General features: G+C 42.1%; 3 protein-coding genes across 10 annotated transcripts; 1 reads left to right on the top strand and 2 right to left on the bottom strand.

The window, feature by feature from the left end:
* Positions 1 to 56,051: 56,051 nt before the first annotated feature.
* Positions 56,052 to 93,376, top strand: TARBP1 (TAR (HIV-1) RNA binding protein 1). Of its 2 annotated transcripts, none has more exons than XM_065057781.1 (30): positions 56,052 to 56,913; positions 56,999 to 57,096; positions 57,976 to 58,045; positions 58,960 to 59,108; positions 60,219 to 60,271; positions 62,103 to 62,200; positions 63,398 to 63,533; positions 64,491 to 64,587; positions 65,458 to 65,547; positions 67,089 to 67,227; positions 68,913 to 69,009; positions 69,288 to 69,463; positions 72,576 to 72,673; positions 73,469 to 73,630; positions 74,950 to 75,143; positions 75,855 to 76,110; positions 76,201 to 76,389; positions 79,635 to 79,834; positions 79,969 to 80,040; positions 81,108 to 81,228; positions 82,620 to 82,730; positions 83,222 to 83,371; positions 85,097 to 85,183; positions 86,057 to 86,253; positions 87,536 to 87,617; positions 88,937 to 89,108; positions 89,358 to 89,549; positions 90,343 to 90,467; positions 91,613 to 91,749; positions 93,007 to 93,376. In XM_065057781.1, the coding sequence occupies exons 1-30, from the start codon at positions 56,067 to 56,069 to the stop codon at positions 93,170 to 93,172; spliced, it is 4,761 nt and encodes a 1,586-aa protein (XP_064913853.1). In that variant the 5' UTR covers positions 56,052 to 56,066; the 3' UTR covers positions 93,173 to 93,376. The 2 variants fall into 2 exon arrangements, with proteins under 2 accessions (XP_064913853.1, XP_064913854.1); XM_065057782.1 differs by having other exon boundaries at positions 56,366 to 56,521.
* A 668-nt stretch (positions 93,377 to 94,044) lies between these two features.
* LOC102093398 (cytochrome c oxidase assembly factor 6 homolog) lies at positions 94,045 to 98,119 on the bottom strand. 2 transcript variants are annotated; one of them, XM_013369094.3, is made up of 3 exons: positions 96,498 to 98,119; positions 96,176 to 96,334; positions 94,045 to 94,449 (listed from the first exon to the last, which is right to left on the bottom strand). In XM_013369094.3, exons 2-3 carry the CDS (start codon positions 96,317 to 96,319, stop codon positions 94,354 to 94,356), a joined length of 240 nt encoding a protein of 79 aa, XP_013224548.2. In that variant the 5' UTR covers positions 96,320 to 96,334; positions 96,498 to 98,119; the 3' UTR covers positions 94,045 to 94,353. The 2 variants fall into 2 exon arrangements, with proteins under 2 accessions (XP_013224548.2, XP_064913861.1); XM_065057789.1 differs by having other exon boundaries at positions 96,502 to 96,593.
* Positions 98,120 to 106,037: 7,918 nt separating this feature from the next.
* SLC35F3 (solute carrier family 35 member F3) lies at positions 106,038 to 285,444 on the bottom strand. 6 transcript variants are annotated; one of them, XM_065057783.1, is made up of 9 exons: positions 285,098 to 285,439; positions 284,569 to 284,798; positions 149,971 to 150,295; positions 135,267 to 135,332; positions 117,462 to 117,681; positions 111,570 to 111,695; positions 110,423 to 110,615; positions 108,857 to 108,946; positions 106,038 to 107,706 (listed from the first exon to the last, which is right to left on the bottom strand). In XM_065057783.1, the coding sequence occupies exons 1-9, from the start codon at positions 285,148 to 285,150 to the stop codon at positions 107,462 to 107,464; spliced, it is 1,548 nt and encodes a 515-aa protein (XP_064913855.1). In that variant the 5' UTR covers positions 285,151 to 285,439; the 3' UTR covers positions 106,038 to 107,461. The 6 variants fall into 6 exon arrangements, with proteins under 6 accessions (XP_064913855.1, XP_064913857.1, XP_064913856.1 ...); XM_065057785.1 differs by lacking the exons at positions 284,569 to 284,798; positions 285,098 to 285,439 and adding exons at positions 163,541 to 163,612; positions 166,938 to 167,210; XM_065057787.1 differs by having other exon boundaries at positions 107,427 to 107,669; positions 285,098 to 285,444.
* Positions 285,445 to 286,080: the final 636 nt, after the last annotated feature.

Raw genomic sequence — 286,080 nt, 5'->3', positions numbered from 1 at the left:
TCCCTCAGGAATAAGGCTGGCCACCAAGACGGGGCTGGATCGAGTCGCGCCGGGCTGAATGGAGGAGCCTTTGGCTGGTCTTCTTCATCTCATTTCCCCACCAGGTAGAGGTGGGGAAGTGCCTAATGGCTGCAGAGGGCTGAGGCAGATCATTTCAGTGGGTGCCAGACAGGGAAGAATGGCAAAGGGGGTGGCGTCGCTTCCATCAGTACATCAGTAGAAGGCACTTTGTCAGCCCTGGAAAAGGCCTCATCAGAGAGAGAGACGAGGACTGAGTAGGGAGCGTGAGTAGCACCACTGCACCCAGGGAAGAACAGGCTTATGCCCATGCTCCCTTTCCCATTCACTTGGTCCAAGTTAACAGGGGACAAGAAGACAGAGGTGATGCCAACAGAGAGAAGAGCACATGGATCGGAACCCCTCATGCAGCCCATTTTGTAGAAAACAGTTACAGTGCCTCTGCATTGTTTTGGCCACAGAATATGTGCAGTTGTATGCAGCATATTTGGCACACAGCTGTCTGCCTTTTATTTGGCTATGGTCACCCAACAGTGTGTAGGTTTCTTATAGGTATGTGTTGAATAGAGCTACCCTAGGTCACCGCCAACAGAGGGAGGTTTGATGGACACAATCCTCTGCAGCAGGCTGTGAGATGCTGGAGACAGCTCGTCTCCTTCTGTCCCCCTCCTAACACTCAGCCAGAGCCAGGTTTGCTCCCCATCCCTGGAGCGCAGCTGCCATTTCTGCTGAGCGTAGCTGGCCTCTATCACCCCTGCATGATGAGCAGCACCTTGCCAGGCCTGATACTGGTCTTCGTTCCCTCATGGAAACCCCAGCTGTGGATTTATGATAGTGCAGCAGAGATGAGAATCTGGCCTCTACAAACTGGCAAGAGCTCTGCTCAGGAGCACAAGAGGAAGCAGGGGGCCTCCTGACAGAAAAGCATGGTTGGGTTTCTCAGTCTGGCAGACAGCACTGAAATTGTGTTGTTCTTGTTCTGGAGAGTTCTTCAGTCATGCTAGAGAGTGGCACAGGGGAAGAAGCTGCAATATGATGCCTCTCAAAATGAGTGCAGCCCGGGAAAGTAAAGCTTATAGTAACAGCTGGGGCCATTAACTCTCAAATCTCCCCCTTTTAATTACATCTGAGTCTCTGAGCTTTGTGTTACACCAGTCTCCCGTGGCAGTTTCCCAAAGGGATGAGACTCTGCTGAGATTTAAAAAAAAAAAAGAAAAGGGAATTATTTGTTTGTAAATCAGAGGTTCAGATGTGCAGCTTTTTGTGTGGAGGCATGTCACCACCCACTGTGACAGGCACGGGAGACCTGCTGTAAACCCAGCGCTGCCACAGACACGCAGTACTGGAGCTGCCTGCCCTCTCGCTGTCTTCACATGGCTTCAGCTCACCCAGGGCAAAACCAGCTCTTCCTTGGACTCCATGTGGCCATGGCTTGATGCAGGTTGAGGCTGTTTCGGGTGGTGGGCGCTATCAAGTTGTCCAGTAGCTGCTTGCCGTGAGGAGGCTGCCCTGTGGCAGGGCAGCCTCCCCCACGGAGTCCTCTCCCTCCCACTGGGGCAGGGGCTGCAGACCCATGGGCAGGGGTCTGGCCTGTTGCAGTGCCCCAGCTCAGGGGCAGCTGGGGGGCAAACAGAAATGCAATCAGCTCTGGTCCTTCACTCTTTTGTGTTGTTATCAAAAGAAAGGATGCTCTTCATCTAGCAGGCGAGGTCCCTGCTGGTGTGTGAGGTCGCTTCTCCCGCACTTCCCCACCTCAAAAGGGTTTGGTCGCAGCCTTGCAGTGCACATAGTGCGTCCTGTGCACGGCCCATGAGCTGGCCAAAGCCACCCCAGGCTGAGCAAACCCCCAAAAGTAGGTACCTGCCCGCCATCGTAGTTGTGCTCATGCTGCTGCTTATGCAGCCAGCAGGGCAGAAGCAACTGGGTCTGGTGGAAAAGTGTATGTGTGCATGAGTGGTGGCATAAGAGAAGCAGTGGGCAGGTGAGACCAAGGGAGGGAAAGACTGCCTGTCTAAGTAGCGGTGTGATGAAGGGCTGGCTTCAGCTCACTGCAAAAACTCCCTGTGCTTCTTCTCCCACCACTGTCCCCTCATTACCACCTGGTGCAGAGATCTGGACTCAAGGTGTCTTTCATCTTCCAGAGCTCAGAGGGGCTCCCCAGCAGAGCTAGCTTGCCTGTTGTTCCCCTTCACTATCCTTCTGGGTGAACTTTCATCTCATATGTTTTGCCTTTTAAAACAGATGGAAAAAACTGGGCCTAAAGGTTAATAACCCACCTGTGTCCATAGAGAGGCTGGTCAGCGAGGGGGGTGGAACTGGTCTCTCCCCCCAGCTCCAGGGAGCCCTGGCTCCCCTGCGGGCACAGCATTGCAGGCAGGAGTAAGCAAATGAGAAGAAATTGCCCTGACTTAGCAAGAGGTCATGCAGAAAGATCCATGCTGGCAGACGAGACAGTGTGCTAAAGATAACTGTTTGACAAACTATATTTACTCTCCCTTTCTGGGAGGACTTACAGGGGATTTGGAGCATTGTGCTAATATAAGCCATCCAGTGCCTGTGGCAGAGGAAGCGCCTACTCGGGGCTTCTTTGCGCTTGTGTCTTTACAAGCCATGAGAGGGGACACTGCTGAAAATAGCCCTGTCTCCTAATTGTATTCTTGGGAATGCTAATCAGCAGGCTTGCTCTTCCCACCAGCAGCAACCGTGCAGCAATACTGTTTGATCAAATGCAGCTGCTTTCCCTCACCACCACCATTTTTCTCACCAGCAGCACTGAGTGTCCCTGCCCACATCTCTCCCTAACCTGCAGGGGAGGTGATCCATTTTGGGGACTCTCAGAGTCAAGGGAAAGCCCATTGTTTGTGTTTTCTGGGTATTCTGGGAAACCTCTGTGCTGGAGCTGGCTTTCTGCCTCCGAGAGCTCCCCACCTAAACAAAGGCAATGAGGGTTAATGCTCGACAAAGGGGCGGCGGGCAAAAGAGAATTCTCCTAAACAGTCGTGATTTTTCAGCTGATGTTTGTAAGCTTTCCGCCATACAGGAAAAGAGGCACTTGAGATTTTGAGTATGCAGTAACCATGACAAATACAGAAGTACAAAAACAGCTCTAGGCAGCTAGAAAGAACAATACCGAACAAACAAATTAGCCATCTGTACCATCTCTAGCTCCTAAAAGTAAACATAAACACAGATCCACACTGAAAAGGGCTGTACTTGTAATAAATCAATTAGCACTGCCAGCGCTTGGAGGCAGCAGGGGGAGAGGTGCAGGACCAGAGGAACAGACCTCTCCCTGCCTCATGTCAGGTTGGCTCTCTGGGCTCCCAAAAAGCTCTCCTGTGGGCTGGGGAGTGAGGATCGGCTCACCAGAGCACTCCCCCTGCGTGTGATAGGGGGAGTGACACCATGGAAAATCTTGACCCCAGTGGGGGTGTCCAGCATTCACATTTCAGAGACTTCCTTTCCCAAGCCCCAACCAGTGAGGGTCTTGTGATCCTTCCTCTCTCCTCTCTTTTGGGCGCAGCAGCGTGTTGGGAAGGTTATAAATGCAGGCAACTGTTTGCTCTAATCCATCTTCGTCCGTGGGGATCAGTAGCACGTCAGGCTCCTCTTTCCTCACTCCCAATTTATCTCTGATTGACTTGCCCATCCCATGGCCACCATTCATAAACCTCAGCTTGCTGCTTTTCTTACAGACATCTCCTTATATGCCAAACACCCACAGAGAGCCACCTTAAATAATCATCCTTTTGAGATGCAGAGGCACCAGAGTGGTGGTAGTGGGTAGCAGGGCAGACCTTTAGGAGTTTTGTTGCCCACTGTTCTGCGTGGTGGGTGTCCTGCTCCAGAGGAGAGCAAGGGGGAATGGCCAGATTTGGTAATAAATAACCACTGTGTTGTGGGAGCCTGGACCACTCCACAGAGTGTGAAGACCAGGACATTTGTGCTGCAAAGGACCTTTGCTGTGTACCTAAGGAAGGGAGACAGACAGTGCTGCGAACCAGCACTGTGCTCCCCACAGCCACCTCAGCGGTCAGTACCTGGTGCTGCGTCCCACCAACTGGGAAAGGATGGTGATGGGACCTGTCTCCGTGGATGCATCTCAGGGAGTTGCTGGCCAGCTTCTACTTTTGAGTCCCCTGCACTGTCCCCAGCCTCCTGCTATGGGTGCAAGGACTGTGTGTGAACTGCTCCACACACCATAGGGGATACCAAGACTAGAGGCTAAGCAGGGCACACTTGCAAAGTTTCATTTCCATCTCATTGCTGGTCAAGTCTGCGGGCAGGAAGGAGTTTGCTGTTACTGTAAAGCTCTGTACTAGCTGTGCCTCACTGCATCCCTACAGGGAGGGCACAAGTGGGTGAAACTTGAGTTGTGGGCAAGGATTAGGAGAGCAGTGCAGTCTGGAGGAGAAAACAAACACAGCCGTGAAAGGCTGGCATGCTAAGCCTAAAATCTGTCACTGTCAGAGAAAGAGCAACAGCAGCATCTGTCTAACAGCACATACCGATGGGGTAGGAACTCTTTGTTGGTGCGTGACCTTCAAGTCATTTCCAGGAATAGATTTTGGCTCCAATTTCAACTCTAAGTAAAGCACCTTCTCCTGTCATGATATGGAAGCTGAGGTATTTCGGTTTCCAGAAACAAACAGAGCTGGCAGGAGGCAGCCGACGGCCTTGGCTGCCGCAGAGCCCTGCACGGCAGCGGCTCCGGAAATGGCCAACTCTGGAAATGACACGGAGGCAAAGGGGCTCCATGGGCTTCATCTCCCTGACCCTTGCCATCATGCAGTGGCTCCTGTGCACTGCCTAGCCCTAGCTGATAAGGTGTCTGCATCTTTTCTCCGCAACTGTAAGAAGTTATTATATTTCTTAGTTCATTTTTAACGTTATAATTCAGTTTGACACCTGCCTTTTTTACAAGGGTGGCTTAGAAACATCAAGTGCTCTGCCCTTAATGGAAAGAAGCAGCCCAGTGAGCAGAGGGTGGCACACGGAACCAGGGGGCACAAACCACTTTCCAGGTGCTGCTGCCCTGCCCTGCCAGCTCTCCGTGGAGGAGCTGGGAGCTGCTCCCATCCTGCTTTTCAAAATGGAGGCATTGGAAGGAAACAAAGCACAGACTGTTGTGACAATAGAGAGGCCTCCACCTTTGGCAGGGGTTTCAACAGCTCTTAGCAGTGGGGTCCTGTGTCCCCTGCCTCTGCAAAATGAGGTCTGGATTCTCTTCTTCAGACTGAGCAGCACAGGATGGGCTGCAATGAAAGGGTCACAGCCATGCATATCCTGTGCTTCTTCAGTGGTCTTCACGGGCAGAGGCAGCGTGTGTGTGCATGTATTTGAGAGAAGCAAGGGGTGAACACAGCACGTGTGGGCCCGTGCACACCCTGCCTGTCTTCTCACAGCCCAGAAGTTCCTGAAGCACCCTCAGGAAGAAAATATTTTGCTAAATATCACCTGAAACAAGAGGGGGGTTTCGGTTCAGTGGAAAGCCGTGTCTGATACACCTCTGGAGCCTGGGGAACCGAAGTCAGAATCAGGATAAACTCTTGAGACCAAGCGCTCACAGTGCAGGGATGAAGCAGCGGCTTTTACCTCCGGTACTTAAATCTCTATACCTTCAGGAATATTTTCTCTACTTGTTTGAAATGTCACTTCAGCAGCCACGGAGGAGAATACAAGCCTTTTGTTGCTGGCTTTGTCTGCCTGCTCTGCCTAGCAAGCTCTGAATGGCAGGGGACATTAGCTGCCACAGCAGTAGGACAGCTGTCTGGCAGCATTTCAGAAACAGAGGAACAGGCTTGAACTGGAGAAATATTTACAAGGACCGTTTAACTTGCTGAAGCCCAGCATCATTAGTTGGCTTCACGCAGCTGAGGACCATACTGCTGCTTTACGGACCAGCCATTGCAGCCGTTCGCCTTGGCTAGTCAGGCATAGCAAGGCAAGGTGGATAGGAAACCATCAGGACAGAGAGGTTTGTGCCACTTTAAATGAGTACAGTGTGTGGCAGAAGTCCACCATGACTCATAAAAGCCCAGCAAAGCTAGAAGTAGGCATGCTTCTTCCCAGTCACTAAAAGGAAACTGGGCAAGGAAAGCCCGGCTGCGCCCTGTTGTCCAGAGGGATTTCCAGCAGTGGAAATTGTTGTGGGAATGGGTGTTGTCATCTGCAGCCCTGTGTCTTCTGCTGTTGTTAGGATGTTCAGCAAGTCCTGGGAGCTGATTTTCTTTCTACAGGTGGCATGCTAGCCTACCAGTGAAATCCACCATAACTAGAAATTGGGAAAAAGATGCTCTTGCCCTCAGCCTGAAGCCAGTAGGAGATATGGTGTCATTTAGAGTCTGATAGGACATTGTCAAAGCTGACAGAGCACCAAGCCAGTGTAGCAAAAAAGAAAGTAAGGCCTTTGCAGGCACCTGTTTTTGGACTAACATCCTACACATGCACAGTAATGACTGTGGCAGTTTTTATCCATCCAAAAACATTTCATGGGATAGCTTGATTCACAGTGGTTTGGCAGAGAACAGAAGGAGTACTCAGGAGGGTTGGGTTTTTTTGTATTGCACTTCTCTGCAATACTGAAAAAAAAAAATAGCAAAAAACCAAACCAAACAAAAAAAACCCAAAACAAATCTGATGCTGCTCCCAGTGCCGCAGGTGAGCTTGCTCCTCCTGGCCACCGTCAGAGCCCAACACCCACAGCAACAGCCACCCACTGCAGTGGCCACAGGAAGATTTTCTGTATGGAGTAATTGTCAAACACACAGGGTTTGGTTTATTACTGCATCCAACAGGCATGAAGGATGGCTTACAGATCTGTGAGACAATTCCTGGTAGCTACCCCTTTCCCCAGTTCCTGCCCAGCCATGGTCCAGATCTGCAGGTCTGGGTGGACAGGAGCTGTGTTGTCAGGATTTTCAAAGCTTTTAGCTTGTATGTTCATGCCCTTTAAGAGATCTACTCTTTCAGGCACACAAGCAGGGTAGGTCTGTCCCTCCCTCAGATCTGCCTTCTTCAGGATAAAAGAGGTGGGAGCAGGAGGGTGGAGAGGGCTCGTGTGGCACAGCAAGGAAAACTCTCTGGTTTATGGATTGTTACAAAGCTCCCGAAAATTAAACTATTTTTCATATGTAATGAACTGTGCATGTCCTGTACAGCAATAAAAATATCAAAAGTAGTGCAAAGAACTAATGTGGGCCATAAATACCGACTCATATTCATAATGTTTTCGTAGGGCCATTATAACTAAAATATAAATGGAGTTTTTATTTTAAAAATTTAATGTTAATCAAATGGTTATGAAAGTACATAACAACAACTGTGACAGACTCATGGCCTAAATAATAAAAATGAAATGGGTGATGAATTCCTGTGGAAATTTAATTTGCAAAAGAAAGAGCATTGCATTAATAAGGCATAATTACATCATCAAATATTTACCATTATTTGCTGGAATACATTTTATTTTTATTTTACATAATGAAACAGTGGGGAAACAAAGCAGCAGGCCAGGCCTCATATGAACTCTTTTTGTGCTCCCAGGTCATGCAGGCAATACACTTGAGTTATAAGTTTTGCTGGTTTGCTTCATTGTTTTCCTCCAAAGGCTCCTATGCTACATTTAAAATATTACTCTCCAATTCCTACAGCTGATCTATTTCGTTACTCAGTACGCATCAGTACCATTATTTCAATCCACATCTCTAGAGAGAATAAATGAAGTGACCCAAGGTCTCCTACAGATGCAGGTCAGTGGATGAATAACCATTTAACACGGGCCGTCTGCTGGGTGCTATCATGCAGCAGCCACCTTCACTTCTCCAAGGAGCCCTGGTGTTTCCCACCACGGAAGCGGTGTGAAGACAAAACCACATCAAAGCTGTCAAGCTGATGTCAGCCTTGATTCAACATCCAGACCCAGGCTGCTGGCAGGGGTGCATTTAGCAGAAGCTGGCACCAGCTGACGGTCGTACCTCCACCCTCCGTGTTTTATTCCTAGCCATGTGCTGAGGTTTATTTTCTTCCTACAGGTCTGCTGGCCAAAGGGACCTTTCCTGCTGAGGTGTAGGGTCCTGATGGGATTCCCATGCAAACAAGTGCTTGGAGGCATGTCCCAAGCATCTGGGCAAGGTTATTTGGGAAAGGCCAGCCTGGGGGGCTATCGTTACCTTGAATCAAAGCCCACCCTTCCAGGATGGAGGTTTTTCTGCTCTTTTTCACAAGGCATGGTTGCTGCCACCCAGTTTTGTGTTGCACTTGCTCAGCTCAGCCAACGCTGAGAGACTCAGTAAATTCTTGGGATTTTTTTAGGTTAATTTGGAAAACTTCCCTGATTATACATCTGCCAGTGTAATTTACACCTCTGAGGACTGGGCTGATTAGAGAATCAGTGAGAATGATTAAATTTATTCATTGAAAGCAGGGCTACAAGTGTGCTGCAACCTGCGACTGAACTGATATTGCCTTTAATTGTTCAGCTGGGTCCCTGGCAAGCCTGAGTTGAAGCTGCACAAACTTGCTCAGTACACATTTCTGGTAGCCCGAGCTTCAGTTGTCCTGCCAAGCCAAACCAAGCCCAGCTCGTCTTCCGGCTACAGGTCTGAGGTTCTGTACCCCCATGCACACACACAGAGGAGCAGCTTTTTAGCTTTGGATGGAGGTGTGCGTAGGTCAGACACAAGGCTTTAATGCCTGATGCTGGCAGCAGCAAGCTGCTGAGTGTGGGATGATTTACTTTACCCCCGTCACTGTTGTCCTTCCTGCATTTCACAGGTGAGGGGCTCATGGCCTCACTACCAGGAGAGGTCAGAGGGAGGGAAGAGAGAGCAACATGCACCCAGATGACACTGAATCATGCTGCTATTACTTGTATAATTAATGAAGAGGGTAACAGGAGAGAAAGTACACTTCAAAATCTGTGGGTACCTCGAGGTGTGAAAGCACACTTTGCGAGCACTTTGGAGTAGTCTTGACAAATGGGAGAAATGGTCTGAGATCAACAAAATGAAATTCAATATGTGGGAGTGCACAGCACACACTTAGAAAGAGGACTCAAGTGTAGGGAAGGGCCAGGCTGGCAGCAGGAGAGCAGGGAAGGTCTAGGTGGGCAGCAAGGCAGCAGCTTGTTTTCTGGGATGGGGAAGGGGCCAACCAGGAGATGCCAGTGGTCATGCCAAATGTGGAACTGAGAAAACCACCATTCCTTCCTCCTCAGGCCTGAGCTGGGCAGAGGATGGTGTCCTGCTGCTCCAGGGGTGATGTAGGCGAGCATGGAGGAGAGCAGGGCATGGTGGTAGCCTTGAAGATGTGGCTTACAGGGAAAGGTTGCAAGAACTGGTTTGTCCAGGCTGGAAGAGTGGAGGATGAGGGCAGATGTGGCAACATGTCGAATATGTAAGAATTGCCATTAGACCAACTAGTCTTCAGGTGGGCAGAGAAGAAGGTGAGCTGTTTCTCAGTGAGAGTGAGCTGGCTTAGAGCTAAAGGCAAAACATGCTGTAACCAGCAGGAGAGGAAAGCCCTGGCAGAAGGCTGTCCCTGAAGATATTTTAAAAAGGTTAAACAAATATCAGTCAGAGATATCAGACAGGAAGAGAGGGAAGGGGAGGGGAAGAGGGGCTGGATGATCTCTGGAGGTCCCTTGAGCCCTACATGTCCATGACTGCTGTGATTCAGGCTGGGGCAGTGCCCAAAATGTGTCTGGTGAATTCCACACGTGTCCAGAGTGACTCCTTGTCAAAGGTTGTATGCTGTCCTTAAATGGTCCTTGATTTTTGCGGAGAGGTCATGCCTCTTTAAAAGGGGATATTTAGGGCATCACAAGCACCTGTATCCCCAAAAGCATGGGCCAGATTTTTAATATTTGAAATTATTTTCTGCAACCCTACTTCAGGCCTGGCTGATTTTCACACTCATTCAGATTAAAGTTTCTCTACTGGCATGACTACAATGCCTGCACTGCCAAAGCTAACATATAATACAAATTAAATGATAAGTTGTATGAAATATTGTTTCATCTATATCCAACACTAATATTGTAAGATGTAGAACCTTAACCTCCTTCCTTAAAAATAAAATAAAATGAGAAGTGCCAAAAAAGAGCTGCCAGGAAGAAAGCAAAAGTTATTCAGCATTGTGCTGGGCATTCGCTCTACTAGGAAAGGGACGTAAGGTTAAGCTGAATGAAGTGGATGTGCAGAATAGCTCAAGTTAGGCAATGATATAACAAAAAAGGCTGCTGTTTCAGCTCCTGACTAGCTAAGTCAGGAAATTCATGTAAAACAGACTCAAGGATATTGGAGCTAGAAGACTGCATATAGACTAGGAGAGAAAATGTCTTCGGGTGTTGTTATTTCAAGCTCATGTAAATTCACTCACCTTTTCCAGTCACGCTTCATAAACATGCCCTATGGGACCCTTGGCAGTCTGAGCTACACTGTGTTGGGTAATGTTCATTTTCTCCCCCTGAAGATGGATCAGAAGTAGCACACATACATCAGCATGTTTCACTATTTATTATATATTTAAAGAGTCAGATCTTCTGTAAGGAAGAATAGCTTAAGCAGAGAGAAGAGGTGCACATCATGACTGGAAAAAAAAAAAATAATCAGGTTTTGCTACCTGTCGTCTTTGCTTTAAGCAACCTCTGCCTGCAGCCAGGTGGCAACTCCCTGCCTCACTTGTATTTCTGCTCATCAGCCATCATCTCTGTGCTATTTCTTGCTCCCTTTCCCCAGTTGGCCGGGCTGCACAGCAGTGCCTTGTATGGCCGGGCAGGGGATGCCGGCGCGTCCCCATCCCCCGCCGCTGCCGCCGGCCCCGCCGCCCGCTCGCACCCTGAGGCCGGGCGGCACCGCGGCGGGGAGCAGGGAGGGGGGGCGAGCGAGGGAGGGTATATTTAGCTCTCCTAGGGGCAGCGCTACGCCATGACATCAGGCCAGCTCCTTCCCTTGCGGGCTGCGCTACCCAGCCCTGCCCGCTCCCCTGGCAGCGGGTCCCGGCGCCGCTGCGCTGCCCCGCCGCCTGTCCTCGCCTGCTGACGCAGGGGTTAGTCCGAAGTGCGAAAACAAGTGGCTGGGGGACCCACGTGCTTTGCTCCGCACAGGGCAAAAGCGAGGGCAAGCCCTGTCACTCACCCGACGGTATTTTGGCAGCGCCGGTGGGTATCAGCACGGGTTGGGAATGTCAGTCCCTGCCCATCTCCAGTAACAGGCGCTGATGGCCCCGGACACGCTCGGTCTGAGCGCCGCATTTATCGATGGTTATTCCAGGGCAGAGGGCAGGCTCAGAGTTTTGCAGTCACAAGAAACACATTCCTCTGGGTTTACCCTTCCGACTTCGCCGCCAGCAGCGTGACGGGAATAGTGATTCCAGCCTCTCCAGTGAGGTGGGCTCTGGGCACCCATGTCTTGGTGCAAGGCAGGTGAGCCCTGGCTTGTCTCACCTCTCCAGGCTGGAGGCTTTTCCCTCTGTCAGCTGGGAACAGTATCTGAGGGTCAGAATTCCATCCCCGCGCCCCCCCCCCCAATCAGAGCTATATTCAGCAGTTGCCATGGATATATAATAGGTCTGTACTTCGCTGTAAAAGGGGTCTGGTCCCACCTAAGGAGCAGAATGCAGGCAGTGAAACGTACACTTTGTATTTTCGAGATTATTGAGGCTTCTTTCACATGTGACACGGATGGCTGGATTTTTGGCAGTGCTGAGCACCTACAAATACTACCACATTGACTCAGAGCGTGTTGGCACGCAGCGCTCTGGAAAATTAGGCCATGTTTCTCCAGTGCAAAAGGCTTGTTGATGTGTGGGATATCAAATGTGTAAAATTATTTGCACTCTGCTTCTTAATAACAATAAAAGGATGACTCATAATTACTTTCTGAGAATATTAAAATCCTAGACACCATGCTTCTTGCACCGTACAGTGAATCTGTATAGCACAGTGTATTAAATGCTCTCCTTTATTACAGAATAGTGATGTCTAATAACTCCCGAGCTCAAGTTTCACTGCAGTATTTGTAATTCACATCCATAATAACATTTTCTGATTTAACAGCCTGGGGCAGACGCCACAATGCGTTATACAGCACGGGTGCAAATAATGAGATAGGATGATGTCATTGTGTAGCATACCTCCTAAGCAATCTAAAAATACTGTCTCCCGCTTTCCCACCTTTCATCATTGCCTGCTCGCTCCCGCCTGATGCTTTTGTGCCTGTTCCCATGGTAACAGCTTCTATTGTAGACCAGACCCTCATGCAGATGTTGTCATTGATCCAACACCTTGCGGCAGCTTTGATGGCGCATTGTCTTATTTCCCGCTCTCCTGTCTCTGTTCTCCCCCAGCAAGGATGGGTTAGGACGCTTCCTCCTGCCCAGTGCCTTTGATCTGAAGTAGGAGAAGAGGGAAAGTATTGATTGGGTTTTATTATCAAGCTTAATCCTTCTTGGGGTGCTTTCTCAGGGCTAAAATAATATGCTATGGAGCCAGCTACAGGTTCTTGCGTGCGGTTGTTAAAATGGGTGCCTTAAATAAAATGACTAGAGGAATCAAGAACAATTAGCATTGGGAGACCCTAATTAAAACCTCTCTCTGACAGAGCATGGAAAACTCCTGTTTCATAGGGGTATGCTGCTGCTTTACTGCTTGCACAGTGTGATTAGAGCCTTTCCCCCCCCCACTAAGCGCCTAGGGAAGTTTCCACATTTTGGCCATGTTCATTGTTCAGGCTCTCCCCACCCAGGCTTGTCGCTCCAGCTTGGCTCAAAGGGAAAGGGAGGGAGGTGGCAGAGCTGTAGAGCTGTGCTGGAAAAGCTGCACCGTGGATTACTGCTGAAATGAAATGTAGCTGTGAGAAAAAAAGCAGAGAACAAGGAAATTCTGCTTAATCACCTATTATCTGCAGTTGTTTTGCATTCTTCATCTGTCACTCCTTGCTGGAGTCGGACGTTGTTCGCCTGATGAGGAGAACCTGACAGACGGATGGTAATGAATGTGTAACCGAAGACCTGGGCTTTTGCATTTGCATTATTTATTCACCTAAAGCAGGAGCTGCTCTATATTTAGTGTATGATGTCAGTGGCTTGTTTGCATCCTTAGAAACTGGCAGGGAGCCACATCTCACATGATAGATGAAATCACTGATAAATGCTTCTTTTCACTGAAAGAAAAACAGCTTAATAAATGCAGCTCTTTTCTGCTTTCATCTCTTCCCTCCCCACCACGCTCCCTTCCCCTTCTGGGATTTGTCTCTCGGTGGCAGAGCTCAGCAGCATCTGTGAAGTGGAAATGAGCAGGCAGTATGGCAGATCAAAATGAGGCCGTGGGTATGCTCGGGAAGTTGCTGCCCTCCCAAGCCCCCCTCCACTCCCCCCTCCAAAATCCTGGGGCTCTGCCAAAGACCTAGCAAAGCAGGGCAGAAGAGAAAAAAGGGAGTGAGGGAGGGCCAGTGTCCTTGCAAAGCCTATGCTGCTCCTGAGCACAGCAGAGGCTCTGCAGGAATGCTGGTATTTCTGGTATGTAATGAGCTGCAGTTGGGTTTTAGCAGACCGGGAGCAGGGAGGGACAGGGAGGGCTTCCATACACTTTGCTCAGTGCAGAAATGGAACCACAACAGATACTAGCAGTTATCTGTCTTAAACATGTCTTTGGTACAAACATCCAGCAATCTTACATTCACCCTTTCATAGGGGAAATACAGCCTGGGAACTTTTCTGGCACTACTGAGAAACCAAAATTCATGCAAAAATAGCAAGTTTTATGTATAAAAAGTAGATTCTGGTACCAGATCTTCAGCTGTCATTACCTGGCAGGGCTCCACCAAATTTCCATGCACCAGCTCACACCAGTCTGATCCTTAGTTCAAATGTGGGGTGAGTTGAGGGGTAAAGAAGCTCAACACAACTCCTAGCTCACAGGGGCCTGCCCATCCTGACAGCTTAGGGCTATTTTACCGAACCCAGCAGGTGCCATGGTTTCACAGCATATCTCTGCTCTCCATGGCAGTGATGATAAGACCTGTAGGGAGCTGCAAATGTATCATCAACAGATCCCAAGGCTACAGCTTGGGGCCCAAGTGGGCTGTTGCTTTGGCCATGACTTGCTCAGATAAAGAGCACAGCCTGCCGTGGGGCGAGTGTCGCCAGCAGTGCCAAGCGAGACGTGAGAAATAAATTTAAAATAGGCGATTGACCCACAGAAACAATCAGACCATTTGTTTCCACAAGGTTTGCTTGCAGTGGGCAAAAGCAATTAGTGTGAAGCCAAAGATTTACCTTCCCTAGCATTTCCCTACCTGGGTTTAACAGAACTGCAGACCCAGTAAGAAGCAGGGTGGGGGGGAAGACATAGCCTTGCTGCAGAGCTGCTGTGCTGCAGATGAATGACTTGGCCTGTTTATTAAACAAGCCCATTCAAGCTTCCGCTCCACGGCCATTTGCTTGATGGGTTTGAACAATAATGAACTAGGATTAAAAAAAACCCTGCCCCTGAGAAATTCAGGCTGCTCCAGCAAATGGGATCATATAAAGTTGGTAGTATCATGTGGCCTGCTAATGTTCAGAAATGACATCCACATACCCTGAGCTTATTCAAACCAGCATTTTGCTTTGTTTTTGGTGAATGGGGTGACCTGCAGGTTAAGCATCAGAGAGACATTTGGGAGGAATTAAACAGACAAAGGTGGGGATGGAGCACGAAAGGAAATTCTTTCAAGAGCTTTAGCATAAAACATCCTTCTATAAAGGAATTTGCGAGACAAGGCTTTAGATGAGGCAGTTGTCCTCCCAGGAAAAACATCATGAAGTTGTTACACAGAAACTTATTAAAGAAAAAAGTCAGCCGATGCCACAAGATGATATCTCAGTAGTCCCAGATGTTCGCTGCTCTGGGAAAAAGGAGAAAAGATTACTCTCAGAAACTCACCCTGTGTCAGCAGGGTACTCAAAGAAACTTGGAGTGAGTTTGTAAAATAAAGAAAGATGCTGCTCCTTGGAGTAATATAGGCAGCAGCCATAAATAGCTAGCTGCTCTTTCAAAAGGCTGAATGAATCCTGATGGCTCGTACTGGGCAGGAACCAGTATGATGTCTGCCATGGGACTGGGAATTGGAAAACCTGGTTTCATTCCTGATCATGTAATGCATTTTCTGTTTGCCTCCATTCCTCTGAGTAACACCGGAAAATCACTTCTTCCTTTCCCCCAAGGTCATGATCCTTTGCATGTTAAACACAGAGTACTGGGGTGGTCTCTCTCCGTGCATCCACCAGCTTGCTCGGTGGCAGGTCCTCTGCCCTCTGTTCAGGTTTTCAGCCATAGCCATGTGGCTACTAAGGATAAATGCTTATGCTTGGGCCAAATCTTCAGAATTGCTCCTCGCTGTTACTACTCTGGTGAGCTGCAAGGAGCTCGTCTTGCTGCTGTCTGGCCACCATTTTTTTCAGCAGTGTTATGACTGAAAGACTGTGGCACAGATGTGGGGAAGGGAGGGGGAACCCCACTGATGGGACAGAAGATGAGGCTCCTGAGCCCTCCCAGCAGGATGCTGAAAGGATATGGCCGGGTCCTGTGTCTGTTGTTCCCCCCGGCACCAGCAGCCATCCTGGGGAGTCGCAGCCAGCACAGCCCCTGCTGCAGGCAGTCCAGTGGGCAGGGGGAGAACAGCCAGCCACAGCAAACCCCAGGTGAGCCTGTGAAGCAGCTTTTTAATGTGTCATTCCCAAAATTCCCACCATGATCAGCTCTCAGCTGCTGTGAGTGTAGGGTGGCATGTGTGGCTGAGCCACAGGGAGAGGGGGTGAGAGCAATGGCTATGGGCTCTCCCACCTTGCTCTTAGTCAGCTTAAATGTTGTACATGCAATGAAGGGAGAAGACAAGAAAGTGCCTAGTGTGCCAGCAAGGGTGCAATGCTTTAACCAGCACCTGGAGTGGTGGGAAATGTCACGAGGCGGTCTGGACCTGATCTAGCCTAGCTTGCACTGACAAATTTCCTGCCACCAGCTGTAGGCCAATATCACAGCTCTGTGACATGCAGATGCAGCACTAAGGCACCAAAGTGAGTTTTATTTCACACTTTTCATTATTTCAGGAGATGTTTCCATGAGGGTTCTTGTTTCAGTGCAGCAGTCCCCTGTTTCACCGTGGCCAAAGTCCTGCCTGTGACTTCAGCGTCATTTATCAGCCAGGGAAATGAGGTGAGAGAAGGCGGAATTGACAGTGGGCTGGGCTAGCTTGGGCACCAGCAAGTGGCCCTATGCAGCGGACGGTCCACCAAGGAGACTCTGAATTAGGAAAGCTGTGATTACTGTTTTGTTGTTTTTTTTTTTTCCCTCCAGTGGAACCTAGGAGATAATCTGCAAAGCTTTGCTTGTGAGCAGAGGTGATAGAAGGTGTCCAGAGGCTTCATCTTCTCAGAAGTTCCCTGGAACATGAAACTGTTTTCTCTGGGCTGAAGCCAGCAGGAGAGGCATCTTACACTTGCCATTTTTGACCAAAGGATTTAAGGGCCATCCAGAAGAGTATCTAACTGTAAAAACACAAACAATCAATTAGTTTTGGTGTTCTCAAATTGCTGCACTAAAGCAAGAGAGATAGGTAAAATGATAGGTTGTCAATGACAGAGCCAGGAGGTCAAGCAAAGTCTCCTTCCAGGGCATAACCACAGCACATACCTTCCTCTTTGGCCCAGAGCAGTTGCATCTTAAGGCCTGTTGACCTGGATGAGTGACAGAGTTGTTCTCTTCTAGAGGGTCAAAAGCACCTTTCATGTATTTTCACATATTTACTTAACACAGAAATAACCTGAGTCTTTACTACTCAAGCAAAAGGCAAGTTGATATCATTATTTATCTTCACCTAGTATTTTGCTTCATGGAAATCTGCAAATGAGAAAAATATCTATGTATCCTCACAGTCCCGAAACTCAAAGCATTTAATAAGAAATAAGCCATTAGTGACCCAACGTGCTCTCACATCCAGAACAATTTCCAGCTGAAACCTTGATGAAAATTGAGTGATTGAAAGCTTGCAAATGTTTCATTAAGACTTTTCTCAGAACATCTAGTCAGATAGATTTCACAAGCGGTCTCTGCCATCAGACAAATATGATATATACTAGATTCACCTTTACCCATAAACCACTTGGTTGAATGAGGCTTCATCAAAGAAAGTATGCTTTTCATCATGCTTTTTACTGGCAACAGAGCTATGCCCAGAAGCACTTTGTGCTAAGCCTTTTCTTGTAAATACTTACAGGTTTATTGCCCATCCTCCCTCATTCAGGACACGGTGGGGACTCAAGAAGGAAATGGTACTTCCACATGGTTGCTGGTTGGCCACTGGGAAGCCCTTCTCTGAAACAGCTTACTTCCCCCATACTTTTGGAGCTCAGCCGTAGTTGCAAATGTGATGCCCTTCAGTGTAATCAGTTATTTCCTTGCTCTGAGCTCTCCTAAGTGTCTGATTGACCTTCGCTGTCCCTCTAGTTCTTTGTCCCTCCTGGCAACAGATAAGATAACACCTGTCAATGTGTTAGAGAGCTCTAGCAGATCTTTCCTGTGTGCATTAGGTTGTAGTTGTTCCCTGACATTGTGTTGCCCACTTGTCCAACTTTGGCTCTGATTGATAGAAGCTAGCAAAAGTTGTTTGAACAGATATGGCAGCCCCATGACATGGAAAAATACAGGGTCAGCTTGGGCTTACTGGTGTAAGAACTGAAGTGATGAAGCAAAGTCACCCCCTGCATCTTTACTGAACATGTGAAAAAATGTTTTGTGCCCCTCTCTCTTGTTCTGCTGGGGAGCAGAAGAAAGTATAGTGGGACCTGTCAGGGTTGTCTTCCCTTTCTTCTTCCCCTTCCTCTCAGCCTCATTTCATCTGCCCTCCCTACTCTTTCCTGCCCTTGTCCTTCTCATGCCTCTTCCTTAGATGTCTCCTAATAAAGACTTAAAATCCCATCTCTTTTCACAATGATCATGGCAATACAGTGGTATTTGTAAACTCATTTTGTCTCCTCTTCTTTCTTGTTCAAGCCCTTTTATAGCTATATCTCTCTCGAGATAGCTCTTCAGATCAAGGACAGCCCCATGGTTAAGACCTGTATGATGCCTTGCCAATTACAGATCCAGTTCTGCTTGGCCCCTGCATCTGCCACAGCAGAACAGGGAAGCCATACGTGCATCCCGATCCACCATAAAGCTCAAGAGCAGCCAGCCCTGTATTGAATTCACCTTTCTGCAAAGCGGGCTGGCCTTGTCCCGTGGGCCGGTCCTGTTGGGTTCATGGGAGCCCATGTCTCTAGAGTGGCATGACTAGGCATGAAGCTTAGCAAAGAAGAGGTTACAGTGACGGTCAATACATCAACAATAAGTTAGAAAGACTTGCCTTTCAGAAAAGAGAGGCTCTAAATACATGAAGTAAGGCCTTCACCAAAATCTTGAGCATCAGAGTTTGGTCATTTATGAGTCTGACCTACGGAAATTGGAGCCAGGGGAAACATCTTCGCTTTGCAGATTAAGTCTCCTAATGGCAATGGACTTTGTTTCCTGGCGGGGAGGTGAAGCAAGCTGTTTGTGACATGCCTCGTGGCTGCTTGGCAGGAGCCTCTCCTTGCTGCTGCCAACTGGGGATGGGGTTAGGTGTTCATTTTCAGGACAAGCTGATGGGTTCCCTCTCACAACACAACAAACAAACCAAACTCCAAAGAGCGGTACAGTTGCTGGACTCCTGGAAGCAGCTGTAGGAAAACATCTTTTTGTTGGTTCACCTATAAACCAAAGGGAATGGCCTACACAGGGCAATGAGGGATGAGCAGATCTGATGGGCTGTGTCTAGGAACCTGTGTCTTTACAGTCAACAGACCTTGCTCGAACATCCCCTCAGCATCCCAGGAGGAGGCCAAGAGGGAGGTGCCTGATCGGAGGTGTCTGAAAGGGTGGGGTGGGCAGAGGGCCAGGAGTCCTGTGCAGCAATGTGGGGAAGGAAGGAGTGCCTTTATACAGCTGATTAGCTGTATGATCTGCTGTTTCCTGATGCTTTTAGAAGATCCTCAAGGCCTGAAGAGGAAACGGTGACACAGCATTGGGCAGTCACTACCTAATTTTCTCCTGGCTTCCTTGCACACCACCCGCAGCTGGTGGGGTGAGGCTTCCCCAAGCCAGCAGCTCCACTGATGCCAAATCTTCTGGCTGACAGGGAGTGGGCACATCAAGGGAGTGAGCTGCTGGCTACTTCGTTGCTGCCCCAGGTTTTTAAGTTTGGGAAAGGCGGTCGCTCTGTGCTTGTGCTGTGAGTGGAGGAGGCTTCTTGTTTCCTGCTCTGGCTGCCAGGTCACACACAGCACCCTCAACCCTCAAGGAGCGCCCAGGACATTATGGTGTTTAGACTCTCAGCAGCACAGACAAAGCTGAGTTTTGCCAGCTGAAGGCTGAGCAGCCAGGGCCACTCCAGACATGGGACAGGGGGAAGGATGGAGCTGGAAGGGGGAGACATGGGGCAGAACCCAAGTGACCTAGAGTTCCCAACAGGCTAGCTATGTTCTCCTCAGCCCAACCCCTAAGCAGTGGCAGCAGGAAGCCCACCTCTCCAGGACTGTGGTACAGGCAGAATAGGTGGCAGGGACATGGCTGTTTTGGTGCCCTGAGCCGTCTGCTGTCCTAAGCCTGTGGCTGTGGGCCAGCCCAGCAATACTTAGATCAGGCAAAAGCCTGGTCCCAAGCAGGACCAGCTGCTCCATTGCTCCTACTGTGCAGCTGGCTCCTATGCCAGGAGTGCAGGATTGTACCAGCTATTTGGCCTGGGGGCAACAGAGGCAGCAGTGTTGCTCACTGACACTTTGCACAGCCTTTGAGACTGGTGCTACTGAACCTGTGGACAGAAATGGAGTCTGGGTCTGACCTTGCACGGTGGGTGCAATGAATGGGGCTGAGCCGCAAGGGCACAAGCAGAGGGCTTGTGCCATCAAGAATGCAGCATTACTCTGGTCTGCTGGCTTTTCTCTACTTGCAGCCAGCCTTTGGAAAATGCTGGGGTTCAGTCACATTGGGAGCCATGTGAACGCTGGGGGGTGGCCACCTTCCTGTGCCTGGGCTGTGACAGGCTGACACCCGCTGTGACCTCCTCACCCTATGCCCTTGGCACGGCTCCTGGTATCAGATATCCCAGCTTTGCACAGCTGTGACACCCACTGACGTGGGTCAGAGCTTTGCTTAAGGGACTAGAGCAATGGTACCGCTCCAGGCTGTTGCGTGATGAGGGTGACTCACTGCTCCCCACCTTCATGTACACAACAAACAAGGCCTGGACTTGTCCCTGCTCCCATTCCCTTGGTTTCTACCAAGCCAGAGCAAACAGACCTGTGAGGGACGGCCAGCCTTGCGAGGACCCGGTCAGCATGTGTTTGCCAGTCTTCTCTTCCATCTGAGTAGCAGTGGACACTAAAACAGAGACAGAACTTCTTTTTCTCATCATTTAACTACATTCTGCTGTGTCAATCACAGAAACAGATGTGGGAGAAACCAACTTTTCCACCCATGTCTCATTTTGGGGAGGGTTGCCCCCCTTGCACCAAGTGGCTCTGGGCTGAGCTGCACCAGCCTCTGCAGGGAGGGGCATGCTGGGGCTTCAGATGTCACAGTGCATCTACCTCCCTCCTTTTCTTAACAGCCTGCCACAGCAGTATTCATTCGCTGTTGCCGTGCCTTAGCTATTTCCCTCAAGGGTCTGGTCAGCATCAGACATGCACATGTGCAACATCCATTTAAATCCATAATAAATGTGCGCACACATTTTGTGCAGTGACTGGCCCCCTGACTCACACAAAAAAGTGGTTTAAATGGGCTTGGAGGACCTGGACTGCCATTAAATTTCAAGGAAAAAGGCCCACTCCCTCATTCCCGTGTGCCAGAGACTTGGGGACGTGCATGTCACGAAGGACCAAGCTCATGCTGCTGCTACATCCCCCCTCCCCAGCCACCTCCCCGGGATGAAGAAACACGACTCCAGCACTTTCTCGGTGGCGTAGACTTCCTGCTGCAATCCTCCCCTCCCTCTCCAGCACAGGGGAAATCTGCTTAGCCTTTACTTTCTCACACATGTTTCAGATGTGCAGGGGTGTGATTGTAAACAATGTCATCGGCCGTGCCAGAGCTGTCTGCTCCTGCCGCGCTCCCTTCCCAGCACCCCAGGGGTTCCCGTAACAGGGCGTAAAGCAAACAAAGCAAAACAGTAATCTGCTGTTCCAAAGGCATTTTTTTTGTTTTTAGAAAATGTTAATGATAGGTTATGTGATTACCCTAGGTTTGGCTCCACTTACTCTTTATTAAGCACATCTGGTATTTAGTAACAGTGTAAGTAGCAGGAGTTTTTCTGGCGCGCAAATGAGATTATCCAATGTTGCCATGCAGTATGGAAACTCCTCAGGGAAGCCAGTGAACTGCGTGGAGATACAAGACTTTCTTGTCGGCCGGGCATCCAGCCAGAATAGCTAAAAAATGTGGATTGGCACAGAGCTGTTGCCACGCAAACACTTCTGGAAATTTCTGTGTTTGGGTCTGCCAAAGCCTTTATATGTAACATGAGTTTCTGTCTTCCTCAGCAGCCCGTCTGAAGCCTGAGCTCTCCTGTACACTTATAAAGGAAAAATTAAAAAAAAACATAAGATCCAAGGCAATCTTTCAGTCCTGTTTCCAGCGCGCCTCTGCCAAGCTAACCATTTCACCGAATTAGGGGAATTTCCTAAAACATTTGTTTGAGCTACATTCAGTGCAACATGTGGGAGACAACTGTGTTTCCTGGAGAAGAAAGGCGAGCTGTCTCCTTCAGTGGAGACTGCCTAATGTCTAGCAGGAGAAAAACAACCAGCCATGACAAGAAAATGTTTTTTAAAACTTGGCGTGAGAAGCGGGTTTTATTTATTTTGAATGCCTTTCCCAGTCTGGTCAATGTAGTGTATGAAGAGAGGGATGGTGGAGGGAAGCCGGTGTTTTTGTTAGGGCCCAGAGCTTGGAGTCAGGAGGTCTGGGCTCTATTTCTGGCTCCGCTGTAGCCTTCCTGTGGGACTTGGGTGAAGCTCTTGGAGGTAAGCTGTTCCAGTCTCCGAGCTTCTCTGTGCATTTAATGGGGGTATTGTTTGCCGGTTTCATACGCGTTTGTGTGAACTTAGGCTCTGTGTCCAAAATTATTAATCCTCTGCATTACTTAAGGAAAGGACTGGGAAGGATATGAAGCAGAAAAGCAAATGTTCATATGTGCTTGACCGTGCTTGGCTCTTGCTGTTGCAAGGCCTTTGGAGCTTTAAACTCGGTTGCTCTGCGTCTAGGGATCTTTGTGGGTGTTCCTGACAAAGCCCCATCAGTTTTGGCTCTCCCATCCGTAACAATGGGACACATGCATTTATACCGCAACTTTGTTGACTTAGTGATGGTGCCCTAGGGAAGGAGTTAGTCTGGGTAGTTTCTAGACTTTTTCACTGTGAAGAGAGCATTCGTTGTGGAGACCGGCCGTGAGCAGAGGAGATTCATCACAGCAACTTAAAAGCACGCTGTGCACAACTTCTGCATGGCCAGTGACCAGCCCCAGCACTCGGGTGGTGCGTGGTCGTCCTTTCTGTGGAGCAGCTCACAGCACGGCAGGGAACAACCTGGGTAAAGCCCACGGCAGGAGTGCAGAAGCACCCTGCCAGGCACTGGCTGAGCTGCTGCCGGGTGGCTCAGCTGTCCTCTGCGGTCAACTTCTGATGCAACTTCCAGCCACAGGAAAGAGCATCTCATCCAAAGAGCTGAGCTGGCTCCAAGCTGCATACCAGCATAAGTGGAAGAGGGGATCTGGCTCTGCTGCTGCATGCCTTCAACCACAGCAGCCATCTCCATCTCCAACAGAGGCAAGGAAAGGGACAACCAGCAGCCTTTCATCTGTGAAGCACCACAACACTTTTTGGGAAAGTGGGAGAGGATTAGTAACAGTGACAAAACAGGCATAGCTGTCCAAAGGAGAAACAGATAAGCTTGGGATTTTCCTGTCTTCTGACCCACCCTTTGATAAGCCCAACTAATAGCCTCCCCATGAGTTAACTTGGGCACACACAGAGCTGCTTTTCAGCCCAGTCTTGTCTCTGCAAACATCACTCCCATGACTGTGGCTCCTGCGGCTGTAGTGACATCCGTAGTTTGTGAAAGACATTTTGCCAGGTAGATAATGGATGAGGATACAGAGGGTTTGCAGGGCAGTGAGGTGTGAGGGAATGACAATAATCTACAGTGTAAGGAAGGAAAGGCCTGCAAGAATGGGGAATAAGAAGGTGTAAGACTCAAGGTGAAAGAACTTAATTTCCTCAGGGAGGCAAAGATTAAAGAGAAAACATTGGACAGGGAGAACTGGAGTGGAGAGAAGAGCAAGGGAGAACTGACCAGCTAGAACAAAGAAACTGAGGAGGATGGTGGCCAGGAATGAATGGGAATGACCAGGAAGAAAAAGAAGAGAAGTAGGTAAAACCATTGTGAAAATAAAAGGAGTAACATAATGAGCAAGAGAAGAAAAATAGTTTTAAAGCAGGGAACGCAAACCAAAACAGGAGAGAATGACATGGAGAAGACAGAAAAAATCAGGGGTAAAATAAGAGGAAAAATAAGACAGAGACATGGGAGGTAGCAGGTGAAACAAAGAGACTCACACTGTTCTTAGGTTAATGAAGTTTCTTTTTACTGGTTCAGTATTGTGTTGCAGTGTTCCAAGAGGCATTTTGTTTCTGTGGCTCTTTTGACCACTTATGGCTAATTATTCTGGGTTCCATGACTAAGGTAATTAGAAGAAAAGGAAGAGAAAACAACCTAAAAATCACCTGGATGTGTCACAAGGCTTTGTCTGAAGGACTGCTCCCTTCAGAGGGAATTGTTTCTAGAAAATAGCTGAGATGCTGACATCCCCAGTGTACATGTGGCTGGTCTCTGTGTTGCCCAGGCAAGCTGTTTGGACTCAAAGTTTTCTGAACCCTCCCCACCCACTTCACTGCAAATGACTGTGTTCTGCCTGGGAGGGATGATGAAGGGAGGATCCCAGCAGAATCCTCTTGCCAGCACATCTCAAAATCCCAAAGCTGGCTCTGATACTGCAGAATTTGACCAATATTTGTTGAAAGTGGAGCAACTCAGAGTGCAGAGTGGCTTAGTTCTACACCCCGCTCAGTGGGAAGTTAGAAAATCAAGAGTGGACAGTAGATTTCTCTTCTTATCTGACACTCCTTTTTTTTCCTTGCTTGGCTCTTATTAACTTAGTGCCTTATATTTATGTATTGAAGTGAAATGCAAACATTTTGCATTCAGGAGGCAGATGGACCTGGCAATCACTGCATCACCAAGAAACCTGAAGCCCTGGAGTAAACATCAAAGGAGAGCCTTTTCTCTGGAATTATATAATCCCTGTTATGCATTTGGGAATTCAACAACACCTTACAGTACAGGGGTAGGGCAGATTAGTTAATATAAGCAAAGCGTGGAGCTGCACTGTGCGTCTTAAGCCACAGTTCCATGGGATAGAAAATCTGGCATAAAAAGCACCCTGTGCTGGACCAGGACATCACAGCCAAGTGCTGCCAAGCACTGAACAAGCACAAACTTACTATGCTGGTTCAGTTATGTTTGACAAATTCTGGCAGACACCATACTGAATCAGGTAATGTCTGTTCTCCAGTCAGCATAAAACTGGTATAAACATCACATTGTGTGCTCTGACTAATTCAACAGAAACATAACTGTGTGCTTAGGCCAGACCTGGGTCCAGTACACAGAACGAGGTACTCCTGCAGTGCCAAAATCTCGTATTAATGAAGTTGGAAGCAGAGCCATGTGCATTAGCTGCATGCTCTGAATTCTTAGGAGTGGCAGCAGTTCTTGGCAGGGGGCTTTTTCAGAACAATCACAAAAGCCCTTTTTTTTTTCTTCTGGGGTGACAATTTTTTTTTTTTTTTTTCTGAGTAATGTTAGCATTTGCAAAGCCTGAATTAGTCCTTTTGTTTGCTGCATTCATTTATGGCATATTGTAGTCTCAGTGCAGCTTGTGTTAGGATGACCAGTTCCCCTGCTCTCCATCACTGTCATATAGTCAAACGCAGTGATGCTGGTCTGTTTAAAGATGCTGACCAAGCAAAATGTTGACTGCATTGCCATGAAAGTACTTTGCCATACCAGAACTGTCACTTAAAATCAAACATTTAACTCATTTGAGATAGAAGGAAATAATTTGGTCAATCAAAACATCCCCCTTGGTTTGTCTTAATGTACATATCCCAGCAATGTGCCAGAACAGCCCTTGGCATTTTCTTGTTAAAGTTTCATGACGAAATTGAATAAAAGCTTGGAATGATTTCTCTACCTCTGGGGAAAATCACAGACTCTCAACATTATGCTTAACCATCCCTGCTAGAGATGATTTATTCCTGGGGCTCATAAAACATTCTTGAAATAATAAAATTTTTGCCTTGTGACTGCAGCATATTGCACCAAGTGTCGGGCACTCTCAAAACAAGTTCCTAAGAGGATGTAAAAGGTAGATTGAGATCCAAGGGGACACATTTTTCTCTTTTTTTTCTCATACTCCCAAGGCTCCTTTTCACTTCTGTAGGAAATGAAGTGCAGAACACGAAACTTGGCTGACTAAAAGGAATACTTTTCCTCATTTCAAAGAGGAAAGCAAGTCTCAAAAACTGAAGCTAAACCTGGGTAACTGTAATAGCACTTGACACTTACATGCAGGTTTTCATCTTTTAGCCACTTTACATTAAGTAATGAATCCTCAGGACTCCCCTGTGGAGTAGGTGGCTGAGTATTATTAGCCCCCTTCTGCAAATGGGAAAACCGAGTCAGAGCTGTTAAGTACTTTGCCTAAAGCCACCAAGGAATTCTGTTGTACAGGCAGGATCAGAGGTCAGGAGTTTTTGTACTTTCAATTCCCATATCTATTGTGTCACTTAAGTACAGAGCCATAATTGAATATTGTAATGACCCAAGGGTGGAGTGATTCCAGCTACCCAGATCCAAGCACGGCTCCTCTGATGGTCAAGACTCAGTGGCGCAGTCACACACAGCCGGACAGAGCACAAATGCCTAATGTGCGGGATAAGAAAGTGTCATTTGGCTTCCTCAAACACACTGTTGAGTGATGTTCACCAGGCCAGGTCTCAGCTCAGCTCTCTAGCAAGCTGTGTCTTCATTTTAAGGCATAAGGCCCAACGCTTGCCTTGATGGGTGTTTTCGCAGTAAGGAATACACCTTCAGAGGCAGACACTGCTGTTAGGCCAAGGTCATTGTTCCTTTATTTTAGTGTGAAGCTTGTTGTAACACAACAGGTGAGTCTCTCTCCAGCTAATTCATGCTTGTGCAGGAGTGTGCAAAGAAACCCAGCCACCAGTGCTCTGAGCTAATGCAGATTTCTTCACTAGCTTTAGGACTAGGACTTTTGTATTCTGTCGTCCTCACATTACACGTTTGGAGGAGCCTTGTTGTTCATTCAGCAGAACATGTGGGGATGGAGACAGCCCTACAATGAAAAACATGAGCTAAAGTAGTGGGCAGCCTGCACAGACTGTGATCACATCACCTGGCTGGGAGCACAGGTCCTACTTTTCACAGGGCTGTTCGAAGGATTCACAGATCTCAGCCTTGCACCCTGATCAGTGTATGTCTGGGACAGGGAACCACATAACAAAAAAAGAGAGCATAACATGAAAACCATGAGGAAACTATCATCAATTGCCATACAGTTGCTATCATGAATAAAAAGAAACGCATTCCCACAAATTCAGGACAGAATGCTCCCATTTCAGCATTCCTCAGGCAAAGAAGTGCTTGTTTTTTTTGCTAAATGCCTATTTCCATCATCAGTATTTCTTGCATGTTGTTGTCACATCAAGATGTCATCAGGCATTGAAGCGTAAGAACTGGCTTGTATCTCTCACAAGTTGCCCATGTATATTTATGTGGCATAGGGCAATACATCATAAAGGGAAATTCTGTAAAATGCTCTTGGTAGCAAATGTTTTCTTTCTGACCCTTCTATTAATATGGAACTAGCATGAATCCATACATCTACCCACCGACTCCAGCTCTGCACATAGTGCACATATTATTCCAATTGGGAACTGGAGTCTATTTTGCACCTGATGGGATCTTCATTTTGGAAAGGAATCAGAGGGTTTGGAAACAGAGACTGATTCACACCCCAGGTTTATTTTGTTTAGGCATAGGAAAAATGTGGAAATCCCCAGCTGCTGCATGAAGTGGCCTGGGTAAGGATGATTCTCGCACTGAAAACACAGGACCACGTTTGCTCTGAAAATGAAAAGCTGTCATCTTCTCATTCCTGTGACTTTTGTCTAAGGATTTTGCCCTGAAAACCATCTAGTTTTACTAATTGGTCATTAGAGATTATGAACATCAGCCTTGCGTGAACATTTTGAAAGAAAATACTACAATGATCTTTTTGGAGTTCTCTGACTAATTCTAGGAGTACCGCAATGAAGAAGGGTGATGAGAGTAAGAAAGATTGTGTGATAACACCTGAGTCACATTAACTGGATTGTCAGAGATTACTTGGACCACACTGTAAGTGTGAGAGAGGCTGGGAAGGCAATGAACCTTGCAGGGCACTGACGCTAACTGATATGTATCTTGTATTTTAAAACACAAGAGCGCAAACTCCACCTAGACCAGAGTATTAACTTGTCTGGAGTCTTCTCACTCGATTTGTGTGTCCTCTGGAGAGGAGAGCCCTCCATTCAGCAGCGCTGGGCCCTGAGAAGCGCAGCTGAGCTCCATGCAGATGCAAAATAGGTCCCTTTGGCCAGGCCCTTCATACGTGACCCCTGGTGATCACCTCCCGTTATCAGAGTGCAGATCATTTGCTGCAAAGGAGGTTTTCCACATTGAATTTGATGGCAGTAGGATTTTTGCTAAACATGAATGTTTCCAACTGTGCAAAGTATTTATAAAGCACACAGCACATGACTGAGTAGAATATGTTTTTAATATAATGTAGTAAGAGCATGTGGAAAAAATAATGGAGACTCTTCTCCATTCAGAATTCAAGCACAACAAACTGTAATTACATCAACATTTTTAGAACATGTTTTTCTTAAGCATTTCATTAAATATTAAGGAAATATAAACACATATGTTAAAAATTGTGCAAACATCTTATGGATTGCATAGGAAGGACCTGGATTTTCCTTTCACGTTGGGATTGCATCGTAATTCCATGCGGTCATCTATGACTGCTGGCAAGGAGGACTGGGTTTACAATTCCCTCCCTGTTATATGTGTATGTGCTGCAAAGGGAGGGCATGTCTGGAGCACTGACATGTATATGGTGTGCTAAAATGTATTTTTTCTTAAGCTATTTGCCTCTTCTGTACTTATTTTGAAAGCGAAAAATACTCTCTCCTCCATTACTTTCATATGAACAGACCCAGTTAAATCCTCTGTTGGAAAAGGGAGACTCTTTGGTCATCAAACATTTTACCTCTTCACAAATCAGAGAGAGGGTAGTACGATTATATTAACACTCTCACTGGCCTGTTTTATGAGGCTGTTGTTAACAAGACCATTCACTCACTTAACATGTATTCTTTTTGAAAACTAAAGGCAGAGGAGCTGATGTCAGGTCAGGCATCAGTGCACACCTGAGCAGGGTGGGTGGATGTGAGACAGCCACAGCTTCTGGGGACCAAAGGTGTGAAAATCAAGGAAGAAGTTGAGGCCAAATGCTGTTCTCTCCCTGTCTTCACCTCCCCACACCCACCCTGCCCTTTTTGGTACCTCCTGCCCTGCTTTTGCCTTACCTCTTTTGTTCTTGGAGCCCTTCTGCCTGCTGGAGGGACCCCCGCAAACCCCCCTGCAGACCACAGGCCCCCATGGCTCCAACAGGCAGTCCTGCCTGCAGCTACTGCTGTTCTGGCCAGGACCCAGCTGGCAGGGAACAAAGAGCAAAGGAGGGAGGAACAGCCAGAAACATCATTTTGCCATGGCAGCTCCTGGCAAAAGGGAGGCAGAAATGCAAGGAAAGGCTGGATGGATGTGTGAGGTTGCAGCTGGGGGCTGGTGAGCACCTCGGGGGAGCTTTGTGCCACGTGGCTGCTTGAGTGGTTATGGTCTAGCATGGACAGACAGTGATTTATTTCATTTTTAGTGCCAGTGAAAGGTGGGGGCGGTTATTCAGTCAAATCAACAATGGCTGCTATGGAAAGGTTGCCATGAACATGGCCTGGGAAAGGATGGGTCTGAGAGTGTTGCCTTTATGGTCTCCACTGGCTATGTATTTTCCCAAAATACCAACCCAGATCTCAGACTGTCCTGTGAAGCTGACCCTCTGGAAACCCTGAATGATGTAGTTAATATTCTTCTTACATCTGCCAGGAGTTAAATCAAGGACTAATATTACTGGAATATCAGATTCTTTTTTAAAAGTACTGTTTTCCTGAAATTCCCCTTAAACTTTATCTGATAAAGGAGGAATAGAAGGAAACAACGCATTGGCATGCAAAGATCCTCAACACACTAGTTGTTGGATACAGGCTGGAATTCATCTACTTTGTTACCCACAGAGTTTAGCTCAAGGTTTTACCTGGTGCAAGAACACACATAGAAATTTTCGCAGTTATGACACCAATATCCTGTGAAAGAAACAGGTGTGGGGTTATCACTTACAGGAGATAGGGTGATGATCCACTTAGCAGAAAATCTGTGCTCTAGACTGGTTTTAGGGTGCAGTTAAGCACTGGAAGGGCTTTCCATGGTAGAAGGTGTAAAGCCAGGACTATATTCACTGAAGGTTATTCAGTTTTTCAAAATTCTCCTCTTATGAGCAACCCAAATTACTACACAGATAATTACATGGCAGGTCAGGATCCCTGAATTCCTCTCTGGCTCATGTCTTGTCTTAAGGTACTGGTGTTGGTGTCCGCTATGGACAGTCTGTGAGGGCAGACAGGTTTGACTGCTACTGACTCACTGTGAGTCCTTCTCTGGACTTGGTGCTATCTACCCTGTAAAGCTGCTGTGGGGCTTCGTGAATCCCCAGGGACCCCTCTGATACTCACAGAAGTAAAAAAATGTTGTCATAGTCCATTTTATTTTCCAGTCCCATTCTTCTTGTTTTCTTCTGCTGGTACATCACTTAGTAAAGGAATTGGACAGCTTTTCTTGTACGTGATGAACAGCCAGCCCTTTCTCAATGTGTGGCCCTTGCCTGGACTTGTCATTATTTGAGGTGTAGATGGGTTTGTGTACAAGCCTGCACACACATGCGCACGCTTGCAAAAGCATGGGCTGGGTGAGCTCCAGGCCAGCCATTAGATTTCCCCTGCTATTACTCTACTGTACATATTCCTAGTAGATTAGAGCAGAATTTTTTTTACACACTCTTCTATAAAAAGTGTGCTATATTGATTGCAGCAGAGTGAGCTGCTGTGGTTGATATCTGAGCGCTAACCCAGATAGGGATTAGCATTACATCAGCCATCAGGCGAGGGAACCTGGCGAGCTGCCAGCCTGTAAAAATGGAAGACATTTGCGTCACTGTTCCCTTGGTAATGCTTCTTGGAGCCGTGTCAGCTGTCCCCCGAGGTTGTTTCCTTAATATGTCAACAGACATTCCTGAATCTTTAATGCTGAATAGCTCTTTTTCCTCTTCCAAAAAACACTTAGGTGACAGAGTAGCTGGTGTCTCCCACTGCCCTAGGCATTAAAAAATTATATACCTATGTAGACCAGGCTTCCTACCTTTTGGGGGAGGGTCACAGCAGTTACAGTCAGATCTGGGTGAAGCAAAAGCTCATCGCAGTGTGACTGCTGTTTGTACAGACTGAGGAAGCAGCAGCCCTGTTCGAAACCACTCCTTTCCCCCTGCAGCATCCCACTGGAGGGAACGAAAGCGTCTGTGTTAGATTAGTTGTTGGAATTTGCTAACATTTGAGATAAACTATCCGACCTTGCTTTAGGAATTCCAGTTACATACAATAATTTCAGGTTAATGCCTGAAAGCTGTAGGACTGTGTGTGCAGTGACCTCTAGCTTCCGGAAACCATTTGTTAGTGCCAGTTCTGAGAAACAGTCGGAGGTTTTACCCAATGACATTTTCACCTTTCTGCTTCTCCAAGCAGCCAGCTGCTGTTTTCAACTTGAAGAATTAAAATGCAAGGAAGGTACACTTGACCAAATTTGAATGCGTGCCCTTTCAGCTGAAAGTAAACATCCCCTATCTAGAAGACCTTTTGTTCTTAGGTGACAGTTTTAAGTTCACTGTGCAGTTGCTGTAGTAATTAATCACAGACTTGTAATTTAATAGTTTGGGAAGGGCAAGCAAAGAAGTCATTCCAAGAAATCACTTTGTGAGTAACTTAATTTTGGTCGAGGAGTTACTAAGCGTTCATGATAATTTATCACTGTCGGACGCGTTTCACACGATCCTACTGACCAAGAGCACCAGATCAGAAAGCAGCTCCGCTGGTTAAAACACAGTTCTGCCAAGGAGGCTGCAAGCTCTCTTATTTTGCAGTCTTTATCCAGTATTGAAGGACTTCCAGATTACTCGCTTGAGGAATTTGACCCCAGCAGTGGAATTTGCCTCCTGCGTAGCGCCCCAGGGGGAGCTGTTTCCTTTGGCTGCAGAAGGAGCTGTCTGCTTGAGACGGGCGGGCAGGCAGCACTGGGGATGGAGGTCCTCACCGAGGTCCCTGCCTGCAGCTAGGCCAGTGCTGCAGGGCAGGAGAGAGCTTCCTGAGCGCCCTGATTTGGCAGCCTTGCATTAGCAGCGAGGAAACTACCAAACCCTTCAGGTTGGGCTTGTGCATGTGCCCATGTGCGTACATTTACAGGGGGAAGTGACGTTCCTGCCTGAGCCCTGTGCTTGTTTGTCCTTATGGTTGCCATCTGGCTGGTCTCCAACTGGCATGGCCAGCTTTAACCTCGACGGACAGGCAACCAGTGATTCAGTTAGTGGGAGAACGTGGGGCACTCACGGAAAGCTGAGGCCAGAGGCAGGCAGCCCTAGGGAGGAGTAACCTTGCCCTACGCTGTCTCAAGGTGCTGGGAGAACTGGCTTTCCCTTGAGCCCCATGACACCTGAATCCTACAGAGAGACAGCAATTGCTGAGCTGCTCGGTCCACACCCCATCTTTCCCAGAGCCTGCTGCTCGGTGGAGTCAGAGCCAGATAGCGATGGGTGTTTGTTCTACCCTTGTCCTTGTGCTGCCACTCTGCTGGGGAGGCTGGAAGAGGGAGGTGGAAAAAACGTGACTCATGGGAGTAATCTAAAACTGGGACAGGGTCATATGCTGGAGGCAGGTGGAGATTACTGACTTCCAGACCAAGGAGTGTTTGGCTGAAGGTTACCAGCCCCAGCTGAGCAGCTGGGCTTGACGCTGCGAACACAGATGCCAGAGGCAGGACTAACTCCAGCTGTAGCTGCTGTTGCCTTTTGGCTGGTGCAGAGACCAGTGCAGGCCTTCTTGAGGGATATTGCCTCTGTGCTGTAGGTCTCCCTGAAGAAGAAGAAGCCCCCACAGCAGGGTCAGCAGTGTGGGGAGGGCAAGGAGAAGTGAAAAGGTTCCTTCTCTGAGACAGAGCTTGTATAATAACTCGTCCCTCCCAGGATCATTTTCTTCCCTCCTTTCACCTGCTATAGACCCCAGATTTCTCACCAAGTAAGATGAGCATCAAATCTTCCTTCAAAGGCCTGACCGTTCCCTATTGTCAGCCCTATGGCTCCTCTCTGTCTCTTGCTATCATGTACTTCTATATTTAACACAAGGCTCCTGTCTGCTCTAAAGGGCTTTTTCTGAGGTAAAGTTAAATACATGGCAAAACTTTCAGAAATAGAGCCTTGAAAACACAATTGCTCTATCCTGACTGCTTGTTTCATTATTCAAACAGATAGTCAAATGAAGGTCAGCTCTTGAATAGGTTTGAATTTTTATGGTGCTGTGAATGAACAGTCTCTTAGTCCCAGAAAGCTGCTAGTTGAGGTCTTTTGTACCGCTATGAGCTAGGCTTTGAAAATCCCAGTGATATCCAAATCCCTGTAACTTCTGTCAGACAAGAGTACTGCTTACAGTCACTGGGTAGCTGCAGCTGTAGGAGGTGGATGCCAGCTTGCCCTTGAACTCTGCACATCCTATCAGCTTTCCAAGTGTGCTTCCTTCTCGTCTCTGGGTGCAGTTCAATTCCCTCTGTCTGTGTGCCCAGAGAAAGCAGTGGGAACCTCTCTACCAACCTCAGTGGACATAAGAGTACTCTCACAACACTGACAGCCTTCTACAAAGTCCCATATAAGTTGCACTTTTTATGTCCTCTTTCCATGCATGATGCCAAGATGAAAGGCTTCAGGGACTATGCTGACCAGCTTTTAAACGACTGTCTGAAGCAAGCAGTCCTCAGAGGCTGGCACAGATTTGTCACATCATGTTCTTTCACCTCATCTAAGCATGCCAACTTAACTGGAGTAGTTTTGATCCACAATGGTCTGAAACAGCTCACTGAAACTGGTCACTGGAGGACTAGGCAATATCCCTGCTTCTGTTTGTGCTGCAATAATACTCCATCAAATTAGCCCTGGATGCTAGTCTGGCAAGCTACTGTACATCCATACCAATTTGCTAGGCTGCATGCAAGTACTTCCCTGGAGACTGGATTCCATGGTGACTGTGTGCTTTTTAAGCCAAATGCTCAATATTCTGGGCAGGTGTCATACAGTGCAACTTCCTGCTGCTGTGAGCAGAGAAAAGTCAGGGACAGCCCAAGAAAATACTGAGTCAGGAAGGTGTGGCTTTCTGATGGTTAGCACAGGTCCTCAGGTTGAAGTCTGGAGGACACCATTGCCTCAGCTTCACCTGTCTCCCTCTTTCATGGAAGAGAAAGTGATAGCACTGGCAGTAACTAGCATATCTAGAGACCCAGCACATATGGCCTTTTGTTTTCAGTGTATTGTTTGAAATGAGTCATCTACAGGTGAGTCAACTCAAAAGTTGCAGGGAGAGGGTGACAGGCACTATGGTAGCATAGGAGAGCTGCGCCAGGCCCATGAAGAAGGTTGTCACATGTCCTTTTGTGATGCCAGAGGATTTAGAGACTCAGACTTGTTTTCAGGGAAGACTGCCCAGCCAAATGTTCCCATTAAAAAATGGCTCGTCAGCTAACTGTGTTTGTCCATGCAAAGCAGCAGTTCTGTGTCCAGCTGTTTCTCCTAATGCGGGAAAGAAGCCTGGTTCACCTCAGCCAGTCAGCTCTGCTCAGGGTGAAGTGCAGGGGAAATTCCATGAATATCAGGGAAGTGGGTTAAACAGTGCGTACAGAGACTTATTTGAGATTCCAGATGTTTTGAATTGTCTTTGTAAAAATAAAACAATCTTTTAATACTTCATCAATGTTACAAAAATCTTTTTTTGTTTGTTTTCAACCAAAATTCATGTTTGTCCTGGACGTTTTATGGACTTGTGCTAATGGATATTAACAGTGCTATGACTCCTGTCAGCTGCAGAAATTCAGCTTGTCCTCCTGTGCCCTGACTTAGGAAATCTTTTGCTGGAGACTTGGGTCAGGAAAAGGAGCAGATGAATGTTCCCTTGCATAGCTGCAGAATGTGGGTATAGTGAATGCTTGGAAGACCAAAGGGTAGATAGACAAGCTGAATGGAAACACTAGTTATTTCTGGCTAGTATGTGCCTCATGTGAGAAGTGTATGCTGTATTTTCGGACACCTCTGACGGCAAATGAGTGCTCTTGAGGGCATAGATGGGAACAGGAGGCAGGGAAATTTCTGAACCTTAAGGACATCTACAAAGGAAGTCTATGAAAACACCCTGACAGATCAAGGAAACAGCTTTGTGAGTGATGAATGTATTCCAAGCAAGGTAATGTTTCTAATTGATTTCACTGAAAAAACACAGCATGTGCTGGGTGTCATGTTCGTGAGATGAGCTGGTCCTCAGTGAAGCCTTTCAGACTTTTGGCCCACGATAAACAGAAGCAGCCCATGGCTGATGATAAGAACAAAAGCGGGTAAATAAGAACACCACACAAAGGTAGGGTAGATATAGCTGAACCAGGGCTAGACTGCATCAGAATTCACAGACTGCTGAGCACTATGGACTGAAATAGGTATCTGCTGTTGATGGTTGGTTGGCATGGCTGTCTGGGTGTAGGTGGAAGGCTGTAGCGGAGCACTGTGCCAACAGGTATCTGCCACTTCCCTGTGCTCTCTGCACGTCAGGTCTCTGGTGCTGGGAATGCCTTGGGAACCAGCCTTACCAACACCTGCCCTCACAGAGCCCTGTGGGCATACATGCAGGAGTTCTCCAAATGGATACTTCCTCTTCCCTTTTTCTTGGGTTTTATGAAAAATTCAAAAGCTGCTAGTAGTTGATAACTCTTATTTTGTGGGCTCTGGTATTACAGTTGACAATGGAAATGAGGACGTCCCCCAGCCCCCACCCTGAACTGCGTGTTTTTAATGGGAGCCTGTCTTCTATGCTGATAATGATTAATCCTTCCATGCATGTTATTCCAGTTCTACCTTTCCATCCTGAGGTTTCCTTCAACATAGCAATACATTTCCCAATTATTCTCCCCGCTAACTTCCTGTAGATTCTTCTAGCAAAGGCTGGTGTTCAGATGCCTGTGCTGGCTTTGGGCATGTAGTAGATACTGAGGTGGGAGCATGAGAGAACAACTGTCCTGGTGTTAGGCTATGGCACAGGTGAGTGACAGATAGAGGCAGGATAGTGACTGCCCATGCAGAGGATGTTACCTGAAGCTGTTTCCCAGAAGGTGCAGGTTAAGAGTCATCTGACCAAATGTAGATGTCTGTATCTGAGTATTCATCTTGATTCCGTTCATAGTCAATAGAGAAAAATATGCACTTCAGGGTGTGATTCATCTTAGTCTAAAGGAGACATATAAAGCAAACCAGATGACTCACACCCCAGACATGCCTATTTCTCTTCATTGAATATGCAAGGTGACTGCCTCAGATGTAGATATCTAAAGCAGAGTGAGACAAATCCCACTCAAAGCATCATGTTTGAAATGGCAACCCAGGAAAATATGCAGAAATAATGTTCCCCCAGATAGGCAGTACACAGAGAGCACCTCATCCACCTTTTCTAAAGCTTTTTTTCACACCTGCCATTATAAGAAGTGTGAGTATTGTGGAAGTGCCACAAGTTTTTTTACTTTTTGACTTCTTGAGCAGGGAGATTAGGAGATTGCTATGGGTCTGTCATATGGAAGGGAGCAGAGAAGGTCTGTGGGCTCAGCCCACTCAGAAAGTGGGGTGCGAAAGTGGGAAGCATGCTCCGTAGTTCAAAACTCAATACTGTGGGAAAACAGTGTGCTGAAGCTTGATAGTGCCATGGTGTATATCTCTTGCATCTCACAGAGTAGGCCAGGGATTATTAAACACCAGCCAGGCTGAAGCAGTCTCCAGTATTCATCCAGAATTATGGAGGGCCTGTAGCTGGGAAAAGGACTTTAAACTTGCCTGATGCTATATCGTATTTTACAGAAGAGCTTCCCCCTGCAGCCATTTCAGGCTGAATGCTGGTGATGTTCTCCTCCATGCCAGCTTCTGTCCATCCATCCTTGTGGAGCTCTTAAGCTCCAACCATGCTGAGTCAGTCAGTGCTCGGTCACCCTGATAAATCCTTCTGTTGCCAGTGGTAAGATATTGCAGTGAGCACAACAGGAATAACGAGGCCTGAAGTCAAATTAGTGCAGAGGCAGCTTTTAGAGACAAAAACCAGACTTCTCTTCTTGTTTTTGCTCAGTAATGTCCTATGGATGCATGCGTTTTGGAGAGCTTCCTCCAAGTGGGAATTTCCATCTGGACGCAGCATTTTGAAGAGGGCAATCAAGCCAGGACCCTGCTGGTGTTGGATGGGAAAACATGATGGCTCATCACTTTCCTCTGTTGGACAGGTGCCACTGTGGCTGCTCACCAGCCGCTGAATGGAGGGCGATGTCCTCTCAAGGTGATCCCAAAGCAGGAAAGGGCATGCAGAGAGCAGACATGACCAGACCAGACGTGCTGTGGCACAGTTTGTGATAGAAGTGGGATGTCAGTGTTGTAACCACATGAACTTTAAAGTGACCATGATCTCTGTGACACAGTTGTTCTTGTTCCAAGGGCAGGGGGGTGTTTCCTGCAGTTAAAACCATCAAATAATTAAAGGAGAAAAGAAGTGGTGCATGGAAGCAAGACACTCTGAGATGTATTTTTATAGGTCTTTGTAATATTATACTTCCAAGACTGCCAGGCATCAGTGGCGGGCCCTCATTTGCTTCCAAACACGCTACTGTCAGAGCGTGATGCCAGGCTCTCTGTTGGCTCAGGGTCAAAAGGATGATTTTGGAGGTCTTGTACAATTTAACCCTGCAGTGAGTCTTTTTAACTGTCTGCAGGCCTTTGCTGTTTTATTTTATTGGCTACTATATGACGATGGGAATATTGTGATGGGACCTTTATAAACATCTAGAAAGAAAATGTTTGCATTTCACGTTGAGGTCTGATGCCTAACATCTGAGGACCAGACTAGAGAGCTGCAAGGTGGGGGCTTGTGGAGCTCCAGAGGTTGACAGAGCATTGGGGTGTGAGGTGACAAGCCTGGCTGCACGAATGTTCAAGCGGTGACTCTTGCCTCAGCACCAACTCTGCAAGAGGCCAAACCCTGGAATACTGGAAAAACTGGATTGTTCCCTTCTCTTTCCCAATCAATCCTGTGTAGCAATCAGTGTGAAAGATTGGCATGTGACTCAACTGATGGCCTAAACTCTTGCACTGGTGTCCTGGGAAGGGGCTTCCAGTGGTGTCGCAAGGCCTGTACCTCTCTTTCAGAGAGCAAACAACCCTGTTGATCTGCACTGCCTATGAGACATGCAAGAAAAAGCCAAAATTTCTGTGCCCATCTTCCATTTTGTGTGTGCCAGTTGTCTGAACTGCACTCCTTCTGTTCAACTCGGATAATTATTCAGGAAAATGGTCCAAAGCCCTTTTAGGCCTTCTCCTGCTTTGTTGACCGGGTTCAATTTTAATTTTTCCCCCACTGATGAAGTATGCCAGATTAGGCTGAGAATAATGTCATAGTGACTGGAGTTACGCAACTAGTGAAATGCATGGGATTAACAGGATGTGGTGTGAGGGGAACCCTCAAAGGTTTCCATTAGCCTGTCTCAGGAAGCTCCTCCTCATCCCCTCTCTCAGCACAAAATAAGAAAAAGCCTCCCACATGCAAGCCAAAGTAGAAAGAGCAAATCAGGTTCACAAAATTCAGTTTAACCGTTCAAAACAAAACAAAAAAAACAAAACAAAACAAAACAAAACAAAACATAGTATAGATTTATACTGGTAAGCATATTTTTAGTATGGTTGTTTTGTTTTTCACAAAAAGAACAACAACAAAAAAGAAAATAGTACAACTGAAGTAATCTGGGATGTAGATCGATGCCAGAGGATTTCAACACTTTAAACACATGTTTTTTTAACCTTTCCTTCTGTCTCCAGTGTTTTCTTGGGCCTTTTTTTCATAGCAGAACCTCTGTACTTCCATTCCCCATGGTATGGGTATAGGGATCTGAGAGCAATCAGCAGGCAGTGAAAGTAATGCAGGTAAATGAAATTGCTCCCAAAGCCTGGGAGGAGCGTGTGGGGGAGAGTATTTCATTATACAAAATCCATGCTGGTGGAATGTGGCTTTTTTCCCCCAGAAATGATTACTTCATGTGATCAAGGCTTGTGCAAATGGGGGTTGACTGTGTATTTACCCAACAAAAAGAACACTGAGATTACATTTTGGAACATCTTTCTAACCCCTTGAGTAATGTTGACTTGTTCCCATTCCCTACCCTTTGGCTATTATCTGCTGTTTAGTGTCTCTTGTTTAATCTAACTGGATAATGGGTCACCTTTTAGTGTTACCTGACTCAGTAACATGGTTAAAAGCCTGCAGAATAGGTCAACACAAGCAGGATGGAAATGAGTGGTCAGCAGGATTGAACAGGATGGACTGGTTACAGAGACAGTCAAGTTCATCAGGTGGCAAAATTCCTGGTTGCCTTCTGGCCCTCCTGTAAGGGGTGTTTTATTTGTTTATTTTGATTAATTTTTAAGCCACACCCATAAAATCCTATTGCTTTTGTCAGAAGACATTTGGTTAAAACTGCTGCTGGACCAGATACATGTTATTCATATGACCTTGGGTGCATGACTAAGTATTTTCAGAAAAACGGACTGATTGGAGCTGCCCCTAATTTTGAATGTTGTTGCTTGCACCACTTGGAAGACATTTAAGAAAATTGTCCCAAAACTGGTTCCTATACAATTCAGTCAGACCAGCAGTCACTTTGTTGTCTGTGATTGCACCATGACCTGGCAAAACTAGGTCCTTCATTTCACTATCTTCCTGACTTCTTCTATCTATAATGGTATACTTGCTCCCTTCTGATGGAAGTCAAGGAGGATTATCTGGTAATGCTTAGAGCACTAGGGGGCCCAAACAAAAAAGTGGCGCTGAACTGAGAAGGGTTGGCTGTCTTCAGATACAACTATTTTGGTTTTGGGTTTTTTGTTTTTTTTTTTTTTTTGCCAGTGAACAGCTTTAGAAAAGCCTCTCTGATTTTCAACTGGAATTAAAATTCCATATGCCCTATATTAAGTGGCTAATTATGTCATTCATTTTACAGTCTTCCTCTGAATCACTGATTGAAATGAATGATTTTTAATCTCAAGTGGGGGTGGAGGAGAAGGAAGAAATAAATGCTTAAAGGTTTGTTCTGTTTTGGCACTTGCATTTTGGAACATAAGTTTAAAACAAATATGAATGTCTTTCCTGGAATTAAAAACTGGCCGCTTTTGCAGTTTGATAATCCCTGCTGGGATGTGGTAATTGCATGCGTGATTGACGGGTAGTTTAAAGGGGCAATTCTCTGGTTCAAGGAAGCAAAGGAGGGCAGCAGGACTATAAGAGGAGAGGAAAGTGCGAAGGAAAGTGTTTTAACTTACGATTTTATTAGTTTGGCCATTAAAATGTATTCAGCCATTCATTAAAGCTTATTCATAAAATTCATTATTCATTAAAGCACTTTGGGGAGCGGGGGGGAAGAGCTGAACAGCAACAGTCGTTATTTACACAAGCAATTTCATCATGGAATTAGATCATGAGGCCAGATTTGCCTCTGCATTTTGGCAGTTCGGTTTCACTGACATCATGGAATAACTACAAATTTAGACTAATCTGTGGCAGAACAGAATCCAGCCCATACTGCTTCCTTAAGAGGATGCCTTGGGCAATTTCTTTGCTGTTTTACTGCTGGCTAGATTTTGGGATGCTTTACAAATGGATAAAAAATTAAAGAAGTATGACAAATGGATCTTCTCACTGTGCAACGTTCAACTGAATCATTCCATTGAGATAGTTAGTAGGAGATGGATGTGAAAGCATTCACATTAATAATTAGTATCTCATTTTTAAGAGTTTTTCCCCCTGCTGTCCTGACAATTTTAAAACAAACAGTTTAGATAATCAGCCCTCACATAAAAGGTTCAGAGTGACAGAAGGGGACAGCAAGGGATCACACCAAAGCTCTTATTTTGTTAATATGATTTACAACGTATAAGATCACAGTAGTCAGCAATGGGAAAGAACTAGTAAACCATTGAACTTATGCCTTTGCAAGGAGAGGTGTGTTGGATAATGGCCATTCTTCTTCATAGTAGCACTGAAATTCTTCCTCCTAACTGTGATTTTTAGCTGAATCTCAAGGATGGAGCAGCCCACATGAGGCTGAATGGGTGACTTAACACCTATTAATTGACGCACAGAACTGTCTGCAGGCTCTCTGCCTAGAGGCACATGTCAGGCTTTGGGAATTTCAGACAGAATTTCTAAAACTTATTTCCATTGGCTTTGCTCATCCTAGAAATCCTGCATGTTATTTTATTATTTGGGTTCTCACCGTGAAACTGAGACACAACATATTCCTTTCTATATTAATGAACAACCGGTCAGGAGACAGCAGTAATGCTTCTAAGTTGTTCTTTATCTGTACCCTGATCCTGCATGTATTGCATCATAGATGGGGAGAGAACTGGCTAGAATCAAAGCCATAGCACAGGTGGTGAGTCCTTGAATTGCCCCCTTTTTCTCAGAGCTGAAGGACTTGGCACTGAGATCTGGCACCAGTCACATGTCACCTGAGGATCTGGGAAGATACTGATCCACAAGTCTACTACTAAACCAGGTGGTATTATGGAGACACAACATGAAGTTGAGCTTTTTTTGGGTCTCTTGCTCTGCTTCCTTAAAAATCCTTCTACACCAGGACCTTGGACTCTCCTTGTGGTGCAGGCGATGATGCAAGTCCCAAGGAAACAGCCATGTGGAAAATCTGCAGCTCACCATCATGGGGCCAGGTTCTCTGATGACAGAGAGCGGAGTAGTTGCCCTGGAGTCAGTGGACTTATTCTAGCTGACAATCTGAGCTATTGAATTTCCAGTTCCTTTTGTGGGAACATGATTTGATCTGAATTTCTGGGGCAGGGCAAGCCAGGAAGATTTCAGACTTCTAATGGGCATTAGAATGTCTTTAGAAATGCAGCCTTTGCCATTATATCTTCTGATCATCTTTCAGGCTGCACAGCTGTCTCTTGCTTTGACTCCTGTACAAAATCCACAGTCTCCACTATAGCAGTCCTTCCCTGATTGACTGTTTAGAGCTTGTTCTAGCACTGCAAAGGAAGAGCTGGCAATGTTCTTTTGGGATGAGCTGTGTGAGCTCCAGAAGAGGACACAGTTCTGTTTGAAAGCATGGGGGCCCCTTAACACTGGAGCACTCACAGAGGAGCAGAGAAACGGGAGAAGATAGGGACCAGCAACCAGCATTGGCTCCCTGCTTATCGGTGTCAGGTTCATACCCAGTGCCACTATGAACATATGGATATGGAGGCATGTGTCATAGTGAGCTGTACAGACTGGAAAAAAATAAAAAAGAGACAACCCTACACTTCCTCAAAACATAGAAGTACAGAGACAACGTCATGGGTTTATACCAGGTTCCTCTCCCAAAGCTGCAGAAAGAGGAAATATCGACAGTAGCTCTGCTCACCATTCCTTAGAGTCACATGGAAATGTAACTCATTGCTGTGGGGCTGGGCAAAGGGGAACTCAAAATAAGCCCATTCATGCTGCTGTACTGGGCAATGGCTCCCACATGTCTCTGCAGCATTTGGATGTATACCAGCTGCAGACTGGAAGAACCCCATGCAAAAACCTAGAAATGTCTCAGAAGCATTTCCAGTCCTCAGAAAAATGACGCAGAGAGAAGGTATCTGCCCCACAGTTGTGTAATCCAGAAGCTGGAGAAACAATAGCTTGGTATGCTGCCAAACTGTGCAGAAAATGGCTGACTCATGCAAATATGCAATCTTAGAACCTGGAGTAATTAGTGGTAGATTCATAAGTGGGGGAAAAGTGCAATGAGACTGCTGAAAGAAAAGCTGTCCTCACTGCTAGTAAACTACAGGAGCGTCTAAACCTGATGCAAAAGCAGAGCATAGGTGGGGCGGACATGGTTAGCTCAGAAGGTAGAACTGAGAAGCATAAAATAACATCAAAAGCAAGTGCATAAATATGAAGCAGTGAACATCAGGGAAGACCTTTAGCTCTGTGAAAAAAAAGTGCACACGATAGGAAAGTTTGCACAGTGATGACGTTAATATGGTACAAAAGGGCAAAAATAAAACTCTGAGCTATGTGCCAAGAGACAGCAGCAGCACTTACAAGAATGAATGCTAGGGAGACAGTAGGGCATTGCTAAATGTGTTAGATTGCAAAGGCTTCCTTAGAGCTATGCCAAGGAGGGAAAGGAATTATAATAATGCAAAGCTGAATTAAAGCAATGCAATGACCCCATGCCATTAGGCAGAGTAAATTGCAAGTCAAATAAGTGTTGCTGGCAACAACAAATCCTCTGCTTTCAGCTGCACCCAGCAAATTCATCACCACACAGGGTCCCTAAGTTCGAAGCAAACAATTCAAGCAGGCAATGCAAGCAGAACAAATTAAAAAATATTAAATGTGCTGAGCTGGCAATATTTGCTAGCATCCCTGCAACTAAGCTATTAGGAGGCATATCAAGAAGCGTTTGAACGGGAGGATGTCTTCCAGGCATACAATTGCCCTCATCTATTTCCATCCTTACAACTTGTGCCTTCAGGAGTGACTACAGCATAAAAGGAAAAAATAATTGGAGCAGTAGAGGGAAGAGAAAAGGAAGACATCTTCAACTAATGTCAGGGGCTAGCACAAGTCACATAAGCAGTATGGATGCTGAGAAGTCAGACAACCTACACCTTTCTGAAAATTGAAGAAACTTCAACACACACTAAAACAGTGTTCAACTGAATGGCTACAAGTGAGAAAATATCCAGCAGTGAGAAGAAACACGTTCATTGTACATGGAGTATTGACAAGAATGGCTGGATAAGGAAAGAAACTACCTCACCATATCCAGGAAAAGAGCAGATGCAAATGGTTGAGAGCACCACTGGGATCAGATGTGAGGTGGGAGGGCATCAGCACTGTCAGCAAGATGTATTAAAAGGACTCTGAGGGATCAGTGCAATGGCTGCTGATGTTCTGGGGATGGAGGCAGAGACTGTGTGGCAGAAACTGTGATACATCATGATCCCATCTTCATCTGTCAGCTAGAAAGAGTCAGGGAATAGATCTGGAGCTGAATAAAACCATAATGGTGTTGGGATTGTTTGCAGCACTCTGCATGAGACATCTGTTGATCTCCCAAGGGCCGGGACCAACCTCAGCAATCTGGAGCAATACAACGGCTTCCCACTGCCAAACGCACAGACTCCATCCAGAGTCTGCTGGGATTTGTAACCTACCTGACAACTTTTCTTCCACAGTTTTTACATTGTGCAAGTCACTGATATAGCTCCCGAATAAAGATGCAATATGGACAACTAGTATCATCACAGGCTGCAACACGTGTGAAAGAGCAGACTCTTAATTACCCCACTGTTAATAAAGAGGGAGATATATAACATATCGCTAATAAGGAGTGCTATTCCTTTGAAAAAGACAGGTTCCACTTGATAACCTATAGCTAGATTTTACTACCTCCAGCAGAACAGAAGGAAACAGCCAAACAGCAAAGCTAAATCTTTCAATAATATCTACAAGTGGAAGATGTAACCATGAATAGGAAACCGCTTGAGCAGAGAGTGATCATAAACTATTGGCAAGCATTTTAGATTGCTGCTGGCAGACCCACTTCACCTTCAGCACATGCCTCTGAAGTGTCCACACTAAGTTTTAGGTAACCAAAATTAAGAAAAAGCCTCACATGGTTATGGCTGTACATAGCTCAAAAATACGGCAACTGAATGTCAGCCAGACAGAAACAATGTAAAGACACAGAAAGCCTCCATCAAGCTGAGTTCACCTCTTTAAGCATTGGAAGAAATCCAAAATGAAAACATGTGGTGACTTCCATGTTTGCTATTGGAAAGGCCAGAAAACAGGAGAAAATGTCCTCATTTTCAAGAGCAGTTGAATGTACAGGAAATCACAATACCCAGATTGCGGAGAATGGATACTTTCCTTGGGAATTGCCCAGCTCTTCTCTGGAGCTGCAATCTGTGCAGAGGAAGCCAGTAATACTCTGTCTTAGCCAAATATGACAGAGGCTAGCCAATATCGGATGCTCTGTTTTGGCATGTATAGGGCAACCAGCAAAGAAGTAGAAACACACTGATCTTCCCACCATCCACAGGGAGAACAGGAATGTGCCTTCCCACCCCAAATCCAGCTATTTGGGCTGCTATTCAGACTTCTGGTCAGTGGATGAGTTTAAAGCAATGAAGTACTTTAGTGGGCAGACTATCCCATGCAGTGGGAACACAGATGTTTGCTTGCAATCCATCCTCAAATTCACTCGCTTCAATCATCACCACAGCATTGCCACCAAATGGCAAAGCCAAATTGAATGCCTGAAAATTTACTAATGCTGAAGAACACAAAGAAAATACATAGCATCTCTGCTCTCAAATGGAGAAACAATCTCACAGAAAGCCTGGCTCAATCTGCTTCCATCTTCTGATGCCTTGAGCAGTGGCATCATTAATGTGACTAGCAGCGATGAAAGGAATCACAGACAAACAGAAGAAACATGTGAAATCCAAAGCCTCCTGTGAGTGACGAAATAAAGACCTCCCAGAACTACCAGCAGGAGAAGGTATTACTGCCAGACTATTTCCTCTGGACATATCATGTTCTGGGATGCAAACTATTTTCTTGAGCAGATAAGTTCTTGCTCATCTAATACAGCATTTGTAAACACATATTTCCCTGAAACCTCAAATACATTAACCTGCTGTGCACAGAAGACACAAGAGATAGCAGTGAATTACACACTCTTTAGAGCTGATTGACAGGGTGCAGATCAAAGCAGAAGAAAAAGATCAGTGACTGTGGGAAAATGCATTGCTGAAGAACTCAAGCAGAATGCAGTCATCTGTGATTACGAGTGAATGATACCCCGACTCCAACATTAAGCCCACTTGCAGGAGTACCCATGAGGCAGTATAGTACTCTGGCATGAAAGAACAGCCCCTTCAGGCACAGCAGAAAATAGCCTTGCTCCTGAAAGAAGTGAACAGGAAAAAAAAAATAAAATAAAAAGAAAGAAAAAAGCAGTACATTACCTATAAAATGAGACAAATGTTAAGCACGTACAATAGCACATTAAAGGTTCGTGCAGGTTGTGCTGTTCATGTTTAGTGCTGTGGTCTCAAATGTGGCCCAAGCTACAAAACTGAAGTGCCCAATTGGGACTTGTCATGGACTTGGATACCAAGCCAGCTGGCAGCCCAGGCCGGGGGCAGAGGGGCAGCAGGAGCGGCAGGACCCCCCCAAACATCAGGGACTGCAGCCTTGGCTGGGGTGGCGCCCCTGCCTGTTGCAAGGGGCGAGAGGAGACACGTACCTGGGAGGCCTCAGAAGTGCTCCTTTTAAATGCATCGTTTCAGGGAACTGCACTGAGGGCAGGAATAAGCAGCCGCTGCTCATCTCTGGAGATTGAAAAAGACATTTAAGCTTGAGTAACGGGCGTCCACCGGCTATGGCCACTAAGTACCAACCAAAATAAACCCACTTTGAGCCACTCGGTAGGAGATATGCGCTCTGAACAGAAAAACAGGAAAATGATAGGGTGTCCACTAATCAAAAAAGGGCCTAAGCTCCCATCAGTTTTATTTTCAGCCTGCTGTAATAAAATAAGCCTAGTTGTTTCAAAACTATCTGAAGACTGTATTTTCACAGGCCTTCTGCTAAGGCCAAGGAGTGCTTGGGGTACTGGTGGAACAGCAGATTTAGGTACCAAAACAATGAGTAGGAAGCGGTGTGTCATACTGATACTTCAGACCTACCTCCTGTCATCCAGTGCTTCTGCAGAGCACTGCAAAGAGGGGCTCCCCATTGCCAGCATCTCTGTCCCGGTATTTCTGAAGCCCATTCTCATTACTGAAACTGTCACCAAAATTGCAGTAACACTGCTACTGGTTTTTATGTAATGGTTGATTGAGATGGTTGACAGAGAAAAATCAGGGTGCCTTTGATCTGGATCATCTCTCAGGTGTTTAATGTCTATCTTGATATGGTGTAAGGTAGACATAGAAGTTAGAAAGAGAGAGAATATTTAAAGAATGAACCAGGTAAAGTAAGATGTCAGCCCCCAATTGTACATTTCTTAGGATTACAGCAGACATATTACTAGATTCTGGATCTTCACTGGTACCTGTGACAGGGAGCTGCTGCAGAGAGGGAGCTCTGCAGGGTCTTGTCACTCAGAGAGCAAATATGGCCTACAAAGTGTAATGGATTTTTCTTCTTGTTACATCTTTGTGTAATGCAGATATGATTTTAGCCACCCGCTGAACAATAATCAAAATGCCTCCAAGACAAAAACACTTCCCCCCAAAAAAAGAAAGACAAATAATACACACTATCTCCCCAACAACTATTAGACCCAAAATAAAAGCGGCCACCAGCATTTTTATTAGTCAAGTAATTTTTTACTGTCATTGATGTCAATCGGCTTTAATTGATGTCAATTGGCTCCACAGTGAAAAAAAATACATTTGCTGTATTAGTCAAAACCAGTCTTACACGATTTCACCTAAATTTTTGGACACAAAATGCATAGTCAAAACAATTCTGGTCATATTTTTGTTTTAAACACTTAGAGTGCATTATGAATAATGAGGCAGTAACTTCCTTTAAGGGCTAATGTCCATAACTGGAACAAAATGACAAGCACACTCCTTTAGCACTGTGGTCTCCTTCTACCATCTGCTGGGTTTCCTTTGTCATTGCAGGAGTTAAAAGCCAGGTTCTCTTTTAAGAACATGATTACTTATTTTAATCTTCTCCCTTTCCCTCATCTCTCAGGTGTATTTTGTCACTTATGAAGTCCTGTATGGAGAAGTATTGCTAATCTTTACGGAAATGTCATATATTACCAAATTTATTGCCAGATATGACATTTTTTAAGAGAAAGGAAAGGTTTAATTTGGTTTTGTGAGTATTAAAAAAAAAATCATGTGGGGTCATTTTTCTTTTTGAAGTGAAAGAACATTTTACTGACAAAAGTAGGTTGTTTCCCATCTCTAACTGACTCCTTCTTAATTCTGTATTACTCCACACCTGCATGAACAGGATTTTGGCTTGGACATCATATCATAAGCCATGACTAACCAAGTGTCTCTTGCAACATTTTATTAACAGTGATCCAAAAATTAGATGCTAAACAAATGTTTTGTTTCTCAAGAGTCCAGATGAATCTGCCTCAACACTGTTCAGGTGGGGAAAGAAGTTGTGTAATATAAACTGAGCATATTTACATAGAATGATCAAGAGATGAGAAATATTGAATTCCCCTTCCACACACAATGTCAAACATGCACACACCTCAATACTATTTTTAGACTTGTTTTTCTTCATAGCAGCACATTTTAGAGTGGCTTACAGTACAGAATATGGAACGAGTTAGCATTTAGTGTCAAAAAGTATGTACCAACATGGACTTTTAGGACATTTTTGGCATGTGAGAGGATCTCCTCAGAAAGGTGAAGAAGGAACACACATTTTGGCCTGGTAACAATGCTGAATGTAGAACAAACTTTTATGATAGTTTGCCTGAGAACCTCCTTGCAGAACTAACCAAAAGTTGGGAGTTTTCTCTCTGGCCTTCATTTTCCAAACGTTTCCATGAGGAAAAATCTGCACCATGATGCGTAAACACCTTTTTTTTTTTTAAAGCGCAGAGGGCAAGAGATCTCTAAAGTGGGCTAACAAATGTTAACTCCTATGTGAGCATGCATTATAAACCAGTTTCCCATGAAAAAGATTGCAAGATGTCCAAAGAAACAGCTTTTCTCAGCATTCATATATACAGCAATTTCAACGGAAACCAGAAGGGGTCTAGTCTAAGGTCAAACCCTCCTGGAAAATGCCACCTCTTTTTTTGCTTGAAGACAGCTATTTTTTTACCATATAGTGTTATGCCTCCACAGTGGGAAGTTTCAAGAATTATGCAACACTGAATAAAAAAAAAGAGAACTAATTAGATGCAATAACAGAAGGCAGAGGTCAAAGAAAACATCTTAATGTTAAGATTCTCAAAGACAGAGAGTTGTTTTGGATGCCTCCATTTTGGGGCAGTTACTAGAGGAGAGCCATACTTTCAGAAAACGATTCAGCTTCTGAATGCTGGGTTCCATTAAAGTGTTTCTGTTGTCCAAGACCTGATGACTAGTTATTGTGGTCTTCAAACTGTGTGATTATCATGGTACATTTTCCTGAGTGTAAAGATGTGGTAATAAATACCTCAGCAATGTGCTTTGAGGTTTCATTTGTTATTGTCTATAAAATGCTTTCAATGGACTTTAATGGAAGACCTCATAAATGTGCAAATGACTGCTATTATAATTTTTTACAAGACTGAGATTCAAGGGGTGAAGCAAAAAAGAAATGTTGCGGCAATATGAGAAATGCCTCTATTTTACTGTTCTTGTATGGACAGCAGGAAGATAAGCCAAGGTAGACCTGCAAGGCCAAGGTAAATTAATTAGTTAATAATTGATTAAAAAAAAAAAAAAACAAACCACCCATTTTCTTTATTATGATATTATAAAAATGAGATATTTCTAAAAATGAGCCAATCTGGGGGTTTGTCGTTCAATTTCACTATTTTTAAAGTACACTACAAAAGCTGAAGAGACTGTAACCTCTTGGAAAACCTTTTACAGCAGCAAACAAGAGCTGTCCTCTGACTTTGAAGATATCCTGCAATCAATTAAGAGGCCTTAAATGATGTTGGAATGAGTCAGGAGTTTTGCAGAATAACTGGCAGGCTTCCACTTAGAGAGAATCACTGGGAACATGAGAAAACAGGGAAGATTAGCCATCCCCATTAAAGACAACAGCATTAAGAACTGTTTTCAAAACACAAGAGCTTCTTCTTGCCTAACACTTTCAGAGCTGCTGTTCTCAGCTAAACTGATGAGTTGTTCTGTGTCTTTATTTTTAGTATGGGAAACTCAAAATAAACTTGGAAGTAGTTCTTTGAAGTCAAATGCACATGTCAAAATGTGAAAAATACATCTTGACACATCTGATTCCTATTTTTTTTCTTGTAAGGTTAGTTAAACCAGTGCAACGTAAAGTACTGTGGAAGACAGAGGAAAATATTTTAAATCTGTTTTCCCTGTTGATGTAAAAGACTGTGAGAGATGGAAGGCAGCAGTGGTCTGTGCCTTGCATGTCCTCACTTTCCACTGAGAAAATAACCCTGCTCTCAACCTGACTAATTCCTCCACTGATCTGAAAACCAAAGACAACTTCTCTGTACCTAGTGGGCTATCTCTGTGCTCCCAAAAGGGACAGCATATCAACTTCAGCTCATCCCTGAAAAGCTACTCACCTATGCTGTATTTTCCTCATACCCTACATTCTGAAAAGACACTGAGTTGCAAACCTTCACATTTGTGAAGAAAAATACCTAGGAGTTGGCAATAAAGTGAAAGCTTCCTCCCAGCCCTCTTGCCCTTCCTTCTTCCCCAAAATAAAGTAGCATTTTGCTTTATTCCCACACAAGTGAGAAACAGATTGATCCCTGTGGTTTGCTTTGGTCATACATACTTACTTTTTTTTTTTTTTTTTTTTTTTTTAATCTGCCTTCCAGTAGTAATACTCCCAGTAATAACACTAGGGCTTTAAAAAGACTAAAGACTCCCAGGGTTGCAGCTGGTAAATTTTCATGCAGAAGCTACAAACTATTTTCCCCACTATAGTAGATCCTCTTATCTGGTTCATTATCAGTTGAATCCCCTGTATACCAAAATCCAGAGGCAGCAAAATACTCAGGCATGTGCTTAGAGATAAGCTTCTGTTTACATGATTTCCCACATGAAAATGTATAGACAAAAGCTGTTATGGAGAAACTGTGACACATTCTCTCAATTGTCGCATTTCTTCCTATATATGCTTTTCAGGCTGAAAGCTGGAGAAGCACAGATTAGGAACATTTTAACAGCCCTTTTGCTTTCCTGTAGAGCCAATGGTAAAATCTATTCAAGCTTTACCACCCTGCTCTGAATCCTAGCAAGGGGGAGAGGTCAAAAATGAATGGTGCAGCCTATGGCTGAATGGAAAGTCCTAATTTTTTTTTTTTTTTAAATGAAAGTAAATGGGGTCACCAAATGGGAAAACTAACTGTCGCTGTGAAGCATTTTAATTCCAGTCTGTAAAGCAAATGCTCTTCAGCTACATGAAGCAGATAGAAAATGACTGCAGATTTCAGTAGTGTCCTGTCAAGTAGGTTAGTAAAATAAAGACAGATGGCAAAGGATTATATCTAATTCTTTTTCCTAATTCATCTTTTCCTGACCATTCCACTGCACTCAGTCTAACTATAGATTTACCAGCTTAAGTTCCTCTATACAGCTCACAGCGACAAACCACATAGTATAGATTTGTAACTTCCCATCATTAGGAATGTTTAATTGGACACAACTGCTTTTCATCAGCTGCCTTGAAATGCTGCTTTGGAATGAAGGATGTTTACACTGTTACGACAGTAGAACTCTAGCTTCGTTTTTAAAGCAAACATCCTAAAAAGCCCAGGAATATCAAAGTGTTTCTGGTGAATGTAGCTGTCCTGCTCAGTCAAAGCAGAATTTCAGGCTGGACTATTTTACCTAGACATGGGTAATCTCACAGCACAATATTAACAGTACTGTCCTAAAGATACCTTACTGTTTCTTTCATGTGCTCTTTTTTCCTGTGCAGATGAAGGAAGGAAGCCATGTAGCACAGCCCTGATAATGCCGAAAGCATGCAGCCTATTATTTGGTGCAAGAGAGTTCAGTCTGCAGTCACAGCTTCTCACTGCCTGCCTGATACTGTTCTCCCTCCTTCCCCACTCAATTATTTAAAGCTATTTTTTGAAAATTCCCTCTGGTTTTGATGCCTGTTTACAAATGCCTGGCTTGAGACACACTGAGCCTGATCTTCCCAGATGTGGATGATCAGTAGTAGTTCCTTATGGAGTCAATGGGAAACTGACAGTATTCAGCACCTTCCTAAGCCTAGTTTATAGTATCTTCAGGGAAATGGGGAAGCGTGCATCCAGCATATGGTCTGTGCTGTCTCACTGCTTCTACTTGCTTTTACCCCTCTCTCTGTACTAACACCTCCTGAAAATTCAAGATCTGGGCTCTCTTTTGGATAGTCCTTTTGGTTTTCTGTGCATTTATCATTCTTGTCTTTGAGTTTCTAAATTTTTCCAGTAAAAAATCTGGGAAATGGCAGTTACCTTTCTTCCTATACCTTTCCTTTTACTTTTCTCTCCTCCTTTTTTTTTTTTTTTTTTTTTTAAATCCAGTATCCCTTGCTTTCTTTTCACCAGAAAAAAATTGCAAGGCACATGTCAGTGACAACAGCACCATCTTCTGTTCTGCACAGATCATGAAGGCTTCACTCTTCATGAGTTTCAGCGTCTGAACAAGTCTGAATGTATGTAGGGAAGTATGGCTGTATGAAAGACTGCAGAAGCTTCTGCTCTATAGCACTTACCTCTGTGAGCCTTTACATTTGTCTTTTATTCTTCTCCTCATAAAAGATCAGTTGCAAAACTTATGCTACTTTTGCTTTCCTTCCCCATGCCTTAACACATTGCCCAATTCTGATTTTATTTATTTATTGGTTTATTTATCACAATTAGTGTTATACTTGTTCTCTGTTGATAGTACTGCACTGATTGTCACTAGGGAAAGAAGCAGCCCAAATAGATGACAAAACACACAAACAGGGGATCAACTTATCAGTTCACAAAGAAGGCCATAGACCACAGAAGGTCATAGACCATGTGCTGCATTAAATTTGTGTCAGTGTGACCACAAAGGGATGTTTGGGAGTATAAAAGAAGAAAATGAGGTGGGAGTTAGCACAGGAAAAAGCATGAAGCATTAAGGCTTACTCGGAAGTCTAATATATTGACAATTAAGGCTGGTAGCATGGGTAGGTCAGGGTGGAAGTCAGTGTCTTGGTATTAGATAAGAGGATGGAGAATGATAGACTAATGAGTTGGGAAAGGGAAAAGGAAAAGAAGCAGCATGTGTTTGATGTAGCACAGAGGAGGGAACCAGCAGGGACATAAAGGGAGAGGTGGCAAGGTTAAACAGCAGGCTAAGAAACCTATCTTCACAATGGCAAGAGCTAATTAGGATAAGAATGCTTTTGTTAAGCCAGGGAAGGGGATATGGACATGGTATGATGACAGCCCAGACAATAATTTCAGGTATGTGGGTAGATAGGAACAGGTCTGTTTTGGGGAAATTCTGCAGATAGAATTTTCAAGATACGGAGTTTGTTCATATTTCACAATGGAGTTTCTTGTCTCTGTCCTGCTTCCCCTAGGCTCAATAATAGTATTAAATGGACAGAGAGACTCTGGTTAGGGGCGAGGAGCGTGTAGCAAGCCCTACATCTGTTCGAGGGACTTGAGAAGTATTTCCTGGCCTATAGATAGTAGCAGCCTGTAAAGAGGACATGTGCAGACTGGCCATCTATTTCAAGGCTGTCTGCTATTGCGGTGGACTGGTTTTGATGTTTCACGCAATTCCTCTTAGTATCAGGTTTCTAAAACAGATTAATCTGACTGAGGGACAATATCTCATACGGCAGAAATAAAGCAAGCAGCTGCAGGCTGTCCTCTCTAAAAAAAAAAACACAAGCTATTTCAACCTTTGATCTATTTCATATGCTGAGGTTGGAGGGGACCTGGATAGGTCAGGGAATAGAGAACGTCTTCTAAATAGGAGCGCAGAGCATATGAGAGATGGGCAGGTGTGGGATATTCTGAGAGGTGGTGCAGCCGGGGCTGAAGGGGCTGTGGGATCCTAGAGGTGTCTGCAGCTGGAGGCAGGGGGCTGCAAGCAGGGCTGGCTCAGGAAGGAGACAGGAAAGGGTTGGGATAAGCTGGGAAAGCGGAGAGAACAGAACAGGACATGGTCTTTGGTGAGGCAGGGGTATGTGTTGGAAGTGTGGAGCTGGAAAGCACAAATTTAAGGTCCCTGTAGGAGAACAGTTAATGAATATGGTGGGAGGGTGTGAATGCTGTGGCTCCTGCTACTTGAAAATTAAAAAATGCTGCTCCTTCCTCCTTTTCTCTGTCTTAACTCCATATCCACCTTTCTGCTGTTTTTTTCTTTTTTGTTTATCTTTCAACATCACGTTCTACTCAGAAGCTCCCCAGTCTAATCTCCCACAGTCTTAATTTCTCACCCACTTCTTTTTGTCTGATAAGACAATCTGCAGTGAAACAGTTCAAATCTAAATGCTGATGTTTAACTTGATGTAATAAGACTTTAGATTTGGCGCCCCACTGTGATAAAGGCAAGGCAGAATTCAGACAATAATGGAGAAACAGCACAGCACCTAGTATTTTATTCCATTTTGATTGCCACTTGTTGTGTAGACCTTTAACGCTTCATTTAGTTAAGCCTTACAGGTGCCTGGAAGGGAAGAGTAAGCTTGTAATAAAGAAGTGATACCCCGCTTGGCACTTTTTCAAGCCTGATGAAAGAAACACCCACAATTCATCAGACTGCATGCTATAAGTAAGAAATGGAAGAATTACTAAAGACATCAGAGCAAATGGAAAAGCAAACAAAATGTATTATGGCATGAAGGAGATTTCAGCTGTAAGTATCCTATTTACTAACATAGATTATACTCATTCCTCCTCTGTAAAATGTTTTTGTGCGTGTGAAACAAGGAGCTAGTTTTTACTTTACATTTAAGTAAATTTATCAATTTCAGATGGTTTCTTGAGCTATTTCTAGATTCTGTATTTTATATGTAACTGAACACATGCAGAGCAGTAAGGCATACAGAAACTGTGCCAGTTAGCAGGTTTAAAATAATTCCTTTCCACGTTCTTTTTCTAGAATATATCAGATATATAGTCACACTACAGGTCCACTTCTAATAAGAAGCTACAGCCATATTGCAATTCATAGACTCTCAAAGATACCAAATTTCTAATAAAGTCTGGAGAAAATGGATAGCCAGGAAAAGGAGAAACTGTGCCCATGTGATTTGGGGAGAGTGACCAAGTGGGAGCTCACACTGAAAACTTTCAATACGTCTTTCTTCTTCAGTGGGTGTCTAAGCAACTGTGGCTTAGCTATGAAGAAAAAAAAGCCAACTAGCCAAGTGCGTTTAATCAAATCAAATGGTTAAGTAGTTGAATAAAGAATTGGAAAGAAAGAACATTTTAAAGTAGATACTTGTCCTTCCATGGTTTTGAAGAACTCCCACACCCATTGGAAACCACGTTGTATCCGTGCTGCTGTGTAGGGAATTTGCTGTCCATGGCTTTTGCAGGAACAGAAGTTTCCAGGTTTGCCTTTTCCCATGACCATGTCTTCTAGGAGAGTTGTTTGCCACCATTTTTCACATGCCAATCTCTATTTTATTTTTTTATTTTTTCCAAGGGCATTGTAATATTGTAGCGTGAATTTACACTTACCAGAAATCAGGCTGCTTTTCTTGGTTACGCTTTGGCTGCACTGGTACATCAAACTGCCTGGGAGTCGTTCTCTGGCCGCAGCGCCAGTGGCCCGGACTCTGGTACAAGCCAGCGGCACAGAGCCAGTGCGCAGGGACGCCTCCCACCTCTTTCTGAGGCAGACACAGGGTGTTCAGGCGGACTCCCGGTGTGCTGTGATGGCAATGTAGACTGGTTCCAACAACGTGCATCGGCGCAATGGTAACAAGAAGAATGACAGATGGGAAAACTTGAGTGTTTGTGTATTACTAGTGGTTGATCTCATGAACATGAAGCCTCAAGTTGGGCCAGGGTGGGCTCTGATTGGATATTAGGAAACATTTCTTCACGGAAAGGGGTTGTGAAGCAGTGAAACAGGCTGCCCAGGGAAGACGTGGAGGTGTTTAAAAGGCGTTTAGATAAGGTTCTTGGGAACATGGTTTAGTGCTAGTGAGGTTATGGTTGGACTCAATGATCCTGAGGGTCTCTTCCAACCAAAATGATTCTATGATTCTGTAGTTTCTAAGGCACACACTGAAAAATTTTTGCCCCGCTGAACATGGCACTAACACCTGGAATGCCTCTGCTGGGCCCTCCCGTGCTTGACCCATGACCACACACCGGGGGTCTGGCACTGCCCCGCAGCCAGGCCAACCGGCACCGCTCCTGCGGACATACACCGCCGTGCATGTGCGGGCCTGGGGGGCTTCACGGCGCCAGGCCCCCCCAGAGCCTCACGGCACCTGCCCGTCCCTCAGCCGGCCGCGCACCCCCCGCCCCGCAGGCGCCCCAAGCGCTGCCGCTGGCCGCGCGCGAGCCGGCCGGGCCCCGCCCGCCCCCGCCTGCGCAGGCGCGGCGCCGCCGCTCGCTGCTCTCCCCCCGCAGCATGGAGGTGGTGCTGGCCGACGCGCTGCTGGCTCGCGGCGGGGACCCCTGCGCGCTGCTGCGGGCCGTCTGCGCGCCGCTCTCCGCCGAGCGCGCGGAGGCGCTGCGCCTCCTGCTCCAGCGCCTGGTGGCGGGCGGGCCGCCGGCGGGCGAGGCCGAGGCGCTGCGGCGGGCGGCCTGGGAGGTGGCGCTGGAGCGGTGCCGGCCGCTGCTGCGCGGCGTGGAGGGGGCGGCGGCGGCGGCGGGGGGGGGGTGCGGGGAGCGGCTGCGGCTGGCGCGGGCGGCGCGGGGGGCGCTGCGGCACTGCGTGCAGCTGTGCGGGGCGCCGCTGGCGGCGCGGCTGGCCCGCGACGCGCTGGCGGAGCTGGCGGCGGGCGGCGGGGCGGGCGCGGAGGCGGCGGTGGAGGCGCTGGTGGCGGCGGCGCCGCGGCTGGAGGAGCCGGTGCTGCTGGCGCGGTGCGTGGCGGCGGCGCTGGCGCTGGTGCGGGAGGAGGGCGAAGGGGAGGCGGCCGCGGCGCTAGTGGCCGGGCGGCTGCTGCCGGCGCTGGGCGGCAACGGGGCGGCGCTGCGGCTGGTCTGGGAGGGCTTGCTGGGCGCCGGCGGGCCGCCGCGGGCCGGGCGGGCGCTGCTGGCGCTGAGCTCGTTGGCGGACGCGCTGCTGCCGCGGGGCCCGGCGGGGCCGGGGCTGGACGCGCGGCTGTGCCCGCGGTTCTGGCGGGTGGTGCAGGAGGGTCTGACCGAGCGGGACGGGCTGTGCCGCAAGCGGGCCCGCTACCTACTGAAGCGAGCGCTGGACCTGAGTGGCGGGCAGCGCGCCCAGCTGCGCTGCCCCGCGGAGCCCGGAGACGGTACGGTGGGGCGGGGACAGGGGTGCGGGCCGACGGGCTGAACGGCCGGTAGAAACTTGTTATTTTCTGTTTTTGTTGTTGTTAGAGTTAAGTCTGTTCTGGTGGTCTGCCGAGAAGAATGAGAAATTGATGCAGTTTTGGGAAACTTATATTTTGGTAATGGAAACTTTGGAAGGAAACCAGGTAAGGGCGCCCTAAAACCTGCTCTTGTCACAGCTCGTGTGCGATATGTTACTCGTGGCACCGGTACTGTAACTATTGAGTAAAATATTTCCAGTTTTAGTGGTCGAGGGTACCTATGTAAGCATTAGCTGGATTTTTTTTTTCAAATTTTAAATACTTAAAATACAGCAGGTGTAATTAATTTGGAATAAATTCAGAACTCTCCTCTATCCCTGAAATAATTCAGCTTAAAGCAGTGGGTTGAACTTTGAAAGAAAATCCTGAATTGCAGCTTATTGAAAGGTCACAAGTAACCTGTTTCTTAGGGAATATCAGGCTATTGCAACTTAATAACCTCTTCTCAGTGGAGGGTGATACATCTGTGTGGTGAAGCACTTGTGGCCTTGGATGGAAATTGCCGAGTTTGACTCGGCGTCCAGTGTTCTTGGCAGAAGGATTCCTGTTCACTTGAGGCTTCTGTAATTGCGTGGTGTTAAGATGTTAACAGTTAGTTTCGGGTACCTCTTTGCAGTTATTTTATTTGCACATAATTGTCCTGTAACTGAAAGAAACAGTATTTACCAAAATGTTTAATTTTAGAGATTTGTGCTGGTTTATTATACTTTACATTAATAAAATGGTTGGTTATTAGAAAGTATTGTTCTTATGGTAGAGCAGCATAGAAGTATCAGTTTTTCTTCAGTACTAACCTGCAATTGAGTATTAAATACCAAGTGCTGGGACCAGTTGCACAGGTGTTGCAGGTTTATTTAAATGCAGTTATATTGTCAATCACTGTATTACTGCTGTTGATAGTAAATTCTTATTCATGACTAAGCGCTGCTTGTTTGGTTTGAGATATAAACTGACTACTTATATTGCATCTGATTTGCATTTCAGATCCATGTCATAAAGCCAGTATTACCCAAACTAAACAGCTTGTATGAGCATGCTATATCAGGGGAAAAAGGTAAGATGTAGCTTTTCTGGAGCATCTAAACATTAGGCAGTTAAGTCACACTTTTTTCTTTACTGTTTTTGTAGCACCTTTTTATTATGTTTTGTTTCTCAGGCTAGCTGTTTACTAGGTGGCTATTCCAGTTCTTGTGAATGTACTACATGCATAGGTTGCTTGGCAAACATGACAGGCAATGCTCCTCTGTTATGAGGTGCAACAAGAAAAAATCCTAATGTACGCTTATTGCTTACTAAGTTATCATGAAATATTTTTTTCTGTTGGCAAAGCCAGCTAAATGGGCTTTTTCCACTATGTTTTGTTTTACTTGAACTAATGTGAAAATAAAACAAAGCCAAAGGTTCTTAGAGTAGTCTTATGAGCTAAGTCACCGGCACAACTGTAAAAGGGGAAAAAAAAGCCCAAACCTTGATGTAATTTGGGAGAGAAGAAGGGGTGCTGAGACAGCATTGTGAAGGATATAATACGATGTTTTGTAGGGCAGAATGGAGCACATCTGATTAGATAGTGCACAACGTTAGAAGTTCAAAGATTTTCTAAAGTGGGAAGACTATTAATGTGAAAGTATTGCAGGTGAATACAGTGTTGGGATGAGGAGAGTTGCAGAAAGAGGGAATGTGTTTTTTGTATTTGTTGGCCATTTTAATTTACAACTACTTAAATTCAGATGGTAAGTTTTGAAACACATGTTAATTTTTTGATATAACCGAAATTTAGCAGGCTAATTTTATAAATCTTATAATCCACTTTTAAAAATACCTTGTGTATTGGCTGTGATGTTATCTAGAATGTCAATATGTTGTCTGCTAGTTTGATAAATTTCCGTAAAACATAATGTTACATAAAGCATATGTTAATGTATCATTTTTATTTCTGTATAAGTTTAGAAGAATTTACTTTTGTAACAGGTTGTTGGTTGTTTCACCCATCATGGCACATGTGCATCTATAAACGAATGTTTGAGAGTGAGAATAAAACATTGACAAAGGAAGGCATTCTTCATTTTCTGGAGCTTTATGAAACAAAGCATCTGCCAAATGCACTTGGTTTTTCAGAGGTAAGGGTGTTATTATTACTTGCCAGAACATACAGGTACTCTAATTTGTCATATACCTTAACACAATTGCCTGAGTACTGTTGAAATTAGCCACATTGTGTAAAACTACCCTTTTATTTAGCTGTGCAAGTGGTAGCAATATTTGTCAGTGGTGTCAAATATGTAATTGAAAAATGGCAAGGCTAGAGGGAATGTGTTTTTGCGTTTCCCATATTTCAAACTAATGCTCTCTAATTAGTGTTGGCTCCCAACTTATTGGAATTTGTTATCAGAAGTGAAGTTCTCAGGAGCATGATTGGCTCAGATTTTCAGAGTACCTCAACCTCTCCAAAATTATTAATATTACTTGATCAGAGTCTTCGATTAAACCTGGTCAACAGGCTTCAAGTCTGTGAGTAGTATCTCCTACTCAAGGATGGATTTTGAAGATCCATTGCTAGACAACCCTGTGAGGGTGTGAATGTCTTTGTAGTATAATCAGTATATTGCTGTGTCCCATTACAGATCACACTTTAACATATTCCATATGTGGGAATAAATATTTTCCTTTATCCAAGTATAAAGTTATTTTATTTATTAGTATGGTATGCAAGTTGCCTCCACAACCAGCCTACACCTTAGTAAGGAATGATCTGTTTTATACTATTATTTCTTTCTCCTCTCTTTCATAGAAGGAGCTCTGCCTTCAGAGGTTAACTCCTCTTATTTATACAAATGAAATCAACCTCTTTATGATGAATTTGAAATCCAGTCAGCCTTAAAACACACCCTAGATCTTTCTGCTTCTGTTGGTCCCTAGTCTTTCTTTTAGTTAATGTTTAAATATCTTTCCTCTAGCCATCTCCTGAAAGGATTTCTTATTTGCCTGCAGCATTCACAATGCTCTGTGAAATGTACCTCATGAAAAAAATGGCTTTACTTGTTTATTCTTCTCCTTCCCCTTCTCTTTACTTTCTGTCTCCTTTTGCTTCCACTAGTTAGTACAAGCCAAGGGTGTTCTCTAATTTCTGACTGTCCTTTTAACATCTGGTGAAATGATACTAGCTAGCCTTTATGTAACAGTGTGTTGCAAGTGTGTGTTTAGCCGTTGTTCTTGTTTCGTTTTATCAGTTTGTTATTGGACCATTAATGGATGCCCTCTCAGAAAGTTCCCTCTATAGCAGGTGAGCCACTGGTTTTTTTGTTTGTTTTTTTTTTTTTTAATTATTCATTATGGGAAATGTATTCTAATAATACTGGTTAGAGTATGTGGGTAAAATCTTGGATAAAGGAAAACACATTAACAAATGGTGTTGCTAAACTCTCTGACAGGTAAAGAGTTTATCAGGAAAGGTGAGTGGCTGTAAGGAAGATGAACTGGGTTCAATTTTATCCTAGTAATAGCAAGTAACATAGGGATGTCTCAAGGTCCTATTTTACACCCGGTGTGGAAATATTAATTTGGAAGTGAAGTGAGGTTTGATAAATGAATGAATTATTGAAGTTTGTTGTTTTTTTTTTTCTTGCCATACAGAAAGAAGAGGCTGCTCTAATTGTTGCCATGTTATAACTGATAGAAGTGGTTTTTTTACAGTGTCTGATTATCTTTTAGAAAATTAATACTTTTTCTCAGGAGACTATTTGAGGTGGACAGATGACAGTAGCCTCCCTTAGTGTAAATACATAAAAAACAGTTAAAAGTTTGAGGAGTTGTCAGTTGCTGTACATTTGGTGTACTGTTGGCATTCAGTCCCTGTGTGTTAGCTGCATGGAGAGTATAAATGCACTTTATCCACTCAACATCATGCCCGATGAAGTGGCTTGGATGCTTCATCTAGCACTCTGAAACTCTGTTCAGGATGAAACTCAAGTAGCCTTGACTGGCTGGCTGTGTTAAGCAGCTAGAAAAGTTGACATTATCTATTTGTGGCACTTTTGGCGAGGGGAGTGTGACTGTCACTCATCAAACTGCTGATAGGTTTGGATTTGGTGGTTCTGTATATCTGAATAAAGCGTAGTCAAAATTGGTTGTGTCACCTAAACACAGCAAGAGAAATGTGACCCCTTTGGGCTCTGGCAGCAGTTGTACGTTTCTCATCTGGCGCAGCTGGGCATGCGTGGGCATACACTGATGGGATGTCAAAGCTTGAAACAGGTGCTGAGTATTTTGGTGTGTATGTTGGAGCTGTGTTGGATTGATGCTTCGTCATCATCTCTCTGAGATTCTGTATCTCTGGTGAAACATGTTGGCATATGTAGAGGAGGGTGCATATTTGAGTATACCAAGAACATACAAAGTTATTATGGTTACTGTTAAGCTATATGAGAGAAAACTAAAATTTCAGACTGTCTGATGCTAATCCCTTATAGCCAGGGTCCTGAGATTTGATAGGACACAGATTGTCTGTGTTGGTCTTATAGAAGGTTTCTTGCATCTTTACATAAAAGGTTCTATGCTGGTCAGTGGTTTTGTTTATACTGGCTTTATAACCTGTTCCAAGGAGAAGTCCTTGCTCCCTAGCACACTTGTGCAGGTAATTTGTCTTTGCTGTTCTCCAGATCAAGCTGGTTGCGTTCCCGCTGCGTACCACTGATGATGTCTTGTGGGCCTTGGCCCCCTGCTCCTGGAGGCCCATGGCGTTCCGTGGGTGCGGGCATGGGGTTGAGCTGACAGTGCTGTTCCTTACTCTGGCCTCAATGTGAGGTGCTCTCAGGCCTAAGTAACTTGACTTGAAGCTGTGTTTGAATGCTGGAGTGTGCTGCCACTATGGTCTTGTAGGTGGCTGGGGAGAGTTGTGCTGTTTTGACCGTCCCCATCTTTGTGTGTTTGCTGGGTGCTGTTGGAATGCTGGGGTAAGTGGAGGATGCAATCTTACACACTTGATTTGTGTGGCCTTTTGGAGCAGTCTCTGCAGTGATTTAACCACTGAACCACACTTCGGTTTTGTCTAGGGGCAGCCCTACTTACAGCTGTTAACATGCCAGTTTTGTATTTGATGTTTTAAAACCCAACAGGACACCAGGTCAGTTAATGGGATCCTGTCCTCCTTTGGGAATAAGGCTACAGAAGTTTTTGGCTACTTACCTCATGCTTCTTCCAGAGGAAGAAAAAGGTATGTTTCAATTTCATCATTATCCTTTTTTAAATAAACCAAATAAAAAGTATGGATTAATTTTCTATATCTCATGTAAATATTTACTACTATTTTTCTATATTACTTGAGAAAGAGAAAAGGAGTAGTTCTCCTTGTGGCAGTGGAGCTTCCAGAGAACAGAGAGGTCTTCAGAGACTTTGAGGGATGTTGCAGTATTAAGCTACAGAATCGTTTAGGGGCAAACTGAAGTAGACTTTTTTTATTAAAAAACCAAACTCCTAAGTTCTGAAGGTGAACAGTATTTGCAGATTCTTTTTTCTTTATTTGTCAGCGTAGATAATACTGTGCTGAGCAAAATCTGTAGAACTGTTCTTTGTTTTGGAGGGTCTTGGTATGGTGTTTTGGTGGTGTTTTGTTTGTTTGTTTTTTTACCTGTCAGACTTTTTGGTCTCAACCTATGTAGTTAGGCATTCAAAAGAGTGAGTCCAAGTGCTGAAGCAGAAGTTGAAAAGGGATTATTTTATTTTGAGGTTAGATAGAGGAAGATTTCTGAGATTCTTGCACATTTTGGTGTTAGTGTGGGCTGAAAAGAAGGAGCAACCTTTGACAGACCAGAATTTAATAGCTGGTCTAACTGGATTAAGGGTAGAACCAGCTCTGTTCAGTACCCTCTGTCTACAGGTACATATTCTGGTAGGAAACACCTTACATCTTTGTAATGCCATAGATGCCCTCTGTCTCTGCCTTGTCCCAAGGTGTATATTTTATCACAAAATGGAGGGTTTATGATTAGCAACCCTGAGACTGGATGAGCTGCTTCTGCAGATTGTAGCTATGGTGTCTTGCTTTGGCCATGCCGGCATCCATTAAACTGGTTGAATCGTCGTTTATTTTCATATGCCATCAGTGGACTGAATAGCAGCGTAAAAAGGCATTGTCTAGTACTCAAAACAATCAGAACTAAATCACTGAATATGGTGACTAGTGCAGATCACCAAAGCCAAAATTAGGTTTATTTCTGGTTATCTCTGTGTCTTATTACCTTACTGACCTTTGGAATGTACTTCTTACACTGAAATAATTCAGAAATTGTTCTGTTGTCTTTGATTTAATTTTTAGAAATGATAATAACACTCTCTTGCTAAGGGGCTGTGTTATTTAAATGCACCGGAGAACAAGAAATCGCTCTGGATTTTTTGTTTTGTTTATTTTAAGGTAGTTTCCTGCTAAAATTTATTCAGAAGATGACAAGTAGACATTGGTGTGCTGTTCCCATTTTGTTTCTTTCTATGGCTCTGGCATATATCCCTGCATGTAAAGTCCTGGGCGCAGAAGGACTTCATGCTTTAAGGTAAAATGTACACTGCATTTTATTCTTACAGAATTCTTGCAAAGAAATGTGCTGAACATCTGGAGAGCCAGGATTTAATTCATGTTTGTTACTTTGGGGAGGATGGGGTGGTTTTGCGTGGTGATGGAAGGTTTTCTCTCCTTCATGCCTTGTTGACAGAGGAAAGCAATTTAAGAACCAATGTATTTATATCTTTATGTGACTTAAAAAATGAATGTTTTGCATTGCAGTCCTTTGTCATCACTTGATTTTTGGCATCCTTTTTCCCTGGTCTTCTGTACTTCATAACTGATATATACCCAACTTCTTCTTTTTCTTCTAATTACATTAAAACGTTATTTAATGGCAGTTGAGGCTGTATCAGGAAACAGCCCACAAAACTGAAAACCAAAAGACTCATAAATAAAAAGGCTAGGCAAAAGTTACTGACATGTGTGTTCTCCTCAATCACACTGTTTCCCAAGTGTCTGCTTTCATTTCTTACAGCCACTAAAAATCAATAATTATCCCAGTTTAATCAAATTTGAGCTTTGAAATAAAATCAAGAGCATTGAAGGTTTCTTTCAGTTTTGTGCTAGAGTGGGAATTTGGCAAACATTTCTCTGCTTGCTACAGAAAGAAATGCAAGTATTAAATTATCAGTTTGAACTGATGTGATCATGGGATTGTTCTTTTAGTTTTGGCTTTGTTCTGCTCCCCACCCCCTCCATGCTTATTATCTTATCAGGTATATGCTTATCCAAGTTTTATTATCAGTTTTTGAAAGTACATGTACACGCAGTCTTGGTTCTGGATTGTATGCTATCTGATCAGGCAATGATTGTGTTATAGTTATTAGAATATATTTCTTAAATACAATCTAATGTATTTTAAATGGTTAATAATTAGCAAATACATGAAAATGTTTAAACTACCTAAGTGTGTCTTTTCTACAGTGCATGTTTTTCCTCTTTGCAGAGATGTCCTCCAGTGTACTATGATTACACATCAGATTTTGTTGCGTGGAGCTGCTCAGTGCTATCTTCTTCAAACAGCTATGCATTTGACAGATGTGGTAAGTTTTTTTGTGTTTTTGGTTTTGTGTCATTTTTTATTTTCTCCCCGGTGTAATAGAAATACACTAACACTTTCACAGGATAAATGGTATTAAAAAATTTGCTAAATACAGCATAGAACATCTGATGATGTTTGATTTGCAATTTTTGTAGTGACTACTTAAAAACTGTGCTATATAAGTATGCTTCTCTTAACTTCTAGTTTTCTTAAGATGTATTTTTTTCATTACCTTTTATTAGTTAATGTTTTCTTGTAGGGTTTTCATGCAGTAATTATGGAATAGTATCCTCTTATGATATCAACTGCATAAACTCAGCTTTTAACAGATAGAAACTAAATGGACTTTTCTGAAATACCGAAGAGAATGAAAGTATCCATAATACTAGAATGCTGAAACTACCGTTAATATTGAAATAGCAAGACTTTAATTATTCAGTAAAGTATTCAGGCTTCGGTTGTCTTATTGCATGTTTGCTTTCTAGGTGAGTCACCATCCTCCATGTGGTGCGTTATGGCTATAAACTTGTCTGAGCAGAATTTCCTTTTGGAAATAGAGAAGTAGTATTTATCGGTGATTCTTAGTCATTTATGTATGTTCATTTAAAAGGTGTCATCAGTGAATATTAGTATTCTTCTAGTCATTCATTAACTTGCATATAGATTTGAATGCTTGGGGAAAACCAAATTGTGTTCCTTGGTAACGATAAGTTGGTCCAAAAGACGCAAAAATGAGTCTGTCATGGAAAGGAAAATATCAGTTTATTTTTCTGAAACTTGCCAGATGACAGCAAAATTCTTGAGTCCCTATATAGATGTTATCTGTTGTATATTCTGTTGGCAACTATTGTAACTTCATTAACTTCTTCAGGCTAAAGTGTCCCTCCCAGAAGTTTCAAGCTTTCTTCTGTCCCTTAGACCAGAGGAGTCGCTAAGGAGAGATACTATGTTATGGATGGAGGTGAGAACTTAAGCTGGTTTTATGTTCATCAAACGTTTTTTTAGTACCCATACAAATGTATTATTGCTAATTTAATATTTAAATAGCTAGCTGCTTTTACATTGGTACATTCTGGAATTTCTGGATGTGGAGTCTGCATGGATTTATGTTTCACTTGAGAGCTGTGAAATTTTGTTTCTTTTTTTAATTCTATAGAGGGGTTAATGTTAACCCTAAACAAATTATTCAGCAGACTCAAAGTGGAAGAATTCTAAGCGGGGAGAAAAATACGACTTTTTCTTTCTTCATGCAGAAATTCTGCAGAAGTAAAAGCTCTTTCTTGAGGCAGGGTTTTGTTTCGATTTGTTTTTTTTAACTACAAAGCTTGTATGTCTCAGTTCATCGTGTTTCCTAGAGTTCATCTCAATATTGCAGCTGTTGGGTGTAACCATATTGAAATGCAAATCAGAATCAGTTCTTACTCAGGCTTTTTGTCCTTGAATACTGGTCCTTTAAGAGACTTCTGTGTGTTCATCACAATCCTAGTCTTCTGCATCCTTTGCCAAGATTACGGGAACTAAAATCACTATTGGTAAGCTTGTGCTAGTACCTGAAATCTCTTCCATCAGGGATCCGTGCTCACTTCTCTTGATGGTTGCTGATTTCATGGAGTACAAAGCAGGGTGCCTTGTGGAATCCACAGAGCCACGACTTGGGCTTCTCTCTCTGCTTTTATGAAGGATACCAGGTGGATGTGACGTCCTCAGCTGAAGCTGCTCTTGCTCATTGGGTTCTACAGCCAGTTTTTTCTGTACATTATCTACATTGTCTTTGTGGCTACTTTCTTCTAATTTCCCTTCAACTACCTGTTGTAAAATTTCATTTAATGGAAAGGAACACTATTCTGTAAGTTTGCTCTGTCTTTAGAGGTATAGTCTGCTAGTATGGCTCATGTTATCCCTTTTAGTTCTGAAATTAGTGTCCAAGAGAATGTGGATCCTGAGACTCTCGGAGTGGGTCAGTATATGGTCCAAAAAAATTGTTTAAGAGCTGCTTCTGGTTTGCCAACTGAACACGTAGCCATGACTTTGGTTTGTTCTACAGCAATATAATGATACATTATTTTTTTTTTTGCATAGTGTCCTTTTTTATGTATGCTGCACTTTGCATCCTACTGGATTGATTATTTTGGCATAAAAGGTGGTGTTGGTGGCTGGTTTTTTTTTTTTGTTGTCGGTTTGTTTGTTTTTAGCAGCTCTCAGTAGATAGCGCTTGGCTGTGGGAAGCCGTTCTGAGAAAAGGGAATTTTTACTACTCTTGCTTATTTTTAAGAGCTGGATTTTTTCTTATTAGTACAAGTCTTTTTTGGGGGTGTTCTGAATTGCTCTCTGGAAGAACTTTTTTTGATGTTAATTAGAGGAGAGTGTGTTAAGCCTCAAGGGAGACACTGTTAATACATCTCACAGTATGGATTTGGTGTCACAGCTCATACTGTTACGTTGGTAGTGTCAGTATAGAGCTGGCATATATGGTTAAATAGTAACATACTGGATTTAATTTAGCTTTGCAGTTGGTTGCAAGTAAATGACAGATGCTTCAGAAAGTCTGTAACTTCTGATTTTGAACATCAAGAAACATCGTCATTATATCAATATGTATGCAGTCTTGTGAGAGAGTACCTTAAGACACCGGTATCTGAAAGTAAGTTAAATTATTATTAGTATAAAAAGACTCTGAGGATGATTTAAGCAAAAAATGACAAAAATCCTTTGGATTATAGAAGAGCTCTTTGTTTATATATATTGTACCTGTTAGAATTCTATCTAATTTGTGGTATTCATGATGATTAAGTTTGAAATTTATTCTCTAATTCCAGTTCTCCTTCATAAAATACAGTCCAGCAGTATTAATTGAAAGTTAACCTTAATATTGAATGTTAAGGGTGCACTGTTGCTTGTCCATTTGATTTATTTTGTTACTTTTTTGGTGACAAGTGAAAATGCTGGAGTATGGGGGAAGAGGAGAGCACAAGGGAATGTGAACAAAGACAGGTTCTGTAGCCTTTCTCAGCAGAGATTTGCAAAATCGATGAAGTGTATTTATGGAGAGAAATGCCTTATAGTTCCGCAGCTTGGCAGCTCATGACACCTTCCTGTGTAGTGACGTTCTTGTGATCTTGGAGTGCCTGCAATTAGCTGCCACACCAAGGAAGGTTGTTTGTATGCTGTATAAATATGCAGATAAATCCTGAAAGGACTTTTTTCTTCACTGCCACATTTTAAATTATTGTAACTTTAGTTTAGAATTTTCTTTCAGATATGCTGAAAGGAATGGCAAAATGACTTTTTGAATAGTTGATCTTTTGTGTGGTACTCACTTATTTGCTACTTAAGTACTGCAGTTGTATCAAATTTCATATAGTTTTATAATATCAGAAGTCAGCACTTCTTTTATTTATACCTATAGGAGATATAGCAGCTAGGCCATAATTTGCTAGTGATAAATAGCTTCAGAAGCTTCCTGCAGCCTGGGAAACTTCACTTGGTTGTCTTATGGTTAGAAAAGTTGCAAGCAAATTTTGTCTATTGGTATTCCAATGTAAATGCTTTGCTAAAAATTTTGGCAGATCGTCTCTCCTTTCTGAAATGTTTGTTGAGTCCTTGGTCTATATTATTTGTAGTTCCATGGCAAACATCTATGTTTTGCTTCCAAAAAGTGATGTTAGCAATTTCCTGGTTGGATATGATTCTTAGCTTACAAAAAGATCTGTGGAGGAAAAAAAATTCAACCTTAAACTGGACCTCCAGAATGTGTTTTGCTTTCTAAATTCCCGAAGCCAAAAACGTACCAGTCAAAAACTCCTAAAAATAACTTATGTACTAATATTTAAGAAACAGTTGTATGAGTATGGTGATGTAGTCCTGTATAAAAGAGAAGCTTTGGTCAGATTTTTTTGTATTTCCTTTTGACAGAGTAGTTTTCATTCTTCAGATAACTTAGCTGGTCAGAATCACAGATGATGTTTCTGATGAAGCCTAGTGGAATTATGTTCTTGGCTAACTTCATTTGAATATACTAATGCATTTTTAAAAGCAATAGAAAAGTCTGTTGGGAGCTACTACATAATATAGCACATTTCCTAAAACTGATTTCAGCGTAGAGGCCAATGAGATCAGCCTCTTTGAGGTTTAAAGGAAAAACAGTTGTGTTTGGGTTTAGTTTATGTTGAGGTAAAAGAATGCAAAAAAATTGTAGTAATATTTTTGTTAGCATTGATTGTTGTTATACAACTAATTTATTTTAATAAGTTATAAACCCAAGAGTTTTAAAAGCAATGTGAAAGTATTTTTTAAATACTGTGAAAACCTTACAATATCTTTAATCAGGAGAAAGTTGCTCTATGCCTGACTGGTTTGAAGCTAAGCTTGTCGCAACAGTGATTCTGTTGGCAGCAGATGTGGAGCAGATGAGGAATAAATGCAGGTAAGTATGAAATATTTTACATTTCTCTCTTTTTCAAACTCCTCACTCCTGAAGGATCCGGTGGAAGCCTGATCAAGTCAGGAATTCATATAGACTTTCAGTCAGTCTGATAATTCATTAGACCTTGTCCAACTGTTGCTGCAAACATACTGGGTAACATTTCTAAAGATACTTAAGTGACTTGGAAACGTGTGTCCTAGTAATTTCCATAAGTGACCTCAGCGCTTAAGGCAGATACTCAGAAGAAGACTTTATTTTTGATTTTTGTTTTTATGTAGTGGAAAAAGCAACATAGAATGGATTGAACTAGAGGCTTTCTTGAACCCTCTTCTGGATGTCTTGATGAAACTTGGCAGTAATGCTTACATACCAACACTGAAAACAGATAAAAGCCTACAGCTTCTCTTGAAGTTATTGCAGACCCGTTCGTTAAAATGTTCCAATACACAAGATGGTTAGTGATATCTTCAGTATACTGTGTCTTTTTTAATTGTAGTGTAACTAAAACTAAGGTACTTAATGTTTTAAGGCTATATTGTTGACAATCTGGCATATCTGTAACAAAATGGAGCTGTGGGTCCAATCCTACAGGGGCTCTTCTGAAGGTGTCCCAAGGTCTAGGAACTGAGAATATGGAAGCCCTCTGAGAAAGCAATTGTTACCCATTAGTATTAGCTTAGCAGTTAAAATTTGGAGAGTGTGACCATATTACAAATATTTATAGGCCTGTTCTTTGCCAATGTATGGATTCCATAAATCATTTAGACAATTAAAAAATAAGTTAGTGCAGAAACCCAGCCTAACCTGCTTAGTTGTGCCAGGTTCAGCCAGGGCCTTCCCTGGGATCCTGCTAGCCATACTGTTTTCTGAGTTGACTGGTAGATGCGTTTGTCTCCACTAACACTGTTTAAACTGCAAAAGACGGGATGCCTCTGACTATTTCACAGTATTGGCTGTGATTTCAGTAGGCATGTTTAACTGACTTGCTTCAATTTGGCCTTAGTTAAGAAGCAAAGCAGTTAAGAGATGCCCACTGAAGCATGAGCCTGATGATCTGACTGGGAATTTGGGCGGGTTCAGCATTTCAACTCCTAGACCTTTCACGAGACTGAAAAACACTATGGAGTCCTTGCTACTTTTGTCAGAACTTGGTCAATTTGTAACCAGAATAGGAAGAAGAAGGGTCTTGGAATTTGGGTTTTCTTTACCCATGTTATTGTGGGATATTTTTTTTCAGTATTTTTAAAACATGAAATGCAAGAATGCTTTTAGAGCAGAAGCCACAGATCTAGGCTTTTGCATGAAATAAAAAGTTCAGGTTCTTCATCCAGGTTTCATAAAGATGTCTAAATGCAACCCTGAAGCAAATGCTTAACCTAATTTTAAAAAGTGCTTTATACAGTGTCCGCTCTCTTGAATTTTAGCTATTTGACTGAAATAGCTGAGCACTAATTATGCAGACTGCTAAAATTCCCATTGAGGGGTGGTCTCTGACTGCTGGACTGGATTCCTTCAGGTGAAACTCCAGTGGAAGATGTGCTCCAGCTGCCTGTGTGCATTCAGTCCACAGCACGAGGCCAGAGAGAGCCTGAAGCAGAACCCTCCAAAACACATGAGAGTGTGTGTTAAGTTTTTAGTATCAAGTATTTAACTCTGTAAATCAATTCCTTATGTGCCACTCTGCTTGTTAATATATATAATCAATAGCTCCTGCCTTGAAAAGTTTGGCTTCCTTCACATGTGAAGTTCTGCTCACAGAACTCTTGAGGCACGGCAGGGCTGAGCATCACAGTGTCTCTGTCCTTCTGAGCATCCCCATAGGTGCTCCAGTCCAGGTCATCACCTGTAGAGTTTCAAGAGGCTTTTGGAATTGGACTTGTAATATTATGTCTTTTTGTGTTTAGTTAGACAAGGATTATTTTTCTTATATTATTTCCTTCAATATTTTTGTGCTGCTTCCTCCTGCTCAGGAGACCCACGTAATAAATCTTGTTTCCGCAGCTGTGAATTGGCAGTTTTGAGGGGCAGGGAGAGTAATGCTGTGAAATACAGAGGTTTTGTTTCCATGTTGAGTGAACAGGAGGAAAAAAAGTCCAGTCTACAAAATGGGAGGGAAGAAGAAAGGAATTTAAGCTTGTAAAACAAAAGTAATAACAATTGGGAAGTGTTTTATTTAAGAATACTTTAATGGGGATAGACATGTCTGCAACTTATGCTGAAAACACCAGTGTTCTCCTGCAGGTCATGCTGTCTATACTGTTCTTAAACTTCACTATTTCAAAGAGTAAGTTTTTGCTAATTAGTTTTCGATGGTGTTACAGAGCCACTGGTAGTGAATTGGATCTTACTGTCATACGTATTTATCTGAAAAATTTCTGAATCTTAGTTGCAGAAGATGTTTTAGTGATTTGAGACTTGGGGTGAAATGTGGTAATAACTTGTTTAGAACAGTTTTACTATGCCAAGTTAAGTGTTAGAAATGCACTCCAGTGAGCCATTTTAATAGAGAACACTGAAAGTAAGTGCAGTATAGATTTAGAGCTTGTGGAAACATATCCCTTTATATTTCTACCTTTTGAAGGCTTCCATTTCATAATAATTTTGCTACATGAAGTGTGACTCAGGGTTAACTCCACAAAACAAACAAACAAAACAACAGAAAACAAAACCAAACAAAAAACAACCAACCAAAAAATCCATCAGATAAAACCGCTGGGTAACTCTCCTAAATACTGAAACTGATGACCGATAGTTTTAGAACAAAATTGTCATGCAGAGCATTTTAACTCCATTTTTGTATTGATATATTATTTCTTTGGCTTTCAGCTAGCCCTTACCCTTGAAGCACAGTTTGAAATGTGTTTGTGGTTAAATATGTTTTAGCAGAGTGAGCTACTTCCCTTGTGTAATAAACTTGTCTTTTTGTTTGTAGTTTACTTTGCAGTCTAGCCTTTTCTTAGAGAAAGTATCACATTTCATGTTATAACCTTGCATTTTTGTTTACGATGTTAAGCCAGGAAGCTACGTGACTGGAATCTTGTAAGATTACTCTACATCCGAAGCTGAATTATTTCTAAACAGGAAAAAAACAAACCAAAACCAAACCAACCACAACAACAAACAAAAACCCCAACCAGTTTTCACTTCTGTGTATATAAGAAATGGCTAACTGCATTTTTCTCAGATACAATTAATTGCTGGATATGGAAACCTTTGTTTTTTATTGAAGAGTAAGTTTATTACAAGCTGTTTGTGCTGAGGGTTGTGAATAGCACGAAAGTCTGCAAAGAAAGTTGGAAAAATATGGTTTGGTCTTGTGGTTTTGTATGGATTTTGGTCACTAACTCATGATAAATATAAGGAAAGAATGCTGTCTGGTTTGACAAGTCCTATGACTTACACTGCTAAAGAGTACTGAGCTGTTTAAAGGTATTCTTAGGTATTTGAATACTTATTATAGTATAATTTTGTAACTGTATCTGCATGATATAATACATTTCTTAAGGTAAGTGTATTTCTGTATGTTAATACTGTTGTGTGGGGTTTGTTTTGTTTTCTTCACGCAGATGGGGTATTGTTTTTTATTTGGAAATCTCTAATGACACCTGTAGAGAGTATTCTCGAGTTTATTCTCCGACAGCTTACTACAAACGAGTTAAGCACTGTAAGTAATTATTATGAGACAACTTTGGTGTACTTTTGCTTGTTGATTTGATTTACCAGTGTTCCTAGTTTTCATATCAAATCTTTGAACAGTCAATTTGCATAGAAATACTTCTGTTAACTTTTTTTGAATGGGCACAGTAAGAATACAGAGAGAAAAAAAAAGGTGTCTTGACAAGTAGTGTTTAGTGTCTGTAGTTATATTCTTTGTTTCTTCTAAAATCTAAAGAAATCATATAGTAAGAATTCCTAAGTATCATATTGTACTGTATCGTATCTACTAGTACACTTACGGACATAAGATGTTTGGAGCTTGGAGACTTTTAGTGTTCAGCCTGCTTAACCTCTTTATTGATTATCTTCTACTTTGCTCTTTGCTGTAGTCAGTGTTTAAGTTTATACCTCAAAGAAACATGTGACTTTTGAAGCAAAATGACTTGATGGTAGCGGAGTTTGACTTCTCTAAAAACACCCTGTTGAGTGTATTGAAGAACTGCACTGTTTTTTAGAGAGAGGTGGTACCTGTTTCCTTCTTTAAAGAGCATTCAAGTCATGTGTAAATAAAAAGACAAAAAGACCAAGCTCCTTCCCCAAAACCAAACCAAACAAACCAAAACCAAACAAAAAACAAAACAAAACCCCCACCAACCAAAACCAAATAAAACAAACCCCTGCAAAATGAAAAAAAAAAAAATGTTATTAAACTTCAGTGACTGTAATTCGTTACTATTAGTTTTCTTTCTTCTAAGTTTCCTCCTCTTAATACTTCAGTTTACCTTTGTTTCCTCATTTTTAGGTTGGCGACCTGGATCGTTGTGATCTATACTTAGCTTTAATTCCAGAGATAGTGAACTTGTGCTTGCAAGTCAGCTGGAAGAAAGTACCATCTATCAAAAATTTCATTTTGTCCCTGACAAATGCATCCATTTGTAATCTTCAGGAGAAAAAATATGAAGAGGTAATTTAACATTATTTACAACAGTAAATTATTAATATCAAATAGACCAGTAAATTTTAATTAAAATATTTTATTTGTAATGCTTATATATTTATTAGATTTTATGTAAATCATTCTATAGACATACTATGAATACAACTTAATGTTTAAATATTTTATTTATATTTTATGATACATATTAATGCAAATATATACAATAAAATAATTAAAAGTTTGTGTATATATATTCCCTAAAATATTTGTGTGTTTAGTTGGCAGTATAATGTTAACTTAAAATACTTGTAGCTAAGATTTCCAGTACTTCGGTTTTCTTACACTTAATTTCTTAGAAGTCTATATAGCTAAAGTAAAACTTTGGTTGTAATAATGGACTATGTATACTCAAAAGCTTTTTCCTCAAATATGAACCAGTCTTACTGAGGAAGTTACTGCTAAATGAAAATGCCTTTTGTATTAATGATCTATTAAATTTCCAAGCTGGAACATAGAAAAATAAATTCCAGAACCCAGCATGGCTTTGGCTTTTTTGTATAGTTATGCTGGTTGTCCCATAGTTGTATGTATTAGGTTAGTATATCTGAAGTAGATATATTTTCAAAAGGTAAAGAAACATTAATAACTTCTATAAAAGTAGGAGATTTAAATTCAACTTTGTTGGGTGGTATAATCTTCAGTATTTTATGGGTTGAATTATTGATCAAGAACAGTTAATAATACATTATAAAGATTGTAAGTATTTGATTTGTTAGGTTTACTTTTCTGAGGAAACAAAGAGCAAGACTTTTTTTCTTTCCTTTGCTTATGCGAATTACATATTTGTTCCAGTAGTTTCAAAGTAAACTTTTTATGGTTCAAGCGTAGTGTTCACTGGGGATCTCTGCCAAATTATTTTGAATTCAGTGGTGTTAGACTGTCACGATGATTTCAGTTGCATATGTAGTACATCTTCAGTTTAAGAAGAAAAAAAAGCCGAGTAATTACAAATGAGAAAAATCAGCTGTCTAAAGCACAGAAAAGAAAGTAACTTGAAGTTATTTAAATAACATTGAGCTTTTCTTAGGTAACTATAGGTTCCACTATAGTTGAGCTACACACCTGCACTTAATGAATAAGTGACTGTAATTTGCAAGACTTACACTTTTTTCAGTGCTTCCAACTTGTGATTGATTGCACTGACCCAACCAAGCAACTCTGTGTTATGCATAGGGTAAGACAATAAGGAAGAAGGAGGATGGTGAGTTGGTATCATATGGTGTCTGAGGTATCACATTAGAAGAAATTGGTGTAAGTTTGTTTATGTATGATTTGGTTTTAATTAGGAGCCAAAGCTTAAGGAACAAATTAAAAAAGTAGCTAGCATGGCATCACTTACAGCAGTTTGTGAGATACTGGATCAGAAACCTGACGCACACCTTGAATCTCCGCCTTCTGTGGATGCTCTGAGGAGATTTATTTCCTTTTCTCGGTTCAATGAAATATTGAAGAAGCCATCTTATATTGAAGAAAAAAGTAGGTATGTGTGTGCTATGGCTTTGATAATTCTCCAGAATAAATTTGAGTAGCATGGAGCAGTGATTAAGATGCTGGGTTTTCCTGTTCTTTTCTTTGATAACTTTTTGCCAAGATAAAAATGAGGAATTCTGGACACAAACTGTTTACTCAGTTGCTCTTTTGTTTTTACATTCAGGTTTTAGAACAGTAAAGCAGCCATAATTGATTAGACCAAAGGTTCTTTTGCTCAGTCCTCTAGACTTATGAAGCCACAGCTAGCTTTGAACATTGCCTATCCTTATGCCAGCTTAAATATTGTAGGCAAATTAAGTAAACATTGCACAAAACCACAGCATGTATACAAGCAAATTTAAATGGAAATTATTTATTGTTGGGGAAGGGAAGCCCAAAGCACACCTGGGGGTGAAAAAACAAATATTTAGTTAACAAAAAAAAGATGGACAGCATATAGTGATGTTTCCATTTAATAATCTTCCAGATTTTTATGACTGAGGAAACTGCCTGGGCCCAGAACTGATTTTTTCTGTGTTTAAAAAACTTTATTGGTAAATTTCTCTTCCGTGAACTTGTCTTGTCTTCCCTTGACCCTGTGTAAATTTTAGCATTTTGAAGAAGTATAGTGAGTTTGTACAATTAAGCTGTTCCTGATGCAGTAGAAAAGCGCGGGACAAATTAATACAATATATATTTCAGAATAATACTCTCATTGCAGCTTATGTGAAGAAACAACATCCCAAGGATGGGGGAAAATTGTTGCACGCTATGTTCATGACCAGTGGATTTGCCTTCGTTTTGTTTTAAATTTATTTCCAACACTGGCTCAAGAGCATGAAGAAACTTCAGAAATGTCATTATTTACAGTTGAAAGGTCAAGAAAAATTCTAGAGTCTGCATTAGAAGCCCTAACGATTCTTCCTTCAGACCAAGTTCTACCTGTATTTGACTGCATGAAAGTCCTTGTTCCCAAGGTAAAAGTTAAACAATTGCACAGTATTAGTAGTTTTGGGGTGGGGTTTTTTTTTTGGTCAAATGTAACACTTTATTCTCTTTGTTTTCAGCTTCTGGACTCAGCGGAGTCTCTCTGCATAGAAGCATTTGATTTGGCTTGGAAAATTATATCCTCTTTGAGCAACACACAGCTAATATTTTGGTCCAATCTAAAAGCTTTTGTGCAGTTCATCTTTGATACCGAGGTTCTAGCTGTGGCTGCAAGTGCAAAGCAGCAAGCATATGGCAAAATAAAAGAGGTCAGTTTATGCTCATTTCCTAAGAAAGAATTCTTAAATTTTATCTGGATCTAAAAATGTATTTTACTGTTTATTTCTCTTTCAGCTATTGATGTTTTTCATTTCCAAAAAGGTACTAGTTTGAGAGTCTTAAGACAAAAGATGAGAAATAGATTAAGGATAAATATATTAGTTATTCTTGTAACACAGAAAATGAGAAGTACTATTTGTTTGATTTTTTTTTTTTTCTAATTTTTTTTTTGAGACTGTTGAGCGTCTTCTACATTCAGCAAAACAAGTTTTTATTTTTACTTTATATACTTTCTCTTGAATATTTTGTTCAGGATTAGGCCCCCAAACTGTCACAAACTATTCTGAAAAAATTGTGCCTTTTTCTAATAGTTCAGTCTTCATGAAAATATTTTCTTAAATGAAAAGTCAGAACGATTCAAAACTTTAGTAGATACTGTTGAATAAGCCAACTTTAACTGCTGCTTTAACAGCTTTTTTTTTTCTTCTACGAGTCCAGGTGTAGAAAACATAAAATCATAGTCACCATAGAGTGAGTTTGTTTTGTTTTTTTGTATAAAGTATGCAGCTATCTGTACTCCAAAAGTTCTTGCATATGTCATGGTGTTCTTTTTTTGAGTCACTAAAACTGTATTCAGTACTGGGATATCGATTCATCTTGGCTCTAAACACTGTGAAGTTGTTTACTCTTTTCTGCATAATCTTTCTTGGGTTTTTTGCTTTTTTCTCCATCTGAGCATGAATTAAATGCTTGTGCAGAACAGTCGACAGCAAGATTTTTACCAGAGCAGTAATACATTATATATTAGTTACCAGTATGTATGTGTTCTTGCCTTAGTGTGCCATGTGCTGCTTTGGCCCTAGGGCAGAAATCACAGTAGGAGGGGTTGCAGTTTTGCTTTGAAGTCACCATAAATAGCTCTGTCCTGGTGTCAAACTCATAACTGTACATAATAGCAAATTTCTCAGCTTTATTTTCAACCCAGACACTCCAAAATGGTATTTAATGAAATATAGAAAAATGGACACTTCCTAGCTAGGATATCTCAGTATTATCCTTAAGTATCTTAAAATATAGTCCCATTTATTTTATCTTCGTTCTTCTTGAAATTGTGCTTCAAATGAATGTTACTGTCATCTATTTCAAACAGTAGATAACACTTCGTATTTATAGTCTTCATGTGGACCGAAGCCAAAATCAGATACGTACACAAAGATGGTAAAATCTCTCTTCAGTTTTAGGAATCTGTTAGCCTTTTCTTTTAATGAATATCTGTAATGGATAATTGTATGGTTGGTGTTGTAGTAACTGATGAGCTGTAGTTATTTTTTTGTTTTTCTTTGGTCTTAAAGTTGGTTTAAAGCCTCGGAATTACTGTCTTAACTTCAGTGTTAGTATGTCAAGCATTATGTAAGGTGTATTTTGCCGAGTCTTGAGTCTGTGTGACAGCTATCCCGTTGTCTGCAGTGGGACATACCATGGCAGCAGGCACCAAGGAGGTAATGAAGGTCTCCTATACTCAACAAAGGGCATCTGGTCGAGCCACCTTCTGCCCCTTCCTAAGAAAATGAAGACAAAAGTTCCCAAGCAAGTGTCTACTTACGTATATTCTTATCCCACTCTTGGCAGTCCCGGTTGCCATTGACCCCTTGTGCAATGGCTGTGTAGTTGTAGCTAAAGAGAAAGGAAAAATGGAACTGCCTGATACTGGTTTGTCACAGAAGCATAGTTTTAATTTTGTCTACCGCAGTGCACTCTGTCTTTTTAATAGCAGAAGGGGTGGAACAAAGGGGGTTTGAGCCAAAAAAGGGGACTATTGCTGTAGTAAAATCCGAAAGGGCTTCTGCAGTGGTGCCCAGAGCACTGTGTTCTTAGGCTTCATTTCTTCTGCTGCTTTTTTCTTTTTTTTTCTTTGACTTTTTCAAGTATTAATTGTGCTAGAACTTAAGTTTTTATGTGTGTGCTGCACTTTTACTATGTTAATGAAACAGTTGAAAAACATTCCAGGATTTTTAGAAATTAGTAGTAAATGTCATGCTGCTTCTCAGGTGAACCACAATAGTTTGATTTTGGAATTATTAGGAAAGCTACAATGCCTGTCTTTGCACTGAAAGAAAACTTTATAAAAAAAGACGCAGTGTTTTGGGCTGGTGGGGGTTGGTGGTGTTGTTTAGTGTGGGGGCTTTTTTGTTTGTTATTTGTTTGCTTTGTTTTTCCCCAAAAGGTGTTTCTTCAGAGTGCATTTCAGTATTTCAGTTTAGGCTCTTCATGAGCTTCTTGGTGCTTTATTCCTTAGCAATTCAGAACAACTTTCTCTAATACAAATAGAGTTATTGTCAGAGAACTGTCACATTATGAAAAGTATTGTTTCAGAGCAGGGAAGAGAAGAAGCTTTGTCTTCTAGGAGGTGTCACATCTTCTGGAAAACCATTCTCATGAACATCTCTAATTGATGTTGTCTGAAAAGGAATTTATAAAAAAAACCTACCTGTTAATTCTGGTTCTCCCTGTCCTTTCCCAAATGCTTGCCTTTTCATAAAAAAAACTGCTTTGTAGCTGAAGTTTACTTTTGCACTTGGCTTAATGAAGAGAGTAGGGAAGGAAAATTTTGGGACTGCTTTTCTTGTTTTGTTTTTCTTCTTTTTGGAGAATTTTTAGATAGCGGTTTCATATATCTTCAATATGCTCCGCTCAAAACGCCCACAAAAAAACCCAACCAAACAAAAACCGACAAAAAACAAAACCAAAAGTAAATGGGACAAAGATGTTTTTCCACATTAATTACAAACTTGAACTTCAACATGAATGTATTCCTTATTAAAGAAGAGAATTCGTGATACAGCTACCTATGGAAGAAATTGTGTTGATTTTTTTTTTTTTTTTTTTCCCTAAATTGATAAGGATTGATTAGAGACACCACATTTGTAGTCACTGAAGTAAGCTCAGGTGCATTTCTTCCATTTATCCGGAGCAAAGCATCTGGTGTTATAGAAGTGAGCCTTGCTTAAACAGGTATCTTTTGTTAAAATAAATGTGTACTGGGCCAACTGTTGCCCATTTACGTGCCCTTAGAATGGGGAATAGTAAATAGATTGAAGAAAGAATTAACTTGAGCAGATCTAGGATGCAGAAAGAAATCAGACCTGCTAAAATAGATATCACTGCAATATTATTCTAATAATTCTAGCACTTCTGAAAACTAAGTTTTGAATCTTTTATTTCGTCTTATTTTCAGATAATTTTCAGGCTCATAGATATGTCCACTACAAAGACTGGAGTCTTCAATGTAGTTCTTAGTCATTGTTGTCAATCCTGGATATTTCCCACTGTTGATGAGGGAAGTGCCTTGACAAACGCTTTCTTAAATGCTGGAAATTATTGTGAACTTATCACTGAGGCTTGTGTCTTTGGAACTGTGTTTAGGAGGGATCAAAGGTATTAAAAATATCTTTATATTTGCTATTATTCAGTGCATTTTGTGTTCTTTTAAAATTTGATATAATTATTGAAATATTTTTTTGTATGCTATTCTAATAATTTTGTAACTTTGTCGTCTTTCCTATGTGAAGACTTATTCAGGATGTGCATGCCTTCATAGAAAATCTTGGAGAAAAATGTGCTGCAAATGTTGTTACAGAAAGGTAATGATTTTGAGGATACATCTTAAAATCTTTAGTCTGAATTGTGTCTTTGGTACAATTGATGGTACAATAGGAAAGATGCTCTTTTTGAAGTCAGCTTCGTATATTCTTAACCTTTAATATCGGTCCAAGGGATATACGTCACATTACATTCATATTTCAAATACAAAACATAAAAAAATATTAAGTATTTTCAGGAAAATACATCCCATTTGTTGGAACTTGAAATAACTACTTCCTCATTGTTTCACCTCATAAAAGTAATACTACTTAGGATGCAGATATTTTACTGACAGTTAAGAGACTCAGGATTTAATGCAGCCAGATTTGGAGCTTGACGTTTTAACATTGGTTGTTGGCCTTTTTAGCTCGCATACTGGCCATAGGTTCTGTCTCCAGTTTTTTGAAAGAGGGACATTGGCTGCTGGATTATTTGAACTTCGTTTGTAGCTTCACTCCCACCTTTGCTCAGTGGAAGAAAATCAGAGAAAAAGTGTTAACACAGTGCTTTGTTAGTTGCCAAGACCTGAGTTTCTAGAAGTCTTTTACCACTTCTAGTTCAGTACTCCTGTATTTTCTCCCAAGAGTTTTTTAGTTTCCAAAACATCTGGTTGTGACAGTCTGCAGGTGTGTGATGCTTTGTTACCTATAATGCCATTAATTCTGCTCTTGGCATTAATTATTCCAGATGTCCCTGAGTAACTAATATCAACTGAGTATTGTTTTGGACTAGAATAAATATTTGACCAAAACTGTAAGCATGAATTAGTTGTTTAAAGATTACAGTTTAGAAAAACTTCTTTATATTACAGCTATTTCTGTAGAAGATTATCTTAAACACTTAGATGGTATTGATGGTAGATAGAAACAGGGGCAGGTTATCTGGAGCTCACTACTTTTGTTCATCAGCAACTATGGACAGCTTAAAATTCTGGTTCTGGGTATTTGCATACTGTCTCTATACAGACAACTTGTTCAAGATGATGTTTGGTGCTTTTTTATAATTTAGGAATTATCTTGGTGTGAACAAGTAGAGTTTGATTTTTTTTTTTATTCATATTTTACAGTACAAATCGAGATGATCACTACGTTCGGGTTTGTGCTATTAAATTTCTGTGCTTGTTGGATGGATCAAATATCTTGCATAAGACGTTCATGGAAGACATTTTCATCAAACTGCTTGATAAAGTAAACTTCATCTCTCTTGGTATATAAATGTAATGTTAGTACAATTATTAAAACAGAGTACTTAGAGTTGACAGGATGTATTCACAGTTTTTTGTATAGCCTGTCTAGATTTGCCCAGTAATATTCCTTCTCTGTTTTTTGTTACGAGATAGGAGTTAATTCGGCCTACCCAAAATAGTAAAAAATGCCTTTCATGTTTATTTTTCTTTTTAATGGATTTTCTAACTTCACAAAACATTATCCAGATTGTAAGCATTGTTCCATTAAGAATGTTCTTTTAGGCTGCATTTTGAAGCGTCACGTTTCACTTTAACAATTGCAGACTACTTTTTGAGTTGAACTGTTATCTCCTTAGAAGACCTTTATAAATAGGATTAATGGAGAAGGCTGGGGTCTGATTTTCATTTATATCACAGCTGCTTGTGCATTGGCAGTAGTGTAAAATCAATGGTAAATTACTACAGCTGCTATTACAGCAACACCCATGCATTCTAGCACTATAGAATTCTGCTGTTCTTGTCTGAAGAACAAGAAGTGGGTGGTTCTTCATTCCTGTAAATAAAGTATCGGAGAAAAATGGTTAATATTTGTGTTGTAAGATTGATCAAGTGGCAAAAGTGATCTTCAAAAGTTACTTCCTTACTTGCTTAAACATGTAAAAATAAAGTGTATTTGCATTTTAATATTAATATAGGACCTGGATGACCAAATAATTTTCTTCTGGAAAAGTTAAGGAAATTATTTTGACTGTCATGTATTTTGAAAGCCAAAACAGTATGTAGAGAAAGGATCTGAGCTATATGTGAACATGAATGGCAAATCTTTTTAAAGCTCTGTTTATCTCATCTATTGTCTTTCACATAAAACATCTTGTTGCAGAATATCAATTCTGTCTTAAAACTAGGGCTGTAGTTACAAGCTGATCTAATTGATAGCATGACTAAACCCATTTTGAAAATGTAGACTGAAGGATAAATGTTTCCATTTACAGTCATTTCTTCTCCTAGGGTCTTTAGTTTTTATATACCTAAATGACAGCTTGAGTCTTCATGCTCCATTTTAATAGTATTATTTTAATTATTCATATACAGTAGGTGCTGTAAATTCATCAAGTTTCTGCTGTTTGAAGAGTCTTAATACCTAACATTTTTCTGCTCTTAAGTATAAATACTAAGTGGAATAGTATTTTTTTTTTCAAATTTCCAATCTTCTCATGGACCAGCTTCAAAATTTTATTCTAAATAAATGAAATTAGTGTATTTTTCCTACCTTTATATTTAAAGTTGATACTTGCTGTGCACTAGATGTTGCTTCCTCAGTACAATAAAGTATATTTACATATATTCAATTTTAAAGGAAGAATGGGTTATAAACCTCTTATTTGCTTTTAGGATGAACTGGTATCCAGATCTAGAACACGCTATTATGCAAACTCTTTACAGCATAGGATTAAAAACCGGGTATGGCAGACACTCCTTGTTCTTCTTCCGAAGCTTGACCAGGTATTGCTCTTCACTGTGAATTCTTAAACAGATAAATAAATATCTACTTTCAAGAATAATTTTGTTTTCAAGCAGACTGCACATGTTAAATTACAGCAGGGTATAAAAGGTATGTAATCTCTGTTCTTGATGCAGAAGCTTTGTGTGGTTTCATTCTTTCAGTCTGAAGTTGTGGATTTATGACTCGTTTCTAGAAAACTGGTTCTTGGATTTGTGAATTATAGCAGACTAGATTGTTTCTGTTTAAAACTCTGTGCTCTCTGATTTAAAGCTTTTCATTTAGAAGAAATGTTGCTACTTCATGAACACTCAGAAAAATTAGAAATTTTAGTTTCACCTAATGCGTTTTCACAGTAAAATTACGTGGTTGTAGAATGTTTTCATTTGTTATATTATGATAAATCTAAGAATGTTCTTTTATTTAGAATTTTTATCTTCATGGAAATAACTCTAACAATACACTAAATGATTATCTGATTTTGTTTTCTCAGAATTTTTTGTGTGGAATCCTTGACAAAGTTTTCCAGGCTGGATTTGATAACAATCAGGCATCTGTGAAATACTTCATAGAATGGATTGTTATCTTGAGTCTACATAAATACCCCCAATTCCTTAATAAATTCTGGGATTGCTTTTGCTATGTAAGTAAGAACTTTTGCATTCACTTGAAGAGTAATCTGAAAAAAAGAGGGTACCATTTGTCTTCCCATATATTTTTTTTTCCTATATATTCGAATTTTCTATTACCTTCTATAATGTACTCAGGGCAGAGGGAAGGTGGTGTAGTGAGTCAGAGCACTCTTTGCAGTCCCCAATAAAAGAGCCACCAGGAACACATTCCAAGTTTGGGAAGATGACGCAAGTCACTTGTGGTTTCCGCACACGGGTTTTGTCTTCTGTATAATGATGTTTGTCAGTAGGAACGTGACTTGCACAACATGTATTCAATTTGCAGCTTTTAATGTGGACATCTTTCACAGCAGAGTTCTGCAGTGTCGTTCCAAAACTGGAGGCAGGCATTGAATTATGGTACCCAAAAGTCATGAAACAGTTGACTGAGGAGAACTGACTTTCTAGCGTTTCATTTGTATGTCTTGGGTTATTTTTAAAGTAATGACCTGTAAGAGTTGACCTGCATCAGTTCTCTGCATTGATACCCTTGAATTTGTTTGCATTTAGGCTGAGTAAAAAATGTGTGTGCTTGCATCTCCTCTAGTGTATGGGAAGATTTGACTTGCAGTGGTGCCTTTGCTGAAGCTCACCAGTAGTTAAATGTAGATGTCTTCTTGTTTACATAGGCTTGTCTATGTAACCTAATAGCTACCATAGTTTTCTTAAAAAGAGTAGGACAAGAACAAAAATTAGATTTAAAAAAAAAAAAGACTAGAAAACTGCATATATACTTTTTTTTTTTTTTTTAACCAAAACCAGGCAGGTGTTTAATACTGGTCTGAGACTACTGTGCTTGCTGGTGATTCTTGCTGTGGTTTTGGGGATTTTTTTGTTTGTTTTCTAGGTAGGGGAAAAAATTCTTTCAGTAAACAATTCGTACTTTTAAGTGCATAAAGATAGCTTGTTGTGCTTATTTGAACTGATGAAAAGTGCTGTAAGGGATGTAACCTTTTGCCATTTCGTGATTCTTTCTAAGAGCTCAGGCATCTGTAATTGCTTTCGTTTTAGTAGATGATAACCTATTGAATCAAAGCGATCTCATGCTGATAACAAATGTACTGAACCACAGTGGGCCCATTCGGACAGAGCGAGCAGAAAGCACAGATTGTATTTTCAGAGGCTACCTTGGAAAATGATGACTCTGAAAAGGATTTTCAGGGTCATATTGGAAAAATAAGCTGAACTTGAGCACCCGGTGCAATGCTGTGGCAATATGGATTGGTAGAAACTGTATTTGTGAAGAAAAGTGGTGAATAGAAGTGTGTGTGAAAACTCATTTCTTCCAGTACAGAACATGGGTGAGGCTGGTCCTGGGCTATTTGTTCTGAATCTGGTACCCGAGTTTGTAATGATGTGGAAAAGTGTGAGCACTAAAAAGAGCATCCAAGGTTTTTATTTGGTTTAGAGGTTTTTTTGACACAGGGTGGCTGAAAATACAGTGAATTTGGATTCAATTTTAGCTTATTTACACTAATGTGTACTTCGTTCTGATCAATTTGTTAATAAAAAGGAAATAATTTGTTAGGAAAAATGAAATCTTAATAATAGGATCTTTATATATTAGTAAATTTTGCTGTGGAAGCAGTTTTTTGATCATGTTGATATTGCATCTGCAGAACATGCTGTGAAAGGTTATAGGGTGTAAAAACATTTTTATGTACGCATATTTCTTGTTACGTTCTCCTTTGCTTTAGGGTGAAGAAAAGCTTAAAACAAGCATCTGCACGTTTTTATCAGTGTTATCGCACTTTGACATCATTCTTCAGAATACCTCGGAGAAGGTAAGTTTGACTAAAAGTGCTCATTCTTTATTCAGTTGTACTGTATGTGGATTTCTGAAATAAGAACCATTTTTGCAGTCTGTTTTCAAAACCTTCTTAATACCTATTTCCTACTAAGGTGTCCTTTGATACAGAAAACACCAACTCTTCTGTCACCTCTGTAACATATTGGACTTAAAAAATTAGCTAAATGGCAGATGTTCTAGCTACAAAGGGCTTGATTACCTGCAAGGTTTTCTAGAATATCTACTCTACTTTTAACTGAACATGTGGATGCACCTGGGTTTGTTTTTCTTCCTGTTGTTGTTTAACCTGCATTAAATTGGGCAGCCATAACCTGGAAGAAGATGATCTTTCTGTAAAATGACACTTAAATATGTTTTATTGGCAATAGCTAGACCATTTTACATTTAGAATTCTGTATTTGGAATTCTGAATTTATTTCCTTCAAAATGGATGAAATACAGTCAAGTGTTACGTTAGATTAACTACTTCACCTGTGTAGCAATCCAGAATTAGTTATTTTTTACTGTTTGCATACATTTGCAAGATCAGCTTCCTAAGTGCTAGAAAATCAGAAGTAAATGGAGGTTTCCATGTATGCAGAATAATAATTTTCAAAGCAAATCAATACATTTTCAAAACAGAAGTGGGGCTGTAGGTCTGTGCCTTAATGAGAAGGAAGGAAATCAGTACCATGTTCTGAAGCTTGTATTTGCACATATATGTATGTACTGTTAAAGTTTTGGACTTTCTGAAAGGCTGTTTTTTTGAGGAAGCCACCGTTTCTTGGGCCACTCATTTATCTACTTCTAAACGCTGCATTAAGACTTAATATAAATGAAATAAATGTCTTTATCTTTGCTTTTTTAGAAGCCAGCTTTGAAGAAGGCTCTCATAGTTGTCCTGCAGTGGTGTTTCAACCATAATTTCAGCGTTCGACTTTATGCGTTAGTTGCCCTCAAAAAAATCTGGGGTATGTGCAGAATGTTGCATGTGGAAGAATTCGAAGCTCTGACACCCGTTATTGAATCTAGCCTTCAACAGGTGGAAAACATGCATGGCACAGGGTTAGTAACATTTTTCTTAATATTCTTTTCTTAAAAGCTTAATATTGGTTCTTCTGAGCCATTTGCAGCAAGTCTAATTTTCTAAATTAGCACTTGATGATTTCTCTGGGTTTTTAAGTGGGAGCGGGTGGGTTGCAGTATTCTGTTTAAAAATAAACCAAGACTTGGAAATTGAAAGTAATTCTCAACAAAGAAGATGAAGTGGTAATTTAGTGTAGCATTACTGTCTGATGGCATGTTTGAACAGTAATTGAGTTTAGGGGTGGAGTAAAAAAGGACTGTTGGGAGTGTTTAATTTTCTTACCTGCTGGTTTTTGAAATACAAATCATTCTTCCAAGCTTCCTGGTACCAGTAAATTCTCAAATATAAAATCTGAAATGTTTTCTGTGTTAATATTTGAAAAAACTCCGGGGGGGGGGGGGGGGGGGGGAAGAGGGATAGGGAAAGTAATTGTAGGTGATGATTAAATGAGCTTTACCTAAATGCTTTTCTGCTTACTGATTTGGAAATATAACAATTTAACAATTCAGTTAAATTTTATGCTGTGTGTTTGCATCCTTTTTTTTTTAGTCCTGCTTTTAGGAGTTATTTAAAATTATTTAGAATTTCTGACAGTGTTGTCAGCCAGCACAAACTTAGGACTGCTGCTGACATGCATGGTGGTTTGGGGTTTTTTTTGAGAACATTAATATTGATTTCTCTGATCAGAGTCACTGTTAAATCACATGTCAAGACAGAGGATAGGGAGAAGCAGCAGAGGAGGAGTCTGCCTTTCTTTTTTCATTTGGACAACCAGAAGTTGTCAGTGAACCATAGACTAGTATTTAGTTTCCTTCAGAGGCCTAGGTGGCATACCCTTTCTAGTGAAACTTGCTTCTTTTGGTAATAGTATTTGGAGGCCTTGAAACATAAATAAGACTTATTGCCTGAATGCTGGTTGTGGTTGTTGGTTGGTTGGTTAGCTTGTGGGGTTTTTTTTTTTTGGTTGGTTGGTTTGTTTTTGGTGGTTGTTTTTGGTGGTTGTTTTTGGTTGGTTTGGGGTTTTTGGTGGTGGTGGGTTTTTTGTTTGGTTTTGTGGTTTTTGTTTTGTTGGGGGTGGGGGGTGTTTCTTGTTTGTTTTCTTAATGGGTCCTTACTTTATTGTTGAAGTATTTTCTTTTCTATACAGTATGTAGGAAATACAGTCAGGGTGCTTTATTCCAATTTGACAATTAAAAAAAAAAAAAAAATCTCGTACGTTGCCTTTTTTTGTGCATCTTGCTTTACTTTCTGCAATTGCAGGAATGCTAGAAGGAACTGGCAGCGAATCCAAGATCATTTCTTCTTTGCAACATTTCATCCACTTGAGGATTATAGTCTAGAGGCAAGTCCAAGACTATTGCTGATCATTGTACTTGCATAGTTTTACAACTATATATTTAACTTCCTTTGTGTGTTATAATGTAGGATGAATAGTGATCAACTGTTGTTCTTTTAAAACTCTGAAAAATTACTTCACCTGAAGTGTGATGGATTTTAGACTAAGACTGCAGCCAAATTCTCTAATACTGTGTCAAAAACCTAGTTAAGAATTTATGTGTGATGAATGTGCCCACCTGTGTGCAAGTTAATCAGGTTTTATATTTGTGTCTGGAAAAGTTTCTTCTAATAACTGAAGAGCATCTACTTAGTCACATGTAGTTTGTTAATTTTTTTGAGACATCTGCTGTTATTAGGAGCAACTCGAGGTTGCTTAACTAAATTGTTGTTTGATATGAATGGGATACAGATACCTAACTCCTAAAGCATCTTTTTCAGTTATCCTTTTTGCCACAGCCAAAGTAACTGAGAGCTGAATAAACACTGTGGGAAGGCAAGCAGAATAAGGGTGCAGATAAAAACTAGAGAGGAACTAAGCTGAAAATAGAAGGTAAACATGAATGTGAAGAGGGCGACGTGTTCTGGCACAAACAGTGCCATCTTTCAGAGAAGACTTTTTTTTAAACTGATGTTCTGTAAAATATTTTTGGAACAGTTAAATATGCTAGATATGACTTAGCAAAATTTGGAAGTCAAAATCTTCAACAAGAAAAAAATTAAGGCTAATACTTGTTAAGTACTGAAAAGTATTCAGAGTGCATCTTCACCTTCCTCTTGAGGGTGCATTGGGATAAACAAAATATATGGGTTTTAAACTCTTTATCTTATTCAGCCTTTCCCATGGTATGTGCATTTGTTCCTCCGTGATAGATAGTGGTTAGCTGTATGGGTAGTGCTGAGCTGGATTTTACCTTTTTCCTTTTTATATTAAATCAATTCACAGTCTTTGCTAGCAGTTCATAAAGGCATCTGAAAACTCTTTAGTGTTACACATAGAACATTTTCACAAGACCCCTGTGCTGAGAAGCATAGCAGCAATTCCTTGGTATTCTAGAGTTTCAGAACAGTAATTAATGCAGATCTTAAATGGCTAATCAGAGAGAGAAGGAACGTAGATTTATGAAAGTTTGGGATAGCACTATATATAAAGTGACGAATATTGAGAGATATATCAGTAAGTTGTATCAAGTGACAAGAAAAAAAGTATTAAAATCACAGAATACTAGATAAAAGATGTGTGTGATAAAGTTACCAGCGGTTAATTAATTACTTATTTTTTTCTTGCTTCATTGGTGGTCTGCTAATAACACTGTTACATTGCAGACAATATTTTACACTCTTCCCCGTCTTTCGGAACTTGCTGAAGACGAATGGATCTCGCTTACTAAATTTGACAGATTCACTGATGTTCCTTTGCCATCAACGTTTCAGTGGTATCATTCTCGAATGGAACTTCTTGATCTGAAACCAAGTGACTGGTCTCAGCAAGACATGGGTAACGTATAGCTAATTTATATTAAATATGATTGTTTTTATGTAGTAGCTGTATACATCTGCATTCAATCTGATCTCTTACATTATCCTGCTGGAGTAGCCTTGTATCTACATGAGCAGAGTGTGTGCCATAAAATAATAGCAGATGACTAATGATGTGTACAGTATTAGCATTTAGATAATCATCTTTACTGAAGCAGTAGTTTAATTACTATTTGCATAGTCATGTGACCAATACTTGTTTTTATAGGTTCAAATTCAATTGAAACAGATAGCCAGACAGAATGGACTGATGTTCAGAAAAAGATTATACCCTGGAAGAACAGCACTCCTAGTTTAGACCTGGAAATGGTATTTCAGGATCGTGCTACTAAACTTGGTAAATCAAACAGCAGACTGATAGTGGTGGCTTCGCTTATTGATAAACCTACCAATTTAGGAGGTAAGGTTGATTGCACGTTTTCAAACTTTTTAGATCTTAGAGTACTTACACATAGCATGCATTAATTAAATAGAACAATGCTGTAAATCATGCTTACTCTTTTTAATATTCCTTATCACAGTTGAGTTTTTCAACTGTGTATGCAATTAAAGGAACTAATTTACATTTTTTTCTATAGCAGTTAAGCCAAATCTTGCCAATGTACTAGTTTCTCAGGACTGTTGGACAGGAAAGTGCCCATTCCGATTAAGTACTCCTTCACAATATCATGCAAGCTGTGACAGAATAAATCCTGCAAATACTTTATTGCATTGCACTTGGTGTTGTCAGCAGTTTAAATAGCTGCAGTGAGGCTCTTAATGAAAAATAAGCCCACAAGCTGGTGCTGTTTGCCCTGTAATACTCTCATCTGTCATTCTCTCAGGCCTTTCATTTAACAGGTACTGGATTTACAGCTTAAGTGTGTATCTATGTGTCCATCTCTCTCTGCCTAGGCTTTTACACTGACCCATTACTTTGTGTAATTAGTATTGTAGAAGCATGTTGTCAGACATAGTGCTTTTCTAATTTTTATCTTTCTGCTAAATTACAAAACTTTTTTTTTTTTCTGGTAAATTATATAGAATGAAGTGTGACTTGGAACAGACATAAAAAGCACCTGAAACTGATTAAAAATAGAGGACTAAAGTAACCATTTGTTTTTATGATTCCTTGTCCTTTTTCAGTTGCTAAAATATTCTGGCTTGGTTGTTTATTTTCTACACAAACATGATTTAATTTCTTCTGTTTGTAGGTTTATGTCGTACAAGTGAAATATTTGGGGCATCTGCACTAGTTGTCGGCAGTCTTCATTATGTACAGGATAAGCAGTTTCAGCATCTTAGTGTTTCTGCAGAGCAGTGGCTCCCCCTGGTTGAGGTGAATGGAAATATTTTAATAGCTAAAAAGTGTACTGTACATCTTCAGTTCATCAGATGCATAGTTCAGAATATTTTATCTTGCAAAAAAGAACTGTTTATTTAAGAGAAGCTCCTGCTGTTATCTCTCAGACTTAATCTTGAGTATTTTGGTATAAATTTTATGGCAAACTCATAAAAAGAATTTCAAAGATACTTTTAATTTCTCATTGGGATAAACTAATTATGTGAGCTGTCATTGTTACATCTTACACCGTGTTTTATAACGGTGCACTGGAATTTAATGTTTATTTACAAAAGCTGAACAACGCTTAATTTATCTTGCTTGGTCTGTTGCTTTTGCTAACTTTTTGGTGATAATCTTTGAGTTTGCATGAAGCTAACTTGAGCTAAGCTTTTAGAACACATTATCTACCTTAAAAAATGAGGGTTTCAACATAGATGTTTAGCATTTGATAGAAAATGGTTGTGATACTTTATAATAATCAGTTTTTCAAGGTCAGCTCTAAGTCATCTGAAAAATTCAGTGCAAATTTTTCATTTTTTTCCAGTGTTTATTTGCAGCTTAAGAATTTTCTTGAGAACAAGATAGCTGTACTGTGTTTTGCCTAAAACAGAATGCTGATGGACACGTGTTCTTGTGTCTCATCTCTGCACGGAAGCGTACTGATGAGAGAGTTTCTGTTGCATGAAAAAAAATTGGCATCTAATATAAATAAGCAGTTTAGAGAGTAGGATGAGGACAACTAAATTCTTGACTGTAACGGAGGCATGTCAGGCAACTCAGCTTCAGTACTGGCTGTTGCATTGTTTTGGGAAGGAATTCCAGGTTAAACAACAAGTGTGCACCTTGATCCCATGCAAGAGTGATTCTTTTACATTGAGGTGTAAGACTTGTAGCTGTCAGCAGCATAGAGAAGCCTTTGTTCATTGTATTCGGGGAGTATGTTTTTGTAGCATTATTCCACCTTGTGTGCTATTGCTGAAGAGCTTTTAAAATGGTAAGGTATGTATATAGACAGTCTTTGGGGATAAAAGTCATTCATCTTAAAAACTGTCAAGTAAATTGATTTTTACAGTAACTTCAGAAGTTACAAATTGTGATACTTAAATATTTGTATATTTCTCTTTACTCTTGATGGACAGGTGAAACCATCTCAGCTTGTTGATTATTTACAACAGAAAAAAATGGAAGGCTACACTATTATTGGTGTGGAGCAGACTGCTAAAAGTTTTGATCTTACAGAGTATTGCTTCCCAGAGAAATCACTGTTATTGCTGGGGTAAGAAGATGCACTTTTTGGTATATCTACCTCTTGCAGTTCATCTCTTCTACTAGTCAGAGTTTTGTAATATGGAAACCAAGTGACACTGATAAAGGTGGATTTAGAATGCAAAGTGATCATGGAAATAGCAGAGTTTGGTTTCATTTGCTAAGGAGTGGGAGGTAGTGATTACTACTCCTCAAGGATCTGTCTCCTCATAGCTCCCTTTTTTTATGGGCAGAGGGTAGCAGCAACATGGATTATAGTTTTCCAGGTGCAGTAAGAGGTATCATCTGTTCACATTAGTAGTATGGAACCTTGTGTGTGTAGGCTGCGGTGAGCTCTGCAAGGAGGGCTGCCTGTCTGCCTTGCCTAACCTGGTGAGGAAGACTCAGGAGCCTGCAGAGCTGGGAGATACTTTAAAATGAAGGATGAGGTACAGGAGGAAGTAGCAAGTTTTTGTAGTACAAGCAGAGGCTGGGAGGACTTCAGAGAAAAGGAATGGTCAGTTCCTTTTAAGTAGGCAAGCCTCAGCTGTGACAAAGGGAAGGCTGCTTCAAGAAATCTAGAGAAAAGTGTGTACAAGTCAGAAAGCTACTGGAATTGGAAGGTCACTGAGGGAGAGCAGGAGGAAGGGCCTGTCTATCCTTTTAGGACAAAGTGGGCAGAAATACCTGTTTTTCAAACATTTTCTTATATGTAGTTTGTCTTCAGAATGTAGTTCTCATATTCACTTTGTTCTCTTCTAATAAAAAACACAGTTTTAATTGCTGATGACCTTTGGTATCTTCTGGTATACTCATTCTGAGTATATGAAATATTTCCAGTTCAAGGCATTGATGATCAGTCTTGACATTCCTTTATACCAAGGCCTCATTGAATGTAGTGGGCATTTGAGCTTCCCTGCTGTGCCAGCAGCTTCAGGGCTTGGTCCTTTAATCTGTAGCTGCTTATTTTGCTATATATTAGTATAGTTTCAAAATAAATGCAGAGAGGGAGTCCTTATGTTGAGTGTTCAGCTGCTACTGGACGAGTGAATTGAAGTGCTATACCAGTTTTCCTACATCAAAGCTTAGTTGGGTCTCCCACAATTTGTTATCTGTAACGTATTACTGCTTTTAAAAAAAATAAATTATTTCTTGTCCTCATTAGTTATATTGAGGGCAGATGCTCCCTTTTGTCAAATAGTGTTTTGATGCTGTTGTGACTCTTGCATCATCTGCTTTCTAGAACACCTGTCTCTTCCCAGATTTAAGTTAACTGTTTCTTTACTAGAAATGAACATGAAGGAATCCCAGCAAACCTGATTCACCACCTCGATGTGTGTGTGGAAATTCCTCAGCAGGGTATTATTCGATCACTCAATGTTCATGTAAGTGGAGCTCTGCTGATTTGGGAGTACACAAGGCAACAACTGATCAAGCAAAAACAACAAAAATAACTGCCAGGAGTTTTGTGCCTTATAGGACAACTGGGTGACTTGCTATGGTGCTACAACATGAAATTCTGAATAGATGAGATACAAACTCAGGGCAAATGAGGACTCTTAAGTTTTGCATGTTTTACTTTCTTGTAGTTCAGATGGACTTTTAAATGCCTTACTAATACTTTACCTCCTTAAATAAAACTGTTGCATTGGAAATAAGTACTGTTTATATTGCATGTGGTGTGTGTGATTTTTCTGTTAGACCATCAGCATAGTACCAGAACAATCCCAACCTCAAAACTTGCTTGAAACTGTAGTGGTGCCTTCCTGCAACTACAATCAAAACTTACTGTAGCCCAGGTATTGAATGTCTCCTGCATTTAGATACAGTAATGACATTCACTTACATATTACATTCAATGCTGCCCCTTGTTTAAGTACCTTCAGTTGTTGAGTTTACTAATCCTGTTGTAAACAGTCCATATATTTAAATGGAGTTGTATCAGTAAGGTAATCAAAACCACTAAGTTGTATCAGTGAAGTAATCAAAACCACTAAGTTATACCAAAGGCCATAATGTGAGAATCATGATAAATAACTGCCATACTTCTACTAGCAATACTGCTTGAAAACTGACTATTACGGCTAATGTAAAAATTCCTATTGCTTATAAAAAATAAGCATACTCAAAATATATAAATTAGGTATCATATGCACTGGATGCATTAGATCTTCTAATGCCTGCTGCTTTATAAACTCATGTCTGACCTAAACTGCATTTTAAAATACTTTAAATACTTGGTAGATGACAAATAGAAATTACATTATACCACCACCTTCTTTTGACAAGGAGGGGAAGGTGGAATGAATTTTTAAGAAAAAGCTAGTTCACTTACTGAAAAACACTTTTATTCTTCTCTTTAGAATATATACATCACATTATTAAATAGTTGTTTATTCCCATAAGATAATTCTTAGATTTGTGAACAGTCTGTATTTCTTTGACTTATACTCATGAAAAAGATTTCCATGACCCTTTTTTTCAGCAGACACAATGAGACCTCGCAAGAACAGCAGCCTGCATTTCAGGGAGGCAGTCGGGTTACCAGTTCTTGAGCTCAAGCAGGTTCTGTTGCTTTCTCATGCTGCTTCCTTCCGCAGTTATTCTCGCTTCATTTATTTTGAAAGCAAACTACCTAAGACTTTCCAGCAGCTTCTGGAGGACTATACCCTTCTGTTTCAAGCTTTTTTTTATATTTTAAGAAGTCTCTTCTTTTGTCAAAATACTTAACCTGTTTAAAAAGAGAAAAGATGTTCATGAGAAGAGACTAGCAGAGGAAAGGGTTTTGTGCATCACAAGATGATTAAGGAACAAGCAGTCTGATGAATGGACTTGAGGATTTTAACTCTATACACTACTTAAGAGTTTGTTGCTCTGAAGCAAAAGACAAAAGGCTAGAGTGGGTTTGTGTTTTGTGGTGTGTTTCTTCTCTTTTTTTTTTTTTTTACCATTCTGGAAGTGAACTTCAATTTCGTGTCACAACCACCCCATTACTTCCATGGGCATATAATAAAAATAGTCTATTGCTTTGCTGTTTTTCACTGCTATGAGCGAAGGTTATTTCTAACATAAAAGTAAATCCAACAACTTTTCTATGGTAATACAGACTATGTGACCTCTGAATTTGTTGCCTAGAGCCACTGATGTGTGTAGTGCAAAAGCAGTGGCAGATGAAACCACCATCACTAGAGATAACACATGTCAGAACTGCAGTGTTCAAACTATAACTGAGTATGGCATCTGTGAATGTACCTGTTTTTTTTAACTGACTCCAGCCTACTGGCTCCAACTGGAACTGTTCACCCCTCTAACACTACTGCTTCTAAAAAGCAATACCTATTAAAAAAGTTAAGAATTTTAGCTTGATCTTAGGAAACTATAAAGCACAAGTAACATGTAAGCAGATGGCTTACTGTGAAATTATACTGCATGAAGAATAGTATTTTTATGCACAAGATATCAGATGCCAGTCTTTAAGATGCCATGCCACTGCAGGCCCTGTGTGTCACCTCCCTTCCATATTAGCCTTTCTTCTTTAGCAACAGTAATATCTGTGCACCTCCAAAAGTTTCTGAGATTTTTGAACTTTTTTTTTTTAATTAAATGATAAGCCTGTGTGCTTATCTAGTTGTGTATTTGTCTGAATGTTTAAAACTGTATTTTTCCCTTCATTTACTACTCCCCATAGTTCCCAGGCCAGTCTGTGGTCTGCTCAGCAAGTTCTCATCTCCCAGCAATACCATGAGTGTGCCAACCGCATTATATTGGTGAAAGGCACAGGGTTCACAGAATCACAGAATGTTAGGGACTGGAAGAGACCTCGAAAGATCATCTAGTTCAATCCCACTGCTGGAGCAGGAACACTTAGATGAGGTCACACAGGAAGGTGTCCAGGCAGGTTTTGAATGTCTCCAGAGAAGGAGACTCTACACCTCCCCTGGGCAGCCTGTTCCAGTGCTCTGTCACCCTCACTGGGAAGAAGTTTCTTCTCAAATTTAAGTGGAACCTTTTGTGTTCCAGTTTGTACCCATTACCCCTTGTCTTATCATTGGTTGTCACTGAGAAGAGCCTGGCTCCATCCTCCTGACACTCACCCGTTACATATTTATAAACATTAATGAGGTCATCCCTCAATCTCCTCTTCTCCAAGCTAAAGAGCCCCAGCTCCCTCAGCCTTTCCTCATAAGGGAGATGCTCCACTCCCTTAATCATCTTTGTTGCCCTGCGCTGGACTCTCTCCAGCAGTTCCCTGTTGTTCTGGAACTGAGGGGCCTGGAACTGGACACAATATTCCAGATTACAGCGTTATCAATGAGAAAGTCTAAGACCGCCCATGTTCAGCAGTTGCCATCTTTCACACGGTAAACGTAAACACCTGCCGCCGCTGCTACCAACGCGCACAGGAAGGCCCTGCTGGTTCAGGCCGGGCTTTGGGAGGCCGCGCCGGGGCTGCTCACCCACTGCTGCGGACACCGGCCCTCGAAGCCCCGCCGCAGCTCCGCGCACTTGGAGCCGTCCTCCGCGTGCCGGTCCAAGCACTGCCAGAACTCGTCCCGGGCCCCCCAGCACGCCTTCCTCTCCTCCATCGTCGGCGCCGACATCTTTTCGCGACGGACCTGAATACAAGTGCTAGTTGTCCGAGCGCGCCTCGCCCCCGGCCCGGCGGCGAGCCCTCGGCCGCTCCCACAGCGGGGCCCGGGACCGCCCTGCCCGCGGTCGCAGGGCACGGGGAAGGGCTGTCCGAGCGGAGGGAGGCCCCAGGGCCAGCAGCGCACTCACCCACCGGGCCCAGCGGCGAAGGTCAGGCTCCCGGAAACGGCGCCGTGGAGCGGCGCCGTGCTGCTCCTAGTGCGCAGGCGCAGCCCCGGCTGCCCCGGGTGAGATTGACAGCCAGGACGGTTGTCCCGCCCGCGCGCGCGGGGCCGTGGTCGCCATGGGGTCGGAGCTGCTGGTGGCTCGGCGGGCCGGACCGAGCGTCCCCAAATCCTCCGGCCCGCAGTGGTTCTTCCATCCGGCCCCTCCGGGGTGCTGTTTTTCGGCGTAATCCCTCAGTCAGTCCGGGTCGGGAGAGCCGTGGGCTTGTGGGAGACGTGTTTAAAACCGCAGAGATGCTTGTTTTCTATGGCGGGTACCCACCTGCGCGCGCCGTGCACAAACCGCCCTGGAAATGTTTGTCGTGAGGGACTCTGTCGCTAAGTCAAGCCGATAATAAAAACAAGAAAGAAGTACTGGCTTACCCCAGTGGAAGAAAAAAGTACCTGTAATAAGAGTGATAAAACAATGCCAGATATGTGGGGGCCGGCTGGGTACACCGGTGCCTGTAGTGCTGGTAAAAAACATTCGGGGAGCAAACTCCGCTCCACTGTTTTATTTGGGATTGGGTGGCAGTCCGTCCCTGTAGCCAAGGGACTGACAGTCTTCCGCACCGGCCACCTGAAAACACAGCGGTTTTGCAGTTTTAAAGGGGTTTTAGGTAAGTCACTACAAAAGCAGAATTTCAATTATGTTTTCCTGTTGAAAATAATATAACGTAAATTTATATTGCAGCCCACTTACGACCCTTTTGCACTCAAGCTTTTGCAAAGCAAGCTTTTACAAGCATTAATATTGACAAGAAAATTAATGTTAAGTCTCAAGAGTGAAACATGATAATAGGAAATGTCAGTTGTGCTTTAAATTCCAAAATTTACGATGCATGTAGTGTTGTTTAGTTACAGTGTTTACAAAACAGAGGGGATAATGTGATTGTATATAATTAATCACAAGGTCTAAATTGCACATCTGGGATATTTGTGATAAATAGTTAATTCTTTAATGACCTGTGGCCCAAGAAATACTCACTGGAGACAGTTGCAAATAACTGTGTAATGGACATTATGGAAATTTAGTGATCTGGTTTTTAAAAGTGCATGAATAGAAAAAGGGACAGATTTGTCTAATACATTTTTAATGGCAATATTTCCATTTGGTTAAACAGCTGTTGTAAGGAGGTGGATGTTTTCATTGTTTGTTAGTCAATTCTAAGTATCTATCTTTAGTCTTTTACTTTCGGGAAATGTGCCCAATAAACGGGATATTTATAATAGCCAGCAAGTGTTCTAGAAAGATGGGAGGCTGAAAAATTTCCAGATTTGTTAGGTGTGCTGGTTGCCACAGTTGAAACCTTTGAATTATGTTTCCATTTAGCAGTTAGCAAGACAAGATGATAAAGAAATCGATGGCTCTCTCCCACTGAAACTCTTGCCAGCAATGCGTTAAAATGGATTGTTTATACAGTGGTTCAGCTTTCAGACTCTTTTATGCCTCTCAGATTCTTTTATTGCTAATTGCGATACAGCATCGTGTGTGCTTTGCCTTCTGGTTAACATCTAACAGATCTCTCCTCACCTACAGCCTTAATTACCCCATATATAATTGAAATTTGCCCAGCAGATTGGTAACTATAATGATTTCTCCTTTTCATTTAGAAGCAATTGGGATGTTACAGGTGTCCCTAGGAGAAATAAAACAAGCACTCCTTGATGTACTATAGCTGTGTTCAGCTTTGTGCTTATACCAGGAGCTCAATTAATTTGTTTTTCTTGCACTGAAAGATTCTGATATATGATCCTTACGTGTAAAAGAATTTCACGAAACTGAATTTAAAAGCAAGTTCTTTAAGCAATATAGCCCTATGTCCGATTATTTATTTTGCTGGAACTAATAGCAAAATCTTACCTGAGGTAGCCCAGGACATTCTCTTCTGTCGTTGAACACCAAGTGTGGTTATTTTAACAAGGATTTAAAAAATATGTAGTGCGAGAGAACCATGTATTAAGATTTTATCTTTCTTGCTTCTCAGATGTGTATTAAGGATGTAACTCTGACTCCTTTGGTCTTACAGTGTTCCTTGCTATGCCTGGTGAAAGAAAATAATTAAGCAAAAAAACCCAGAACAATCACAATGATTAATTGTGCCTGGTTTTATTATTAAAGAAGGAATAAATTAAGCAAAAAACTGTGAACTACAAAGAGTAATCACCTCTTTCTTCTCCTCTTTGAAAATGGTTTAACAGAGAATACTTAAATGGTTGCACATCAAGCATCTCTCTTGAGATCCTGTGTGACCCAATTTCAGATTCTACTTTCATCCTTTTACTGACTGAAGACCCTCATGGGTTACTCTTGGCACTAGTGTCCACTTTGAAGATACAGTCTGCAAAGGCTGGTGTAGAAACAGTCTTTGTTCTGGAGAGGAGGCATTTATACATCTTTACTGTTTAAAGTCTTCCTTACATTGATTTCTGAGGTTAGTTTTGCGGCTTACTAGGGTTCAGTGAGACTTAAGTTCTCTTTCAAATAGGTCCTTCTTTAACAGAGCAGGTAACTTCTATCTTCAAAATAGCTTTTCAAAAATCTTTTAAAAACTAAATAGCCTTCTTCAGAGAAGACTACTGATTTTTTGAGCAATAATTTTCTGAGCTTTGTAAGAGGATTGCTGAAGAACTGGCAGACAGGTAGTGAATTCCTTAGTTAGTAGTTAATTACTTCTTTATTTAGTAACCACTGATAGTACTAAATGATCTATGTTTATAAAGAAAACTTATTTCACTTTATGAAGCCTTGCATTTAATATGAAACATTTGTAAGTAAAGGTCTGAAAGAGGCATATTGGATTCTGAAAGTTTAAGAAATGTATACTGTACTTTCTGTGGCCTTATGCAAAGCCTTCTTTATTATTTCATAAAGACTTCATGTTGAGTTTTATTTTTGTGAATTTCCTTTTAACAATAACATGCTTAAACTTCTTTGGATGAGTTAGCAAAAAAATAGGTCTTTGAATGAATAAAGAAGGAGGAGTGTATGATGAGAAAGAAAACTATTGCTTTTGTTTGGTGGCCTTAGCAAATCAGTTTTCTGAATCCCTAAGAAAATGTGCATTATCACGTTATTTTTCAACTAAATGTGTGTTGGGGCTCTCACTTTCATTTCCTCCTAATGTTGTGTTGGCTGGGTGTCGTCATGATGAGGATCCCTGCATTAGGGAGTGCCAGTGTGGCATGAACATAGAGAATTAAGCACGTGGCTTGGGAGACTGAGGGACAGGCAGACGTGGAGGCTGCCACAGCTTTCTGCAGTAGCTCTGCATGGGTGGGAGAGCTGGGTATGTGGGTCCATCAGGTAGCGCTGGAGGGGATTTGACTAGGAAGGACTAAGCCATCTGTGCAGGCTGGTATGGAGGTAGAAGGAGAAAGAATAGAGAGAAGAGTGATTTTCACCTTCTCCAGACCTCTATTTACTGATCTGAAGCCTGCTGAGAAAAGGCTTGCTTCTCTTTGTGACCTGTCATGGACATCAGTGGTGTGCTCTGTGGAACACAGTCTGAAAATCACTAGGCGACCTAGAGAAGTGGCGATTATGAGGAAGAACAAAACAACAGCTGGAGGTTTAGGATTCTTTCAAGGTGATGGAGTCATTTACATTAATTATAGGCACTTGTTTTTAATGCAAATATTCCATATTTGTTCAGTTGATAGGAAGGAATTAAGAAGAAAAAATAGTATTTTGGGAAAAGCAGGCGATGGTAAGGTGGGAAGACTGACTAATTCTTACTCTTCTGTTGGGTCCTGATTAGCAATTCTTCAAGTCCGCCAAGGATGAGACAAGCTTGCTTTGCAGCACTTTTGATGCTCAGCTTTTTGCAAGTAAGCTAGATGGGAAAGTTGTTCTGTACACAGGCTTCAATTTTCAAAGCTATGTAAATGGCAGAAGAAAGCTCATCTTCTGAGTTTCATTTGGATGTCTTCAAATTTCTGTGGCATGTTATGTACTAAAAGCAAAGTGGTTCGTAGTTCTCTCTGGGACTGAAACACATACTAAAATTGTTTATAAGAAATCCATCTGCATGCTTGCATTCAGGTATTGTATTTAATAATCTATCAGCTGCACCAATTACCTTGTGTTCACTATAAATATTGTCTGTGAAGCATAGGTGTGCTGTACCAGATGGAATTGCTTACTCATTCACAAAGGCAGCATCATTCTCAAACATGTTAGTTGTTCTCAAGATCAGTGTCCATTTTCTTAGCAGCCAGGCTAGCAAGCAACATGCCTTTACCAAATCCAGAATTGCACAGTGAAAGAGAGACATTTTTGTTTACAGCTCAGGAAAGCATTTAAAATGTATAACTGGCCAAAATCACAAGAGGAGTATTACACAACTTACTCTGCATTAAAGACAAAGGAGAAGTCTCAGTCTCTCAGTAGTCTTGTCCTTTCGTGTTAATAGGAGTCTGAAGGATGGATGACTTTGCACACACTCGGCCCTTTGAGAGAACAGGAAGCACTACACTTAGATTTCAGAAGAGTTTCTGATGAGGCATCTTACCAAAGAAATGAAGCTACAGTGGATCAAAGGGAAGGTTTTCTTGTGGAGTAGTAACTGGTTAGTGAGGCAGGAAGCAGAGAGCAGGAATAAATTATTGCTGTTCAAAAGGAGAGAGCTTACCAAAGGAGATGTGCTGGGGCCAGTCTTCTTGTATGTACTCATAAATTATTGGTTAAAAAAAAAGGGGCAACCCTCCCCCTCCCAATTTTTTTAATGATTCAGGAGAGTGAAGATTAAAACTGAGAGAGGATCTTGTCACTGTCATGTGGCTAGCAGCAAAATAGCTGGTGGTATTCAGCATTAATAGACACAAGGTAGTAGACATGGTGGAAAAGTGTACAGTACATAGTGAGGGACTTTAACTTAACTGTTGTCGCTCATCAGGAAGATTCTCAGTTTATGGTGGATAACTCTGTTAAAGCACATCTACTTTAGTTCTCTTCATTTGGATGAAAGATGCTCTGCGGGTTGATTGCTGTTGTTCCCAATCAATGCAGTGATGACTGTCTTGAGAGGTTAGGTGGACTGAATCTAGAACTGGAGTGAAACCTGGAGATGAAGAGCTGCAAAACTCTTTTGAGTCTTCTGAGGAGGCCAGTAGGATTAGAGAAATGTCTCTATATCATTGCAGAGAAATTACACATAACAGGTTCTTAAATACACTGCTAATGGGAGCTCCACAACCTCCCTTGTTTAGGCCTTTTCCAGAACTGTAACTCTCCTTATAAGTTTCACTCTTCACTACTGAGAAGTGGTTGTGTCCTAGTGTATCAGTGACGTACGTGGAGAAATACTGATCACCATCTTCTTTAGAATGATGTTGTGCATATAGAAAGATCCCTCTGAAAGAGTTTCGGGTAGAAGATTGAAATATGAGGATTATTACTTTCAGACACATTAGTTTGAGCTACTGGTCTTGTCCTTAGGAATGTGGTTTCATCTTAAAATAAGATTTTTAGGCTGCAGGTGGGCATTTGACTTCCTTTTTGCTTTCACAAGATCTTTCAGCTCCTTTTTTTATCTCCCTTTTTAATGTTTAAATCTTTTCGATAAGGTGCAGGTTATTATGGAAATGCCCAAGAACATGCCAGCTAAAGAAGAAAATCTAATTGCTTCTCTTTTAATAATGATAAGCTAATTAATCTCTTCCATCAAAATCCATTACTGCTGGCAGTTTCTGCAAAGGCAGCTTGCATGAGAACTGGACTTGTGAATGCAACTTCTCAGCCTTGGTCTTCACCGAGTTGTAGCTCAGGTTTGAAGGCCTTGCAGGACTCCTTCTTGCCTGAAGTGCAAATCAGGGACATGGAGCCCAACTCCCCATAGTTTATGACTTTACAGCACGTGCACAGATGCCATTTCTTCAGACTGGAGTTGTAGCAAGAGAGAGGTGGGCATCTTCCCCTGGAAAGTCTTTCCTAAAAGGCATTTCTATGCTAGTCTGTCCTGGTTTTGTTAAAAACAAGTTTCTCTTTTAGTGAATTTGCCTGTCAGCTAAAGCCTTCATATTAACTGCATTTTCCTGGAGAACCAGACACATGTTTTGGTAAACCTAGCAATGGAATGCAAACTTATTGATAAGCACAGATGGACATCTCGCGAGAGGGGCGACGAGAAACAAGTGACCAAGAAACTGACCAACTGTGTATAACATTCCATTCACGTGAATACTTCATATAAAAGTGGGAGATCATGAGGATCTCGTCCCTTTTCCCTTTTCCCTTTTCCCTTTTTCCCTTTTTCCTTATGGCTGACATTAGGAGAGGACCTTGCTAGTCGTCCCTGCGAACTGAGGCCTAGTGAGAGACTGAATCCAGCTCCGGTTGGCTGCAGAGTCCAATCCAGGACTTTGGGTGCCGGCTCTGCAGTTGCTGAGACTTTCAAGATCGGTTTTGTATATTTTGTATTATTTTCTCTATTCTTATTAGTAGCATTAGTAAAACATTGTTAATTTTTCCAACTCTCTTCTCTCTGTCCTTCTTTCCCTCCTGATCACCTGTGGGAAGGGGGGAGAGGGAGGGGCAAAAAGGGGGAAGTGGGGAGGGAGAGGGGGTTAACAATACATCTGCCAGGGTTTTATTGTCACCCCTTCAATCTAACCCTCGACACAGTCTCATCAGCAGCTCTCCTGTGCTCCTGCTGCACACCAGCTGCATTGCTTCTGGCATTTCCCCGCTGGTAGAAGAAACCCCCAGCCCCAGCCTGTTTTCGGAGTCCATGTGGCTGAAGTGTGTGTCTGGAGCTATTCCCAGGGCTTCTGAAGTGCTGGAGACTCGTGACATCCTTTTCAGAGAAGAGATGTATCACATGTGTTTCTGTTGTGCAGACTTGTGAGTTTATTTGGAATATGACCCAGAGCTACACAAGTCAATTAAGACTTCTTTATTCATTGCACAGAGAAAACTTCACTTTCCAGTGGGTTTTCAGGCCTGCAGGTACAGTGGCAGAAAGGTTTCTGACCACAAATGGTGTCCACTTGGTGATGTTACCTTCCCTATAGGTTGAAGATACTGTCTGTATTAGCCCTGACCAACTCAATATTGCATGAGCTTTGTTCCAGAGCCCTCTGGAGAGCTGAGGATGAGTGATGTGTCCTCAAGCTTACAGGAGAGTTAATTCAGCTCCAGAAATTGGTGATCTACGGGTCCCACTAGTTTACCCTCAACCCTCAAAACAGTAAAGCTACATGTTGGTTTAAGGGTCTTCTGTTCATCTGTTGAGTATTGTGGTTGGATTTCTGCCTTTCCCAGCTATTTTCTGAAGACTGCTGATATTAATACACCCATCCTAGGCATAAGAACAGGAGAAACATTTTAAAATAAGCCCAGCTCTGACTCATGTGCTGATGAAAGGCTCATGCAGTCACTGTGGAGAGCTGCAATAAAAAAAAAAATATGATAAATGTAGCAGCAGGAGACCAAGAAGAAAGATGTGCAAGGGAGGGGGAGATCTGCTGTTCCCTGGATTCCTCACTGCTGTATTGTGCAGCAGCAAAAGCTGGCAGCTGCAGTGAGGTCTGGTGGTGCTATTTGTTTTCCTGAGGTTTTTTTCAACTTGCTGTTTCAACAAGCCCACTGGATCTTTACTGGTTTCCCCCTTTGCTGGAGGAGCCAAGAGGAGCTGGAGGGCTAAGATGGGGCAGAAAGCTGAGGATCCGGGTCATCCTTTGAACAAGGGTGGATGCTGGTGGCTGGCAGTGCTCCGTGAGGGCAGGAGCCAGGCAGTGATGATGCAGGAGACCAGCTTCAAAGACACCAGGCAGCCAGGCCTGATGCTGCAGGGAGCTGCACTTCTGCCTCAGGAGAAAGTTTGAGGTGACCAAGGGTGGGCTAAAAGTGCTGGTTCCAGGCTTGTGTTGCTGTCTTCTGCAAAGCAGTTATGGCCGTGCAGAGCTGTGTGGAGTCCATCCAGGCCAGCAGCAGGGCTGATGTGCAGGGTGCTGCAGAGGTTGCACATGGTGCTTTGCCACCACTCAGCCCTCACCTCCAGTCCTGGGAGTCCTTTAACAGTCCAAGATCAGGAGGGTTCAATCTTACCTTCACCTGAAGGTTATATCTAATGTCTTCTCAGAAGGGTTTGCTCTCTGCCTTGTCCTTCTGGTGGGAGGCACTGACTCCAGTTCTGTTCAGTCCTCAGCGTCAGATCTGTGAAACTTGGGCACGTAGAGATGCACACACGTCCCTGTATAGACATGCTGCTTTCTTGACATTCTCCTGGTCACATCCTGGGCTTCACTGTCTGGAAGGTTTTGCTAAGCAGCTGCTTGCTGTCAAGTCAGATGTTTATATTTAAGGCAAGGTGTTGCCTGAAGAAATATAGGTCACTTCATCTGATGGATTTGTCTGTGTGTAGTTTAGAATTGCTTAACGTGGGTATAGCTAGTTTACTCAGCTCCTGCTCAGGAGAAAGACTGTAATAAAGTACTGTTTGAAATCCCAGCCCTTGTCTGTCTTTAGCCTGTTCTTGAGAAGGATGAGCCAACAGAGGCAATGACAGTTGCACCTGGTAAATCACAGAGCTTTCCTGATGCTGCTATCCATTCTAGTGCATAAATTCTCATCTTCCCCCACTTCATACTGGAAGTTAAAAAATCTACTGCTGTTTTAGTAATAAACACACATTAATTACAGTTTTAAAGTGGCATTTAGAGCCTTCTGGATACCTACCAGACTGCATCAAACACAGTAAAATGGAGTGCAGAAATGACAGAAGATGCCACTTATTTGGACTATGGAAAATGGAATGACAGTTTGTGCTTTCTTCTCTGGCCTTGCCTGAGACAGAGGGCTTGAGGAGGGGTGTGGGGTATATTGAGGATGCCTGAAGATGGAGTAAACTCTAAGCAGGGAACTTTGAGATCAAGTCTCTTTGTGCCCTTCAAACCAGTTATTAGAGTTGTACCTGTGCTCCTGCCGTGTGCCTTACCCTCCCCTGCTTCCCAAAGGAATACATTTAAAAATTCAGGTCTGAAACCCTGAATGGGACAGTGGTTGTGAGCAGCTTCCAAGAGCATCAGTTTTTTGCTTGTGTGTGCAATCTCTGTTAGCATGTCTTTACTGTCTCTTTGGTCATGAGCAACATACAGCCTGGACTAGGGCCTGATTATTAACGTACAAACTCATGTCCCATCCATAGCCCTTAAATACCTGTTAGCGTATGTACTTAAGGCTGCTCACTGATGGTTTCAAGGGAAGGTCAACTATTCCTTTCGTCTCCTGCTGGACATGTGATTCCTGACTGATGCCTAACATCAGTCCTCCAGGCACATTTGTCCAAGAAGTCTAGAGCAGACTTTGCTGTCAGGAGAGGCTGGCAAGGAGTGCACCAGTTGCAGCCTTGGTTGCTTTGATGATCATGTCTCTCCCTTCTGATTGCTTTGGCCAAATACTACCCACACTTAAACTGAATCAAGGTGCAGCTGGGAGAAGGAAACACATAGCATTGACTGAAGCTGAATTTAAAATCTTTTATTATTTAGCTTCGCCAAACAGATAATGGAATCCGAAGTTGATATGCTGAAATATTTTAAAGTGGATGCCACCCCTGCCTGAGACAAAGAGGGCCTCAGTGGCAGCAGGGGCCCTTAGGCTATGGCAGCAGTTCAAAAGAACACTTTTAATTTTGTATGCAACATGTAAACTTCAAAAATAGTAAACTATAACCTTTCCCCCCCCTTTTTTTTTTTTTACATAGCATGTGATCTATCACAGATAGAAATTTAATGGCGAACCAAAATCGCATAAGTAAACATCCTGGTGCTTACAAGTTTCATAAAAAGTGTTACATTTGATGTAAATATCTTACATTTTTAACTCTTAACACTCACAATTATGGAGTAAAAGCAACTGGCGATTCACCCCCTTAGTCCGTGCTCTCAGACTGTACATATCAGCAACCACGCTCTTGCCAGCCCCTTTGATCATTTTCGGTTGGATTGTCCCACACATCACCAAGACTCCCCCTTCCTCACACTGGTGTTAATCAAGTGCAGCTCCACACAGGGGTAAAACCTGTGCAAGTGAGAAGAGATCCAGGTCTGCTGCAGGCAAACTTGCAGTCCCCTGGGGCCCCTGTTCCCACAGAAGCCACAGAGCGTACGGGGGGCACGTCCTGATGTCGGTGGGAATTTGGGGTCCCTGGGGCTGCAAGCCCTGCCATTGCAAGTGCTTCACAGTGGGACCTGTTTCTGCGTGGATAAAGACAAGAGTTGTGTAGAAGGCACTGGATTTCTCTTGCATGATTTTAAACGTGGACTACAGTCATGTGCAGAATAAGGAGATTTGGGCTCTAAACTGCTTTCTCTCTAGTGCTTTAGTGCAAGCATTTTTAGCGCTTGAATTTTCTCCTGGTTGCAGCGCAACATGTGCTCATCTACATAGAGTGATTTCCAAACCTCCTTGCCTCTATTCTTCCTGTCCCTGAAAAGATTCCCTTTTGGTTCCTTGAAAACTTTCAGAGTACAGCTCTGGTCAAAAATAAACGTGTGATGTAGCATAGCATTTGTTTCTTTTAAATCACAGTGTGCAATGCATCATTCGGTACCTAATGTTCAAAATGTCTGCCCTGCTTTTCATGAAAATCATTCTTTAAAATAACCTATGCAAATATATTTTGACTATATATATTACATTCATTTAAAAAGAGAAGAGAGGTTCTTGGTTTGCAGGTTTTTTTCAGTGTACTACTTAAGTGAAAGGTCTGATGTGAAAAAAGTACAAGCAAACTGGACATGCCAAGACTTAATGCCTTAGATGGTGATCATATCAAAACTGTACAGGTTATGTACACCATGTTGGACAGGTGTGCTTCTTCCCAAGAAAAGACCTTTGCATCATCATAGATAAGGTTAACCACAAAGTTTTGGTAAAAAGAGCGTTTAATGAGCAAAGGATGACATGGAGGGGCGAGTTCTCCGGCTTTTGTTAGGCAGTCCTGAAGCAATGTCTCCATTCCCTTCGGGGATTTCTTCCTTCTTCCGGACTTTGAGACGCGTCAGGAGCTTTATTACCCAGACGTCCCATTCCTCTGGCAAGAGCAACAGGAGGAAGCCCAGGCCAATAATGATGATGGCAATTACTCGGACACTGTTGAAGACAATTTCACTCGTGTAGTGATCAACAACTGTGTGGGACATTGAACAGGTGTTATTAAGTGGGACAAAGCATTAGAGTAGTATCCCCTTACCTCCCTATCATCTCCCTGGCTCTGGAGACTGGCTGGGGCAGGAGAACAAGACCATGGAGGAGATGGTGGCAGGGAGACAACCCTTCCTGCTGGTTCAGCGCACAGCAGAGTACAGCCACCTTCAGAGTGGGCAGAGCTCGCCTGGGGGCTCAGGGTGCAAAGGGGATGATGCCTGGAGCTTCAGTTGTCTGCAGCAGCATTGTCTCCCTTGCTCACTGACAGCACAGGAACTCCCACTGAGGTCTGACTATGCAGGGAAAGGGGTATTTCCCTTCCCTGGCACAGCAGCTCTTTCATGCAGATTTTTTGCCTCACCCTGACTGCCCCGCTGAGTAAGAAACCCAGCGCACCATGAGCCCTGCACGCACTCTGTGGGGGTCACTCCATTCCATAACAAAGCCTACTGGGGCATCCAGTGGTGCCCGGCTCTGCATGCCTGTGGTCAGCACAAACCTGCGAGCTGCCACCTGCACCATGGCACCTGTTCAGCACGCTGGGTTTTAGGAGCCTGGTTTGGAAGAGGTGGCTCTGGTTTGGGCCAGGTTTGCCCCTGCGCTCCCATGCCCAGCCCTCTTGGGCTCTGCAGTCTCTTGGACTTCACTACAGTTCAGAAAACTGACAATGCACCAGGCCATGCCCACAACTGAGTTGTCCAGTGTTCTTGATAAACACCTACAATGTTATTTATCAAAGCAGGCAGAATTACTAATACATATTTGTTCTAAAAGGTAAGTGCTTTTATTTGTTTCAGTTTAGTGTTAAGCCTGCTTTGAAGCAATCATTAAGAATTGATTTCTGCTTATCCATGAGTTTTCACCCCAGCCCAGAGACAGATGACTCCAAATCTAGTTTGTTTTTCAATATGAAGGCTTCTTTGGACAGCAATTTGAAAAGAAATTCAAGAGACTATGAATATTCATGTACTACTATACAATGCATACTTAACACATCTTTAATCAGTGTCATCGTAAGTTTTTGCGAGAAGGTGCAAAATATGTTTAATAAAGCTATTTGCTTTTATCCTTGTATATTTGAAAGGGCAGAGATTTAATGTATTAATTAAGATACAAAACCCAGAAATTCTTACCCGCATTCACTGGGACACTCAGTACAATTCCAAGAGAAATCAAGGTGGGGTAGGTAATAGCAATCCCAAAATTTAGTAGAATATTGAATGCTGAAGAAGGAAAGAAAAACACTTTTTACTACAGTGAAACGAGGCAGAGGGAATGCTACCTGAAACATTTATGCTTTATTACTCCCTCTGTATGTTTTTCATACAGAAGGCATAGTAACTTTTGTTGTTATTCTTGGAAGACACCTATGGACAGACATCTGCTGCATGTCTGTCTGCCTGAGACATTGCTGTTCCCAGGGAAGTGGAGTGCAGTGGCAAGATCAGGTGGGTACAAACTGTCTCTCAGTGTAATGTGCAGTGATTCCCACTCTCCATACCAATCCACTTTGCCCTGCTGAAAGACCAAATGCTTTTCATCTGGCAGATGTCAGCCAAACATTTTTCATGTCAGCTGGATACATTTTTCATAGAAAAGCTGCCTCCAGCTGCAGGTGGAAGATGCTGTAAAGCTAAGCCTCTTCCAGACAGGAACTTGCTCAATATAATCTCATACAATGAAATTATAGTATCTTTACAACTGAGTGATTACAATATCATTCCATTGTAATACCATACACTGTTCATGGAGTGCCTTATGACAAATTAATAATTGCTTTGGACCAAATTAACTTTTGTTTTAAGGTGATTAGTTTTAGCAAAAATACAAAACCTGTCAGCAGCTGAGGCTCTGACTGTCTGGTAGTACCTGTACATTGTACACCCCAGTGATCACTTGCCAAGTTCTGCACTACTTCCTTACAGAAATCTTCCATTGAGTCCACTGATAATTGAACTGGAGGTACTTCCAGTACCTCTCATCTACCCTCTTTCAGTTTAAAGCCATTACCCCTTGTCCTATCACTACCTGCGCCTGTAAAGTCCCTCTCCAGAGTCATGCATCGTGACTGTGCAGGGTAAAAGGAGCTTGGACTCAAGATGGAGATGGAGAAGAGCTATTTCCAGTACAAATCAAAGGAAAGTTTTAGGAGACGTGATGCTGTCATCCAGTTTAGGGACGACTGTGGCAGCACAGTCAACACATCCAGTTTAACAAGGAACACCATCAAATTTCTGATGACCGTGAATCATTAAGGCTTAGATTTAGCATCCCTCCCAAGCTGGGTTGCCTTGGTGGCATAGCTGTGGCAGCAAAAGAGAGGAGTACCACCTGCCAAATTCCCATCAGCGCTATGCAATGCTACATTTTCAAAAGGGCTCCTGCCCATCACAGTCTGGGCAAGTGTCACTTGTCTCTGTGAAGCAGAGTTCACAAGTAGGAATTAGGACAAGCTTTACAGTTTGGTTCCACAGCACCTTCTAATGAGGGCCACAATCTTTTGGCTTGGTAATAAAGCAGAAGTGTGGTCTTCACTGCAACTGAGGAATAGACCCTCTGCATGATTTCTCAAGCTAGTAATTAGGTTGAGAAGAAGGGAAAACAGCTCCAGTATGTCAGAAGTCTGTAGCTTCCACCAGCATCTAGTTTCTGGCACCCTCTTCCACCCCAAGCAGTGCAAGAGCCCCCCGTCTACTCACTCAATAAGAGAATTGAAAATCCACACAGGTTTCCCCAAGGAACAATGTCGAAAGAGCTCCAGTACTCCACTTTGGTAAAATAAAGGATGACGGGAATACAGGTGATGAAGAGGACATTGAAGGCGGCTAACACAGACAGGAATAAGGCAGCTTCTCCAAATTTTGCACTGCCCAAAAGAAGTTTGAACAAAACCTACAAAAGGAAAACACATGGGTTTAACTCTGTGGCACCGCTCTGCTGGAGGGCTGCTCTCCTGGCTCCAGTGGCTCCTGGGGTCCTGGCCCGCCGACCAATGCTCAGGGCTGAGGGGCTGGGCATCAATCCATGTCTGTCAGCACCTATGTGGTGATGCTTGCTGGACACTTGAGATGGCTGCTCAGATGCTGTGGAGAGCAGTTTGTGTGCCCCAGCCTTATCCCTCCTGGCGTGCCCCCAGAGCACAGGCAGGGCAGCTGCCAAATGAGCCCATGCGGGAAGGGGACTCGGCACCTTTGGCCATGCATCTTTGAAAAGGGAAGGTTGCTCACCCTGGCATAGACCCATTTCTCTGCCTGCTCCCTTCAGGAAAGTCTCTGTAAAATTTGACAGTAAAACCATAACACTTGTTGGAGAAGAGCAGGGGGAAAGAAGCAACATGTGTGTTCTCTCTGCATGAGACATCCCTGGTCCAGGCCTTGAGCTGCCACTTGGGAAGTGCTACAGTAGTGAGCAAGCACCGTCCATGCTGCCTGCCTGTCACAGAATCATAGAACAGTTTGGGTTGGAAAGGACCTTAAGCAAGTTCCACTCTGCCTGCCCTGGGCAGGGCCACCTTCCACTAGACCAGGTTGCTCAAAGCCCCATCCAGCCTGGCCTTGAACACTGCCAGGAATGGGGCATCCACAGCTTCTCTGGGGCAGCCTGTTCCAGTGCCTCACCAACCTTGGGGTGAAGAATTTCTTCCTTATATTGAATCTAAATCTACCCTCTTTCGGTTTAAAGCCATTACCCCTTGTCCTATCACTACCTGCCCCTGTAAAGTCCCTCTCCAGCTTTCTTTTAGGTCCCCTTTAGTTACTAGAAGGCTGCTATAAGGTGTCCCTGTGAGAGAGATAAGAGAGGGGGTGATTGGCATCTTTCTGGGGATGAAGACCCAGGTGTGCTTACCTTGTAGAGAGCAGACATTGAGGCAGAGCCCACCACCAGGGCTATCCCAATAACGGAGTGGCTGTGAAATCCATCAGCATACGTCATCATAACTATCCCTGCAATAGCAAATATAGCAGCCACAATCTGGTTGGAGACAAAGAAAGAATGCAAGTGTTACTGGATAACCCCCAACTTGGAAAAACACGAGACCAGCTTTAAATGGGCAGTACTTCTGCATCATCTGCTCCCCTCCGTATGCAGAAAATGAGTGGTAAGCCCAGACCAGTACCCACAGGGCCGATGCTGCCTCCCCTCTGGCTTCCCCAGCTGCAGAGAAGCTGCAGGCAGAGCTGCGCAGGAGCGGCTGCCTTGGGCGGTGTACAGCAGGACGGACCCCAGGGTCCTGTGTCTTGGACAGAGCTGAAAGGGAGATTTAATCTCTGTCACTGAGCCTCCCCATCAGCCAGTCCCTGCAGCCTGAGCATGACAGTAATACACAAGTAATAATTCCCTGGTGCTTGCAGAAAAGGATCAGAGACCTGAGGAGGATTTGGAGGAAAAAAGATTTTTGAAATAGGGAAATAAAACTCGAGCAACTACTTTCCAGTTCAGATGTGCCATTTCAGAGAGTAGAGGGAGGCTCGGTCAGCCAGCCAGGCCCACAGCAATGCCCAAAGGGAGGGGAGTTGTCCAAAGGAAGGTAGCATTCACCAAGAAAAGGAACAGGCAGCAAGAGACCCCTGGCTTCTCTGGGACTGTCCTCCCAGATGCCTCAAGCTTCTTCAGGTGGTTATTCAGGGGTGAAAAGGGCTTTCTGCATGCTCTGTGCTTCCTGACTCTGCAGTAGTGTGAGGGACGCCCTGCTTAGACCACATCCCCTTTGGCTGCACAATTGTGGTGATGCTGCTAAGGTGACTGGGATAAATGAGTTTATTTTGACCCATAGCTGGGTCACTGCCAGCCAACTGTCCCTTCTCCCTGGGGTTTTAAGCCCCATCCATAGGCTGCAGCTGCCTAGACATCCAAGAGCAATGGCCTCCTCTCACCCTTCCTGTTCACCAGAGATGCGGGGGCTGCTGTAAAGATGCACGGGAAAGCCTGTGTGCCAAGCTCTGCTGCTGCCTGATGAGCAAGCGGGGGTGAGGGGGACCCCTTCACCAGCTGCAGGTCCCCATCCCAGCATCAGTAGCCTCTTCCCAGGGTTGAGCTGGGGCTGGTGCCAGGAAGCATCTATAAAGCTTCCTCAGACAATCACCCAGCAGATTCCGTCTGCATGCTCAAATCAACACCTCCAGTTTCCCCTTATAGAAAAATGCCCTGGATTTGCAAACAGAGGGCATCAATTTCTCCAAAGGTGTTGCTGTAGAGTGGCTGGATGGTGTAAGGGTAGAAAAAAGCCCGTATCATAGAAGCTGATACTGCCTGGAAATTACAGCTGCTAATAGCATCTCCACAAGAAGGGGCTTGACTCTAGAAATCGGTGTACTGCTGTTCAAGATGCTGCATGAGCACAGCTTCAGCAGGCTATGGAGGGGCAGGATTTCCCCCAGCTGCTCAGCCCCTTGCACAGCCCAGCTGAGGGGCAGCAGGTTCTGACGATGTTGATTTATGAGCTGATCAGAGTGGAGACTGGTGCAAGCTGCAATGGCTGGGTGGGCCCACTGCAAGTTTGGGGAGGTTCAGATACAACATTTTGGCTTGCAGCCCTGTCAGCATCAGCTCTCTACACGCACAGCTGTAGCTTCTAAAGCGAAGCTTGATGGTGGTGGAACTGGGCCCTACAGTCCTGGACAGGCTTCTTTTTCAGGCAAGTAGATAAAAAGCCCTGATGCATGGGTCTACAGCAATGTGGGACTGTTTCAGAAAGGCAGGATTGAAAGAGCTCAGCAGCCCTTGGCAGTTCTCTCATGTCACCATGCTGGTCCTTGTCAAATAAAAATTCAGACACTCTGTGTGGCTTCAGAGGCACAAGAAAAAGGCTAATTGAATGAAAATAGCATGGGGCAGGTGTAGAACAAACAAAAAGAGATTTGTCTTCATCTAAAATATTATTCAGCTAAGGAAAGCTTTGCTGTTGCACACTGTGGATGTGAAAAGGTTATAAGGATAAACTCATGGAACAAAAAAAATCCATCAAGGACTATTAACTATAGGAATGTCACTTCCATTTCAGGAAGTCCTTGAGTCTTAAATTGCTGGTGGTTGGAAAGTCATATGAGGAAATAGCATTATAGGCTTTTCTGGTTAGATGATTTTTCTAGGTGTCCACTGCTGGCAGCTGCTGGAGCCAGGCTCCTGGGGCAGATGTACCTTTGTTCTGACTCAGTGTGGCTCTTAGTAGAGCTGCAAGACACATGGCTGAGGCTTATCTGAAAGACAAGGGCAACTCTAGGCCTTTCCTTCCCCTGTGCTCCAGCCCAGGTGACAAAAAGTAGCAGCATATTATCTGCTCCAGGCACGGCCATCTCCTATCTGACATGTGTGGGGCTTGTTGAGACTTCACTGGAGGGCCGGAGGAGACCACAGCCGCAGGCTGGCCTGTGGCACCCAGCCAGTACCTCCACATGCGTTGGTAAAAAGAGCCTGCCTAGGGGCGGTCAGGGGCTGGCTGACTTCAGAGACCTCCTGGGATGCTGAGTGTCTGCCTGGTTGAAAAGGAATACTATGATTTGCGATTTGATAGTATACTTCCTTCCAAGTCCCACTGGCAGGTGTGCTTGTCCGTATGCTACATACATAGGAGGCACTTGCAAGTGGTGGTTCTCTTGCATCTTGAACTGTTTTATTTACTGTAGCACGGAGCGAAATACCAATGTCCAAGATCAAAGCAAATAAATACAGTCTGCAAACAGTTTTGCTGGGGCAGAAGTCCTTGCCTCTTCTGTCAAGCATGTAATGAATTTTAGGTGAATCTTGGCCTCATCTGTTGACAGGTCAGGTGGGTCACATACACTTTCTCTGAAGTCTTTCAGCCTGCCTATCAAACATGCTGTTAGCAGCAGTGACAGGCTGCTTGCACAACACCACACCATGGCTACCAGCCTGCAGTTGCTTGCAGATGCCTGAGCACTGCAGGGCTTGCAGAGGCAATGCTTTGGGCACTCACAGCTTCTGTGTCTTCTCTGAAAGCGATATGACAGCTTGCAGCCCAGTTGGGCTGTTGCTCAGGGCACAGTAAAGGGAAAGAAGGAGAAATGCAACTTCATTGCGGGAGATGTAGGCACTTACAAGTGCCTGGGTGGCAAGGATGGAACTTTGTAGCTTGCTTTTACATTTAAATTCCAGCCAAATTGTGATTTAAGTGCTTGTAGAGCTACTAGTTGCATTTCTGAAAGTCAAGTAAGATACTTGCATGTGCTTAAACTCCACTAGAGGCTGCCTTTCTTACCTAGCCTCTCCTGCAGCAGGTATGGACAGGGACACCCAAATGCTGCATCACTATCCATCCTGCCGAGCTGCCAGGGGGATGGAGTGGGAGTGTGGGAGGGCTCCTGCGCACTGCAGGGCAAAGCACCGTCCCCTCTGCAGCATTGTTGGCCAAATACCCTCTCAAATGGTGCTTCTAAAAGGCTCAGGAGATCTGACACAGCATTGTCCCGAGGGGCCATGAGTTTTGGGGCTGGGCTGTGTGCTGGCTCACAGTCCCTACGTTGCTCCTGGAGAAGTCCCAGCAGCTGTCCCTTCTCCTGGTTGCCAGTCCTGGGAAGAAGGCTTTGTTTTGGGGTTCATCCCGAGGCTATCCCCAGCATACCGAGCAGTGCCATCCTCCATGTCTGCCATTTTTCACATGGGCTGTACGGAAAAGGGAGATAAGTGGGAAAAATTGCATCTCACCAGAACACTCCGCACTACGTCCTTCTGCAGACAGAAGCATCCCCAGCACTCCCACGGTGGCAAACAAAGCGGGGTGGCAGGACTGCTGTGCTGCCCCATGCCCTGCCAGTCTCTAGGGACAAGCATCTCCTCACACTCACTTTGTCACTGGTCAGAATGTCACATCTGCCCAAGAATGAATAGCCCAGTCCTCCTCCGAGCCCCTTCCCCCTGCACCCAGACCCCTGGCTGGCCTGTCACATGTTCCTCCTTGACCATGGAGGTGGCTTCTCAGGAAGCAACCCCTGTGACCCTTTCCTAGTGCCAGGTGTGACGGTGAGGGGCTGGGACACACAGCAGGAGCATCAAATGGCTTCCAGCACCCTGGCTCCTGCTTTGGGTCTCTGTTGCTGCTGGGTTTTGAGCGAGTCAGCCTTTCACGAGGCAGTGCTGTAAGAAATGAAGGACAGCTGGACATGGCTGAGACCACCACTTGGGTCTGTTTCCCTGCTCCCTCCACTCCCTCTGCACCTTTGGGAAGGGGGAGATCCAGAGCAGGATTTGTCCCCCAGCACATGTTACCTGCCATGGCACAAGACCCAGCCTGGCTGGGAAGCTGCTGGAGACTATCCTGGCTATCCTGGATCTTCTCACACAGCCATGCATCTGGGAGAGCTCCAGCATGTGCACGCTGGTGTGGATATCCCTACACACAGGTCGGCTTCTTTCCCCTCAGACCACAGCCATATCAAGCGGTGAGAGATGGCACACACATACCAAGGAGCAAGCTGCACATGCAGGAGACCAGTGATCAGCCCCCTACACACCTCCTCTCCTGGCATCCCAGCAGCACCACAGCTGACATAGCTGAAGACCATAAAAATATGCCTTTTTTTTTTGTGTACCTTTATCAAAATATCCAGCATGTCCAGCTATGATAACAGCAACACTTCCCTGCCTCCAGGATCATTTCAGGATACCCTTGCTTCTGTACTCAAAAATCCCCGTTAATTTATTTTCAGGACACAGCTACCTGGGCAGGTGGGTGGGCAAGCACAGACACCAGCTGGCCAGGCTGGGTTTTTGGCAGGTACATTTTGCAACGATTCCCTGAGCAGTCTCTTGGCTGCCACCACTGCAAGGCTGGCCAAGCTCTCCTGCCAGAGGAACGCTTCCTGAAAAGTTAACTCTCAGTTGCTCCATGCAGTGAGGGCTAACAATCTCTTCTGGACACTGAAAGCATTGCCCAGGTTGGTGAGTAGAGAGATCCTCAAATGGTGGGCAGAAAATAGGTATTATTACAGTTATTGCTATTAATAAGTTCTTGCTGGTGCAGTGAAGCAGGGGGGACCCACTGATGCCTTTTCCTTGCAGTTACTCCTGACCCTGGCAGGACCAGGGTGTTGGGTTACCCACCCACCCAGCTCTGCTGCCAGGGGACACTCACTGCATGCCCAGGGTCACCAAAATGACAGCAGGGTTAGTAGGGAGCTGCAGGGGTTTCCAGTCAGCTCCCCTTCCCCCAAACAGCTCTATTGCCACTGTGGAGCAGGTGTTCACATGGGGTGTAGCACTAAGGGTGTAAGCAAATGTTTGGGATGCCACCAGGAGAGGAGCCCTGGGGGAGGGGGCTTGCTGCCCCGCTGCCTGCCATGCTGCCTGGCCCCCTGCCTGTAGCTGCTGTCCAGACACAAGTCCCAATGCATCAGCATTATACTGATCCTCATGCAGTTAGAAACAACTAGGTCTGGTGCTACAGCCTGGGAATTGTCACTCGGAAGAGGGATGCAAAGGCTGGCATGTCCGTGACAACATGGAGATAGCAGCTGTCCTTCATGCCACACTCTGGAGCAAGTTACCTCTTTTCTGAAAGAAAATGTGCAAAGGCAGCAGGCTGGGGGAGACAGGGTGTTCTGGGTGCTCCTGGGTGCCTGGGCAGGCTGCAGGGAAGGATGCATCCCTCTCTGCAAGGATTTCTGCACCCTCTCGGCTGTCTGCCTGGGGTGCTGCTCAAGTCGGCTGGAGGGAGGGAAGGGGAAAAGGAAAGGCAGAAGGGTGATGGGGAAGGAGGGAGACAGAGATAAGGAGTTCACTTACCCTCACTCCCATGAACCTGTCCCTCAGAACGATCCATGAAAGCAAGAACACAAAAGCTTTGTTGCAGCAGAACAACACGGAGACATCCGTAGTGTTTATTTTCTTTATTGCATGTAAGTAAAGGTAGTTTGTGAGTGTCCAAAGAACACCAAAGGGTGCTGCCTTGGTAAAAAATACCTTCAAAGTCAAGCCATTGTCTCCAAAAAATCGGCAGCACTCCCTAAAATGAGGAGAGAAAGGCAGCATTATTACACCAGCCAGCCACAGTCTGCAGCAAATACAAAGGTTTCTTTTGTTTCTTGCTCCTCTTCTTTTCCTTTGAGGAAAAAGGGGTACACACCTTAAAGAGGAGAAGAAAAACAAGTTTCAGCATCTGTTGCTACAGCTGTATGAACACAAGGGGGCTGCACACCTGGGATGGACAGCAATGAGAGAGGGAGGGGAGAGATGAAGCCAGGGGGTGAAATTTCACCCTTGGCATGAGCACCTTCACAGTGGACATCTTAAAACAGTGTGGGACCATCCTACTCCTTTCACCCCTATGGGCACCAGGATGCTGAGGGGCCAGGGCTGGCAGCAGAGCCCCCTGCTCCCCACTCCTGCTGCAGCCACAAGACCCTAGTGCCCATCTGTGATCTGCCATGCAGGGCCCAGAAGGAGCTTCATGGGAGCCTAGTTTGGGGTTTTTTCACCCAAGGGGTGGGACCTGGCTCAAGCCCCCTGGCAGCGGCGAGGGCAGGAGCAGGAGGAGGTGGCTGAGAGCTGCCCACTCCTGCTGGGATGAGAGCATGCACCAGGACGTGGCACCCAGGGACACACTGGGACAGTTGGAGCAGCAGCGTGGAGTCAGGAGCTCCCATGTACAGCAAGGGCTGAGGATGCTGCGAACCCCCAAGCAGGATGCAGCCAGAGCAGGTAAGGCCATGGTGCAGGAAGAGGAAACACCAGCGGTTTATTTATGTCCCAGAGGCGCTGGGGGCAAAAGAGGGCAGGAGGTGATGGTACAGCCTGGCCTTGCTGTCATGGCTCTGGGGAGGCAGTGTTAGGGCCGGGAGGGGGATGCTGGAGTCACCTCTGTGGAGGTGCTGTGTGGGGAAGCCTGCGTGCAACCCACTTCTGCAGGGCCGCAGAGCTCAGAGCTGCTGGCTGTGCTGGCTGCACGGGAATTCAGTAATGCAAAGAAGAAATGCAGCGGGCTGCAAGGTGGAGGGTGCAGCCTGCTGAAGTGTGCAGGCGGCAGTCAGCCATGGTGCTGTGGCATGGCTGGCTTTGCTTGCTTTCAAACCTGCAAAACCCCTGAAGCCCTGAAGTACTTTAATGAGGTGGTTTGACAAAATTTGAGCAAAATTAAATTTTCCTCTGATAATGAATGAATGAATGAATGCCAAAGTGTTTTTCACTGCTGCCTTAAATTTCAAGCTGTTTGTTTCCTGAGACTGGGCATGTAAGGCTCATTATGTGGAGTCTGATGAAAGTATGATTTTGATCCACAATCTCAGAGGATGGTGCTGTATCAGATGATTACCTAAAGAAACCCAACCATCTTCTGAGCCCCTTCAGATTTACCTGATCACTAATTCTACGTCTGTCTACACCCTCTCTGCTGTAGCAGGTACAAGGCTTCAGGGTAGAGGAAATGCATTTTTGTGTGTGTTGGGTTTTGTTGCCTGCCAGTCTCTCATACTGAGTCATGGCTGCATAGAACTTGCCCATCTCTGGTGTAGAACTTGCTCATTTCTGGATATGAAGACCCTGGGCTTTGGCTGCTGTACACAAACATGTCCATTTGAACCACTGGTTCTGCATCATAACCCTCAGTGTCACAGCCAACACATCAGTGTCCCTTGCCGCCTATGAAACTACCTGCTGGCAGCCACCTATTCTCTGCCAAACCTGCTGACTACCTGTCTGTATCAGTGAATAAGCTGCCCCTCTGCACCAGAGATGGCAACCTGACTCACCGCCTGCTGGTGCCAGGCAGAGCTGCCCAGGGGTGCGTGCAACACAGACAGATGCTGCCTGTGCTCAACACATGGCCTGCATCCACTCTCATTTCCCTCTTCGGGAGTCTCCTCTCACTTGCCTATACAACAGAGCTTCCTTTTAGCTATTTTGGCTGGTTTCACCAAGTCTGAATTGCTTCAGCTCCAGCTTCCAAAGGAGACCTCTTTATGGCAGAGGTTCCCCATCCAGCACATGGTAAGGGAGCTTCTCCCCAAGGACACCCAGGGCTATAGAGGGTGCTATGTGCACAGTGCACACCATCATCCAGAATGGGTGCACTGCTGAACCGTGGGCTATTTGTGGGGGTAGCAGGTGGGCTAGATGGCTGCCTTAGACCTGGCATCTTCAGTGAAGCCTGAGGAGCATTAGGGGAAACGTGTCATGTTTCATGCACCAGGATGACTACATGTTGTACAATAACGCCCTCACAATTAATTGTCTTTCCAGGTTTTTTACTGCTTATTGAGCAAACTGGTTTTTCCTTGGTGTCATAATGCAGTTTGCGGAGCTGTACCAGAAAGTGTTTGACGAAGAGAGCTGTCAGTGAGTAACAGTAGACAAATAGTTATGGGAAGCAAGACAGGACTGTGATATAACCTACACTGTAATCCCAAAACAGTCGGGGGATAAAACCATTCCAGAAATACCGATGTTCAACTTTAAATATTTTGGCAGAATATTTTGGACACAGTTGCTCCTGCTGTCCAGTAATTTCAGTTTCGCCCACAAGGGCACATTGTAACCAATGAGCATGCTGATGTTTTATGGATACTCTTTTGCAGAAACAGAGCTTGTGTCTTGTGATGCCGCAGGCATTGCTGACCGCGCCAGGAGAACCTGCCTATCAGTATTTTAACAATCTTATCTGCTAATGAAAATGTTACTTTTTAAAAAAGACAAACCCCACTCTACTCGGAAGGCAGTCTGAAAGCATTCGCTGCCCTTTGGAGCCCAACGCGGCACTGTGGACCCTCGTGTAAGGCCTGACCCAAGTCTCTCAAAGCCAGGGACAGATGGGGAGCTGGGGTCAGTTACTTCAGGTTTTACAGGTCAGGCTCTTGCAGGTCCACCTGCCCAGGGCAGGACACAGATGGAATCCTCTGCTCACACCAGCGCAAGCTGGCTGCCTCCGGGTCAATGGGGAGATGGTGCTGGGTATCTCCTCATGGACAAGTGTGCAGTGGTGGTGGAAGAGCTGCTGGGGAAACACACCTCTTCTGGCAGGGAGACCACCAGCCCCCGCCAGCTTTGACTGCTGGGGCCAGCAGTTGAGCTCTCTCTTTTCCAGGATAAAATAGAACTCCATTGTAATCACAGCAGTTCATTTAAAAAATAAATACAAGGTGTTAGCCACAGCAACAGCAAGAGTGGAATGGAAATGTCAAAGGAAGGATACTAGAAGGGAAACGTTCTGTCTTGTCACAGCAGCAATAAAGAAGAGCTTGCTCCTACTCCAAAGTGTCATATCTGTGTTCACAGACAATCTGAAGGCTCATGACTGAAAGAAAAGGCAGCACTACAGTGCTGGGAGGAAATCTACATGCAAACTTAGAGAATTGCATCCTGATTACATGTGGCCCTTGGTTCCAGAGAGATGTTACACAGTGGATGTGCTCGCTGCAGGGCATTGCTGCGGTGGCTGCTGCAGCAGGCATCTCTGCTGTATGGGGGGCAACAGGACGGTGCAGGTGAGAAGGGTGAGCAGACGCATGGCCTGATTGCTCTCCTCTTCCTCAGGATGCAAATGGGGATGGGGGGCATAAAGCCCAGACAGAAGCAGAAGTGGCTGCTTGGCTTTCAGGTCATCCTCTGCACAGAAAGACAGCGGTGGGGACAGATGGAAACCTGCCTGTAGGTATAAAATAAAGCAGTGGGCACCACACGGCATGTCTCAGCCTCCCTTGCTGCCACTGTGGCACAGCCGCCGCAGAAACGGCTCCTGAGCAGAGGTTAGCAAGTCCTGACCAGCACCGTCCAGGCTGGATGTACCCCAGGTCCCCTTCTCCCACATGGGGATTCTGTTCCCCTGTCGCTTGTCACAGGGTAACCTGGCAACAGAGCATGGCCTGACGGAAATGTGTAATGTCACCCAGGAATGGCACGTAGCTGCTACAGCAGTACAGGAACTGTGCTGGGATGAAAGATACTACAGAAAAGCCTAAGGCATAGAGATCTTACTGTTTGTATTTTTATTCTAAATTGTTTTCTGGTTTCTTAATCTTTCATGTACAAGTTCTTGGTTTTCCTCATAATCTTTTTAGTGTGTATCTTCATTAACCCAGCAAATGGCAAATTAGTTCTGCCCCATTAGGCATGTCTCCAGCACAAGATGACTAGCAAAATACCTCCATCACTGGAACCGAGCATCACCAGTGAAGTAAATCAGAAGTCGTTAGTCCCAAAATTGCATGCTAAGTAAGAGTTAATCATACTGAAAGCAGGTGTTGCAGCCAAATAAAACTTTCAAATAAATTACAACAGTAAAGCTCCATTTTTTCCCCCACTGAGTTCACAGTTATATGTTTAACACTATTCATCTTCCACTGCTTGTTTTGTCTTTAACAATTGCTAGGTAGGCCAGATGTTTCTCCACTGCCTTGAACCTCATACAAATCAATGTATAAAATTCTGTTAAGACTGGAAGAAATGCTTTTTGTTCCAATTTTGCAAATAAACCCCACCTATGAAGAGGAAAGGTAGACAAGAACCAGAAACAGCACACACAGTGCTCCCCTGCCTCGGATTTTGGTCTCTTGATATTCCCTGCAGAACAAAACCTATGCCAGAAAGGTCAGTAAACCACTGAAGCTGCCATTACATGCACCAAAGCAGAAAATTTCTGGGAGGAATACACATCGTAAGGGAATACTTTGTACAAGTCAGTTATTTCTCCTTTCCAGACTGTTAACTTTTGTTACAATTTTCTCATTTTCACTGCGTTCATACTAAGCCTTCTCCTCTGAAGCAGGTTTGGATCTGCTATTGCTCCTAGCAGGTGATATTTTTTCTTTGTGGACTGTGCTTCTTACTTTGACCTTGCAAGGTCTGTACCTGCAAATTGAATTTGGCTAAACTGCTCCTAATTTTCACAGAGTGAGCATTGCCTCCCTGGAGCACAGCAAAGCCACCACCATGTCAGTGAATCTGGCCTCTTGATTATAGATTGGCATGCAAAATATGTTTTGCTAATCCCTGCACCAATTAGGTCTGCATGGATAAATAATCTGCAGATGTGCTGTTAACAGTCACACATTTTCTGTTCAATGTATGAAAAAATGAGACATGGACTAAAATGTCATGCCATGTCTTCTGGGGAAACTCACAAGCCAGTTGCAGTTAGCTAAAGCAAAGAAGACAGACGAAGTGCCATGGATGTTAAAAGGAGGTAAAGGAGAACTAAAACCAAGTGCAATTTTTCCCAGTGAAAACCAAAACCAAAAACAAACAAAAAAACCCCTAGGACATTCTTTCATAATTCATCCTGTTAGGGCCACAGCATCTCTCAAGTATTGTGCTCACAAGTGGAGGTAGGTAGAAGACTGCTGTGCAAATTAGAGACACAAGTAAAACAAAAATATTCCTCAAAATTGCTCTCCAGGAATGTACATGATGTGTTTCCCAGAAAATAGTATCGTGCCTCCAGCTCCACTTCCCTCCCCCTTGAGCCAGTGCTGACCTGAAGGGCAGTCATGACAAAATCAGCCTCACAGGTGGGCGGATTTCAAAGCAATGCAAGCAAAAGATGAGCTCATGAAACCCATTTCACAGATGTGTAAGCCAGGATACAGAGAGGTGAAGTCCCTGGGTGCTTGAAAGAGGCAGGAGGAGGGCTGCCCGTAGGCTGCACCTTCGGAGAACTGGGGCTTTGCTTTTACTGCATGTTTATTTTACAGCCAACTCCTGTTACTTCTCAAGGTAGCCCTCAAGCGCCTTTTTCCTGAGTCACTGCAGGTTCACATGCCAGCAGAACAGTTGCGCGGAGGCTCCTGTGGCGTGTCCCAGATCACAAAATCCTGCAAATAAATCCGCCAGCATCGGCATTTTGCAGAGAGGTGCTGGGGATTCCTGCAGTGGTTTTTATTGCCCTGCTGGTCCGAGGCTCCTGCAACAAAACCTGTACAGCCCTGCCTCCAGCTTTCCTCCTGTGCACCCAGAGCAGCCCAGGAAATCTGCGTCCCAGTGCCGGTAGCACACAAGCTCCTCCTCAGCTTTGGCAAGATAGAGGTCTTAAACCTGCCCTGGGTGTGCCGATGCTCCTCTCCTGCTCTGCTGCCTGCTTAGGGATGCCACAGCCCACGGCCATTAGCCAGAGTATGAGGCCAGGGGAGTGGCCATGTCACTCCTCAGACATCCTGTACTCATCCAGTCTGGTACTCGTCCATGCTGGAGCCTGAACTAGGGCTGCAGAGTCTGATCCTTTGGTCCCTCGCTTTACGCCGCCTGACAGAAGACTGCAGCCCGGCAGGTAACATCAGCCCTGGTGACAGCACTGGTTTCTGGACTTGGAGACGAGGAGCATCACTTTTTACCTGGAAAATGACTGGCATGTTTCAAGTGGCTGTTTAGCTAATACTGCCCACGGTAACGGCTGGTAATGGGGCACTGTTGAGCTGTTTAGTGAGTGATTCATCACAATCTGGTGTTTTTCGTTTACCAGATCTGTGTCTGAGAAGAGCTAAAGAAATGGTTGGCTTACTGTCCGAAAATCTCAAGTTTGGAGCACCCTGTCCTTAGAAAGGAAAAGGTAGCAAGCACAGGCTGTCCTAAAAGCACCATTTTTACAGCTGATTTCACAGGGAAAACTTTCTTTAATTGATTGCTCCTGTCTTCAGGGTCAATTTGAGAGCATGTCTCCAAATCTTACATAACAGCAAATTCAAGCAGCAGGTCACTCATGGACCATGCTGAGCTATGCCATGCTGGTGTGCTGCTCCCAGCCCATCAATGAGGTGTGGGTGCTGCTCACATGGGAGGTCTAGGGCTGCACTGGATGGGCCCCATGGCTGTTGGCATCAGACCATCTATGAGGGCCAGTGGGGCTTTACTCATGAGGTAGAAATGGTTTTTACGTTTCCTTCCTCTAGCACAGTTCAGTGGCACAACATGATGCTCCACCACAATGTATAATTCAAAACATTTCTTTCCAGCTTCGTTTAAAATCAAGTGACGGTGATGTGTCTCAGGAGGGAGATGGGGCAGCACTGCCCAATTCCAGCTCCAAGTAACTGGGGGCTTCCTTCAGACAGTCTGCAGGGTGGCAGCTCCTGCCATGACCCCCAATAGCTCATTGCACCCCTGCTGAGACCTGTGATCTCCAGCTGATGGTGCCTGCAAGATGCTCTGTGCTTCTTCTGACCTTTCAGGTGTGGCTGGCAGCAACCTCAGGGAGGGAGTCTGGAGGTTTTGGGGTGCGGGCAAGCCTGTAAATCGCACATCCTTCTCACTGCCTGTGCCCCCAAAAGCGCCTTTCAGACCTCTTTCCTGCAGGAGGGAACAGAGGCAAACCACAACTCACAGCCCCTTCCTGAGCTTGGAGGGGAAGAGAAGCAATAATCTGGCCAGGGAACAGTGAACCTTGAAACTAAGAAAATATGGAGAATTTCCTGGTACCACATGCCTGCTTTCCTCAGCTCTGGGAGTGAAGTTGTGCAGTCAGTACATAGAAAAAGGCCTGAATTGAGGCTCAAAGCAACAGGTAGATCTGGGGCTTGTCACCCAACCTACCTGAAAAATAATTGTTCAAGGGATTAAGAAGTTTCTCAGAAATGGTCATTATCTAAAATAGTCTAACAGGTTGTTAATGCCCATCGTCCCATGCATATTTTTCTGTGAGCATGTTCTTAAATGCAAGCAATGACCACAGAAGTCAATCCAGCATCCAGCTGCCACTTTTGAATGTCTGTGTCTGATGTTGTCTATCACTTGTTTCTACATATAATTTGGGGCTGATCTTCCGCCTTTAACCTTTTATTTCTTCTGGGAGTTTCCAGCTCATTTGTAGAAAACTTGTTCTGATATGCAATGAAATGAGAAAATTGTCTTCTCTCAAATGAAACAAAAAATCACCAGGCTGATCTTTCTTCTGTAAACTAGAGAGACAGAAGCAATTGGTTTTGCTCAGCACTGTACATATGCCAAACTAGGCATTTGCACAATAAATGGTCCCAGGAAATGCTTAGCTATGGATTTACATAATACACCAGAATGGCTCCAAAAGAAGCAAATAATACAAATCTCACAAACCACCTGAATACACATTTCCAAGACAAGCCTTAGCACAAGGCCAAACCACATGGAAAATTCACATACTGTAAACTGCCTTAGCAAAACACCAGGGTAGGAGTCTCAGGATGCAGAAGCATAGGGAAAAGCCTACAGCTTACACCTCTGGGATGGTCCTCCATTCCACAATTTGCTGTGCCTGGGGCACTAAACCTGTTTGGTTTACCTCTGTTCATTTCTGGTGAAGAGCAGTAGTCCTAGGATACACTCTACAGCTTTTACATACATGACTGCATGTCGTAGTTGATCCCCAGCCAGCAACTGGGACCATGCACTATGTGCTTACCTCTCCTCCTGCCCTAGTGGGAGTTTGGAAAATGCAGCAAGTATTGCTGGCAAGAAGCAGCTTTTAGTGTGACAACATGCACTCAGTGATCAGACAGCTGAAGTTATCACATGCTGCATTTTCTGACATTTTCTGCCTTTATACTTCAGATACCCAGAGCCTGCATTGCTTTATACCCTTCTAGATAATCAACATGTAATGCTGTTGCTAGATTCAATCTCCAAACACCCACAGTCCAGGCAGACACTTGGACTTGGAGATGAGCCTTTTAGTTATGCTTAAAGACTTCTTCGCAGAGCAGCTGGCTACCGAGGCCCAGAGGAGATACAACCCTTGACTTGGTCTGGTGCAGCACACTGGATCAGCCTGAAATCTTAGTCAGAGCCCACCTGCGCAGTGGCCAGGAGGTACTCAGACTGGACATTTGCCCTCTGCAGTAGCAACGGCTGAAGACAGAAGGGGCTGTGAAGGGAATGAAAGCTTCAGAGGTGCCTGGAGATTACTGGCGTGTCCACGGTGCAAGCAGAGGGCTGGTTCCTGCTGTGTTTGGGGCAGGGCTGGAGGGCAAACAAGAGGGAACTGGCCCATTTGCACAACGGGGTGTGAGGGAGCTTGTGTTGGGACCTGAGTCATGCCCAAATGAAGTAAAGAGAAAGGACCATCAACTCTGACAGTGCCATGTAAAGCCACATGCACACTGGCCAGGGCAGAGTGTGAAGAGCAGTCAGTGAGCTGTATCAAAGCTAACGATGGTTCTTACAGAGTTATGGAGCAAACTGACTAAATGAGCAGCAGCAAGCTGCCAGACTGTATTTTCTTAAGAGTTAAAAAAACCCCAACAATTAATCAGGGAATTCCCAATAGGTCTCTGTAACTTTGTCCTTAAAACTGCCTTCCTGCCCCAAGCAAATATCACATCAATTCTTTAAATCTAATTAGCATTGTGATTGTGGTTGGCCATCCATTCTGAAGATGACCATTGCTGGCTAAAGACTGCACTGCATCGCCTCTTTTACCTACGGAGGAACCAACGAGAACAGGGAAAGCCCAATTTGAGGAGCATGCTAACACAGCCAGGGTGTAGCTTCCACTTGCAAGTATTTTCAGCTCACCAGAATGGCTGGTGAGCAGGTACCCTTGAAGCCTGACTCCAGTAGGATCATTCCTGCTTATACCATGCACTTGCATTCTTCAAAAACAGGACTGCTTGGAACAATGGAGTGCTAATGAATTCAGACCTTCCTTAGCATCTCCCGCTGCACCAGTGAGGTAAAAGTGGCTGAGTCTCCAGAGGGATGGGCTTCTTCCCTGGAGGCTCTTGCTCCTCACTTTTATCATGTGCAGTTGCAATTAGGAAGACCAGCAGGGCTCAGCTCCACAGCTCTGCCTCTGTGGCTGCAGCCTTCCCTGGGCAGGGAGCAGCAATGCAGTGCCCGAGGCCAGCCTGGGGACTGCACCCCAGCTTTTGGGAAGGGTACCCCAGCTGTCAGAGGAGCCGCTTCAGGGCTGCTTTCCTCACCCAGCGTGACTGGGTGCTGCACTGAGGAGCAGGGGCTGTGTCTGGGGTGGCACGGGAGATGAACCAGCACTGAAGTCACACCTAACTCGTGTCCTGCATCACCAAGGTTGATGTATGAACATGTGCTAATGCTGTTCTTTAAAAGGCAAGTTAATTGTATTTTTTTTGGAAAACAAAACAAAACCAAAATCCAAAAACCCACATTGTTTTTAATGTTACCTAAGTGGATGAGGCAACTCCCTGCAGGTCCCAGCAGTTTGGAGAGGCACGTCAAGCGACGTTACAACACTTCAGTTACTGAAAAGATGAAAAGTCTCCCAGAGAAAGCACTGGAAAGGGCATTAGGAGGCTAAATTTGAGGTCCACAGTGACAGTCCATCCCAAATTCCTGGTATGAGCATGGCAAAGTCACCCAGCCAGCTTGTCCCCCCTCAGCTTGGCAGCAGGGTGTGAGGGTACACACTCGCTGTTCTTTCCCAGGGCTGTGCTGAGGTAACTTCAGGCAAGCATTTGTGCAGCATTCAGCGTGTGGTGAGGGACAGCATATACAAACTAAGGCAGAGAAAACCTAAACATTAGGCTCTCAAGGCTTTCACTGCCAGAGTCAACACCATCGCTGCTCTTCGTCATCATCCAAAATTTCCATTGACGTCAATGGACGTCCTGGGTGTGAAAGGCCTGCAGAGCCTGAAACTGAGCAGCGATTGCTTGCGGATATCTTAAGCTTGGCCTGATGTGATTTATATCCGGCTTGTACTCTTCAGCTGTGACCTGAACCACTTACTACTTCTTGGAATGGTCAAAATGAAACTTTCAGAAGCTGGCCAGCTGGCCTCCTGTGAATTGGACTTTTGTAGCAGTTGGTATAGGCAGACAAGAAAGTATGCAAGAATAAAATGTTTTTCTAATACTTGCTGTCTTGTCTTCTGGAAATAAGGAGTTTTGGCTCTGCTGATTTAAAAACACAGTGCTGACATGAGGGGGAATAGTGTTGTTATGTCTTAGGAGAGGGAAGGAACAAGACGAGGGGCAACACAGGGAGAAGAGAAACCTATCCGTGATAAAACTGGCTGTGCAAACACCCAGAGATAGCTATTACTGAAAGACACACATATATACCAACATGTCTGTTGGTACATGTATCTAGAATACACACATATATATACACTCACACATACATTTACTTTGGACCTTTATGCCTATGGATTGTCAGAAAGACTCTGCGTGGAGATATGGTTCCAGCTGGGCAAAGCCCTGCCAGCCCCTGGCCCCTCTCACTGGCAATGCCAACCTTAGGCCATAGGCAATAACTATCATCTCTGTAAATCCTCACTGCATACTAGCATCAATACAGACAACAAGGGACATAAATCAACTTCAAAGCCTAAGTACTAATTGTTCAGCATAATGACAGGATACAGGGACAGCTGGGAACAGGAAGGCACATGAGTCAGGAGATACCAAAAGAGACACCACCAAATTGGCAGCCAGTCAGTTAAAAGAAAGTAAGTTATACAAAAAAAGAAAGCTGAGAGCTCACTGACATAACAGAGAAGCTGACATTTATGACACACAAATTGCCCCTAGCTGCATTAAGTAGACCGGGATACAGAAAGGAAATAATATTTTCTAAATACTTTTATTTGTGGTCATTTTTGGAGTACCTTGTATCACGAACAGGTGAATCTTTTCTGTTTGAAGTTTGTTTGCCTTTTAATTGCACTGCTGATGTCCATTTAACACAAACCCAGAGCGCTCTCTGCCCCGTACTCCCGTGCTCTCTGTCCTTCAGCGATGTCACCTCAATCCCACCAGCAGGGAGGAGATAGAGTCCTGAATGACCCATACAGGTAGAGTGAGGAGGTCTCAAGCCACCGTGATGGCACCTACCCTCATCCCAGAGCCTGACTTAACAGCATGCTTCAGAGCACAGCGATCTTTGAAAAGCCGTACGTGAGAGAGAGCTTGAGAAACTCTGCAGTCTTCGGTCACGAGAAGTGAAGTAGTACAGCTGATGAGTTTGGTGCCAAAAGGCTGGTGTTACAAAATTCAATGTACAGCACTTCTGAGATTCATATTTCCAAACAGCTTTACTTGTTTTGACCTTTCCCCCAATAGGCTAGTCCGTCAGAAAACGTTTTATGATATGTAGCTGCATTAATTTTGTGCAAGACAAGGTATAACTGGTAAAACCAGAGTGATATGTAATGTGAATTGAATGGCTTCTCTCTATGTTACTGGAACATTTAGGTCTCTCAAGTGGCATACAATAACTGAGAATGGCTTAGGATTCAATTACCTGTTGTCCAAGAGAAATACGTAATTTTTGGCTCCCCACATAAGCACTTTGTTGTTTGAACAGCAAACAGGCAAAGTCAAAAATATTGACAACCACTGTGTTTTTAAAGAAGGATTGGATAGCATAGAAATGAAGCCATAGCAGCTGAAATTCCAAGACTGTGCTCATGAAGATTTAGGTTGATATAGTTCCAGTGAAGAACTGTGGGAATTCGTATGGTTTGGATCTTTGATGACACATTCTACAAATGTTGCTAAAAAAGTCGTAAGATTTTATTTTCAATTTGTAGTGAAACAAAATGCTCATTTAGTGAAAAAGAAGCTTCTGAAGAAGGGTACAGCTTAAAAAAACTTACAAAAAATACCGAAAGAGGTTTAGAAATTGTTCCATTTAAACATTTTAAGTTAAATCTGCCTTTTATATTAAAAATGAATATTCACTAAATCTATAGTGGAAAATAAAGGCAGTCATCAAAATCAGCAGAAAATATTAAAAAAGAATAAGCAAGAATGTATTTTAGTTGAAAAGTGGTTTTATGTTCATTTCCCATCTGCAGATGTTCTTGGATTTTGCCTTTCATCCATCTGGAACAAGATTTCTCTTAAAATTTTGAAATGTGTCCTGGAAAAAGAAAATAATTACCTCCCAGTCTATTAATGACCCTTTGTATTATCCTTTAACAACTCTTCAATGTGACTGCATAAAAAGCATAGCTGACCCAAGCTTCATAGCCAAGAAACAACTATGTCTTCAAGCAGGGGTGTTTTCTTGCCATAGCCTTACAATATAATTTATAGTTATCTCCAAAAATAAGACCCACAGGAAGACATACTCAAATAAACCATAAACCTGACTCTGCTAGGGAGATCATGCACATGCCAGTTCAGGAGCTTTGTCTCTAAGGAATTTTTTCCTCCCTGCTTTTCAGAGTTACAAAGGCATCTGTAAAACTATGAGCAATATTACAGGAAGATCCTCTGTTAAAGCAAAACTTTCTATGAAGACACTTCTCAAGACATAGAGTACACAGTATCAACTTAATTTTCTTTCTGAGCACCAGAGGCAAGTCCAGAGGATGGACACAAGCCGCATTTGTCTTTCAGTCATCTCGCACCATGAAGATTCTACATCCTCATAGTTTTCCTTTCAAGCTCTTTTTTATGTCTACAGATGGATGGGCCACTCGCTCTTACATGGTTTAGAAGCTGAATCTCAGTTTCATGCTCCATCATTCTGCAGGCCAAGGTCTTTCCTCCTTGATATCCTTCAAAGAAGCAAGGAGACAACTGAGTTTCACGATGGGTCCCTCCTCCAAAGAGGAAGTTCTAGGATCATGCTTTGTCTTTGCTCTTGGAGCTCCAGCTCCTTCCATAAGCTCCTCGCAAATTCCTAGACACTCCAGGTGGAAAGCCCTTGACAGTTAAGGATTCTGGAAGTCTCTAACCCCTGCCTCTCCTCCTCTGCTGAAGCCAGCAGCCTCTGTTTCCAAAGGAGCTGCTGCCCCTTCTCTCCTTGAGAGCTGTGTCATTTGATGGGTGAAAGGGCTGCCTGTGAGCTTGATGTGCACAGGGTATGAAAAGGTGTCTCTGGAGATCTCTCATTAGCAGCCATGTGACCATACGCATCTTCTCTGGGATGTGGCCAGTGAGACAGGAGAGCTAGGAAGCAGTCCATTAGACAGCAACAGATGCAGATGCCCCCCAGCTGCGGCAGGAATGACAAACTCCAGCAGGGCCTTGCTTGCTGATGCTGATGTGAACTTGAGGTCCAGAAGCAAGAGAAATAATGAACAAACACCCCAGATTCAAAGAGGTGCAGTGACCCCATCATGCACACTGTTGTACTGGATAGATTAGGTCTTTAAAACTAGTGTCAGCTGCCAAGGCTATTAAGTCTTATGCTCACCTGAATTACAGAATGGTGTAGCTTTATTTGCCTACCCGCTTACTACTGGAAGTGTAGAGTGGCACATATGTGGGTCACCCTTGTGCCCCCACTGCTGGCTACTAGAGTAACCACATTTGGCATTGACTTTCCTTCCAGCTGCTGTCAATGTCCCACTCCAGACTTTTCAGAGAAAAGAGAATAAATATAAAAAGAGAGACAGGGATCAGATAGAAATTGATTCATTCTACAAGTAAACACAGAGATTATGGCACTGAGGTGCTTATGCTGCTCAGAGGCTATAAGAAAATGAGATCTATTTGAAGTCCCTGGAAGGACCAGAAATTAGAACAGTGGTGAGGGATTCTCAGGAATTTTAAGCAGAACTTAAGGACATTTCAGATTTGTCAAATTTAAAAAAGGCTCAAAGTTGAGATGGTCAAGCAAAATGGTGCTTGCAACTAAAAATTGCTGGCAGCCATGAGCACGCCTCTGAATGGGACGCTAGCCATTACCATTTATGTGTTTGAATGGGATACACAGCTGTTCTTCAGAGGCCAGGAAGAAATTAGCTTTGAATCTGAAACCTTCCACAGATACTGTACTTCAGAGTGCTGATCTGTGTGTTTTATAAATGTTAAATTACTTACATGACATATTTCATATTTCTAAGGTTTTACTCTTACACAATAAGAGATGGTGGAGCATCAAAAGTCCCTGGCTGGAATCTGGTGCTATAGAATTAGGAAAATACGAAGGAGTAAGGTCTTGTCATTACTGTGCATGTGTGGGGGGAATGTCAGTGTGGTTTGGATCAGGCTGTTACAGCACACACTGCTCTCTTTCCTAGTGACATTTTTTATGTACTTGTTCTTTTTCTTTTATATTTTTATTGTCTACTAACCTTGGATGCATTAGCAGTGCATTCTCACTTAGCCTGTGTAGCTCCCTGCAGTTCAGGAGCAGTGAGAATAAATTACCATTTCATGAATGAAAGTGCTCTGAACCACTTAGGTGTAAGTGCCGAGCCAACGTACAGCTCTCTTGTCACTGACAGAATGATATGAACCACTGTGACAAGCTCCTGATCATCTGCTCAGCTCAGCTTGGACTTTGCCAGCCTTGGAGAGTGTACTGAGTGTGCCCAGCCTGCCGGTTGGCCCTGCCAACTTGAGGACCTCTACCTGAGACAAGAAACCATCCATACTGGGATTCACTACATCTCTGGAGAGAAAACGGTATCACTACTTTCTGGGAATTAGCATAGTAGACAGAGGAAGAGTCAGGATTATCCAGAGCGTAATACACTATCTAGCAAGAGCACCTGGAAGACTTGGGAGAAGAGCCCTTTGATGTTTAAGTGGCAGAGTCTGATTGCTGATGGTAAACTTCAGGTGACTCAGGAACATGGTATCTGGATTTGTCTCAGAAATGTGACTGTGACATTTGAAACTGCCAAATGAAAAGGACAGCTTTTAACTTGGATTTCCCTTAACCAGAATAGACTATCCATTTCATGCTAGAAATGTTCTGACCATTATCTTCTTCTGTGTTCATTACATTTTGATGTGCTCTGGTAATGACATTAATAAAGCATCTGGAATAGAGCCTGTTAAAGTTTTCTTACATTTAGATGCTCAGATACCATGTGATCGACTGTAGCACAGATTAACATCCTTTTATGATAGAGGATTCTAAAATAAAGCATAAGAATATCAGGAAAGACCCTCGCCTACTATAACCTGATTTAGAGTCACAAAAGAAATTTCTGTTCTTTGACTATTTTTGACTAGAGGAATCAAGCTCCTTTTAATCTACAGCAGCAAAGCGTGCAGCACATCCATTTTTACAGCACGCACTTTCAGCTAAAATGAAATAGCTCTGTGACATACAGCTGCAGTTTACGGCATCTTCCTGGATTTAATGGGTAGAGGGAGTTACAGGGAGTGTGGGACTCCGATTTTCTGAGCAAGACGGTAAGGGCTGTGCAATGAGTCTCCTTCCTGCTTCTGAAAGCTGAGCTACAGTGAGGACAGGCAAGTATTTGCCAGATACAAAATTACTGGGTTCATTTGTCTTCCACCTTCCACTCCTGTGACATGCTTATTCCTTCCTTCATTTTGGAAAACGACCTTGTGATCCTTACTTCCAGGATCACACTCTGCTTCCAGAGCAGCTGCACAGCCAGCAGTCAAGAATCTGCTCCCCACTATTACAAGGGAAATGAATTGTTAGGACAAAAAATGTGGGGTGTCCTTGCAGCAGGAGAGAGCTCCTGCAGCTTGCCACCAAGGAGAGAAGTGAACTTTATCTAGCCATGATTAATGCCTGCCTTGTGGCCATGCCTGCTCCAGCTTTTTTTTTTTTTTAATAAAAGATTTATAAAGCCCATGAGTTAGACTTTAACTGTAAAATGGCTTTTCTGGCTCTCTCCCAGATCCATGGCTCCAGAGGGCAATATCAGAATGTGCTACATAATTTGGATTGGATACCCTTTGGTTGCAGTTATGGTCAATGCAATTGCAGTCACATACAATGGATTGCCTGGGAAATGACAATGGCTGGGTTTATAGCAGAAAGCATGCAAGGAGGGGGCATAGTGCTGTTCTGAGAGTGGTTAAAAGCAGAGGAGAGGAGAATAGCTGGTTGGCCTGTTTTGGTGTGCCTGCGAATCCTTACACATGCATAGCAGGGGATGTTGAAAAATTTAACAGAATTACTGCTGGGGATGTATCATAGCCTACATATTCTTTAAGCAACTATCTCAGTTTAAGTTCAGACATAGATTGATTTAACCAGATAACATGTTGGTATTATTTGGAAAAGCAGCTTTCTAAGACTCTTAAGTTTCTTTTGACCTTGGATTTCACTGATGTCTTCTGGTTAAGCCAGCCCAGCCAGGCTGGGCTCAGTGCTGCAAGCTTTCTGGGGGAGCTTCAGAGTGAGACTTGTCATTTGCCTGCTTTTCACATATGGCTTCCTCTTTCACTGCCATTAACAGGATCCAGACATCTTATGTTATATTCTGACATGAATAGGGTGAGATTGCAGCATTATGATGTCAGAAAGTGGATCTCAGGCAGAAGAGGAAACAGGCCTTTTGAAAATCCTGGGTTTATCTTAATCTATAAGGACATTTGTAAATATTTCCTTTCTTGTTCATCTGCCAGGTTGTGCTACTGCATCACACACTGTGTTTCTTAGGTTCATGGTGGGGTCCACGAAGTGGTGAGAAAAGGATCCCCTGATGTTCTCATGCTTTTGCCTGACTTTTCCTCAGCAGATACAGTGGGACCACAGGCCTCCTCCACAGGGCCCTGAACAGCAGCTGCAGAAGTCAGCACTCATCACCAGTTAAATGAAAAATAGCAGATTTTAGCAGTTATGTGCATCAACCTTGACTGCAGGCTCTGTGGCACAAGTGCTGTATTTGTTTCGCTGTTGGAAAAGCACCTAGTGTGAGCTGCTGGCACTGATCAGGATTTACTGGATGTTAATTTCATACAAATATTAAGCAATAATGATACTTACATGGCTCTGTGAGCTAGGCAAGGGAGACACAGGCTTAGATAATGGAGATGTAATCTAGCATGCACACTAGGAGAGGAAAGGAATTAGAAGTCAATAAATAGAGAACAAAAATACATGAATGAACAGTTCAGCAAGGAAAATGTGTATGAGCTTGAGTTAAGCCAGTGCTAAACCCAGGAGAAAGAATGAGACAAAGCAAAGATTAATCCTAAGTGTCCTTATTGCTCATGGCATCTGACAAATGTGTAAGATGATGGATGCATTAATTAGCTTACTGCATCTCAGTAGCTGAAATAATTGATAGGTGGGCTGAGCCATAATCGAAAATATTCCAAGCATGTGAGAAAGGCTGAGCAGGAGCTTCAAGATTACATGGCAGAAGGGAGCAAAAAATGTCAGCTGCCCAACAAGAAAACATGGAATAATACCCTTAAGATACATAGTGGAAAAAAATCTACCTAATAATTCTTGCTCTTTGGTTCTGACATGAATTTTATTTTATTGTTTTGCTTGATCAATAAAAATATATTTAACTTTCTTCAGGATCAATAGCACATGTAACAACTACGATGAGTAGACCAGGCTTAGTGTACATGGTCAGTGCATTCTTAAGAGAGAATTTTCCCTAATTATGGAGTATAATTTGTGGAATAACAAACTATTATTTTACTAACTCTCCATATCCACATGTACTTATGTTTGCTGTCAGAATGGGGTACTTGTGTTTTATGTGAGGCTGTTATTAAAACTTAAAGCATCCCCAGAGATCTTTGAAAATTGAGATTTACATGTGTTAGGAAACAGCTCGCAATCACATTTAATGTACACATAAATCATCCTAGAAAGTAAACCAACAGAGACAAATAATTTGGTGTTGATGAGATTCATTAAATTTCTCCTGAAGAGAATATAATTTGACAAATAATCTGTAGACGGCACAAATGAGCAAGCTGCAAGGAATTACTGGATTTCTCCGCCTTCTCAGTGAAATCCTAGGAGGATCATACCAAATTAAAAACATAAATTCATATTCAGGTACCTAATGCACTGACTTTTCCAGTGGGCTGAAGACTGTCACCACCCACTGATTTCAAAAGGAATTATGGGTTTTAAAAAATGGGTTTTAAAATTTGGATTTTAAAATAGAGATAGGAAAGGTAAGCATAGCATCTCTGGCACAGAGCATCAGCCATGGTGGGATTCCAGCCCAGGAGAGCTGAAAAGGGAGTGTTGCATTTTGGAAGTGAGGACAGTATCTGTGCACAGCTGCAGAGGAAGGAGTATTTACCACAAGCTAAGGATTTTTAAATTTTGTTTTTAATTTGTAGATGTATGGAGAATGAAGAGGGCTGTTGAGGGTGTTTGTTTTATACTGAACGTGAGTGGGATGGAAAATGGTGTCAATGGAGGTGAGAGCCTGGGGTGGTGGTAGGGCCATGACAAGCCAACTGGGGCAACCTGTGCTGCAGGCGAGTGCTGGGGGGGGGCTCGTCCCCCCTCCTGGGGCTCCAGCTCTGTTTTTCAGGGGCTGGAAATGGATTTCGGAGCAGCACCAGACAGCACTTGCAGACAGATGCTTGAGAATAAGCAGCCTTCCTGCTGCGAGAAGGCAGGTGTTCACTCCCTCAGCAAACAAGCTGGGGCCTGGCCCTGGAGACTGGGCTTTCCCACACAGACCCACGGGGAAAGACACACCTTGTGCAAGGGGGTTTTTCCACTCTGGTCAAGGGACAACTCCACATCTACCCTAAAGCTAGAGAGCACAAAATCTGTGGCTTCATTTTCCTTTTTCAACAGTTTGTATTTTACAGGAGAGCTCCTGGTCTGCAGGACACTGTATGAAGACTGTCAAAAATAAAACAGCCTGTTAGCCCTCTGGGATATCCCTGCTCTTGCAGGGTAAAGAGGCTCAGCATATGTATTCAAATGGTGCATATATACACATGCATAGATACATATATACATACACACAAATACATATGTACACAGCCATAAGGAGACATTTCTGACAGCTTTCTTTACTGGTTCACCATTCCTTCCAACTCAGCCATTACAGTTTCACCACAGCCTTCAGTAAAAGAAGATAATCCAGCAGCAGGACCTCAAAAATGCAACCCAAAATATCCTGATTGATCACCGAGTCTCAGTAACAGAGTCATTCAGAGCCACAGTGCCCTGTGATATCCCTATCCAAGCACCCCCGATGTACACAATGCAAAATCTGGCTTGTTTGACTGTAACTGTGCACCGGGTAAACTGTTAAATTTGGCTCTGTCAATACCACACCTACACAACTCGAATAAAGAGCTTCAATGGTTGGGGTCAGCCCCTTCTCAATACTTAATGCCCTGTTTTGAAACTGAGAGAGAGAGATGTTACTCAGTAAGCTTAAGTCCTTGAGAGAGAAAACAATGTACCAAACAGTAGTTCATATTGTTACTAATTTTAGTGCCACATCTGAATTTCTTTTCAGATTATTTCCCAGGAAGAGTGACAGGAGCAGCAATGTGGTTTCAAACTCTGAGGTGAAATTATTTGTTCAGAAACCTGGCAAAGGTGATGCCTGTTTTGCTACCCTGCTTTCTTCTGAGAGTGCTGCTCTTCCCGCAGAGCACTGTTAATGCAGTGACACGATCTGAAGAACCTCACCGACACAGAGGTGCAAAGCACCTCCGAGGTGCGCAGGGTTCTGGGTGGCTGGAGATGCTGGCTTAGTTATGTCCTAGGGTTGCTGGCTACTCTCCCAGTGCTGGAGAGCTAGTCAGCTTTGCCATGCCCATGCTGGGGCTACTAAAGAGGTACAGCCTGCTGAAATCTCACCACAGCACAAAGGATTTATGAGCTGGAGAGCTGCAGGGTGAGCTGACCATGGAGGAGGAAGGCAGCTCTTTTGTTTGAAGGGATCCCACAGCAGGAACTGCAGCTCCTCTGTTCATGCATGAAGACCAGTGGCACACAGTGGCAGAAAGCAGGTGATCCTGTTATCTAGCTGGAAATGTTTTCCATTCCATTGTAAATCATCTGTGCTTGTTCATTTAGTAGTGCTGGGCTAGAATGAGCAGCACTAGTGGCTGCACAAGAGCATGGGAGAGGCACAAGATGTGAAGACTATTAAGGCAGCTACTAGGAATCACTCAGGCATAGCTAGGATGATGGGGACACCAGCATGATTTATATCAAGTCTAACGCAAAAATCAATTAATTCATTCTCAGAGAAGCACAAGATAACAAAATTGGATCAACAAATATTGTCTGGCTAGTGCTGTTTGCATCCTTTGTTGCTAGGAAAAGGGAGAGCACCAGAACACGGGAGGTTACAAACTGCATCCCTGTGGAGGAGGGACTGACCAGGTGAGCATGCACTTAATCCGGGACACGTCTTCCAGCTGTCTGCATTTTGTCAAGCATGGAGAGACTGTGTTCAAAGCCTTGGGTAAGATGAGTCCGTGCTAATGAGCTTATCTGGAGGAGCAGGTTAGATCAGCCATGATAAACCTACTTAAGACGAGACTGCATCTCACCTCCTGCTGCCAGTCCTGCAGTATCCTCAGCATATCTGTGAGGATGGATCTGCTCAGGGTTTACCTTTGAGAGAGAAGAGAGGCATCCAAGGAGGGGAAGCATTGGCTGGAAAACACATAGATGTTTATGCCTGTTTGCAGGATGGGCCACGTATCTCAGCCCTTTTGTGGATCTGCCCCCACGACAAGCCCTGCCCCTCAGGAAGGAAGGCCATTCAGCATCACTGAAAATCAGTACCGGTACCCCTAAACACCAGTCATTTAGTTAAATTAATTATTAAAGATACAGAAAATAACACTAGCAAGGAATCAGCGGGGTTAACTGATTCATAAATGTTGCTGGTGATGCGGGAGTCAAGTTCAGGTGACTTACACTAGTCCAGATTCTCATCTTCACTGACCCTAGAGTTGCACCAACATGAGACATTTTTGGTTTGAAAAGAGTGTAAATGAATTGGGAGTTTGGCTTATGTGATGAGGACTGGATAACATGATGACAGGAGGGTTTTACAAACATTTATTATTCAAAAGCTCTTCTGCGAATACGCCTAAGCAATTATCTCACTTTAGCAGCAGATGGGCAATTTTGATGCAATTATTATGCACCTTCAGTAGTATAAAGCCTGCAGTGCCATTCCTCTTGAAAACATCTGAATTAATCAGAATGACAAAACTAATGAACTACTGCATCTTTTTCCTGCCAGCTGCACAACATCTAGTAGGTGCCATCAGCACAGTTCATGCGGTGGAGCCGCCTGGTCAGGGCTGCAGGCCCAAAGGCACACAAATGCCAAACGCCCGCTGAAGGCAAACCCATCCGTAGCCTTCAGGAACTGAGTTACTTGAGGAAGGATGATTTACATTGCACATTCTGATCCTGATATTAGATTGATTCCAGGACATCATTTGTCACCTCTCTTTCAAATTTCCCTAATGAGATGTATCGATGTGTGCCTAAAATCCATGGTTATTTACTGTTCTGCGCTAGACAAAGGCTTTTTGGGTAACGAGACTCCACATAGCAGCAGTGTAATAGTGGAAAGTGTCTGAAGCCACACTGACAAAGAGAACAGTTTGTTTTTAGCACAATTGCTATGGAGGGAACACACTTGTCTCCAGTTTCTCGAAACTACTTGTCTCTGGCTTCTTGCAGCAAACATATCCAGGAAGCCAGCTGTTTTTTCTTTTAAAACAAAACAAAGTTTAAGAAATATAAAGCAGCAGACAACATTTTGCAACTTGCCAGCCAAAAGAAAGGTCCACAATTAATTACAGATATAACTGGTAAGATTTTCAAGCAGAATGTCCTTATTATGATTCCTGTTTACTAAAATTAAGCCAATTTGATGCTTACTTTTGGAAAGATCCCAAGAAAATATCTTTAGCAGTTTGGCAAATTTTATTTGTGCATGCTAAGAAACAAGTCTGTTGAAACATGAAGTAGCTGTTGCTTGTATGATTAAATCTTCCCTATATGCTCCTGAGTGCCTTGCCTGGAGACCTATAACTTGGAGGGCTCTGTGCCTGCTGAGCTCTGGAACACCCCACGTTAGGAACCTGCCACCAGCCACAGGACTAAACACATTAGCAATGCTATGTTAAGCATGTTGTCCATTAAAATCATATAGGGTTTACTGATTTATCTTAGCTCGTAGAAGACCTAAAAGGACTATATCATTCATGTGAGTGTTATGTTTCAGCAGAGTTCACAAGATCTGCTCCCACAACAGGCCCCACCATCTCTGATTCCCAAGCAGGCACTAACCATTCTTGCAGGCTCCTCTTGTTACTGAGATTCCTGACAGCTCAGCTGCACACTGTTAGAAATCTCCTTCCTTGTCTCAAACATCTCACTCACTCTGTTCGATGCCACCCAGCTCTTTCCTCACCTTCTCCGATCCACACGTGATTTAGCTGACCTTTATCATATCCCCCTACAGTTACCCCTCTTACATGATGAAGAGCACAGCCCTACTAAAAAAGCCATGTGGAACTTGGAAAGGGAAAAAGTAATGGCGTTAGAGGAATTACCTGGAACTACAGAAGAGCACAGCTGTTTAAGTTTGAAAAAATCAATGAAATCGATAGAGCCCTTTGTTAAATGGTATAATACTTTCAGAGGGCTGGCCTTATTTGCTAAAAATTTCATGAGCAAGTGCAGGCCTGAAGGTACGTTAATGGAAGGCAGCTGATCATCTGGCTGTATGTCACTGTATCCTCTTCTGGGATACTATTTTTTAACATGAAGTTTTCCTATTTCAACTCTCCAGAATCAAAAGACACTTTTAAAAAAATAATGTGGGGGAGTAGAGTGAATTTCAGCCTGGGCAAAGCCTGAGTTCTCCTCCAAAAGAAAAAAACACACCTAAGCAGTTATTAACTTGATATTTTAATATTCACTGAGCCAGACCCTTCTCTGACAGAAGTCAGCATGCTGTCATGGGACCCAGTGGAGCTATGGCAGCTAGGGTCAAGCGCTGACTGGACCCATCACATTTAATATAGAGAACTTCATTAAATACTGAAAATGGTATGCAATAATTTGTTTGGTTATTAAACATAAGTTAAGCAGAAATACTTTATCGTGGGATAACACCATTAAAAAATTCAAAGTTAATAAAAAGTAAATCAAATCCTCAGGGTTTGCATCAACATGTTCTTGCCCAAGGGAAACAAATATTTAAGGTGGCTCTGGCAAAAAGGGGCAAACAGCAGCAGAATGGATACCATTCATACCAACATATTCCTGTACATGTAATTTTGGGGTAACTAGAGGCAGCACATTAAAAGATGCAATAAAGTACACCTACAGTTAAATAATAACAGTGGCTGCAGATCACTAAAAATTAGCAACAAAAAAGTAGAGATTATGTGGCTCTGCACTGAGCAGGTTGGACAAGAGACATCCCTCCCCAGGTCCCCAGCAGCCAGAATTACTCCATGTTTCTATGATCTGATGTTCACGATATCATGGTGAGATGGTCTAATAACAGCACCATTTGTTAGATGATGAAAATATCAGACAGCATTACAGAGCTGTAGCTTCATTTTTATTCTAGGTACTATTAAGAAGTACTGGAAGCAGAGGTGCAGTTCTTGCTGTTTTCTAGTTGTGCTATTTAATAGGACAGCTTTTCATAGCTGAAAAATCATCTTTCTGTACTTGGAAATCTATATGAACTCCAGCTGAAAGCATAATAAGCCAGACTAGTGAAGAAAGCTGCAGGTTTAGTGCAGAAAAAGCAGGATACAGTTTTCAGCTGGCGTGACTGGCCTCTATAATAGATACAGCGAAGAGAATGAAGTTAAAAAACCCCAGTATTTTGGTGAAGAAAAACGCTTTTTAGATGCAACACAAGGGCAAATACAAGGTGACATAGAGGAAGAGAGTCTTCCTATAGCATCATACGATTCAAGGGTGTCCCGTGTTAACAATGTCCTACACAAAGGTTAATACCACTCTGTCACCAAAGGAACATTCTTTATGACTTGAGATCCCTGAGGTTTAACATTTGCATCTGCCGAAAGAGCTGAGGATGCCATCCTTCTCATAAGGCTTCCAGAGGCCCATTACAAAGGTGGGAGTCTGAACATTTTACTGAGGCAGTGGAAGGTTTTCAAAGGTGTGAAGGAAATGTTGCAGCACTCTCTATGTGCTTCTGAAATAACCAGCTTCAGCAAACAAGTACACAATCCCCTAGCTCCAAAGAGAACAAATGCAATTTATAAATTAACAAACCACAAGCAAACAAAACCAGCTCCACGGGGGGAAGTGCTCAGTTGGAGATATGGGGAACAGGGAACAGATGAGGTGGCCACAGCGGACTTGGTTGGTGTAGGCTTGATGAGGACAAGAAAACCAAATGCTGTGACAATGACAGTAAAGGCAATAACATAAATGAGGCTCTTTCCTTTAAACTGGCTGAGTTTTATCCCTGACCCCAAGGACTGACAAATAGACCAACAGAGGGTGGGTTTTTTTTCACAGCCAGGCTTAAGTAGTCTTCGCTAACTGCCAGCCAAAGCAGGGGAATGAGGTAACAAAACCAGATTTTGCTTGTCTGCTTCATTTTGGATTAGATTCTCTGGAGGGAAGCTACCATTTAGAAAGGTGTTTCAGCACTGGAAACACAGAAATGGTTGTACACGGGTGTGCGAGTACACATATGAACCTGTCTAGCCATCAGCTTATGTCTTACCCTTGTTTCCTTCCAAAAAAATCTATATATGTTCACAGACAACATTATTTAACTGTTCAACAGGGTTTTTCAATTTCTGAAGCCCTGTTCATGTACCTGCATTGCTGTCAACCTTCACCTTTGGCTCTTTCTCCCTTTTTACCAGCTATAGCTTTGACTAACAAGTGAGGGAGGCCAGCTCCTGCAGACCAGAACTGAACAGGATCTTCACCTAGGCGCTTGTGCATTGATATGAGGCTTTCTTTTCATACCAACACAAACAATCCTAGGAAATCTGGACACAGTCCATAACCACTAGGCAGCTGGACAAAAAGGTTTTTTCCACTTCTGTAGTACTGCCAGCCTCCAACACTTCTCACTATATCATCCGTCTTTATTGAGAGCTGTTAATTATAGCTACGAAGTCTGCTACCATACAGGCACTTTCCTTTTTTAAAGCAGCTTTAAAAGTAGCTGCCGTCAAGATATTTTGACACAGATCTGGGCTGAAAAAAAATGCAAAATTCCTTATCACTCCTTCCTGATTTTTGTTGTCGTTTATGCTGCTGCTGTAAATGACATGAGAGAACCTGTCCAGGATAGTCCCCGTTCAATGAGATTTGCAATGGGTATAAAGATACTTGATGTGATGACGGAGGTAAAACATTTCCTGCATAAGGACCAGGTATGAACTCTGTCTTTTTTCATGTTATAATGACTGCAAAAACAGCATATCCATGCTCACCTCAGCTTTCTGCTTCTTTCCCCACACAGTAAACATGATCACACACACTTTTCCAAGTCCCTTTTTCCCTCTGCCAGCCATAAAATGCAGTCACTTTTGTGTTTGTGCACACAGGCCATGCCTGGAGGCAGGGAAGGGAGGAGGTGACCCCTGAGGTCCCTTCATCCTGGCTTGCTGTGGTTCCACAGCCTCAGTCACTGCCGAGGGATCAGCACGGGTCAGATCAGTATAGGTAGATTTGCTCTCGAGGTTCCCCTGGAAAAAGCCCCAACAGCGGGGAAGTTTGGCAGCAACTAACCAGAGGAAGAGCCAGTTAATGAAGTGCAGTTTAACTACTGACCAGAGATCATTCAGCGCTGCAAGACATGCCATTTTTTTCGCATAAAAGCCACTGCATAAACACATTGTTTCATAGCACATGCCCTGTCTGCAGGTAACAAGAACAATTACTTCTCCTTCTAGTCCTTGCCTCAAGCACTGCTACCTCATAGGAGGCATATAATGTAATTATTTTAGAGCGTCTGTTCAAGCCACTGCAGAGAAGACAAAAGTAATGGAACAACAAGACAAAATTACAGGAGACCACTCAATTCAATTGTCCCTGGAATGATTTTGTAAACTATGCTCAAGATTAAAGAACATGTGTTTCTCCTGATCAGGTAGTACCCAATTTTTATTCCATATTAGCATTCCACAAAGGTCAAAAAGCCCAAAAGAAGTGATCCTCTTCAGATTAAGGGAAAGTTTTTCACTGGGCATGAATATTAAGTTATTTTCAGAACATCTTGGTCTGAAATACAAATGCAATCTCCAAGTATAAAATGGGAGGCTTAATTAGAAAGGAGTGGTTTCCTAAAGAAGGAAGCATGACCATTTTCTCAGAGAAGCTAAGACACAAGGTCCATCAACAACAGTTTAGCCATCTGCAGGAGAGATATGGATGACCACGACTATGATAAACCTCTTGCACAATATCGACATCTTTGTTTAGTTAACTGCTTCGAAACGAAGCACAAAGGTAAGCCCTGACAGACTGCTGTAGAGATCAAACTGTTTTAATTTGGAGTCACACCTGGCTTGTATCTAACTCAGGTGAGAATGAGATGCGATATCTTTTAACTTCAAGGGTTCTTTTGTTCTTTGGTTGTCTCTGTATTTCTTTTTCCCAACAAGCCAATGGGAGCTTGAACTATTAAGTGATTTTATTTTGAGGAACACAAAGTAAATAGGTATTATTTTAAGGCTAATGTACTGAATTAGGCAAATAGAGTTTATAAACTGAAGTTTTTTGAAAGAAAACATGCTTCACTGGGTGACATTTGCTAAAAACACTTGCATTCATCATGTCTTGATGCCTTTGTAGCTTATTTATGACTCTGCTAATACTGTCTGCTCTGGTGGTAAAGCTCCCACCAAAGTAGTAATATATATCAGTAGGATGCCAAAAGCCAACCACACTGAACATTTTAATGCTGCTGGGTAAGAGAGACTCATGAATACAAAATGCTGAAAATCAATAGCAAAAAAGCATCCAGTCATGCCAAATAAGGCTCCGACCTTCTTTCCCCTTAGAGTTTCCTCATGGCCAGGTGGTGGTTACCAGCACTGTATGTCCAGGTTCTCTGTCTGCTGCTGAAGAGGAGGGCAATGTCCACTGTGGAGGGAGTTGCACTTGGATATAAGTCAGGATCAAACTAATGGACCCAACTCCTGGAATTACTGGGGATGCCAGGCTAGTGCATTGTCTCCTCCATCCTAGCAGGAATACATGTGAAACACATTTAGAAACTGGCCCACGTTCTCCGGGACATCATGTGAAGCTACGGCACTGACAATTTCTGGCCACTGAAAAGCTAAGTCTTGATTCTTACCGAGCCCACACGCAAACAAAGCCAAAGTGATTCTTGTGAAATTAATATGTTGGTAAACCAGAGTAAGCGAGATCTAGTAGAGTAGTCCTCTACCATTGCTGCCCTCAGTATTTTGACTCAGTTTCAAAGATAGAACTATACTTCGATGTTAACCACAACTTCTTTCTTTTTTTTCAAAGAAAAATATTCAAGTTCTGAAAGAATAGTGGCAGCTAATCTGGGGGTCAGTATAGAGACAAAACTCTGATTCAGTGAAGAAGTACATATTAAAACATGATAAATGAGGTTGTAGATCAGTGCAGTTATGTGCAACGATTCTTCCATTCACCCAACACATCGGCTCTAGTCAAGGTTATGGAAGAAATTTAGTTTTAGCTTCTGGTGTTTTCTTTAGCCCTAATGCCTTATGAAATAAAAATCAAGATCTAAATGATAAACAAATAAATAAATAATCACACAATCCATTCTGGAAAGCCCTGCCCTTTCCTTCTCAAAAAATCATTAGATAAGACTGTACCATCCAAACAAGCAAGATTTCTGAGGTATTCTGCTAAAATGTGAACACAATCCTCCATTATTCCCCCAGTCAGCATGCACAGAGTGAATCTTTATAAAATGTGTGTTTTGTCCTGCCTAGACATACACAAAGCTAAGCAATATCTTACAGAGATTTTAATTTAATCTTCCATGTAGCCAGGGAGCTTTAAGCTCTAGTGCTTTTAATTTAAGTTACTTCATAAATTAATAATGTAGGTATGATGGAGGTGGCTCATCAGATTAAATGTGTCATTTTCTAAAGCAGCTTGGAAGCAAAAAGTAGGAAGCCAAAATGAAGTAGTCTTAAATGATCCATTAGGAACATAAATCATTACATGTGTTGTTTCTGGGCTGGACAGTGGTTGAAATGAATGATAATTTAGTTACTGTAATTTTATTTTAAGCTAGTGAGCAGTTGCACAAGAAGCGAGGGAGCGGTGCTGACCCCGGCGTGCTCTTCAGCCGCCCGCCAGAGCTCTGAGCGCCGCTCCCCACGCGCGCAGTCCTGTGCCAAGGGCGGGTGGCACCCCCGCCACCCAGCGCGGGACAAGTTCTCCTTGGGTGCAACTCTGGCATTTGCCGGAGCCGCACAGAGAACCTAGAGCGGTTTGGATGTGAATGCACAAGTTTTGGTTTGCTTTGAAGAATGATTATCTCCACACAACTGATAACTCTACTTCAGCTTAAATAGGAAGTTTCTTACCAAGCAACATGGGCCAATCAGAAATCCTTAATACTTTACATTATGGCACAATACTTTAAATCTTATAAAGAAATCAAATACACCTGCTTTTAAATTTAATGTGTTACTATAGAATTTTGGTGGCAAATTTATTACAATTATATGTGCTATAAAATGTGAAAAAAAAATAATCTGTGCAGCTTTAAATGGGTTTGTGTCCACAACAGGTATGTTCTTCTGTGAGACTACAAAACATGCAAATTCATATATTTACAGCACAATATATATACATACTGGTACAATACAATAGGAATTTAAAACCATAATAAACCATATAATCTGCATAGGAGGGACTGTGTATCCATTCATTGTTTCTGTATTTTATGATCCCTCTTTGGTATATATTTCCCTAATGGCTGCTGTTCATGCTCTTCAGCTGTGTGGTGAGATACCCCAAAGCATGCCCGCGCCCCGCAGAGAGGCCCAGCCCTGCCAAGGGGGAGGCAGCTGTGCAGGTTTCCTTGGGTAGCTTTACTGCCAAAATTTAGGTGCCTGCGGATTTTAGCAGAGAGGTGGTAGATGCCCCATCCCTGGAAACATCCAAGACCAGGCTGGATGGGGCTCTGAGCAACCTGATCTAGTTGAAGATGTCCCTGCTCATTGCAGGGGGGTTGGACTAGGTGGCCTTTGAAGGTCCCTTCCAACTCAAACTATTCTATGGTTCTATGATTCTATAACCTGTGCAGGCAAGATCTGAGAAACCCTTACTTTACTAATGTGTTCCCTTGCACTGCTAAGGTGACTTAGATGTCATATTCCTACCTTTTCCCACAGTCACCTTTTCATTTATCTCATTACAACTTCCTGCCAGAGAGCTTAGATATTATATAAAGTATAAATGAAGGTGACAGAGAAAAGAAACAGTAAGTGATTAAGCAAGTTGCTTGTTAGTCTCAGGTCAGGATTGTCTTATTTTAACTATCCACAAGCTCACGCAATGCCTCCAGTATATGTCCAACTGTGCTTGGAGTGCAGCTTTCCTGAAGATGGTAATGCCTCCTATAGAGCTGCAAAGTCTCTGAATCTCTCTCTCTCTATATATATATATATATGTATATACACACACATATATATATAAAATATGCAAAAAGGGGGAATAATTAAGAGGGGATGCTGGGACTTGATGATCCTGAGGGTCTCTTCCAACTGAGATGATTCTATGAAATCAATGCTTGGGCTTTCAGATATAAACTGCACGTGACATTTCAACCATAATGGAGCAGGCAGATGAACAGTAATTCTTTTTACAGTAATTCTTAGTACAGGACCACTGAAATGTCTCTGTGTAGACAGTGGACGTGCTGAAGCAGACACTACGTAAATGCATGTCAAGTGACAGTGCTCCCTCTGAAAGAGTGTCTCATCCAAACAAACAGAGAGTACGAGGAAATCAGAAATCTGCAGTGACTTGCTCGAAGTCACAAACCAAATCTTCAGCAAAGCTAGGAACCAAAGCCATATATCCAAATGCCCAAGTCTACTCTGACACCAATAAAAAACTCTGCATATTAACCCTGCTCAGCCTGCTGATCAGACACACAAATGTATGTATTTTACTAAGCGGGCTGCAAGCTCACTTGTAATGATGTCCCCCTGCATCCCAAACAGGCTGCACGGTTTTCACCTGCTTTTCAGCTTAGCCATCATTTAATTAAATGGAAGACATAAAACTACCAACCATATCAACTAACTGCAGCAACAGAGGGTATAATGCTCTGGTTTTAACCCCAGAGATCTGGAAAACCACAGCTGCTCACTCCAGAATTCAGCAGTATTTAAAACATTATCTGAGAGCAGCTGGAAAGAAAAATACTTAAAACCCAAAGAAATGAGAATGTAGTTGTTTTGGGCTAGTATTTGTTACTGTCTTTAGATTAAAACATTGCTTTCTCTAACCTACATGCTTCTCTCAACTCTGAAGCAATCATGTTTGCTGTGCAGTGAACAACAAATACAAACTGAAGACTGAGTGCAGGAAATACAGCATATCATGACAATGCCTTTAAAACTTCTGGTTATTGCTTTAGGACCTGCAGTGAACAGTGAAATTCCTTTATCTGAAGTTCCCGAATGATTTAGAAGATGAAGAAACTGTAACGATGACTAAGCAGCACAGTTCCAGTCATCTGAGATAGAGCATTGCCTGAGTACCCCTGTTTCTTAGATTTTTTTTCCTGTAGTGAGTTTCCACCTCGCTGCCGCACAGCTGGGAGCTGAGAAATGCGCACTTCTCACTGTTTACTTTCTCAGCTACTTCATTAAAAGGCTGTGAGCCCCACTGCGTAACAGAAGGAGAAAACGTTCACATCCTTCCATGCATCGGGGAAGCTCTCTGACACGGGACATCTTGATGGCTGAGTCATCCCATCTGTCCCAGTCACCTCTCAGGCCAAAATGAGATGAGCCAAAGGAGCGCTCACCAAGGGGCAGTCCTTCGAGCAGCCAGAGCATCCTCAGCCCCTCGTGGAGTTCGGGCACTCAGGGTTTTCCATGAGCGCTTCAGGCGTTGTGGGTTTGGCTTGCTGTGAAGACAAGGTGTGCTGAAGACAAAGTGCTGCCTTTGGTTATGACTGTGCTTCCTCCCGGAAATAAACACAACAGCTCGAGTTTAACTGGGATCAGAGCTTTGCCTTTGATGTCAGGGGCATAATGCCAGGAAAATACTGCAGTACTTTTTACTGGGCTATTCAAGGCACTGCACTAGCCCCGAATTTAGGGAAAAAAAAAAAAAAGCTCCCTTAGCTTACTCAGAGATTGCCATAAAAGTCAGCTGTGGGTAGAGGAAGAAGGTATTAATTAAAAAAACTATGCTCACAGAGATTTGAACAGAAAACCCTTGAGAAGCCATTGCAGAAAATGTGAACTTTCATTGCATGACTTGTATGTATTGGAAATAAACCTGGATTTCTTACTGTTGGAGTAATATTATATTAAGAATAATAACATACCACTTAGCACAGGACACAGAATTAATTCAGAACATCCTTTAACAAACCTAAAGCGGAAAGCAAACGCAAGTTTGATTTAACTGGCTCATCTGAATAAAATGACCACTAGAGGTAGAGTAGCATGCAAGAGCCACAGGAGAAATAAAGCAAAAGCTCCCATACCTGTATCTTTGCTTTGGAGACTGCTTTTCAGTTGACTTAAAAACATGTCCAAGATAATACAAAGGAAAGAATAAGAAGTTCCAGTTTGTTGCAAACCACGTTAGAGTGAAGGGTGCATCGAATTTCTTAAAGGTCAGTTTTGCTAGCTGGGTTGAGCCCGACCAGGAGGAGCAGACACCCAGGACCACGGCCACACCCCAGAAAATCTTCTTGAGTTGCGTCACGGAGCATTTCCAGCAGCAGCGGTTCACCCTTCCACCGCCCTCCGCCCCGGCTTGCATCTGTGCTTCGGCTGGGGCTGGAGACTCCCGGGAGCGCTCATCCCCTGGGGAGAAGAAAACACCAGGCTCATTAAGGAAATCCAGGCTGCATTTTAGTTTTCAAACTCTAGGCCCTTCTGAAGTCACATGGAGCTTTACCGGCAAAAAAAAACAACCCACCAGATCTTGACACAAAATGTCCTTTGTTTTTAGATCATTGCAAAACCTCTGGTTCATCCAAAGCAGAATTACAATGCAAATAATAATTATCACCTCTAGATTTAGAAGCCACTGGGTAAAATGGAAATGAAAATTACATGTTTCTCTGATGTACACAGAAAGGCTTAACACATCACTTAAACTGATGCTGTTGGGATGTGTAAATGAATGAAAAATATGCCATTGAGCTTAATAAAGCAGCAAAAGGGATTACAACAACACTTGTTATTGTTATTGCCTAGGAAAATGTGGAATTCAGCAGCTTACGGAATATGGTGTTTTTTAAAAGGAGAGAGGTGACAATGTATTTAATCTTGGAGTTAAGCATGATCACTGCAATGTTAGCACGGTTAATACTGAATTAAGATCACCAAGTATTTCAGCGATCCCAAGCAAAACAGCTCTCCCGAGGCTGCAACCAGATGGCAAAAATCAGACCAACCCACAGGCTGCCCTGAAGAGCATCTCAGACTGGGCAACCCTAACTTTTTTTAGCTCAAGTCCTGCACCGAATGTCACACAGCACACAGACTGAAACTTAGGCCCGGTATAAATGAGCCTGGGATGCTGCTGGAAAACTCAGTTTCACATGTGCCTTATGCTGACCCCAGTGTCCAGGGTCCCAAAGCAGAGGCAGCCCCTCAGCCATGCACCCGAGTGCCTATCAGCCCAGTTACAGACACTATACAAACCAGGCGATAATTTTTAAGGATGGCATCCACTGTACGTCTGGTTTCAAATCAGCTGCATGACTGCCATCAAAACCTCATTCAGGCTTTTGTTTCCAAAAACTTGTCTCTTTCACATATTAGAGCACTTGGTTTAGTGAAAAGGAAATTTCTCTCCTAAAATACCTTGCCTCTTTACTTACATTCTTAAACATGAATTGTTATAGCCCTGCTATGGTACCACCATCAGCAGATAGCGTATTCAGCTCATGAACAAATGAGGAAAGGGAGGTTAGGTGGTTCAGTTCCTATGGAAATCAAAATGTGCTGGCAGACCTCAGCAACAGGCCATTGCCTTTAGGGCTTTCACCTGCCTGTCTTAAATTCATCCCATCCAATATCCACTAAAGCTGTCGGTCACCCACATGCAACACTCAGCAGTGATTACTCTGAAAGCCTGACTTCAGTTTAGTTGGTTCATTCACTTAGAGGAGGATATTATAGTAATTCATGTTGAAAGCGAGGAACCTACCGCTTCAAAAGTGTCTAGAGGTCATTGCGTGCATTGAAAGGTGAAAAGAGAAATATAAGTACAGTCAGGACAATGAGAGACTCTGTTATTGCCAAACTTTTATATATGTTCAAGGCAGACTAAGACAGATCCACAGACAAAAATTCCTTCCTTATTCTGGTAAGAATCAGTATTTGGAATGGAAAATCTCTTAAAACCTCTTATTTCAGGTTAATTTATATTTGTATTTATAAGAGCTAATAAATTATTAAAGAAAAGGTTTATTCCAATGGAGAGAACTATTTAATTATTTCTTTACATACAAGAAATGCATGATCTGAGCTAAGAGTACCATCAGTTTGGCTAGTAAAGCTGTACTTTGTAACAGGAAAAACTGTGGCCTCTGTTTGATACCTTGAAATATGAAAGGAATGTACTGCAGCAAAGGTATAAACATCTAGTCTTTTTGAGCAGATTTAAGAGACATGGGGATGTTGCTGATCTCTCCACTTATTCCAGTTTTCCATAGAAGATTGTGCAGGCAGCTTCCCACATAACAGGAGATGCACCAGTAGGCCAATGAATTACCCAAAGTTAATGTGATTTTGTATTAAACACCTAATGGAAAGCTTACAAGCTACCTTCTAAATGTTAGAAGATGCTAGAATTGAGAAAAGGTTGCCTGTGAACTCTTAACTAATTGAAAATAATTTAAATACATTTTCTTTGTAATACATTGCTTGTAATTAATACTTCCTGCCTCACTTGCTGCACAGGGCAGTCAGGGTTCAGTTTACCAAACAACAGTTCATTTATTTATTTAAACCTCACCACATAATGGGCAGCTGCCAGGGCTCTCTTTGCTGGCCACCACACAAGTCCTGCAGCGATTACTGAATTTTTCCTTTCCTCTCAAGCTTTTCCACTTCACACATCCAAACAGACTCTAGCATCCTTCCCATGGACCACAGGCAGAGCTGGGCACAGAAAAAGTGAATCCAGGCAGCCAGGATGCCAAGTGAGAGCTTAGGAGGTGTCTGTGACACTGTGTCAACACAGAGAAGATCCTCCTTCCACTCACAGTTTGCATCTCTGCACCTGCTTGGAGAGGTAGGCAAACATGTTCCTCCTAGAAGACAGCTAGCAGGGTACCTGCTGTCCCCATCTTCTCTGCAGTTATTCCCTCAGGAAGCAGGAAACCAGGATTTAAATCCCTTCTGCTGAAGATACTTCACAGTAGACAACATGCCTGAAGCCACTAGGGTATACGATATCCCAAGATGAGTAGGTGCTCTGAATCACAACACTGAAGCTGTGTTATTTTTTCTAAAATAAGAGTTGATCACTGCGGCAGCAAGATAATGTCTGGCTCTCTGGCCCAGTAGTCTTGGCAATCACTGAAAAGGTGGAAAATCACAACTATACCATTTGATGCACCAGACACTCAACATAAAAAACCATGTTTGGTGGACACCCCACAACAGACACTGATGAGGATCTTCTCCCCACCAAGTACTGAATCTGCCTGCCCTGCTCCCTTTTCCTCTGTGCACACACGCATGAGTCAGCAGTTCATGTGGACAGTATCACTGCTTTTTAACTCAGTTCCATGGCAACTTTACTGATGTTTGCTGTACTCCAGAGGTAAAATGACTTGTCCATGTACATTTAATTTTGTGTTAATACAACAACAAAGACGTTCACTTTCAGCAAAAGACAATACTGCATGTCTCACTTCTAAAGTGATCTTGCAGCTCGAGGATTACATTTCTATGGGTGCTCATTCTTTGGATGCATTTACATGCTGGATGGAGTAAAAGCTTATCCCAGGCATGAGGCGTTTACCACATATTTCGGGGTAAAAATCACTGACCTCAGCAGTTGGAAGCTGAGACTTCTTTCAACTATCCGTCAGTGAAACTGCATCGTGCCCTCTTGATTTCCTGTGCTGCCGGAGGGCTAGATTTCCAGTAGATGCAGCATTGTCCTGAAGGATACCTGGGATGTAATCTGCCTCCAAAAAACAGATTGTCTTCGGAAATGGCGTCCACTACAGGTGATATACACCTATGTGGTCTCATACTCATTTACTGTGCTGGGGACTTGCCTGCCAGCTGGCACGCATAACACCCAGAGCTTTAGCTTTCCCTGCCCAGTCTGTGTGTCCCCATGGGGACAATTTTCCTCACCCAAATTGCAGGTGCACAGATGGGGTGACATCAAATCCACACATGGATGAGAAGCTCCTCTCTCTCTCTGTAATACTGCACAAGGGCCAGCTGGCAACAGAATACACATGAATTTAAAGATGGCAAAATGGTTTTTCAGAATGAATGAGGCAGGACACTAAATAATTTTATTTCTGGACATCTCCTCCAGACTTTTAAAGGGTTTCTTCCGTTGCTCCTCGCAGCAGACTGCTCTGTATGCTACTGTATCCCTCAGAAGAACAAATCAAGATGCTGAGACAGAGGAAAAATTATCTTGCTTTTACTAATTTTGGCTGTTCATTCTCCATTTTTTTTCATTCATTTTCCTGTTTCATAAATCCCAACTGGAACCACTCCTCCCTCCCTCCCTTTCAGCCCACCCTCTCTCCCATGGCATTCAAAAGCAACAGAAGGAAATCACCTCCAGTGCTACTGCCAATGCCATTAACCACAGGGATCCCCAACCCTAGAAAACAGCTGTCCTTCTGTTTCCTCCATTATGGACGAGACCCCTCTCAGCTGGCTTCAGATACCTATGGTAGGGACATCTAAAACTGAGCTACTCACTCCACTTCTCCCAGCTGAGGCTTTGGAAAAAAACAGGCACTGGAAAGCACTACACATTCCACGTAACGGAGATGTCTTAGATGATGTGCCCTTTCTTACTGACTAACAGATGTTTGCATTGAGTTAGAGAAAATCTACCGTAGTAGAGATAACACCTTTAAATAGCCTGTCCACACCACTTCAAAAGTGCTTTAAGGCTTAAGACTCTTGTGCACAGTTAGTCAGTCAAAGGCTTACCACAGGACCACACTGTACCTCACTGTATATGTTAAAAATGTGATACACGTGAAAACCAAGGGTGGTATTCATCTTCTCAGTTTGAGACATCTGCTGTGCAGACTTATATATCTGAGACAGTAATTTACACTTTCTGCATAGTTAGTAGACAGAAAAAAAGAGACATTTCCATAGCACGATTTATCTCCTCTTAAAGCAGATGATTAAAACAAGCCAGATTAATCACCCTCTCCAAGTGCCTGTTTCTCTCCACCAGCTCTAAACAGTCTGGGGTGACAAGCTCAGAAGTAGGTGTCTCTAGTGTAGGTGTCTGAAGCTGCTGAGATGAGCTCCCTCTCCATCGCTGCTGTCAGGAACAGAGTACAGCCACCGCAGACAGCACTGGTAGGCTCAGAGCTGGGCCCCACTACATGAACATATTTAGCTGTCACCAATGAACTGCTTTAGCTGTTGCCACCTAGTCAGCAAATTAGTAAATGAAGTATTACAAAAGTGCTGTGTGCCCTTGCAAACCCTGCAGAGTGAGAAAATGACCCTCACAGACTAAGGTCCTGCCTATTAGGGACTGAAACATGTGCCTAATGATAATGTACAACTCTGCCGGCTTCTCCAGGCTATGAAGGTCCTTCAACGTAAGCATATTCTTAAACAGCTTTTTAAATCACGTTTCTGGAAAACAAATCTGATAAAAGGAAGAATCCTCACGGGTCTCTATGACAAATGAGCCATCCTCAAGGCATTTCCATTTTGCCAGCCTCTCATATGTTACCTAGCTGCTTGGGCATTGTACAGACCAAGTTTGTAGAGCTTGGAAAACTCTTATATGCTTAACAGAAATGAGAAGGAGCTGAGGTGCTGTAACACCTGTCCTTTAAGACAGTGCCTGATCCTCAGCATGGTTAGGGCTCCAGAAACCTGTGACATGCAGGAGGATTGGAGCTGGACACTACACAAGGTATATTCTCACAACCTTGAATGTTGTGTGACTTCTTCTTCACCCAGTAATTACAACACAGAGAGATCAGTGGGAGACCATTAGTTTCAACACACTTACCACTTACGAACATACCTAAGAACACACACAATTACTTCTGGTGGTGGTTTTCTGGAGTCACAGTACTATTTGCCTCAGTAGCAGACTCCAAAACTCCTCAAAATGTTTTTATGCCATTTATGTCTATGATACTAGCTATGTGATATTTAGCTGACCAGGATTTTTGAGCTAAGCTGTTAAAAAATAGCTGAGGCATCATCCTGTGAAGAGAAGATGAAGTGCCAAATCCACAAAGTGATTTACCTCTCTAATTGCCACTGTGGTTGTCTAAATCTGAAATTATATTTATTCAGATATGTTGCCCAGGCATTTTCTTCACAGTTGGTCAGATTAAAGAGTGAGGTCTTAGGGTCTTTTCTGTCACCTGGCAGATAACCCAGTAGCTAGTGCAGCCTTCTCATGCCACTGTCCATGATGATCTCTCATTTTGCAGTTCATCTGCTGATAGCTGGTTTTAAGGAACTGTTAATATTTCATTTCTGAAGCCATCTCCATGTATCAACCCTTCCAAAGGCCTGTGTCTCTGCTGCACAGAATAGTAATGAGAGCACGCACTGTCTGACTTCTGCATCAAGGGAACCCTTCTTCTCCAAATGAGCTTTAGCTTTGCCAAAGCTGCTTGCACCAGCTGTATCCTCCTCCCAGCCCCAGCAGAGTTCCTCAGATGACAAAGAATCTGGTCCTGGGCATGGCTAAGCACTATGACTCCAAAGCAGGCTTGTGCCTCTCTTACACCCAGACCCTGTCAGGATTCGAAGACACATTTGAGAGTTTCCACCTCTCATTTTAAGAGTCATCTTCAAGAAATATTTCCATTCTGTATTTGAAGGAGTTATTGGAACAATACCCAGAGCCTCGCTTTTTCTCCTCTGGGCAAATGACCTTCTCACTTCACTCTTTCCCAATAAAAAAAGATGTTTTCTATCCTGAGCAGACCAGCTTTGCTGATACCTGGGTTCCCCTGGCCTTGGAAGGCCTGTGGATCAGGGCGTCCACTTGGGCAGACAGGATCCCTGCTCTTTCTAGCACAGGTGGTGGGAGGCTGCTCTACACACCGAGCAGCTGAAGAGGAGGACACACTCCACCTCCACTTTTTGAAGGAAAGGGTTCAGCCACTTAGCTGCCAACTCAACTCTGAAACAGAATGGTAAGTGCTAGAGAGATCAAGTGACAGTGAGGAACAAGCATCCTGGCACGGCATAAAGCACGGGTCTCTGCTCAGCATTACCTACTGGGCAAGCTGGATGATTCATCCTGCAGCCTCACTGGTGTCCTCTGAGGAGGGGCAACAGCCACATTGATAAAGGAGACGCAATTGTACTTCCTAGGTTTTTAAAAGGCTTCTGACAAAATCCCACTCCAAAGGGTGTTAGAGAAAACGAGCAGTCAGGGAAGGTGCTTGAATGGATAAAAGGCTCAGTACAAGAGACGGGGCCAGTGAGGAGTAAATCCAGCAATGGGGGAAATAGCTGAAGCTCTGCAGAGGTCTGCTGTGGGACGTGCACTCTTCGCCATAACCACAGGCAGCCTGACCAAGGGAACGAGCGGGGAGGTGACAAAGTTTCCTAATGACATGAAGTTAGGCAGGACAGCAGGGGTGAGGGCCAGCTGTGAGGGAGGACAGGCTACGCAACTGCGTCATAAATCAGCAGATGGAGAAGTGTGCTGATGAAGAGGTGCAGGTCGGAGTAAACAATCCACATGCTGCACATGCAGTGATAGGCTCTGGTCATTGCCATCAGGGATCCTGAGCCCTACACAGGCTGCTCCACAAATAGGGCAACTCAGTGTTCAGGAGCAGCCAAAAAAAGCAAAACAACTACCAAAAATTACTAGGAACAAAGCAGAAAATAGAGAAAAAAAGTTTTTCCTACATCTGTGAAAACTGCACCCACACTGTGAGAGATGCATCTCAGGCTAGAAAATACACCTTCCCGATCAATTCCACCAAGCTGGACATGAGACCAGACAGACCTTTGGTTGGGCCCCATACGGTGGCTGTGTGTGTGATATTTGAAGAAACTGCTCTTGGGTTCCTCCGGGGAATTGCGATTCCCTGTGGGTGGCTGGTGGGTGGGACTGAAATGCTTAGTGCTGCAATGACTTTGGGTTTTTCTGTGCACATTTCCCCAACTTTCCAACCACGGTCAGTGCTGAAGGTCTAACAGACCGGTATTATATTATTTAATGAATACAAATTAATGTGTCATAATCAAAAAATGGCAAAACTGCATAACCTTTTACTAAATCAGTTTTCAAATGAGAATATTTGGTCAAAATGGCATGCACATATGGATTTTTAGATGCTTTTTGGGAAACTAAAAGTTTAAAGCACTTTCTTTAAATGCTTTGCTTGTACAGGAACAGATAAAAATAATTTTACTTAATTTGATCATGGATGGCATGACTAAATTAAGAATAAATCAATAGAGCAGACAGTTTTAAATCCACGGTAGAGGTTATTTTAAAGAACAGAACCAGGGTATTAACCTATTAGGTCAGAAGGTCTGAATTTGCTTGAGGCTACAGTATAAGGCATATAGCTATCTGGAAGTGGGGAAAACTCCATAAATATAGATTCAAAGCAAGAAGAATGCAGTCTCAGTTCAGATTCTATTTTTCTACTGGAATGCATAGTCTAAATTAACTCATTATACAAAATGAAGTGTTATGAAATTCAAACTTATCTGATCCTGAATTTCCTGAAATGCAGGAAATTCAAATGTATCTGATCATCTCACCTTAATTTCAACAGGGTAGGAAACAGGCCTGTTGCCTCAGAGGCAATCAAGATGATTCTCCTGTCCTCTTGTCTGTGGAAATCTGTTCCATACCACTGATACCACCAGATCATCCATATAGCTTAACTTGTACCAAACAGGCATAATACAGCATTTTCTAATACTAATGGTTGTCATATATTAATTCTCATTTTACCTCACACTAAATATTGTACCTAAGCTTAATAAGAGTTGGAATTAAATAATCTGCACGTATCTGTTGAAGATAGGCTAAATTCTCCTCCTTAGCATACATATTTCTTTCTTCCTCTGTCGAATACTCCAGCAAGTCTTCCTGCAAAACATATATTCTATTTCCTGCTACTGAGAGAGAGATGAAAAATTATCAACTCCATACTGCAGCAATTTGGACTTTAATCCATTTAATTTATTTTCAGAAGCAACTACTTAGAAATTCTATTAAAAGCACTGCACTCGAATGGGACTCATTAAAATATGATATTCCATATTGCGGGGTGGGGAGTTCCCTTAAATACTGTCCTTTTTATTATTAATCAGAATGCATGCCTGGAGTCCAGTGTGAAAATTGAAGATACTAGGTGCTTATTACGGTATCAGCATCATGGTACTTGGAAGTAGAAGCCATAAAAGCACATAAAGAACAAACCTGATTAGGAGATACATATTCGTGATAGTATGGGAAAAGATATTTCTTTTTCTCATTATTCTGCATTCTTTTCTTGAACAAAAATTGGACTGAAGCTTATAGTGAGCTACCTGGCGAGGTCACTGGGAGTTTCACCATTGATTTGAGGAGACCAGCATCTCTGTGGAAGTAGAAATTTTGTTGGAACAAAAATGAGCAAGGACCAAAACTGTATTCTGAGCAAATTTTAACCAGAGTCTGTGCAAATTTCACCCTGAACAAACGTCTGAGAGATGACTGTCTGTTCTGGTGAAAAAAACCCAAATTGAACTGTCTGCAGGCAATTACAGTATTAATTAGCCAGGCATTTGAGTGCCATGCATCTTTCCTGAGTAATAATTTTATCTCCAAGGGAATTCAGATACTTATATAAATAGCACCTTTATATCAGTACATATATGCAGGTATAATATCAGGAGGTAACTGAATTAATGCTAACTGTGGAGGTTATGCTGGCTGCATTTTATCAATACCAAGACAGTGTTCTTTCTTCCTACGGAGCTTTCCAAAATTCAGAGCTGCTTGTCTTTAGGTAAAGACAGCTTTAGACAGAAGATTTTGCTATAACCCACTGGTTTCCTGCATACTGAATTCATAGAATCATAGAATGTCCTGAGTTGGAAGGGACCCACAAGGATCATCGTGCCCAACTCCTGTCCCTGCACATGACAACCCCACAGTTCACACCATGTGTCTGAGGGCATTGTCCAGTCTCTTCTTGAACAGTCAGGCTTGGAGCCGTGACACGTCTGTGGGGAGCCTGTTCCAGTGCTCCACCACCTTCTGGGTGAAGAAATTTCTCCTCATGTCCAGCCTAAACCTCTCCTGGCACATCGTCCTGCCATTCCCTCCAGTTCTGTCATTGGTCACTAAAAAGAAGAGATCAGCGACTGCCCTCCTCCTCCCTTTGTGAGGAAGCTGTAGACCCTGATAAAGTCTCCCCTCAGCGTCCTCTTCTCCAGGCTAAATAAACCAAGTGACTTTAGCTGCTTCTCATACAGCTTCCCCTCCAAACCATCCACCAACTTTGTAGCCCTCTTCTGGACACTCTCCAGTAGCTTAATATTTTTTATCCTGTGTTGCCCAGAGCTGCACACAGTGCTCCAGGTGAGACCGCACCAGTGCAGAGCAGAGCGGGACAATCACCTCCCTCGCCCGGCTGGCAATGCTGTGCTTGATGTACCCAGGACACGGGTGGCCCTCTTGGCTGCCAGGGAACACAGTTGGCTCATGTTCAACTTGCTGTCAACCAGAACCCCCAGATCCCTCTTCGCAGAGCTGCTCTCCAGCATCTCATCCCCCAGTCTGCATGTACAGCCCAAGGTTCTCATGTCCCAGGTACAAAATCTGGCACTTGCCTTTGTTACACTTGAAAATGTACACCTGTTCCTTCAAGAAGAATCAACAAGAAGAATCAACTTTGGTATAACCAAAGGGTACTAGATCCCATGGTGAAATCCATGCCTTGAGTAGGACTCACAATATTTCTAGTCTAGGTACCCCCGCATTATGTCCAGGTAGAGTGGATCCAAGTTCCTGTAATTGGGCAGTTAACACTAGAGGAGGTACCTGGCATCTCCAATACATGGTGCCAACACATTTGGTGGGCAGCTTTGCCTAAAAGCAAGCCATCTCTGCACAGCTAAAAATGCTTTTTTTTCCTTTTGCCTTTGATCTCATGCTGCAGTGGCTGTCAGCAAAACTCAGTGAAGGTGGCAAAGTAAATCTACTCTTCTATTGGCCGAATTCCTGCTTCCAGAGGATGCTATCCAGGTCTGCAGTGGCATCTCACAGTTTATAATCAACAAAGATTAACTGGAGTGGACTAAAGGTTGGTGATGGTCCTCCAGCCAAGCGGAGGGAGCTGCTTCACATACAAGTGAATGTGCTGTGCTGAGTATGATGTGCTAGGAAAGCTACCACATAAATTATATATATATATATATATATATATACACACATATATATAAGACTTATAACTGGAAAATGGCTGGGGAATACATTTTGAGTAATCATAGACTTTTATGTTGAACAACTAGTCTTGTTTGAACTCTGGCTCTTATACTGAACTGCTTCTAGGCTACAAATCCTACTGTCTACAATTATCAGCCATTAGCAAAGATAGGCAAAAATTCTGGCAGCCAAGAGGGCAAACCACATCCTGGGGTTCATCAAACACAGCACCACCAGCCAGTCAAAAGAGATTATTATCCCACTGCATTTGGTGTTGGTGCTGAATGCATCCAGAGGAGAGCAACAAAGTTGGTGAAAGGGCTGGAAGGAATGTCCTGTGAGGAGTAGCTGAGGACTTTGGGCTTGTCTAGTTTGGAGAAAAAGGAGACTGCTTTCTACAGCTTCCTGAGGAGTGGATGTGGAGAAGGAGGTGCTGAGCTCTTCTCCCTGGTACCAAATGACAGGATGAGTGGGAGTGTTTCAAAGGTGCACCAGGGGAGGTTTAGGCTGGATATTAGGAAGCATTTCTTTACTGAGAGGGTGGTCAAACACTGTAACAGGCTTCTCAGAGAGGTTGTGGATGCCCCAAGCCTGTCAGTGTTGAAGAGGCGTTTGGACAATGCCCTTAATAACATGCTTTACCTTGGTCAGCCCTGAAGTCATCAGGCAGTTGGACTAGATGATTATTGTAGGTCCAGCTGAAATAGTCTGATCTATGATGATATACACTTTTACAAGAATTATAAAATGAAAATAGAAAACAATGAATGATGCATTCTGGTGTCTTAATATTTATTTTTCACTAGTTATTGTTCCAGCTTCTCATGGGAGAAATCTATAATTAAATAGATGGATTAGTAATTTGCTTATTTTTTGAGAACATATGCCTGAATTGATTCAAGATGATTAGAAAATGCACCTTGCATCATTTAAGGACAAGTGGGTGAAACGTAATGGCCTGTGATCTATAGAATATCTGAGAAGATGATCCAATGGTTGCTGTTATTCTTAAATTCTGTCACTGTAAATGAAACTATGGTTTGTCCATAGTGTGTACATATTGGCTTATTTCAGCCACTAAAGTAAAGAAGCTTGGATAAATCTTTAATAACTTATTTTTCTGCTTCATGATGCATTAAAGCTCCTGCTCTGGCATTACTTTGGTAACATCAAAGTGGTCTCATTTTATTTTCATGTCATTTGGGGAGGGGACATACAGTGCAGAAGTAATGAGTCATCTCCAAACCTATAGCTGATGAGTTTGCAGAGGCAAGGTGGTATATGAAATAAAAAGTGGGACACGATCAAAGAAGAACTGGTGGGAATCCCCAGTGAGTAAGCCTAGCACAACCAAGAGCGGCTCATTTTGAGATTGTTTAAAGCCATACGGGAAGGGAGCCAATTGTTATGCAACAAGAACTCCTCACGTCTTTGGAACAAGATCTTGGATATCTGCTCAAATACACTATTGTGTTAACTGAAAGTACTGCGACAAATAGGAAAATTGGGCAAAAGTTGCCCTGGGGCAAAGCCAGAGTGTAATTACTGCCTGTGTGCACTTAACACTCAGTATCTACAGTAAAGACGGAAGAGGGTACCACTTTTCCATCAAGGGAGCAAGTCACATTGAATTTATCCTGTAATAGCTGGCAGGTACCATGGAGAAGCAGACACACAGCAAATTTACACCCCCATTAATTCCAGTAGCTGCACGCAATCTTGTTCCCATTACATTCACCCCCAGATCATTCACTCCACCCCAGCTCCAGTCAGGAGCAAGTGAAAGCTGCTACCACAAGTATGGAGCAAGCACAAGGTATGTTTGATGGTCTCTACCCCGATCATCAATGTTCACATCTAAGAATGTCTCTTGTGCAGGAAGACAGGCTGATCAAAAGCAAAGATTTTGTAAATTACTCCCTGCAGAAGCCAGCACGCATTCCTCACGAAGGCCACTTCAGTAGGGAAGCACAAACCCACAGACCTGGCTGAGCCACCAAACCACCAGCCTCTTCTGCTCTCCGGTTGCTTTTGTTCTCTAGAAAAATGAGCACTGCATATTTCTCTAATGTACAGTTCTCGCATAAAAAAGACCAGTGGGCACCATTCTTGCTTCTATAAATGCTAACTCGGGTGAAATTTTTACAGGGTCTCCTAGTGCTCAAAGTAAAAACAATCACTGGCCAACTACCAAATAATTAAATGTCACCAGCAGAACACTGTTAATAGTTAAACAGTACTTATCCGGAGAGATATTTATGCAACATTTCAGCTTACTTCCCCAAAAAATGAAATTTTAGTAGGAACTTGAAGTCATTGATTTCAGTAAAAGAAGTCCTCTTGCACCTCTATTGCATCTATTTGTGGCAGTGCCATCCCGTGGCCAGAACACACATGTGGAAAGTTTGGGGATCTATTAATATCTATTCTAAGTTTTTTCTCACCTGCTCTGTGAAAAGATGTGCTGCTTGTTTTTAGACAAGTTGCTTCATTCTGCAGTTTCTTGGCTGCCCCATCTGCAAAATGAGGATAACAAGAACTGCATATCTTAAGGAAACAGGCTGCTGCTGATTAAAGTTTTTGCTGTGCTTGGGTTCTTCAGCTTGTGCTTGCTAAAGAAGTGAAAAAGATTTATTTTTAAAGTGATTCCAGTGTTGATAAGCTTACGATGAATTCCCTGCAGGCATGTAATATATTAAAGGCCAAATTAATTTCTCATTTGCACTCGTACAAATTCCCTGCAACTCCCATGATGCAGACAAGGTTACTCCAGCTGAGTATGTGGCAGAATCTGGTTCTGCAGCAACTCAGTTTAGATATTTACATGTAATAAATGAAAGCACAGAGGTATCATTTGCATTGTAAGCAACTCTGAATATCACCAGTCACACATTCCAACAGAACAGCACAGAGGAAACATGCTATATGGGAAGGCTGCAATACCATTTAGTTGGTGCTCGAAGCTTGGGAATACATAGGTCTACATAGGGGCTAAAAAAGTGGAGGATGGCTTTTCTCTAGCAAGGTGATTGTCCTGCAGCTCCTCATGAAAGTTAATGTCACCTGTCTCTGGAAGATTCCAAGATGCAGAGTTACAATAGAAATATTTACCTTCCCAGGGAAGGGAAGTCAGCACTCAAAGCACACTGTGCTTTCAGGTACAAGTAGGGTGAAATCAGCCAACTGATTGGTTTGGGAGGAATAGCCACTGTGATATGGAAGGAAACTGGTGAGCAAAACAACAGAGAGATGGGCAAGGACAAAGCAAGCAGTAAGCCTGCATTTCTCAAAGTGTGAAGTGTGTGCAATGGTACCAGACACAGAAAACACATGGTGTGGTTACTGCCTGAGTGATGCATGTAGATACGGTTGTCTTTAAAAGTGCTGGTACAGCAGGCTCAGCGCATACTGATGATTCAATCTTTGAAATAATTCAAAATGGTAGTCATGCTTCTGAAGGAGCACAGAGCCCTTATCTCCCTTTTAAAGCAAAGAAGCTACTGCACCAACAGGAAAACAGAGGGGATGTTGGAAGGCTTTGCAGCAATGAATATCAATGAAAGGCTCCTCTTGGCTAACTATCCGAGAGTGAAACATATTCCTAGTGGTTCTGCCAAAGATCCTTGAAACACTTTGATTGTGGCTGGTAGCGGAGAAAATAATCATAACTATGAAGCAAAGTTTTTGCTGTCTTGTTCTTGCTGAATTTGCTGCACCTTTGCAAGGGACTTGGGCTACCAGAGAACTTTAGGAAGGCAAATCTTTGCCAGAGGTACGGCAGCCAGACCAAGGGAAGCAAGCAGTCCACAGTATGCCCACTGCCTCACTTTATTTTTGCCTATAACTACATCTTGTCTTTTTGATATGACTCTAAACACCAGCTGGCAAAATTAGTCAATATTAGTCTGAAAGGAAATGTTATCAATTGATTTGGAAAGAGAAGCTCTCAAACAAAGCCAGTCTGTTTTATTAAACGGAAGCAAACAAAACTCTTTCCTGCCTCTGTACAATCTCTGGGCCCTATCATACACCTTCAAGGCCATTTAGGCCTTGCCATTGATGATGGAGGAAAAAAAGAATCTGAAGTAAAGAAAGGAAGGTCCAACTAGGTCAACAAAGTCGCTGGTGGGTGGCAGTAGGGTATCTGAGAGATGATATGCAGGGCAGACATGGAAATGCTTAAAAGGATTCCATTTTATGGCACAAGGAAAGGTTGTGTTGCTTCTGTTTCTATATAAGGTAGACAATAAACTGTATTTGAACCAGTAGAAGAGGAATGAGATGACCCACATTTCAAAGCTGGAACTTGGTGAGTTATTATTATTTATGATTCATAATGCATGTGCAGTGCACCAAAAGAAAGGGAGATGTGCTCCCTTCCCAGAGGAGCCTCCAATGAGAACCTTCAAAGAAATACCCTACTGTGCACACAGCTAACTCCAAGGGCTTTCATAAATTCTAATTATAGTGTCATGAAGATTAGGCAGGGTCTTCATTTGATCAGAAAACTGAGATCCCCTTTCCTGCCTCTACAGCAGGTGTTTTTTATGTTTGGGGAATGCAACAGCTGTATTCTCCATGAACTGAAACAACAACCTTCAGGTCCTTCTGGTTTTCCACTTTTACTTGCTGATTTTATTTCCTTTCCTCTTCTTGGGCATTTCTGCATTTTCTCACTTTCCCCTCCACAGAGCTATTTCTATAATTTTTTTCTTTTCCTTTCTTTGTTCCTCAGTTTATCAATATTATTATACTTGTTTTTTCTTCTTCATGAGCCTTCTATGGAGTCTCACATTCATATTTTGCCTCTTGCTGTTCAATCATTCCTATTTTTTGAGTTGTTCTTCCTCTTTGTCTCATTTTGCTCATCCCTTATTGCCTCTCCTCCCTCCCTCCTCCCCTCCTCCATTCGTCTCAGCCAACCTTTTTTCTCTCATCAACTCCATTCTCTAAACCAACTACCACATCCCCAAAAACAGTGGCTTCCTCTTTGCCCTTCCTTCAGGAACTGAGCTTCGTATGCATCCCCTCAGATGGGCTCCTGTTCCTGACCTGCATCCTCCTTCTGCTCCTCCTGCCTCTGCATCACCCCTTCCATCTCACCTGCTCTGCCTCTCTAGGACATAGCCTACAGGTTTCTACCCATGATCTCTACTCCTTGCCCCAGACCTCTGCACCAGCTATGCCCAGAGCTTCGGAGCTCTCTGGGAGACTCTCCTGAGCACATCACTGCCATTTTCAAGGTCCCCAGCCATGATCTTTGAAAGTCTCCAAAGGTCCCCATGGTCCCTGAAGGTCTGCCCACTGCTGCTGGTCTCCTGACGTCCATTCTGGCCACAGAGCCCCAACCCCAACCACTACCATGCAGCCAGATTGGCAACCAGAAGTGAGGACAGATGGTTGGGACACAAGGCTGTGTTCCTCCTATTTGGGCTCAAATCTGTCCAAGCATTCCCCTCGCCTCCTTCCAGGGGTTCTGCCTGGCAGGTACTTGCCCAGGGACTTGGGGGTCACTCTTGGTTCCCGCGAGTGGCTCCAAGAGAGGAGCTCTGCCTCTGGAGTGTGGGGGAAGAAAGAGTTGGAGCAGCGCAGGACGGAGGTGGACGCCGGTGATGTTGGCGGCGAGGGAGCTGGGCGACCCGTGGGCGAGCAGTCACCGCCTGCCCACGGATTGCCCAGCTCCCCCGCCGCCGGCATCGCCCCAGCACAGCACCCGGTCGCCCCGGAGCATCCCCTGTCGCGGTACTCAGTTTCCCCGGAGCATCTCCCGTGGCGGTACCCGGTCTCCCCGGGATACTCCCGTGGCCGCATCCCCGTCCCGCTCCCAGCGCCGTCGCTTACCTTCCACTTTGGTGAGGGTGAGGACGGGGCTGTTGCAGGCGCTGAGGGGGGCCACCCTGGCCGAGTGCTTCTTCATGGCGAGCCCGTCGCCGGCGGCAGCTCCCCCGCCGCCCCGCGCCTACATCCTGGCGCCGCCGGAGCCCTCCTCGGCGGCGCTCCCCCGGCTCGGCTCCCGGCCCGCCGCCCTCTGCCGCAGCACCGGGCGGCGGCGGGGGCTGGGGCGAGCCCGCCCGCTGCCGCTCGGGGCTGCTGCAAACCCGACGTCACCGGCACGGCCCCCCCCGCCCGCCCCCCAGGGATCTCGGGGCCGCCCCCGGGGTCGAGGGCCCTTCCCGGGCAGCGCTCCGGCAGCGCAGGCAAGGAGCCCTGACCGTAATGCGGGTGCGGACACCGCCGGTGTGCAGGGCTCACCGGAGCCAGCCGGGCTCCCAGCCCCGGCGATTTCGGCTGGCGCTGGGCTGCTGCACCGCACGAGAAGAAAGGGCTCCGGGCTATTCACGGGCGGCTTCGTTCCTTTCTTACTGTCTTACGGGAAACGACTATTTACACTATCCAAACCTTTTTTTTGTTATTATTATTATTCTATCCATCCTTTATTCTCCTTCAAGCCCAGTCATTATTCTGGGTCGATTTTCACCCGTGCCTTTAGAAATTTCTACCATCCTTTCTTCTCCTGCTGTGTCCTTTCTAAGGGAGATCGAAACTAGACACTGCATTGAAGATGAGGATACACCACTGATTTATCAATAATATTCCAACATTTGCAGCAGCATACTCCACATCCTTCTGAACACAGCTTACCAACTTCTTTCTGAGGCATGGAACAAAATACCTCCATACCTAAGCACAAGTTATATAAAATGTGGTATTTCACATCTGGATGCTGCTCATATGTAGCAACTTTTTTTGTTGTTGGTTTGGTTTATTTTTCCCCACAAATAATTTTAAGACCCCCCAGTCATGACATACCAACACTGTGTAGTAGATTTACCCCCCTGTCAATATGCAGAAGTCTAACTGGTATTAAGTAACAGGACTTAATGCAAGTGGATCCCAGAGAGAACAGTTTCTAATGGATGAATATAAAACATGTAAAAAAGATCAGATCGCTATAAGCAAAGAATCATGTTTCACAAGATGCTGAGCACAGTGGGCTCAGCACCCTTTACTCCTAGTGATTTCTTCTGTGGGCATGAAAATAATTGGCACATTTACCATGTTCAAATACAAGATGCGTCAGCAGACAAAGACGCAAATACTCAACATTTCTTAAGATTTAGTCAAATCAAAATGAGTGCACTTTGTAAACAAGACTAGGCCGCCATCAATACTCCACAAACATTCCAAAGTATTTGTTAGTTATACAAATAGAAGCTATTGAAAAGCAGCCCCGACAGACACTTTAGCAAACCGTGGGAAAACGCCACCTTACTTGTGCCATGTGGACAGCTCTTATATATTTAAGAGGTGAGCTTTCTTGGTGGGTCAGATCTGGACTGTAAGTTTGCACAGGTCTCATCTGATGATTTGCAGCCTGATGAAGCTCAGGGATGGTTTGCATTTCCCATGCATCTTCTGTGTCAGCCTTTGGGATGAGCTTTATAAAAAAATAAATCATCAAGCTCCTTTCAAAGTGATCCTTCTGGAGAGTATATGCATGTGCTCAGCACTAAGACCACAAAAGCTCAGCTTGATGAAGCAAAAAAACCCGGCTTTCATGGTTATTTCCAAGCTTTCTTAGTAGGATTATCAAATCCATTCAGTTTTGTGTGATGTTACAGGTTATAGGCATTTTGGGAACCGTGGATCCATCTTGTTTCACTGCACTATTTCACTTTGGAGCCCAATTAGTTTCTGATCTTTGAAAGAAGTTACATAAAAAGAGGCAGATATCACCTCACATGGTCCTGTCCATGAAATATTTTGCAATGTTGCAGTGCCTTTTATCTGAGGAATTCAAAGCATGTTATAAAATATTAATTCATTTTACACTGCCTCTGTGAAGCAACTTCATGCTCACTGGTGGGTAAAATACAGCCACATAATGTAAGTGACTCCCTCAGATTCAGAGGACCAAGTAACATCAGTGAGGAACAGAACTCAGGTAACTCTGGCTGGCTTCTGCTCTGAGTTTACCTTCCAGGATCATCTGAGCCTCTGCTATATAAGTAGAAAACTACTAAACCAGCATTTTTACATGCAAATTTCACATCCTTTTCCTAGAGGTAAATGGCTGTGCAAGGCACGACAATCAGACTTCTCTACTGGCTGTATCTTGTAATCTATGGGACATTCATAAGAATTAAAAAGTCTTTGTTGCTAGGCACTTACAATCTTTCTGCAATGTTTATTCTCTCTTATGTTTTTTAAAGGAAAAAGACAGTAAGCACATTATTTTACTTGAGGATGGTGCTGCTTACCTAGAGAATAACACTGAAAAGACAATTTTTGGCTTTTTGATGGCATGTTATTTTAACTTTGCATGTATTTAATATTGTAGGATTTGTGGAGTCATTAGCACATTTCAGGCTTGTAAGGTTTTTTTTTTTTAAGCCTAGCACTCCAAATGTCAAAGACTTGTGCAGCAGTAACTACCTTGTGTGTCTTGCTGGATCTCTCTGCTTGCCTAGAGTATGGCGGTGCCCAAGTGCACTGCTTAGCAGAGACTGGGACACCTCTGCCAGCTGGTGCTGTGAGAGAGCTAGGAGGCATCTAAGCCTTCAAACCTGCAGTCCCCCTTCCTCTGATGGAAGGGGGATGACCACAGCACTCAAGCCTCATCTCTTCCATATTCAGTTTAGTCACCCCAGAGAAGCTTTCAAAGGCACTGAGGACTATTAGTATCCAGCTAAGACTGGTTTCAAATTGGGGACGGGACATCCAACCACTCACAGGCTTCTGGAAATCTTTTGCCCAATGTGTGTGTGAAATGCAGCTGATGGGGGCTGATGCAGCCCGGTACGGCTCTGCTCGACACTGATCCCAGAGCACTTTGTCACTCTCTGACTTCCCTTGCTGCCCTCACAGACACACACACATGCAGAGATCCAGACTAGGCCCCTGTCTTACACCGTGCATAAAAATATCAGCCACATATCACAATAGCAAAAAGCTGTGTTTATTTAATGAAGACTAGTGTGCCTGAGGACTGTATTCCAGGGGCTTTAGAGTGAGCAATGTATTTGGCAGCAGAGCTGCTACTTTCTGTAACTTGTATCATGCTGCAGCCTCCCCACCTCCCTAAGCCTTAACACATTTGCTCCTGGATTACATTTTATTTAGTTTACAGTAAGCATTTTACAGTACAAGCAATGCAAAACTGATGCAGTCAGGGTGCAGGGGGATTGGACTAGATAACCTTTGAAGGTCCCTTCCAACCCAAACTATTCTGTGATTCTAAAATTTAGAGTTAAATTGATGGCTTTTTTCCTTTACAACACCACTTCAGTATTCAAGAGGCAATGGAAGAAAAGTTGGTGGCTGTCTGGAGAGGAAACTCTTAAAGCTTGAAAACTGGAGAAAGCAGGCTTTCATTTCTAATCATGTGAACAAGGCAGGGTCAGATTAAAAGTCCAGGATCACATAGTGAGAATTTTCCCAATTTGAATAATTTGTAGAATTTGTAGTTTGATGGAACTGGTTTTGTTAAAGTCAGCTGCTCTTCTTCATTTTAGATTAAGAAATTATAGTCGTTGAGTTGGGTTTCTTACACATACACCTGTATGTGTGCTAACACCCAGTCATACTGCTTTTAAGCTCATGTATCATCACTACTTTTCTGAAAGATTTATTATTGACACAGAAAGGCAGGTGCAAGACCAAACTAAATTCTCATAGATATGTGTGCTGTAACCTTTGACCTTTACCCTATTAGCTAGTTTGGTTAACCAACATGAAACGCGCCCAGTTGGTAACATGCACAGTTGGTATTTTTCCAGTTCAGACATTTTTGTGTTTAGTGTACTCATTAATAGGACATTTATTAACGTGCTTGCCTTACCACTGAGGGCAATAATTGTTGTGCTTAGCAACCGTAAAGGAAATGGAGTGTGGACTTTTACTTGTGTAGCCAATTTCTTAATAGGCTTCTTCTCATGCCAGAATGAATTCATCCGCCAGGAGTCAAATACATGCATTAAACCTACACTGCCCACAATCTGCCAGAAACAGATCATCCTTTCCTCTAATTTATTTGAAGTTATCTGGTGAATATTCTCAACAAATAATTATTAGTCTGTTTGTGAGGAGCTTGTTCTACTTGAATGCTGCGTTAGTTTTGTTTAGTGAATGTCTAATAACTTTCTAATCTGTTTTTATTTCCTAACTAAAAAAAAGCCCTCACAGATGTCTAAAGCACATTTCTGACACAAATAGTAACTATTTTGGAAGTGATGTTTGCTATCCTGCAATCATTCTGAATCATTCTGAATTCAGGGCAACAAAGATGATTAAGGGTGTGGAGCACCTCCCTTATGAAGAAAGGCTGAGGGAGCTGGGGCTCTTTAGTTTGGAGAAGAGAAGACTGAGGGGTGACCTTATTAATGTTTATAAATATATAAAGGGTGAGTGCCATGAGGATGGAGCCAGGCTCTTCTCAGTGGCAAACAACGATAGGACAAGGGGTAATGGGATCAAGCTGGAACACAAGAGGTTCCGCTTAAATTTGAGAAAAAACTTCTTCTCAGTAAGGGTGACAGAGCACTGGAACAGGCTGCACAGGGGAGTTGTGGAGTCTCCTTCTCTGGAGACATTCAAAACCCGCCTGGACATGTTCCTGTGTGACCTCACCTAGGTGTTCCTGCTCCAGCAGGGGGATTGGACTAGGTGATCTTTTGAGGTCCCTTCCAATCCCAAACATACTGTGATACTGTGAAATCTGCATTTAGATGTGCTGTCTGGTGACCATCCACCACTATTCTGTTTGCACGCCTCCTGCATTCACAACCTCCACTCAGAACAAATTCACATTATTGTCAAATTTACATACAGTCTTTCTCTGCAATATTAGCCTAGCTGTAAGGATGATGTCTTTATAATCTTTCCTATTTCAAAACAGTTCAGTTACTTTCAGTATCATGTCTTGAATTTACAGAACAAGGCAGTGAAGGGAAGAGGAAGGATTAAAACCTGTCTGGCTACAGCTATTTGCCAGAATGCACCATCAGAGACTGCTACAGAACTAGTGCTATATCTGAATGTCATCAGATATACAGCACTCCAGATACAGTCAAATCTGAGGTATCCATAAAGGCTGCAGATTGTATATATTACCATATACCTGACAGGTCCTAGACACAGATTAAAAGTCCTGGTGAGAGTATCTTCCTCAGGGGTTTTTTAACCTTCTGTTTATAACTGCTCTAAGCATTACTGGAGGAAACAGCACTGATGAATTTTATTTCCAAATCTCATAAAATATTAACTGTTTTCAGTATTTTCTGAGAAGTTCTCCTGGTTTTGTGCATAAAGAACAACTGCATTTCAAATAATACTGGTGAATTCCATAAAATGTAAGAAAAAAAGCTAGTTTAAGTCTCAGAGTTTCAACACTGGACTACAGCTTGAGTTTTCAGACTTGTGCTTTAAGATTTTGACAAGAAACACCCATGTCTTAATGATGTTGTGGAAGGGAAACATTTTGTCGGTTTTTATGTTACTATGAATTTTAAAGAAAAGTTAGTTCGGTGCCTGTGGGCAGGTATGGGATTGTGAAGTTTTGTGAATGAAGCCTTCCATTTACAAGGGAATCAGATGTTTGCCAAGCTGCTTCAAACCTGTCTGACACTGCTGGGTGTCAAGGGCATCCCAAAGCCACTCAGTCTTTATTGTCTTCAGCAACACTGGGGGAATGAGCACTGGTATTAGCCCAGGGCAGTTGTTCCTCAAAAATGGATACCCAGGAGAAATATGACAGAGACTATTAATTTTCTGAATGCCACTGGGTCTTCTATGACCAAAAGTAGATTGAGAACAGCTGTTTAAAGGTGAACAGCCCATGAATACACTGCAAATTCACATGGCTCTTGCCACAATTACATGATGCCCACATAGCTCCTTCAACCGATGGGCTCTGCACCTTTGCCTCTCTACAGGTGCAGTTTAAGGGAACTGCGTGCTTTCGGACCAGGTGGCTCAGGAACCACTCATCATGTGGCAACCACGATTGTTCAGTGACTCCACCTGCAAGGTGGGCATTTAGGAGCTGTGACCTATAATGAATGCAGCGCTCAGAATACCTAAATATGTAGCATTCCTTGATACTAGTGGTAGGAACACATGAGAACCTGAAAAGGAATAAAACACTCGAGATGCCTCTGTTTTCCTGACGTTTGTTGTCCCCTGGGTTCTCCAGCAGGCCCAACAGCTTTGCTGCTCTTCACTAGCTGCTCCTGACAACTCCACCAACCCTCCTTCTGTCTCTTGTCACTTTTTAGCCATTTCAAGTGTCAGTTCCCAAAGCTAGCAGTTCCCTGTGCCTAACAGCCTGGCAGTTTTTCGAATGACTCTCTTGGGTTTATCAGGCAATTGCTTTTCCTTGCATATTTGCATATTAGGTGCTGTCTAACGGAGACCTTAACAACCTCAAATGATACAAAATACACCATTATGCCATCAATATCAACAATTCAGTAGCAACTGTTTTTTAACCCTTTCATTATCTAGGCTACATACAGTATTAAAAACAGTTGGGCATCACCACCACATTCTTCACCACCACCCCAGTCCTGTCTTTGTAAGGCATGGGATGTGAAAGCACATTTAAATGTAGTTGTGCATGTTTTCCACTATCAGAAATAGTGTGTAAACTGTGTTAAACTTCTACTGCTGTAGCAACCCAGCTTAAAAGGACCTGACTCCACTAGTAAAGACATAAAAGCCGGGAGATCATGTTTGGCAGTAGCTCATACTTCCAGCATTGTAAAAAAAAAATAAAAATAAATTGAAGGTAGAACATGTGAAAACAGAATTAAAAAATCTAAAACCTAAAAACAGAATTTAAAAAAATCTGTTGTTCAGACTTTGCTCAGAAAGAAAAGAAATAAATTCAATCTGTGAGAAAAGTTTTAGTCCTTAAATAAAAGGCTTTTAAGTGTAGACAAATAAGCATTCACTCCCTGCCTCTAGCACACAAGCAAAGACCATGAGAACTGAAGAGAGAATCAGACTTTTTTTCCTCCTCACTTGAACATTTACAGAACTCTGCACTGCCCTCCCAGGTAGTATCAGGCAGGAAAACAATAAAAAATGAGATGAAAAAGGGGCATCCAAAGATCTTTCAGAAATGAAGAGTAAAGACACTTCTGAGCAAAAACATTCTGTATTTCAGTTCACCATTTTTACAGACAGTGCTCTGGGAGGAAATTCACCACCTCTGTCAAATTTAATTTTTACTGCCAGCTGTTTGAACCCAAGATTATATAGGATATAAGCACTCCCAGTGGCCTATGGACTGGAGAGTTTCACCCTATCTAAATAACTTGCCAGATACTTACCAGGAAGAAAACTGCAAAGATGCGTAAGAGCCAGCAGGTCCAGACTGATTCCTCTGTCGCCCTTTTACCAGGAAGACTGATTTTAAACACTTTTAATAGTTACATTTTTCCTGTTCTCCTCTGTATACTCTGAACTTTCTCTGTCTTACTTTTTATGTCAGTATTTATTTTGTTCTTTTTTTTTTCCTTTGTATTTTCTTCTCCTTTCCTCTTTCATGTCTTTCCTTTGTCTAATTTCTCCCACTGCAAATACTAAAAAAAGTTTGCCATATGAACTGTATGCCACATCCACTTACAGAGCTACACAGACGAACAGAAAAAACATTCAACTGGGGTTTTTTGTTTGTGTTTTTTTTTGTTTGTTTGTTTATTTGGTTCGTTGGTTGGGTTTTTTAAAAATTTATTGTTCATTTCTGTCAAAACCCTTGACTAGTACTGGGATCTTTGGAGGTGGCTTAGACCTCACAATTTACAGCTTCAAAGTAAATTCGCTGCAGCTTTTCGGAAGCTGTGCACCTGTTTCACTCTCTGCCCCTTTGCTCTGTGATTATATGTTTCTGCCTGTGCACACTATTGGTGCTATGTCCACAAGAACTGAAGTTGAGGATGAGAAATAATGCTCTAGGCACAGCCTCTCTCCAGATTATCCAAGTCTGCCCTGCTCCTTTCAGGAGCTCCAAGTGAGGTGCTGCAGAATGAGCTTCTGGATTAATCCTCGGGAAGCAGCAAGTCAGATCCCTGGAAGCAACAGGTTCATTGTCCTGGGACCTCTCACTGGAACACTTAAAGTGAGTAGCTGTGCTGATTGCCCTCAGAGAGACCATTCAGTTTGGCACACTGAGTTCCTCCTTCAAGTGTAGATTTTATTTAAAAGGCGTTACACGGGATGAACCTTTTAGCACCAAGTGTTTTGTAATTATATCCTCCCTACCCTGCAATACTAATCACTCCAGTCTTCCACTCTTAGAAAGGCTAATTGCTTCTTCTTGAGCCCACTGGCTACCTCTCTCTTTTTTTGGGGGGGGGCTTCTCCTTTTGCTTTTTTTAACTGCTATTAAGGGAGATATTAATACAATTTGGCCTCAGCTATTTTATTATAATATGAGACAGCAATATAAGATAGCTTACTAGAAGAGTATCTGCCTTCAGATACTGGGAAAAGGAAAAGGGAGAGAGCACTGGGATGGGAATGCCTACAACAAAATCTAAAAGTACCTACTGGTGTGTGCTATGAGCAGTGATAGTGAGATCCTCCTACTCCATTCCAGGCTCTGCCATTGCTGTAACACAGGGCATGAGTGAAGTTTCTGCCACAAATTTCTTATGAGTACCCTGGGACACAACTTAGCTACATCCTTCATGTGCCTTTCCTGTGATGAAAAGCCTTAAGAACAGCCAGGCACTATTATTATTAAACATTTGGAGCATATCTAACAGCCTTACTATTTATAATTTATCACTAGAATGTATTACGAGTGCAGAGGGTAAATGTATTGTTACTGCTGTTTGTCACTTGTGCAAGACTAATTAAAATCTTTGGGTCGTACGCTAAGCCCGAGTTTTTGAAGTGACAGTGAAAACAGCATTTTGTAAACCAAGAATTACCTCTCTTAATATTGTAGGTGTTCATAAATTGATTCATAATATTGTATATCTTTATAGACTGAACGATTTTAACCTCACAAGTGCATTGCTGAACAACACAATGTCAGATGAATACCTACAGCAAAGGTATACTGCCTCATATTCATGAGAAACACCATAGAGAAAGCTGAAGTTCTTTAGGCTGCTACAATGGTGTGGGAGTTTTGCTTATAAAGCAGGGTTGAAGATGGGAAATGAACTCAGGATTGTGGCTGGGAAATTAGGAACGCCACTCTGTCCCTTTGGAAAGGAGGTACTTTATATAAAGGACTATGGAGATGCATAACAATGTAAAACAGGAATAGTTCCACAGATTTCAGTGCAGCCATCTCAGTTGAACGAACAGGCAGTAATTCTTGCACTGAATTCAGTCTTTTACTTAGACTAAAAGCATTGTGTTTGTAGTAGCCCTCAAAAAACAGTCATGAGGCTGAGGAAAACTGGAAGTTTTTTTCCAGCAGAAATAGTTTGAATAAACAAGGCAGGACTGTAACATTACATTCTCTATTTGATGAATTTATTTAGTCTAAAATAAGCAAAAACCTTGTGGGGTTTTTTAATTCTTCATATTGGAAATTAAGTGAATATCAGCTTAGCTCTAAAAAATGTCATACATGCTGACCAGGTATTGATGAGATGGTCTAATAGATTGCCTTTGATTTCAGCAGGTATAGGGGAATCACATATAGGATCTGTGAAGGAGGTCAGGAAAGGACCAAGGAGGAAGTGATGGTTTCTCTTAGTCACTCTTGTGCTTCGCTCTGTTTTTAGCTTGGACTATAATATGGCATGCAAATTTACTGCAGATATCTTCCCCAAACACACTCAGGCACAATGTTTGCCATTTGTGGAGGTTCTGCATGATGCACAACTTTTATCCTTTGTCAGCTTGATTCCTGCTGACTTTGAGGAGTTTGCCATTTCCATATTCTTGTAAAAAGTGGAGATTTCTACAATCCTCTTTGGGATATGAACGTCTACTGGTGGATCTTGCCTGTTTTTCTCTTGCAGTACAAGAAGAATGAAGGTATAATGGGTTCTTGCTGTGTCTTGCTAGCCATTAATTGCTAAATCTGTACATATTTTGTTAAAACGGGCATGACAATTTTTTTAATAATGATGGAGTAGAAACTTCAGGTTTCATGGTCACGTGACAATGGCTTTGAGTATTGAAGATGTGTCACTCTATGCTATAAGCCTTGGATTTTACACAATAACAAGATAGCTCTTTATAAAGACCTTCAGCTGCTTATCATTAATCCCTGAACTTCTAGACTGGATTTATTTAATGCTTTTGGGGAATGAATCTGGATCATTAATTAACAGTGCCAAGGATATCTGTAATAAGATTACACACATGGTTTTACATTCCCATGACTCAGTTGATTTTCTTTTGAACTAATGGGAACTTTGCCATTGCACACAATGCACTCAACATTGGACCCATCATTGCTGATAAAACAGTAATAATAAAACAGCTAAAAGGGAAACTAAATTTTAAAAGTAGACAAATTAAAAATGTTACCGTATAGACTAGATGGTGGGAGGGCTATGATAAGCTATGTATCCTCAGGAAAGCTAAAAGAGGGCAAAGCATTAGGCAGAAATATCCAAGGTAGAGAAGGAAAGAGAGGACCACCAGATAGGATAAGCCCAAGACAGATGGACAATAGTTCAGGCAAGCATCAGAACACACACAAAAAACACCCTTGGAATCAGAAATAAGAAGAATATTGGGTTAATTCAGAAAAACTGAAACACCTGCCTATTGTGAAGAAAGTCTGTGTGTGCTTCAGCAGAGTGTGGGAATTCAGCAGATGCTATTCCTTTCAGATGGAGTAAAAGACTACTAAAAGCACAGATTTCATTATCCTATAATGTGGTGCTTGTGGTTAACGCATCCTTGTGCAAAGAGACTTCCAACATTTTTCTAGCTGCAGTTTGATCCTATTGCCATGACCACCAGTACAATTTTTTTGGAGAATCCAGCTGTTTTGTATTCCTCCCACCACACAAAGCAAACCTGTCAGATACAGCCACATGAGTATTCGCTGATATGAAGTAGGAGTCATGAGGAGAAGACTGGCACTTCATCTGAGGCTCCTCTGGCTGGTACCCTATGGTCTTGGCACAATCCCAGGGGAACATCAGCTTCTGGTGTCACTTACAGCAGGATGAGTCACCCTCTGATGTTTGCTAGGAACTGGACAGATGCCTGGATGATGGTAGGATAAGGGACCTGAAAGCAAGAGATGGCCTCTCCATCTCGCTCCCAACTGTAGTGAACCTCCATTAGGTGGGCTCCAACCTCCGCAATGATGGCAGAATCATTCTCCCAAGATCTGCAACACTTTCCCCCTGGGCTGTCTGTTTGTGCTCCTCTTCCCTCTCCCTCTCCCAGCAGATGCAGGTCTGGATCTCAGGTTTAATTTCCACTGAACCGTGAAGCAGTGGGAAAGCAGATTTACATCCTGCATATTATTTCCACCAGCATTCCCCCGAGTGTATATAAAACATTACTATAATTCTGTCCTAGGGTTCTGTTGATACTAACAAATCACTTGAATTTTGCTCTAAGTAATTAAAATTACAAGTACCTTTTATTACAGTTACAGGCAGGAGGCAAATGTGGCGGAGGCCTTGTTATTCAGGCAGCAGCATATATTTCTTCAGCTGCTTTTCTTTCATAGAATAGTCTAAAGCCTTGAGAAATGCAACACACAGTTCCTCAAAGCTTCAAAACATCAATCTAGGTCCCATAACACCTAATGCAAATAAATAGCACAAACACCAAGCAATTATTTTCCTGATTAATTCTGTATAAAACACCTTGCAAATAACTTATAGCTTTTTTATGTAGCAACTGAAGTAATTCTTCTGTGTCAATTTAAACCTGGCTTGGATATTAGCATTTCCAGTGCAAAACGTAAAACATACTGAGTATTGCTCATGAAGACCTAAAAATATTCCTTTAGACCGAGTCCAGGCTCTCTAGCTCTTTCAGATACCTCTAGGAATAAGCCAGCACTTCATCAGAAATAAATATAAAACTTGCTGGTTGTTCAATCTCTTCCCCACTAATGGTGTTTCTCCAGAATTGATGTTCTAGAGAGGAACAACAACAAACGCATAAAGACAAGAAGGGCAAATCTGCAAGCAAATGAATTTATAGGAGACTGGAAGGTTATAAAGCCTCTCAGGTCCCATTTGCCGAAGCCTGTAATCACTGTAGAGGACATAGCTAGTGCATGTAAAGGAACTCTATAAACTCTAATTGAAAAAAACACATATACTCCCCAGGGCACAAGATTGTATATGGGAATTGACAAACTTTTTCTTGGTCTCTTTTTCCCACCAAAAAGCTTCTCTTGTGGTCTTTTTCAGACTGTTTGGACAAAAAAGGAAGGTTGTGAGTAGAGAAGCAGTATCATGCCTGGAAGGCTTGCGTGAGATGGATGAAAGAACCAAAACACAGCCTTAAATCTACAAGGAGGTAAGAGCACTGCATGACTAAACTTGAGATAAATTCTTGCCAGTCAAATAGGAGGAAAGACACTTGGTTTTGTTAGCCAAGAACTCAGAATAGTTTTTGTCATCCCAACATTTAAGAGCTACTCATATAATCACTGTGTGAAATAAGGTCATAGAAGGCGTATCTGTGGGAGACATTTCTTTGAATGATACTTTTGTGTCTGACAAAGGAAACAGGGCATCAGCTGAAGATAACAACCCAAAGGCAGAAGACGGGCAGAAGCATACAGAACTTATTAGTGCAATTAAGGCTACAGAAATGGAGGACATTAAACACTAACAAGGCAAATGTTGGGAGTGCAAGTTGGCTTTGCTGAGATAAATGCAATAGAGCTCAGTCCAAAACAGCATCCAAATGGATATTCACAGCTAGCTGCATCCATTTCATTATTTTAGGAGTGTAAAGATATACTTGAAAATTACTTTAAAAAATAAGAATGTTTTTGCTGTCTGGACAGGATCCAGATTTGGATCCCTTAGGCCAGTCTCTTCCCACTAGCTGCAGGAAGCACTGATGAGAAATCCCACAAACTACAAGTCTAACTTTTAGAAGGATACATTTAGATGAAATGGGGCTCTTAATTTCTATGTTTCAGTGTATGTAAAACAATAATAATAATAATAATAATAATAATAATAATAATAATAATAATAATAATACTCACTGCTTCATCTAAGTTAATGCTATGTAAACCGTTCTGACCCTACTCCCCTTCCTCTGACAGTGTATAATATACATAAAGAAACTAAGCTGTTTGTACTTTAGTCGACCTGTACCACCTACATTAAACTTCATCCAATTTAACCGTCAGTTAATGTCTTATTGCTAAGTGTCTAAATCCCTAAGCAGCAGGACTGACTTAAACTGTTTCGCTTAAAAAGCAGCTGCCCTTATCTTGGAAAGGATCATGCAACCACTCCAACAGATATTATTTCTCAGTGAAGACAACACCTAGATAATGGCATTCTATCTGATCATTGTAAGTACATGAGCATTGAGCTGAGCTGTTTTTATCTCACTACATCCTTATCTCCCCTATATCTTATCAAATACAACTTTGTCATATTTTATTGCTAATCAAGTAGAATCTTAGACAATTCACCCTTAAACGGTAGTGCCATCTGCTCATACCATGCTCTAATCATTGAATACCACCAGAACTAGTGTTCAGCAGCTTGCATTCATTGAAAAAGCCTTTACCTGTGGTGTGGATGTTCCATTACCACCTATCACTCCATTCCTGCTCATTGCATGCAAAGTGAAAAAAAACCCTGTATATTTTATTTCACAGCGATTTTTACCCCTTCTGCTATTAATTGTTTGTTGTGGGGCTGTTTTGGTTTTTTGTTTGGTTGGTTGGTTGGTTTTGTTGTTGTTTTGTTTTTGTGGGTTTTTTGTTTGGTTTGGTTTTGTACTGGTTTGTTTGTTTTCATTTTGGACAGAATGTCGTGAAAAGAGTGTTTAACTGAAAAGATACCACATGCTATTGCATTACCAGCAAAATGACTGCATTTCAGCATGCAGAGCTGCGTAACAAGTTCAGCCAGCATGGTCTCACTTCCAGAGAGTTTGCAGTTTCAAAATTGTGTTCTGTGCTTCAGGGGAGGTCACTCAAATCACCAAAGACCTTGTTGTAAACCTTAGTGTGAATGTCACTACCTATTGGTAACAACCAGTGTCATTATGTTCTGCCTTTCCCATGTGTCTTTCAACCTTTTTATCCCATTCGGCATGAGCTTTAGGAAAGTATTTAAAGCTCCTGTGTTTTTTCTGTGTTTCAACTGGAAATATTATGCTTTCTTTTTTATTTCTGACCCAAAATAAGTACAATGCATCTGGTATGATGAAATTGCTACCCAAAATGACTGCCAATGATCAGTGCTGAGGGGTCTGGGGTTTCTGTTTTGTTGTTTGTTTGTTTTGTTTTTGTGGTGTGTTGTGTTTGTTTGTTTTGTGTTTGTTTTGTTGTTGTGTTTTGTTTGTCTTTAATATTTGGACAGCGTTGGGGTGAAAGGTACTGAAGAGCAGATAGACATGATCACTGCTTCTCTTGTCACTTAGATACTAACGTTTTCCTGCCTGCTTGCATACTGCACACAATCATGAACAAACTACATTTTAAAAAGAGATTAACAGAAATGTGGTACCCCTGAATGTACCAAATGGAGGAAGGGAAGTTCTTTGTAACTCCACTGGGTGCAGAATGCCAAATACTTAACCATTTGCCAGTAATGGAGGGGAATGTGAGACTATCTGCTGCTGCAATAGGACCATCTCAAAGAAGAAACAAGATAATTTATAAAACGTTAATGACTACAGAAATTCCATAATTAGTATCACCGCTACTTCTGCTGCAGATAATACAGATGGATGAAAGGGAACAGGGAAGATCCTCTAGGATTGCAGAAAAAATGTCTGTTGTTCAGCACGAAGGAAGATTATGAGAATCCAAAACCTAAGTAAAAGAGAAGCTGAATGAGAAGGAGTCAAAATACACCTGGATGTGAAACGCAAAACAACTATGGATAATACGTAAGATATAAGACTGCATCAGAATGGTTTATTATTAATGTCAACCAAGTGCCTATTTTATTGTGGTTTTCATTTTTCTTTTCAGACTTTCCCTCCTCAGCGTATATTTCATCGTGAAGGAGCCTTAGGGATTTGCCAAGGATCCCAAGAATGTCTTGAACTCAGCCTCAGATTCCTAAGAAAGAAGGGAAGTGAAGGGAAGTGAGCATAATACAAACCCATTTATATTATAGTTACAGAAATTTGCATATTGGAAGTCATCCATTTTTATCTCCCATGTCAGCAACGTGCCCTGATTGCTGATGATAACCATTCATATTAGCAAGCTGGATGTTTCACCAGCTGAAGTCAGGGCAACGGAAGGATTGTTTTCAAATGTTACATCTTTTGACTACATGCTTAATGTGGTTTTCTTCTGTATTGCATGGTTTATAATTTCATGCATAGTGCTCTTGCTACTGACATTACTGCTCAGCATGCTTCATTCCAGGTCTCATCCTATAGAGAACTGCCCAGGCACATAATCAAAACAACAAATAATGAAACTTCAACTTAGCTGACTTGAGCACATCTTCAGAACTCTTTATCTGCTTACAAAGTGATTTGCTGAGTGGGTTTAAGTAGGTATTTAAAGCTGTGAATGTGCATCAGTTCTTTACTGATACTGATTAGTCCCCCTCCCTCCACAACACCCATTTGATTTCACGTGTTTCCCATCATTCAGCTGACATTGTTAGGAGTACAGTGTAGTTCCACCCAAAAAGTCCCATCCCCATCCTCTCCTGAGTCCTACTGCCCTTGTGGTCTCAGTATATGTTTTATTGCAGGAATCCCACATTTTAGTTTTGCCCCGTGTCAAAAATACTATTCTCAGTTTCACAGCTACTGCCTATCTGTTTTACTGGGTAAGTAATCAAGGACAAGGCCATTTTTTTCCTGTTTTATGATAAAATTCAAACAGAAGAAGTCTGAAAGATGGTCCTTAAGCTATTTTTTTTTATTTTTTTTATTTTTATTTTCCCTGCACTCACCTTGCTCTCTCCTATTTAGCAGTTCTCTAAATGAAACAGCTCTGTATTTCCATCCTCTCTTTGTTCTGGAATTTCTCTATGACTCTGGTCTTTTCCCCATCTCATGTTTCTCCTATTCCTGCTGAAGCTGGTCCATGAAAGGTTGGCCCAAACTGGCCACAGCAGCTAAATTTGATGTGATAAATTATGGATTTATACTTATGGGGAATCATGCTACTTCAGTACGGCACCCAGAAAGACTTGTGAGAAAAATATTTCTTTAAATGGAGTGGTCTGACAAGTCAGAGAAAGAAAAGAAGGAACTCAAAATACTAAGTTGCATTTTTATGTTTTTAATGTCACAGGAGATAGGAAGGTGGTTACGTGTCTTTCTGGTAGGCATATTTGTGAGACCAGAATGCTGTACAGGCATTGTCTTTCATAATATGCAAACTGTATTTTCCTACAGAAAGGAGGAATGTTCACATTACAAATAATTCTGTATAGGACAGAAAGAGATTGCAATGGAATTAGCAGGAGTCGCTTCTCCTATCAAGAGCAGTTTTGCACAGTCCAACCTAAACAGGCTTGAAAAATATTACAAGCACGTTCATTATATCCATTATAATGTCTCGAGCACATTTGCAACCAACCCAGGCTGCAAATACAATACATTTCCCTAAACTGATTAATAAGAAAGTGGAGGTCCTAGAATTGCTTTGACATATCATTTGTACCCGTTGTCATCCTGACAACTCTTAAGTATTAGAGAAACTCTAACACAGAGATTGTGTGCATAGAGCCCACAATTTATTACAGTCTGCAATGCAGCATCTTGGATCTGTCGTTAGCCCTTGGCTATAACAGCTAAGAGATGCCTCAGAAAAAGTTTAGAAGACAGCTTAGTTAATAGAATATTTCACATATATCTTTGGTTTCTTTGGTTTTATCTCACGTCTTTTTTAACACTCTTATTTATAACTATGTTTTCACGTTTATGATCAAGAATGTAGCCTATAGCTTTGCTACACAACACTTGTTTTAATTTACTTCATGCCTGCCCACCCTTTAAATCTAGTGAGACAGATACAGAACCTTCTCAAAAGCAAAGGGTTCAAACAAAGAAGTGCTACAGTCAGACTCTGGATGCATGTAAAGTAAGACATGGCTCAGACTTCCAAACAGCAGCAGGTGAGGAAAAGTGCACACTGCTGTAAGTGAACTGTTATATGTTGAAAACCATGCAAAAATAAATTACAAAAAATGTGTGTGGTCACCATATGCTGTCTTTAGAGAAGCTGTTTGTGGCAGAGCGCAGGTCCCTTGGGTGATCCTCAGGTGAACAAAAATATATTTGCATCGAAAGATACGCGTATTCCAGAAAAGCAGAAAAGGAGACAGATATGTATGACTGGCAGACAAATGGGTAATCTCTCCTTACAAGAACAGACAGAAGCAGAGTTTTGTTATTCCAAGCTGTTATGGGGCACATCAATTAGTTTGCAAGTAGGCTACACGGCAGCAAAGGGTAGAAACACTTCCACTGCTGACAGTATTAAAAACAGATCAAAAGATCATACTGCAAATAATGTAAAGTGGGATTTGAGTTTTAGTTATTCTAAAGAGCTGTTAGCAGATGAAATTACCTCTCTGCTGTCTCCCAAGGCAATCTTTCCATGCAGTGAGTATGATCCAAAGCTAATTAGCATCAGTGGAAGAAACTCTTGGGTGAAATTTGTGTCTGCACTGAAGTGAAGATGAAATGCTTTAGTTGTGGGGGAAAGGAATTCATCAAATGAGCATCCAGTGAAAGAGTTATACCCAATGAGCACTTCACACAAGAGTAACACGTCTCCCTTCTCCTCCCCACCTCTTCTTTCTCTCTTGGTTATCATCAGAAGCTTCTCCTGAAGATCTTGGGAATAAAGAATTTTCTTAAGACTAACAGTAAATGGACACCTGCAGTGCGCTTTGGGAAGCTTTCTCTTATAGGAGCAACATTTACACCATGAAAACTATGTGAGGAAACAGTCTGAAAAGTGTAATATTGAACATGCAGCCCGTTCTTCCACTCCTTAAACTAGGGACTAGTCATCCACCTTCTTTTTTTTTTTTTTTTTTTTAATAAGGTATTTTTAAAAAGCAGTATGAAGCATAAGTAATTTTAGCAGCACCATTCATAAGTTTGACAGCTTTTATAAGTTTGGAAAAATAAATAATGTGAAACAAATACATGGGATAGGAATAAAGACCCAAAACTGCCTAATGAAGAGCTAACACCATATTTTGACTCATACTTTTCAAGGCTTATGAAAATCAGAAAGATTTCAAGAAGGTATTTCAAGAGGGCTATGAACAGTGTAGGATAAGAGCTATTGAATAGCGCACTGGGTCATATTTGTGGTATTTTGAATACATTGTGGTTTCCTCTTCTGTCATCATTTGCTTAACTCAATAGTCAGCCCCAAAAATACACATACTCATAAATCAAGTTCTATTTTTAGGAGTGTGTACACTTGACTTTTAATTTCAGTGACACTTGGGTGGGAAATATCTCAAACCTTCCATGTTTAATAAGTGTCCTTTGTTTTGTTTCCCATCTCTAGACCATGGTACACTGCAGAGTCCAGAACAGAAGTGCATCTCTAACTTTGCTTATCCAGTGTTACTGAGACACAGCAGAGTGACTATTAAAATACACATTCCTATCCTATTCCTCAATCATTTCAGGCTAATGTAAAATTCTATTTGTCTTAGCTGTATTGAGCTAGGACTGCTTTAAGGGCAGCTATTTGAGATTTTCTTCTGCCTTGCACATCAACAACAACCTTTTCAGGTAAGTTCCACTTAAAAAAAAATCTTTATTATGGGTAATTACAGGTAATTGTGTCAAAATCTTTCCTGTATAAGATTCCCAGTGACTTTATAGCTCAGAAAAAAATCAACAATGTATTTTTCTCATAAACTTATGAGTATGGACTTATTAAGGAGTTTCTCATATGTGTTTTGGGCTGAAAACTCCGCAGACCTTGCAGGGAAGATGCATGGGCAAATTCACAGAAGCTGGCTCCCTTTTAAGCTTTCTGTACTTTGGAGAAGCAGAGGAAGGGGAAACATTCACTGAGAAAGTGAATCATTTGTCCTAACACATGGAAATTTGTGGAAACCCTAAAAAAAAGTTAGGTTAAAGCTTTGCCCAACAGTGTCAATCCTGCTCTTATTTTAAAATGTCCTTAAACCATTAACCTACACTGACCTGGATTTTTAAAGACTGCCAACAAATCCTCAGGCAGAATCGATGGTATGTCTCTTGGTCATGTCTCTCTGTATGATGTTACCATGTACAGGACCTAAGCCAGTAACTCTCTTTCTCTCATCCAGCAAGGATGATGCAGAAGTTGCCTTACTACGAAAGGAAGGAGTTTCTTTTCCAGATGAAGAAGCTCACACATGAGAAATGCTGCTACACATATCAGTCCTTCTGCTGGGTAAGGATCCAACTTACTGAAATGTCACAAGACTCCCTGTCAAAAATACAAAGCTCATTTGCCAGTGATACCCTCCTACTCTGCTGCAGCCCACAAAATGCTTAAAATAACCAACCAAAGGTAAGTTTCAAAGCCTTCTGCCTTGAGCTTCAGTTTCAAACAAAGCAACTGAAATTTAAACAGAGGAAGTAAATGTTGTTCTGTTCATGATTTCACCCTTCAACCAGAAATAAATACAAATCCCCTTATTCTTTAACTATTTCACGAAACTGTGGAACAGGCAAGTGTTCATAAAACTGTGAAGCATTGTTAAAAGTTACCAGGGTAGCGTGATCTTCAGCATAAAAACACAGAGTCCTTGGATGATCCTGAACACCTTCCGTCACCTTGTAAGTATGGGAAAGGTGTCAGAAATTTATTCTCCAATGAATTTTTGTATTTTCTCTGTAATACTACTAGGCAAGTACTTAATACTGGAGACTAAAATCCTGAACAATCTTCTACCATAAGCTGCTGCCTTCAGTTATAGTTGGCCTAGTGACCTTTACCTTCTCATCCCTAGACGGAGTAAAGAGAGAGACAAAGCAGCACCTACGTGGCTGTCCATAACACGTAACTGTGCCACACTGGCAGATTTATGTGTTGTGGTGCCCCATATCCTTTCTTTTGCCTGCCTTTTCTGGCTTTTATCTCTATTTTTTTCTCCACATGCAGTGGAAATGGAACTCCTGCTTAACTTTCCTCTGGATTGCCCCATGGCAGGTCATGGCTTGTGCCATGTGTCTGCTGGGTGACCTCTTTGTGCCTCAGCCTATGACAAACGTAATTCTCCTTTGTTCCTGTCCCAGTCTTCTACCACGTTGCTGTCACTTAATTTCAAGTCAATGATTTTGCTGCTTGACCCTCTCCTCCTCCAGTCCTTCCCAGGCTACAAGGGCTGAAAAGCTTAATTTCCTTACACCCAAGCTGTAAAGAGGCACTGCTGAAAGTGCTGGGGAGCACCCTGGGGTAGCAGATGTTAAAACTGAGATTACTAAATATTCTGGATATGGAGCAGTGTGATTGAACTGAAGAGATGAACGCCTAGCTGTACTGTGACATCAGAAGAGTTAACTGCAGTTTAGGAAGCACAGAGGAACAATTTCAAAGAAAGAAACCCTGAAATGTCAAAGAACAGAGTTATTAAAACAGATCATTGTTAACAAATGGCTGTTTATTGCTAACACAAAGCAAGTGTACAACTTGAAGCTGGATTCTTTCTGTAAGTGTTTATTAGAAGAAGAGACAAAAAAAGACATTTGTTTCCTATCAGTTGTTCATACAACTTACAACTGTTCCCATATGGCCCACTACTATACTGTTTTATTTTGGGATATAGGACTTCCAATTTTTGGTCTTTAGCAATGATCCACTAAGTGAAAGACTCTCTTAGTGTAGGTACTTTCTATTCCCAAGACTAATTTTTTAGAGGAAAATTAATTTGAGATAATCACTGGAATTAGTCTCACACACTTGAAGTTTTCAGAATATCATGCATGTCTGGAAAAAATCTACCATACCATAGGCGATTTGTATTTCTATGGGTCATTATTTTGTTTTCAGTTTTCCTGTCTAAATCTATGCAAGTATCTGTGTGTCTTTGGAAATGCCTTGGCACCTCTTTTGTGCTAGGAATTAACCAGTAATACATAATGCACAGTAGCAAAACCACACAGCAGAACATGATCTCATGAAAGCACCACAAAGAGGAGGGATTGAAGTTATTCAGTCAGTTCAAGGAAAATACCTCAAGACTGTTTTCAGGAAATGTTCTCCAAGACAAGTTTCATCCATAACTCATTCCTGTTACTGTGGGTTTTTTCTGCATGTGTTCAAGCAGTTAAAAAAAAGAGCAAGAAGCACACACACCAGCTGAAAGCCTCATTCCCTTGCTTCTGTGCAATACAAAGGAGGATCAGTTTAGTATTTCTGAGAGCCAGGCTCTCTGCTCCCCTCTGCCAAATAGTGGGAGCATCAAAGATAGGAAGAAACCTTTCCTGCTCACTTCAGCTTTCCCTGGCAGTCATGCAGATGCAACATTATGAAGCCACATATGCCAACATCCATTAAATGTCTTTATTGTAAATAACATTTTTTTTTTGCTCCGGCAGGCAACCTAGCCCCACTGGAAATGCCACTAAAACATTACTGTGTAACTGAAATAACATTTGCAAAGCCATCTGAAAAAAGGCTTCAGCTTGAAACTTATTAGCAACCTAAGGATGAAACAAAACAAAGTATAATTTGAGGCGTGTATAAGTACCTAGCAGACTTGGATGGCAAAGCAGGTGTGAAGAAGCTTGTCAACATTTGGCCCACTGTGTGAGAAAAGAGAAAGCAAGCTAGGGCAACCCTGCCTGGCTACAGTGAAATGCATAAGGAAAAAAATCAGCTATCCCAGGGGACGGCATGAGCTCACAAATATTTAAAATGCATGGATTCAGAAGTTACAAATAGCAGCATTGCACAGACAGAGCAGAAGGCTGTTTTCCCTCCAGGCAAACAGGAGGTACTGATACACGGGTTGGTCGCTATTACGTGCTAAAGTCCTCACAGCTGGTTGAAGCAAGCCACCAGAAAAGAGCCAATATCACACCTTCATTTTATGCACGGACATGTCCCGTGTTTCTTCCAGCAGAGACTGTGGTATAAGAAACATCTGGAGGTTGTTCCTTCCCTTGCCTCCCAAAAGGAATGGAAGCACTGCCTGCCTTTCCTTGTCAGGCCCTGGCTGAGCAGAGATGCTGCTGCTCGGCACTGCCCCGGCATCAGGTAAGACCCAATGTGCACCAGAGGCTTCACTAGAATGATGGTACCTTGTCAGGACTGTGAAAAAATATTTGTGCATAAAGTATGCAGCTTTACCAGAAAAAGGCCCAGGACAGCTGTCATAGTGGCAGGAAACCCTTTTGCTGACCTACCTCACTTTGTTTCTGGATTAAGCTGTACAGGCAAAAATACCCTTCTGGTAAGAAGTAAATTTAGGAGGGCTGCACTCTGCCAATGCAGCCACATCTGCAAAACATCCTTTAATAGAGACAAAGGCTGAGTTTGCAAAAGAAAGAGACATCAAGACCTGGTTTTAAATTCCAAGTAAAAGAAGTTCGTTCAGCCCACTAGTCACTGAATTATGAACTGCCAAAGATGTAAATCTCAAGCAGAGTTGGTAGCAGGCACAACTGCTGCAAGCCAGGATTTAGTCTCTGGATTATAGTAGCAACTGAGGACTCCAGCTAAGACCAGTCTGCCGTGACAGTGAGGTGGGGGCAAATATATTGAGGCTGGTGTCAAGACAACCAGACAAAAGATTTCTAAAGTGAAATGTTTTCTGCATCTCAATATCCCAGGTGGTTCATACAACCACAAACTAAATGCACTCAAAATTTGCAACTCGTATAGCAGTTCTAGAACTTGCTTCAGGTTGAAAAACTAGACTTCGCAATGATCTCAGGCATTAGGGACTCTTCTCAGCTGTTCTTCGAAAATTATGGGCTCCAGGGAGAGCTAAACCCCATTACACAGCATGTGAGATCAGATGTTTGAGATCTTACGCATTATTAATTTTCTACCTGATGGCAGTGCGCTCGTATTATTTTTGCCTCCCACTCCTGTTCTGTGATGAAAACCCTGCAGTAAAAGTTCAGGCTAATTCTTTTTATTTTTCTACCTCCTGCTGCTGTTCTATCTGTCAGAGCTGCTGCAGGAAAGAAAAATTGTAGCAGAACAGCCTAACAAAAACATTGCTCTGCCCCTTGTGATATTAATATTGACAGAATTTCACAGTTCCCTATCTCAGGCAGTAAAGAAAACAGCTCTTGATTTTCATGTTCGAACTATTATCTTCCTATCATCACAGGGCAGCAGAAAATCAAAACCATTCACCACCTCCTGCACAAAAGCCACCCCGGAGCTGCACAAAGAACACTGTCATCTTCCCGTGGCTTCAGCGATCCAGTCTTCCTGACTTGGTGGTTTGGGTTGGGTTTTTTTTTGTTTGTTTGTTTGCTTTCTAGATAGCTATTAGTATCCAGTGCATGGCTACAGACAAAGAAACATACCAGCTTCTATCTGCCCCGTGGCCAGAATGGAAACATGCCATCACCTCTGTGCAAATTCTCCACCTGATCTGGAAGCACAGGACAGAAGGGAATGGGGCCAGAAGCAGCTGCAGCATAAAAAGAACAAACAAATCTGCAATCCCTTCTTTTTGCCTTGTACAGACACAATAACGTCATTTAGTCATGTATTTTATAACAAAGAACCGAGAGTCAACGTCCTTTGTAATTCACACCAGAGTTTTGTATGATTAGCAATGGATGAATTGGTAACAATTCAGGTAAGCACGTAAAAATATCAGTCCTTATTACAAACTGCAAGCACTACTATTGAGATTTAGGGGTCTATATTACTATATTGCCCTCTAGTGTCCATAAATAAGACAAAGGATATTTTATAACTGCTTTATCTCAGCAATTCACATCCAGCAGGGAGGTTTACAGCCTCCCATGCTGCTGAAGAGCATGCAAAGGGCTTCACAGTATTATGTACTAGACATGCACTGCTTAGCCATCACACATTCACAGCCTTTGTAACTGCTGCATCAAGGTTATACTTTCATTAAATCAACTGAAAACTAACAGAAACACTGTTGTTTTAGACCGAGCTGGCAGACCTGGCTTATTTCCCTCTGCTCCCCTGTGTGGGGAGAACAGCCGGGCCCCCACTGAAGCTGGTCAGGGCCATGTGGGTTGCTGAGACCTGGGGCTTTGCAGCAAGGTCCTCGCATGGTGACCTACATGTGGAGGTGAGAGTGTGCAAGACGTGCCTCACAGTGGCCAGTCTGTCAGGAATGTCCAATATAAAAACACGTAGCCCTGTAAGCAGCATTGCCTGTGTAACCAATTGAGATCAGGAACAGGTCACGAGTCGCCCCTCCATATCTCCCTCCTGCATGGAGATGCCCTGAGGATACATTAGGCTTGAGCAGGAGCCTTTAGCTGATCTGTCCTGGCTGACTGGGCTCTGGATAGAGAACCAAAGAGATGCCCATGAGGAGGGAGGAGTGATAATTCCTCACAGACCCTAAGCTTTGGTGTGAGGTGGAGGGAATGGGGTCCTGATTTATCTGCATCCAGGCTGACACTTCCCTGGAGGAAAGACATCTGTAATACTGAAGTTGAGCGCATGTGAACTTGGAAGGGTTATTAACACTGTCTCCACATGGGAAAAAAACGTGCTCATCCTCCTAACATTCCTATTGCCTTGAAAGGGAAGATGCCCTCAGAAGAGAAGTGTAATGATCACAATAACAACACTTTGAAATGCTTTTATCTAAGTGTAGATATAACACCAGCTGTGCAGAAGCCCAGAGGGGTGAAGCTTACTTGTTCAAGGTCACAGCACAAGACAGCAAATAGATCCAGACCTCCTGGCTCCCAGGCCGGTGCGTAACCCACAACAGAGACTTCTCAGCAAATGTGCTGAGAAGCCACACAACCTGAACCTCCTGGTTATGTTTCTTTCTGAAACTCCTGACAACAATCCACAACCAGATACTTGAAACTCAGCATTATAACTGCGATCTGCTAGTGGTGACACATGCACTGTCTTTGACTTTTGTGAATAAGTTTGATGCTTTATCATGTCTCTTTTAGACAAAAATCTAATCAATGATTAACAGCTGAAGTGCACCATATTCTCAGAGACCTTTAAGGATATACAGCGACTTTCAGTATTATCCATGACACTTAAAATGTGTCACTCAAAGTTTGATTTATTGCCACAACTAGCTTAGGTTAGGTACTACTATTTATTTTATCTCATGAGTTGAAAGAATCCTATTCACTTAACTAGTTTTGATTTTCATCTTAAAAGGAGATAGCCAGTGTTTCTTGGTTGGTGTGTTTTTGTTTTGTTGTTGTTGTTGTTTGGTTGGTTGGTTTTGTTTGTGTTTTTTGTTTTGTTTTGTTTTTAATGGGATCCTCTCTTTAATGCTGTCTGCTGAAGGAATGATTCTCCCTCCCCTTATTGACTTTTCATTCACTCCAATTTTACAGACACACCCAAGAACTGTGCTGCGGCAGCAATTCTTAGTTGTCATGAGAAGACTACTTTGAACTCTGAAATCTATTATTTAAAATTGCCTCTTACTCCAAGTCCTTTATTTTTATTTTTGTTTTGTTTTGTTTTGTTTGTTTGGCGTCGGGGAGACAACATAGGACCTGGGTTCTGGTCTACTGAAGTGCTGAAAGGGGTTTGTTGTTGAGTTAGTAACGGGAAATGCTCAAACTCCCACAGAGGATATAGAAAGCAGGCTATAGAAAGCAAGCTATAGAGGAAATATGTAGCAAAGCCAACATTAGACTTGGCTTCCAAACTGATATCAGGCACAGAGTGTTGGGGATAATTCAGCAGAAATGACTCATTGAACGAAACTCAGTTTTACAGCAGAAAGCATAAAAATTGTTTTTCTTCTCAGTGTATGAGTGTGCCATAGTGTAAGCAGGGACGCTCTGCAGCTGCAGTGCAGAGATGGAAGGCTATCAAAACTGCCTCTGCATGGCAGGCACCAGGCTGAGGTATGCCAGTATGTGCTCTGTATAGCATAAAATGGGCTTCAGAAGGAAAATTTATTTCACCCTTTTTGCTTAATTTCTCCACCCCTTACGCTTGTACTCATTGCCCCTCAGTTCAGTGGGGTTCTAACCTGTGAGCCTCCATCACCCCTCCAGGACAGAGCATCCTTGTCGAACAGAAGTCAGCACGCTAGTATGTGGGACAGAGAAGGACATGCAGAGTGAAGTCTCAGAACTGGTGTCTTAGTATTTCACCTTCCCTTTAGGAAATGCTGTGAGATCAAGTAAATGCAACCCTAACGCTGATCTTGCTGAAAAATAATTTACAATGGCTAAATTCAAGGAATAACTTACAAAGGTTAGTTAACTAAACACGAAGAACTTGAGAGCCAGATATTTAGAAGTCAGATATCTGAAAGTACTGGTATGTATAGAACAGGAACTTCGGAAACTTGTAATATGCCAAATTTCCCCTGAAATTAAGGGAAATCGAAGAGACTTAGGCCCACAAAACTATTTTAATAACAATAAGGGTGTCTCTGCATTTCCAGGTGCTTCACTAAATTTAAATGTCTGGCCTAAAATCCAGCTTTCAGCAGTTAGTTCCATGTGTTAGATGGATCAGGCACACAAAATTTTTTCAAAATATTTTTACAAAAATCATTCAAAAAGTTACAAAGAAGCACATTACCAAAAGTTCCTTGACTAACTGAGGAGCCAAAGATTTTTTTATAGTAATAGTAACTGAAAGGCAAGCTTTTAAAGGGTACGTAGGGTTAGACAGACACTGATTGGGTTAACAGAATTGGTTTAAATCCTATTAAAAAGGAAAATAATAACACAATTTGATTAATTTTATATAAATACAAATAGTCCTCAAGCAAGAGGGACTGTTGTAGTATTAGTTGTTCTAATATTTGCCAGCAATATTCCTCTTTCAAACATTTTAGAGATAGATAGCCAATTGCTACAATACACTTGATATACCTGCTAGATGTTATTGCAGAACCAGCGTTGTTAGACATTGGTAACAATCTAAATATTTACTTTCATAATCTCCTTTAACAGTTGCTGCTTTTTGCACTTGAATTGATATTAATCTCAGAACAGAGTATACCATTGACTTTCCTGTTTAGAAATGATTTGGGTTATTTAAATCCTAGGATGTATTACAAAATACATAAAAACTGAAATGAAATGTAAAAGAGGAAGCATTAAGCTTACTGGCAATATTTAGCTATGTGAAACATCCATAATTTATAAATATCCACATAGCTTCTCAGCTTCTTTCCCAAAAAACATTTCAAACCTATAGTTTTACTTTTATACTTCACATGTACTGCCTTAACTGATTTGCAATGGATCTGTTGCAAATTTCCACAGACTTAAAATGCTTATAACAATAACATACTTGACTCATGAAAAAAGTCCCAAACACAGAAAGCTTAAAACAAAAGAAATATAGAAGTACTGAAGTAAAATAAATGTTGGGTTTCACCACGTAAGTGGATTAAAATTTAATTACTTTTTATCTGAAAGCAACATGAAATTGCAACATGAGTGACATTTTTTGCTCTTTAACAAAGCAGGAATAGTAAAAGCAGTATACATTTATTACAGTATTCTCTACAAGACCATGGGCCATATGTCCAGGCATTTCTCATCCTTGTCTGGCCAGCACGGATGCCCCTGCCAGCCTGGGCAAGAGGGAAATGGAGAAAGGAGCAAACTGGGCTGGGAGGAAAAGTTTCTGCTCATTCATCTCTGAGCTGAAAGGCTTCTGGACAGACACTGGACAGCAACACATTTCTGGCCCATTTCAACCTCTGCTGTATGCAACTCAGTCAAGTACGTTCTCATTTCAGACTGAAGGCATGAAGATAGAGACAGAAACAAGTGCCAAGCTGCCAAAGAAATCAGTTCTTGCCCTCTGCCCAGGCAGCTACCGAGGTGCTTTAGACTATTCATGGTGCCGAGCAGCCAGCTGGCCACGGCCCAGGAGGGTGTCTGCCCTTCACACTGGGCTCTGCTGGTGCAGGACTGGTCACGACACTTCCCTTCATCTTCTGTTTTGTTCATGGACTTGATTTTGATGGCAAGCTTTTTTGAAATTAAGAACTACTGTAGAAAACTTGTGTATCAAAACCTGTTTGAAGTAACAGGAACACATCAGTCAGATTCTGATCATTAATATTATTTTATTATTAAGTTATTATTTATTTATTTATTTATATTATTTGTTTATTATAATCAAGTTTGTTCTTTGGACTGAAGCTTTTTCAGATCCACGAAGTCAATAATGTTAACCCATGTCAAGCTGAAATCTATTCGGAATAATTGGCTTAGAGAACCATGTTTTCCACCACCTTTGGAAAAACAGGTTTTCCTCAAACCCCCAAGATGTGAAATTCTATTATGATTCACGTTTGTATTTTAAAAGTTTATGTATGTTTTGCTTGTCACTTGTTGAGGATGGACTCTCATATCTCTAATCAGAAAATATTGCAGAAAATTAACTTTTAAATTACCAAGGTTATAACACCAACAAGAGCCTTACATCTTTTCTGTCAATCAGAAACTATTGTACAAATGGAGTTCTGATTGCTGACCATGTTCCCTTTGGGCCACTACAAAAGCCCTCCACATCTTTAAGGTGACGGTCACATGCATAAGTATTGCTGCTGAACTGGAATAAAAAACATAATTCATTTGCTATAAATAGTACTTTAAAAACATACCTGCCCTTCAAAGTGAGGCAAATGTGTCTAAGAGGAAACTCTCTTGGTTTATCTGGTTTCCAGGTAAAGCAAGTTTTCATAGATAACTGTTTTTGAACTGTCTATGCCAATAATGGCAGAGGATAAAACACCCTTGGTAATGTTGCTAGGTGGAATCATGGACAGGCCACCTACTACCTTGTCTTCTCCACATGTCAGTGGTGTAACTGTTGCATAAGCAGATCTTTATTTGCTCATTTCATTTTTGCACACAGTGACAGATTACCTATTGAATTACTAAAGTAAAATTTACTTATTCAATTCAACTACTTAGATGCTTGAATTCAAGCAGACAGGATTCCCCCCCCGGAGCACTTTAGAGATTTCCATTCATTTGACAAGGAATGCAGGCGCTTATTTTAGAAGGCTTTCTACACTAGACATCTAAAATTCAGATCCAAGCTAGATAGTCAGATGCAGAGTTGCAATACCTAGATGCAAGCTGGGTAGGCAGACTGGGTCTTATCTCATGTGATTAACATTTTATGAAAGTAGGACGGCCTTAGGTAAAATCTCTCTCCCAGTGGTCTTCTACCTTCAAATATGGCCATTAAAATCCTGAACTATTTTTAGCCTTTCTAGATGATTTATTAAATATTAAAAGTTTAAGTAGGTAAGGAAAATTACTGTGCATTGCTGTCAGCCTGAAAAATGGCTTGATATGAAAAGTTTTGGAGTCTGGAATTCAGAGCTACATTTGGATCATCACAAGCAAAGTAATGAGGCAACTTTATCCTGGAACTAGAGACAGTAGAAGGAGATTGAGCAGGATGAAAGCTCAAATGAATGAAGGAGCAGACACTCTGAAGCTCAGAGAAAGAGTGGAACAATTGCAAACCAAGAATTTTGAGCTCAAATTGAAAAGCAATTAAATAATACAAACTTCAGATGAAACACTCCCATCACTCAATCATGAAATATCATGACTACAGTAAAAAATAAACTAACCTTAAAAGGTAAACCAGCAAAATTAAAGGAAACATTTCACTCTTAGTAAAACATTCTTTTCACTCAAAAGTAGATATATACTGTGTGTTTCACAAAACATTTTGATTTTGCAACAAGAAATGTCTGTATCAGAGATTTCCAGCTGACCAGCTACTATTAAGATGGTAGCAGGTGACTAGGTTGCTGTCCAGACCCCTGCTATATCCCAGTGAGCCCTTGTTCTGCAGAGGTTCCTTCAGCATTGTTCTACCACACCCCACAAATCACAGGAGGCTGCACTTCCTACGTGTTCCCATTTCTCCTAGATCTTATGCTGAACACTTACACTGAATTTATGTCACAGTGTCGCAGACAGGAGGGTCATGCATCTTTGAAAAGAACAATTAAATAGTATCTTATCTTGTTTTAAAGTCCTTAAGATTTCCAATAAAATGAAGCAATGGAGTGCTGAATCATCTTCCAAAACAATGGAAATAAATATTTGAAAAATCTCATTAATGACAACTGATTACATTTTATCAGATGTGTATAGTACAAAGGCTGCTGAATACATCTGAATATGCTTAGCAGTTGGTGGTGAGTTTAATAATAATAAATTGTGGGTGAAGTAAAAATACAGCTAATCACTCTGTGAATATGAAGCATTAGTCACCAGAAATTAATGCATATTCTTAGAAGTAAATTAATTTCTGCTATCCTTTCTGAAATACATATTATTAGACTTCCTAATGTTGAAAATTACTTTTCCAAGGTACAGTATTCAAACATGTAAAGTATTTGCTAGTTATCTCTCATAAAAACAGATAAAATATTTAAATATGACATACATTGTATCACTGAAAGAATCTTCTATTCTTGGTAAACTTTTAAAACTTAATCTATATGGGAAGGGTGTTCTAGTCAGCAATTAGTTTTGTAGAAGTATCATAGAATCATATATTTTCGATTGGAAGGGACCTTCAAAGGCCATCTGGTTCCAACCCCACTGCAATGAGCAGGGACATCTTCAACTAGATCAGGTTGCTCAAAGCCCCATCCAGCCTGGCCTTGAATGTCTCCAGGGATGAGGCATCCACCACCTCCCTGGGCAACCTGGGGCAGTGTTTCACCACCCTCCTTGTGAAAAAAATTTCTTCCTCATGTCTAGCCTAAATCTCCCCTCTTCTAGTTTGAAACCATTACCCCTTGTCCTGTTGTGACATGCCTTTCTAAAAAGTCTGTCCCTATCTTTCTTACAGGTTCCTTTTAATTACTGAAAGGCCACTATAAGGCCTCCCTAGAGCTCTCTTTTCTGCAGTAAGTAATCACAATCTAAATTTCAGGGAGTTATCCTACATTCGTATGACAATTCATTTTTTACACCCTCCGGTTTGAATGATGTTCTCCCCCATAACTGTGCGCATCTGTCAGCCCATCATGTGCCCACTGCAGAAACTTTGCAGGACTAGAGCAAAGACTTTGGCTTGGTTTTTGAGATGCTCCAGTGGTCCTCCACCTCTGTATCTCCTAAGGTGCCCTGAAACAGCAGAAGCCCCACCAGCGAATCCCTAAGTAGGGCTGTCAACAACACAAACTCACTGTTAAGTATGCAAGAGGGTATAAAACCTGTGTTTGCACATGGGAACACAGAAAAACACCTGGCCGAGGGCAGAACAACAGTTGCATGAGATGCTCTCTCTCAGTGGGGACATGTTTGGCTGCCGTAGCCATTACCTAACTGAGTCTGCTTTGTGGTACATCTAGGTGGGTTATCCCTTGGAGATCCTGATCCCTGGTGAAGGAGCTCTTTAAGAGCTGTGAAAGACAGCTCCTCTGGAGCCAGAAGTAAAAGAATGATGAGAACAGTTCGACCTAAGGCAAGCCTTCTAAATTTTATGTGATGTGGAGAAAGGAGTGTCTATATATTCAGGGGAATCAATATTAACAAAAATATTTAAACAGTGAAAATTAAGTGATATGGAAAGGTAATGACTCATAAGAATGAGAGCAGCACAGTGCTAAAAAGGTCAACATCTTACCTAATTAACAAAAGAGCTTCAAAATAAGATTGTAAAAGAAAACAAATCCAAGAAACTCAAAGAATTCTAGGGTAGGGAAATTCAAACATGTCTTGTAAATATCTTTAAAAGGCTTCGTAAGAGTTGCTATTTCACATTCTCTGCCACACCTCCTCTCAGCTGAATATTTTGAAGATTAAAGCAAATGTACTGGAACAAGTACCAAGAAGATACGTGGCACTCTAGCTGCTGAAGCTGCAGAGTTTTTGGCCTATCTAATATTTTTTCCTTTCTCTCTTTTCTTTACTGTTTTACCCTCTCAGTTGCCTATTATGGGCCAATTTGTCAAAACAAATCTTCAGCTGCTAAATGTAACTGCTCAATGTCAATAACAGTAAAGAGATCCTATTTTTGGTCTCTGTGTACCTTGGAAAACTTGAATGGACTTAAACGCCAAGCAAATTTTAAGAAATATTAGAATAGAATACACTAGACTACTTCAGTTGGAAGGGACCTACAATGATCATCTAGTCCAACTGCCTGATGACTTCAGGGCTGACCAAGATAAAGCACATTATTAAGGGCATTGTCCAAATGCCTCTTCAACACTGACAGGTTTGGGGCATCCACAACCTCTCTAGGAAGCCTGTTCCAGTGTTTGACCACCCTCTCAGTAAAGAAATGCTTTTTAATGTCCAGTCAGCTTTGAACCATTTCCACTCATCTTGTCATTAAGCACCAGAGAGAAGAGCTCAGCACCTCCCTTTCCATGTCCCCTCCCCAGGAAGCTGCAGAGAGCAATGACATCGCCCCTCAGCCTCCTTTTTGACAAAGTAGACAAGGCCAAAGTCCTCAGCCATTCCTCACAGGACATTCCTTCTAGCCCTTTCACCAGCTTTGTTGCTCTTCTCTGGATGCATTCAAGGACCTTCACATCCTCCTTAAACTGTGGGCCCGGGTACTGCACAGAGTGCTCAAGGTAAGGCTGCACCAACACTGAATACAGCAGGACAACCACCTGTTTTGACCGGCTGGTCATGCTGTATTTGGTCCTCCAAGAAGTGGTTTTCCCTCTGGGCTGCCAGGCCCCACTAGTGGCTCATGTTGAGCTGCTGTTGACCAGCACTCCCAGATCCCTGCTGCAGGGCTGCTCTCCAGCCACTCCTCTCCCCTTCTATACTTGTGCCCAGTGTTACTCCATCCCAAGTGCAGAATCCAGCATTTGGACTTGTTAAATTTCATCCCATTCATTACAACCCAATGCTCCAGTCTATCTAGATCCCTATATATAATATTTCTCCCTGCCAACTGAGATGGAATAAACAGAACTTGCTTCAAATCGTGTTTCTGTTGTTGCTCATAAGATATACACGATGTGATAGTTGCTACTGAAGTTGGCTTTGTAACTCTATCAGCACCTGTATCTTGTATGTTCTTCCAGCTGTTGAGAAATAAGTTGAACAGGCCTTGATAAATGCTGACACTGTCAGAACAGCAAAGTCAAAGTTTACTTACTACCAAAAAAATTATTGGTAAAGCAGAAATCGGAGTTTCTAAGATCTTAGAAGGGTAAGGAAGAGGTGTGTAGTGTCCCAAGGAACACAGGGCACTGAATGGGAGCATTATTCTCTTCTTTTGGAAGAAATCTACCCTCACTTTCTTGAGAGGTGAGTGACTAGGAAATAAACAGGAAGAGATGACTCTCCTTACTGCTCAGAACCTGACAACTGCCTGACTAGTTCAAAACCAAATCAGCTCTAACATTATTATAGCTCTTCAGACATGAGCAGTTTTTATAGTATTTGTTTTTATGGATGACATAAATTTGTTGTAAAGGCCTACAGACTACCCAAACACTGCAGCTCCAATTACTTTCTATGATTCAAAGCCTCCCCAAATTGATTGTGGATTGAAGATTAACAGATTCAGTAGACATCTCAGAAAATATGGGCTAACAGTTATTGCTCTAGGAGTTATGTCTGAATACTCCCTTACTTTGCTAAGTAATTCCCACTTATGTCATGAGATTCCTCCAGATAATTTATCTTGGTCTGCTCTCCCAGGGATAAAACCACAGCGTTCTGCTCTTAAAGACCCACAAGCATTTGCTAAGTGCATTTGAGAACGGATGCCATTTTACACAGCAGATGCTTCCCTGTGCTGCAGCACTGTGGAGCTGCACTGACAGGCAGCGCAAGACTCGAGTACCGAGCCTCACCGGTAACAAGGCAAGGCAGAGTCCTTACTCTCTACTGTCACTCCTAAATAATCGGTCTCCTTTTCAGCTATGCTGGCTGTAACAAGTTCTTGGCTGGAATTCTGTTACTCTTTTCCTGAACTTTCGAGTAAAAAGTCTGTGAGGAGTTGAGATGACTTAATGCAGCTCTAGGATGCTCTAAACCATAAGGTTTGAAACATTTTGTTTCACTGTCGAGGTTTGATTGTGGGGTGACAATAAAACCGTGGCAGATGTATTGTTAAACACATCTCCCCCCTCTCCCCCCTTCAGCCCCTCCTTCTTCCCCCTTCCCACTAAGGACAGGCGATCGGGAGGGAAAGAAGGACAGACAGAAGAGAGTTGGAAAAATTAAAAATGTTTTACTAATGCTACTAATAAGAATAGAGAAAATAATACAAAATATACAAAACCAATCTTGGAACGTCCCAGCAACTGCAGAGCCAGCACCCAAAAACCTGGATTGGACTCTGCAGCCAACCGGAGCTGGATTCAGTCTCTCACTAGGCCTCAGTTCGCAGGGACGACTAGCAAGGTCCTCTCCTAACGTAGGCCATAAGGAAAAAGGGATGAGATCCTCGTCATCTCCCACTTTTATATGAAGTATTCAAGTGAATGGGATGTTATACTCCATTGGTGAGTTTCTTGGTCACCAGTTTCTCGTTGCCCCTCTCGCAAGATGTCCATCCGTGCTTATCAATAAGTTTGCATTCCATTGCTGTGTTTACCAAAACATGTATCTGGTTTTCCAGGAAAATGCAGCTAATACGAAGGCTTTAGCTGACAGGGAAATTCACTAAAAGAGAAACTTGTTTTTTAACAAAACCAGGACATTCACTACAGGAAAAGGGTGGTATAGTGCTGCAAATTGTATTGCTTTGGAGCTAGTCTCATGATCTGAAATTCATGCTGTTAAAACAATACATGTATATCTTATTAATGTAAAAAGTCTCTGACAGCAATTTCCCAGAAAAAGTGTGAGCTCAGGCTCCCAGAACCATCTCCTTCATTTGCCTAAGTTGAGATTAACTTGGAGGTAGATGAGAGAGTTGGCTCAGAAGAGCTGACTGGGTACATTTTTGGCCTGTCTTAACTGGGTTGGCCATTGCGGGACGTTTGACAACTGGACGAAGACGGATGACGTGGTCTGAATCTACAGGGCAGGATGCTTGAAAAAAGAATCCTGTGTGGCCACAGGGGTACCTCTGTCTCCTGTGTCCCAGTGGTTTCCAGCTAATACTGATAAAGCAAAAAGTTCAGAGCATTTAGCCTCTTCCCTCTGTAAATTCATGTTTTCTCTCTCTTTGGTTTGCAAGAAGCAAAAGGTACACAAACACTGATGGAAATCAACAGTGTCAGTGATGATCATCAGAGAGTTCCTACTAACGTGAATCAGTTTTTCAGGATTGTGAGTTCTGTCAATGTCTGCTTATGTCAAACTGCTCACGAAACAGCCCTCTATTAGCTTCCTGGAATGTAATCTCCTATGAGACTTTTTAGAAATATCTTGATTGCTCAGTCCCTTTTCTTTACCGTAAGATTGCAAATGCCCGGAGACTTCACTAATAAGCAGCTCAATGGATGGGAGTACATTAGCAGATTGTGATCTTTTGTGTCATTCCAGTGAAAACAACTCTTTCAATATGAAACCCAACCCATAGACTTTTCTTTATTGAGAAGCACAAAATATTAGGACCTTCTGTCTCATGTTGGATGAGTGAAACATCATCACTGTATACTACTCACTACAGGCACAGTGCTAATTAGGAATCACAACTGCAGTGCTATTACTGAGAAATGATCGGGCTTTTTCTATTGTAACCAAAATAAAACCTCTTGAGCAAATTTTGGAATGGTTTGACTATTTAAAGTAGGAAACTTATTTGGTTTTATTTTAAATTCCATTTAAAGACTTTCCACTTCAAATTTAAGATATGAATGTGCCATGACTTTAGGTAACTGCTTGACAAAAACATTGGTTAAAAACTGTTAATGCTTACTACTCTTTGTACAATTTAAAAACAAACCAAACAAATAATAAATAAGAAACAAAAAAACCACCCACCACACAACCCTCAAAACAAGTGTTTTGAACCTCCATCTGATATTTTCCAGTGCAACTGAGAATAAATGATATTGTGGCTTCATAAGAACTTTTTTGTCTTTTTCCTGAGGCCCAGGGACCCAGGGTTTGTGATTAACTTGGGAAGACTCAGCACACACAACTCACTTTGGGCTTCAGCACAGTTTCCTGCACACCATTGAGATTCCCAACTTCATACCCAGTAGGAAATAACCACCACACACAGAGAAGTAGTAAGGACTGTGGGAGCTAAGTGCCCTGCAAGACCGACTGAGCTGGTAAGTAAGATCAGAGTCACATCTCTTAGTTGTGAGCAAATGTGACCAGTTAAATAGTGGATACTGCTGTCAGACAGAGCATATTTTAGGGAAACAGGAGCCTGTGGCCATGCTCTGCACATGAAAAACAGAAAAAAAGAAAGCTAATGAAACTGTTTCATATGTATTATGCATATGTCTGTGTCCACGTGGATGTGTTTTGGGCATATATTTTGTGCATGGGAGCTCTGGGAAGGAGTAAAGCACAGGAAGAATATACAATCATACCTCTGGTATATCCTTCCACCTTCCAGCAGTTTACAGCCTAAAAGCTTTGTGAGACAGAGACTTCCTCTCTTTGTTTAGCAGTCCCTTTCAAGCTGTAAATTTGTAAAATTTTCCATTAAATATATGGAAAACCAGGGCTTCTTATGTATTTACACTGTTTCAAGATAGGTGTCTTGACTTCTATTGTAACACCAAGAAGTGCTTTCTAAGGGAAAAATATAGAGTGAACAGTGACCCTGATACCTTGATGTGAATTTCTCAGTCTTTCTGGACAAAGCTTCATGTTTTTTAAGAAAGTAATTTAGTAATTTATTATGTAATTTTACAGTTCTTTCCCTGCCTTCCCTTTGTTCTTTTTTTAGCTGCAGTGTGCCCAAATGTTTTGGGAAGAGTGTTATGAGAAGCAGACCTTGCTTCCTTCCTCTAGGATAGAGAAAACTGGGGCAGAGAGGTGCAGGCATCTCTATGCCAGAACACAGAAATGCCCAAAAGAAACAGAGCAGGAAACAGTATCGTTGAAACACGGGGATGGACAATTTAAGTAATGATGCCTAGATCCTGAAAAGCATCAACTGCTTACCCACAGTATAGAAGCATCTGTTCATGTTTAGGAGAGGACTTGGGAGAAGTCAGGCTATGGGTCCAACTCCAAGTCCTTTGATTAGGAGGACTCTGTAGTGGCTGACATGACAGTGGAGCTGGTGCCTGCACCCCAGGAAGAAGCTCAGGGTCTGTGTAGCAGCACTACAACAGGCTTCAGAGGGAAGCATCACCACAAGGCCACTAAGCACAGACATGGAGATTCCTGACTACAAGAAGAATTTTGTCTCTTCTCATCAAAAAGTGACTTTTTTTTTTTTTTTTCTTGAAACATGGAGCATTTTCTAATTTACACTGCAGTTCTCACATTTTGAAATCTTTTGAGCAGATAACTAGCACAGATCAATCAAAATTACTGTTTATAGGCTGGAGATCTACTTCTTCCAAATCACCTCAAAATTTCTTACTTTCAAATGTCTTTAATGAACAAGGCAGAGAAAACCTGTCATTTGAGAATGAGATTTGGGCCTATATTGGATAATTTTCAGTTCACACAGATAGAATAACACAAAGAAACCTTTATATCATAGAGCATTTTAGATAAGAGCTGAAAGCATCTTCTTGTGTAAAGCAACAGAGCATCAGTGGATTTTATTCAATATACAAAAAAAAAAAAGAGTGATCCAAAGTATGTTCTACATAATGAACAAATAAAATCCTTCTCCCTCAGCTATTCAACAAGAGCATCTGCAAGGCTTTCAAGAGGCAACTGCAAATATTTATCTTTAAAAGCCTTCTTTTCTGTGAAATGAATTCATACTACTTTCCTGTACAAAAAAAAAGCTGAGATCCACTGAATTACCACTAGCAAACTTCATACACTTTTGATTTTCATTATTACATTATTCTGTTACTAATAACTAGGAATGCTCCAGGTAAGAATCAATCCAGTTCAATCACAGGTATAAGGCTTGTGTATCACCTAAGTGTGAGGGTTATTCGAGACTAATCGTTGTGCCCATTGCACCTCCCCACCAGCTCAGTTACTGCACCTGCCCTTGTGTGGATTCACCACCCACTCCAATTGGAACACAAAATGCATTAGCTTAGTCACCAGTGAAACTGCTTTAACGTGTAATTGTGCACATTGTAGTTATTTCAGCTCAGCTGATTGACAGTGATTCATTAAGCCACAATAATATGCTTTTCCTGTTGCCCACCCCCCGACATATCTGCTAGCCCAAATGAGGAAAGAAGGGAATGCACTCCTTTGTACTGACAATCTTTTCTGTTGTTTTCAAGGCACTCTCATTTTTTGAGAAGTTCTGATTGCTGGCATTTTATCTACAATTTTTAAAAAGCCCTGTAAATTAAGCCTACCAATATCACATTTCAAATTTTATTACTTAATAATCAGTTGTCTCCTTGTAAAGCAGGGAAGCTGCCGACTGAAACAGATGCCACATGAAACTCTTAGCTGCTTTAGGTTATATCAAAGTGTGAGCCTCATCTCCAAAAACTGTCTTAAATTGACAATGGCTGCAATTAGCATAGAAGATGTATTAATTTAACTTGGTGGTTGCTATGACCAGTAAGAAAATTAGACACTTGCCAAGAGCATAAAGAGGCTGGAATATTAGATTATTGGAATAGTTCCCTAACTTGTTTGGTAAGTAAGAAAAAGAACTTAGCAAATACATATTTTTGTTCCATTCTCAATAAGAGACTGTCAAAGATGCTCTGAACTCTTGAGACTGTAAGACACAAGATTATTCATTTCACTGGGGATTTCCTAGCTAAATCTTTTAATCAATATACACCAGCTTCTCCAGTCTTCATTTTCACATATTTGGAAACAGTAAAATCTAACAAAATCAGGAATACAGTTTCTGTATTTATTTTTAGTTCTGCTGCTGTCACATTTCAAAGTAATTTGAGAAAAAAGCCTGCAACTAAACAGTTATGAATCACTCCCAAACCCACATCCTCCATATAAAGTTTGTCCAAGCCTTCCCAGCATGTGTTACTGAGCTGACATCCACTGGACAAATTATTTCCGAGGCGCTGAGGCCCAGATCATGAAAATAAAAAGAACAGAGAAGGTGCTTATATGCCAGTTTGGTACCATTACCACCTTCAAAACTGCTGCTTCACTGTCACTGGATCTTAAGCTGAGCACAAAGTCTCCTCAGGACTAGTGTCACCTGAGACCAAATCAGCTGCTCAGAGATCTAGCAGGAGATAAAACTCCAAAGCAGGACTTGTCCTCTTAAGTGGTCCATCTCCAGCCTTGCCAGTGAGCCTGAACTTTGTGCGTTCCTATACAAGATGCAGAACTCAACACATGATGTAAGATGCATGTTTCTTTAAGGATTAGAAGACCCACCAGAGATATGGAATACCACACTCAAGACCTTGCTCCAAAGCAGCTATTCACATTCAGATCTCCCAAGCCTATCTGAGTCCAAGGGAAAACCTCTCTCAGCTTCTCCACTACACATAAATGCTGAAGAGCTGTTGGAAGAGAGATTTTACCATGTTTCTGAAAAAAAAGTGCCCAAAACACTAGAAAATCAGAATATTTTTCCCTGAACGAATGAATAGTCTCATTATTTTTACCACATGAATTAGCTCCAACATGAAGGACAGCTTTCTTCCGTATGCCAGAAGAAATACAAGCATGTCTAGCTAACATCCTTCTTTCCCGCACCACATGAACAAAACAAGAGGGCCCATTTTCTCTGGCAATTTGAGTCAGGAGAAGGCCCAGTGTACGGACACAGCTTCCTAGCACCCAAGATTATTCCTTGAGACAAGTCTATCTGCTGCTTTCCAGCTGTGGAACATTCTCAGCACACTGGTGACTTTGCACATGGACATGAAGAGACATGCAGACATCTACGAGTTTTGGCTATGGGACTAGCCATAGCTAAGAAACAGCTTTGAGGGTCTTAGTGACTTCCTATATGGTGGGCTTGAACGGAGGTTTGGTTAAGCAGTGCACTAGGACTGAGTTTGGAGGTCTCAGCAGCTCCTCATATATTGTCTCTCATTCCAGATGACGAAACATTGTTCAAACTAGAGATGTCTTAAAAGACAGCAGTAAAGACCAGATGACCCCAAGCCTTCTGGATCCATGGTCAGCCTTCAGACTTTCTTGCGGAGTACCATACATCATTTTTATGCAAGCTTTTATTTGAAAATCATCTGAAATTTAACTGATAAGATTATCTGACAATGGACTCACTGACATGTTTTGGAACCACTGACTAAAAGCAAGAGGAAAGTCTTTAGCTTAGGTTAGCAGCTGGACTCTGATTGTTCTCAGTACTAACTGGAATGTGTTATTCCCTGGCAGGTACTGGCACCACATTACAAGGGGCATTGCTTTTAGTCATTCTGTTGATATCAGCATCGTGTGATACCATGATTGGTAAGCAGTACGGAAAGTGGTGGGACTAAAAAAAATATGGAGCATTAAAGGATGCTTTCATTGTTGGAAGGTAATCACTCACAGCTAAAACATCTCGTTACAAAGATACAGAGAAACTCACAGCTCCACACTTGAGTGCTGTGGCAGTTCCGTGAACGAAGTCTTGAACCTGCTTCCAACAGTTATTACTTTATCAGATATTTTCTTCTGCAAAAGTTCCAGCTCTTGGATCACTTAATCATGTGAGCATTCCAGATTTTGCAACAAAAAATATTTATAGATCATAATGCTGTGAAAAAAAGGCTTGAAACCACTATCTAGGCAAAACTTTATGAGCTTAGAAACCAGGCTCAAAAAACACAGCCACAACATTTAGGCTCAGGACTGTAAGAAGAAATAAGCATATTGTTTTTAGTGAGATAATGCCTCGACGGTGAAGGGCAATTCGTGGCTCCTGAGTGCTTGCGGCTGGTGATGCAATTCCAAGCTCTATCAGTCACAGCAGTATTCATGAAAACCTTGAGAAAAAATACTGAATGCCCCCATATCCCAAATGCTGCATGTATGTGGTACCTTTTATGCCATCCAACAAGGAAAACAGTGACCAGATGTGTTTTCATAAGGATCACATGACACAGCAATGAAAGAATGAGAAGCTCTTCAGAAAATCAGCTGTGAAGTCAACAGAACATCTTGTTCCACCACATTTGTAGCCAAAGGAGATTTTAAATCACCAGCCTCGAGCTGGCAATAAATTAAGTTTGTCTTCAACTTACGAATTTTTAACTGGCTATAAAGGACTTGCAAATATATTGTCCTTGAGATAAACTTGTTGAGACTGGCAATAGTAAAAAGCTTTTTTTTTTTCACTTGCAATTTCTTTTTACTTTGATAACTGCTAGAAGTTGTATTGCATACTGGATAGCCTTGTGACGTGCTACAAAAAGTGGAATAAAAATAATGCCTCTAGCCCAATGATCTTATACTTTAAGTGTACGGCAAAACAAAACAGAGAGGAACAGCAGAGGGATGATAAAGAACAGGAAAACAAGCCCATTTTACCCAAATCAATAAGTTAGTCAATAAGCTCCTCAGTCTCTGTATTTTCGAATTTTTGCAAACACTGAAGAAAGAGAGCTCTCAGGGTGGGGAAGGAGTCACTATATGCATTGTGTTTGTTCAGATTTTTCAGAGCAGAATGTCTAGAGCTTGTGATCAGCTAAACCATGCTACTGTGGTTGATTCCTATTCATTTTACAGTAAATATGCCCATACCAATTCCTGAAAACATAGATGTGAAAGCAAAAATACTCTCTGTGGCCTATTAAGAGCACCGCCAACAGCATTAACTCAGAAAATTAATTAAGCAGTTAAAAATTAATTCCTGCAGTGCCACCTTGTGTTCAGATACGATTCTCAATCCTAACAGCACCTCAACCTTTATTTCTCCCAATGAAGCCTTCCAGTCATGGAATAATAGAATAGTTTGTGTGGGAAGGGACCTTTAAAGGTCAGCTAGTCCCAAATCACCTGCAATGAGCAGGGATATCCTTGAGTAGATCAGGTCCCTCAGAGGTCTGTCCAACCTGACCTTGAATATCTCCAGGGATGGGGCATCTACCACTTACTTCTCTGGGCAACCTGGGCCAGTATTTTACCACCCTCATTGTAAAAAATTTCTTCCTCATATTTAGTCTAAGTCCACGCTCTTTTAGTTTAAAACCATTACTCTTTGTCCTGTCACAACAGGCCCTGCTAAAAAGTCTGTTCCCACCTTTCTTATAGGCCCCTTTTAAGCACTGAAAAGCTGTAGTAAGGTGTCCCCAGACCCTTCTCCAGGCTGAACAGTCCCAACTCTCTCACCTTTCTTCATAGGAGTGGTGTTCAAACTCTCTCATCATTTTTGCGGCCTCCTTTAGACCTTCCCCAACAGGTCCATGTCTTTCTTGTACTGAGGACTCCAGAGCTGGATACAGGACTCCAGGTGGGGTTTCACCAGGATGAAATAGAGTAAGAGAATCACCTTCCTCAACCTGCTGGTCACGCAATTCAGAGGCCAGATTCTTCCAGAGCTGGGAAACACCTCAAATTGCATCAGCACCTGGCAGTCAGGGCACTCCATGATAAACTGGGAAACAGGAAAAGTACCTGGAGAGTGGATGAACTTGCTGGATTCTGAAACTTTCAAGAAAAGATTGTTGCCAAAAACTTTCAAGCACATTACATTAATCTGATTGCAATAGCTCACAAAGATCTATACAGACATATAAGATCTATATATAAGTATAGATCCAGACTTAATCTCTCCTCACACATGTAAGTGTGGGAATTTATAAGCAACTAATTTCTAACTGCAAAAAATCTGGTAAGAGATGTCAGTCACTATCTATGCAGTACAACACTAAAGTAGGCCACTTTTATTCTGTAACAGAAAACTTGCAGAATTCCAGGGCATGCCAGTGGAAAAAATGTATGAAATAATTATGAAAAAAAAAAGGTAGGACGAGTAAAAAAGTTCCACTGAAGCTGAGCATATTATGGTCTTTTCATCATCACAAGGAACTAGATGCTGTTCTCAAACCCAGAAAGCAGCAAATTTATTTATTTATAAATTGAAAATATATCTAAATGTAAGTAACAGAAAGAGGTTTAATAACCACTGCTCTGGGACTTCCTGACCACATATGGTTTCCACAGACAGCACAGACACCAATGGTGTGTTGAAAATGGAGCTTATGGGTAGGAGATGCATCTACAAGAAGGCACTGTGCAGTCTTGGGAAGTTGAGAGTGCACACTGGGGTTCAACTGGGCACAGGGCTCCATCTTCATTCCTTGTGGTATGAATATCAAACCTGCAGCACCACTTGCTACTAACCTAGGACTGGAGAAACTTAAATGGTTTAGGTAACTGCTCTGCCACACTTTTCCTGATGAGCGTCACCAGGGAGTGCTCATTCCTGCAGTTTTTTGAGAGGCTGCCCAAAGAAGAGACCTACCAAGAATATCCCTTCCAGGTTATGAAAGTCACATGGATGTTGTCCTGGGGATCAACTCATGAAACATGAGGCAGAGATTTCTAAAACTTGTATTTTACCCAACTCATGAGCACCTCCCCTGCCACTGACCTTCCCAAACAGCATACACAGGAACATCTGCCATGGCCTGTTAGCATCCTCACTGACATTGCTTATTTCACTTTAGTGAGGATGAGGAAGGACAGGAGAGTGAGCAGGAGGTTCCAAGCAGCTTTAGGCAGGAGGAGTCATGGAGCTGCTGTCCTAGGAGATGGCAGCACAATGCAGGATTGTGAGTAGCACCAACACCAGCCATACCTTACCTGTTACCAGGCGCATGAACAATGTATCTGGACCTGCTGTGTCTCAGCACTTCTGGGCCCACAGAGTGTCCAGTGACAGTCTGTTGGATGACATTTCCAGCCAGAAGGACTTGAGTTAGGTCACTAATCCCAAGATGTGAAAGGCCACTTTCATCAGAGACTGGCAGAAGGGCTGAGGTAGGAGGGGACACCTGAAGATCATCTAGTCCAAGCCCTGCTTAAGCAGGGTCAGCTAGAACCAGTTGCCCAGGACCATATCCAAATGTCTTTTGAATATCTCCATGGATGGAAGCTCCACAGCCTCTCTGGGCAACCTGTGCCAGTGTTCAACCACCCTCTCCAGGGCCTTCACCACCTCTGCCAGAGGGCTGGGAGCATTCCCAGCCCAAGCAGCTGAGATAACACACAGAACTTGGCAGCTCTTGCTCCCCACCACTTCTTAAGTTTTAAGAGGACTTCAATTATTTGAAGTGTGAATGTGTAAGCCCTTCCTTCACCAAACACCACAGCTATTTTAAAGAACTGTAAGATTAAAAAAAATGCACTTCAAAAAGCAAGATGGGAAGAAGACCAGAGGGAAGATAAAAGATTCAGAGCCTTCAGCTACTTTGAGCTTGTGTTCTGCAGACTCCTGTTGCAACTGGTGTAATTCTATTAATATTTACCTATCTGCATATGCTGAGTGCAACATCCATACACTGACCTCACCTTTGGCAGATCAATCCAAACACTAGCAAACTCTTTGCAAGAATGCTGCTATCTTCTCTCTCCCTAACCTCTGGCTGCCTGCAAAAAAAACCCTAATCATGAAGTATGAAAAGTCTCTTGACATATGGACCCTTTCAACACCCAGTCATGCCAAAGATTTTTCTATCCTGGCCTTTGGCAAAATGTTTTGACGGGTCGTTATGCAGCCACGGCCAGAAGAGGGAGCACAAACTCCTCTGCTTCTATTCTTAGAGCTCCATCACCAGTAGAAATGCTCTGTTGATTTGCTTTTGTTTTTTTAACATGACATGGTCAGTTCTAAATAATTTATGGAAGTTGTTTGGAAGCTCAGAACACTCCTCATCACACAATGCAACAGATCTGAAGATAAATGGATGATGATTTGGGGCCTGAGAAATAAGAGATCAAAATCAGGCAGGATTTATGGTTGCTTCAGAAACACAGACACACACACACAAAATTAAAAAACAAAACAAACTAGGCTGCTCTAATCCATGAGCAAAATAAATCATGGAGTACTAGATACTTAGTGTGTAAATGTATGCATACCTTGCATATATATGTATGTGTGCAAATTTATGTTTTCCCCCATCTACCCCTTTACAAAGAAGGATGAAAGCCTCCATTTTGCAGCTGGGGACACTCAGACACCAAAGATGCAGCCATGATCTCAGACCAAGCAGCACCAGTGGCAGGAGAATTCCAGGGCTTGTGCTCCCAGCTGGGTGCGGACCCCTGTGCATCTGCTGAAGGGCTCAGCTCAGCTGAATGTAGTTACAGTTTATAGGCTGAACCATCTTTCCAAGCCCAGGCAGAGCAGCTACATGGCTGTTTGAATTGCTCTGGGGTGCTATAATCTGGAAGGCTTGACTCCCACTCTGTTGTCATAGCCTCAAAACCACATTGTCTCAGTGATGAGAAGGCGTTAAACTGTCTTGTGTGGTTAGAAAGCAGACATGTAGGGTATATTGCAGCAAGAAGAGCATCCTATGGGGATGCTCTTCCTTACAACATGCGGGGGGCCTGTGAAGTGTGGCTTTAGAAATCTCAGATTTTTAAGACAAAATTAAAAGAAAACTACTACCCACTAGCTAGTTTACAAAGGAGAGGGAAGTATCAATGCATCTATTGGCATTGCAACAGAGTATCAAAAAAGAAGCATGTGCTTTTGGCTGCAAAAAAATCTCTGTGCAGCAATAAACACAATGAAAGCTCTGTGCAAAGAACCATATCAATTTCATTAAGCTCAGACTTTGAAGGAAATCTATAGCATTGTCATTTCTCTCAATTTTATGGCGATTCTCAAGATACCTGCTGTTCTGCTTTCACCACAAATGCAGATGTGTCCCTGTGAGAAATATCTTTAAAAACATTCCTAGTACTGTTGGTTAGGGGGAAGGGTTGAAAACTTGACTCATATGCCTTCTGGGATTCAGCCATAAGATGACAAATTTAACAGATAAAATAAAGAGGAATAAAATGTTCTTTTATTATGATATCTACTCATTTTCAAGCCCTCCCTCTTATTGGATTTATGACTGGCAGTTCTGGAAAGCTTTGTAACTAAAATTTTCAACATGCAAGAAGGTAGCAGATGCAGGTATCGAATTTACTAGGGCAGTATAAAGTGGAATGTAGGCCTGGATATATAGTCCCAAAAATCTTTATCTGGCGAAACAGCAGACTAGAAAAGCTTCTGCCCTCCAACAGAGAGAAGGAGTAAAGCAAAAAAAAAGAAATTAAAAACAAACAAACAAACAAACCCCTACATCTCTTCTTTCACCATGAGACCGAAGAGCGGCGAGCTTCGAGATCCTCAGAGAACCAGTTAGCCAGAAATGGAAATGAAAGACACATCCTCCAAGCAGCACACAGGCCTTCTCATTAGTGGCATTCCCAGTATCCAAGCCAGCAAGTACCAAGAAACGGCAACCGCATGACAGCAAGGTTTCTCACTAAGCCTCAGACTTCAAGATGATGCTAACAAATCCCACTCCTCCTCACTCCCCCATTAATTTTTCATCGCTCATCCTAGTCAGCTCATTCAGTCTTACAGCTAGAAGTTATCGTGAAAATAATTGCAAATCCTGCATCCCCATGTCCAAAAGTCTCACAATATACGTATCAGCCCACTTCTTCATTTACTTTGACTGTGAGCTGATCATTAACAGAAATCATGCAAGAGTCCTACTGTGAGGCATGGCAGGGATGTGGTGAGCACGCTGTCACAGACCAGCACCAACAGCCAGTTTTCTCAGAAAGAAAGAACGGATTTGGGATTTGGAAAGGCATGATATTTTGCTCCTGCATTGCACAGTCATGCTTGCCAGTATTCAGTGCTGCTGTCCTCAGATGAAAAGTCTCTTTTTCCCCCAGCTGACATCCAGCAACAGAAATGGGAACCTACACAGTGTCAGCTTACACCTGACCCATTTGGCTGCCAGCTTCAGGTGTGGAGAAACACACTTGATCCTGAGTCACACTGACTTAATTTCCAAGTGAAATGGTAGGGTGAAAAAGTATAACAATGAGCAAGAACAACACTTCCATCAATTTTAAGGAGCTCTTGAAACTGTCAGGATGCTGTAAAGTCATCTCAGCATAAATCTCAATGGGCTATATCAAACTACTTTTCCTGGGACTAGGGTCTTAGGTTTACCTAGCTTTCAACACTAAAGCAACAAACCCAATACTGAGTAGCAGAAACGTGCTGAAAACTTTACTGATGTTTCCTCTTAAGTACAGCCGTCAAGACTCTTCATGTTGGCTTCTCCCACCTACCCCTCCTTACTTCTGCTACTTCTCTGTCCTTCCTGCCTCTGCCTCTCACAGCTTTGCCCCAGCAGTTTGGTACACTGGCCTGCAGCAGTGGACTCCTTCCAGCCCCTGCAGCTGCCTTACCAGCTTCCAAAGTCCTCACAGGAAACAGGCAAATAGAAGGCTTGAAAACAGAAGCAAGTTTTTCCTCAACGCTGCTGCTGCCACCTCTTTGGAGCACATAGTTTGAGCTCCCCAATTATCTTTAGGATGGGAGAATCTCATAAGTTGGTGCTAGTGATCTACATTAGTCTGTAATGCCTTCTGCTCACAAGAGCTTGAACCATTTATCCACTGAAAGTCTTAATTACATTCACATCAGCTCCCTTCACCCCTTCATATTTCTCTGCGTATAAGCTACACGTAAAAATATCTTTTGAGGTTTCTTCACATTGCAAGAGTTACAGAAAGAGGTTTTAATGCAAATGAGAATAACACATGGGCTGCCTAAAATATATTACATGTGACTTTTGATAGGACATAATACACTTTATTCTAAATTCTTATCTTACATATCACCATCACATGCCAGCAACACCACTCATTTTGAGAACACTACTGTGAGATTATGTAGTAAGGCGGAAATTAAAGATCAAAGATATGACACAAATCCTATGAATTTCAGCACAGTCTCCAAAGCGTTGTAACTCTGTACTCTTGTCACCTGCCTCCTGATCATCCTCCAAGTTATCTACTAGTAGATTGTGTGTGCTACTTCCCTGTGAGCACTGCATGGAAAGTCAAGGGAAGGCTTTTGGTGAACTTAATGTGGGACATCACACATGATAACACATCACCCCATTATGCATTGCTTTGCCATGTGGGTGGCAAAGGACTTACCTGAAAGCTGTCTGTGGGTATATCTCAACAGAGTGGTGAACACTGTTTTGGGAATGCACACATGGGCTGGTAACTACACAAATGACAGGGACTTCTGCACAGATATCTGGTCAGATCAAAGAGTACTGTGTCAATAGGCTGATTATCAGCTCCATCCATCAACGGGGTCAGATAGACCAAGCCTGGCACTGTGCTAAAATTATTTCAGAGCTCCTGACTCTGGAGCAGACTCATTCAGGGCTACTGTGCAGACCCCACATGGTACTGGAGTGCCCTGCACTGGCTTCTGTGTGCTTCAAGGTACACCTTCCCAAACTTTTATTCCTTTGCTCTCTTGCTGATCGAGTGTATGTTATTAAGACCAACATATATTTTAATGGTTTTCTTTTCAGATTGGATGTAATATTCTTGAACTTAAGATCGGGCCCAGTCACCTCAGTAACTGTCAGATGGCAAAAGAAAGAGGGAAAATTGAAAACAGACTTCTAGGAAAGCTTCAAATGTCACAGATTTCTGTGAAGGTAGCAGAAAAAGCAATTTAGAATTGGGTTGTGGTGGAAAAATTGTTACCATTAGCTGGTACCAAAAGGCAGTTGGAGAGATTTAATATAGTATAAAATCCCAGAGCAAATGTCATTAATAGAACTACTAGGAGATAAAGTAATGCTTTCCACCTGTGAAACAGTTGCATTTAATAGGAAAGTCTCTACTATTAATTTGGATGTTGACAATGTTTCTCAGGAGTCCTCATGAAGTACAGAATATTCATCTCCAGATAAAAAGATACAAGCACCATCCTTGTGCGAGAACATTATTTCGTTTCAGGTCCACCAAATGTATTACCTCCCATACGTTGTGGCTAGGAACATGTGCTTAAAAGGAGAATGTAGGACTCTACAGTGGGCAGATACTTCATTATCAGTGACCCTGCTAGTCTAGATCTGCAATTAAAATCTCCAGCCAGGCAGTGGCAATGGTAATTAAGCACAACATGTAACCTGCTGGCCTCAGAAAGCAGCAGTTATTACCAAATCCAAACAACTTCCTTCCCATGCAAGTGCCATTACTAAACCCATTCACTGCCAAGAAAGAAAACAAATGTCAAAACCATCTAATACTTTGAAGGGAAAGCAAAAATATGAACAAAACACATTACTTGGCAACTCATGTGATACTTCACAATGGAAAACTTTCAGCTCAGAAGTACTCATTGTCTTGCAGATGCATGCCCATATCAAGCAACAAGAAGAAATGAAAAATCCTAAAATAATCTTAACAAAAACTACTAAATATAGAGTTCTTGTCGCGGTTGAGACGGACAAACGACATAGACCAAGTTCGTTCAAGATTGAAGTAATAGGGTAATAGGTGCCATTTATTGCTACAAGTGCATTTTTATACAATTCTACCAGTTCATGTGTCTTTTCACTATTGGTTGCAAGTTACAGCACTAACATCTCATTGGTTAATTTTTCTGTCATCCATGTTATTCTTCTATCCCCTTCTCTCTCACGGGTACATCTCTCCTCTCTCACGGGTACAACTCCATACCTCCGGATACTCCTTTACTCCCATCCTTCTCAAGGGTAAATCTTAATATCTTCAAGGCTGATCTCTACTCCCATATTTTCTGTCAAGGATTCCACAGACCCGCTGCAGTTTCCCACAAGTTCTGTGTCACAAAACCTACCCAAGAGTCATGGGAATTTCTGTTCAGCGTGATGAAGTTTGGTGGAGACATAGAGCTAATTCCTAATTAGCTAAACTGGGTCCAGGGCATGGTACTGGCACTTTAATATGGCACCTAAGCCAAATAGCCTGTCTGAGAGGCAAGGTAAATTTTCCTAGAGCATTCTGTAAACATTGCTGTAGGGCTTCCAGAGCCTACACTAAACTGGGCACATATACACAATTTGTTTAAAGCTGGATAGTTATAATCTGACTCATCGATACTAGGAAATCCGATGTGTGCACCAGTGTGCCAACAGCAGCGACCTGAGACCCTGGAAAACAAATATGCTACCTGATGATGGGGTAAAATACATGTCAGATAATCCCTCCACTTGAAACTAAGAGGAGAAGAAAGCACAACTAAAAGTTGTAATTGCTGTAGTTCACTGAGTGTTCCCTGGGGCACTGTATTCTGAAGCCTAGAATAAAATCCATCAGCATCCTAAATGGAGTTGTCAAGCCACACTTGTTAGCAAAATCGGTTGAGAAGATGAAAAATCCCTTTTCACTTGCAATTCATCAAGCCAATAATTCAGGCTTGTCAGAAGAAGCCTCTAACAGTGATGACATCTGAAGCAATTTGAAATCTTCTAGAACTCCCTGATGGGTTTCTGTGAATATTGGCTCCCAAGGGAGGCTCAGAGATAAGCAGAGCCTTGTATAAAAATCTTTCCATGGATAGATGTTTATATAGCAGAGAACACAGTATTTCCTTGATGACAGGTATTCTCTAGAAACACAAAGAAGTTGGATGTGGAAGACCCTGATGGTCAATGCTCATTTGTTTGCCCAAAGTCCCAAGTTTACATAGTTTTTTTTCAATGTGTGCTGGGATGATTCCCCAAAAAATATTTGAGAGGGTCCCTGACAATTTGGAAAAAAATCAGGGAATTCAGGATGGACACCACTACAGCCTCTCACCACCCAACACAAGGCAGCAAGGCTTTGCTCTGTTAGGAAGGGATTTTCCTGCTGTTCTTTCTGACTAGGTGTTAAAAGGTCCCAGCAGAGGCGTTTACATCCAGTGGATGTAAAGAAGTGTTAAATGTATTTCTGAAGACAGAGAAATGCATTTTTGCCTGTTCATGTCATGAATGTAAAAGTTCCTAAGAAAGCTCCTAAAGGAGCTTGGGGAACTTATAGCAGTTGTTCAGTAAGCCACAGAGAAGTAAGCTCTCATCTGATCTCAAAACTGTGAAGAATCTCTCTTCTTGATGACAGACTACTCACAGTATGTATCACCATTACAGGGTGCAGATGCACTTGCAAAGATTTACACATTTTCTAATGGTGTTGCTGCTTTTCTTGTGCAAGCTGACAGTTCTGCTTGTGAGCTGTCACTGCTACAGAACCCAGTTCTATACCATTTAGTTTACAGACAGAACTTGGAGTCCAGAAAACCTTCAAAGCACATAAATATTGTTGTCAGTGGAACAATTTAGTGCTTTCTGAAAGGATGGAGACTAAAGATATTCTTAAGAGACATCAAAGTACCTGAAATGCTCAAGGGCAGAATAATCGCAGGATGTTTTGTGTTACGCATTTATTATTGTCAAAGGTCATTGATCAATTCATTGGACACAGCCTGTTTGTCTTAAGGCTGATAGTGCCTGCAAGGCTTGTTAATGCCTTCTGTATTCCTGCTGTAACACAAGTACAGAGACAGGAAAGTGATGAATCATACTAAGAAAGTGAATGCACCCTCTGCTCATCACAAGAACAACCACAAACAACGTTGCTGGAAATCCCTCCTGAAGTCAGACCAAAAAGAATCTAGAAGTTGACCTGAATGTCCACTTCTAAGTAATGCCTCATGTCAACAGTTATCTTGAGTCACTGGGAATAAAAAAAGCTTTGCTGGGTTCAGTCTAGATTAAGATCTAGGTGTGAGGCAAGAAGTAACAGAAGGTTATGGACAAAGCTGGCACTGTGCACACTGTAATTTAGTGTTGGTCAGCAAGACAGGCAGTAGCTACACAAACTAGCCACTGATGACTTTTGCAGACATAACAACAACAAAAAAGAAAGCATTAAGGGTGATGAGAATGAAAATAATGAAGGCAGTTTGCACTTCTCAAGCATGGAAAAAAGAACAACTTGCTTGTCTGAAAGATGTAAGCCGTGGGCAGATGGCTGGCATCTGCAGGTGACTGGGGGCAGAAACAGCCACTTAATGGCGAGAAGCACTTGGGAGTCTGTTTCACCACCACCACTACTGTTCCTTAATGTATAAACTTACAGATATGCCCCATTGTTAAAAGAGTCCCGCCAATGTTTTGACTACTGATATTACATTAAATGTATTTGTATTTTTACTTGCATTCATGAATAGTGTGGTTTTTACTATTTTACAATTAAAAAACTATGCTGAGCTAATAAATAACTCATATCTCTGTTCAAGTGCTAAGTAAATCTCTCACAAGCCTGGGGCTGAAACTGGGCAGCTCTGAGTTAAGTGGTTTTGCAGGAATTCTGGGGAGAGGCATTTGCTAAACATAGCCAATTTAGATACCAGCCTTTTTTTCCTTTAAGGAAAACTGGCATCTGTGGGAATCATATTTTAAGGAAGGCAGCCTAAGGCAATTGATTTTCTTAAAAGAAGCCTAATCCAAGATATGAAGCAGCTGGGTTTCTGTGTAAAATTAGATCTCAACCATCACTATTGAGCCCTTCAGGCTTAAGAAGAGATGTACTCAAGTCAGAGAACACCTCTGTCTAGAGAGGCCCTTGACCTCATTGAGACCCTCAAAATCTGCTAAGCTGAGACATAATAAATCTTTTAAAGCCTTCTCTACTTGGGTGAGCCTCAATATCTGTCATGGTTTAACCTCAGCCAGCAACTAGGACCACACGGCTGCTCTCTCAACCTCCCATCCCCCCAAGAGGGTGAGGGAAAGCACAAAGCACTGAAAGGGAAAGGAGAAGCTCATGGGTTGAGATAAGAACAGTTTAATACGACAGCAGAAGAAGATGATAATAATAATAAGAACAACAACAACAATATATATACAAAATAAGTGACATGCAAAAGCTGTTGCTCACCAACCAGTGACCAACGACCAGCCCATCCCCAAGCTGTCCTGTGCAGCTGATCATGAAAGAACAAAGACCTGGACAGCAGTTCACACTTGAACGTGACTGCACCAAACAGCTGAACCCAGAAAAAAGAGCACCTCGGTCTCAAACAACTGATCCTGGAAGAAGAAAGAGTGAAAGGCAGAGCTAGAAAAGCTGGCTCCAGTTATATATTGAGCATAAGACTAGTGGTAGGGAATATCTCATTGGCCAACCTAGATTCTTCTGTTATGCTCCCTCCCAGCCTCAACGGGCACCTGCAGCTGGAAAGTTGAAAAAGTCCTTGGTCTCCCTGGCAACAGCCGAAACATCAGTGAGTCCTCACATTCCTTTCGTATCAACTCCAAAACACATCCTTGCTACTGGAAATAAAAAACTAACTTTGTCTCAGGGAAGATTAACTTCCATGGGAAGGTCAGTGTGTTATATTATTCTCATACTAAATCCACCATGCTATCTATTAAATATAAAAGATTCCAACTACTATGAAGAAAATTAAATAGATTCCAGCAAAACCAGCACAACATCACAGGGTCATCAATGAGGTTTCTGAGCCCTAATGCAGGTTTTTCTCTACCAGCTGACATAACTTAAGGTATGGTTTCTAGGAACATAGCCATGAATTCATCCCCAGAGAAGCTGTTCTGAAATCTTGCAGCAATTATGACTCTGATTATAAATTGAAGGTACAAATTAATTTTCCCAATAGACATTTCATATTATCAAGTTCAGCACAGATGGTCCTTTCTAGCGATGAGAAACTAATTTCCACCTTTCAGAATGGTCAACTCTTTAGTTGGAGACCAAAAATTTACACAAACCTGGCCATTTTCTCCAACACCAGCTCCACCTGGGAGGTGAGTGCAATGCATGAAAAGTGCAGACTAGTAAGTAAATTTTAAGGGCACAAACTGCCTATTCACTGGCCTGAAGCACTGAATGTAGTTCTTAATGTATTTTGCTTTAGTGAGACTCCTTGAGTCTCAGAAGCATCTCCATGTAATCTGAAAAGACAGATTCTAGCAAGTCAGACCAGTCTAATTTTAAATCTGCAGCAGCATGTTTTCTCAGTGGAATCCTGGTAAAATCAAGACCATGTACAATTAGTTTCCTCCTTGCAGTTTAAGTTACTGCATCAAGAAGTAAACAAGTACGTAGTGCAGTCTTGAAGTTTGTACCTCCTGCATTGAAAATCTGCAGCCATTTGAATTCTATTCTGTTGGTCTACTGTGATGGCATTTTACCAGCTTTTGCTACCCCATTAATTGCCTGACATGAAATCTAGCATATGCTTCATAAGCTGTAAAATATCCTTTCTGTACTCAATAAGTGAATACAAGTTAACAAGACACCTCATTTTAGCAGGTATTTGATCTGCTTAGGTGACAGTAACGCATCACCCAAACAAGGAAAAAGTGCTCTTACTTCTCCCTTGAGGAAAGTCTCAGCATTTCTTCTTAAATGTTTCCTCTTCAGGCTATTCATAACCTGGTTCCAAGCTGTCATTCAGCTATTTAGAACAACCTCCTCAGGAGCATGGTGGAAGGAGTCCCCATCACTAAAATTATTCAAGATGCAACTGGAAAGGGTGCTAGATAATCTTATCTAGGGTCCCTTTCCCGCAAAAGTTTGGACAAGATGATCTATCAAAGTCTCTTCTAACCTGGGCTGTTCTATGATTCTGTCACACATCCATGAACACTCAGTAGTTTCATGAATCTGAAGTGTGTGAAGATTTTAAAATTTAATTGGCCATGTGTTTTCTGTACTTTTTAGTTCCTTTATTCTGGAGAATTTGGTACATGTGATGGATTATGCATAGGGTATGGCTGCAGAAGTGCAAAAGCACTACAAAAATTCTTCAGCTAAGTATGCACAAAATACATGCATCAGGAAACTCACCAAATGCAGATCACATTAGTATATTGCCAAATTTTACAAAATGATTTTTCACTGCTTGAGCACTCAGAGGTTCAAATAACAAAATATTTTTTATGTTTTCTGAGTTATTAATACTGTAGGTTCCAGATGAAGACTGATAGTTCTCCATGCTGTATACCAATGCAATTTTCCAAATAGGGGCCTGCAAAAGATAAGACCTGCTGGTTTTACTGTTCCCACAGCAGACTCGGGCTCTCAGACAGTGCAGGAGACATTGTAAAGAACTGCAATTTACAGATTCATGGTCTTTTGAGCAGAGCAGAAGATGAGATATACAGAAGGAGGTGATGCATGAAGAAAAAGAAAAAAGGAAAGATAAATGCAGGACAATTTTAAGAAGGACTTGACTTCAAACAGAGGTGGTGCTTGCTTTGCTTAAATGTTTTCAAATCCCAGTGGCGCTTCCATGGCCCTAAATGGGTTTGAGTACCTTTTGCAAATAAAGCTCCATGTTCACAGAAGACTGAAAATGTATAGCATTTATTGTTAGCTGAAAAATACTTTGGGCATTATCTGACAGAAGGGGCCAGATTCCTCTTAGGTAGCAAACAGTTTTAGAAAACTACAGAAATGCAAGGGCCCAGTGCATATCATACAAAACACTTGCATGGAGGTGTCACAGACTATGTCCTTGGATTTCACAGAATCACAGAATGTTAGGGATTGGAAGGGACCTCAAAAGATCATTTAGTCCAATCCCCCCGCCAGAGCAGGTACACCCAGATGAGGTTACACAGGAAGGCGTCCAGGCAGGCTTTGAATGTCTCCAGAGTAGGAGACTCCACAACCCCCCTGGGCAGCCTGTTCCAGTGCTCTGTCACCCTCACTGTGAAGAAGTTTGTTCTCATATTTAAGTGGAACCTCTTGGGTTCCAGTTTGAACCCATTACCCCTTGTCTTACCATTGGTTGTCATTTGTGGCCATGTCTCTGTTGTCTGGCCTCCTGCTCATATGCAACCTGCAATTCTGCTTTAGGTGCAAAGCTGCCCAATGCAGGGCACTTCATACCGTCAAAGGGTTCTCTACAGCTACCTGAAATGGGGTGGTAGTATGGAGGGTGTTGGTCTTTTCTCCCAAGTAATAAGCGACAGGACAAGAGGAAATGGCACTAGGGAAGGATATTAGGAAACATTTCTTCATGGAAAGGGTTGTGAAGCACTGAAACAGGCTGCCTAGGAAAGTGGTTGAGTCACCATGCCTGGAGGTGTTTAAAAGACATATAGGGACTGGTTTAGTGCCAGAGTTAGGTTATGGTTGGACTCAATGATCTTGAGGGTCTCTTTCAACCAAAATGATTCAATGATTCTGTTTTTTAATGTATGATTTTGGACACCATTGCTTAAAATTAATTTACCGCTCCCACTTCACATCTCAGTCTTCCCTGATTCAAGTCTGTATGAAAAATCCTGTAGGTCTGTAATTCCTACTTGTACTAGCTCTCCTATTAATTGGGGTTTTTTTGTTTCCTCATGTGAGCAATGTCTGACTTCCTGTTTCCTTCCTTCCTCTCTCTTCTTTCTGTTCTTCCTCCTGAATGTCTTTTATCATGACACCAGAGCTGCTTTTTCTTTTAAAACTGCTGCCAGAAAGACCCTGTATGAAACACCACCTTAAAGGTTTCTTCTCAATGTATTAGGCTGCAATGCTTCAGATAGTGTAGAGATAATTACCAAAAATATTAGAGGGGAAAAAAAAAAATCAATAAAATATGTACTTTATAGGTGTGGAATCATGAGCGTGATATGGTTGAGTGATAAGTCACATCATGCCAGACCTCATAATCAAAAGAATGTGAGAAGAATGGTCACTGAAATGGTGACAACCAATGACTTGCCAGATCCCAATTAACAAGAAATGAATGCAGAGTGTAAGGGTTAGGATTTGATGAATCGCTGAAGATAAAGACATGTCACATACAGTTAAGTGAATATAGCATGGTCACATTTAGGAAAGACTTTCTGGTTTTAAAGATATTTCTGGCTCCAGCATTACTCCCAAGAAGGAGTCTCAACATTTATCTAAGTGCATGCTTTGCTAATTTTGTCCACCGTAGTTTTCAGATTTCTAGGTTCTGATTCTTGATGTCTTTGCACTTATAGCACTGAAAGCAGTTTATACCCACCTTGAAAAGTGAATGTAACATTCCTGTCATATTCTCCATACCCTTACTCTCTTTTTGCACAGACGTGTAAAGTACGCAAGGTGCAGTTCCTCTGTGTGCACACAGCGTAGAAAGATGGTAGTATCCTTTATGTTTAAAAGAGAAGGTAGGAAGAGAACTAGGGTAGGATCTTCCTACCCGCATTCCCTACTAGACTCAAAATATGTTCTCCCACCAGTTCAGGGAGCACAAAAATGGACTTGAGACATTCAGTAGGAAAAAGGAAAGCAAAGTCAGTGTCTCCCAAGTATCTCACAGAATCAACAAAATATTGTTGTTGTTTACATTGAAAAGACTGAAGTAATTGCCTTCCCACTCACATCCTCCATGCTAGGGAAGGAGAAAGCCAGCTACGAACTTGTCTACCCAGGTGAGTCGTCTTTGCAGTCTGTGCAGATACAGTAGCTAATTTGAATTTGACAATAAACTGCAGCCATTTCCAACCAAGCAGCTGTCTCTCACCCTTGTATGACTCACATTCTACAAGGCTTTCCTTCTCACTGACTTTACAGCAAATTATGGGGTCAAGTGTCCCACAGTGCTCTGTCCCACTGCTGGGTCTTACACTGTGAACTGAAGAGGATGAGCTGTCTGGAGGCACTTGAAGTTCAGGTGACCAGTATCTAATAGAGTGTGCAAGGCCCAGAATTCAAATCCTGAAAACAAAGATGTGACATCTATGCATTCAATTATTTGAACAACCAACCAACAAAAACCAAAAAACAACAACAACCACAAAACAAACAAAACAAACAACAACAACAAAAGGGCGGGGGGGGGGGGGGGGGGGGGCATAAAAAACCCACACAAACCACCAGAAACGTTTTTCTTAAAATCTTGGGAAATACAACATGAGCACAAATCTTCACACAGTATCACAGTATGTTTGGGATTGGAAGGGACCTCAAAAGATCATCTAGTCCAATCCCCCTGCTGGAGCAGGAACGCCTAGGTGAGGTCGCACAGGAGCATGCCCAGGCGGGTTTTGAATGTCTCCAGAGAAGGAGACTCCACAACCCTTCTGGGCAGCCTGTTCCAGTGCTCCGTCACCCTCACTGAGAAGTTTCTTCTCAAATTTAAGTGGAACCTCTTGTGTTCCAGCTTGATCCCATTACCCCTTGTCCTATCATTGTTTGCCACCAAGAAGAGCCTGGCTCTATCCTCGTGGCACATTAATAAGGTCACCCCTCAGTCTCCTCTTCTCCAAACTAAAGAGACCCAGCTCCCTCAGCCTTTCTTCATAAGGGAGGTGCTCCACTCCCTTAATCATCTTTGTTGCCCTACGCTGGACCCTCTCCAGCAGTTCCCTGTCCTTCTTGAACTGAGGGGCCCAGAACTGGACACAATACTCCAGATTGGGTCTCACCAGGGCGGAGTAGAGGGGAAGGAGAACCTCTCTCAATCTACTAACCACCCCCCTTCTAATACACCCCAGGATGCCATTGGCCTTCCTGGCCACAAGGGCACAGTGCTGGCTCATGGTCATCCTGTTGTCCACCAGGACCCCCAGGTCCCTTTCCCCTACACTGCTCTCTAATATGTAATTTCCCAACCTATACTGGACCCTGGGGTTGTTCCTGCCCAGATGCAGGACTCTACACTTTCCCTTGTTAAATTTCATCAGGTTATTCCCCGCCCAACTCTCCAGCCTGTCCAGGTCTTGCTGGATGGCAGCACAGCTTTCTGGCATGTCAGCCACTCCTCCCAGCTTAGTGTCATCAGCAAACTTGCTGATAGTACACTCTATTCCCTCGTCCAAATCGTTAATGAATATATTGAATAATATTGGCCCCAGTACTGACCCCTGAGGCACTCCACTAGATACAGGCCTCCAACTAGACTCCACACCATTGACTACCACTCTCTGACTTCTCTCCTTAAGCCAGTTTGCACCACTGTCAACAAACACAGCAGTGCCTGGGCATGTGTGCCTCACGGTGGCTGAACAGGTTCAGTGACCTGATGTCTCCTAACCCATGTACATATGCATGTGGATGTATGGTGGATGAAAGATTGGACATGCCCCAGAAATGTGCACTTGCAGCCCAGAAGGCCAATTGTATCCTGGGCTGCATCAAAAGCAGCATGGCCAGCAGGTCAAGAGAGGTGATTCTGCCCCTCTGCTCTGGTGAGACCCCACCTGATTCCTGCATCCAGCTCTGGAGCCCTCAGCACAGGAAAGACATAGACCTGTTAGAAAAGGTCCAGAGGAGGCCACAAAAATGATCAGAGGGATGGAACACCTCTCCTGTGAGGACAGGCTTAGAGAGTTGGGGTTGTTCAGCCTGGAGAAGGCTCCAGGGAGACCTTATTGTGGCCTTTGAGTGCTTAAAAGGGGCCTATAAGAAAGATGGGGACAGAGTATTTAGCATGACCTGTAGCGATAGAATGAGGGGTAATGGTTTTAAACTAAAGGAGGGTAGATTCAGGTTAGACATGAAAAAGACTTTTTTTTACAGTGAGGGTGGTAAAATACTGGTCCAGGTTGCCCAGAGAGGTGGTAGATGTCCCATCCCTGCAGACATTCCAGGCCAGGCTGGATGGGGCTCTGAGCAATGTGATCTAGTTGAAGATGTCCCCTCTCATTGCAGGGGGGTTGGAATAAATGACCTTCAAAGGTCCCTTCCAACCTCAACTATTCTATGATTCTGTGTTTTCTGGTAGGGCTGATGTGTTTTCTGGTAGGGATCTGATATGGGGCTTGACAGACCTCTGGTCTGAACTAGCATGGCCATTCTCACGTTCTAATGCCCTGCTGACAGCTTCATATGTTCCACACTCACTAATACATTTTGAAAAGGACTTGTTCTGACAGTTCAAACTTCAAAACAGACATTTTTTAAAAAGACGTTTTAAGCCAGGGAAATATTCCTCTTCCAGTTCTGGTTCGTTTTTAGCACTGTTGAAAAGAGACCACATTTTAGAATTTTATTACCATCTGCCAAACAGGGACCCAGTTTGATGCAATTGGTAGCAAGTTAAAAACTGAAAACACATAGAAAAAGGCAGAAACAGGGTTTTGGAAGTGTAGTCCTAAACAATGAATATTTCAGAAAGTTCCATAGGACAGTTTATAGGGGAATTGCCTAGGTAAGTCAAACCACAGGCATCAGTAATGCTCCATCTACAGCAGGGCAGGTCAAGATTAACTCAGGCCTTCCCTTCCCCATCCTGTCTTCAAACCAGCACTAACACATCCAGGCACACAGACCCCCAGAGCAAAATATGGAACTGAAGCTGGAACAAGTCATAGACCTGGACACCACAAACTGCTAATACTGCCCCTGCAAAGGCCAGATCCTCCTGTGCCATATAGAAAAATAAACCACAAAGAAACTACATTTTTGAGCTCACAGAGTTTAAGAAACCTACTAAAAAAACAGCCTGAGGAAGAAAAAAAATCCTTCGTTTTTTCTTTCAAAAAGTACAGTGTAATTTCTACTGCTTTTGCTTGTTACCCACAGCCTAGAGGTATCACCTCAGCCCCTTTCAGGGTAGAATGTCACCAGCTTCTCCTCACCTAAAGTCTAGTTGAAAAACTACCCAAACAGCAAGATGCAGTTGTTCTATGCATTAGAAAGGCATCTTTCTTATTTTCATAATTAACAACTGGATAAAGGTTTGGACATATATGGAAACATGTATCTGGGTTAATCAGACTCCCAATCCCTTAGAATGGCAAAATGCACATTCATTACAAAATACGTGAATATACACTGGCCAGCTTATGAATTAAAAACCAGTACTAATATATGAGAAAGAACATTGTTTCGAAAGAACAGAAAATTGTTTAAAGATAGACTAGTTCAAAAGGAAATGTGAACTTAAAATCTTAAATTTTTAGAAAACAAAACAAACAAAACAAAACAACCCAAACAAACAAACAAAAAACCCCAACCACAATTTAAGTCTGATTCTTCCAGGTAGAATCTGCAATTGTACTAATTATGTTCTCATTTTCTTCCTCTTCCCCATTTCTTCTGTAAAAACCTCCCATAAATCAGAACTGAAAATTCTGATTTTCAGAATGCACAGGGTAACCTTCTTATACACCGTATATGCAAAGTGAGCATATTCCGAATAAAAGGTAAGTATGTTTTCTCTTTGAGTACAAGTGACCTTCAATGTTACTTGAACTTGTAGCACTAGCAGATTGAAAAAAAAAAAAAGCATGACAAACTGGGACTGTTAAATTGTATACCTACTTCTAAGCCTCATTTTGATTTAAACAAGTTTAAGAAATCACTACATGTAGGAAAATATTATAGCCAGCAACACGGTTTTTAGGCTAACATAATTTCTTCAAAATAGTGCCAGGTGAAAGTAAAATTAATCAAAAGAGGTCTTTTTGTTTTGTTTTGTTTTCATTTCATCTAGAACAGGACGTATTTTTATAGAAAGGTTTATGAAGTACACAGATTCTTTAAAAAAATAACTTAAATTCCTTTTGGTTTTTAATTCACTATTAATTAAATTAACTTATGTTCTGTGCTTCAGTAGAAGAGCTTGCTTTATGCCCTCCAGACATGTGAACGGGTTATTTTCTAAAAATCAGGAAGTGAAGTCAAAGATAAAGCAAGATCAAAAGTTAATTTTCACCAGTTCAAAGTTGCCTTGCAATGTGAATTGGAATAAGGACATTAACCTCTGCATAAAATTACAAATCAACATACTCGCAACTATCATTAACAATTCAATAACCTCCAGCAAAACAATTCCGTGTTTTCAAGCTGTTTTCCAAATTCCATGTATTAATGGGCAATAAAGTGTGTATGTGCAAAGAAAATATTTTGAGATGAGTTTTAAAATACAGTGAGGTATTCAGCATTTTCTTATAGCTTTGAGCAGCTGAATGCTCTGATGCTACATTTTAATGTAGAGTAACTTTTCTGATAGCTCAAGAACTATTCAAATGATCATAATGAGGAGCATTTCCTGCAACTGCTGGTGTTTCATTTTCCAATAAAAATTAAAAACCTAGTTATGCAACAGCTTATTCTAAGACGTATGATTTATGCACACACACAGTTCCAAGAGGCTCAAAGTGGCTAACTGTGCATACATCGGTCTGGATGCTGACAGCTTAACTATTCATATGGCTTAGAAAAATTATACTGTTTGATATTAAGCCAACTCACTTTCAGGTTGTACCCACAGGACTCACATTTCAAAACACTAATTTCACTAATAAATTCATTTTAATGTGACCTTGAAGTGAATGTCTGTTGAATAGCATTATAAATCAAGAGATGGCTCTTTGCTAGTTCAGGGTGTTATGAAATAAGGCTTTTGGAGGCTGTTTGACACAGGAGTTAATGAAATAGACCCTCAGCTACTAACATTGTCACAGATGTATCGAGAAAAAGAGTACAGGGGAGACAGGACCATAATTTCTCTACATCGCCACTTTGAACTTCATTTTTGCACTACAATCTTCAGCTATTAACCTTCATAGTTTTGAACTGTCATTAATTCACGTTTCAGGAGACTGGTGACAAAATAGCCATTAAGGTAAGTTTAAGGGATTTGGAATCTGACCTAAATTGAGAAAACTACATGGTTATAAGGTCACTCATGTTAAAAAGAGGGATTTTTTTTTTTTTTTTTCCCTCTCAAAAGACTGTTAAAAGCTACACCATCAAGCAGAATGGGTAGAGAAGAAGAGCATTACTTTATGGATGTCATTTCCCTTACAAGTGGAATAGCTTTGTCTGGCTGGCTAAACACAAAATTCTTAGGAAAAATTAAATTTGGTAAGAAACTTCCGCTGACATTGTTCAGGTAGAAAACATGCACAGGATACATCTCACGTTCCCGCCTGATACATTAACAAAGATCTCCCTTTTCTGTAATCTCGAAGTCAAAATTTAGTGAGCAATAGCTGAAGCAAACTTCTCCTGTCCTCAAGAATCCACTCCTGGGTAGGAGATTGTTGTGTTTTAACCCCAGCTGGCAAATTAGCACCACACAGCTGCTTGCTCATTTTCCCTCAGTGGGATGGGGGAAAGGTTAGGAAAAGTGAGAAAACCCATGAGATAAGATAATGACAATTTAACAGATAAAGCAAAAGCCATGTGTGCAAGCAAAGCAAAACAGGGATTCATTCACTACTTCGTTCATTTGTTCATGGCCATTCATGGCCAGGCAGGTGTTCAGCCATCTCCAGGAACACCGGGCTCCATGACATCCGATGGTTACTTGAGAAGACAAACGTCATCACTTTGAATGTTCCCCCTTTTCTTCTTCCCCCAGCTTTATATGCTGCTGATGATGTCATATGCCGTGGGACACCCCTTTGGTCAGTCGGGGTCGGTTGTCCCAGCTGTGCCCCCTCCCAGCTTCTGGTGTACCCCCAGCCCACTGGCAGGCAAGCCAGCATGAGGAGCTGAAAAGTCCCTGACTGTTTAGCAACAACTAAAACATCAGTGTGTTTTCAACATAATTCTCATATTAAATCCAAAACACAGCACCTCACCAGCTACTAGGAAGAAAATGTAGTCTATCCCAGCTGAAACCAAGACAGACATTAAAGGGTACTCTTGTGCTGAGGGCACTCGGCCACTTCTCCTGTATACATAAAAGCTACTGATACCTTCCAAGGGAAGAAAAGGAATGTGCAGATTGTTTTTGCTAAAAATCATGCAGTGAAAAGTCACCAAATTCCAGCTCTATATCCCATCATTATGTTTAAATCAACATTTAAAATGCCAAAATACAGGACAAAGGCCAAAATCTTCCCCTAGTGCGTTTATAAAAAGAAAAGGATATAAAATAAAACCAAGATCTGGCACTTAGATCAGCAGAGAATTACACTCTTCTACCTTCTTCCTCTGATAAGAAACAGGTTAGTATCAATATCAGTGTATCCTCAGACAGGGATACTGCTGACAGATGTAGCAGAGTGAGCCCAGGAAATTAATTTGAACCATATAACAGAAAAGAGAAGAAAAAATAAAAGTCAATGTTTTTTTCTGCTTTTATAATTTCTAGTCATGTTTCATTGTGAACCAAAGGACTGAGAATAAAGATGAGGAAGGTCAATGGATTACGCTATCACTGGCAGCTGAAACAGCAGCAGAAACATGAAGACACATTCCTGATTGCTAATAAGAAACTGTGACAGCTCAAGGAATAGATGGATATCACCAAGAGGTAGACTCAAGCAAGTTCTAGCTTGATGTGTGGGGGTTTTTTTAATCCCTGCACTATTTTTCAAATTTACTAAAAATTCCAGCAACAGCATAAAAGTCAATACTAAGAGCATATACAGGGCCTACGTCAACCACTATGTAGCAGTTGTCTTAACTGCTGCAATTTAAAAGAAGATCACACTCAAGAGGCAATCCATCAGATGTTTTCTATGACTCTCTCTGGTATTGCAGGGAAAACACATGGACGATAATCCAGTGAAGAAGTTTCTCTACAAAAATGATCCTGAAACCAGCATCATCTAGCTATTAGGAGCATGCTGATGAATAGCTTTACAAACAGCACAAAGGTAGGATCTTCTGAATTATAATACCCTACTATTTGCCCTAAAAAAGGGAATGAGTCCACTGGAGCAAGGTGTGCACTGTGATTTAACTTATGTGATGAAGGAGAGGTTGTTACCCCTTTGTCGTAAATTGTAATTATCAAGGCAACTCTAACGAAAGGTATCTATTTTTAAAAAATATTTTTAGTGCTTAAAATCCAGCTGTCTGTAGAAGATAGTCTTCCATAGTAAAATAGCATTGACACTTTCTGTAATATATAAGTATATCATTTTGAGTGTTGTTAAAATGATGCTATTGAGGATGAAACCTCTGTTTTCATGGTGTTCACGGTATTCCAAATTAAGAGGATCACACAAGTATCTGACTGCAATATAGTCTTTCATAAAATATCTAAAGTAAATTGATCTACCTACAACAGTTGGAAGGAAATTTTAGAGATTCCCGAGTTGTGAATCTAAAAACACAAAGCAAATCATATAGCCTCTGTGTGTATACAACAATTGTTTCAGCTTTATGGTACTGTCAGAAGTGAATCGTGTTTCACTGTCTTCTTTCCATGAGGATGACTGCCCAGGGAGGTATAAGACAGACTGTTCTGTAGACATAAATAGAAGAAGCAATGAACCCAGACTTAGTAAGGACTTCACTGTATCAGCTAGGAAGGAGTACAGTTATATGATACATAAAGTTATATGTGGAACAGGGTCTTGCTGTTATTATTCTGATGTAACCATGTATTTTATGTGGAAGTGACACAAAAATAATTTTGTATAGAAACTGAAGCAGTATCTCCCAGGGCCTTAGCTTCCTTGAGCGGAATTCTGTGGCTGGGGTGGGCACTAAAAGAGTCTGTAACTGGACACAACATGATTTCTTTGGTTTTGACTAGACTCTCTAACTACCTGTCTAAATACAAATTGTCCATATATATTTTTTTAAGTTACACTGCCTAGGATATGTAAAGCTATGTGGTTATAAAGGTGTCATAATTTTCATTGTTTTCACCTGTACTGAAACACCCTTAAGTGTGGTTCTGAGCACGCTTCATACGATATAGCTACCTAAGGGTAGCTTTTGATGCTATGCTTCCAGAGACAGAGGACAGCATGCAACCCAGAAACTGGGGACTAAGTGGCTCAAGGACCCTTTGAGGCCTTTTTGATGCTGCTAGAAGACCACAAAGAACCGCTCAAATAATTGATAGGAGCGGAAGCCTAGAATTTGAGTCAGGAATGTCACCAGACTCGCTGTAATACAGCCCAGAAATCTCAACAGGGTTCCATGCTGCCCTCTGCCCTGGGGAAGGTGTCTTCAAAAGCCTTCATGTCATTCCTCCTACCAGATACAAACACAATAAAGAAGCTCAGCTCACATCAGTACATGATACCATAACCCAGCCATTGGTTCACCGTCTTCAAAGACCACACTGTATTCTCACCTCAGCTGGAAAAACCTCGGTGCGAACAAATATTTGTCCATTTTGCTGCTTGTGCATCTGACACGGTGCTTATGATTTGGATGTCCACATTATGTGTTGTTCCAAATGATAAACACATCCACTTTTCCCCTGGAGTAGCAGCACTCCCTCAAGAAAAACAGTACAATAGAAAAGACAGTCAAGTGGGTAAGAAATGGATGCTTAAAAAGTTTTCTTCAGGCACAATGAAAGGATTCACCTTATTTTTGATTCCTGGAAATATGAATTAATGAGTTGCCTGAAGCTTTTTTGTCTCCTTTATCGTCTACAAGGATGAGACACATTCTGTACCAGTAAAGTTCACATCTCATCCCTAAGAATTACAAAAATGAAAAAAAAATCTGCGATCAATGTACAGAATACAGATTGTTCATTATTAGCTATTGAATGATTCATGAGATACCATAAGTTGGCACAAATACTCTTGCTTAACCAAAACCACGTAAGTCTGTCACTACAAGGAAGCTTTAAAATGTCTTTAACTTGCATTTCTGTGTTTTTGGAGTTTAAAATGTAGTTAGAGTTTGCTTCACAAATGGATGCTAGATACGATGATGCTGGGCTTTCAGAGTGGAACCCAGCCCGCCTCCAGAGAGAGGGGGAAGAGTGACAAACTGGAGCACACAGATTAGCGCTGTCCTTGAAACTACGTAGTTAGGCCTCGGAAGGGGAGGCGAGGACACAGCAGGAGCTGGAGTTGACTCCTAGTGCCTCCTCCTTACTGCACTTAGCACAGCCAGAGGCTGCCCAGTGCACAGCCCAGCTATGCCCTGACCCTGCCTGACAGACAGCTCTGGAATCCAGGTGAGGATTTGCCATTCCTGCTTGTAAGTTGTTCACATGCATTGGAAAACAGAGCCATGTACCCTTGAGACATGGAGAAAGGAGCACAGGCTAGAAAAGCCAACGCACTCATACAGGAGGACAAACACGTTGATTCCGGAGACTATTCAGATTCACTTTTTTGTTCTTCTTTCCAAAAATTCCAAACAAAGCTGGAGTATTTACTATAAAAATATATAAGTAGTTCTGGAAGGAGGGGAGAGTAACTTTAATGATTAGTCCTAAGGAGGCAAGGAAGATGCAAGGGCTACTAGACATCTAGGCATAAGAAGGATAATACTCTAGAGTCTCTTGTTTATTTGTTTTCAGCTGAGTTAACACTTTTTTTTCATCCTTTTTTATTTTAAGGAAAACTTCATTGTAAAAGACAACCCACCTGTTCATCAAATATCACCATCATGGGCTTTTTTGTTTGAATGGATGTCATGCACAAAGATAACAAAAGTAAAATCAGTATGGCAAATCTGAATGCGACTAATAAATGAAAAGATCTGAGAGAGTTCAAAAGCTTGAAAATTACTTGCAGATGTGTCCAGGTACTCCACAGTAATGGACACTTGTATCTGTAGATACATCAAAACAAAGAGTGGGAAAGTTAAACAGACTGTGCTGAAACATATTCAAAAGGGAAGATTTTTATCTGTGTTTATATGTGCAATTTCTAATGAGACATCCAACAAAAGAGTATACCCTAGACAAATGAATAGCAGTACTTCTTTTTATTTTACGGTAATGCAAACTTCATTAGAAATGGCCTCAGACTGTGGTGAAGAATACTATTACACTTTCTGCCTTTTGTTTTTCAGCTGCAGTTAAAATAATAGTCTTTATTTTTATGTTCAAAATAAGGACTCTGATTATCATCTATACCAAAAACATTTTAAACAATAATGGTAGAAAAATTGGCTTCAAATTACATTTATGCTTATTTTAAGCCTTCATTACACTGTCAGAGTGATGCAACATGGATTTTGAATAGATGAGAATTAAGGTCAAAGTCTATTTCAAAAAAGGAAAAAAAAAAAGGTAGCTATTTTTCTCAGCTGAATCTAAAATTATTGCAAAGAAATACTTAATCCATGGTACTCCACAGCAACCAATGGAGACTTACAAAAGATACATGATAGATCCATGAAGGTGCTGACAAGTGGCTCAGAACAGGTCAGTGTTAGCTAACTTGTTTTCCCCACTAGCAATGACCTGATCTTGTTCCTCATGCAGATGCAGGTTAGTACCTTTTTCTTAGACAACTGAGATACATATTTTTGAGAATCTCCAGTGGATTCTAACTACTCAGTTAAAAGCATTCATTTTTCACTATCATAATGTGATGGGTGAAAAGAGATAAAATGTAATAGTCAACTCCAAACTCATCTTGACTTATTTCAATAGTCTAGACAAATCCACATGATATCTACAGGGCACTCCACTTCCAACAGTCCATGTATATTCATGTATATAAGTGATGCATATGTCAAAAACCAATCCTAGCTTCACACATAAAAGGAAGGGCTCTGTGCTGATCGCTATCAGCCAAAAGTGAGATCCTGAGGTCACGATAAATCATGAAAAACAGCTCAGTGCTCAGCAAAAGGCAAAAAAAGCAATCCAATATTTGAAATTATTTGCAAGGGAACAGATGAGCACATGCAAATTTGTGGTTGTTGCACCTTGAATACTGCAGGCAGTTTTCATTCCTTCATCGGAGAAAGTAAATGGCAGAGCTGGAAAAGGTTCAGAGAAGAGCAAAAGGGATATCAAAGCTATAGAATGGCTTCTATAGAAGGAATAAATGTCTAAGCTACACGTCTTCGGCCAGGAATAGAAATGACTTTGGGAAATGTGTAAAAGGTCTACTGAAAACATAAATTTCACAAAAAGACTGGACAGGGATTGGCGCCCACTGTCTCTTCCTGGGCAAGCTCATAGAAAAGCTTCCACTAAAGTTATAAGGTATAATAAATAACATCTTGCCCAGGAAGTCGCTGAGACGCAGATACTGGATACTGGCAGAGTGCTAGAAGGAGCTGCCAGTATGGGCTTGTCCTGATCTTACTCCTTAGGAAAATGTTTACAGTTATTGATGGAGCGAAGATAGTGAAGGACATGGACCTTTGATATGACCTAGTATAGCTCTTCTTGTACATAAAATACATTCTCAAGGAGGATTATGCTACACATCGTGTGCACATGCCTTCACTCCCTCAGATCAGGGCAGAAACAGGACTACTGAACATCAAAAAAAAAAAAAAAAAAAAAGAGAGAAAGTACAAGGTAACATTTAAAGAACTGAGTTTTTTGTCAAGTATTGCACATTTAGACATATCCTATACCATGAAATAGTGAATGTTTTTATGACTTTCACTGAAGCTAGGTTTGGGGTTACTTTGGTTTATCCCGTTGTATCCATTTACCTGTATATATCTACAAGAATTTGAGAGACTTTTTCCTTACGAGATGTAACTAATCCTGTACAGCTAGAATAGAGAGAGCAGCAATTATTTATTTTCAAGACATCCGTGAGGCTTTTCCCTTTGGCTAAAGATGTGGGAGCTATGGCATGTAAGTACTCAAGATGAGAAGTTATGCAAGAAAGAGAACAAATTAATTTAAGAATATGATGTTCTATAAAGAATGCATAGGCATTTTTTGCACTGAATTTGACCTATTTAATGATCACTGCCTGGTTGGAAATGTATTCCCAAAACTAAGTACTGACTAAAGAGGCAAGAAATATTGACCACTCTGTTGCCAGGAAACAGTAAAATAAAATCTGAAGCAAACAGATACCCTTTAAGTTATAACTACAATATGTGGACTTCCATTCCTGAAAATCTTCGCAGTCAGAAAAGGAAGTGTAAGTTAAACCACACTCTCAGGGCTCTGTGGGCATTATTGGCTGCATCAAATATTATGTGGAGGCTTTAGGAAAGAAAAAATTATAAAATTGGCTGAAGTTTTGGCTCCCCTGGAAGCATGTGAACAAATCAATGGCAAGAGAAATGTAACAGTGTGAAGAATGCCATCTGGAAGTTTCTAAGGAGTCACTTCAGGCAATGGGAAAAAAAAAATCACACACAAAGAGTTATGTATCAAAAAATACTGTTTATGTCACGTAGGTAGGGCACTGCCTATCATTACAGAAAAGTAATTGTGCTTTATGTGTGGATAGGTCTATAAAGAAAAACGAAAACCGTGACTGTGAAATGTGCTAGTACACTTGTGGGTTCTTACACAGGCATCAAAGGGGCCCCTGCAGGTTCTCATTCAAGTGTCTTTGCCCCGTCACTACCTGTGCTGGCACAGCTGCTGAGCTTCGCCTATGAAACAGGAGGTCTCCAAGCAGGGAAGAGCCACAGCACCCACCAGCCCGTGAGGCTGCTGTCCCAATGTTTTACCCAGCAGCTGCTGTCCACAGCCATTTCTCCATTTTCACACAGTCAAGCTGCTTCCTCTTCTCCCATTTCTGTGACAGCAGGTACTGGCATACTCCTCTTCACCGCAAAACCCCAAGACCATAAGCAAATGACTTCCAAGAGCAGGGAAGTCATTCCCTGCCAGAAAATCCCTAGTTTATGTGTCCTGTTCTTACCTTGCTCTCAAAATATCTGACAATGGCCACTTCAAGAAACAACACACTTGATTAGATGGATCTGTGATCTGGCATTTCCTACAATGTTCTCACATTGTGTCAGAAAACATTTGACAGGTCTGCACAGACTACAACATTATTCTCTTTATTGCTCTAGAGACATGATTTTGGAGTTACAGCAAATGGGTGAACAAAGATTGCCAAAGCATCCTGACAGGCCAGTTTTCAAAAGAAAGCACTCAAAACTCATCCTGTACACAGGATGATTACAAAGGTTGGGAAGGACCAAAAATTTCATACATACCTCAGAAACACTATCAGGAGGGTCCAAACCCTATTGAAAAATACTGTTTGTTCTTGACATTTATAATTTGTTGATGTTCACATTTATACATATCTATCACTTTCATGTCCTGAAAGAAACCAATTTACTTAGACTTACCAGAAAACTGAAAAATTATACACAGTGGCATGCAAAAAGACTGAAACCATCCATGATACCATAATAGAAGTCCTCAGTTATTAAAAAAAAAGTATTTTTCATTCCAACACTAATATTCATTATCATACTTGAAATTAAAATACACATCAAAAAACCAATCTATAAATACATTTTTTCCTGTCAAGCAAAACAGAGAAGTAGACTTTATCTGTATAGAGAAGGTTGTTCTCCTTTGCACTAAAAACATTAAAGCAAATTCAGAGATTTCTTTTAAATTTACTTTAAGTCACCCTAGAGTACATTAGGAGACCTCTCTGAAACATCAGTGAATTAATGGCCAGCATGTTATAGTAGCTATCACAAGTCAGTCTAATTGTAATCATAAATGTAATATCAAAAAGTTAGGTTTCTTTCCCCAGATTTTTATTAGAACATCACAAAATGATTTTTGAACATATCCAGCCACCAGTCATAATGACAGAATGCCTGAACTGAGAAATGTCTTTTCATTTATTTTTAACATAGAGTTTGTGTTTATTAATCCCTGCCCTTTGCGTAGAGGATTTACTGGTAAAACATGAGGCAAGATGGGAGAACAGACATCTCATTAAGCTCAATGGTGTCAACCAGTTAAGAATCACACTAATGTATTATCCCTGACAGAAAAGTGTTACTTAGACCTCAGTTTTACAGTCACATTACTCACTGAGAAATGCCTATGGCACTTATGGAGATGGAAAAGAAATAGGCATTTATAGAAGTATCAAGCTTAAAGATAATGTAAACATCAATCCAAAAGATAAAACAGGATTAATAAATTATTTTCAAAATAATCCTATCAAAAGTCTAATCTGAATTAATCTCTGAGACATTTGACCCCATCTATCAGAGAATATAGAGCTCATTAAGACCCTTGGGGTAATTCATGCAGGACTGAGACTTTGCGTCCTGCCACCATCTGTCTTTGTCCTCCATCACTAGGTGATCGCATGATGCCAAGCACTACAGCGTGATGCTCCTTAGCAGAGATGGTTTGGCTGAGTGGTGTGTCACTGCTGCTGAGACAAACTGCAACTCCAGCACACTGGCTGCCTTTACACCATAGTCTTCACCTAGGCTGGGATATCCAGGCCTTTTGCTGCTGCTAGCCTTTCAGGTGCAGCAAGAGATGCACAGGCATGTTTGTCCTGCGCTCAGGTTACCCTGGAGTGTAACACCTGCTGCACCACAACGTCCTGACATGTCTCTATTGCCTGCTTAAGCAGTCCGGAGAGCTGTATGGGGACACGTGGATAAAGAGAGATAGTAAACCTGTCCTACTGGTTGGAGCGCCCACCAAAAGTAGGATTACTCTCCCAATACAATGTCTGCCAATGACAGCTGATTGAATTATAATGATTAAAAAATCACTGATCTAATCATATTCTGTGAATAAACTTTGATGTGTCTACCTCACCCGTGAACTTCCCCAAGATCTGTGATTCAGCCCTTAATCTCTATGTTTCAGTTAGGTTAACAATTCACAAAGCTTTTACATTTCTGGCGCTAAGACAAACACTTACTTTGAAGACCAGACCACCTTCCTGCTGTTTCCCGAGGGGTTTCAAACTGTCATCCAAAACTGACATATGACTAGATTAAGGTCATGACCTGCATTCAAATAATTTCTCCTGCATTATTCTCTTTTCCTAATTTCCAATTAATTCCTCCACTGATTCTACTACAGCTTCCACTGAACGGAACATTATTTTTCTTAATCTCAAAGCTCTCTCGAAATTATGTCTAGATGGGGTAAAAAGAAGAATACTTGGAAAAAAAAATCTCCATTCCCAGCCTCACTGCTATCCAACCAAAACTTAAGTAAACAAGACCTCTTTAGTGCGTTTTCAACTCAGCAGCTTTTCTGTCATATTGCCATGCATCATCTAGTTCTCTTCCCGTTTCCTCTTAGTGTTCACTTCTAACAACAAATTTCCATTCATGTATACTTTCACCTATTGTACCTCTGACCAAAATGCCCTGCTTATGCTTTCATTCAATTCCTTTCACTATCCTGCAATTTTATCCTGTAATAAGCACAGTAAACACACGTGGAAATCCACCATGTACATTTTTCAGTAATTTGACAGTAAGACTCAGCACAGCTGTAGTTTAGTGGACTGATTTGAAAGAGGAAGAGATGGAAAGATTTGGAAATAAGGCACCTAAGGCAGAAAGTGTTTCAGGTAAGAGCAGTGTCATGGCAAATACTGACAAGATCTCTTTAAGGTCACTTCCTCTCAAGCTGCTCTAAAATTCCTATTTTCCAGAGTCAGTTTATAAAAAAAGGATTCTTTCTTCTATCTGCAACATTTCAACATCCTAAATAACCTTCTGCTGCCATACTATTCCTCCCTTAACTGATGTTTGCTCTCCAGAGTCTTTCTCGGAGAGGTCACAATGATGTCCACAATGTAAATGATACTTCCTTATAAGCTTCGATTGCTGGAAAAAACAGGTTATAAATACTTTATACAAGTCACAGGTAAATTGACACCACTAAGACAGGACAAAGTTTTGGATTTAGTGGTTTGTGTTTGGTTTTGTTTGGTTGGGTTTTGGTTGTTTTGTTCTTGTTTTTCTTCTTTGTTGGGTTTTTTGTTTGTGTTTGGTTTTGTTTTTTAAGGTGGTGCTTCCAAATTGGGAACACTAATTTGAGAAAAACACTGAAGAGCAAAACATTATCCACCATTCTCTCCGATTGCAAGTCAAGACCTACAATATTGAAGCCAAGCAGGATTAAATGGGAAATTCGTCATTTATTTTAAAGTTAGTTTGTATAAAGTATTTTTCTTGCTCATCTTGTGATAAAATACACCTTTTGAAGGAAAAAAAAAAAAAAAAATCTTAATTTCTTCCTACATATAACTAAGTAGTCAAAATAAAATTGATTCTTTGCAAGTATCTCTAATGGCATTTAAAGACGACAGACTGGGCAGTCACATAACACATTCCTGTATAGGCTCTTATTCAAGGCTTTTTATGAAAGTACTTTAGCAAATACACAAAAAATGTTTGAGGTTTTTAAAAGCTAAAGCTAACAAGTTGCTGTCCTGTACAGATAGAATGAGAGCTACTTGGTTTGCTAATGAAAAGCCATGTCCAACTGCTAGTATCCAAAGCTCAACCTGGACCAAAAGAAATAGGCCCCTAACTCCATAAGGCATGTTTAGTGCCCTAGTTTCTGAACTCCTGGGGTAAAACTGAAACCTCTGATTCTCCTTTGAAATTCTGTTTCTAGCCACCTGTCTAGATGCATGACTTGGTTAGCTCTGAGCCACATACAGATGCACAGTGTGAGAAACAAGAGCTCCAAGCTGAATACTCATCCTAGCTCAAACAGATGCACTCTTGCAGTCCAGAGGAGAGTGGTCACAGGGAGCGTCCTGTGTCTCTGGCTCCCTTCCAGAGTTCTGCTGGCGCAGTCTGAGCCACACTGAAATTGTACAACCTCCTTATCATTACCTCACACAGTTCAAAGGTCTTTGTGAACCATTAAGTGGTATTCAGGAGGAGGTTTTCTAGAAGAAAAGGAAAGATGTGTTGGCGACAACAACGGACAGAATGCATATCTGCTCTACTGTGTGTAGACTCTGCAAGGCAAGAAGGAGTAATAAAAATTAAGATCATGCTTTAACTTTTAAAATGAACACCCACGGCTGTACCTATCTGAGCCACATACTCATTTTCCAGTGTAGTATTACACTGAAAGCCTTGGGTTTTTCCAAACATGAATGTGGCAATAATTCAAGTTCCTGAGTTGAAAAAAACCTCCATAGATGGCTTTAAGGAGCCAACAGAAAGTTATCTGACAAACAAATGCAAAGTATAAACACATGGATTTCCAGGTTTTATTCCATCCTTTGCTAGTTAGAGATGAGATGAACACCAAGGGCCAGATCTTAGTTCCGCTCAAGTCAGTTGGATTTTTGCCATTGACTGTAGCTGAGCTGTGTTTCCCCCTCAAGTCAGAATTCATCATTCTCTTCACAGGAAGAAGGTTGTCATACTTGCCTGAAGTTTACACTACATGGAAGTTTCACTGGAGGGTGAGATGAGATGAGATGCACAATACTACGTCTCTTACACTTCTAAAAAGTAATTTGTTGGAGAATCTCATAAGCAAAGATATTTATGAAAGCAAGCGCCAGTGAAGAGTTAGACCCAGTGTGGGTGGGGTGCTGCACAAACAGAGGTTTCACACTGGAACCATATCCCCCAGCTCCTTCACAGCCTTGTCTGTGGTAATCAAACATTTAAAGCCTGGTTTTGTTCTTGGAGCTTTCCAGAGGATGGCTGCAAACAGGGTATAAATGTATTGCAGTCTGTACTGCTTTGCAACATGCAGAGAGGTTTAGGGAATGTTAATACAAGAGCACCAAACTCTCTTCAGTTGTAATTTATTCCAGACTGTCTCTTTTTCTTGCCTGAGATTCAGTCTGGAGCATAAACTCTGCTATTTACTGTAAGACAGTGTGTCTGCACTCATATTATCACTCACATATTTTAAAAAAATGGTGGTAATAATTTCCTCATAAAACATCAAAATACTTGTAATGTAGAAAAATATTCTTAATACTTTCCTTGTCTGAAGAGGTTATAAAAGCTTCAGGCATGTTCTGATTAACACAACATATTTGCAGATGTGCTCATGAGAATACTCTTTAATCTCTTATGATAAACTAGAGCTTCCACCTCATTCATTTTCAAATTCCTCATTGTATTAGCCTGCATTTTTCAAAGAGGATTTTGTTTTTCCACTCCTATCTGCTTGTCTCTCATAATAACTCATAGCTCTATATTGCCTGCAAGCTCCACAAACACAGTATTTACTCTCTTCTTATTCAGCAAGATACTAAAGTTTTACCTCTTAAAAAATATCCTCAATTTCTGTATTATCTTTATTTGACATTTCTTTTGTGACAAGAAAACCTAAGAAATTTGTCTGCAAAGTGCAATGAGTAAGATGCAAAAGAGGGATGCATTTCTTGGAAATGTTTATTCTCATTTATTCCCTGAAAAAGTAATTATCCAGCATATGGTAAATTAAGAAGTGTATCGATTTTTTTCTTTAAATACAAAAACATATGCCATTCAGTTACTTTCTCAGGGACAGCCTCAGACTTCAGAAATGGAAAATTGTTCCAAATATTACTCAACTATTACAATTCTAGAATAATTACTACTTTGAGAGTCATAAGGCAGGAAGAAACATCAGTTTAAAAAAATCTTCTGAAGAACTGCACCTTCGAGTCTGCAAATGACTGTTCACACACATTTCTTGCCTTCTGCACAACAGCTTGTTACTTTTCTATTCCTGACAGGGTCACATAGAGTATCAGAAAGATTTCTGAATTCCAACTGTGGTCTTAAACGAACAAGTTGCACTTAAAATAATCTCTCTAACCACAAAATCACTTCCTACGACTTGTATCAAACAGTTAGAGTTAGAAAACCTCTAGTTTGTGCAAAAGACAACAAAGCAACGGAGAAAGTTCTAAAATTGCCTGCAAAAGGAAAATTAAAAATCTGAATGACCAATATTTGGTTCATACGCAAGATATCAATATTATTATGAACATATCGGATTATTTAAAGCTGCAAAATAGCTTTACACACAAAGCTATTTAACTATGAAAGCATGTTCTTCTCTATGTCTATTTATAAAGAATGCGTGTATTCACGGATAAAAACCAAACCAAAACAAAACCACAAACAAACAAAAACCCCACAGCACTCAGTACAAGGATGTAAGCAAGCTGCAAGGTATGCCACATAAGAAATGCTGAGACGTGACTTATTTCTTTGTTTGTTGTTTTCATGCTGCTGCAGTCAGGCCCATAATTCTCTATCAGTGTCTGTTTAGCCTTCCATCAAATCTGACGGTCAGGACTCTGCTCTGTAATACCCAGCCCAGCATGTCCCTTTTAAACAAATTCTCCATTTTACCTGCTCAAAACTCCATTTTGCTACAATGTCTCTGCAGCAGCAGTGCTATCTGTACTATATACACAAAAGTATGTAAAGCAGAGGTAGAAGGATGCTGCTGGAAGTAAGCCTGCAGTACCAGCTCCTCCCAGAGCTCGCTGCTCTACTAGCACCTTGGGACAGAGGTTCAAATCTGCATCCATTGCTGAATAAATTCCCTGAGCCACCTTTTTTTCTTTTCTGAACACAGGCATGTAGGCTCTGCAGAGCTGTTCAGCTCTCTCTCCTGCAGGTAGCTGAGTGGGTGGTAAGAAAATCTAGCACCTCTTCAATATGTGTAATGACACTGGTGTACTTGCATCCTGGAAGTACAGTAGCGGTGCCTGCAGTTTATTCCTGTCCTAGAGCAACGGACAGATGTAGCGAACAACAGCGTGATAGATGCAGATAGAGCCCTGTTCAGGTTGCTACAGGAGAACTGCAACATTTTTGTAGATGGCTGTCATTTGTTCGCAACATCTACATTGTCTCAATCAGTTCTCTGAGTTTCTTCTACTTAGCTGATGGTTTTCCTCTTGTCAAGCCTAACTTAATAGTTCTCTCCCATTTGCTGTGAGAATGGCTATAGACAGAAACAAGCATCCAGCTGGGTATAGCACGGGCATTCCCAGCAACATTTGAATCTCTCATGTGCCTGACTGATGTGCCTTCTCACATGCCACACACTGGGTCCAGAATATCAGGACTGTTTTCACCCTCCTCTGTGGTATGGTCTAGGGGAAATTTCACTAACAAATTTTCAGCAACTGCAGAACCTAAAACATGAGCAGTGTCCTCCACCTCTTGTGCTGTGTTCTCCTGGCACATTTTTTGGTCCTTTTATATAGGTCTAAAGTTCACTGGAGGGTGATTACAGGATCAAAAATATTTTATGGCCAGTGATGAGTAAAAGCACATGGAGAAGATGTAAGGTGTGCTGTTTTGACCCAAACAGCTACTGACTCGATACCTGAGGCTGCAGTGGCCTGGATTCCGGGACCCTCATGACTCCACCTACAAGTACTGGGTCACTGGGCCACATCCAGGTTGTACAAGCAACTTGAATTCTGGCATTTGTAAATTACTCCACTTCTCTTTCTTAGTGATTTAAATTTAAATGAGCATTTATTTGTAATTTGCTACTTCTAAAGTGAAAGTAAAGTGCTCAAAAATGAATCTTACAGTATCCTACTCATCAAGCCAGGTGAAATCTTTCTAGATGCACTTGAACTAGTGGAAGAACTGACACCAGATACATGATTAGCACAGTCTAATTAGCATGAGGCACACACAGGTTTTCATAGTGATTTGATAACTTTGAGGAATGCTGAGATTCATAAATCCTGGACCACATTTCCAGCTCTAAAAGGGAGAATATTTTACCAGATTTTTCTGCTGTTTTTTTTTTTTTTTTCCAGAGGATTGCCTTCATGTCTGGCTTTCCATATTCCGGGCCATTCATAATTGTCTCCAGATCACAGACTCATTCTTGACTGTGCTCAGTCACAGTTCTGCTAGTTCATTTTATCAATCCTAGTCTTACATTTTCTTACATTTTCCACCTAAAAGCAATAAGTGATATTAAGAGGAAGTTCCTAAGTCTATCTCCCATCAAAATCAATAGAATTAGTATGAATCAACTGTTTTTTTTTTTCATGCCAGATTATTTTAAAGCTGGTAAATAGAAGCAAACATTTAACAGCCCATCCAATTTTAAACATTTAGTTCCTAAGAATAGCCAAGAATTTTTAACACTAAAAAGACAAAGCTGAATCCCAGAATCAGAGAAAATGGAATAACACAGTAGTGAGGTAATAATCCTGGGCTGATCATCTGAGTTTCTGTAATAATTGTTGATCAGAAAAAATGTTAAGAACAAACGTAAAACATTTCAGACAACCCTTCCCAAAACTGAAGTAGATCATGCCAGTTACTCAGAGAGTAAACACAGTCTGTATCACTGATCCATCCTAATAAATCCAGCAGCAGTCACAAGAAAGACCAGGCAATCAATTTGACCCAGGTAAATACAAATCCCTTATTTGTCAGAATCCATATGTCCAGTTGTCCTTGGGTTGTTTGAATTGTGTTGCTAAGAACATTCCTGAGACACCTTTTCTTTTCTTTCTTTCTTTTTTTTTTTTTCCCCCCCCAAATAGCCTGGGTTACTAAATGCTTCTATTAGCCAGATCTTGTTATTGGTATGAATATTAATCACACTTTTACTGTGTCTAATGTGAAAGGCACTCTTTATGCAGTATGAGGCACTCTGTACGCAGTGAATAGAAGTAGTGTCTTTGCCCGTAAGTGATGCTTCCAGCACTTGTTACTGATGAAAATAACTTCGATTGTTTGCATTAGCAACTGCTCCCATCACCTACTGAAAATAATTAGGATAATCTACTGAAAAGCTGATTTTACTGAAGCATCTAGTTGCATCCCTTTTCCAGTTCCATGTATTCACAAGCACCACAACAACGAATTCTACAGAGGTACAGCCTATATACCAACAAATTGCTTGTTCAAAAGCTACGGAATATTTTGTCATTCCAAATGTTTTTTCCTTGAAGAAGAGGAAAAAAGGAGGATCCTTCAAAACGCTGGGATTATGAATTCTCAGCTCACAAATCCACTTCTCCACACTCCCCCCTCCTCCTCAAATGATATCAGAAATGGTTTCTAGACAAACACACTTTTATAAGACTTAGATTTAAATTTCTTTATGAACAGAGCAGGCAAATTACAACACAACAATTTATTTTTAAGCAAAATTATTCAGTATCATCATTGAACTTGGCATTATGGATGAAGATCAGGATTACTTATTTTTGCTGTTTGGTCACAAGTAGTTTCCTATGTATTTCCCCATCATCTACTCCACCTCAGCTTTTCCCTTCCCAATGAGTGTAGTCAATTCAGATTATAAACAGTAACAATATAGGAAGATAGAGTTCACTTCTGATAAAAGAATTAGCTATTGCAAACTGTTGCTAATTTTCCACTTTGGCATATGTTCTGAAAGCTTTCATGGAGGTTTTAAGCTTAAATCTCTTCTATAAGCTCTGTAAAGCTTTAATTGGCTTTTTGAGCATAAAAATCCCCACTGTTTTTTTCCTTCTGGCTTGCTAGATTTGCTGGCTTTTCAGTCTTATTCAAGCTGTATTCTGCATTTTGTATGACTGCTGCTTTTATGCACATGGGGCTAGTCCACAACTACCTTTGTATTCAAATACATAAATCAGTACAGGTTTTTTTTGTAACAACCAAAGAATTACTAAAACTTCTTTGTATTAGCTCTTGCAAGCGGACTACCTCTGCAAAACACCCCAGTCCCCTCTGGACAAATGGCCATTGCTTAGTATTTTGGGCAGCAAGGGTCAGGTCTGCAGGAATCATCAAACCACACCAGCTGGGGACAAATCAGGTGGCAATCCCACTGGAATTACCTTGCCAATAGCACTGTCTGACCAATTTCATTGAATCCAAATGTTTCAAACTACCAAGATTGTGTGAATAGCAAAATCACAACCCTGGACTCCAGTAGGGTCAACTTTGGCCTTTTCAAGCAATTGCTAGGGGAAATCCTGTCGGAAAGAGTACTTGAAGGTAAAGGGGCCCAAGACAGTTTGCTAGCATTCAGAGACTGCTTCTTCCAAGCTCAAGATCAGAGCATCCTGACACGTAGGAAGTCAAGGAAGGGAGCCAAGAGACCTGTGTGGTTAAACAGGGAACTGCTGGGTAAGCTCAAGTGAAAGAGGAGAGTTTATAGATTCGTGGAAGGAGGAACTGGTCACTCAGGAAGAATATAAGGCTGCTGTTAGAGGGTGTAGGGAGGCAACTAGGAAAGCTAAGGCCTCCTTAGAATTACACCTGGCAAGAGGAGTCAAGGACAACAGAAAGAGCTTCTTCAAATACATGGCAGATAAAACTAACACCAGAGGCAATGTAGGCCCACTGATGAACGAGGTGGGTGCCCCGCTGACAGAAGATACAGAGAAAGCAGAGTTACTGAATGCCTTCTCTGTCTACTCTGCCAGAGGCTGTCCTGGGGAGCCCCGTACCACTGAGGCCCCAGAGGAAGTCAGGACAATGGAGGAGTCTGCCTTGGTTGATGAGGACTGGGTTAGGGAGCAGTTAGGCAATCTGGACATCCATAAATCCATGGGTCCAGATGGGATGCACCCGCGGGTGCTGAGGGAGCTGGCTGAGGACATTGTTGGACCACTCTCCATCATCTTTGCCAAGTCATGGGAAATGGGAGAGGTGCCTGAGTACTGGAGGAAAGCAAATGTCAACCCAGTCTTCAAAAAGGGCAAGAAGGAGGACCCGGGTAACTATAGACTGGTCTGCCTCACCTCCATCCCTGTGAAACTGATGGAACAACTTATCCTTGGTGCCATCTCAAGGCATATTAGGGATAAGAGGGTCATTAGGGGGAGTCAACATGGCTTCACCAAGGGGAAGTCATACTTAACCAACCTCGTAGCCTTTTATGAGGACATAACCAGGTGGATAGATGACAGTAGAGCAGTGGATGTGGTCTATCTTGATTTCAATAAAGCATCTGACACAGTCTCCCACAGCATCCTCACAGCTAAACTAAGGAAGCGTGGTCTGGATGATCGGGTAGTGAGGTGGACTGTAAACTGGCTGAAGGAAAGAAGCCAGAGCGTCATGGTCAATAGGACAGAGTCTAGCTGGAGGCCTGTATCTAGTGGAGCCCCTCAAGGGTCGGTACTGGAACCAGTACTATTCAATGTATTCATCAATGACACAGAGATGATTGAGTGGAGCACCTCCCTTATGAGAAAAGGCTGAGGGAGCTGGGTCTCTTTAGCTTGGAGGAGACTGAGGGGTGACCTCATTAATGTTTATAAATACATAAAGGGTGAGTGTCATGAGGATGGAGTCAGGCTCTTCTTGGTGACAACCAGTGATACGACAAGGGACAACGGGTGCAAACTGGAACACAGGAGGTTCCACCTAAATATGAGAAAAAACTTCTTCACAGTGAGGGTAACAGAGCACTGGAACAGGCTGCCCAGGGAGGTTGTGGAGTCTCCTTCTCTGGAGACATTCAAAACCCACCTGGACATGTTCTTGTGTAACCTCATGTGGGTGTTCCTGCTCCGGCTGGAGGATTGGACTAGATGATCTTTCAAGGTCCCTTCTAATCCCTAACATTCTGTGATTCTGCGCTCCCCCAATGTAGACAGCTACAATATTACTGCCATTATTAAAATTAAATATGAAAGCAAAAGCACAGCAAGGGGGAGCTAACCTGAATAAATGCCTGACTTCAGGGTGCTAGAAAAATGGTATCACTTCATCTCACAGTACCTCCTGATGGCTCATCTCCTGGTGAGATGCCCTCAGTCCTATTGGTGAAAAGACAGTAGACACCACACCATGACTCACACAGGAGAGGAGCACCTCACACAGCTCCATGTGCTTCTGCAGCTGCACTCCCCAGCTGCCTTGCTTTGCCCGGCCTTCCTCTTCCTCACACATCCACAGAACCACACTGGCCTGGCAAGCAGCGATGGGTCCTGGGCAACATCTGGTCTCCAACAGCTAATGGGTTACCCTGACCTATGTCACCTGTGTTCTCTTGGAGCCAAGGCAAAGGGGCTGCGCTGGGAGATGGTGCAGCTTCTGCCGTGTGCAGGTCTGCTTTTTCACCTTGAATTCCCCATGAGCTTTCTGGCAATGTAATTAAAATTATCAGGGAAACTGCTCCACCTGAAAGTTAGCAGCAGCACCCCAGGTATGCCTGCACTAGTGTGGACATGAACTGATTATCTCTGCTGCTGGTATACTTCCAGTGTTGGGAAAAGCACGATTAATTACATCTGCTATTCAATATACAAAATCACCTATTAAAACCACCTAGGAATATTCTTATCAACGAATAAAGGTTTTGCTTATTCCTGAATCACCTTCATGAGAGCAGATGCCAGACAGTTCATAAAAAGAGTTCATGAGCCTACAGACTGAAATGTAGAGGGAAAAGCCTGCTGACCAGTCATAAGAGATAACAGGCCACAGCTGCTGAGCAGCATGTCCTTAAAGTATTTGCTGCCTGCAATGCTGAAGGACAACGGGTCTCAGACAGGTCCTGTACTTTCAAATCAAAGCTGCAGCAGACAGGTACTGCCTTTGCAGTGCAGTTCGTTTAAGCAAATCAAAGGAGCTGGCAATACCACATCATCCAGCGACAGAACAGTAAAATCAAGATAAGAAAGAACACGGCAAGTGGGGAAAGGGTGAACAAGAAAAAAGATGGCCAGGAGGGAACTGAACAGCAAACAAAGCAAAGACAGCAGAGGAGGGAAAGGACTGAAAAAAACCAAACAGCAGCGATTGCACCTAATCAGCTCCAACAAATGTTCTGAAACTACTTCACTTTTAAAAAATAACTTACCTAATTTGTTTCAAAGCCTTAAGTTATCTGAACAATTGTACTGCTTCAATTCTAGATAAACTTCTATAATGAAGGAAATTTTTAAAAAGCAGTGTTTCTTAAATGTTGTAATTTTGGGATAATGTTACCTCAATTTTCAAAAAAAAAGGAGAAAAAACCCAACCAAACAAAAAACACACCACGAACACAAACCCTGTGGGCAAAACAGACTTCTGAAATGTTACTCATATAGTTATATCCAAAGTCTTCCACAAACTACTTCTGTACTTAAAATTAAGCATGTGTATAATTACTGCAGCATCAGGAGCCGAGTTTTTCATTTTTAATTTTCTCAAGATTTAGTTCCATCACAACAAAACAGCACAGCCTCACCACTTTAAGAAAGGAAACTAATCTTCATTTTCAACCTTTTAGCAGAGTTATAGTGAACTTCCGAAATATAGACAGAACAGATTTGTTTAAAAGCTTTTGAGAGGCTCCTGAATTCATACTCAGACATGCTGAGGAAAATTTCCAAAAGCATTTAGGTGACATGGAAGCACAAGCCCCAAAGCTCTCACCTGCAGGTCTTGCTGGAGAGCTGTAAATCATCAGCTTCTCTGACATGGAGAAATGCAGGACTGCATAGCTACTACAGCAGCTACAAATACTGCTCACATCGTCTGCTTCTCAGCTTTGCCTGTACTGTATCAGTGATACAAGTACTAATGAAGCTCTGGAACTGTATTTTGTAGCTTAGAAAATATTTTTAAACCAGAAGTTAGTAGGGGAAAAAAACTCTACACAATCTGAAGCTTTAGAAAGTTGCATAGAATCTAAGGCTTTCACAGTTACAAAAGTTAATATCCAGACATTATACATTTCAGTTTATAAAACACAGAAAATTATGACCCTGCAAGGTCCTCTCTTTTTTTTTTTTTTAATTACAGTTTTTTTCCAGGTCTTGAAAGCATGTGGAAGGAATTCACTGGAAAAATATAAAGGCCAATTATGAAGCACAGCCTTACAAGAATTACTGTATTGTGGGGCCAGGAACAAGTACCCACTTGAGAAGTTGATTGTTAAGTATCAGCCAGAATACTAGGAAAGTTATATTGCCCCTGTATATTTCTCCTTCTTACCAACAAAAGATCTCTCCCAAGGAAAAAAGAAGTGGTGTTTTTTTTGTCTCACCCTACCATGAAGAAAATAAAACTAAACTTCATAGATTTTTGAAAAGCAAAAAAGGAAGGGTTGATGGCAGCATCAAATAGCAAGTACATTAATCAATCAAAGTCTTCTTGTACACATTACAGACCTACAGACCACCCTGACACAGCTATAGCAAGATGCACTGGGCATCAAATAGGCAAAACATATTTTCAATATGGAATTTCCCTGAAAATTTCATTTTAATTTCTTTACCATGATATTTTTAAAAATCTCCATTGTTTTTCACCATTTCAGCACTCAAACTGCCCCTTGGGATTAAAGCCAGAGCAGAGGAATCTGGCATTACCCCTCTGAATCACTAGGCACCTGTTACAGTTCACTCTCTCCCTTTCCCTATGCAGTGGCATAATTTCCCTGGGTAATTATGTACTTCTCTTTCCTGGTTCACTTGGTACCTAATATACAATTTCTACACTAGGGAAGGCAGAAACAACTGTTCAAACACCAGCCCCATTTGTGCTGTCTCACCAACCCCTTGATGGGAAGTCTGGATGCTGTTCAACAAGTTTAACTCTAAGGCCCTGAGTGCTGGTGGGGAAAACCCACTAACACAAAATAAGCAGTATTTCTGCAGACAAAGAGGGCTGCTGTGGACAGTGAGGTATACAGAAGTCATCAAGGCCATGCTGTTGTCTGGGACGTAAAAACAAAAAAGGGCAGTGATGAAATAGAGACCTGGAGATATATTGGGTACATCTAGCAGCGGTATGCTCAGAGTGCTTTCACCCACCGTGGGGCTACAGCTGACAGGGTGCCCCAGACACATGGAGTGACCCACCCGCTGTGTCGTCCAGCAGCAGGAACTCTACACAGGAGGTATGAACCCAGGCACCACAACCGGCACGTGCTTCATGGCTGGTGAAGGTGCCATGTGGGTGCGCAGCCCTGCAAACTGAGCAGGCAGCAGCAGGTCCTTCTGGGCTCTGCAGCAAGTGGCAAAATAGCAGCACACACTCAGCACATGTAAGGTCATAGCTGGAGTAGCTGTCAACAGCAGTGGAGACCATCTGGGCAGAAACCAGAAGAAAACACTGAGAATGATCAGAAGTCTAGCAAGAGTGAGCTACGAAGTCCAAGGGATGCAAAATACACAGAGAGCAGACAGAGGTGAAGATGATAACACTACCAAAACACGAAAAGCTGCTGCAAGGAGGAAGGAAAAAATGGTCTGTCCTCCAGGGGGGGTGGAAGGATAAAAATTAGTGAGCTTCAGTCACAGCCAGATAGATCCAGGTTTGATATTTATGATGAACTATTCATCACCCTGACAGGTGGCTACAAGACAACAGCAAGCATGAGTGCTTAGAGGCACCAACAGTCCTCAAAATCCAATGAGCTTTCTACAAAGACAACTCCCCTTCCATGCATTCTCCTTGGAAAGGCTGGCTACACAACTAGCAATATGTGCAAGTCCTTCTACGGCTGATTGATATTTTAGCTAATGATGCCTGTCTTGTGCAAAGGTCAACAAGTCCAGAAGAAAGCAGATGTGTTCATCTGAGCAGAAACCTGGATTAGTAGCAGTGGGCTTCCATTTCAGAGTACCACTGTGATGACGACGAAGCACCAGTACACTCCACCACTACTGAAGAGCAGCATTCTCTGTTCGCTTTTTCTCCCAGTGTTGCTGGGCAACAGAAGTTACATCTGTAAATGCAGCAAATATCTTATTGTGAGCCATTTTAATATTCAGCCTGGTGAAGAGCTGATTCATCGGCACTTTTCTTCAGATGGGTATAATTAAGCCTCACACTGTAGTATAAGCTTCTGGACTTGGTAGTAGGTTGAAATTACAGTAGATGAGGCAACAGAAGGAAAAACACAGGTTAAGCATCATTTGAAAGGGGACTGACATGTTGCTCATTCTTCATCCTCATGTGGGCCAGGGCTGTATCACAATGGCACTTCACAGAATGGGATTCCTTAGATATATCCATGATTTTTTTTGCATGATTAAGTTAATCAGTTTATATCTGGAAAACATGTACAAGAAATGAAGAAACATAAAAGGAACATGACTGATGTAAGTAATGACAAAATTTATTTGCAGGGTAGGGCATGCATGATTTCAATCCTGTTTAAGTATGTCCCAACGTCTCTAGGACAATACAACAGATATGCCCAATTAATAACCAAGTGGACATAAACTTCTACCAATACACGACAACAGCTATATGATCAATTGCAGTGTTACACACTATCAATAATCTCACCTACAATACAGTAAATAATCCAGTTCTTCTACAGCTTGTCCTAAAAGTACTAGCAGATGTTTTGTAGCGACCTTGCTGCAGTGGTGTAAGATTTCACCATATCCAGCTCTTTTTTTTTCTACTGTGCTTCCTACCCTACCACAGAGCAGTAGAAGAGAATGTATTATACACTTACAGCTCTCTCACGCCCATGCAAAGCTTTGGTTTTAAGCATCTGGGCTGAAAACAGGCACTGATGCTAGGTTTGAGCAAACAAACTGCACTGCAAATGGAACTGTGCTGAGGGGGCGAGCATACATACCAACAACTCTTACTGAGTTTGCTGTAGGGTAGAAGATTATGGGTGACAACAGCTACAACTTCTGCACAAAATGTGTCTAAGATAACACCCCAAACCTCTCACAACTGCTCAGGAAAGTTACAACAGTCACTGGTTTGAAAAGGTGAATGAGAGATAGGGAAGCACGAGTCTTGTTTGTCTAAAAAACCTTTAAGCAACCACCACTTCCCTCAGTGATACCAGGCACTTAGCTGATCAATTTGTGCTCATTTAGTGCATCTGAAAACTCCTTTCAGCACACTCAGAGTTCTCCGTACTGGCTGCTCTGCAGACCATGGGAATTCTGCCACTGATGTTTATGGGAGCAAACCAGATCAAGGCAAGAAGCTGTAAGAAACATTATTTCCCCTTTTATTTTTAAGGCTTCCATGATGATGCAGGACATCAAAGCTTCTTAACATTTTTCCTGTAATGATGTTCAGTACATGTCAGGCCTTCTTCATACAAGTTTATTAAACAAAACCCACTTTAATGCATGATTAAGTCAGACTCAGACAATCCACAGAAAAAGCAGATGTTTCAAAACACATCATAGAAGGAAAAAAAAGAAAAAAGCTCTTTATTTAAGATCTCAAGTTGTGACCCCATGAAACATCAACACACCAAAACATTACCAAAGAAAGACTTACGTCGCTACTTTAGGATAAAGAAAAATAGAGTAAGATTAAAGCAAAACATTCCTTAAAATTATTTCCAAATAGATGTTTAACGTAGAAACTCTAATAGCCAGATAAAAAATAGGCATATGTAACAATGCTACTAAAAAAATGAGACTTTTATGAGTGATCTCAGTTGATCTAAGAACTTTTCACTATTGTATTTCATTCTAATGACAACCATGCAGAATAGATTCTCCTTTAGAACAAAGCTGACATTTAAAAACATAACTACAAGTTCAGTTTTGAAATTGCATTAAAAGCTGAAACCGTTGATTAGAAATACATTTCAGCTAAAAACTGAGCATTTTATGTTAAACTGTCTTCTTCAGAAAGGGAAAAGTCTGAGTTTGCCTAAAAAAAAAAAAAAAAGTTTTTGATTTATTTCTGATGAAACTCACAAGCTCAGGGGTTATCACCTTTCCAATAGAAAACTTCCATATTTTAGAGTAACTAGATTCCCTAGGATATAAAATAATAGCCTTTTCTTTGCCTTTGTCATATCAGTCCAAAAGTAAAATATCAATAATGTTATTTAGAATTATGATATAAGCAATCCATGTTGACAGTTGCGAAGGAAAAAAGAAAATTAAGATAAGCATTCAGGCATACAAGCTCTTTAGATCTCAGATAAAAGCAAGATAAACACAAATTAACTGTAATGAGTCTATGTTAACTATATATGTGTGTATTGGCTGGTGCCAGTGAAGCAGAGGAAAATATTCACAGATGAGGCTGCCGTAAATATCAGTCTTTCTAGGGGACACAAGAGACAGGGACAATCACTGTTCCTAGACTCTAATGTACTAAGAGGTTAGCTGGGGCAGTTTGAAGTGAAGCCCAGTGAAGAGACAAGGATTTATGTCCCAGACTTGCCTTTTGAAGGTATTTCAATGTCTCCAGTCCACTCTCCTACTGCCACAGGAATCCTTTGTATCTTTTTAATTTAAGGGAAGAACAACTGATGTCAGCTACCTGGATTTGCGCAAAGCATTTGACACTGTCCCACACGACATCCTTGCCTCTAAAAACTGGAGAGACACAGATTTGATGCATGGACCACTCAGTGGATAAGGAATTGGCTGGATGGTCGCACTCAAAGAGTTGAGGTCAGCAGCTCGATGACAAGCGGCATTCCTCAGGAGTCAGTACTGGGACCAATGCTGTTTAATATCTTTGTCGGTGACATGGACAGTGGGACTGAGTGCACTCTCAGCAAGTCTGGTGACAACACGAACCTGTGTGGTGTGGTAGACATGCTGGACAGAAGAGACACCATCCAGAGGGACCTTGACAGGCTTGAGAGGTGGGCCTGTGTGAACCTCATGAAGTACAACAAGGCCGAGTGTAAGGTCCTACACAGGGGTTGGGGCACTCCCAAGCACAAATATGGGCTGAGTGGAGAACGGATTGCGAGCAGCCCTGAGGAGAAGGACTTTCGGGGTGTTGGTTGATGGGAAGCTCAACATGATCCAGCAACGTGCACTTGCAGCCCAGAGAGCCAGCCGTATCCTGGGCTACGTCAAGAGTGGCATGGCCAGCAGGTCAAGGGAGGTTATTCTGCCCCTCTACTCTGCTCTCATGAGACCCCACCTGGAGTACTGTGTTCAGCTCTGGAGCACCCAATGTAAGAAGGACATGGACCTGTTGGAGTGAGTCCAGAGAAGGGGCACAAAGATGATCAGAGGGCTGAAGCACCTCTCCTATGAAGACAGGCTGAGAGAGTTGCGGTTGTTCAGCCTGGAGAAGAAAAGGCTCCAGGGAGACGTTATAGCAGCCTTCCAGTACCTAAAGGGGACCTACAGGAAAGATGGGGAGAATCTTTTTATCAGGGAGTGTAGTGATAGGACAAGGGGTAATGGCTTTAAACTGAGATAGGGCAGATTTCAATTAAATATAAGGAAGGCATTCTTCACCATGAAGGTGGTGAGGCAGTGGAACAGGTTTGACCAGAGAAGCTGTGGATGCCCCATCTCTGGGAGTGTTCAAGGCCAAGCTGGATGAGGCTTTGAGCAACCTGGTCTAGCAGAAGGTGTCCCGCCCCATGGCAGGGGTGTTGGAACTAGATGATCCCTATGGTCTCTTCCAACCCAGACCACTTTTATGATTCTCTGATTTTGTAAATGGCAAAATGAGGCAGATCTAAAACACAAACAACATCAACAAAAAGTGACTTCTTGGAGCATTTGTCTTTCATGCCCCTAGCTGCAGAGAGAGGTGAAAGCAAGAGAACAGAAAGAAGAGATCCTGCTCCCGGAATAGGATTCCATTTTTCAGGTCCTCAAGACAACACCATGTCTTTTCAAGTCTTTGCCTCTCACCATGCTAGACAGGAAACAGCCTTTTGGTGAGTGGGGCCCAAGTGTCGGACACAATTGGCAGAAGGGAGGTCTTCTGGTTTTCATGAAGGTAGCTATACAGGTCCTACTCCACACGGCAGAAATCAGGGAATATACTATGACACTCTTCTTCCCTGATCCTTGAAAGAAGGGTCACTGGAAATGAAACACAGAAGTCAGCTATGCCATCTCTAGGTCTAATACCGTTTCCTTCACATGCTTTCCATGGCATGGAAACTGGGTCTTTGCACAGCAGAGGCTCTAGCATATTATAATGCAATATTTACAGGCCTCATTTACTGCAAAGATAACTTGCCTATTAGTTAGGAAGTGAACTAAAATAATAGGTACCCTCTGCAATGTTGCAGTAAAAATAACATCATCTGGTCTCAGCCTCAGGACAAAGAGGTATGCTATCAGTCACAATTATGGGTAAAAAAATCATTATTCATTAAATTAAATGGCCTGGAAAACAAAGCAAGCTTGGCTATTTACAGCAGATGTCTAGGGAGTCTCACTCTTTCCTTGAATTGCTCAGGCCTTCAATGTCCTTGATCCATTTGCTTTCATCAGCCCATGCCACCTGGATATATATCTCTTCTAGTTCCTACTCCTTACACTGCCTTTTAATAACTTATAAGACCCTGCAGAAAGGTACAACTTATATGTCTGCAGACAGTGCAGGATCTATTTTTTAAACATGCCATTGGTAGCACATGTCAACTCCTCCTCAAGATAGTTTCCTGCACAATGCAGGGCTCAATGGCTGCATTACAAATGATGTGATGACTGACAGCAGACCAAAGATGTACAACTCCAGCAGGACCTCCTGAAGCATTTCCTTCCAATAGGTGAGAAGCTTCACAGGCAGAAAAGCACATCAAATGTGCACTTGAATGTGTTTCTCTCAGGTAATGTTGATTTCTGTCTCAGGTAGTGTTGTATTTCTGTCTTTCCTTCTTTTATAATAAAGTTAAATAATGTTTAAGCAAATATTAATTTCTGCTAGTCTTCACTTACAAGCTGGTCTCCTCCAGCCATCTAGCCCAAATATGTTTTTTCCCTTAGGCTCATTCAAGATTGACAATATACCAAAGAAATGGTGTCCGGAACCAAACTATTTATATATTCAGTTCAATTCCATCACTGCATCAACTATCTTTTTCCCAAGATGGGCTGATAACGCATGAATAGTCACATTTTTTTCCCATCAGTATGTCTTATTGTAAATTCAAGTCTACAGTGTTTTTCCTATTCTCAGACCACCTTCAGTACTTCTGTGTCTCAGGCTTTTCCTACCAAATATCTGTGTTGAAAATCACTTTTCTGAAGTTGTATCAAGTAAAACTGTCACAAGTGTGTATGTAAGCTAGCAGTCTAGCAGTTTTCAGTTTTCCAATTTCTTTTTTTTTTTTTTTTTTTTTGTGACCATATTTCTAAATGTTTCCAGTCCTGATTTATTACTTCACTGTCCCTGCTGATGTTCTGTAGAATTAGTGTTAAAACATATCTGTACCGGCAATGTATTACTTGCTCCAATGATTCTTCTCCCCATTTAATAAGAGACACTGTGCTAATTTCAGTTTGATGAAAAGATATTTTTCCTTTTAAGTCAGGATTTCCTGTCTTTTGATAAGATGTCAACCAGAGAACAACTAAAGCACTTGTGAAAACAGTGCTCTTTTAAAATCTTATATGTTACAGCATTGTTTTCTGTTGCTTTCACAGGTACCACTGTGTAATAAGATTTAAAAAGCAACCAACCAACCAAACCACAACACGAATTCCAGCAAAGCTCAATTTGGCAACAACATAATCTGATGGCATCACGGAACTACATCTTCCACATCCCCTTGACTTGTTTATAATAAAAAATTTGTTAACTTATAAAAAATAAAGAATTCCTTTACACTATTTGCAAGTAGATGATTTCATCAGTTCTAAAACTTAATTGCAGATGTTCTACACAAGTTTGGCCTGGCATCTGATAAATATTCAATTAGAAAATTATATTAAAACCTGAAATTACTTGTAAAGAGTAGCACTGCTGGGAAAGCATAATGGCACCAATGTTCCTGTGTGGCAAAGAAGTAATTTAGAATCCAGCACTTGACATGCAGGTCAGACCTTCTGGTTGCATTAACAGGACAGATGTATTAAGACTAAACATCAACAACAACATCCCCAAGTCAGACACGGTTTCTGAAGAAAAGCCTCTAAGACAGAAGTAGGAAGACCACAATAGAACGGTGGCCATAATGCATAAAATCCATTAGGATCATGAGGACAAGTACATACGTGCTTTTCTGAATATAGACAGATTTAGGTGCATCTCTAACTTCTTCCACACAAAACCTGCTCTATGCATATAACTTTGCATGCAGAATAAAAAAAAGTTTAAAAAAATTTAAAAAAAAAAATCCCATAGGCCCTAACTATTAAGAAATTAAAGAAAACAGAAGGAAGAACTAAGGTAAGTCTAAGAGAGAAAGAAGGAAAGTAATCAATAGGAACTTTCAGGTAAAAGTCTAAATGAAAGTTTATTTTACTTTTGTTTCAGTAATTCAGCAGATTACTTTAAAGTCTGTTAAAATGAGAGATGATGCTGTCTTTCCTTGTTAATTTAGAAGGGACCTTGCATCCTAGGTCCCCCATATGCCTAAAAAAAATGAAATTACCCATGCTTTACATGAGACAGAAATATGCAGAGGCTGACAAACACAAGGTGCTAGGAAAAAATACAAAATATATCAACAGAGCAGAAATACTAACAAAGGGAAAAGGAACAAAACCAATGTCAGACAAACACATACTCACAGTCAATTTATTGTAGTAACCAAGAGAACAAAAGGCAAATAATTTAATGAAAAACTACAGCAGTTAACTAGATACACTGTTCTATTGTATTTTTTCTTTTCTTATTAAATCCAATAATGTCACAGTTTATATTTGAGCAGGATGGAAAAACTGACAATGAGCCAAATGGTTAAATATATTTAAGCAATCATCAGAAATGCTGGTAGTTTAATCAAAACTGTAACACTCCTTTCAACATAAACCAAACTTTTCTTAGTGTTCACAAATCACCATAGTGATGCATCCAAATAATGGTCATCTCTGAGTTTGCTGCTTTAGCCAACAAACAAAATGAGTAGGGTCTCAAAATCCTAAACAAAGCCACAATGAGATAAGGTATTTGACCTGCTAATCAACACTGAACTCTGTCTGCACTTAACTTTAGAACTACTCTTACCCAGGAGGAAAGAAAAAAAGATCACCTGCACAACTTAGCCTGAAGGGAAAACATTTTCGGGTACCCACAAAAAGAAACAGGTAGAGAGGTAACTAATGTCGCAGAAAGCAGGCAAGAAAGATGCTGTTGTCTTTTATTCCTTCATTATGAAGAATGAAGGATGCTTAGAAGGATAAATAAAAGATCATGAAGGGTCTTTCTCCCCACATTAAATATTGGCTCTAGATTACTCACGTTTTGCTGGATAACTGAAAAATAATGAGAGCATGAAATCATGACAGAATAAAGCACAGTGGCTTCTGATCTGTGCAGCTTCTCACTGAAGAGAAAGGCTGTTAAGTCAGGTTATTTCAAATTCTTTGTTTAGTTTGAATTTCTGCTTAAACCTGTTTAATACAAGATCTTGATAACAGATGGGATAATACCTCGCTGCGAACAAATTTTTGCAGTACTTCAGAGGGTCCTGCAAACAAAATAACCAGCCTTGGTCTTCCTGACCTTTCTTAGATAGGGAGCAAATCAAAAACAAACAGCAAAAAAGAGAAGGACATCAAGAAAAAAGTAATCCTAAACTGATTTCTTTTTGAGATGGACAGGTTATGAAGCTTGGAAGGTATATAAGCAAAACCTTACTTGGACTCTTTTCCTTGTTAACTCTCAAATCCAGTAATATTCACCCATGGAAGATCACATATGGGTGTATTCTATGTATAAAGATCAGTAATCAAGAGAAGGGAAATAACTTTAAGTTACTGAAGAACTCCAGGAGGCAGAAGACTATGGTTTAAATGACGAAGGCTGCCACAGGGGTTGAGTCCAGAGGCTGACAGGGCACCCTACCTGCAGCACGCCCCACTGCTTGCTCCAGGAGACGAGCGCAGCCCTGAATCTGGCAACCACCCTTATTTCACAACCCTCACATAATATGCAAAGTCTCCTCAACCGCTGCCATACCTACCCCCAGCAGCAACATGTACCTCTGCCCTGCAAGTCTGCCTAGACATCACTCACACTCCTCCTCACTGGGTCCCATGAACGCCAGGCAGCTCCCTCCAAGTGGCTCTGTGTGGCTGAGCTCTGCTCACACCTTTTCCTTTTTCTTCTGTCCCATCCAGATATAAATGGATGTGTCGGTGCCAGGAGGTGGCCCATGTGGCACTGGGGTGGGCAAGTACACACCCTGAGCCAACTCCACAGCCAGGAGAGACAGGAATGGAAGAGTCTCTCCATGGGGCAGTTGCCTTGGCATGTTCAGAGCACAGGCGATAGGAGCTCTGAGAGAAGTCCCTTTGGCAGCCAAAAGGAGCCCTCAGTGCACATGTACTCCAAACACACCTGCCTGCAGCCTCTCTGCCAGCTCCTCCACAATCTCTTCACATACCGGCTGTGCTTTGCCATTGCACTCTTGCCCTTACCCTTCGATAAATTCCCTCCCCATCAGAGGTTCCATCATGGTGTAGGGCTCTCCAGGAGAAATGCTGAAGGAGGATTGAATTCATCTATTTTGTCATGTCCACGGGCAGAGGACAACAGAGCAATGTTCATTCCCATCCTCTGATGCCCTCAGGGAGCAGAGGAGGTGCTCTATTGAAATATCTGTCCATCCTTTCCTCCTCTTCCCCCAAATCATTTTTTTCCTGTTTTTTAACTAATCCTCAAGCTTCCTATTTTGATTTTTGTTAATAAAATACAAAGAGGGAGAGAGGAAGGGGATTTGTTTGCTAAGGCACAGCTGGCATTGGTCCCAATGGGGAAAACCAGTAGGATCAGCACTCAACAACAGATGCCTGCTGAAAAGCGTAGAACACAGCGTGAGCCATCACAGTGTGACTGCTCCCCGCACATAAGTTTCAGCAAGCAGACATCTATGAATTTGACAATTTAGAGGCTGCATCTAGACCAAGGCCAGCAACACAGCTGTTCCCCATTAATGTCTTGTTCCTTCTCCAACATGTCCTGTTCCTTTTTGGGTTCCATATATCCAGGGTCTTTGAGGTCCATAATCTTACAAGTGTGCAGAAAAGAAACAAACTAAACACCCAATCTTTTCATGGCTGCTTTAAAATTGCTGTCTGATCACTTCAGTATCTAATGAATAATTATTTCTCTGCATGACAGATCAGATAACTTATCCTCTTTATAGGCTTCTAACATTGCTCCATTCTCCTCATGTTGTGTCATCATATCTTAATCCAATTAGTGTTCCTTTAAATGAAAGCTGCATTATAGTTCTGATCATACATAGTTTTTCTTAAATTACTTTGGAAAAAAATATGACCTTCACACTAGATTTGCCACATTTTTCACAGGTTATAGTGTATACGTAGTCATTTAAATAATGATGTAAGTTACTCAGATTCTTAATTAGAGTTGCTGCTTGATGTTAACATAAAAAGGTTAATCATCGTTAGAGTTTTATCATGCTGGTTTGGGATGAAAACAACAATTTGATAGAGACATTGCAAAACCAGCATTAAATTTTATTATTACTTTTAATTAAACTACCCTAATAGAAGTGGATTTGCGGGGCAAAAATCTAGTTTACTGTAACATATCTTGAATTTCAAAATAGTTCACTCTGCACAGAATTTAATTTCTTGTAATAAACTGAACTATATAATAATGGTCTGTGCCCAGTCCCTGTCACATTCAAGACTCTAGAGCTAGTACATCCTTTTTAAAGAAAAAAAGAAAACAAACAAACAAAGAAAACTCCAAAAAGCACAAACAAACACACACACCCAAAAACCCCCACGCACTGCATCTTCATTCACAGACCACAAATGAAACTCAGTTTTGTAATCTGGTCTTCAGCTTCTAAGCTTACTCATTTGATTTAGTCAACCGATTCTTTCCACTCCCCTAGAAAAGATTACAAATACCAAGAGTGGGCTCAGCCATTCAAAATAATACAGTCCTGGACAGCCAAGGACTTCCACCTTTTTCATGACTGATATTTCTTAAAAATTCAGCAGCAGACAAAGCTGTTACACTGATATGTTTTAAAAACTCACTTGGAATTATCTGAATAGATCATAATGTATTTACTCAGGCATAAATGAAGTCCCATAAATTTTCATAATGAGACTTTACTTAAGGGATTTTTTTTCATAGCACTTTATATAATGGAAGTAATATGTTTCTTTATTTACATAAAGAAAATTTACTGCAGTTTACCACATTCATCACTAACAATCCTAAGACTCAGGCAAGGACACTCTGTTTTGAAGCTGGAGTTGTCGAATGACTCAACTGAGTTTAAGAAAGGTGAGGCAATTCAATACATTTTTGAAGGCACAAGCAAGATGTGTAACACACATTCCCCTAAAAAAAAACAATGGGAAATGTCAGGACTGCTTCAGGCTTTTGCAGATCTCATCCTTGGGATGGGAAATGCAATGCAGTGCTGCTATTGAACAAATCTGTTTGTTTTGTCTGGACCACCAGCATTTTGCACCCTCAGTTGTTACATCAGAACACTTCTGCATTGAAGCACAACTTCATCACTGCAAAGCTCTTTATAAATTGTCTCAGCAGGCATATCCCTGCCCTAAACAGACCCAAACCCTGGAACATGCAGTGAAAAATATCTGTTTCAGCCACATCATACAGTGGATAGTTCAGCCTGACACAGAGCAAGAGAAGCCTTCCTTGCAGATGCCATGCATATTGCGAACACATGAACACCAAGAAAAGAAATATTCTCAGAAGTTCATTCCTGGCCTAGTGTGCTCCCTTTCCTGTGCAATGCATAAAGGGATTAAATCATGGGAAAAATTATGGAGGAGTGGGACACCATCAGCAATAACCAGAAATAGGACAGGCTGCCACTCAAGCTGTTTATTTCCCTCATTGGGTTGATGCTGTTTCCTACACACCATTTCCCTGAAAATAAGCCCTAACTTGATTTTTCAGGATGTTTGAGGATGCTCGAAACATAAGCCCTACACCAAAAATAAGACCTAGTTACAGTTCATACAAAAAGTCAATTTAAATAGTGGCCAGGCAGCTACACATGTAAAAAGGCAATAAGTTTTGGAGCAAAAATGAATATAAGACTCACTCTTCTTTTCATGGAAACAGAGTGCATTATACCTGTTCACAGGCCAGCTGACCGGGTGTTAAGAAAAAAATCACTGCCAACAGCACTGAATGTAGGTCTTTTCCTCTTGAACTCACATTCATTGAGAATGCATGGATGGCTTTGATTTGCTTATAAAAGAAGACTCTTGTCTATTCCGTCACTAGTCACTTCATATTTCAGAGTCTGTACTGCACAAGGTTTGACACCATTGATTTATGGTCCTGCACTTCACACTTCCACCCTGAGAAAGAATACGGACTGCCAAATACTTCTTGGTAATTAACATGATATATCTTTCTGAATGCACTAACCACCTAGGAATCAGTAAAACAAAATTACATTAAAAAAAAATAAAATCTGTAAAAGTTCCAAGTTTCAGAGCAGTGTGTGGGTGAAAGACCCAGACTGCACCCCAGTTTGAAATCACTCATGTCACAACACGATCATCACATCTCCCCTGAGCTGGCATAGAAAGGTCCAAAATTACTCCGCAGGACACAGATGAGAAGGGAACAGCGTTCTGCTAGTCATTATCTAACAAACTTCTACAGCAAATCCAAACACCCCATCTCATATTTATAGATGTTATAAACAGGAAAGTTCTCTCCAGTACCTTTTTCTGTTAAAGAGAAACATTTATGCAACTGCAACAGATGTCTTTTTTCCAGCAAAATCAGGAGAACCCAAATGCTTTGTCTGACTCTGTGAGATAGTGCCCATTAAATATTAAGCCACACACAATCCCTCCTTCCCAGCCATGTCACAACCTGTATCATTTGACTGTTTTGCAGGTGTGCAGCTTCCCCATGTCAGACAAGAACCATGCTGACCCTTGGCAGTACAATCAGTGAGCAGAACTTATCAGTATTTATATTGTGATAATATTCAGAATACAGCTAAACCAGGCATGTCAGTATTACGTACAGTAAAAGCATTATTATTTAGAGCACTTTCCCCCAATGGTATACAAGCTAAACAGGACAAAAGGCGTGCTGTAAGTGGTAATGGGCTATGTCTTAGTGTTGGAAAGTCTAAATTAGCAGGAGTGCCAGCCCAGAATAAGCACATCTGACGTGGGGTTTGGCAAATCTACTAGTTTTAGTTACAGTGCACTGTCTGTCGATCCCATAGTTCACTGAGTAAATAATCATTTAAAAAACTCAACCTTTCTCACTATAAATGTATTGACACATTATTTCAAATTATACTTTTATCGATCATCTGCTTAACATTACATGTCACAAACATCACAAAAATTTCTGCAGTATTTTGAAATTATTTTTCAATGCACATTCCAATCTCTGCATTAAAATAACCTGCCTCTGAATTCTACTGAGTACCCGAACCAGTGATATCAATACCCTGTGGGTGCTTACAGACTTCTTAGCACAGCAGCTAAAGCAGACTGAGATTTAGTCATAGGAAAATAGCACAAAATTATTTTCTGATGCCTTCCCTCTATTTTTGCCTAGACAGGTTTACCTTATTTCTTCTGCCCAAGTAAAAAGCATAGTATATAGACTTTTCCATCAAACTACCTTACTCATTTTTCCATGTCTCTATGAACATCATTCAAGGAGTGCTGTGTGCAGTTTGAAATAACTGGTTGTCAAACTACAATATTCATTGCTGCAACTGTAGAACAGGCTAAATTAAGACTTCTGTAAAATGACTTAGATGAACCAATCCATAGCTGTGATACAGATGATAATTCAGAGCACAACTAATGGGCTTTATACAGGCAAATGAATTAAATTATTAGAAAAGGAGGGTGAACACGAACTGTAAGAACAATCAGTCAATGTAAAGAAACCAGCCAAACATCAGTGCGGATCATTACATAGTGCTCTCTCAGGGTACTTGTTATGAGAAAACTTAACTGTTCCCGTTCAGGGACACAATTTTCACCAAGGTAACACTTAAATCCCAACAATGTTGTCTAACACTGCACACACATGCATTTGGTTTGTGCATGTTTGAACCAATGTATTTATATTTAACACAATGAAAAAGTACAGAGCACTCTAACATCAGGATTACAGTCTTGATTTGGAGAGGTGTGATTTTGCACATGTATAGGCTCAGCCACCAAGCAAAGGAAGGAGAAAGGACTGTGAATTCTGGTGTTACCTTGTCAAGAACAGTTTACCTGTAAAGGAGGAAAGGAAAAAAAGGGTACCTTTCTCAGCCAAATTTCCAATACATAACACATCTGGAGATACCATGGACCACATTGAAATGTTACTCCATCCTCTCCACTCCTGTGATCCTTGCCTGATACAGGTCTGGGCTAGTCTAAACAATATCAGTAGAAAGTAACATGTAGGGACTTGCTGCTTGTACAAAGATCATCCAAGTTTATCTCATTTTCCTGTCCCCAAAATCTACTTCCCATGGAAGAACTGTCTCTTCTCTGACTCTTACCAGGAACAGCTGAATTTTCTGGCCAAAATTCTTCAAGACAGCCAAATACTCAAAGAACAATTTAAAGCCCATTACTATTAGGCAAGTAAAAAACATAACCAGGTTCTGGCCACTATTTTTGTTTATTATAGATGCTTAGGATATAATATAGAGACAAGGAAATGTTTAATTTGAAGGCATCTTCCTTGACATTCTTCTTTAGCGTTTATTTATATGGCTACAGGGAAAGGTAGTTTCTGACTGACACTAGGCTGTCTGTTTTTTTGGTTTGGTTATTTCAGATAAAGTTCCTTTCTTTCTCCTTTCTGCCTACCTACAAAACAAAACAATGCAACAATTGCAATGTAGCCTAGCTAGCACTTGCATCTTAGCAAAACATGTTGAGGGCACAGTCAGTTCCTGTGTTAATGTCTGAGGTCTTAAGCTATTTAAATAAGACTATAAGACATGTATAAAGTTATCATAAACCCTGCCACTTCTTAGTTTTTCAACAGAAAGGAAGCCTTGTTTTCTTCCTAGTTCTAGCTCTTCAGACCTGTTTGAAGATTTCATGACCTCTCCTATGCCTTTGCTATTCTTCAGTGTTTTATACTATTTATTTCCTCAAGAGTTTTCACAGAACTCGCATCAGATGTGAATTTGGCTGCCTGCAATCCAATGCTCCATATGGTATTCTTACCCACATACTCATACACTTCCATAACAATATTTTTTACTTTGTGTTTTATTTCGCTTTGTATTTTTTATTTACTAAATCAATCCAGAATGCTTTCCTTACATTTTTTTATCTCTCTTGCTTTGTCACTGCCAAAACATACATACATGTGAATACTCCAGCACATCATAACTATAAAAACCAGAAAGAAGGTGAGTTATGTGACATTTGCTTTGTGAACTGGCATTTCCCAATTCACCTGCAGGTGCTCTGAGGGAAGGCCAAACAGCTTGCTCAAGCTCTTCAGAAAAGGCTGGCTTAAAGGAGGCAGAGGGCTTTAGTGTAATTTACTAACATTTCATTCTTAGAGATGATTGATTGCACACAAACAGATTGGGACATTTATTCCCCTGCAGTGCAGATACTACTTTGTATCTGTAATACTTGCGTTGGTGTCTAGGAATTGTACAGTTCCCACCATAAAGCATAAAAACAAATCTGACCTGTAGCTTGACAGCCATTTCAAACCCCTTTTTTTCAAAACTCGTTTTGTCATTTACAAATGTATCCTCAACTCCTTTTAAATGCTAACATTAACTGGTATAACTTCTGATTTTCCAGCCTCTCCTCACCCTATTTTCCCCAAACTGCTTTGAGAACTGTCTTTCTCGCACTGGCCACCTTGTCTCTTTGGGCTTCCTATAGAAAATTCCTAACACGTTGGCAGTTTTTAGCATATCAGTGCCCAAGGTGTTGTTGGTCTTTCTGCGTCTCTTGTCCTTTTAGGTCTGATCTTTATCTATCCATGACTAGTACTGCAGCTAGCAATGCAGCTGGCTGTCAGAAAGACCTAATGGTGACACATGAGAAACCTAAATATAATAGATGAGAGGAAAAAAATCCATCAGGAGTTGAGAGAAGACAGGTCAAGAGATTAATGGGGTAGAGATAACAGAAATGAGGTAGAAGCTGAGGATGTGGGGTTAAAGAATGTCCTACAAGGTAGGGATAAAACATAGTGCCAAATGAAGCAAGAGAGTCCCTCTCAGAGAAGAATGACATGCAGGTAGTCACAGATCCCAGGCTACATCTTAGAGAAACTCCACTAACAAGGAAAAAAAGACCAAGGCAGTAGGATGAATCTAAGGCGCAAACCCTTGTATTTGAGCACCTCAATCTCACTGAAGTTAATTGAACTTAGACTCAACAAAACTTTTGGGGATCTCAGTCTTCTGCCAAAACATGCAAAATGTGAAAATTAGTCTAAATAATTGAGGCTTAACTATTTTTAGCTTTCTAGGCTGCTGCTGGCTGGCACTTACTATCTGAAACACTAATACACTTGTGTGTTTGATCTAAGAATAAAAACTGCACCCTTCCTGTTCTTGCCTTTGCCAATTTACTTTACTTGCCAAAGTCTACACCAGGAAGTCCATTAAATGGCTACTCAAGCCACGCTGCAGTGCACGTCAATTAGGAAGACTGATTCTTATTTGCCTGCAGTTGTATATGACTATCAGCTAACACGTCTGCAGAGGACTTGCAACCATAGCTCACACCAATGAAGTGATTTGTCTTTTAGGAAGGAAAGGAAAAAAGCAAAGTTGTATAGGGTATTTTGTCCTGATGTTCATGGGAGTATTTGTCCAAACTTTTGCATCATTTTCACCACAAAACCCTCTTGCTTTTTACCTCCCATGTGAAGCAGATAAATCTAGCACTTGAGTAAAAAGGGCAGTGGCTGGAGAACAGAAAGTGACAGTACAACTTCACACAACTCACCTCCCAGTAGGTAAGATGAATTTCTCTCCCTCTCTCTCCATTTCAAATTACAAATTACTCATTCAAATTACAGACAGATAACTACTTGCAAATAAGGTGTGGTCAATAGTGGCTCCTTAGAGATGACAGTCCCTTAAGTGAACATTGTATGGATCACAATCTTCATGTTCTATGTGAGACTATAAGTCTTGTATAGTCTACAAGCCTATAGGAGAGTTTTCCTTTCTCCAAAAGCCTGACCCAGAGTTAAATTTGATCACAAAAATTCAGTAACTACAGTTTCTTCTCACATATTGCATTTGGGATCCAGGACATCTGAATTATTATTTTTTCAGGTGGATATTTGAAAGCTTAATGATGTTTCCCTCAAACCCTATAAGTGATAATTGTCTTTATCCATCTTTTTCAAGCTACTTTGTTTAAGCTGGATTGTACAAGCTTCTGCTGCTCAAGCAGTACTTTACTCCACTGAAATCAACAGAGAACCGGTTTAAATAAAATTAATGATGTACTTGGTTTGAAGAGGATTTTACACTTAAGGAAGTGGCGCTTCTTGCAAACAACATATCAAAGACTTGATTTCGTAACATGGTGTTATAATGTTTAATTACTCAGAAATATTACCAGGAGAAGTATATTTTTCTCGGATAAATCAAACGGCCACCAAAACACTAATTGATATGGGGTTTAATTTGCATTAAATAAACTGCAAAGAAACCCTGTCACAAGGATTTTTCCATATAGCAAGACTATTGTGTCAAACTTAATTACTCAGCACACATGAATTACTTTGGATTATATTACATTCTGGAAAAATGACAAGATCAGATTGATGAAAAAAATTAAAACACAGATAAATGATTACGTTGGGAAGGTCAAAATGATTAAGAGAACTGAAGTGTTTTGACAATGAACGGAATTATTTCTGTTTGCACAGAAAAATTATTTGGCTTATTCACACACAAGTTGACTTACAATGTATATATAATAGCAATGATGAAATCTTCTAGATCACTATCATTAGCACAGAAAAACAAAAATTATATTTTATGCTGTAAAAAATACCAAATTAATATTTCCAACAAAATTTTACATTAACAGTCAGTAGAAACCAGCTATTTGGGGCAATACAAATAATTAACATCCTAAAAGTTAATATATACAAACAAATAATTTTATTCACACAGCTGCTGCACAGCTTAAGTTACTCATATATAATTTTTCAGGACTGAAATTTGTGTATCAAATAGTTGTAGAGACATTTCCTCAGAACTCAGCAGCTCCAAGGAAATATAGCTCCCTTGTTATTTATCTGAATCAAACCCACTGATCTTTCAAATATAAAGCAGATGCATGACCCTGTACTTAGATCCATGGGTATTTTCAATTATTTTGGCTACTTTAAAATTTTTATGGTGTAACATTAACATAATAAAAATTACAGGAGATACGAAGAGTAGAATAGTTTATTTCAGTTGGAAGGGACCTCCAACAATGATCTAGCCCAACTGCCTGACCACTTCAGGGCTGACCAAAAGTTAAAGCATGTTATTAAGGGCATTGCCCAAATGCCTCTTTAACACTGACAGGCTTGGGACATTACCTTATAGTAGCTACTATAATATTTAAACTTTACTTATTTGTTAGCCCCAAGAACCTATAAATGCAAAAATATTTGAGAAATATTATTTAAAATAGTTGAGAATTGCTCTAATTTTAACTCTAAAAAAATCTAATTAAAACATCCTTACGAGAAGAAAGAATAATTCACCCTATTAGAAATAACAGCAACAAAAAAGCAAGAAAGATCAGGACTTGCAAGGCTGGTTACTGTCAGACAAATTCTCCAGCTTCAACACTGAGCTCAGATTTATATAATCAATTTTTTTTTTAGTAAAATTAGCTGCTGTTGCACAAAGCAGATTACCATGCAACTGGTTTAACCTTGTACTAGCTGAGAGCTATACACCTCAAGTGAAAGAAGCCTTTATGCAATGTGCTGATTGTTTTGTGCCTTCCAACTATTCTTCAATGCACAGTAATTCAGCTAGAGCAGTTAATATCCAAGATGTTAGCTAATATTAAATCTCTTGGTCTAGATCTCTCTTATTTCCCTGGTGCAATTCCTACAGCTGGGCATGCAAGTTTGGCTAAGATTCTACAATCCTTGCTCCAAAAATGTGTTTCAACATCCAAATTGTCTCAACATTTGAGATTGTGTTACCTCTTCCTGTTTCAAACAGCTCCAGATAGAAAGGCAGTTTCACTGCTCTCATGTTGTCCTCACCTGACATAAATAAGAGGGATCATTTTCTTATAATTGGAGGATCGCACATACCTCCTGTCTAAATTGCCTTCTGCATGGAAACAAAGTGAAGAAAACAAAGGAATTCACTAAACGTCTACATTGACAGGTAGCTACAAGGGGAATGCTCTTAGCTGGAAGTGAATTTACCAACCACGTTTACATCAACAGATAGCTACAACAGGAATGCTCTCAGCTGGAAGCTGGGACCAGGTCCAGCCACTTTGCACTTCTATTTGAAAAGTGCAGAAGGCATTAGAATAGAAAAAGAGACTTTGGCCTTGTGATAGCATGTTGTGTTTGTAAAAATACTCCAGCTAGTTTACTCCTGAGACTCACTGGTGGTTTATGAGTGTCTAAGTCTGCCAAAGTGCGCAGCCTTCATGGACCCATCACAACTACAGTTAGATCAGGACCCTCACTTCCATTCAGGACTGCAGTTTCCTGCACACCATTAGTTGCTGGTTTTAGGCAGGCAAAATTTCTCTTAGCTTCTGTTGTGGTCTTACCAATTTGAAAGCTGAGTGATTTCGGTGTTTGAGAACAAAGAGATAAAAGGTTAATGCACTGACCCAATCAAACAGCTTCATTAGATGGCTTTTAAACTTTATCTTGGAGTTTCTCCAAGCTGCATCTGTATGTCACTCATGTTTTTGTGGTGGGATAGCTTAACAATAACCAAAACAACTAAGCTGCATGTACAACATTTTGATATCTTTGAAATTTTTCCAGGTACCCTGTAATTCCAGCCCATTACACACCCTAATTTGTCTACATTTGCAAAGAGGTCTGGTTTTATCTGCTCTTATTTCCCAGCTGACTGAGTCAGGGCTATCAAGTCCTAACTGGCTTCCTAGTTATAGATTATACAAATGATGAACTAGAATGTCTTTCTGTTATTTTAAAAGGTCTCAGACCCATTCATTGTCCCCTGCACTAGCATAGGGGGGATTATTTGTCCTCATCTGAAGTGGATAGACAGGAGATATGATTTAGCATTTAGCAAAAATGAGGGAGTTTGGACTTAGGGAAATAGGAATTTTCTGTTGGTAACAGACCTGTTTGAGGACCTTCTCCTCCTAACCCAGTGCTTCTATAGCAGGCCCTATCAGAGGTTTCAGTCCTTTACTGCTAACAAGAAACTCTAAATGACTGCATATAAGTTCCCCCTCTTTCAGCACTTTGGTTTGGGTAGTCATCTTTCTAGGCAATGGGAAGAGTGATCTCTTCTCAATTGCTGTAGATCCTTTCTACCCATGTTGGGACAAGATATTAAGTACAAATTAAATACCAAGTTCAACACAAAAGAAAATTTAAAATGCACATTTTTAAAAGAAATAATTATTCTATAAGTAAAATAGAGCTCCTCAATAGTGCTCAGTAACATATAATAAAGACCATGTACGGGTAGGTGTAATTGGATGCAGTTGCCTTAGGAACAAATGTTCAGCATATAAAGTGAGAAGCCTGCTTAAAAGGCAAACTCAAGGACTTAAGCCTCATGGGAGAAACCTGGTTTGACTTAAGTTACTGACAAAAGTGCTATGGATGTGGTTGGAGTCAGGGATTCATCCCAACAGTTTTTCTAATTCTTTCATATTTTCAATATTAGTACAAGTGCAGAGCTGAATAATAGACGACTTTGAGCCAGAAGTGCTCTACTGGAGGTGCCTTTCCCAGATTCCTTTGTGCAACAATTTCATCAAGAAATAAAAAGTACCCAGGGAGCTGTAAGAAAGTCTAGGTTTGCACTCTGGGGATTCTGATATCATTCCCCCTTCCATTGTATTTTTATTATGTAGACAAGAGATATTGTGCTTTTGAAGTGTTAATGTAGGGTGTAAAAGAATCTGACACGCAGAAAGAAAACACCGTCTGGTGTACGAGTGTCATTTTAAAGTAATATTAATAGCAAAGATTACTATAAAGATGCCATGCAAAAATTTTTTCATTCTCTGAGTTTTTCAGGAATAAATACAGAATGCCTAATATTGTTTGTCAGAAAGATTTCCAGTGAGATTCAACTTCTACTGCGCAGACACCAGAAACAGGGGGCCCAAGTACTGCTCCCAGTACAAGATTCAAGACCCATTTCTTGTCCATGCATTTCCCTACAAAGAATACACTCATTCATGCATCTATGATTTACTGCCCATTTTTGTTTCTATTGGAAAAATATAATAAAAAACCAAAACTACTTCTCACCCTAAATGAAGTCAGAACACATATAAAGTGCTGTACCTCTTCACTATTGGTGAAACACAAAGAATTTCCTACAGATATCGAACAACACACAACAAAAAAAAAAGGACAAAGTAAAGAAGTTGCTTATTAAAGAAGTTGTTTATTAAAGTACAAGTACTTGCCAAAGGCTGGAAAGTAATTTTATGAGCAGGAACTGGAGGTCAAATTCTATGCTACACTCTCTAAGAGTATTATCATAGAATCACAGAATCATAGGATGTCCTGAGTTGGAAGGGACCCACGAGGATCATCGACTTCAACTCCTGTCCCTGCAAAAGACAACCTCACAGTTCACATAATGTGTTTGAGGGCATTGTCCAGTCTCTTCTTGAACACTGTGAGGCTTGGGGCCATGACACCTCCTTGGGGAGCCAGTTCCAGTGCTCCACCACCCTCTGAGTGAGGAACCTTTTCCTAATGTCCAACCTAAACCTCTCTGGCACACCTTCCTGCCATTCCCTCCGGTTCTGTCATTGGTCATCAAAGAGAAGAGATCAGCACCTGCCCCTCCTCCTCCCCTTATGAGGAAGCTGTAGACTGTGATAAGGTTTCCTCTTAGTCTCCTCTTCTCCAGGCTGAACAAATCAATCGTAAGACTTACAAGGCAACTGTGGGAATGCAGCGATTGAAGATGTCTTTATGCACTCCTTATATATTCCTCCCAGGATAACCTGGCAAGCTGGAGAAAACATCCAGGAATCAGCCTCCTGAAATCCCTGAAGTGAGGCATACAGTAGCTCTATTCCTCCATGTTAATCTGGTTTTCACTCCAACTCACGTATTTGCCCCAGCTGAAATAGAGAATCTTTTGAAAAAGGGCTTTACTCCATATATCCTGGGAGAAAGTTCATGTGGCTGGATGCAGGAGCCCCACAATATACCTACTACACTAACTAAATGTGGGTTTATATTCATTTTCCGTTCAAGACTCACCTGCCATTCCTATAATTTGCCTTGTCTTGGCATAATCTCTGGCTTGCATAAAACCTGAGCATTCAAATTCAGGCCCACAGAATACACTGTAATGTGTATAAGAAATAGCTGAAAAATAAGTCCTGAAAAACAGAGGCCACTCCCTAGTCACAACACATGACGTAGAAGTGTCAGGAAGTCAAATCTGTAGAAAAAAAAAAACAACCCTTTTCCGCCCTTTTTTCACTCTTACTAAACGTGAAAGTGATCCAAACTCCTAACTCTGCTTATAAATATTTTCCATGGTTCTACTGATTTTTAGGTTTTTTTTCTTTCCTGCCTTTTTCTACCTTTACATTATTTGCTAATTTCTTCTCTTTAACAAGTCTCTGAAAAACAAACCTAACATATTTCTCTACATTAAAATTGTCTTCATTCTGAAAGGAAAAAAGATCCAGAACTGAGAAGTTACCAGGCCAGTGGGACACTGTAAAATTATACGCTATACAGCAAAAATTAATTTCAGCACAAGGACAAGGAACAGCATGCTTTCTGTTATTAACTACTGTTCCACGGAATGCACTACCCAAAAACATAAGCAGTAGCTACTGTCTAAACTGAAAACTTAAACACGATTACCATAAGACTATTACCATGTTAGTTTGCCCAAATAAATACTAATATAAATGGCTGCATATTTCATTAACCAGTCTCAAAGCTTTCAAAAGACATCGCATAAAGCTAGCAGGAGAGCAAACAGAATCATAGAGCCACAAACATGTATTTGCTATTTCATGGTGCAAACACTGGATGACTGATCTTAATCTTGGCACTGAGTATCTCAGCTACAGCCAAAACTCGCAAGCAGATAATCCCTACTGAGCACTCGATAAACTACACTAGATACAAGTTTCTGTTTGGAAAAGGAAAGCCAACTCCAGCCTTTCAGGATATCACCATGGAAACACCATCATCATCCTCACACAAGTGTGACACGTCTGAATGAGCAGGTCTTCAGTTCATTTCCCACCTGAGGACAAGCCAGTGCTCTGTTCCCACAACTGCACGGATCTGGCAAAGCCAAAGCAAGATACCTGGGATAAGGTAGAGCCCCCGGACTACCACAGGTCTCATGAACAGCACAACTGCCAGTGACTGTAAGAGTCAAATGGCTTGGTCTGCTCTAGCACACATGGAAAGAGGACAAGTTCAACTTCCATGCTACTTCAGTAATTTAGCTGGTATGAAGAAGAGATAGCGAGGAAAAATATAAAATCTGTGCTATTTCCAATATAAAAGTCAAGAAAAGATTAAACCCTTTAGGTTATCACTATCAGATTAGCTCTACTGGTTATTATTCATATTGCAGTGGGATTGGTAGGACTTTGCACCACAGTTCAAAACTGAAAATCTGGCTGCTCCCTTTAGACATGAAGGACCCTTTTCACAAACTATTGCACAGGGGCCAGTTATAGCAAAGCAAAAATAGTATTTAGATGCAAGATCAAGGCCTTATTAGGAAGCATGCAACTGTTTTCACTAGCAGCCAGTTACATTCACCTGTCCTGGAGGAGCTCAAAGATCCAAATTTCAGCTCTCAGACAAAAATGCCCATTTCTTACATTGGCCAGATATACTCATGGAAACAAAATGACAGGAAGCAAAATAAGGCATGAGACCCTAAAGTTCAAGAGAAAATACAGAGCTTTTTATAAAGGGAGCTGGCCAAGTGCAACACAAGCTTGCCAAAATTTAAAAAAAAAGGAAATCAGGAATACCACCCCCCTGCATCCCTACCACCTATGGCATGTTTCATGGAGTGGTTCATAAAGCAAATAATTCTCTATGGCCTTACATGCAATCACAGCATCTTTTTCTTTCCATGGATGTGCTGAGGAATCAAATAATGTGTGCCAAGTGAAGACAATCAGAGAATCAAAAATGCTCAGGGAAGCAGGCTCTACAAGAAGATATATTGCATGAAGCCGAGCTATTCCCTAGGTAGGAACCACGATCTGCAGATAAATTTCTTTCTCATTGTATTACTTTTCTCAGAGCAGTCATCATTCACTAGCAATAGTTGAACGTCTATGGCTTCTGCTTCCAAAACAAAAGAGGGACAGAACTACACCCTCAGATGCTCCAGAGAAGAACACTTTGCCAAATGGGTAATGTTGCTTTCATGTAACTATTCCATCCCTCTTTCTATCCTGAAGGTTTATTTGAACTCAAGTAAATGGCAGTAATTATCAGCATCTTCTGATTTACACCAGGAGCATGAAACACAAACACCTCATCACATTAAAGAGAGATTAGGGCACAAAAACTCCCTCTTGAAGACAGCCCTGACATGAACCAAAACCTGGTAAAATTAGCTACAGGGCTAATGAGCGTCGCTGGTGATGCACTAAGCAATTTCAAGAGGGACAAACATCTGGGACCCGGAGCTTTTGTCCTTCTGCGCCTTTGTGTTTCAGTGACACTTCAGTTACACAACAGTATCTGGAGCAGCACAGACTTTGCAGCCAAATTCCAATGCCATTATCTTATGTAATTAATTGCTTTTATTAAATAAATCATTGACTTCGGTTGCAAATGTACACCACATAGTGCACTCCAGAACTATTACAGAATTTTCCCTAATGAAGGAAGGGCCTCCAATAAAGACAGATACACCTTCACAAATGTGATGCAAATTTTTTCCCAAAACAAGCATTTGTTCATAGTTCTTGATAGTCTGCAAATTCATTTTTAACAAAAATGTTTGCTGCCTCATTCATCTGTATCAATACACAGTAGTTTGTGTTTATAGCAACAATCCATTATTATGGATTCAACACATTGATTAGTGAAGACATTCACATTTTTATATTTCAAATAAAGACAGTTCACCAGTGAAAGGAGTCTCAAATGCCAGTCAACACTCTTCCAAACTGCTAACATGGGCTTCACAAAGATGTACGACTAAGTTTACTAGTGGGATTTCGTGATGGAGGTTTCAGTGGTATATTTTACCAAAATAACAACATTCAATGACATCATTTGTTAAGGGTATAAAATGAATGCTGGAAACCAACAGACCACTAATTGCTGTGCCATGGATTGCTTTGCATAAATGCCATGCTGCTGATGACATGTAATTAAAGCTAAAAAGAAAAAAAAAAAAAAAATAAATGAAAGCAACCAATTAGTTTGTTTAAATAACAAACAAACAAAAACCAGGCCATTTGTAGGTGGTAACTTTTAGTTTCTTCACTGTGAAAACTAGATACAAAATATAAAATATCTATCCAGCTGCTTAATTAAAAGTGGTAGTTACTTGACACTACAGAATTAAAATTGTTTAGGAAACAAGTTACTAAATGTTCACTAAATATTTACAATTTACTAAATATTTACGAAACAATTCAAAACGCTTAGTAAAACAGTTTAAACTACAATTTGCTTGGTTTGCCAGCAAACAATTAAAAACTTAGAATTTGTGATTAATGAAGCTCTATATTGGAACAGGAACCGGATATGTCCTTAGTGTTGGCCAAAAAATAGTTTCCTTACCACCTGAAAAAAAAGGCAAAGAACCCTCACGTCTCTTCTCCATTGCAACTGTCTTGCAAAAGAAACTTCTGAAAGGCTGGTTCCATTTCAATCTCCTGTTTTCTTTAAATATTCATGTGGTAGCTTTGCAGCAGCTCAGTTTTCATCACCTGTACTCTTCTGCCCTGTCTCACATGGCCAGAGTGTGCTATTCCATACTCATTCTCAGTTGTGAGATGACCCAAAAGTTTAAGTCTATGGGGGCCAATGGATTAGTTGTGTTACTATTGCCAATGAAAAGCATTAGGGAAAAAAAAAATGCATTAGGCCTCAGATACCATAAGCCTGGCTTAAAAGAAGGAGATAAAGCACATATTTTTACTTGTCTTCTAAGCTTCTGGGAGGACTAACCTATAGATTGACCCTGGGACAGATATCTGAGTTTCTCTCCCAGAGCAAGACATCTAGAGGTTACTCCATGTTTTCACCTGAAAAGTGAGATTCCCACATAACCATCTGACCTCAGGAACAGCAACATGAATGATACCATCAAGTCTTGCACTAGTTATAAGAGCACTACATTCAGTTTTTATGTATTGGAAAGAAAGTGACTGGTTTTAAATGAATCACAGCTGGCCTGAAGATGGCTTTCTGCAGAGAAAACAATGCCCTTCAACTTCTGTCTTTGAACTTCCAGAGATTCCTGTATAGCACCTCAAAAAAATATGTTAAATTCTCACTCAGATGCAAATACACAAAAACAGTATTGGCACAAATTTCAAGCAGTAATATTTTTTATCCTGATTCATATTCCCACTGGATTTGCTTTTAGTGAGCGTGAAAGTAACAGCATTCAATGGCACGGGACAAGCAGATCACAAGAAGGAACACCTAGGGATCAGATGGAAACGCTGGGCTTCAGCACTGTAACTGGTACTTCAGTATTTTTAAGGGCACAGTGCCCATGCTTCTAATCAGCTAAAACCAACATTAAACTACTATCTTTTAAGGCTACCAAAGTTCCATAACTGGGGCATTTTCATACTCATATTTATGCTTTCTGAGCATAAATATATGTGTGTGTATATATATATATTTATCTATTAATATAAAAATGTCTTTAGAATATTTTTAAGCCAATGTGTTCCAATATGTTACTTATATTGGTGATAGCATTTGAGTATCATGTCCAGGTCAAGACCTACTCTGCTACATGCTGTATGAGTACTACGCTGAAATTCTGGACATTAAAACAGTATCATCTCTTGTTTTGTTATTGTTGAAATAATGATGAAGAAGTATTAAAAACTAGAGAACTAATTTTTAAAGTAGCAGGGATCAGCAGTGCCAGAGAGCTTCAGTGTTACTGGACACAATCTTTCCCCTTCATCTGAGCTCCTTAAAAGAAGTCACTAGAACAACATGGAGTTATTCACAAGCTCAAAGTCTCATAGAAATGTATGTTGACAGCTGTAAGCCACAGCCCGTGGTCCTTTCCTACTAAAGAGCACTGAGAGGTCTTAAAAGTACAAATTATTCTCTTAATATTCTTTCTGCAGGTAGAGTAACATCTGTAAGTACATAGAGAAGGTAAGTGAATAAAAAGTGGAAGTCCAGGTGATCTCTTGGGCATCTAAAAGGAGGGACGGACCGATATAACCCTCATTTGTCCATAACAAGTATGTATTTAGGAATACATGCTAAGTATATTCGAAGGTTCCTGCTTTAGAAGAAAGGCCCTAATCTTAAACAAGGAGTCGAAGTGGGTGATCTGTAGGAAGAGGCAAAGATTGGAAAATAGGGATAGCTGGCTCAAGCCTACATGGATGTATTTAGAATACTAATCACATAATGACAGACTGTGATATTGAATCACCACAAAATAGACCTAGTTAACGTAGAGAAAAATTATTGTTCTGCAAAGGTACTAGCTGTGCATATTTCAGGTGGAAACGAACACCCTGCCACTTGCTACAATAATTAAAATAGACGACGTCCATACAGATCAGCAAGACAGTTCAAGAGTTTAGACACCAGTATTTCTCAAGTACAGAAAACCCCCCATGGACTATACTTCTAAAAATATTTAGAAACCTAATTCCTACTGATAGTGGCACAAAATGGAAACTTAAAATATGGCTGTTCACCTCCAAACTTGCCTTTGCTATGAAACTGAAGTCACAGGCTTTTAGAGGCAGAAATCATGGTAATTTACTTAACCTTCATGAAAGAGAACAGCACTGCTAATTCGACTCTCACAAGAGTTTGATCTACATGCAACAAAGAGGCTGTCACTGAGATCTACAAATTTTGTGGGTTATAGGTTTTTTTGGTTGCTTGGTTGTTTTTGTTATTTTGTTTTGTTGGTTGGATGGCTGATTTTTTTTTAACTAAATTCTTTGATCTCTGTGTGTTAATTAGTAAAAAGTCAATTAACATACCTCTTGTTGATAACTAGGATTTCAGAAATATTGAGCTCTGTTATTGATGTAGCTGCATCAGAGTATGACTCCACAATCTGACTGCATCTTACGTGTGTTTCTCCCCCTCTGCCTTTGCATTTGAGAAATCAAATCAGATGCTGAAAAACAGTCCCTATGGGAGAAATATGAATATTTGATTTAGACTGGAGAGCAGTTATTCACATAACTAGTTACCCTGAAAATCAATAGTGAGAATTTCAGAAAAATTAGAACCACCAGATCGGATCAGGACACACTCCTGTTCTCTCTCTGAAGGTGGGCAGATGCTATGGAGGAAAGCCCAAGAAATTCACAAGAAGCAGCCCCCTCCCACACTAAGAGGGGCTAATTTGAATTCTGAATAATGAAGTTTAATATCTTCTCTGATATTTTTCCCAGTTTATCACAATTATAGATCTTGTCATTCCTATCAACTATAAGCCATTGAATTCTTGACCTCAAGAACAAATTATGTGTTTTCTTAAAAATTATTTCTTTTTCTATCAGTTTTTAATTGATGGTTTTTCAACTTCATTGACTGTCCACCTGTTTCTCTCTTATAACACAATAAGTAGAAAAACCTCTCTATCTACCTGAGAATATATGCCAGCACTTTTGTTTCAACCTCTTTAAGGTAAACAGCCAAAACTCTCGAGATTCTGTATAGATTGCCTGTACTCTTTTTCCTTACTCATCTCAGAGCCTTCAGGCATCTTTTTTGAGAGGAGATAACCAATATTACATAGTATTTCACTAGGCTGTACTGCTTAATTCTCTGAAGGCATCATAACACAGAAGCACATTACATTATTCCAGTTCCTAAAATCTGTTTTGCAAGTGCAGTCAAACAGCAGAGGTCTTCCCTGAGCTGTGCACAGTCCCAAACTACGCCCTCTCACCAGGTGATGTAATGATGTGAAATTTTGCACATAATTTTAGCATTTTCAGGAAACACAAAGCTTCTATTTGTGATATCTGAAAGTAATTTGTTAACATTTGGGCTATTCACCTGGTTCCATCAGCTCTCCCCAGAGTAATGCCAAGTCCTTTCTTGTTCTGTTCAATTCCTACCAGTTTGTGTCTCCAGCAGGTTAGCACTTCTTCCTCCCCTCTTTCCATCTAAGTATATTAAATACTGGAGCTGGTCCATAACCTTGAGGTATCCCAGTATGTTTTAAATGGTCAGTTTTTTACCACAACAAAAGTAGTCGCCAAGCAAGTTTTGGACTCATGGTAACACTGTGTATGATTGTCTCTGGTAGTTTCCCTTATAGGGTTTTGTTTAAAAAACTAGTAAAAGCTTTCTGAATGTCTCAATTTTATATATACATATATATAAAAACAGTCTAAATGAAGTATGAGAGGAATACTCTCCAGTGTCAAAAAAACACATATGGCCCTACAGGTGATTCAGTTACAATAAAAAGAATGTCACTGACAGAGGTAGGCCAAATCTAGATCCGACTAGACGGACTTATTTTCCATAAATCAGGTCCATTATTAATGCACTCCATAGTGATACTTCCTAGTGCCAACAGCACCTAAATGTACACATGCACAATAAGATGACAAAAAGTACCCAAAATGCAATTTGAACTTAAAAATAGCTTGTTCACAATTTTGGGGCCAGTTAAACCTTCTGACTGGAAAGTCACAAGGAAAGTCCATATCCCAAAGCATAAGCCCAGTTTGAAGGACTATTCAAAGAGGTTTCAAAGGAGCTGTGATGAAGCTGACTTCCCATTTTTTATTATCTACCCCATTTATGTGCATTCAGTCAGCTATTCAGCTAACGCAGATCAACACAACTCTGCTTCAGCCATGCTACATTACACCAGCTTGAGAGACGGATCTTTTCTTCTGTGTGTTCTTCTACCTTCCTAGCAACTCAGATTTTAAATTGGAGACAACTTCACATAACGTATTATTTTTAGGCTTACATTTATGAAATTCAGACACTTTGTATATTTATCCCCCACCATTACAACTCAAGTATGTAATTTTGTTATTCAGAATGAGTTACGAGAGAAAATATAATAAGAATAGCAGGCTTAGGCTTGCAATTAACTTTTTCAGACAGTTATAAATTTCAACAAATGGGTTATAATTGAGGAGCCAGCATGACCTTTACTACTTCAGAAGGTTCATCCGTAGCAGCTCAGTGTGACTTCAGCTAGGCTATTAGTCACTCTGTCAGACAGAAGCACCAGCATGCAACTCAGTCTGGCATCAGCATATGATCTGATACTGAAAACTGACCTGAACAAGCTTTACTCTCAGGAATGATCCCAATCCAGGCAATGGAATTGCTCTTAGAGAAATCCCATACACTCTGTGAGTGAAGTAGCAAATATCAGATATTTCTATCGTAATCGCAATCAAGAAAAATGAAAGGCTCATACAGAAGAAGTCTGAGGATATTTATCAGTAAAGTCCTATAATCAGACAATCAGGAGCAGCTCTTCTTCATAGAAAAACTGAACTAGTACTGTGGACCATGCTTTCTGGCATCATTTGCTTCCATTATGAAGCACACTGTCAAAAAGATAATCCATGAGTAAACATTTCAGAATGTTCACAGTTAGTACTTAGGAAAGTGCAACATGAGAACAATCACTTTGTCAGAGCCAGTCTTCCCAGCAAAGCAATGATTTCTGGAACAGCAGAATTATTTTTACAATAAAAACCCTGTGATGCTATGAACGACATTGAGACAAAAAAAATATTTGTATTACTTAAGTTAAGTGGTAAATTATTCTTAGAACTTGTTAATTTATGCAATGCCATCATGGTTATGAAAGATGGACAAGAAACAGGATGTGTTACATGCAAAAATACTAGTTGATACATATTACAACCACTCAAGGTACCACTTCCTTTGTAAATCATGTATGTGGAGGAATACAGCTAGGTCTCCCTTCATACTGATATCACAGGAAGTTTCTTTCTCAAGTGCAGGCATGTGGAAAAAGCAGTTCCACAAAAAGGAAAAGCCATAACATTGAGGTCAAGTGCTGTGAAAATTTGACAGCCCTCACTCCCCACCCCCCCCCAAACAACAGAAAGGTGCACTGATAACATTTTACTTGTACCTGAATGCACAATAGGACTCCGACACAGCCACCACAAACAGGGTAATGAGCATCACTAATTGTGTCTGCAACATTAAGACAAACATTTGACCTATTTTCTTAACGAAATGTAGCTGTTGTGATCATTGCACTACACTCCTGTGAGCCGGCAACTGCCTGAGGACTAATGCAACACGGGCGCAGAATTCTTTGCACAGAGTGGGAGCACTTCCATGGAGCGAATTTTTCCCATGGGTAAAGCAATCAGAGCCACGCACCCACACTTCTCAGACACCACGCCAAGCCCCGGTGCTTGCCCCCCTCCTCGCAGCCCCCCACCCGACCGTGCCGGGGACTCACGTTTGTAGCTGGCGGCCCAGGGCTGGTAGCCGTAGTAGCCGGTGATGCGGAGGATCCGCTCCTCGATGGAGGTGAGCCCCACGGACGCGCTGGTGAGGTCCTCCACGGAGCGGGACCACTTCAAGTCCTCTTTGATGGCCTCGTCCACCACAAGGTACTTCAGCTGCCGCAGCTGCGGGCTGATATCGGACAGCCGCCGGGGGCTGACATCGGGGGAGCGCCGCATGCCTCTGGGGGCCGAGAGAGGGTCGTCAGCGGGGCCACGGGGGGGACCCGGCTGGCAGCGCCGCCGCGGGGGTCGCCACCCTCCGCCGGCCCGAGGCGAAGTTGGCGGCGGGACATCGGCCGGCAGGTGAGCTGCCCCGGCGCCCACGGCAGCGATACTGCAAACTTCCCTCGCCGCCCTCCGCCGGGCCGATCCCCGGGGGCGGACGGCGGCGCCGGCTGAGGTGAGGTAGGGTGGGGTAGGATGGGGTGGGGTGTCCCTGTCCCACCCAGCCCTCCCGCCCGGCTTCGCAGCGGTACTCACAGTGTGGCGGCTTTGCCCCGCGCGGAGCCGTTGGGGAACTCCCGGATCCCCATGGGGAGCAGCAGCGATGGCTGGGGGGCGCCCAGACTTCACGGCGGGGCGAGCCGGCGGCGCTCACCGGCCGGATGAGAGGTGGGAAGGAAAGAGGAGAGGGAGCAGGGAGACGGCGGTCCCCGCTGCAAAGGGTCCCTGGGCTCGCGCCGGTCCCTGGCGGGAGCGGCAAACAGGGAGGCAGGCAGGGAGCCGGGCGGACCGCCGCTGTCGGCTGCGAGGCGCTGCCGCCTGCGGAGCGCCGGTGGCGGGGGCCGGGCAGGGCAGGGCGCGCTCCGCTCCGCGCCCCCCGCCCCGCGCCTTGCCGCCGGCCGCCAGCAGGGGGAGCCCCGCGGCCCCGCCGCCACTAACCGCCGGCGAGGCGGGGAGGGGCGGGGACGGCCCCGCCTCCCCTGGAGGGGGCCTCGCCGACCTGTCAGTCGAGGAGCGAAGCGGTGCCCGCTTACCTGCTCCTCTCGCATCGCTGATGTGGGTCCGGGCGAGCTGGTGCTCGGGGTGCGGCTGTAGCACCGTGGGAGTGGGGCTGTGGGGCCCGTGGGGCCCGTGGGGCCCGGCTCCGCCGGGATGCGGCGCGGGACTGGACGTCGCCCGGAGGGAGCGCGTCTTGGTCTGGGGCCGCGTCGTTCGTCGCGTCTCTCCCCCTCCGGCGCCATTTGGGAAGGAGCGAAGGAATAGCGGTGCGGGGAGAAGGGCCACGGGTGGGCTGCGCCCCCGCGGCGGGCGGAGCGGGTTTGCCTGGGGCGGTAGTTGGGTACCCCGGCAGAAGGGGCGCCCGCCCCCGAGGCGATCGGCCGCAGCCCCGGGGCGGAGGGTTCACTCTTCCTAAGACCAAACTGGGACTGACGTGGGGTGCGTGTGCGAGACAAACCCAGCAGTGACGGCCCTGAAGTGGCCGCGGGCCCGATCGGACAGGAGCAGCCTCCTGCTTTCCC

This window comes from Columba livia, chromosome 3 (genome assembly GCF_036013475.1).
Source record: "Columba livia isolate bColLiv1 breed racing homer chromosome 3, bColLiv1.pat.W.v2, whole genome shotgun sequence".
Lineage (NCBI taxonomy): Eukaryota > Metazoa > Chordata > Aves > Columbiformes > Columbidae > Columba > Columba livia.
The sequence above is the reverse complement of the archived record's forward strand: the minus strand, read 5'-3'. Positions and strand labels throughout refer to the sequence as shown.

Coding starts and splice junctions, on each gene's coding strand:
- TARBP1 (XM_065057781.1), top strand. CDS start 56,067: ATGGAGGTGGTGCTGGCCGACGCGCTGCTGGCTCGCGGCGGGGACCCC. Junction 63,534..64,490: donor GAAGGACTTCATGCTTTAAG/GTAAAATGTACA, acceptor TCCTCTTTGCAG/AGATGTCCTCCAGTGTACTA. Junction 73,631..74,949: donor AGGAGAAAAAATATGAAGAG/GTAATTTAACAT, acceptor GGTTTTAATTAG/GAGCCAAAGCTTAAGGAACA.
- LOC102093398 (XM_013369094.3), bottom strand. CDS start 96,319: ATGTCGGCGCCGACGATGGAGGAGAGGAAGGCGTGCTGGGGGGCCCGG. Junction 94,450..96,175: donor GCCGGTGTCCGCAGCAGTGG/GTGAGCAGCCCC, acceptor CTTTTTAAACAG/GTTAAGTATTTTGACAAAAG.
- SLC35F3 (XM_065057783.1), bottom strand. CDS start 285,150: ATGGGGATCCGGGAGTTCCCCAACGGCTCCGCGCGGGGCAAAGCCGCC. Junction 111,696..117,461: donor ACAGGTTCATGGGAGTGAGG/GTAAGTGAACTC, acceptor GTCTCCAACCAG/ATTGTGGCTGCTATATTTGC. Junction 108,947..110,422: donor ATTTTCAATTCTCTTATTGA/GTGAGTAGACGG, acceptor TTCCTTCTTCAG/CATTCAATATTCTACTAAAT.